The 224,735-nt window shown below is 44.3% G+C and overlaps 9 protein-coding genes and 1 long non-coding RNA gene across 25 annotated transcripts; 5 read left to right on the plus strand and 5 right to left on the minus strand.

The window, feature by feature from the left end:
* The first annotated feature begins 2,775 nt into the window (after positions 1 to 2,775).
* nr2c2ap (nuclear receptor 2C2-associated protein) lies at positions 2,776 to 5,423 on the plus strand. The gene is made up of 5 exons (XM_088622517.1): positions 2,776 to 2,863; positions 3,335 to 3,425; positions 3,934 to 4,039; positions 4,294 to 4,361; positions 5,262 to 5,423. The coding sequence occupies exons 1-5, from the start codon at positions 2,826 to 2,828 to the stop codon at positions 5,379 to 5,381; spliced, it is 423 nt and encodes a 140-aa protein (XP_088478643.1). The 5' UTR covers positions 2,776 to 2,825; the 3' UTR covers positions 5,382 to 5,423.
* A 618-nt stretch (positions 5,424 to 6,041) lies between these two features.
* On the minus strand, positions 6,042 to 13,023 carry rfxank (regulatory factor X-associated ankyrin-containing protein). Of its 4 annotated transcripts, none has more exons than XM_088622510.1 (10): positions 12,879 to 13,023; positions 11,028 to 11,279; positions 10,206 to 10,319; positions 8,886 to 8,951; positions 8,619 to 8,719; positions 8,337 to 8,462; positions 7,869 to 7,935; positions 7,242 to 7,322; positions 6,883 to 6,936; positions 6,042 to 6,837 (listed from the first exon to the last, which is right to left on the minus strand). In XM_088622510.1, the coding sequence occupies exons 2-9, from the start codon at positions 11,248 to 11,250 to the stop codon at positions 6,884 to 6,886; spliced, it is 831 nt and encodes a 276-aa protein (XP_088478636.1). In that variant the 5' UTR covers positions 11,251 to 11,279; positions 12,879 to 13,023; the 3' UTR covers positions 6,042 to 6,837; position 6,883. The 4 variants fall into 4 exon arrangements, with proteins under 4 accessions (XP_088478636.1, XP_088478635.1, XP_088478634.1 ...); XM_088622509.1 differs by having other exon boundaries at positions 11,028 to 11,282; XM_088622508.1 differs by having other exon boundaries at positions 11,028 to 11,294.
* Positions 13,024 to 13,234: 211 nt separating this feature from the next.
* Positions 13,235 to 20,827, plus strand: borcs8 (BLOC-1 related complex subunit 8). 8 transcript variants are annotated; one of them, XR_015930900.1, is made up of 7 exons: positions 13,235 to 13,492; positions 14,214 to 14,326; positions 15,259 to 15,323; positions 15,423 to 15,530; positions 17,280 to 17,355; positions 17,494 to 17,630; positions 20,091 to 20,827. XR_015930900.1 is itself a non-coding variant. In XM_088622528.1 (6 exons), exons 2-5 carry the CDS (start codon positions 14,237 to 14,239, stop codon positions 17,341 to 17,343), a joined length of 327 nt encoding a protein of 108 aa, XP_088478654.1. In that variant the 5' UTR covers positions 13,235 to 13,492; positions 14,101 to 14,236; the 3' UTR covers positions 17,344 to 17,355; positions 20,091 to 20,827. The 8 variants fall into 8 exon arrangements, 6 of the variants coding, with proteins under 6 accessions (XP_088478654.1, XP_088478648.1, XP_088478651.1 ...); XR_015930901.1 differs by having other exon boundaries at positions 17,301 to 17,355; XM_088622528.1 differs by lacking the exon at positions 17,494 to 17,630 and having other exon boundaries at positions 14,101 to 14,326.
* tmem221 (transmembrane protein 221) lies at positions 18,069 to 24,432 on the minus strand. The gene is made up of 3 exons (XM_088622507.1): positions 23,574 to 24,432; positions 20,882 to 20,967; positions 18,069 to 19,765 (listed from the first exon to the last, which is right to left on the minus strand). The coding sequence occupies exons 1-3, from the start codon at positions 23,870 to 23,872 to the stop codon at positions 19,314 to 19,316; spliced, it is 837 nt and encodes a 278-aa protein (XP_088478633.1). The 5' UTR covers positions 23,873 to 24,432; the 3' UTR covers positions 18,069 to 19,313.
* A 9,000-nt stretch (positions 24,433 to 33,432) lies between these two features.
* On the plus strand, positions 33,433 to 60,441 carry mef2b (myocyte enhancer factor 2b). Its single transcript, XM_088622004.1, has 9 exons — positions 33,433 to 33,747; positions 46,175 to 46,307; positions 47,695 to 47,898; positions 48,700 to 48,834; positions 51,083 to 51,278; positions 53,470 to 53,609; positions 55,362 to 55,473; positions 56,525 to 56,624; positions 57,900 to 60,441. The coding sequence occupies exons 2-9, from the start codon at positions 46,254 to 46,256 to the stop codon at positions 58,234 to 58,236; spliced, it is 1,278 nt and encodes a 425-aa protein (XP_088478130.1). The 5' UTR covers positions 33,433 to 33,747; positions 46,175 to 46,253; the 3' UTR covers positions 58,237 to 60,441.
* Positions 60,442 to 65,167: 4,726 nt separating this feature from the next.
* On the minus strand, positions 65,168 to 73,255 carry tmem161a (transmembrane protein 161A). Its single transcript, XM_088622053.1, has 12 exons — positions 73,099 to 73,255; positions 72,332 to 72,435; positions 71,865 to 71,948; positions 71,504 to 71,601; positions 70,761 to 70,917; positions 69,974 to 70,125; positions 69,484 to 69,544; positions 69,251 to 69,394; positions 68,506 to 68,619; positions 67,524 to 67,698; positions 66,882 to 66,978; positions 65,168 to 66,399 (listed from the first exon to the last, which is right to left on the minus strand). The coding sequence occupies exons 1-12, from the start codon at positions 73,099 to 73,101 to the stop codon at positions 66,098 to 66,100; spliced, it is 1,491 nt and encodes a 496-aa protein (XP_088478179.1). The 5' UTR covers positions 73,102 to 73,255; the 3' UTR covers positions 65,168 to 66,097.
* Positions 73,256 to 101,455: 28,200 nt separating this feature from the next.
* On the plus strand, positions 101,456 to 164,106 carry LOC148639201 (uncharacterized). 4 transcript variants are annotated; one of them, XR_015930770.1, is made up of 5 exons: positions 101,456 to 103,113; positions 105,449 to 105,489; positions 129,881 to 130,046; positions 145,927 to 147,607; positions 162,996 to 164,106. It is a non-coding gene; the product is annotated as an uncharacterized LOC148639201 (long non-coding RNA). The 4 variants fall into 4 exon arrangements; XR_015930767.1 differs by lacking the exon at positions 105,449 to 105,489 and having other exon boundaries at positions 101,456 to 102,906; positions 102,993 to 103,113; XR_015930768.1 differs by lacking the exon at positions 105,449 to 105,489 and having other exon boundaries at positions 101,457 to 102,906; positions 103,065 to 103,113.
* Positions 164,107 to 173,910: 9,804 nt separating this feature from the next.
* Positions 173,911 to 191,948, minus strand: slc25a42 (solute carrier family 25 member 42). 2 transcript variants are annotated; one of them, XM_088621870.1, is made up of 8 exons: positions 191,624 to 191,948; positions 187,324 to 187,457; positions 184,990 to 185,101; positions 184,706 to 184,731; positions 183,064 to 183,230; positions 182,119 to 182,235; positions 181,101 to 181,252; positions 173,911 to 179,537 (listed from the first exon to the last, which is right to left on the minus strand). In XM_088621870.1, the coding sequence occupies exons 2-8, from the start codon at positions 187,420 to 187,422 to the stop codon at positions 179,212 to 179,214; spliced, it is 999 nt and encodes a 332-aa protein (XP_088477996.1). In that variant the 5' UTR covers positions 187,423 to 187,457; positions 191,624 to 191,948; the 3' UTR covers positions 173,911 to 179,211. The 2 variants fall into 2 exon arrangements, with proteins under 2 accessions (XP_088477996.1, XP_088477995.1); XM_088621869.1 differs by having other exon boundaries at positions 187,324 to 187,460.
* Positions 191,949 to 194,492: 2,544 nt separating this feature from the next.
* armc6 (armadillo repeat containing 6) lies at positions 194,493 to 202,801 on the minus strand. 2 transcript variants are annotated; one of them, XM_088621737.1, is made up of 8 exons: positions 202,633 to 202,801; positions 201,974 to 202,137; positions 200,495 to 200,580; positions 199,058 to 199,628; positions 196,913 to 197,058; positions 196,608 to 196,739; positions 195,929 to 196,066; positions 194,493 to 195,292 (listed from the first exon to the last, which is right to left on the minus strand). In XM_088621737.1, the coding sequence occupies exons 2-8, from the start codon at positions 202,092 to 202,094 to the stop codon at positions 195,080 to 195,082; spliced, it is 1,407 nt and encodes a 468-aa protein (XP_088477863.1). In that variant the 5' UTR covers positions 202,095 to 202,137; positions 202,633 to 202,801; the 3' UTR covers positions 194,493 to 195,079. The 2 variants fall into 2 exon arrangements, with proteins under 2 accessions (XP_088477863.1, XP_088477864.1); XM_088621738.1 differs by having other exon boundaries at positions 201,974 to 202,164.
* Positions 202,802 to 203,284: 483 nt separating this feature from the next.
* On the plus strand, positions 203,285 to 217,960 carry mau2 (MAU2 sister chromatid cohesion factor). The gene is made up of 19 exons (XM_088621736.1): positions 203,285 to 203,569; positions 204,043 to 204,060; positions 204,742 to 204,807; positions 205,507 to 205,602; positions 205,903 to 205,997; positions 206,344 to 206,371; positions 206,859 to 207,014; positions 207,359 to 207,505; positions 208,038 to 208,128; positions 208,294 to 208,397; positions 208,747 to 208,824; positions 209,856 to 209,921; positions 210,056 to 210,139; positions 210,358 to 210,407; positions 211,083 to 211,160; positions 211,494 to 211,605; positions 212,378 to 212,468; positions 215,019 to 215,146; positions 216,177 to 217,960. The coding sequence occupies exons 1-19, from the start codon at positions 203,336 to 203,338 to the stop codon at positions 216,249 to 216,251; spliced, it is 1,797 nt and encodes a 598-aa protein (XP_088477862.1). The 5' UTR covers positions 203,285 to 203,335; the 3' UTR covers positions 216,252 to 217,960.
* Positions 217,961 to 224,735: the final 6,775 nt, after the last annotated feature.

Consider the following 224,735-nt stretch of genomic DNA (forward strand, 5'->3'; position numbering starts at 1 on the left):
AGGCTGCTGCTGGAAGAGGTGTGAGTGGGGCGAGCAGGGGGCGCTCACCCTGCTGTCTGTGTGGGTCCTAATGCCCCAGGATAGTGACGGGGACACTATACTGTAAAAAAGCGCCTTCCTTTGGATGAGACATAAGGTCCAGACTCTCTGTGGACATGAAAAACCCCAGGGCGTTTCTCGAAAAGAGTAGGGGTGTTACCCCGGCATCCTGGCCAAATTTCCCTTTGGCCCTTACCAGTCATGTCCTCCTAATAATCCCCCTCTCTGTACTGGCTTCATCACTCTGCTCTCCTCCCCACTGAGAGCCGGTGTGTGGGGGAGTGGACTGGTGCACTATGGCTCCTGTCACACCATCCAGGTGGGGCTGCACACTGGTGGGGGTGGAGGGGATCCCCATTACCTGTAAAGTACTGTGAGTGGAGTATCCATAAAAGTGTAAGGAATTATCATCATCATTGAGCACACACACAGACACACCAGCGCCAGTTAACCTACCAGCATGTTTGTCCACTGCAGGAGAAAACCGGAGCACCCGAAGGAAACCCACACAGACACGGGGAAAACATACACATTCCAGACAGAGAGCAGCCTGGGTCCTGGACTGAACCCAGAGCATCAGGGCGGCGAGGTAGCCACGCCTAGCACTGCCCCAACTCTGCACTGCCCTGCCAAATCATACGTCACATCCATCCTCAACACCACCGTAACAACCTTTTCCATCCAGTATTTCATCTGCTGTGCAATCACAGAACCAGCCTGAAAGCCAGACGACGGCTCCTATCAATCCCTCAGTCCCCCTTTGAAGGCACTCAGAGGCTTCAGGTTCAGAGATGCACTTCACAGGCAGGGTTACTGCAGCACAGTACAAGACCAGAGGCGCTCAACATAGCACTCCTGAGCTGCGACCCCACTGACTCTCTCCTCAGGGTAAATTTTCACCTCAACCCCGCTCCACCAGGGCTATTAATTCAGACGTATTGATTACTCCCAGCCCTCCAAGCACCGCCACCAGGAATGCACCAGGGGAGGGGTGTCTGAGCCCACTGGGGGCAGGCCATGGTTTTTAGAAAGACGATGCCCCTTATCAAGGGAAACCAGTGGATGTGAACAGAGCCCTTAATACCAGAGGATACAAAAGTTCAAATCCAGAGCCGGCACAATGCTCATCCCGTTATTTGCTGCGGATATAGAGGATGCAAAAGATGACAGGTTTTGGTGGGGAAGGCACAAGAAAAAAAAGACGTTCTTACTTTGTTCTCTTGCAGCGATGTGTTCGAATCTGCAGAATCAAATGAATTTCTGCTACAGCAAAGCAATAGCAGAGCCAAGAGACGAGGCAGGAAAGGACTATAAAGCGCACAGACTGAGCCTTGTGAAGTGCTGTGCTTTATTTAATAATGAGGATTTCTGACACGTCCAAGGTGCTTTTCACTGCAAAGTACTTCACACTTTTATGCACGTTACACTTCAACCAGCACTGCAGTGCAGCCCCCACCTGGGAGACACACAGCTGACATTCTGCACCAGCAGCCCCACCTGGGAGGCACACAGCTGACATTCTGCACCAGCAGCCCCACCTGGGAGACACATAGCTGACATTCTGCACCAGCAGCCCCACCTGGGAGACACACATCTGACTATCTGCACCAGCAGCCCCACCTGGGAGACACACATCTGACTATCTGCACCAGCAGCCCCACCTGGGAGACACACATCTGACTATCTGCACCAGCAGCCCCACCTGGGAGACACACATCTGACTATCTGCACCAGCAGCCCCACCTGGGAGACACACATCTGACTATCTGCACCAGCAGCCCCACCTGGGAGACACACATCTGACTATCTGCACCAGCAGCCCCACCTGGGAGACACACATCTGACTATCTGCACCAGCAGCCCCACCTGGGAGACACACATCTGACTATCTGCACCAGCAGCCCCACCTGGGAGACACACATCTGACTATCTGCACCAGCAGCCCCACCTGGGAGACACACATCTGACTATCTGGACCAGCAGCCCCACCTGGGAGACACACATCTGACTATCTGCACCAGCAGCCCCACCTGGGAAACACACAGCGGCCACTGTGCACCAGCTGCCCCACTACACATCTTCCAGGGTGATCTTTAAGAGGCTTGGCCTGTGCAAGCCTGGAGAGGAATTATTCCAGGACACAGGAATTTCAAGTTACCTTATCAAACCTGAAACGTTTTTACACGTTACCCAAACAATAAGTACTGTAGCCTGAGCTATGAAAAACAGACCAGTCCCAGCGCCAAGGGACTAAGAAAAACAGGTGAGCTTTTCCTCAAACCTTCTACACTAGCAATAAGAGCAATCACGCCAGCGCCATTCAAATACACGGGAACACTACTGCTTATCTAAGGTCTACAAAACATAAACCCAGATAAACAGAGGAAGATGTCTGCTGAAGGAATTATCTTACGCGAACTTTAATTCATTTGAGCTTTTTTACCTCCTGTAATAAATACCACTGAAGATTAAAGCATCAACCAAAGTACTCCACTGCCATCTAGAGGAATATAGGCGAACAATGTCGATTCGTGTTGAACGTAAAAAAATAAAGTTTTGTTTTTCACATTTCATCTAAAAATAACTCACATTTGCAGCTCGTCTTCATTTTCACGATTCTCCTTTTTTATTGCTGATGCGACACCATTCACGTCAATAATTTTTATTCTTCGTCCTCATTGTCGGACAACAGCCTTCTGCACAGCTTGCCAAAACTGTCGTAAAACCCTCGTGGCTTCGGTCATTCTGAAATACGGCAAGAAGCCCAAAGAGTCGGAAATGAAAACATGGCGGCTTCATTGATCTGCAGCGAGACAGTAAGCAGGTTGGAATAACCAATTAATGTTAAACTGGAGTGTACAAACAATTGTCTGAAAAATAAAGTATTGTTTTTATGATGAACTTTATGTTGAAATTATTAAAAGTGATTTTTCAGGACTTTGTATCATAAACGTGTGTTTCTAACCGGATGAACACGTTCAGAAACAACGATATTAAATCTTTTAAAGTTAATGTACAACGTGAAAACGTATTCTGTTTCGGAATTGTCACTGCTGTGTATGTTATCACCTTTTTTTTTTATTCAAGACATCAGTTAGTTCCTGGATTGGAGCAGTGTGTTGTAACTTAATTGTCAAATGCGTGACACCTGAAAAGCAATCTGACTGTGGCAGTGTGTGCTGTGCTTCTCGCCACTGCGAGTGATAGATGTCCGATTTGCTGGAGAAAGTTTTAAAGCGGTAACATAAGGCGAATTGCACTGTTCATTGCTGCGTGACTGTGTTTTTATATATAGGGTGAGCTCTGTTCTGAACAGAGACGTCAAGCAGTTTGGAAAGAAGTACATGTTCGATTCCGACGAGGAAACGTGCTGGAACTCGGATCAGGTAAAATTAAATGAATATCTCCATCCATTTTCTAACCACTTCAACAGGAGCGCTGGAGCCCATCTAGTCAAGACAGGATATCCCCTGGAGGGGATGCCAGTCCATCGCAGGGCACACACACACACGTTTGCACTGGTGCCAATTTTCCCAGAAGACAGTTTACCTGCTAGTATGCCTTTGGACTATGGGAGAAAACACCCGGAGGAAACAGGGATGTGAACAGGGAGAACATGCAAACTCCACACAGACAGCACCCCGGATCCAGAATTGAACCCCGGGCCCCAGAGCTGTTAGGCAGCAGTGCTCACCACTGCACCACCTTGCTGTCCTTAATGAATATTTATTTTACTTTTCTGTCACCGAATGTCTGCATAAAGATTAGTGCTTGTTTGCCGTTTTCACTTATTACTTTGTCTAATTGTCTAATTACAAGCAGTAAGGAAAATCGAGCAACAATGCGGTTCCGTTCAAGTCTGCCTCCCTCTGTCGCTGTTATGTTTGGCTCTAGGGCTCCCCCCAGTGGGTGTTATTGGACTTCCCGCAGGCCGTGAGGGTCTCGGAGCTGCAGGTGCAGTTTCAAGGCGGATTTGCAGGGAAAACGTGCAGAGTGGAAGGTATCGATCTCGCACGCCTACCGAGACTTCTTTGATGAGCATTTCTCAAGTTTTGTTTTCTGAAATCACTGCAGTAGTTTTTGCAGCGCTTAAAGTGATCTGTAAAAATCGGCAGTTGATCACCCAGTGAAGCAGGCGGGTGTCTACATTCTATCGTTTGAGGCATGAACAGTGTCATAAAAGCCATGCATTCTAACACACTGCATATCATCACCACCCTGTGAGTTTTAATATTGCCATTTTCTTCCTTCCAGGCTGCCTGAAAGATGGAGATTCTGAGAAGCTGACAGATTTTTACCCAGAGGACAACAACTCACTACAGATATCCTTCGTAGCGTTGCTGGGAACAGCTGGCTTGCATTCTCTTCATGACGAGGATGTTTTATCTGGCTGTGCTTTAGTGTGTGGGTAGAAAGAAGGTCTGTGGAACAGGCGTGGGAGAAGGCGCACATTTAGAAGAACAAACTGCATGTCCAGGTGCATCACTGTACAAAGCCTTGCATTTTCTTAGACTCAGTCCAGGGTTACAATATAGAAATGTTATGACCACTAGCGTTTTGCACTAGAATTCTGGCTGTTTTTAATACAGCTTGGTTTGGGTGAAAAGAAACCGAGCTTTCACAAAGTATCTTTAATGTGCAAAGATCAGAATCTTCTCCAGTCCACTATCAGTGCAGAAGTCCAAGGCAGCAATTCTAACGACTGCTCCACTCTGCCTCCCTTAATAAATATTTGGTATTTTATTTTTTGTCACTGAATATATACATAAAGAGTCCTGCTTGTGTGCTGCTTTTGTTAGCTAGTTTGGTTCACCTTCAGTCAAATCACAAGCAGTAAGGAAGAAGAAACCGCTTGTCCAGGTACGCCACTGTACGAAACGATGCATTTTCTTAGACTCAATCCGAGCCAAAACCTCCTCTAGTGTTAGGCACTGCAATTCTGGCTGTTTTTAATACAGCTTAGTTTGGGGAGAGGAAACCGAGCTTTCACACAGTATATTTAATGTGCAAAGATCAGAATCTTCTCTGTCACCACACTGGGACGCTGGCTTGAATATTCTGGTCCTCTAACAGTGCAAACCTCCCATTCCAGGACTGGCCAGGCCTGGACATGTGTCCACCCTTGTGTCCTGTTTATCCCCCCTCCCCTCCAACCCCAAACGGTCCTGGAAAAAACCCTCTCCAGCGTGGCTTTCCTGTCCTTTCCTTGACTCCACACCCACAGTTTTCCCATCCGGGGAGCCCCCCCCACGCACAGGCTAAAAATAGTGTTTGAGAACAGCACGGACTTCTTCGGGAGAGTGGTGGTGTATGCGCTGGACGTCCTGGGAGAGCGAGCCTGATGGGTTTTGTTGCTGTGGGAGAAAGAGGGGCGCGTCTGCAAAGAGGAAGAGGGGGGTGAAACATCGGTCCACAGGGGGGGAAAAAAACACAGGCCGTCTCAGCCACACAGACCTGTTGCAAAGACGTGTTACAAGCTGGAGCCCGAGAGGGCAATCCTGATCTATGCAGAAAAACTTGTGCAACGAAACAGCCTAGCAACAATGGAAGGGGTGCCTAATATATATCTGCATTTAATACCAAAGATAATGTTTCTCTTTCTGGTTAATTTGTGGCACCTATGGATCATTTTTAATGCAGACTACCTGACATATGGCACTGTAGCCTAGGCTCTGCGCCTGTGGCTGTAAGGTTGCCAGTTCAAATCCCACGGCTGTTAGAAGAGTCCCACTCCGTTGGGCCCCTGAGCAAGGCCCTTCACCCCAACAGCTCCAGGGGCGCTGTACAATGGCACTGTCTCCCTGTCTGTGTCTCTCATGGAGAGCAAGCTGGGGTCTGCGAAAAGACAAATTCCTACTGCAAGAAATTGTATAGGGCCAATAAAGTGATCTTATCTTATATGGGTTCTGGACAATGCATAGACCCACATCTGTGGAAATTGTTTGTACCTTTATTTCCTCTCAATCTAAGAATTAAGAAAGCAGGTGACAAAATAAATGTCATTTTTTTTCCTCAATAAACATTCTTTTATTGAGTGATGAAGAGAGTTTTTCAGTATTTTGTGCCAGAATTGTCTAGGTGCATTTAAAGACAATGAGCAGTGTGGAGAATGATGAATGCTATTGCTCGCTTTGAAACGAGGAGAGAAACTGCAGTCTGGTTTGGGGTTATTTTTTTCCCCAAACATTTTAATCTCTTGGTTAATGGAAAGAACTTTAACACCATATTCAGTTCATTTCTGATATAGGGACAGAAATAATTTAGCAACTCCTCATTTTTCCAGACTCCCCATTTTTAAAATCCCATTTGCCAATCCTTAGCCTAAGATACTGTGTATTTGAGCATTGCGCTGTTCCTTGTTTGTTTTTTTCTCTTTTGCCGAGCAAATCTGTGTCTGTAGTCTGGAGCTTTACTTCATGTGTTGCTGATCTCAAAATCCCGGATGTGTGAAACTTCTATGCTTTTTTGTCTGAATGTGTGTGACTCTCCAAAACAACACGGCTCTGGACTTCGATTCACATTGGAAAGGGTGTACCCCAGCCACCCACACGCTGCCGTTTTTCAGAAAACGAAATCAATAAAAAAAATAGTGCAATCTTTGATGTTTTCAGCAAAATGCATCATTCAAGGCCAGGTTTGCTTGCAGCCAGGAAGTGATAAGGTGCTTAAGGAAATGTCTCGGCTCGGGTGCCTTCCCTGGAGTTCTTCGCTAGGCCGGTACCTCCTGGTGCAGTCTGCCAGCAGACAGCAGTGCTTGACTCAGCATCGTCATGGGAGAGCGTCTGACCCGGACTGGCCCTATGCCCAGTGGCTGCGTCCACCCACAGCCAGGCCCGACTTGGCCTCACTCTTTCTTCTTCAGCAGCTGCAGAATGTGGGCCTCGATCACCTGTTGGACTGAAAGGGGAAAACACATCTGATAGAATCTCTCTCTGCCAGGTGCTGCAATGTGTTTTCTCGAAAGGCGTCGGAGCAGGGAGCTGTGTCAGCATGCCTAGGCTGCAAAGGAACAGATAAAAATGTATTCCATGGAAGTAAGACAAGAAAGGAGCCACAACATTTAAGCAGCGGAGCCTTTCCCTTTGCTTTCAGCAAGGAATAAACCTTAATCTGTTCTTCTGCAGTGTATTTTCTTGAGTGCTTTTGTCAGCAGGCAAAAGGGGGGAAATTTGGGGTGTTTTCATGCTGATGGTGGATCTCACCCTTTTTGTGTCCAAGAGCAACAGCCAGATCCATAGGGCTGTACCCCGAATCGGCCTCCACCGTCAGGTCTGCACCCCAACCTGGAGGAGAGAACCAGCCAGAGAGCCTTGTTAATATATACCATACAAGGACTACATACCCCCTTTGGAGCCAGCCCTGGCTAGCTCGTGGTTTGTGTCCGGGCTAGATTAATTTAATGTCCGTCACCCTGTATTGATGGGTGAAGCATGTACATTTCTGGCTTTCAAAATATATGCTCCTCAAAACATAGACTATGTTTCCTGCCAAGTCTTTTAAAAAGAAAAGTAAAATGGTAAGCGATTTCTCCCTGTTCCTGTCTGGGCCATAACATCAGTGTCCTGTATGAACTTTCTCAAAATGTCAAAGCAAGACTAGCTCTGGAATAGACCGGCACAGAAATGTTTGTTTTGTACAACTTATCAAACTTCTAAAACACCGTATGCCTTTGAACAATATTTGCATTGTTCCTGGTTGCATTCCCAAGGATGGTTGTTTTTTGACTACCTATCCAGCACCCTCCCACTGTGGCAGACCGATAAAAGATTGGAGATTTGCAACTGATATTTATTAGCTTTACCTTTAACCCCTCTGGTTGTACTACTCACCCAGGAGAGCTTCGACACACTTTATGTGGTTCCCTCGAACTGCATAGAGCAGAGGAGTTCCTCCGTTCTGAGGAATGAGAGCAGGTGAAAAAACCTGGATTAGGTGCTGTGCTCAAGGAGGTGGTTTAATCTGTGCAAAGCACAAGAGAGCTGTATTGTGGCACTGTCAGACCATGTATATTACAAATCCAGAACGCCGATCTGTTCTCTCTTTAGTAAGTGATCCAGTTTTATCTCATCATACTGTCCTGATCTTTTACGTGCCCCTGTAGTTTGGGGTGCTTGGTCTGCATGGACTTATCACAGCATACAAAGTGAACGGCAGAGCTCTGCTGGTCTTGCATTGTCAGGGGTTTTGAAATTCTTATTTCCGGGAGATGACCCTTCTGCACGGATCACCTGCTACAGTATCATCGTCTGCACCGTCCACCCAGGACAGTGCGGTACTGTCTGGGCCCTCCCCCATACCCAGTCGTAAGTGTTGATGTCCACGCCCCTCTTCAGGAGGATGTTGACGATGTCGGTGTAGCCTCCAGAGCTGGCCAGAGACAGGGCACTCTCCCTCTCCCGGGCTAGCCGGTGGGGATCTGCTCCCTGCAAGCACAGGCACAATCAGGCCTTGGCAACAGGCATTGCCACTAAGGCCTTCGATAATGCAGAGCTCGGAGAGCCAATGTCCAGGTGAGGTCTTCTGGAATGAGGAAACTGGACGGGCCGGCCTGTCCAAGCTGGGCCCCAAGGGAGACTGACCTTTTCCAGGAGGAGGTTCACCACCGCAACCTCGCCGAAGGCTGCCGCCCACATGAGAGGCGTGAAGCCACGCTCGTCCGGCTTGTTGATCAAGAAACTGTCTGCAAAAGACACGAAGGTATTCCGTGTAATTATGAAATGTTGCACCGCTCTGTTCCTTCCAGAAACCCCCCAGAGCAACATTTTTTTTTTGTAAATTTGGCAGCGCGCTCAATGAGCCGTGCTTCACGGAACGAGGCCGTCGGTCCCGGCGGAAGGCGCGCTCACCTTTACTCAGGTGCTCCGTCAGCTGCACGATCTCCCCCTGCGCGGCCAGCTGCTGGACCGACAGCGCTGCAGGAGACAAGGGAGACAACAGGCCTCAGACGTCCGCCCCCCCCCCGCGCTCTGAAACCGCGGTGTCGGGTTCGACTGCTTGGAGGTGGCAAGTTCGCCGTCCTGTACAACTCCGAGCACCGCCCGTGGACGTCGGACAAAAACCTTGCGCAGATTCCGCACGCTGGTCGAGTTAAGAACGGCGACACAGGGAAGGCTTCGACCCATCTAAGCTACGTAGTGAAAAGCTAAATGCTCCAATAATCACATCCAGCTGTTTCTTGAACGCAGCCAGGGAAACGGCTCCAACTACACGCCTGGGTTGCTCTTTCCTTGCTCACATTTTAAAGTAAGGATGCACGGATTAATACCAGGAGCACGATAAATGCTCCGTTAAAGCACGTTAAAATAAAACGTGTATATAAAGCATTTGTAATGATTGCGTAGTGCTTATTTATCTCTCTATAACGTAAGGGTTATAATTGTCATCTTCCAGCAAGACCCGGTTCAATAGTACGAAGCTCTACAGTAATATCAGGCTGTGATGGTGAAAGACTTTCCCCCTTAATGGCACGCCAGGCTGCCCTACAGTAGCAGAAAAAACAGAAGCGGCTCGCAGGCGGCCGTCAAGAGGACATGCGCTCTAACAATAAATGTTAAATAGTTGTCCAAAAGAAGAAAAGCAAAAGTTTTAGTAGCTATTAAGTACTATAGAGATGTATAAGGAGATGTAAAAATATTCGCCACAAGAAAAGTCATTTCAGCCTCTTTTATTAAGGTCGTGTTGTGTCGTAACGCAGGGGGCTGCGTACCGTCAGAAAAAACCTCATATAGATAAAATGCAGAAATGCAGGCATATCGTGTACATTCAGTGTTGTAAAAGCTGTTTTTATGTTGTTTATGAATAAATTAACCAGTAGATAACATAACTGACCTCTTAATTGCCTAGAAACTAAACGGAGAGCTAGCCGACCTTTCAGTAGAACATTGTCACTAATGTCAGCGCTAAAGCCAACCTTCTCACGATAGCGTCCGATGTGCTTTAAAGTCATTTACTCCGCTTTAGTCTGTTTTACTATGGTATTCCATTTTTGAAAGGAGGACCTATTGTGTTGCTCTTTAGGCCTCTATGTGTGTTTATTATCGTTCTCTATAGACATTTTTCTCAAGGGGCAAAGACGTGGTTCTTGGTTTTATTGCATCCTGAATTCACCTTTGCTTACATGGTCAGTGGGATGTGTTATGGCTGCTGTGGTGTCCGGCTGTACTCACTGTCCAGGGTGGCCGGTCGGGCGGTGACCTCGTTTCCACGCTGGCGGTTGGTGAGTGTGGTCGAGTGTCTGAACTGGCCCTCTTCACTTCTGCTCTCTGAGATGCCATCCACACCTGGGGAAACAAAAAAAACAAAAAAAAACCCAGTTGACAGCACAACTTGAACTGGGACCCTCCTGTGATTGTCATTTATTCATGAAGCAGGCAATAAGTGAGCAGGCGCCTTAATCCAAGGCAGCTTCCGTAAGATATCCACACCCTGTGCAACACAGCATCACAATTTCGCAAGTAGCCTCAAATGGGTGTGTGAAACAACAGAGCTTATTCTGCTTCATCAGTTAATAGAAAAAGTAATATAGTGCAATACCAAGGTAGAGGACTAGAAACACTACAAACCGCTGGTTCAAAACCAGAGGTCGGGTGACTCTTGGTGTCCCCCATGAAATAAGGGAAACTTTTCACCCAAAAGAGTGTAACATGAGCACACTCACTCAGAGGAACATCTCTGGCAGCACATCAGAGAGATATATTCTATCTGCTACATTCTGATAGAAGATACCTTCTTCTTCGGGCTCACACCTGAAGAAGGCTTCACAGCCGAAACTTTTCAGCAGGGAATAAACCTCTTACTTATTCCTTTGCAGACTATGCATGCTGACACAGCTCCCCACCTACACTAGATACATGCCCAGCTTTAAAGATGCAGTGATCTTTACTGAGGGGGGGGGGGGGCTCTGTCAAAGGTGTCTGGGAGAGAGACAGGGGTTTGCAGAGAAGGCCTGCAGCGCGTGATTGTAATGTCGATTCTACCAGCACACGCACCATTGCGCAGTTCACTGTTCAAGCTCAAGTCGAGGCCGAGTTCTGATTGGCTGACGGGGAACAGGTGGATGACCACAGTGTCTCCCATGGGGTCGGAGGGGTCCTCCGGGTGGGGCCTTGTCTCCTCCGGAGCGACATCGTGGGCGTCCCGGCTTGCAGACTCTGGAGTGGGGGGATCTCGGGGCTCTCCGCTGCCCCCCTCGCCTCCTCTCCTGGTGTCCATGGGCCCTGCAGGGCGAGGCTGAAGCCCACCTGCTGAGATGTCCTCTGCAGTCAGGCACGTCAGGCAGAACCGAGCTCGCTCACGTCTGGAGCAGGGCTCTCTGACACCTATTCTCAAGAGCCACTAACCTGCAGAAATCCCTGAACACCCAGACATATTTAACTGTGATCACTTCAGTGTTTTATTTTCATAGTATTTATTAGTATTTTAATAGAGATCATCAGAACCCAAACACTGAGAATCCCCTTCAGCCCTGTTGGACCAGAGTTCCATTAAGTGAACAAATTACTGGTTTAATTCACAGTGCTTTACCCACCCCTCCATGTTTCCCTGCACTGGGTAGCTGGAGCCTATCCCAGCAAGCAATGGGGCAAGTACATCCTGGGCAGCACGCCAATGTTTCACAAGCTTGACACACACCCACACCAGGGCCAATTTTCCCAGGAGCCAGTTAAACCACCTTTGGATTGTCTTAAACCACAGTCTTTGGATTGCGATAGGAAAGTGAAGAACATGCAAACTCCACACAGACAGCGCCCCAGGCGTGGGATTGAACCCAGGACCCCAACTGTGCAAGGTAGCACTGCTAAGCACCGCGCCATGCGGCCCCATCAGTAATTTCGAGGGCTTTCTCATCTTTCATATAAACAGGCGATTCAGGGAGACCTGTACGACAAACTGGACCGGGATCTTCCAGAATAACAACTGGAGATCCCTGGCATGGAGAAACATTAAAACCACACAGTATGTATGAAGGGATCTATCCATCTACTTTCTAATCTATTCTTTCCATTCAGGCACCAAGATTATTACAGTACAAGCAATTTGCTCTCATAATGGAAACCCCCACTCTCATATAAAATTGTGATGCTCTCCAACAGACCTATGTGGATCTTAACCTGGGCCTGCAAAGGAGAGACCACAAACTTACTCATGTGTATATTTTGTGTTATGTGGACCAGTGGGGTTTCTACATACCCAGTTGTATAGAATTGATAATTACAGGGTTCTTTAAATAGCAATGAATAGGAAATAATTAATTATAAGAAAATCGCTATGAAATTCTGATAAATGTCTATGGTTATTTGTCTTTGAGGAGCTGCACAGTGAACTTCAGGGACAGTTTGCCTGTAGAAATGTTACAGAATAAAGCCGATAAGTTTCAAGAGGCTGGCAGTGATACTGTTTGTTTAAAGCTGGAAACCTTTTATGTTAAATAAGTGGGGTGGATAAATCACATTTTCCAAATTGTAATTCTAAAGTATACACCGTGTGTATGATTTTTTTAATCTAAAAATCGCGAATTTTAAGTCAATAAAGAAAAAGGAAAATATATTTTATAATATCATCAATAGCCATATCGGTTCCGGACAAGCGGCTGATGTTGCAATAGCGAAAAAAGAAAATGATTAACGGGAGACATTGGTAATTTTTTTTTAACTAAACAAAAAAAGAAACATCGTTCTGCCCAACAAGTAATGCAAAGATTCTAAATATCTGATAATGGTTCTGTAGCAGGCAATAAAATAATTCTGACCCCGGTTTAAATGATCCCACATGTGTACAGACAATATATGTATTGCTCGCAAGGGATGGCGCAAAGCAGGAGAAAGCTTTGAAACTTCTACCTCTTTTTGTGAGATTCTTGAAATCTGAAATGCGTTTCACCGCTGCCACTTCATGTATCGTTTTATTCTCCACATTTATAACTTCCTGATCAAGGCATATCAAAAGCGAAAGTTACCGTTGATTTACGCAGTCCCATGATGCAATTGAGATGCTTTTGTTTATTTGATCGCTTGTATATATATTTTTGTATTCTTTGGAACTGTTTTCTTGTCAATACATTCTAATCGGAGATGGGGCGCGTTAAAAAAAATGTGTGTAAATGCTCTAAGAATACCAGAGCGCACATGACTATATTTGCAGCGGCCAGCTGGATACAGGGAAACCGACGTTACTTCTGTGATCGGCGTGACATTCCCACCAACCACCGGCCTTGGAGTTTACCGACCGCCGTGAAAGCGTCAGTATTTGTAGTGTTCGGGTTTGCTAAAGGTCCGGGATGTAGGAACCTTAAACCTTTGTTTCGTGTTTCCGTTCGGTACTAAAACAGACGGACACTCCAAACACTGAACTGGGAAACACTGCACTGGCTTTGGGTTCGGGAAGCGGGTTGTATTTCTTTTAAGACTGCGATTAATTATGGAAGACCAAGAGATGCAGCTTAAAGTAAAGCGAGGTAAGTGATATTTCTAAACGGCTTTTTCAACAACTGAGAGCATAGCATTTACAAACGGGATTGGGAATTGGGTTACCTTTCTTGATAAATAACAGGCTAATTCAGTTTCCTGTTTGGGGAATATTTTTAAAATCGCTGTCGTCTTTGAATTGATCAAACCGACCTTGCATTTGGTATCGACCCCCTACCAGCTGATATAACTTCAATTTGTTGTACGTAAAGAGAACAACGCTCATCGTGGCTGTATCTGATACAGAGTCATTTTCGCCTGTGTCTGTTCGTCATCATTCAACAGTATAGTCAGAAATTATGGTAAACAGGCTGAGAGGGGCTATATGAAGTTATGTGAAACCGTGAAACTGTACCCTTGAAGTAGTATATTTCTGACACTCCGGACTTACTTGTGAGTTACCTGTAGGGAGCTGGCAGATTATGTGCAATTGTAGTGCAGAGCGAGGTGCGTGTATGTATTGTTCCATGTCTAGGACTATTGTTTGTTTTTAATGTCTATTTATTTTATGCGGAGTGTTATTTTTTGTAGTTTTGTCTAGTGATGCTCGAATGTCCACCCTTTTGGACGGGCAATAAAATGATGTCAGATCTTGTAGAGGTTGCTATAGCATTAGCGAGGGATGGGCTGTACTGTACCTGCACTGCCCAGGCAGAGGTAAGAGCCAAGAGGAAGACGCGTGTTTTGAGCTGTTTGTTTCTGCCGGCCCAGTGACGGACAAGTTCACCGAGAGCATGTACGTGCTGGGCAACGAGCCCTCGGTGGCGCTGTACCGCCTGCAGGAGCACGTGAGGAGGTCCCTGCCGGAGCTCGTGCAGCACAAGGTGAGCCGCCGGGGACGTGTCCGGGCTCGGTTCGCGTGAACGGTTTCAAAACGGTTTTGGGCTCTATTCGACTGGGAAAACGCTGGGACATTGCCTAACCGCACCGATTGGGTGACCCGCCGGGAAAAAAGTTCATCTGCGACCCTGCGATCCATCAGTTTATTCTGCATATCCGTTGTTGTCATTATTGATCAAGAAAAAGTGTCGAGCCGTGGAAAATGCAAAAAAATCGGGGCTAAATAATTTAATTGGCACTCGCATTATTACGTGAGAATCCCTCTTAATGTGCTTGAGGTATCTTGTGTTGGGTTCAGTGGTTTATTCTGTGCCTTTATATGAAGTGCGTTGGGCACCTCAGACGTAATGAAGCTCAATGTAAAGGTTATTCTGTATATGGTTGTCACCACTGCTATTGTTCTATAATCAACACTGTGTGATGGTGGCTATTTCTGTAAATTAAAAAGGCTGAAACTCCTTAAGGCAATGATCCCTACAAACTGTTTCCGGTTTTACAACAGGGGTGTCAAACTCAGTTCTTGGAGAAACCAAGTTCTGACCCTTGTTCCGAAAGCAGTTGTCAATGAATCTCTTTCCGGAGCTAGATATATAGGGTTGTATTTAAGGTCATTCACAGTTGATGACTTGATACAGTATTAGAGGTCTGGTCGCCAGTAAAACACTATGGGGCCCCTGACTAGGAAAGAGGGGAGATCAGGAAGAGAGAGGGATGCGGCACTCGTCAGCGTGACTGTTCAGTAATCGTGCAAAGAATATCCCCTGTCCATCCAGTTCCCATCCGTACTGGGAGAGTGTTGAACCACCATCGCACGAGCCCTCTAGTTAGACTGTGAAGCATTTGCCTGGTGCTTGGCACCCTCCTGCTGCAGACTGCTGTTCACTGGAATGACTTTCTTCCTCTTCTCCAACTGCAGACGGACATGCAGAGCTGGGAGGAGCAGAGCCAGGGGGCGATCTACTCGGTGGAATACGCGTGCAGGTAAGGCGGTCCTCGCCCTGCACGTGGCCAGGAGGCAGGCGAGCCAGAGGGTGGCTCCCCGTGATGTTTGCTCTCTCTCTCTCTGTCTGTGTGTGCCAGCGCAGTGAAGGGCATGACCAACAGCAGCTTCTACTTCAAGAGCATCGACGGGCTCCTCCGGCAGGCCATCGGCCTGAAGGACAGCATTAACTCTTCTCAGGGACGCAGGTAGGGGGCGACGGTGAGGTGCCTCCCAGGGCAGTTAGAACCACCTTCTCTCGCTTTCCAGAGCCAGCTGGAGATGGACTTACTGGCCATTTCTACATGTACAGTGGGATTCTGATTCTCCAGGACATGAACAGTACAACAGGCAACACCACACATTGCAAAACTGTAAATAATAAATATTCTTTGCATAAATATGTACAGAAATAATCAATCAGGACAGTACATTGTAGCCAAGTCAAGAGTCCAGAGCGCAGCAGTGCTTCTGTTCTGAGGCACTGCACAATTAGCTGTTGAGGATGCGCACTGCAGTAGGGTAGAAGCAGTTCTTGAGTCTAGTGCTCAGTGCTCTGACAGTGCGGTACCGCTGGCCAGAGTGCAGGGGGGAGAAGAGTTTGTGGCCGGGATGGTTGGGATCCTGAATGATGGATGGGGCTTTATTGCGACAGCAGGTGGTGTGAAGCTCACTGCTTGGTAAAGATTTGCAATGTTTACCATCATTCAATTCCAAATGGTGAAGAGCTTTGCCTTTTTTTAAAAATTCTACAGATTAGATTTTTGTTGGTCCTGACAACGTTTTTAAGCACTCGTATCTCAACCGAACAATTGCCAAATGAAACTGGATTTTTTTTTTTGAGGAATGAAAGGCGTGTTTTTTAGTGCGATAGGTAATTGCCGTTTACTCAGGAAAGTTGCTGTTGCTCAATCATGTTAAGTTTAACAGCCTCAGCTGAGCCATCCGAGAGCAATGATGTTCTTGAAAGGAATTGTTCATGACTGAGGAACTCTGGTCATTTTGAGGGTCTCCTTTCCTGACTTCTCTGGGGCACAATCCCACTGGTGTGCTTTGCTTTAGCTTATATGACTCCTGAGCACTGTATCAAGAAATTGAAATTAATGCTATGCATTTATTTTCCTTATTGATCTTAATATCCTGTTTCATGCATTTGCTTTATGTTGTTCCAGAGACCAGTTTCTCATGTTGGGTGCATTCAAATTGGTGTAGCACTGGATCCCATCCAAGACAAACATGTTAACACTCCTACTCTTACAAGTTGTGCCACAGAGATCAGTGTCTAATATTCGGTGCTTCAATTTAACATCTCATCTGAAGGACAGTATCTCCTGCAACACAGTGGCACCATCCTGGGGCACTGGCTTGGAAATTCTGGTCTGGAGGAAAGAGTGCCCCCTACTGGTCCAGCAGCACCACTGGTGAAACAGGATATCAGTATTAATAAGGAAAAGCAATTAGCGCTTCTAAGCCCTTGAGGGCCAATGCATAAGAGCTCAATGCTCTCTAATCAGGCCAGCATTGAGGAGTAGGAGCTGTCGTTCTCCACCACACACCCGAGAACAGTGGGGTGGTCAGATTCTGGGTGGGAGGTTGCTGTTGCATCCTTGAGTAAGATGCTCAACATGCGCCGTTCTAAACAGGTACTCTCCTGGTTCTTATTGTAAAGAAGACATGGTTCTCAATTGGAACAGTTAATCCCGGGTTTAAGGTGAAGAACTAAAGAAGTTTTTTTTTCTGTCCCGATTGCTAATGATTTAAAAAAATGAATTTGAAATCCTGCAGGATTCCCGCCCTCAGGGGCTGAGGTTTGTGATTCCCCCCCCCCACACACACACACACACACACACACACACACACACACACACACACACACACACACACACACACACGTGGGATCTCCGTTTTACTTATGATTTCTTTTCTGTTCTCGGGGGGGCTGTTGCATGCTGATTTAGTGACGCGAGCCCCTCTTCCAGCCCCAGCGCCCCACCTCTGCCGACCCCACCCTCGTCTTCCTGATTCCTCCCCCAGGTTAGTAGCCCCTCTGCCGGCAGGATGCGCCGATCTCCTCTTCAGCTCGGACGCCTTTGCTGCCGTCTCTTGTTTGGATTTCTCTGTGGTGCAAAGAAAAAAACAAAACCTTTCCCCTTTCTCATCGCGGTAAATCAGACCTTGGACCCACCGCCACAGGGCACTGACCGATTCCAGACCCATCATCAAAACCAAACCCCTAAATAAGTAGCAGAAGGAATCATCCCTACTCGAGGACTAGCTGCTTTGGTGGTCTTCTAGTTGGGAATCTTTCGGTGGGTTGAAGTTTTGATTTAATCTAGACCTTTGTCCACTAACACCTTTTAACGTGAAATTCGGTCTGGGGTGGTGTTTCTCTTTTGTCTAAAACTCAGCTTACATCAAATTTCCTTTACGTATTTTAGGATGTGTTTCAGAATGATGATTTGAGTTAGCCTGTGATGATATTCTAACGTAAACAGGTGGAGGATTGAAATATATTTTATTTTAAACTTGTTTTAATTCACAGCTTGTTGGCCAAGTGCAATGGTTTGTACTTTTAGGTGCAGCAGTCTTCTGTCATCGAGTAGCATGCTCCTTAAAATAGTAGAATGAAACTATTGTTTCATGAACAATAACACTATGATGTGTTTTTTTTGTCTTTTCCGTTCTCCATGATATTGATCCAGAAGTGCTTGTGTTGTTTAAATTCAAGAATGACAAAAGTCCCACAATTTCCCCTGAGTAGCTGAATGTACTATTTATTTAATCTACACACAGTGTAATACAATAGTTTTGGTTAACCTGTATATAATTGCAATTTCACAACTTGCCTTTGATCTTTTAAGAAAACCAGTACACACACACACGTATCTTCAAACACTTCTTTAAAGCCTTTCTTGAGTATTTTTCTTTCAACTACAGAAAAAATTATTTTTCTCGCAGCTTGTATAGTTTGAATAGACATTGTTTTTCTGGTATGTTCAAGAAGTGTGGGCATTCAATTAAATTTTTCCTGCAGGTGTGGTCTGATTTATGAATATTGAATTTCTGAAGCTTACAGATGCCTCTACCAGCTCTAACACTTAAAAATGTAGTCGTGCGTGATAGACAGACAGTCTGCACTTCTGTGGATAACACAGTAGTGACATTCTCCATATTGTATCTTCTGGAAATATTTTAGCAGGGCAATGTAAAATTCTCTCTCTGAAGTAAAAAGACAATTACCATTTACCTGCAGCCTCGGATTTAGATAAAATCTCCAAATTAGTGTTTGCAGGAACAATTGTCACCACCAAAGTTTCTCCTCCTTAAATAGGTCAGATTTTTCAGTTTTAAAAAAAGCAAGATGGAAGAGAAGCTGTTGGAACAGCAGGAATACATTTTTTTTCAAAACCGCTTTTTTTCTGCAGAACTCTGTCAGTTCTATCACAGTGTGTGATGATTGCAGATGTTTTTAGATCAAGAAATCATTTTTGTTAGGAAAGACTGAGATGATGTATCAGCATTTTGGAGCTGGAGCCTAACCTGTCGGGCACAGTGTGGGAGTACCCTATAAAAAGCTTGCCAGTTCACTGGGGCGGGGAGCACTCTCAGAGATGCCAATTAATCTTTCCAGCGTAGCTTTGCATTGTGGGAGGGAGCCCAGACCGAACCCACACGGACACTGCAACATGCAGACTCCACACAGAGGGCTCTGCGCGATGGAACCAAACTCAGGACCCAAGATCAGCCTACGTTCTACATCTCAAGGCTAAATACGGAACGCGTTTCTTTTTGTTCTGCTGCAGGCACGCGCGTTCAGTGTAGTAATCGCTCTGAGCGTGCCAGAGGGCGTTCTGGGAGACTATAATCTAGCTCTGCTTTTGGAAGCCAACTAGTGGATTTTCTGCTTGGGTCGGGCCGCTGCAGCTACCGAGCCAAGACGCACCCCACCCCCCATCAGTCTCTGTCTGTTTCGGTCATCGGCGCCATGGAGGTCAGACCAGCGTGGAGTCCTTGCCCGAGCCTCCGGACTTGCGGGCCAGCACCGTCCTCATCTCGCTGTTGATGCCGTTCCAGGGCTTGGAGTGGGCCGGCAGCAGGCCCGACTCCGCAGACAGGGTGCGGTGCATCCTGGGCGCGGTGGCGCCCCCGCGGCCACCAGGGGGCGTCGGGGAGCGCCCGGCCTCCGGCGGCTGCGGCTTGGGCTCGGCCCGGGCCGGGTAGGAGAGCTGGCGGTGGATCTCGGGCCGGCCCCGCGGGCCGCCCTCGTGCTCGTTCTGGTACACGGTGTGCGAGAGCTCGGCCCGGCCGCGCGGCGCGGTGCGAGACGCCCGCGCCAGGGAGTGCGCCACCGTGAGGAGCAGGACCAGGACGCCCGCCGCCAGGACACAGGCGCTGGCGATGCCCGTCTCGATCTCGAAGGCCAGCAGCATGTAAATGGACAGAGCTGCACATGGGGAGAGAGAAGGAGGTTTTTCTCTAGGCTAATGGCGTCGGGATAGAGACGTCTGGTTCTGGAGGGTCTGCTGGGTTCCTAGATCTTTTTAATGCCGTGGCATCTGCAGAGTTAGTAGAAATGGGTTAATTGGTCCAATTAAGATAACGCTGATTGATTTTAGGGGAAGCGCTGAGGTGGAATGCAAACAGTGCAGACAGGCGGGCCCCAGGGCCGAACACACCTGTCGTAGAACTTCTCTGTTGTATCAGTTTGACTTTCCCTATCTGTGTGAGAGACCGTGCACTGATCTCGTTCTACACCCCCCCCCCCCCAGGAAAAGAGCTGTGGACCCCGCAGTGCTGAAGGAGGGTGCAGAACGGCAAAGCTCGGGGTTGTGATGGCTGGGGTCTCGCTGCGGAGAAGGTCTTTCCCCGCAGATGAATCGCGGGACCACCGCTGCCTTCCAGCCACAGCAGGGCGGTGTTCCCCCCCCTGCCGCAGAAACACGAGCCACCCCACTCCACAGACCGGTCTGCGCCAACTCCCACAGCAGGACACTTCTCTAGTGTGTGTTCGTGAAAGACCGCATTGTTCCAGGTGTGTGTGTGTGGACAGAGAGAGAAGACTGTCATTTAAAACCCTTGGAAACCAGTTTCCAGACTCCTGCAGTCTGCAGGCTCCTAATCTCTGCAGGCGGAAAGCACAGTGCATTAAGGTGCAGAGGAATAGCACGTTCTCCTTTCGTAACCTGCAGCTGGCTCCTGGGCTTTGCCTGGCTCTCAAAAGACTCGCATTCAAGTTGCATCTAATGTTTAGCAAGTTGATTAACATTAATCTCAAAATGCCCAATGTGAAAGCATACCCACTAAACCATCTAAGGATGTCTACCCCCAGATGGGAACTGTACGCACTCAAGGACATCTGGAGTTCTGTTTGTAACTGTGCACCGCCTTTTTTACCCCCCTTGCAGACTGACCCTTGCACTAGAAGAACGCAGGATCCTTTTACAAGATTCACTTTATGATAAAACTGTTACAGTGTTTTTGAGAAGAATAAAACGAGTAATAAATATCGACTGAGTCAAGGCTGTGTTTTGATTCCACCCCCCCCCCCCCCAGTTCTTACCTGCTAAGTAAACTGAAATTCCCAGGCAGAAAAGGCCAATGGCCACGTGACGGACAGGCCGGCTGTCCAATAGGAACCAGTCTGCCCTGTGGGAGGTGGGACATGAGAGAAGGACCATTATAATGCTGACTGGCTAGCCAAGCACATCCACACTGAATCCCTTTGGGTCATTGTGCTCTCAAACCATGACTTTAGTGATGCAACAACAACAGTACAGTTTAGAAATATGCGCAGTAAACCAAAGAATGAGGGTTCCAACCTGGGGACCCCTATAGCTGTGGATATTTGTCCCAGCCGAACTCTAACCTTAAGCCTTTAACTGAACAAGCAAGCTGCCTGACTAGAACTTTTGCAAGTGTTTCTTACTGTTGAAAAGGTGGGGGTTGTGGATGCAAAGTTACTTAGCAAACACAAAGGTTAAAAGGCTGCTTCCCCAGTGCGGAAGACCTGAAACCCAAGCTGAGTGCTGGTGAGGCTGTAGGGATGTGATAGAACTCAGCGTGGGAAAATGCAGCAGGCGTGTCTGTTGGTGTTGGAGGTGGGTGTCCACAGGTGCAGGACTGCACCCCTGCCTTCACACTGTTACAACCCCCCAGCTGGAGCGGAGACCCCAAGTTATGAGGACACTCACAGGTGTTTTAGGGCCAGGCAGCTACTGAACTAATAACACCTGCAATTCCCAGCTGGCAGCCCCACTGAAGCTCTGCAGTGTGAGCCTGGCCAGTACCTGGATGGGAGACTGCTGGGAAAGCTGGGGCTGCTGTGGGTAGAGGTGTTAGTGGGACCAGTAGGGGGCGCTCACCCTGCAGTCTGTGTGGGTCCTAATGCCCCAGTATAGTGACGAGGACTCTATTCTGTAAAAAAAAAGTGCTGTCCTTCTAATGAGACATAAAACTGAGGTCCTGACTCTTTGTGGTCATTAAAAATTCCAGAGTGTTTCTCGAAAAGTGTAGGGGTGTTACCCCGGTGTCCTGCCAAATTTCCCCCCTGGACTTTACCCATCATGGCCTCCTAATAATCCCCCTCTCTGAACTGGCTTCATCACTCTGCTCTCCTCCCCACTGAGAGCTGGTGTGTGGGGAGTGGACTGGCGCATCATCCAGGTGGGGGTACACACTGGTGCTGGTGGAGGGGATCCCCATGACCTGTAAAGCGCTCTGAGCAGAGGGTCCAGAAAAGCGCTATTAAGTGTGAGGAATTTGTTTATTTCACACACAATAAAGGTGCATTGAAGACAAACTACTGCTATCAGTCTGCTGGGGTTTGTTTCTTGTTACTGATAATCCTCTTTTTATTACCACAAATCCTAACAGGATATCGGCGGACTTCACCGTAAACCGTGTAACGGCAGGGTGTCGATTTCTAAAGCTGAAGGAGAGGGTTGGTTTTGGGTGAAACTGATTCCGGCCTTTTACATATGCAAGACGAATGAAGAATTCGCACGAATGTAGGATTCGTATCCCGGTGAGACTGTTGAAAGAGTAACAGGAAGTCTTGACGATAATCTTTTTCTTTAAAAAAAAAAAGGTTTGTGATTATCAGAGCCAGCAGCATACGGTATAAGCATCCCCATTGCTGTAAATAGCAACTAGAAACAAAGAGTATTTATTGTTCCGTGCAGCGGAGTGTTTGCCGAGGAAGGCAGGCGGGGGTTGTGCATGAATTAAGTGACAAAGCGACGCGGGGGGGGGGGAGGCAACTGGGTTCCTGTGAACGCGCTGCTCGGGAGACGGTTCAGTAATTCCGTGTGACACCAGCGACGTGGGAACGGGGCCAGGCGACGTGAGCGGAGAGCGCAATGAGGGGCGCCATTGTCCCGGCGAGGCGCGGGGTCAGGCGGGCGGCGGCGGCGCGCGGAGACTGGAGGGGCTCGTGGATGCCAGTTCTTGGCCTCCGCTGTCAACAGCGGCGTCCACGGATTCGGCGTCACTAGCGCGATTTTTTTATTTTTATTTTTAAAAGCTGTAAATAAATCCAGACAAAAAGTTCCAAGTCACGGTTTCGCCACACACGTAGTCGGTAAAACAGAAAGCATGCGTCTGGTATGTTACTGCTTATGAAAAGGCGAAATTAGACACCTTTTTTTTTGTAAGAACTGGCCATGGTCTCAAGTCTGGAGAAAGTTAAGTATAAAAGTCAATAAAAGGGCCTACAGATAACGTGTAATAGTAGATCAGTGCTTTCTATATCATCTCCCGATTTGTTTTGAAAGCACTTCTAAAGTTTGAAAGTTTGCTGGGTTTTTTTTCCTCCAAACATTGCCGGATTCTGTCAAAATAAACATTTTGGTTTACTTTTACTGCCGTAACGCGACTACAGTTTTTGTTTCTGTTTTTTTTTTTCCAATGGCTAGGGAAAATAACAGCGCTACACACGGAACTGTGACTGAATGTTCAATTAGTATAGTAGGGGTGTGCGTCGATCACCGGGGACAAGCACGATACAGTACGATGCTCCCACATCGTAGAGAGCAGACAGTGCGTTACAAAACGGCGCATAATTTAAATATCACACAACACTTACCGGCAAAAGCACAGAAGCACAGGCGTTTTGTCGGTATTTTATCACTAGCGGTATTTACCGCTGACCAGATCAGGCTGGGACAAGAGCAATACCTGTGGACTCGGCTCCCTCACGCTGCTCTCGGGTGAACCCGCTGCGCACCGAGCCGAGCGACGCCCGGGTTACCCACCTGTCCGTGTCGTCCTCGCCGCCGCAGATCTCGGCGGTGAAGTAGCTGTGCAAGAGGCAGACCACCACAGAGCTGAGGCTGAGGGTGAGGGCGAGGGCCGTGAGCACCGTGGACACGGGCCGCAGGACGGCGGACACCTCGGCTGGGATGCCGGAGAGGCGCGGGGGGGTGTCCGCGGTCCCGGCTTGGCTGCCCTGGAGCTGGAAAATCAGAATGACGGACAGAACGGACATAATAGCCGACAGGATTCCCAGAAGGGCCAGAACCGTCAAAGAGCGTTGGCTGTACTGAGAGGACATTGTTGAATTTGGTTGCCTGTAAAAAAAAAAGTTTCTGCCAAAGAGACTACGTGCTCAAAATAAGTTCTTTTTCAGCTGCGCCGTTAAACTCCTCTCGCCTGGTGTTTTTTTTCATCCCGCCTCTCCTTCTTATGCTAAACTCCTCTGCGCCTAGTAATCGTGAAAGGTGTAAACGGCTCCCGTTTCCGCTTGATTATTAAGTTTTAAAGTCTCTCCATCAGTCCTGCGGGCGCGCACGCAGACACACACACACACACACGAGGGTGAGGCGGACACCCACCGCGCGCGGCGGCTAATCAGGTCGCCGAGGAAGGAGTCCCGAGCGCGCGGGGGTTGCTCAGTCCGAGCATGTGATGCGGGTTAAATCCCAGATTTAAAAAAAAAACACTTGAGGAATTTTACAATGAGGTTCACCAAAAAAAAAATACCCATAACGTTTACGCTTGCTTGAAAATGTAAAATGCACATTGCACAAATGTAAAAGCGTAAAAGGATCACCTGAAGACGTGAGAGATTTGTTCTGAACTATACTGTGTGTTTGTGAAAAGAAAACACAGAAAAAAAACAAACAAAATCCAATATACGGGCGTTCAACAGAGCTAGTAACACAGGAAACTAAAGCCGTGATGTAAACTTTGTGCTGATGAATTCCATTGGCTTTAAACCAGCGTGGACATTTTTAAATGCAATACCGTTTTCTACACATGCACAGACATTGTTAGGTCTGGTAAAAACACCACAGCTGCCTAAGAATATGGGAGCATTCAGCGCTGGAAATCCGTACAGTATGTAACACACAATAATTACACGCGTTTATTTTAGTTGAACAATTGATGTGGGATTAATATCGGAAGAGCAAATTAACATTTTTTTTAATCATGATAAGTAACTCTTGACTTTTGCCCACGGTTTTGGGTGTCCCGGTTTGTAGAGTCTGTCGGCCTTCTCCAGATTCAACCCTCTCCGTCTATTAAATCTTATTCCGTTTTTTTTTCCTTTTTAATCCCAGCGTTGCCTAGGAAACGCGGCCTATTTCAGACCCGTGTGCTCTGTGGGAAGAGGAGTCGACGGCTGAGCTGAAAGTTTGAAATCAGAGAATAAGAACATAATTCCCTTACCCGTAACTTTCACGCAGATATCGTGGGACAGCCATGTATATGCGTAGACTATATGCGTATTTTCTTACTAAGGAGGTGAAGTGCAGTTCGAGGCTATCGAACAAATCAGATTTTCTTGTTTGAATTGTTTTGGTCATATTTACACAGGCAAGGAGAACTTTTAAAGGGGATTTTTATGAGAACAGTTTTGCTTCCCCGCTGTATTTTGTGCTGTGCGCCCCTTGACAATGGTCCAGACGAATTAACGTCGATTCTGCCTAAAAAAGAGAGATAACAGACCTACGTTGTTGCCCGAGCTGCCCAGATTGCCGAGGGATTAAACAAAATGTCTCTCTAGATTTTACAGTCACCGATAAACGAGAAAATAAAATTGTCACGTGTGCATTACTACCTTTTTATTTTATCGATGAATTGGTTGATTATATATACTATATATGAATTAGGACAGATCAGTCCTCACAGATCTTACGTTCTTAGATCCTGTAAGACATCCTACAAGTAGCGTTTGAAGCTATTTAAAAGTATTAGTAACTGTCATCAAATGCAAGGTTTAATGTGATATCTGTAATTGTATTACCTATATTATAATTTCCTATTACATTAACGCATCAGCCAAATAGATCACTGATCTGAGCTCAAAAGCACCTCTGTCGAGTTTTTATTTCCTCGCATTGACTGGCTTGGATTTCAGAAGAGATTCAGATACCGCTGACGCATCTCAAACCCACCGTCCGCGCGCACCTGCGCGTCATCTTGCGCTTGTGAACTCTGACCTCCTCTCACTTTCCCAAACTAGGTTCAGAACCCCGGGAGTCCCCTGTTTTCTTTTCAGGCGCTCAAAGGCTGTGGAATGATCTCCCAGCCTCTATTACAGCCTCCCGTTTTCCAAACCGGTTTATCCAATCCAGCGTCACGACGGAACCGGAGCCTATCCTAGCCAGAAACGCGGTCGATCCGTGTCGAACCGACCCCAACACGGACACGCACACACCCACAGCAGGGGCAGGTCTCCCAGAGGTCAACTGTGGGATTAGACCGGAGCACCTGGAGGAAACCCACGCGAACACAGGGAGAACATACAAACTCCACACAGACAGCACCCCAGGAATTGAATTGTGTTAGATGTTTGTGTAGTAATGTGTTTGTAATACTTTTATTTAGATTTTTTTGTAAAGCTGATATGCTAATGAAAGGCGCTATTTGAAATGAAGACTGTGTTCCCTATGCCTTACAAAAATTCGCCTCGAACTCGTCACAAATTCCTTTACATTTGGCTAAGTTTACGAAAATAACGTCATAATATTTTTGAAGTGTTTAAGATTTATTATACTGCAGAGCGTGTGCACTGTACGGCGCACGTCACTGAAACCCGGACAGTATTATCGATCCCTTTCCTTGAGTACCGAACAGGAAATAATAAAATGCATTTTTTTCTGTGAACGCAAGGGGGCGAAGAAATCCTAGACATAGCCATAGGTAAAACAAATTATCAGAAGGATACGGTATTTCTGGGGCTCTGAGGTGGGCTTTGACGGATTTGTTCAGATTATCCATGTTTTTGATCTTATGTCTCTCAAAGATTCAGGATCATCAAAGAGCCCTGATTATGACTTGCTAAAATTTCCTGCAGCGAAAGAGAGGGACAGCTGTGGCCTCATGAGTTAGGTAAGTTAGGGGAGAGAAGTGTACAGGCTGTTAACACAGATATGCCTGGATGCCCAGTCCAAACTCGAACCCTAACTAGAAAACCTTTGGAAAGACATACAGCTCCCATCCTCAACAGTGAAACCTGAACAGGCGCACGCAAATAGGTACTAAGGGGAAGTTCTTTCAAAACTGAGAAAATGAGGCATGTCTTTACACAAGGGGTTGTGGGAGCATGGAACAAGCAATGCCTTGTTCAAGTTATGCATTGCACGAGTACGTCAACAGAGTAGCTGTTGGATCCACTCCTCTGGTTTACTTCAGGAAACAGCAGGACGAGATCCTCCGATTAATTCGCTGCTAACCTCTAAACAGACCGGATAGGCCGAGAGGCCTCGTCTTGTCTGCAAATGTCCTTCTGTGCTGAAGACAGGGTGAGCGGTAACAGCTGTGCTGGAGCTCATCACAGAAATAAAAAGCAGCTCTGTGCGGGCAGGAATGGGGTAATTATTCACAGCCCCAAAGGAGACCACCACACTGGTCAGTAGGCCCAGGCAGGTTAGTTCCTGGTGGCCACAGACCACTGCCCTGAGAGCCACAGTCGCACTTCGAAAAGGAGAGGAAGCTGTGACCGCAGCAGTCTTGGGGTCAGAGCATCAGGAAGAAGTGCAGAGGATATACAGAGGGCAGTGTTCCAACACCCTTCTCTCCACCCCAGCTTCACCACGATCTCCGCCCAGCCCTGGCATTTCCTCAGCCAGGCGAGTTTGAGCATTAAGCGCCCAATCGCTTCACATTCTTGGGTTCGTTTCGCCATCATCCGAAGCTGCCCGCGCGAGCGGACTCGATGTTAGAGAACAGGAAGGAAGCAGACCCCAGGCTGCCCACTCGTGGGGGCCAAGTGTGACACGCGGCAGGTAGCTGCAGCACCCCGGCCACAACCCATGTCCAGCTGAAGCGACTCACTGCCCCTGCCTGGTGGCCACAGGGGCAGGAAAGGGCAGAAGGCTGGGCTACCTGCATTCCACCCCACCCCGCTCGCTGGACGCTCACACAGAACACGCAACCCTAACATCTCGTGCTGTAGCTCATTTGCAAGGGCTAGAACAGCGTGTCTCCTGTCCTGTAGGCATGGCAGGGCATGATGATGTCAACTATGATGACGATGATGTCGATTGTGTTGATGGTGTGTATTGTGGTGATGATGATTGTGATGATGATGATGATGATTGTGATGATGGTGTGGATTGTGATGATGATGATGATGATGTGTTGATGACTGTGATGACGGTGTGGATTGTGATGATGATGGTGATCAAGATTAGAAAGACGAAGCACCCCTTACATCCTGAGTTCTGACAGCGTAAATGTGATCTACTGTTGCTGTCATTCTGTGAACCTCCACAGCACAGTGCCTGAGGCTGTATCCACCTGCAAAGCTCTCTCGGGTGATGCTGAATGGGAAAGGGTGCTGTATTAAACCAAAAATGAAAAAATGACTTCTTGAGAGCGTGTTGATTGTCTGCAGCCAAGTCACATGGAAACGTTTGTGTTGCAGAAATGAGCTGATGCATCATAATAAAGTACATGATGCATTCACCCACTGCAGTGACCTAACTAGGCTGGGCTATGCAGTGTTAATGGGCACATACTGTACTGTATATAAGTAATAAAATGCAACATTATGCACACTTTTCTCTTAATTTCTGGCAAATGCTAGCAGTTAGTTTTTTGTGTATCCCATTAATATTCTCAAAAAATAAAGCTGAAAAATAGTGAAATGTGAGCAACCTGGCTTGACTCTAGAGTTGCAGAGCTAGTGTATATTCACCTGGAGAACAAGAGAGCTTTGTCTTCAGGGTTGCAGTCATACTGGTAGTAGTGGTGCCCTGGAGGGAGATGGACCAGTTGAATTGGAGGAGTACATCCCGGGCTCGAACCCGAGCATGCCAGCGAGGAGGACGAGGAAGCCACAGAGGTCCTGGTGACCTGATACAGATGGGGCGGGGTGCTGGGGGAGTTAAGGGTCGGTCTGAGAAACACTGCTACTCTGAAGGAGATAAGGCCGTGGCTAAAAACGAATACACAACGCTGAACCACACTCACACATGTACACTGACCAGGCAGGCTATTTCTGACAGCCGCGGCTTCACCACACACACCGAAATGGTAGCTACCGATACAGCCAAAAGCAGAAGTGAGCAGTTTCAGGAAAACAAAAAAGAAGTCTAAATTTGTGCTGCTTCCAAAAGGTTCCTTCCTCTCACACAACAGGGTACTTGAGAGCTGCAAAAAATACACACCAATATTTACTTTTATTTCGTACATCGCTTTGTGTTCGTGCCCAGTTGTAACCCACTGCCTGTCCACGAGGTGAGAAAAACATGCTTTCTGTTTCTTATCTAGACTGGGGCTGGAGTTATACTGACCTCCCATTCATGTCCTCGCTACTGAATGAATGAATGAGTGAATGAATGCTCATGGTCCCAGCCCGTCTGTCCCTGCACTGTGATTTGGTTATCTATTCCACGCCCTGAGAGTTTGTCTAGGTCAAAAAAAGCATCTTTGGGTATCACAATCTCTTTGCCACAGCTAAGCAATAATAATAAAAAAAGATCTGCTTGCTTTGTTACCACGTTACCCGAGTCCTTCACTTCAGCCTTAAAGCTGAAGCTAACTGCTGTGGAGTTGGTTATATTTAGACCACAGCCTGGTGGCAGCTCAGGAGCTCTGTCTTCTGAACACACACGACTGCTTGACCTGAAGCAGATGAGGCATTGCTCTCTTCTGCTTAATTTGTGCACTTGGACGTTTTGCTCAGGGTTTAAGCTTTTGGCAATTTGAAGCCTCCCTGATTGAGGCCCCTAGGGGCTGGACAAGAGCGAAACCATACTAGATACCAGTGGGTTCAAACTGAAAGTCCCAGATTTCTCTGGCTCCTGTCTCCCCGATGCCTCCTCTGTCAGGGTGGCAGATCTCTAAGGCAGAGGCAGCCTGGTGATGAAATGCACTGCTCAGCTACGCCCTCCAGTCTGCTTGCCTATTCTCTGCAGGATTGGGCGAGAGCAGTTGCGGCGCTACCCTGCTGCTCTACAGAGGAATACAGCAGCGTGATGGAGGAGTTTGCAGCTCTGCGGCCGGGTGTTGCGGACTGTTGCATCAGATGAAACGCTGCTGAAGGAGACCGAGCACAGCTAAGCTGCGTGCACACGGCAAGGTGCGCGTGTCTGTCTGTGCGCGGGCGTGTGTGTGCATGCAGTGAGATTGCACACTTGATTTATCCTTTATTTCCATATGAGTGAACAGCCTCAAGTGGCTCCACTTACTACACCAGGTGTAGAAATAATTGCCGTGCCGGAAACTGCAGGTCTGCACAGCTTCACCTCCAGTCAGCCACTGGTCCCCTACAGATTGGAATCCTTGGCTTGTGCCGCTTCATAAGTGACAAAAGACAACGAAATAAGCATGACGTACTTGGGACAGGGAAAGGGCCATCTTCACCACCGGTTCAATGAGTCTTTATCACTTTCAGTCATCTGCCATCTCTCGTTCTCAGTCTCTTGTTCTCTTCCTATTATTAGATTGTGTTTCAACAGAGAAATCACCCTCCCACAGCTCACTACACCTCCCAGTTTTAGTACTGATGGCTATTTTCAGTCAGTAGCCAACTCAGAGCTTGGTGTGACGCCTTTGGCTGCTGTTTGGCTGCCGCTCGAGCAGTGCCTGATGAGAAGACAGGTAATGTGAGAATGGGAACAGGTGAGCCCGTGCACACTCTCCGCCATCGGCCATCTCCCTTGCAGATGCACCAGGGAGCAAGCAGTAGCCATGGGAGACGTGCTTCCTTGCTCCTCCTCCTTCTACAGCCCCACCGTGTTGCCGATGCAAACTCCCGCCCCTCTCGTCCACCCGCCTGAATTAGACACAACATCACGCAGAAGAATGTCATTCATTCATCTCTCCATCCATCCACTTTCTAACCACGACACCCGATCCAGGGTTGCGGGAGAGCTGTAGCCTGTCCCAGCACGCAATGGGCGCAAGGCAGGGTACACCATGGGCAGGACACAAACACAGACACACTCACACCAGGGCCGGCTTTCCCAAAAGCCATTTAACCTACCAGCATGTCTCTGGACTGTGGAAACCTACGTGAACACAGAGAGAACATACCAACTCCACACAGACAGCAGCCCAGGTCTGGAATTGAACCCAGATGCAGAATGCTAACCGCTGCGCCACTGTGCTGCCCTCACCATCAAATTCAAGTCTGTTATCATTCCGATAACACTACAAATTGAATGAAAATGCTTAAAATCGTGATTGCAGGGCAACAGATCCATAAGCGTTATCAGAGGTTTTCCAAGCAGGTAAAAGAGGCTGAAATGTTTCCTTTCCCACGATCCCCTAGAGGCGCTAAATTTTAAGACCTTTCCAATGCATGCTGGTAAATCCTGGCCTGAAACTTATCCACACCCTCTGCTCAGTCACCAGCAGCTTCTGCAGCAGTATTAGCACAGCTGACTGCTTGCTCATTTCACTGGGCTGTCTTGTAGTGGGTCCAGCTTGGCCATACAGTGAACAGCTGAGCCTTCTTTTTTACAGACAGCTTTGCTCTGTGTAGGGCTGTGCAGAATTAGGATTAATACTGGAGCACCTGCCTTTCTGTGTGGAGTCTGCATGTCCCCCCACTGCGTGCGAAGGGTTTTCTCCAGACTCACGGCTCTCATGCAGAACCATGTGCACACCAGGTTTGAGGGGGATTGAGCTGGAAACTGGCTGGTAGATAAAAACTAAGCAAAAGCTTGTGTCTCCTACTTCGTCACAAATATAAAAAATAGTGCGTTGCCCCTCTCACATAAATTGAATTAAAAAACAACTAGGATTCCCCGATGGGAGCAACAGGCAGTAAAATCCCAGTGAATGCATGAAAGCATATTTCGATAACCCACAGCTGAGCTGATGCACACACTAAACATGGCAATACAATGGGAAAACTTGAAAACTACACTGTAGTTTGACAACGGCAGACCTTCCTAAGTGGCGTTATGGAGGTCAGCCTCATTTCAGCAAACGATGGGCAGGTCAGTAGACAGAATCTCTATATCTGTCAGTGTTGTACTTTCACTGAGCACAGTAACCCACCCATCAGTCCGGCATTAATTAGGCTAAGCCTGTGTTCACGGGCGTGTAAGTGCAGGCCACCAGACCTAAAATCAACCTTTTGCAGGAGGGAGCCATTTGCAAAACCTTTGACATTTCAGTGCCTTGTTTTTTTTTTTGGTCTATAAATAAAACAAGGCTCGAATTTGAAATAAAAGAGCTTCCCCTTTAACAAGAACACAAGATCTGCGCTTTTGACTACTTACGCGAAAAAAGGACAATCTGATTGTTAAATTTAGCTTGCCATTACTTGACTACGCAACGCTACAGGTCTTCCTGGACCTAAAGCTGTGCTCAAAATATCTCGCTGAACTTTCTGTGTGTCGGTCTGAGACGTGACAGTTGTAACTAACCCGTCTTTTTGTTTTATATTATTTGTTTATCACACTGCTCGCTTGCTTGTAAGATGATGGGGGTCTTCTGAATGAACTGTACAAGTGGGCTTTTTCTTAAGAAACATCTGTCTACTCTACCTTGCAAAGATATTTCCTGAGCCCATCCAGTGTCATATATAGATGCTTCTTATCTTCTCCTAGAAAAAAAATGTGTTATAGCAAGTTCCTAAAAATAAGCAAAGGAACACATCTAATTGTTAAGTTGTAGCTGTTACACAGAATAGTTTTGTATTTTCAGAGATCTCTGTTTTAAAGCGTTTGTAAGAATGAAAAAGATTTTTGCTAAAAAAATATTTTGCGTATTATGAACTAACCTTTTGCAGATGTTATATTGAAGTGCACGTGTAGAGTAGGGTGGTGCTTTTTCATTTTTTAGTTTTTTTTGGCTTGAATCAACACTCTGAATTTGAAGAACAGTCTAAGGGCCAAATGGAACAGTCTGTGGACATGGAGTGCTTCACAGAACAAGATACCATCTAGTTTGCATACGTGAAGTCTCGCACTGCACCCTCTTCGGGGAATTGAGGAAGCACCTCTGAAGCCGGTGTGCCCCATCCCCCTGTCCCTTCTGAAAAACATGAGCTCGGCCGTAGCATATGAAAGCTTGCTGTGCTATAAGAAAGCAAAACTTTCATTTTCTGAGGGTAATTTCATTTACATGGATCTGTCTTAAGTGCGATATACTTCATGGCTGACATCCCTGCTGCTCCAAAAATACAGGTCCTCTGGCCTCACGCACACGGATGACACTGTAGATGGTCCCATACTGCTCTCCTTGTTCATATACATTTTTTTAATATACTGTACTGGAATTGTATGTGTATTTTTTACTAATCTTTAGTATGTCTTCTTTTAAGATATAAAACGCCTTTACTATGCCTCAGTAACTGAAAAGAACAGGTGCAATGCAGAAAACAGAAAAGTCATGAACCTACTGTACATGTAACAGTAGATTTAATGTATATGTAGTAGTATGAAAACTCCCGGTCGATGACCTCTATATGATCTTGGTCCTAAGGTATATAATATGAATTCCTTAAAAAACAACACAATCCCGTGAAAACACTGTAATGTTCCGCGTTCCTTGTGGTCAAACCCAAACTTCAACCGGACTTCGACTACTTAACTGCTAAACGCTGGAGTTCACGCACTTCCGCCATCAGTAAGTGGGCGGGGCTTAAGACGCACCGTAAACCAATCGCGTCGGCGAAGGGGCGTCCCTATGCAAATGAGGGAAAATATCTGCCGCTGGCTGCAGCTGGCAGGGCGCGCGCTGGATGTCATCATTACCATCAGCACCGAGTCATTTCAATCGCCTGTTACAGAACGGGGAGAATTATTCGTCGTTTTTTTTAAATTAGCAATGCGTGTACGTGTAGGAAAGTGAGTAAAAGCCCGCTGACTTTTGATAAGGAGTGCCTTTCGTCAAGGGTCCGTTATGTGGCCGAGTCGCCTTTCGTTTTTGGTTTGAATCTGCCGTACCCCGCCTCCGTGAGGACACCAAGAGGGCAGCCGCGTTGCTCGGACCCGAGACCGACAGACACACCGAGGACAGGTGAGCCGGCAGCCTCGACACCTTCGACACCCCAGAGTGGGACTGGATCCAAAAGTTTCAGCATTGTGCGGATGTGCCGAATATAGTACGCACGACAGCAGTGTTGGATTGTAAAACCAGTGACACAGCCGATTTCAAACCACTGGTGTGTTTACAGTTACGTCTTTTTAAAATGTACGTTATTGTCAACCTTTGCCTTCCAAGGTTGAAATAAACTCGACAGCGAAGGAGAGCAAACTGCGTATTTGAAATAATAAGGTTGCCACAAACGCACTTTGAGAAAGCTGTTCTGAGAGAACAGGCTGTCAGATTACTTCCTTCAGAAATGTTTGGGGCATTGAGTCAGCCTTTCATGCCTCAGTCATCCGTGTCTTACAATGTGTGCTGTTGCTTTCCTCGGGCGTGGAAGTGCGAAGGGACTAAACTACTTACTGACTGGGCCAGGGCTGTCCCTGGGGCAGCGGGGCTGAGAGTGTGTAGCTCCGACACGCACGTACTGTACCTGCGTGTAACTGTCCCACAGCTGCGAACAGGGAGGCGGGGGTTCTGAGTCATATGGAAAAAAAAGGGCTCCCCGTTTCTGTGTGAGGAAATTTAAAAATAAAAGAAAAACATAACCGGGCTCCGACGCCTGAGATCACCGCTCTCACAAACTGACATTAATGCCCGTGCAGAATGAACTTTATTTCCATCTCCGCGATGTAAAACGGGCGCTTCGAAGGGCCAGTGACCGTGCTAGTGGACGTTTGCAGGAATGCAAATCAGAGCCATTTCAGGGGGGGAAAAATGAGAAGTGTTTTTTTTTCTCCTCTTTCAGAGATGACAAACTGTTTTTCGATTTAGAGCGCAAGGGTGTAAGCTGCTTTCTGAAGAGCTGGTGGCGGGCGATGTCACAAACTGGCAGTAAAAGCTGGAAATTTGTATTAGTTCTATGTTGTGAATTTCTTCAATATAATTACCAAACGTCCCAATACACAGCTCCTAATCAGCATTTAAAATATGGCATTTTTAATTTTTACTTTTGTTCTTATCAATCAACAGTGTGTTGTAAGGATTAATTCAGGAATAATGTCTTAATTGTAGATATACCAAGAAAAGGGAAATATTGATACATTTACTCCTAATTAATCATTCTTTCTATTCTGAATTATAGAGGATCGTATGACAATGAGCAACATGATAACTGCACTCAGATCAGATTTTAGATCTGTGGGGTAAAACCACATTGTTTTCTATGAATTGAAAAAAGGGACTAAAATCTAAAAGGATTATTTTTTGATGCACCCACATGGAGTGAAGAAAATACAGTTTTATTATTAATAACAGTACAGTGTGCAGAGAGTTCAGAGTCACAGCTGTTGATTTCTAGAGGGGTTTTGAAGCTACTGTACCAACACAAAAGGAAGTTGTAGCTAGATGTCTAAATCTGGCCTTGGATGTGTTTCTAGTTTCAGTGAAGAGAAGGGTTTCTTTTCCTTTATGAAAGGAAGACTTACCAAAAAGTAATAAAGAGACTACCCATTGCTTCTGTTTTTTAATGTTCTTTTTTTTTTACAAATAAAAAATATAGCTGTTGACATTAAACGTCTAGTTGCAGTACATGCGACTGGACTGGATTCAGATAGATAACACAAAACAAAGGGCACTGGATAGCATAAATACAAAAATGTAATCTCCTTCAGAGACAAAGGGGTTTGTACAAGTGAGTTGTGAGAGTTCTTTTTCAACCAAACTCATTTATCCTCTGTAAGTTGAAAAGTAAGAAAGTGAGAAACACAGTGAGAGTCATTAATTATATAAAAGCATCCGCAAGGTTTTGAGACAACTGTCTAGCTTGTTTGGTAGCTAGTAAATAATTGATCCTAGAATCTCATCCAGTCACTTTTTTCACTGAAACCAGGATGGTGGCTTCTGCATCATGACCGAATAGCTTGTTCCAGACTCCCACAACCCTTTGGGTAAAGTAGTGCCCCCCCTCTTCTCAGTTTTAAATGCACTTCCTCACAGTTTCCACCTGTTCCCTCTGATTCATATTTCCCCGCAGATTCTGAAGAAGGCCAGTGGGTTGACTGTGTCAGGGCCTTTGAGGGTTTTAAATACTTGTATCGGGTCCGTTCATAGTCTTCTCTGTTCAGGACTAAAAAAGTCCAGTTCATTCAGCCTGTCAGTGTAGGGCCTTCCCTTAAGAATTAGTCTTGCTGAATTTCCTTTGCACTTTCTTAATCTTCAGAATCTTTTTAGATTTTTTTAATATCCCATTTTGGAAGCATCTGCAAAATTGACCTGTTTTCTAATTATTCCAGTATCCCGCTCATTGATTTCAATTAGGAAGAGCAGAGATCCCAGGACAGATACATGTTGTGCTTCACTGACTACATCACCCCACTCTTAGTGTTTCCCCCTGATCTGCACTTTCTGTTTCTTATCTATGAACCAGTTCTCTATACCAAGATGTGCATTGCTTGGAAAGTCCACCTCAGGCGATCTGAGAATTCATCTTTTTATGAGGAACTGTATCAGCCGCCTTCTGAAAATCGAAATATGCCATCAAAGGCTGTGTTTCTATCCATTTTTTCTGGTTCTTGTTCAGAGAACTCTATCAACTCAGCAAAGCAAGACCTGCCTTTCTTAAATGCATGCGGATTGCCCTTTAGAAACCTATAGCTATTTAGATCATCCTCCATTTTAGTTCTAGGTATCATTTCCATAACCTTACACGTAATAGAAGTAAGACTTGCTGGTCTGCACCTATTTGGTATGGTTTTGTAGCCCTTTTTACTGACAGATGAGGTGTTAGCAGTTTTCTAGTTGGTCAGTAGTACTCCTGTCCTGAGTGACTGCAGGAAGAGTTTTGTTGACTGTTTCCTAAAGTACAAGCACAACCCTGGAGGTTTTTATTTATCTTCAGTTCTTCTGTGACACGTGCGCCTCCTTAGTGATATTACTATCTCACAAGGGCGAACAACACCTACTCGGGACGTGTGTTTAGGAATGCTTACGGGCAGAAGACGTTGTTGGCCGAGCCCACCTGGCTGAGAGCGGACTCCCTGGCTGTAGGACGAGGAAGTCAGGCCCCCCAGCAGGGGGAGGAGGTAACCCAGGGGCGGCTGCGCAGGTGGATGGGGGCTGGAGGAAGGATGGCGAATGTGAGCCAGAGAGGGACTCGCTGTGGTCTTTAGAGTTTTCTGGGAAGTGATGTCATGCCACAAGCTAGAGCAGCAGAGGTAAAAGAGAACCAGACTGCTGTCGTCTCTCCGGATCCCTCTGTTTAAAAACTCCATTCAATGTTGATCTTTGTCTGTGCTCAGCCTGAGGTATGACGGTGTTTTCCTTCTTGGTAAAAGCCAGACTGAAACGGAAATCGAAGTTTGATTTAGTACACTACCCCTTCCTTGTATAACAGTTTGCTTTTCGTTAAGGCTGTGTTCTCTCGATTCTTACGAAGTAGTTCCATAGATGGGGCAGAAGCACAGGGGGGCACAGTGAGGCAGTGGTTAGCATTGCTGCCTCGCAGCGCTGAGGCCCCGGGTTCGATTCCAGACCCGGGGTGTGTTCTCGGTGGAGTCTGCATGTTCTCCTCATGTTCATGTGAGTTTCCTCCAGGAGCTCCTGCTTCCTCCCACGGTCCAAAGGCACACTGGTAGGATAATTGGCTTCTGGGGTGACTGGCCCACAGTGTTTGTGTCTGTGTTTGTTGCCCTGTGATGGACGGGGTCTTGTCCAGCTTGCACCCCGCCTTGTGTCCGTTGCTCTGGGGTCCCCAACATACCCTGCATTGGAAGAAGCAGCTAGAAAATGGGTGGATGGGAAGGAGTCCAGCTCGGTAAACAATTGACTGGCAGAGGAAGGCAGACCGAGAGCTATGGGCCAGTCTTGCTGAGAACAAGAGAACATTGGTACATATTGTGTCCTCCTCAGCACCATCGAGGATCAAGGCGACAAACGCTTATGGAAAAGTACTCTTTCAAACCAGGCAACATTCGCTGTAAAAAAAGGGCCTTCATTAAGCTTTTCAGTAAGGGAACCATTTGAAAACTAACTTTGACCATTTTAAACTCGGCTGCAGGCTGAACTGTCCGAGATTTACAGTAGATGTTGCTGCAATGCTGCATTTAGGAACCACACCTTTCTAATACTGACCAGTGAACGAAATGCCCTGTGATTTCATTACTTCTTAGGTCTGCTTGCCCTGCCTTCTCATTTTCTGTTGGTCAAATTCTATTAATGCAAGATCTGTCAGACTGAGTTGCATAACTGAACTGTACATCTATTTATTTTTACGCAAAAGGAAACATTGAGTTGGTTTAATATAGACCTCTTTATTGTAGTTTCACAGCTTTTGCTAATGCGCTCTTAAAATTAACTCCGGCTCATGCCATAAGCATGACTTTGGTGGTCTTGACGTTTGTCCTATTGAACATGAGGTACAGCTGTACGGCTCTGCACCACTGGGCCTTGCATTCTTTAAGCATGTCATTCGACTCAAATAACTTGTGAGATAATTTAAATACAGTGGTTAAACGAGGGCCATCAAGTGGGGCCAGAACTGGGGAGGGGACATTGGGTGGGGGGGCTTGTCGTTCTTTGTTAGCTTTCTTCTCGATCTATGTCCCAGGCAGGCCACTGGGGAGTATAGATTCTACTTTACAGCTGCAAACGTGACAATACATTTAAAAACGCATGGGAAATTCACCGATATGAAAAATGTTTCCGGATACTGCATGAAAAATTCAACGTACACAAATCCGAGTTTTTTTTTATACTGTAGAGTCTCCTGTCCCGTTCCTGATGCGAGGTGGTATATACACACGACGAATGTACGCGATCATCCCTTTTAACTATTTAAACACGACGGTTTTGGAGATCTGGAGTTAACTGTCGTTAGTCATTGCCTCTCTGTGTTAAAGTACAGTGGTCAGGCTCATCATCGGATGTGAGGGGCTCCTCGTCTGTCTTCCTGGGCTGAACTCGTCTCACTCTCAGCGGCCGAGGATATATGTGTTGTGGCTGTGAGAGCAGGATTCAGCCCTTCTATTTTTAGCGTTCAGTCATTTCAGACCCCATTTCCCATTGCGCAGAACAGATAAGCTAAAAATGACTTCCATCGGTCAGATCAAAAACTAGCCCGTGAAGAAAATCTTATTATGGGCATTTAACGTGCTTTGCAAAAGAGTGCAAAATTCTCTCCTGTTTGCTCCGGTGAAAGAAATCACCAGATCATTGATTTAATTGCTATTAAACTTATAATAATGATGATATTTAAGGGTTTTCTTTTTTATAACCTTGCAAAATGTGCATTACCTCTAAGTAAATGAACAGGAAATAGTGAAGTACTAGCCTTGGAAATTATGTGCTGAAACAAAATGTGAAACGTGAAATAGACCAATGGTTTTAGTTTATGATTGTGTTGGTTTGATATTGTGAGGGGAGTTCCTTAGATGGTTTGGATTGGTGCCCATTTTCAACAGAGCTGAATAAACAAAAAATCAGCCATAAACTCTTTACATTACTCTGCTTTGCACACTATAGACACTTTTGATATCACCCTTTTTTGTAAAAGTGTACGACTTTCAACATTTTACCAAAAAAGAGACAATTTGAGACCATTAATAAGTTTGCAACTTGAATACTTATCATAAAATGTCAGGCAGCTTAACTGACATATTTGTTTTAGATCCATATGATGCATGATAATCATAATAATAATAAAGACAGAGATGCTGGAAACTGCAGTAAGCATGAGAAGGTCTAAGTAGAAAACAAATGTTTCAGGTTTTGTCTTGCATTGTAACCTCAAAGGATGTTTGTTTCCAACTGTGTTCCTTGTGTTTCCCAAGCTGTGAAAGCCGATGCACAAGGTCAGAGAGATTTGGCTCCACAAAAATAAGCACATAAACAAGGAGGTTGAACTTTTATTACATGAACTCCTAGTATGACATTAGTAAAATGAATATTATTAGGCAGAGTTTACTCTAGGGTTTCTTATTAAGATCAGACTGAACATTAGTCCTTGCCTTTTTGTCAGCGAGTTCTTTTTGCAAACACATTGTTTCCTAATAACAGAGCTGTTTGTTGTTGGTGCTGGTGACAGAGGTATCCCCCAGTGCAACTCCGAGTAATTAGGAGCTGGGACTCCCTGGAGGAGAAGGGTCTCTCCAGGTCTCTGGGATAGCAGGGCTGTGCTATAGGCGTCTGCTGTGTTTGTGCTTGGCTTCTTTTCCACTCTCCGGCCTCCGGGAATGCTGTGTGTGTGATCAGAGGAAGCTACCCGTTTTCCCTGGAGCTCAGGGCCCAGCGGGGCCAATGTTGGTGCAATGATTGCATTATTTCGTGATGCATTCTTTTTTTATTGCTCTCCGTACTAACTTGGTTCAGCCTGGGAGGGTTTCTCCGATGCACAGCAATCCTTTAGCACAGAAGCCCACAACGCGCCACGCAGCTGTTTAAAGACCAAGTCTGCACGACTCCGCGGGAGACCGCAGTTCGCAGACAGCGTTAGTGTAACACCTGTGCTTTCAAAGCAGGCCGGGGTAAGATTAGACAGTGAAACGTCCCTCACATCGAACATGTTAGTCTTTCTAGACACAAAGGCTGTGGCAGGGAAAGTGTGGTATCCCAGAAAAAGCTGAGAGACCAATCTGCCGTTTCTCACAATCAGATATGTCTTTTTACTGTAAACTGTGACTAAAAGACTGAATCATGTGCCTTATCAGCACCGGCATGGAGGACATGAATGTAATTCTCAAGGGACTGGTACTAAAGCCTCTATTCACAAGGCCGATGTTGCATGACTGTTTGTTACTGAACGTGGAATTACTGTTTAGATGAGTAATAATAATAATAATAATAATAATAATAATAATAATAATAATAATAATAATAATCCCTTACACTTATATAGCGCTTTTCTTGACACTCCACTTGACGCGCTTTACAGGTAATGGGGATCCCCTCCACCACCACCAGTGTGCAGCCCCACCTGGATGATGCGACGGCAGCCATAGTGCACCAGAACGGAGCGTGGGGAGGAGAGCAGAGTGATGAAGCCAATTCATAGAGTAGTAGTCTGTGGCAGCCTCACACTTTGGATCTTTAATGCGTGAGAGACAACTGACACAGCTCCTAGCATTCATGAGGGTTACGTGTATACAGGTCTGCCACTTAAGCGGTTATTTAAATTCTTTAAAAAAACACAAGAAGGCCTTTGTGTGCGCGTTCCAAGAGATGGCTCATCGTGAACGATTAAATAGAAGCAGGTTATAGAGCATCGTTGGCTATTCTTTTTTTTGCTTTCTGGCCCCTTACGGTGTTTGTGCATTAGAACTCGAGATGAGTTGTGGTTTTTGTTTAGGGCAAAGTTGTCCATAATTAGCAGGGTTCAGCTGCGTGTGAATTGACAAGCTGCAGTTCTGAAAAAACACGAAACCACAAAGCAGAAAACACTTCTTTCTCTCTGTAATGTTTATTTATAGATTTCTTAACATACTAGAGATGTGTGAGATCTTGTCTAGCAAGGGATTATCCAGAAGTGCTTTTCTTGAGTGTGAGCACAAGGTCAGACTTGACCAAACAGCCTACAAACTGTGAAGTCCATCTGTTTCTTACCCCTGAGATCTGGGATTTTTTTTGTTTGATCTCTGATGCCTGGATTAAAGTAGAGATCTGTGCAATCTTAACATTCGTGAGAAGTAGGGTTAACAGGGAGATGTCTCTCTTTACCTGGTCTCGGCCACTGCCGCCCAACTCCAGAGCAGGACAGAGATCTCAGCGATGGTTTAATGAGCAGCATTATGAATTTTAAAAAAGCACAAAGTGCTGCTCCAATAAAACTAAAGGTATTTTTTAATTTTAGCTAAAAGAGCAATACATGAATGGAACTGAGGTTTGTATACACCTGTTTACATTCTGGATATGAAGTAGTAGCTCTGTTATCCAGTTCTGAGTGCAATATCAAATATTTTTTATTTGCCCAGATAAAGGACAGCTGTGCCATTGGTATTCATTGGAGTTTTGTGGAATCAAGGTTATATTAGAGTTGCTGTTGAGGGGCTGGGTGCTTGGAGCTAAGGCTTGCCTTACGATTTTTATCAGTCAAGACAAGCAAGCATTTCAGCACTGGAAGAAAAAATGGTCTCTTCTTTTTGTTAATTAGTTGGTTAGACCACAAATTTCCTGGTTCTAGCAAATAATACAATCCTGAATACAGCGAGGAAGCTTAAAGTACTATTTGTACTATAGTCTCAAACCATCAAGATGTATTCTGATGTATGAAATGTGTTTGTGTTTGTTTGTGGTCATCAGAATCTTCTGTTTCATTCTTAGCCCTATAGGTTTCGTGCCCTAGTGCACTCTCTGCTGGAATATCGTTGTTGGAGGTGTGAAGTAGCCTTAGCCAAACGAAGGACAATATAACTCTTCCAATGTTGGAGCAATCTGAGCAATTTCGGCTGGCATGTTGTTTACTTTTACAAAACTGTAGCTCAATTTCCGCCACCTCTCAAAAGGCACATTCGCCCTGGGGCTTCGAAGGTGTTGTTCACCCAGCTCGTTAAAACACACACCTCACGAAAAACTGGTGAGCTGTGGTTCCCTTTGCCCATCAGCACATGACTACAGTAGGGCTCTTACAATGATACCACAGCTACTGCTGGTTTCAAATTATTCCTGCATTCCTTAGGTCCCCTTCCATTTCAGAATAAAATCTGACGGCGTCGTACGTTGTGCTGCCGCTACTGAGAGAGAGAAGGTGTGAACGCCCAGTCTTCTGAGGTCTGGCCAGGATATGCTTTATAAGGTAGCGGTGGCACCAGAGCCCGATTGTTTAGAGATGCCCTAAATGCCTGCCGGCCTGCCATACGAGGGCAGCCGATCCATGGGATCACTCGGGGTCGTGGGAAAACTGGCACCACATCCGCTCACAGATCGGAATAAACGTTTGCTGGCTAAATATAGGAGAGGCTTAAGCTTGTCAAATCTGAACAAAAAAAAAAAACATTCTGTGAGTCTGGCATGGGCTCTGGTTTTATGCTCCCTTGCTAGAGAGACATCATTGGGTTTGTGTGCAGAGCAGCTCGGGGTGCTGTGGAATGGAAAATACCAGCGAGCTCTGCCGCCCAGCAGACCCTGGTTTCTTCCTGCGGTGTAGGGCGCAGGTGAGCCCCGTGCACTGGAGTGTGTTCCACCTGCACAGGCCCTGTGTCTCGACAGGCCCTTCCACCCGGTGCCTCTTTGTGGCGTTTGCTTTTGTTGCCTTTCGTGCGTTTAAATTCAGGCCGGGGGCACCTGCTACAAGTGAGGGCGGAGCGGCAAATATCTGCAGCGGCTGCTTGCGGGGGCGTGACGTACGAGCAGCGGGGTCAGGCCGAGCTTCGCGGACAGGTACAAGTACGTCAGGTGAAAGTCGCCACCTGCTGGGAAAACACATGTCCTTTCAGCCCTTGTAGTGTCTCATGTGAGTGGGGTTTATCTCCATTCATCTATTTCCTTACCATCCACCTATACGTCCATTTTCTACCTGCTTGTTCCAGTTCAGGGTCCCCAGGAAGCCAGCAGGCACTGGCCACAAGGCAGGGTACGCTCAGGATGGGACGCCAGTCCATTGCAGTGTACACACACTCACACCAGGGGGAGTTTCCCCAGAAGCCAGTTATCCTACCTGTGGATAGGAATCCATGGGATCCAGTGGGAGGAATCCGGAGAACCCAGAGGAAACCCACTCAAACAGGGAGAGAACATACAAACTCCACTCAATTAGCACTCCGGGTCTGGAACTGAACACAGGGCCCCAGCGCTGTGAAGCAGCAATCCTGCCCACTGAGCCACAGGCCCCCTGAGGTTTATCTGAAACATAATCAATCATGTAGATACATGTTCTGAACTCCAAACCCAACACTAGCGAGAGCGATACACAGCGGGCAACACCTGACCCCCCCACAACCTTTGCTTTTATTTGCTTAATTTTACGAAAAGCGACTGATTTTATCCGAAATTCATCCCCCGGGCTTTTAAATGTGAGGGGATGGGAGAGCAGCTTCGCTCGGTCAGAGGTGTGCGTTCAGGCGAGACTGTCGCCACACAGATCCAGTGCGCCACCGGGTCGGCACCCCCGGCGCTCCGGCGAGGCGCTAGCTGGAGGGCGCTCTCTGGCTGTAGTCTCGTTAATATATCCCGTGTCCATTTGAACTTCGTTACGGAGCGCGACGCCGGACAGCAATCCGCTGGGGTCGAAAAATGAAAAGGTGGGAAACTATTTCAATGAATGCCAGCTGGTGGGAGGGGTCGTGACCCGTTCGGAGCCCTGAGAAAGCGCAGTCGATACCCGCGATTCTCGCACCTTCTCCGTTTAAGTTGCCGTGAGATTCATTCATTAAAAAAACAAACAAACTCTTAAGTGTTTATTTGCGAACAGTCAAATTTCGCCTCGGCGTTTACAGTAAGCACCTAAAAAACAACAACAACTACACGATTGTAGAAGCGTTTCCGCTCGGACGGCGGCAGAAGCCGGGCCGGTGGCGGAGCGACCTCCTCACTTTCCCCGCGCACCGCTCCTCTCCTCCCCGGCAGCTAATGGTTAATATTTCTGTTACGGGTTTACATCCGTTTTTTTTTCTTTTTTGCCTTCGCAGCTCGCTTTTTCACTCTGTGCGACCATGAGAGAGCAGGGGGCGGATGGGAAGTTCCTCCACTTTATTTGGGGTTTATTTATTTATTTTGCCTGTCATTATGGCGCAGGGCTCCTTGTTCTACCTTTTAAAGGCAGCCCGAGTATTTTTAATCCCGGCTCTTCGGAAATGAGCCGAGCTCTCGGGGTACCCAGACAGCGGGGCTGACAGCTCCGGCGTGGGCTAACTTTAGGACGTACACACACGCGGGGATATAAATACGAATCAGCCAACATCTGAAAGGACACAGTGGGAGAGGGTGGGGATAACCTACATTACAGAGGCAGGCTGCTGCCTTTTTCCCACAGAAATTGTTAGAATTTAGAGTTTAAAAAAGCTTTTTGTATTACATTGGGCGATGTGTGTGTGTGTGTGGGGGGGGTCTTGTCGGGTTTCATACAGGGGGCTTATCTTGTCCAAGTTTATCCAGTTTTCCTTGGCAGGGAGTGGACTGGGCCTGTTCAGAATCAAACATGAAACACAAACCGGAACGACACAACCAGGAACAACGTGGAAGCGCGCTTAAACCTGAGAACGGGATGACACTGCTGTACACACCGAGTGGTGGGAGCGTGGTACAAGCTGCCGCCCAGCCATGTTGTTCAAGCCGATACCCTGGCTTCTTTCTAAAAGGGGTGTTTTGAGATCCTTGGATCAACATGCTACTTGCCACCAAATGAACGAGCCCAGCTGGACAGCTCCTCTCGATTGTGACCTGTCTTTGGTTCAGGGTTCGTCCCGGCGGTATCCATTTATACAGCTGCGAGGCCTGGAGCAACTTGGGTATGGTGCCTTGCTTGGGGGTACAGCAGCAGTGACAGTGTCGTAGGCTTGATCCCGCAGTGAGGAGCCTGGAGCCCCTTGCCACAACTCTGAGCTGCCCGCCTCCTATTTTAACACAGATGGGTTAAAAGTGTGTCCTTGTTCAGGCCCCTGCTGCAGTGTGAAGGTGCGTGCGTTTGAAGTAAAGATGGATGGCGCAGCGGTGAGCATGGCTGCCTTGCAGGGCTGGGGCCCTGGGTTCAATTCCTGGGGTGCTGTCTGCATGGAGTTTGCATGTTCTCCCTGGGTTCACATAGGTTTCCTCCCACAGTCCAAAGACATGCTGGCAGGGAAAATTGGCCCTGGTGTGTGTGTGTGCCTGTCTGTCTGCTCTGTGATGGACTGGTGTCTGGACCAGGCTGTATTCTGCTGTGCATCCATTGCTTGCTGGGAGAGGCTCTGGCTCCCCCAGGACGCTTAGAAAATGGATGGATGGTTGAAACACAGATATTGCCTTTTGTTCCCTTTACAAGAGAGCAGGTTGGCTTGGATTAGTTGTCCTTGTATAGCTATTTTAGTCCTGTAGTCCTGTTTCCAAAATATTATCAGTCTTCTTAGGTGCTTATTCTCACCTCATCTATCACTCTAGAGATGATCTGCTTTAGAAAGCACCATTGTATAGCTGCTTCTTAATTCAAAACCCAGATTTTCAAAGTCTGTTTCTTGCGTGTAATTCTTAAAAAAGGAGAATTATCGATTTTTTTATGTCAAAACAGTTTTTCACATAATAGAAAACACCTCACTATAGGAAAAAGACTTTACCCTAGTTGTGAGGTTTCTGCTGTAAGCAGAAATGATATTAGATTGGACAAACAGAAGACAAAGAAGCAGCTACATATCATTTCTTAAATGTTGTGAAGAAGCAGAAAAGGCTTAGAAAAGCAGAACTTGAAGAAACGAACAGTGCAGAAGAAGCTTGATGATTGCTTTGACTCTCTTCACAGGGCGTGCCACACCTACTGAGAGCCCGCGAGGCAGTGACACAGACACAGACGTGGGCAAACAGCGAGAGAGACAGACAGGATGGGGAGGAAGAAGATCCAGATCTCTCGAATAGTGGACCAGAGGAACCGACAGGTACCGTACCCAAGCAGAGCCACATCACCCTCGGAACAAACGGGCCGTCAACATTCTGCTGTGTCCAGCCCCTTGCTGTTTCCCACCCTCCCTCGAGATTTGACTGGATGGATGACCGGTCCGTAGACATAAAATCTTCCGGAAGACTGTCCCAGAGATCCTGCTTTTGAGCAAGGTGCCCTATACGCAAGAAGGAAGAGTGAAAGGGAAATGCCATATTAATGTTAATGTGCAAAGATAGAAAACTATATTTGCGTCACATCTCCCGCATGGCCATGAGGACACCTCGGGATGGTATTGCGTACTGCAGCCTGTCCAGGCCTGGAGAACGAATATGAACACCATCGTGGGGGCTAGTGGGATAGCACTCTGGCAGAGTGTCACTGACTTCATTGAATTGTGGCCCAGACTAAGCTGGGGACTCGGCACCCTGTGAACAGTCACATCCCGTGGTCTTTCTTGACAGTCTAAATGGAGCCTGGCTCGGTCACCTGCCCTCCACCTGATCAGCAAATTCACAAATAAAAAAAGACTTTTATAATCCCACTTAAACACTGTTTACAGGTCCAGGTGCTTAATTCAAGGCCTGCAAGGTTCTACAAAGTTTTTGTCTTTTATCTCGGTGCAAAATTAATTTATTGTTCCTTCAGGCAGTATAAATACTTAATAATGTCCACAAAATACACATAGCTTTCATTTAAAATCTCTTTGCACCACCTGTACTTATGCTAATAAAAAATATCCATGGTAAATCTGTGGAATCACTTTTTATTGGGGCCTTTCATAGTTGCCAGTGGTTTTACTGTCATTCCACTGTGCTGTGAGACCAGACTGTGAGGGAAAAGTGGTGCACTGCAGTTCTGTGTCCTGAGAAGGGTTATTACAGGATTGAAGTGATGCTTGGTGGCAGCATTACAGAATCGGAAAAAAAGAAACCATCAAGCAAATGTGAGATAAAACAAGAGAAGTACCATGACAAATTCACCACGGCAATCTCTGATAAGTGCACTTCCTTTCTTTATGCAGACGAGCAGACCCTGATTGCATTGAAAACTTAGTTCTGAGTTTCCTGTGTATCAAACTTTCCCCCTTAAACTGGCAGCTGACCTCAGCTGATCTTCAGTGTGTAACACCGGGGAGAATTCATTTAAGGTATCTATGCAACTCGCTATTCAGAAAGACTGTCTTTCAGTCAGTGCAGTTCTTCCTAGGTCCTGCAACAAAAAGGCTTCAGCAGAGTGGGTGTGCAAGCTGCCCGGTTAATGATGTAACTCAAATCTGAGGTGAGCAGGGTACCAGTGGGGCTCTGACCGCTGACCCTTGACCTGGGGGGCATCTGCCCCCTTTTAACCCCTCCCCCCCTTCCCTTGCTGGTCGTGTCCCGCAGGTGACGTTCACCAAGCGCAAGTTCGGGCTGATGAAGAAGGCCTACGAGCTGAGCGTCCTGTGCGACTGCGAGATCGCGCTCATCATCTTCAACAGCACCAACCGGCTCTTCCAGTACGCCAGCACGGACATGGACAAGGTCCTGCTGAAGTACACGGAGTACAGCGAGCCCCACGAGAGCCGGACCAACGCTGACATCCTGGAGGTACAGTGCAGATCCCAGGGCCCCTCTCCTTTCCCCTAAAAGAGCACCTGCTCACTCCCAGGCTGTGAATTCCGACTTTCAGGAAAGCCCTCGGAGGTTTTCACTGGTAGGTTCAGCTGTGTATAAAGCTGTACAGTTATATACATCACAGAAGGGCTGAACCTCTTTATAGTAAGATAAATGTTGTGTTCAGTTAGCTGTTTTCTTTAATACATTACATGTTGTTCAAATCTATAGCTATACTCTTTGTGGGACAAATGCATGCTGGGTTTGGGCAACACAGTGTTAGGGTGTTTAGCAATGCTTTCTCACAGCAGCTCCTGAATTTGAGTCCAGTCTGGACCACCTTCCATGTGGAGTCTGCACGTTCTCCCTGTGTTTGGAGGGGTATTTAACTGAGTGCTTTGGTCATGCTGGCTGAAGTAATTGGCATTTTCAAACTGTTGTGTGTGTGCGTGCACATTGCAATGGACAAGCATCCCACGTAGGCTGTGGTCCAGCATTGCACCTTGTGCTTCCAGTACCAGCACTGGTGGCAATAACGAGCTTTGTGAGGATGCATGGATCTGCCAAGCGTATTCTCAGAACTTATTTCCACCTCTTGAAGTGGAAGTCCTACCTCTGCCGAATGACTGCCCTTTAGGTTTTCGAATGGTGAAGCCTGCGTTGTATGAGATCTTGTCTTCGTCAATCAGAACAGATCTTTCGAGTGAGGCTTTATCTCCATGAAATATGCATTTTTGGGGGGTTGGGGATGGGTGACGATAGCTTGCTTGAACGTTCCTCCTGATGTACCTGCAGACGCTGAGGAGGAAGGGCTTAGGACTGGACGGCTCCGAGCTGGAGAGTGAAGAGGTGATGAGTGCAGTGGCCACGGAGAAGTACCAGCAGCTGAATGAAGGAATGGATCTCTCCATCACCCGACAGCGCTACTATGTAACTATCAGCCCTTTCACCTTGCTTACCCAGCAGCTTGTGACTAAGTCTTACAGTATAACCTTTAAGCAGCTTTAACTGGTAATATACTGATGGAAAAAAGAAACACAACACCTCGTCCTCCACACACTGGCCCTTCCGTCGCAGCCTCTGTCTGGCCCAAGCCAGTAGGGTGTGAGGTCCAGGAGGTGTGAGCAGAGGGCCTCTGACAGGTCGCTTGCTCTAAGGCCAGCAGCATGGAGCCTCACTGTCCTGTCACTGATGATGTGGGCATCGTGTCTGCCGGCAGTTTCAGCAGCGATACGGGTGGCAGATCTGAAACGATCTCTCAGATGGACCTGATGTGTCTGTCCTGCTCTGGTGTGGTCACCCGAGGGGGACCGGATCTTGGACGGTCATCTGTCCTGCTGGTTTGCTGAAACCTCTGCAGTCGGGACACAGTGGAGCGGCTCACTCCATAGTGTCTGGCAACGCTGGCACATGACAGGCCTGCCTGCAGCATGCCAAGTTTAGGGTGACATTCGAATCACAGAAAACTGACTCAGTGTGGTCTTTTTCTTGCAGTGACCTAAGCCTTGAATTAAGGCCTTTTTAAAGGTGACCTGATCAGGCATTGTTCCACCTGGACCTCGTTGGGTAAAAGAGCACCTATGAGCTTTCCTGTGATTGGCAAGTTGCAATGCCTCACTGCACAAGCTGTATTGCTGGTCAGAGGGCTTAGAACAAATTGACAAATTGTTGTGAAAGTAAATAAGCTATATCTATAGTATTCTCATTCCAGAAAATGTTGTGTTTCTTTTTTCCATGTGTATATATACAGTGTTATTATTGTTACTTTATTTGTTTTTTTTTACTTGTATTTTTTAGGAAAACCTACAAAGATTATCAGAAATAAAGTTGCCAGCCATCACAAAACTTCAAGTATTTTAAATATGAATGAGCCTGCTAATTCACATTCTTTCAAAGTCCAACAGGGAGGGGAGAGATTTAAAGAACATTAACATCAAAAACATAAAATCAGTGTTATAAGGTAGTAAAAATAATCCTCCTATCTCAATATCTCTCAATAAACTCCTGGAGTCTTAGCTGATAGGTTTAATTTTCCATCTCATAAATAATAAAAATCAGAACCATTTCTGTGTCGATAATTACCTGCCAAAAATAATTTAAGCAGGCATTTATCTGCTTTGTTACTTTTTTCGGCTGATGCTTTTCTACAAAACAGCTTCCAGAGATGACAAACGGGTATTTTATTTCTACACAGAGAGATCTGGTGTAGACAGCTGGCTTTGCGGGCTCTGTGCCTCTGCCAGAGGTAGAGCAGCTCTGTCCCTGGCTGGGGTTTTTTAGGCAGTGGGAATGGGCCTCTCCATGCCTGTGTATGCATCACACAGCGGCAGTACCCCACTGCAGCCTGAGTTACACAGATCTGTGCATCTGAGCTTGGCAGGCTGTGGTCAGCACTGGGGTGGGCGATCTCACAGGAAAAACCTAGCTGCTGCTGCAAGTGCCGTTGACGCACCAGTAGGTGGCGCTCTTCCCACCAGACAGGAATTCTCACACTAAACTCCCTAAGACCCCACGCTGTAGGAGGTGCTGTCCTGAAACAGAAACCCGAGGTCTTGACTACCTCTGTCGTTGAAGATCCCACAGCACTGTCCCAGTTTTTACCCAAGCTGGCCCCTTAACTCAATTCAGCTGGAGTTTCTCACCTGCAACGAGTGTGCAGTGGGAATCGCTGTGTGTCTCCCAGGTTGTGGCTGCACTGCAGGGGGGTAATGAAGTGGGACCCGATCCTATAAGTAAAGGTCTTTGAGATCATCTGGGTGGAAAAGCACTATCTATACAAGAATTATTATTATTATTAGGCATCATATGAATCTAAAATTATTATTATCTGACGCAAAAACTTTCCAGCTAGGAATTCTCAGCCCCCTATCCACCTTTCCACACTGCCACCCTTCATGATGTGTACCCAGATGTGGGCATTTGTCTTCCCATCTGTCTGTCTGTGTGCACTATATATCCTTCCACGAATCTACCCATCTGCGATGCACATAATTATATGTGCCATAGTGTTTGCTAATTGAGGTGGCAGACAGGCGATCCTGACTCAAAACAAGCACATAAACGCTATTAAAAAAAGGAAGTGATCTCATCTCGCCACAGTATTTTTTTTTAAACGAAATGCACTGACTGCGAAATGCAACTAAAGGCTGGTTGCATGTTTGTCCTCCTGCTTCTTCAGGCTCCGCCTCTCCTGCCCTCCGAAGCCCAGTACCTGGTGTCAGGCGCCTGCGAGAACGGATTCTCTCCGGGCAATCCCGCCAGCTCCGGCCTCGGCTCCCACAGACCCCCGCCTTCCAAACCCCCCGGGCCGAAACCTGGGATCGCGGGCGGCTGGGGCTCTCATTCCCAGCCTCCTCTCATGCCTCCTCATGCAGGTGAGACCTGGCCTTCCGCAGATCCACCTGGCTTCACTGGGCAGCAGACGTGGACTGCCCCCACCCACCCACTCCCGGCGTAGACTGTGGGATTTCACGGAATAAATGGGTTTTTCTGTTTCATGTGGAGATGCTCCCTGCACATAGATCCAAACTACATCACAGCCTGAGCTGATCCCCGGGCAGCTGGCAGTTGTTTCTGGTGGCTCGGCCTGAGCTCCTTTCAGCTCTGTGCAAGGAGTTTCAGTCTTTGCTGTCTGCTTGAGAGGAGGGGCAGTGGGCTAGATGTGTGTTTCTTTCAGTCTGCGGCTCTCCGTCCTGGTCTTTGGACCCCTGTGTCTTCTGCTTTCTGCTCCAGCTGAGTCCTTAATCACAGTTTGACAATGGTGATGATGATTATCATTATTTAATTGATTTCAATTTTGTATTTGAGGACTATTTTTAGATTTGCTTTCAGCTCTTTAAAAGTTAAAACTGATTTGCAATTGGTCTCAACCCTTTAATTAATTACTAGTTTACCTGTTAATAACCTGCTTAAAAACAGAAGGAAAAGCAGTCACTCATTCCGGGCGTGTTACATACATTGTCTTTCCCCCTCATGTGTTCGTCATAGACTGCACACCTATTAAAACTAGTCGTCTTTTCAGTCAGAAATCATTCTTAATTGCCAATCTGAGGAGAGACTGCATAACGCTGTGTACTGTATAGTAGTGTACAATCATATCTAAACAAGCAATCAGAGCAAAGACAGGGGTACCCCAGGAGCAGTATGGAGAACCAGTGATTTAAATAACAAAGCTCTGGAAGAACTTTAATATATCGCTTCTTTTAACCACATAAATCAAGTGAGAACTGTTTTATACAGTAGGGTGCTTTGTTGGATAGTCTGAATGAGGCACCTACCTTGAGAGAAGAACAGCAATCAATATACTATCTGGAATTTGAACCCACAACCCTCCAGTCAAGAGTCCTGAGCCCCATGCTGTACGGGTTCTGGTATACCACCACAAAGAGACTTCTGAGTGCAGCCTTAGGATATCTGCAACTCAGTGGTAAACCTCTCAGATTGCGAAAAAAAATCAAAGTGACATTTCACCACACTTGTAATGACTTCTGCACGCTGTGCATGAATCGGACCAGCTGAAATGGAGGGCAGGTGGTTCAGTGGATGGCGAAGGGCTTTTTGTTACCGTGAGGTCCCGCAGACACTCACAGTGGCCCCTAACTTGTCTGTGCTTTGTTCTGCAAAGGGGTGCCCTTCCTTTTGTCAGTGGCTCTGCGGCATTGTTGTTGCTGCACAGCATCAGACTGAAGGTGCAGGGTGAAATCACTGATTGTAATTATTAAGTGGCAATGAATTAGATTTAATCGTCCCTTTGTCTGTGAGAGAGAAGTCTGCTCCCTGAGTCTCTATGCAAGCCCTGTCAGCTGTGAGCACAGGAAGTGTGCGCTACAGGGCGGAAAAGCCCCCAGTGTTAGAGAGAGGCTTTGACCTGATTTGTGGGTTTCACACTTCACCACGAGCCCATCTTCACAGCTCCTGCAGCCCCTGTAGGCTCGCTGAGCTGAACTGGCCCCTAGAGCACACTACGCTGGGGCTCTTCGGAGAGACACACAGAGGCCACGGGCATCACTGCGTCTTAATGTCTTTCACAAGAGCACTCAGAGGACGACCAGAGTGTCGAAGCTGGTGGGGTTAAAAAGTTTAAAAAAGCAGAAATGTTTAGACATTAGTAACGCCCAAGAGAGTTCTCAGACAACGCGTGAATATACAGACACAGTGAAAAACAAAAATTGGTCCTCTTCCCAATATTGGTGTTGCATGGGGTACTTGTGCACATGTGGTCGTTTTGGGGTAAAGGTATGGAGTAGACTGTAGACTGCAGTAGACTGCACAGTAAAGGGACGTGGAAACTTTTAACTTCATCTTTCTGTGAGAGCCAGTTCTCGATCATCGCAGGCCTGGTTCTGGCTGTCAGGTCACACACTTTTCGCCGTTGCATCAAATTCACTATGCCTGACAAGAGACTAACTCAAGAAAAATCCCTGCCCAGGCTTTTTCTTTTTTAGAAGCAGATGTCATTACCAACGAGTGGATGCTAAGGTCGCTAAAAAAAGAGCTGTTCCTCAAAAAAAGAAAAAAAATTCCACCCCTGCCCACTTCCTGTTTTTCACTTCCTGTTCTTTTAAGGCATCGGCTATTCGATGTTCAGTCACGGCCACCTGAGCAGGACCCTGGCGAAGACCCCGCCCCCTCTGAACCTGGGTTCCGACGGCAGGAGGATGGAGGGGCACCCGGGTCTGACTGGCACCCGCAGTCTGGGCACTGCGGTGAGGGACTTTTTGCTTGAAGTCACGGGTTTTTAATTAGACCGACATTATTAATATATTTTACTTTGCTCACTTTTGAAGTGTGAAACCACTGCTCCTCGCATATGAGATATTAGTGGCAAAGGTAAGTACATTTTTCAAGTACAGTTTCTACTGATGCATTCAGTGATCGCTAATTTAAAAATTCACGGAAAACATCACAGACACCTACTAGCTGCTAGTATTGCAGTCCTGTCCCTTATTTTCTTGTGCCGCAGAGCTAGAATATCCCTGTCTATGAGGCTGGGGCTTCTGACCTCCCAAAACTCTGCCGCTGAGCGCTGGTGCCCTGCAGTTGCTACCGTACAGCAGAGTCTCGCCATCTGGGAACTTAGCATTCGTGGATTTGGTCTGGCGCTCTGGGTCTTGTGAGGAAGAAGAGCAGGGCGGAACTAAACCAATCTGAAGGTTTTTAAATGCAACGTTTGAAATTAGCAGCGCAACAGGATTCGTGAGACGAATCTAGCTAGTGAGTGAGCATCTCCCTGCCCAATTATCCCTTACCCAGCAGCTGCATCTCGGCGTGCTCTCGTTCTCAAATTGTCACGAACTCTCTCGGTTCTGTGTCAGCATGGGCAATGACAGGCTAGGAGACATCTTTACAGGCTTTAACAGTTTTATTGCCTGTTTCAGTACAGTGCAGTGTGATAATCACAGAGGCAGAGAGAAAAAGAGCAGACAGGAGGCAGAGGAGGGACTCGTGTGGATTTTAACTGATTACTATAAGTTTGTGATGACTTGTTTTTTTTAAGTTGACCAGTGTTATTTAAATTAATTGAAAGCCAATGCATTAGAACTTTAATTATCATATAAAGGAGGGTTGCTTATGTTTTTTAACTACACATTCTACAGTATATGCTGTAATAGATCATGTAATGATATAGGAAAGGATTTGTTTAAATGTTAATTTGGCTGTTCGAGACACCTGCACTAAAATAGACTGATCTGCATAATAATCAGTACACTTCTATAGCGCTTTTCTGGACCCTCCACTCAAAGTGCTTTACAGGTCATGGGGATCCCCTCCAGCACCACCAGTGTGCAGCCCCACCTGGATGATGCGCCAGTCCGCTCCCCACACACCAGCTCTCAGTGGGGGGGAGAACAGTATGATGAAGATGTAGATGGGGATTATTATGAGGCTGTGATTGGTAAAGACCAGGGGGAGATTTGACCAGGACACCAGGATTAACCCCACTAATCTTTTTGAGAAACACCCTGGGATTTTTAACAGGCACAGGTGCTTAAGAGTTAGAGAGTCAGGACCTCAGTTTTATATCTCATTCGAAGGATGGCACCTTTGTTTACAGAATAGTGTCCAACCTTATACCAGGGCATTAGCACCCACACAGACCGCAGAGTGAGCGCCCCCTACTGGCCCCACTATCACCTCTTCCAGCAGCAGCCTTCGTCTTTCCCAGGAGGTCTCCCATCCAGGTACTGGCCAGGCTCCCACTGCAGAGCTCCAGTGCGGACAGTGGAAGCGACAGTGGCGTGCCGCGGAGGAGCGGGAGCAGGCCCTGCTGCCCCACCCAGCTGGTTCGGTTGCGAGTAGCTGGGGGATTCGAGCCGAGCAGCTCCCCCGGCTGTGTCCCGCGAGGAGCCCCAGGTGCCTGTGCACCCTCTCTGTCCCCCCTTCCGCGTGTCTCTGGAGAAGCCGACTCAGGGCGCGCGAAGGGGCTGGAGCTGACTGACCTTCTCTGTCGCCTGCAGAGGGTGCTGTACCCGGGGGTGCCAGCTGGGAACCACGTAGTGACCATGGGGAAGACCGGCTTGCTGGGGCACAGTCTGGGAGGTTACGGCCTGTCCTCGGCGGGGCCGCCCGGTAAGCAGACAGCTGCCGTGTGCCAGCGGACCTTCAGCTCCGCCAGCCGACGATAGCTAGGCAGAAAATAAAGAGGGAAGTGGAGAAGAGCCCTCATGCTTTTTGTTGCAGTATGATCGGATCTGGAGGTGTTCTTTATTTGGGGGGGAAAGCTTTTTTTGGGGGGGTTTTGCATTTATTTTTTTTCTGACACAGAACGCTGGTTAAAACCACACAAAGAACATTAAATCAACAAAATGCAGAAGAAAACATTCTGTACAGGTCACACAGTTACAGCCACATATAAACTAGAATAAAACAAAGTCTACGAAACTCATTTTAAAACATAACAAAGGAAGGAAAATAGAATTCAGAAGAATAGGGGAGACAATCTATTCGGGGTCGAAACAAAAACGGTCAGGCACACATCCCGTCCAAATTTAAATAATTCCAAATATCCTAGAATGTAAATAGACATTAATTTATAGACATCGTAGATTTCTCAAGTTAAAGATTTTCAGGAATTCTTGACATCCATTGTGAAACGAAAATCTTTTCGAAAAGTGTAGGTCCATATTTGAAGATTATGGTTTGCTGAGGTCCCCAGTAAGGCCTAACCTGGGGTTTAAGAGGAATGTCAGCAGTCCAGGGTGCCAGATAGGGTAGATGTCATTTGAGCCCAGAGTCTTTCACTTTGTTATCATTCGTAGTTGCAGCATGAGGAATAGCGGCAGCAGCATTACCAGTGTTAATACACTCACTGGCCAGAATATTAGGTACCCACTCTCTGGGATATGCTGCCCAGCTGGGACGTGCGAGCCTGGCTTGACTGGGGCACCGGGCACGTGTGCCACAAGGCTCTGAAGGCGCCCCCACCCCCTCCCTCCATCCCTCCAGCTCAGTGGCCTTCAGTGGGGGCTGTGATGAGGGGTAGTGGCATGTCGGGTCCCGAACTGAATGTTCTCCAGACTCCCCCGGCTGGCGGCAGGGCTGGAGCTTGCCCTGACCGGGGGCGCAGTGGCCCAGTGAGTGCGGGAGCCAGAGGGCTGACGTGTTTCCGCTGTCTCCCCAGAGTACCCTCACCCGGGCTTCTCCCACTCTGTGACCCTGCAGCGCGGCGCCATCAGCCCCTGGCAGCAGGAGCCACACCACGTGGCACACAGCAGCCTAGGGTAAGACCTCTTCTTTACTGTGAGGCTGACCACACTCAGGATCTATGTTGAAAACTCACTTCAGATGTTATACATGTTATTTATGCTATGTTATTACATATTACTGTTATTGCTATTGTGTAACTGTCTATTGTCTTATCTTCTGTCCTATTTATATACTGCACCTGAGTGACTAATGAGAAACACTTTTCATTATACTATGCACCTGTGTAAGTTTAATGACAATAAAGTTGAATTGAATTTAATTTAATTGAAGATGCATGCATTGCATTTGCATGACCAGTAGCTCTTCACCAGGTTTTTTTTTTTTAAAAGCAAAGCCATCAAAGCCCGTTTGCTTTCACTGAATTGCCTGGGTGATGATGCTTAGGTATGTCATGTGCAGGCATAAAGGTTATAGTGGTGCACACGTGCACACACGTGTTGCACAAAGCATTGCATTAGCAGTCTTGCGTACTGGACCTGGAAAAGTATTTGTAAACTCTCCTGTGTCCACCTGTTTGATGATTTGGCTGTTGGTGACATCTACAGGCTAATGTTTGCACTGCAATGCAGCAAGAAAGAGGTCTAGTTACTATGTTGCTCTTGATATTCCTGATAACTCCATATTCCTGTTGCATGTGTCGTGGATATTATATTCTTAGTGACCATGAGAGCATAAAAAATGCTTACAAGAGAAGAGGACATTAGCTCATCTAGCTTGGTAGACCTCCGGTAGCTCATTGATCTGAGGATTTCATCCAGCCATTGAAAGATGCCTGGGTATCTGCTCCAACAGCATGATTGGGAAGCTTGTTACACGCTCCCACCACCCCTTGTGTACAGAATGCCTCCACTTTTAACTGGGAAACTTCCCTTTACTTTCCACTTCTGTTTAACTCTTCAGGCCTCTCTGTGGTTTTTCATCTATTTTTATATACAGACTTTGCAGATATGGCACATTTGTACAATTCTTAAGCAGCTTCACTTCACAGCCCATGTAAAAATTCCAGCCATAAATGTATCTTTTATTGTCGATGAAACTGTGTTTTCTCTGTTCTCTGCATTGAAACATTATACCTTTTTTGCTAAATTAAAAGAGGACATGTCTTTTCTCAGGCCATAATGTCAGTATTCTTTTTTAGCAGCTCAGAACTAATACTTTGAGCATAGCCAGAGTTCAGGTGAAGAATTTTAGATGACTGAATTTAAGACAATTACCCAATTAAATGCAGTTTAGTTATGAAAGATTCAACACTTTTGTGACCTGTGAAAATGTGGTTCTGTTTTCCACAGCATGTCCAGCAGTGGGTGTTCCTTCTCTGCACACACCTCGGCACCAACACCTCCCCCTCACCCATCCCTCAACCTCAGCATCAAATCGGAGAGAGTCTCCCCCGTTCACACCTGCTCCTCGGCCACGCCTCCACTGCAGCACGTGGCCCAGCACTCACCAATCAGCAACCCCGATTCCACAGGCCATGCCCCCCAGGATCCCTATGCGACCAATGAGAGGGAGGACTACCAAAAAGGAGGTTATATCTCCCCACAGGTGCTCTGCAGGGCCCATCCTGAGGACAAACAGGGGCCACCCAGCAGGCGATCAGAAATAGCTGAGAATTGGCAGAGATAGCTGGCAGGCAGAGCCTGTGTCCCTAGAAAAACAGGTTAATCACAGAGATCCGAACAGTGGTACAGTGGATTAACGCCCATGTGCTATAAGAGTGTGATCCTGTGGTGTTCTGTGACACAGTGTGGAAACCTGTGTTGTGTCTCTTAATACAGCGGCAGTCTGTGTAAACAGGCAAGACCAGAAAGATGTCATAAGGCTGTTTTCCCTTCTGAGCTGCCTTAGAAAGACAGTTGTCACCCAGGTCTGTGCGGAGTGAGCAGAACACCAGCGTCTTAATGACCTTTCCATCCATTCCACAAGCAGTTAGGTGACTGATGACAAAATTAGGTTGTGTATTGAAAGAAAAAAATGCATTTTTTTATTTCTGTCTTTTTTCCATCTTATTACTAGGCTTTTTAGTATGTATTTTATGAAATTGACTACTTTCACTTGTTTCTGTTTTTTCTGTTTGTGACTATCCTGCGCCAGGGGTCTGGAACTTCTTGTTAAAGTTTGACTTTTCTGATTTGCAGAACAGGTGGCCAAATTAGTTAACCAATACAGAGAGTGGTTTCTCTGTCACAGGGCGATCGGGTTCAAGGGCTAACATGTTCAATGTGTGCTATATAAACCCAGACAGAAAAGGGTCTGACATTTCTCATTGCGTGGTACGTCTCTATAAATAGTTTCTCTCCATTACATAGCAACCAAAGACTTGAAAAATTGGATTTCTAATAAAAAACACATGTAGAAGTTAAAAGAAGTAATGTAATATCAACAATCAAATAATTTATATTTTTCTGGAGGGGAAACTCTGCTTTTCACATTTTAAATGAAATTCTTAAATACTTGCTGTCTTAGAAATGGAAAGAAGTTTGTTTATAAAATAAGAAATACTAAACATTATACACAGACTTATGAGAATTAATATTTTAAGGCAATTATATCTATTAATTTTTATATTGTCCAAAAATTGCATGCATGCCCTTACTTTTTTAAAAGCTTTTTTTTATTATTCAGATCTATATCATAATTCTTATTTTTTAAAACTTCCCTGACTCATCTATGCAATGCAACTGGTGAGCTGATTCCGGAAAATAATGCCAAGAAGCGTCCCTTGGTTCATCGCGGCATAGAAATATACTCACCTCCTTAATTCGAGACTTTTTTGTCAGTGTGACGTGACTTCAGCAAAATGTCGCTCCCTCCGCGATGTCTGGGAAGTGTGACTCCGCGGATGACCACAAGGGGGCTTCCTTCTTGCATTCCATAAATACCTCCAGAAAATGAGAGCTCTTCAGTCCTTTTGGGCTTTACAGCATTCCTCGTCCATCTTAAGCTTCAGGTTAACTGTACTAAGCACTTCCTTTGTTATTCCAGTATCACTTTTTATCTGCACCCGGTCTTAGGTTACTGAGCACTAGAAGAGAGACCTGCAATTTAAGACGTCCAGGAGCATTGAATCACACCTTTTTGTAGAAGACAGTGATGAAATAATTTACTGTATTATTCATTGTTGTCATTTATATAGCCCTTTTCCATACCAAAGGATCCCCAAGTGCATCACACATAGGAGTGAGCCCACAGCCTCCACCACTAGTAAAGCTCCTATCCTGCATAAGAAAATCTATGTAGATGTATATAAAAAGTTATTTTCCTGTAATAATTATTTTGCCTTTGTAATTGAAGCTACCTCTTCATTCCTATAGGGGGAGTAATTGCACCTTATCAAAACTATTGCACCACACAGCCTACAAAACAGCATTTGAATATATCCCACAAATAAGACCAGTTTAGTTATTTCTAGGTGTGGCATCTTAGGAAAGAAACATTAAAGTAGGTTACTGATTTATTTTCATAGTATTTCAGGTTTTTCATGCTCACTGAATCTTGAAGCCCTTTGAATCTGTAACACAGAACTAATGTAAACACCTGAACTCAAGCAAATCTTTGCCTTATCTTTGCCTTATATGAACGTTCCTGCTTTTTAAAATCTATCACCCCTGTGTTTATAAAAGAGCAGCATGTGGCATTTCTTTGTGGAAATACAACATTGTTTAAAAGGGAATGTATATAAGTTATTTATATATCAAGCCTTAAATATTCCACTCTGCAGACTGTGCAGAGGATGTGTTTGTAGAACATTTTCTTGAAGAAGTTTTTAAAAAACTGAAATGTTAATGCACTGTTTTACTACCAATAATAACATAGTCTTTATACAAAGCACATTTGCTTGTTGTTGTTTTTTCTTGAAATAATTAACCCTGCTTTTCAAATAATTTTAATACAAATAGTAAGTCTGTGTATTTACAGTATCTGTTATCTATTCACCCATTCATTCAATGATCTTTAAATGCCCTGGGATAAAATAGTAAAAAAAAAATCTTATAAAATGTCTTATATAACTGATTTATTCAAATGCAAGGTGAATTCAAAGTGGAAACGTTCTGCTAAAGTAAACTAGCATCCTAACCAGTTTTATACACAGAAAATGGTAGAAAAAATAGGCCATATAAATTGCCTATGCAGTTACGGACTATGTCCACAAGAGGTCGCGCTGTCCCCCTTAACAATAAAAATAAAACACCCTAATGCAACGTTGGAAATTATACCACCGCAGTGACATGCAAGGTTTTCTGTGCGTTAATGCTGCATTCATCATTTCCTTGACAAAAGAAACAACTACATGGACAGTCTGGGAAGTTCAGAAGTTCACTGCAGCATTGCACTCGTGATACATTCATTTCAATGCATTTCTGGTTTTAATCTTTCCTTGATTTTTTTTTAAAATGGTAAACCTAGAACCTAAATCATGACTCTCTTACAGTCTTGTAAGTACAGTTCACGCACTTCCATGAGATAAAACAAAGCCTAAGAGCCTTTTCCTTTGGATCCCACATCAGCACGAAGTTCTTTGAGTGCCTGGAATGAAATAGTAATCTGTAGAAATGTGATCTATGATTTGTCCATAACAAGTATATATAAACTGTACAAAAAAGTTATAAGTTCTTACTCACATCTGATACATTAACCCAATTATAAGAATGTGTAAATGCATTGTGGTGTTTACAACTTAAGAACACGTGCAATGTCATTCTGTGTATCTTGTAGAAAATGATCAATTTCATTGCACAGAACTTTCGTATAATTCAACAGAGGTTTAGTAGATTCTGATTCAACATTAATAAGGAGATACAAATATGAACAAAATGTTTTTGTTAAACCTACTCGGAAAGTGCGAAGGTATTGAGGTGTCAATGGGATAATACTCCTTGAATTTCTTTTTCTTTTTCGCCAAGCATTTGAAATGGTGGAGTCGCGCGAGGAGACCCATTTAGTCTAGTCAGTGTACGTCTTAATCTGGGAGCTGATACGAACAGAAGAGTTTAGAAAAACGATCGTGGCCAAGATCATCTCAGATCAGTTCTGGAGGCTGGAAGAAGAAGAAAAACATGTAAAGGGAACTAAAATTATCGTGTTTATATATATATATCAAATATATAGCTAAATGTATTTACCTTTTTAAAACTAAATCTTTTTTAGATTGCCCTAAATTATCCATCACTCACACAGACACACGCTTTCTCCCCCCTCCCAAATAAAATGAAACCCCGGGGGGTTATGTCTGGGCACCTCCCCTGAGAGCAGGGGCAGTCTGCAGGGCATGTCTGAATACTCGAGTCCCTGGTCCCTATAGCAACAGCCAGGCTTCTGTAGGCCCGCAACTGGGCCTCCAAACAGATGCACATAATTAATGTAATTATATAGATATGTCAGCCCTGTCACCTTCCAGTTCATTAAGCTAGACACTCTCCCAGACTTGTCAAGAGCCTCTTGATTTTGGGAAAAATCTCAACGTCTGCCCAGGAGTACATTTCAATATCTATGTACGATATTCGGGGGCTGATAGGAGGAGTAGGTGGAAGTGAACAAGGAAAAACAACAAGAACGACTCAGTACTCAGAACAGCTGTTTTGTTTTTTTTTCCCCCCTCCATTGTGAAACATTACAGCTTCTAAATAACCCCTGCGTGGAAATTCCTGGAGCTCTCGCCATACAAAAAAAAACGAGTACGCCTTTTTATTCATTCTGCATAATTGTTCTCACGTCTTGTCAAATAAGGTTGTCAGACATCACTTTTCGCCTCTGTAGTCTGACTAATCCCAGCGCCACAGACAGCATTCTTATTTTTTTTTCATAGAACGTCAGCTCGGGCTGGTCAGGAAACAGCTTCTCTCTCTGTCTCACGTGCTCTAGACCAGCGCCTCACTAACAGGATTCCAGAATTCGAGTTTTCATTGGCAAAGCAAAGATAGCAGGGGGGCCTACAGGCATCGTGGTCCACAAGCAGATGAAATGCATCAGACATTATGGCATCATTTAAGGGGACAAAATGCACAATCTTATTTCATTTTTAAAAAAGCATCAGATCTTAGTTTTTGAATCCAAAATAGACCCACTGTCGGTCTTTATACCTATCGAAATCCATATGTACTGCACATATTTGAAGGCCAAATTCATTTCATCAGCACATTTGATTGGAGGAAAGCCCAATATTAATTCATATTCAATGCCAGCAGAAATAATTTCTGCAGTTTATAGCGCTGGTAGTTGCTAGGTTCTGTAATGTAGAGCATGGGACAGTGATCATGACGTTGGTGATGTAAAGATTTCGCCCTCTGGACTCCACAAGCGGCAGGAGCTGTTTAGCGGGGCACGTTAAACAGTTGTTTTTTTTCGGGAAAAGGTTGTTTGAAGGGGGTGGCTGGTGCCCTATGACCTCTGAGGTCAAAGGCCGAGTGGTCCCGAGTTCATAAGGAAGTTCAGCCCCAGACATGAAGTCGGTCCCTTGGGGGTCGGAAGGTCACGTGTCTTCCATGCGGTTGTAAAAGCTCTGTGTCCTGATAGACGGTGGCTCTGGTTTTGCTGAGACCACATGACGTTTCTTTTCTTGTTTGTTTTTGTTTCGAACTGCTTTGCCATTATAGCCACAAAAACTGCGGACAACTAGCGGGACCCCCCCCGAAAGGTAAACGCCAGAACATGATGTCGCGGCGGTTCACAAAAACGTAAAATCTCTTTTCTGCGAACCTTCCCAGCGCTGAACCCTATTTCAAGTTTTTAATACGTTGTACAAAAGACGAAAGTAAAAACAAAAAAACTATCCGTGTGTTGGTCTACATACAGTATCTAATGTTGGGTATGTATTTCTACAAGTTCGGAAGACAAAAAAGCAAGACCGTTTGCTTCTTAATGACCTTGATTTCAAAACGGAAAACCAAATAAACACCAATTTAAGGGCGAGAGACATTGCCGTGTTCACATTAACCCCTTGCTTCAGAAGTTCCTAGGCATGTATCTGCGAGCTGGTGTTGCTGTTCAAGTCCACAGACTACTCGCCGGTGAGTCACCTGCGCAGATCGGTGTGGCGATGCTGTAACAGTGTTACTGACATCGATGAAGCTCCGACAGCACAGGGGCACGGCCGTTCTTCCTTCAGCTGGGCCGCTTGGTCGATTCTAATTTGGTGGGGAAATCAAATAATATCACTAATAAATCATGTCGGATTTCAGACGGGCGCTCAGTGGACCGTAGGGCAGCCGGCGCACCGATTCAACAGAGACGCTCTTTCCCTGGGCTCAAATCCATTTTATCCATAGCTATATTTCTGAAACTTGTACGAAACAAAAGCTCCAACTGTAAATTGGGGGGGTTTGTTATGGCCAAAACATGTATGTTTTCGCTTACGAAGGGAAATCAGCTCTTCCTATCCGTCCAGAGAACCTCGCCTTGACACATAAACCCGAGCTGTGCGTTACCTGTCCCAAAAGCAGAAAAACGATTTACTTAACAAACGAGTTACGTGGTACCACGAGTCTGAAACGACTAGCATAATTATTAGTAAAGTAACGGTGACAATTGATAACGCATCCCCCAGTCTGTTCCCCGGAAAACAGGCCCGGTTTAGGGGGGAATTAAATCGCAATAAAATCCGGGGTTAAGGTCACAGACTCAGACAGGGCATTATTACGAGTTATTGCTGACGTTCAAACGGCACAAAAAAAAGACGTCTGGAATTGCTAATTTCTGGGTTGGTAGACGAGGCATTGTCATGCGGGATGTCATTTGCTACAGAAGTATTTGATGTTCGGCTTAACTTCCCCCCCATCCTCGATGGGACATAATTAATACACTGGCTCCCGCTCGGCTGCCAGTACCTTTGTCTCAGAGATGGACTGCCGCGAGGAAGAGGCAGGGCTGTCAAAGATGAAGGCTCTGCAGATAGTTTCTGGATTTAGGCCCGGTTACAGCAAAGCACAACAAGTCTTGCAGAAAGACAAAGGGAAAACGCGTTTATGTGTGGAATACAAGTGCTCTCAGTCAAAGACGCCTTTGACTGACAGTCTCGAAGCAGCGCCGAATAGGGAGAAATCTTGACTGTTTTATAGTTCTCATCTGAGATAGTGTAGTTCTGAAATTTTAAATTCTCCCTTTAAACCGGCAATGAATACCTTTGCTTTCGAGGAATTGACAGGGTTATGAGTTGCCAAGCTCTGAAATCTCTCCCATGCTTATTTTAAAAATAATTTTCTGAAGAAACAACGCCCCAAGTAGTCAAATAATACTACATAAATAGAAAAAAATAAAAGAGTTAAAAGCTCTTTGCAGGACGGTTACTTTACTTGTAAATTACACCGTACAAATGATCATATTTAGCCCTTCAGTGGAAATGTTCCCGCTGTCGCACGGAGCAGAACTGCAATGAGCGGACGTAACTGATGACTAATACAAGCCTTTTTATAACTCTCCCTACATCCCTTTCAGAAACCATTTATCGAGAGTACTGCAAAAGAGCACAGTTTATCTTCTTTAAACTCACATGCGCTACAAGGAGGGCATGGATATATAAATAACAATACTAAAAAAAACAAAACACACATGGGTCACTCAATTCATGCATTTTTTTTAATAAATACTTGCTTTTTTATTTCTTAATCACACATAAAAACGTTTGTCTCTCATCTACAGCAAGAAAAACTATCAAAGATCGGATCAGGAGATTGGCCGTTCTTTGGATTGATCATTGTTCAACGTCCTGTATTAGTAAATTACAATTAGGATTTTTTTTTTAAATTAGAATGAATCACATTTCAGATTTTTTTTTCCAGAAAATTAACTCTGAATATGAGTACAGTGAGTAGTAAATCACTCCTGCAGGTACAGACCATTGTAACAGGACTCAGTCCTCAACAGACAAAATGAAATTGGATTCTTCCGTCTTTCTTTTATAGATACTGAATTATAATTAACACACCTGCTAAAAGTTTTTCTTTTTTTTCTCTGGCTGTGGGCTTTCATACATAGTAACAAAAAACAAAAACAACACCCATTTGGTACCCTAACACACCCCAAAGCATTTACAGATCCCTGAGTTTCAGGCACTTCATTAAAGCCTGGAGAGGCGGAGCAGAAACCGGCACGAATAATTGAGGCCAGGTCCTGGTTGGGTCAACACTATACTTCATGCAAGCCTCAGGGGGAAAAAAAACCACACTAAGAAGTCCCAGACATTTCTGTGCCTTCCTCAGCCCGCAGATGAAGAAATGTCCATTTCTGGCTCGTCTCCCTTCTCCAGAACTCTGGAGGTTCGATTGTCGACATGGTGCGAGAGCTGAGCTTCCAGGACAGCAGGAAACAGGAAACGCATCACAGGAAGTGGGAGGGCCGGTGAGTTACAGGCAGCGGGTGGATGTAAATGAAGCCCTTCTGCAGTTCTGAGGGATGCATGAGCCCGACCCCTTCCTGTCCGGGAGAGAATGAAAGCTGCCCGGCTAGCTCCTCTGTCCTGGGAGAGATCTGGGAGGGCCGCAGAGCCGGTCCCCTAGGAGTGCATGAGGTACTGGTGGAAATAAACCCCGAACAGGCTGCTGATCACCTGACAGGCCGCCACCCACCAGGTGAGGAAGGAGAAGAGGCCTCTGTAGAAGCCGGGGGTGAGGGCGGCGCGCAGGGCGCTCAGCGCCGCGGAGAAGCGCGCCACCGTGGCCTGAAGGTCCTCCTCGTACTCCTCCCCCCCGTCCTCGTCTTCAACGCCGGGGGGGGCGGCCGTGGGCAGGGGCGCGGGGGGCAGCACGGCGGGCGGCGGGCCGGGGGAGTCTGGGAACAAACCCCAGGAGTGGCCCCCTGCAAGAGCAGAGAGAGGGCAGAAATGACTGATCCACGAGGCAAAACCGCCCAATATCCCAGCAGCTCTCGGCTCGGGGCAGGACAAGAGCAAAGCCTCTGTGCTCACAGGAGAGAGGGAGACATGGAGGCTCCGACACCTTTGGCTTAGAAAACTCAAAATATTTAAACGAACCCTGCTTAGAAGGCCACACTGGAAGCATTCACGCTACACCACCTAGCGCAGCAAAGTGCTGGATAACAAACCTCTTCTGAATTCAGTGGCACCCTTAAAGCCTGCGCATCTCTGCAGCACGCTGCTTCGCCCTCAAGGTCACTGGATTCCCCCAGGAGGTGAGGACCGAAGGTCTGATGGCAAAGTCTAGCGTGTTCATGATGCAGAGGAACCACACTCATTCACAGAGCTCAGATGGTGCTGATCCGGGACCCTTTCATAAGAGAGTATTTGTCCTGCCCAGTCCGGTGCTGTCAGCAGCTCTTACCCAGCGATTTCAGCAGCAGGGTGGAGAAAGCCATGAGCAGGATGGGGCCCAGGTACTGCAGCGTGACCACAGTCAGGTAACAGAACACACGTGTCACCTGTGGGGCGGGAGGTGGAGACACCAGGTTACAGAGCGAGCAAACACACGCAGAGTGATACAGTTTCACGCAACACCCTTACTTTCAGTATACGAATGCAGAAAGCCCACAAAACAGTCAGAAACTAAGAAGTATGTACTCCGGACCATCTTAATTATTGCATAACCTAAAAATACCCGAGAAGTGATTCTTCTGAAGCAAAGGAGTCCCATTGTATGGCAAGACACAAAATGAACTTGGGCATGATCCATGCTTTTATGGAAAGGATAGAAAATCCTTTCCTAAAAAAACAAATTCCTGCATGTTTCACAGGTATTGTTAAACTGCCAGTGATGAGGTTTTGGTAATACATAATCGCTTAGGCTTTGTAGCTTGAGAGCTCAGATGAGTGAAAGCAGAAAACCCTGATGCTGTCACTAGTGAGCCATGCAGCTCCATTAAAAGGGCTTTCATTTCCGACAGGCAGATCGGTGGTCAGCCTCTCTACAGCACTCTGCACATGGAGGGGCGTGGCCTCGACAGTGGGAAGGACCCCAGCTCCTCACCTTCCTCTGGATGTCAATGGCAGCGATGCGCCCCGCCTCCCTCTTCATCTGCTCCACCCACTTGTGTGCCAGGTTGAGGTAGGCCTGCAGGTGGTGGCGGGCGAGGGCCAAGCGCAGGGCACACAGCGCCAGGACAGTCCACAGGCGCACCGAGTCGAACGTGGAGCTCGACATCCTGACCACAGACACAAGGAGAAACACTCTGCTTGAGCCATCCCTGTGGTGCTGGCGGGATACAGGATTAGTCCGACAGTCCAAATTCAATAATCTGGGCGTTTCTCGAAAAGAGTAGGGGTGTTACCCCGGTGTCCTGGCCAAATTTCCTCCTGGCCTTTACCAAACATGGCCTCCTAATAATCCCCCTCTCTGAATTGGCTATATTACTCTGCTCTCACTGAGAGCTGGTGTGTGGGGAGTGTACTGGTCCATCATCCAGGTGGGGCTGCACATTGGTGATGGAGGGGATCCCCATAACTTGTAAAGCAGTCTATAAGAGTAAGCAACTATTATTATTAATTTCCAGTGCTGCAATTGTAAAAGACGAAGGCACGGCTTCAAAATTTTTATCTCCCTCTGTCTGAGCTCTTTTTTATTTTGACTTTGGGGGGGAAAAAAAATAAAATACTGTAGTCTGAGCTACAGTATATCAACAAATGTGACTGCAAAAAAAAAATCTGTCAACATGACCAACATCATGCAATCCACACACTGGATTTCCAGTTCTTTGAGTATTTGAGGAATCATACTGATGGTTAATGAAGGAATGCGTAGGGCGTGAAAGATGTATTCTGACTCCGTGTGTTTTCTTGTCTGTTGCATTCGGTGCTGAATGTTACACGAGGTGTACAGGTGTTCATCTGTGTGCTAAGCAATGCACCGCGAACATCGCAGACTGAACACAGCACCGCTCTGCAGACTGAATGGCAAGTCATGAGTGCGTGTGGTGGGATCGGGGGAGATGGGGATGAAAGGTCACACTCACAGGGAGACTGTGCTGTTCCCCAGGGGGGCGCTCTCCAGGAAGTCACGGGCAATGGGCTTCACCCACAGCAACACCACCACCATCGGAGAAAGGAAGCTGGCATGGAGGAGAATTCTGGGAAAGGAAAAGATGTCAGATGTTCAGAGCGAAGGGGCTATCTCACAGGAACACTGTCCGCACTGAGTGAAGGCCAGCGGCACAGATAGGACCAATGGATGGCATTCACCAGAGTCTCACTCTGTTCCTTCAAATAAGTCTCCCTGTTCCTGGAGAACCACAGGCCTTCAGCACATGGTGAACTCTGTAGTTCACCGGGACCAGGAAAAACTGCAGCCGCTTTAGAAGTTTCATGGTTTCCTGTTGTTTCGATCGCGGTTACATCGACGACCTGGAGAGTAGCCGTTCGTTTTTTACTGGAGTGATCTTCCCACTGAGGAATTCAACCCACAACCTCCACTCTGGAGTCCAGAAACCAACATGGCTTCCTGCCCATGCAAACTCCCTCAAAATAATCTTTCCGAGATCTGAAAATGGCATTTTCGGATCCATAAGAAATGTTACAAATACAATCCATCAACTTGGATTAGTGGCTGGTAGCTAACTGATCCACCCTGCCCGTGTCTGGAACACCAAGTTATCCGCTTCAACAGCATGGCTGGGTACCTTGTTCCAGGTTTAACAGTTCAACAAGAGAGACATGAGTGATCTGAACAGGCATTCTTCGACAAAGAGGCAGATTTCGTACTGGATCATCGGCCGGTCTGAGTTCATGTCCAGGGCATCCAAATGCGTCTGGGCCAGTCGGAGGCCAGGGAAGGCGAGCAGAGCACCGATGAAGGAGCAGAGAGCTGCCAAGCCCAGCTTCAAGCCCAGCCTGGTCACGGGGATCCTGTCAGGGAAACAGGGAGGTTCAGCCGACAAGAGGCCGGTTAGAACTCAAAATCGTTTTTCTTTAGATTAAGAAACCCCGATACTCACGACCAATACCAGCCTTGCTGTTTCAGAAAAGCCTCCAGGTTATCAAACACAACGGCGAGGCCTGAAAAAATAAAAATAAATAAGCCGCCCCTTGTAAATCTTGGAGCTGAAACAAAGTTTTCACAGACCCCTTTTAAAAAGGAAAAAATTAACCCCGAGAGTACAGCAGACAGAAAGCGCTGAAACTCCTGCCCTGAAGCCCTGCCCTGTCCAGTAGCTGGGGACAAGTGAAAGAGGGGGAGTGTATGAACGACGGACCCCCGATTTGTCAGACAATCTGAAGAAATCCAATTCCAAAATGTCAGGGAAGGGATTGCGGATGGTGGCATAACAGAGGGTGCAACAAATACAGATCTTATTCAGAAAACGGCAGATAAGTGAAACAGTGGGCCGCTAGATGGATTTCAGATCTGCGCTCAGTTCAGAGGGGCCATGTCCTAAGCGCTCCGAGCGCCGGAGGGGACTGTCCCGCACACGGGGGGGCACGTACCGGGCTCCAGACCGAACTCCAGGTAATCGTCCCGCACCACCAGCACCAGCATGGCCACCAGCAGGGAGAGGAAGCCGAACGCCAGGCACACGGAGCGCTCGCCCCCCTCCTCCGAGCGGAAGTAGTGGCTCATCAGAGTGAAGAGAGTCCGCCTGACGAGAGGTCAAGGGTCAACACCGCTGGCTGAGGGGGTGCGTAGGTCACTATGGAGGACGGCGGTGTCCCAGAAACAGCGAGACACACACAGGCACGGGACACAGGGTTACAGATCCATATCACGCCGCATTTTCAGCACTAAATAAAGGCAAAAGGGAGGATCCTGGGAACTGCTTTAAGAGCAAGACAAGTCTATGCAAACCTGCGCACTGCTGGAGGAGGAATCGAAACACCTATCACTCAGGTAAAAACACTCCCTAACAGCTCTATGCTGTAGCTGCTCAGCAGAGTGGTTCGAAAATGAAGCAGGAGCAAATCAAGTTTGCAATGAATCATCTGGAAACACTCCGATCTGGAACAGCCATGTGTGGGTTTTTCACATCTTGGCTCTCGTCTACAAAGCGCACGTGCGCACACGGGGGAGAAAGAGGAAGTGCAGGCCGACGCCCCTGACCCCGCCCACCTTCCCACCATCTTTTAAAACACTGCGGGCAATCCAGCCCTGGTCCCGAGGAGAGGCAGGTCTCTCCCCGACAGCACCACACGCAACAGGCGAGTCCGAGCAGCTCAACCAGCAGTGCCCTCCTGCTTCAGACACCCGGTCCCATTGGGCCCTCGGAGTGAAGGATACACAGTGAAGAGGACAGCCAGGAAGCACCAGATGGCTCCGATATTGACCTCCTTGCTGGCGTCCGCGAGGCAGTAGTAGCCCTCCGTGAACAGGTAGACGCCCAGAGCATAAACGGCAAAGTCAACCAGCCACTGGTACTCCAGGAAAAAACGGAGAACTGGAAAAAAGTACAAGTTACAGAAATGATCCCAACATTATTGGGCCTTCCTGAGCAGTTAGGAAACAGCCTAGGGCCTGCTCCCAGAAGCCAAATAACATACCAACATGTCTTTGGAGGAAACCGGAGCACAGAGGAGAACATACAAACTCCACACACACAGCACCCCAGCTCTACGGCCCCAGTGCTGCAAGGCAGCAATACGTACCCCTACGCCACCGTGCTGCCTTTGTAAAATGTCATTATTACTAAATTCAGAAGACATTATGGACATGTAAGTATCTTCACTTATGTTACAGCTTCGTGGCTTCAAAATTTGTCTCCCTTTTAAGTTCTGAAACCAGCATTTGAATGACTTATTGTGTAAATAAGCACACGTGTCTATTTGAACAGATTCATTTCTGTATTTTAACTCCTATGAGGAGAGAGCAGGTGGGAGTTCAAGCACTAGTGCAGGATAAAAGTGCCCCCTTTGGTGGTGTGTGACTGTGTGAGTGGGCTTGGTCTACAGCTCCACACCAGCCTCTGTCCTCAAGAGTCCAGCGCAGCTGTGGGCCTGACCCCACCAGCACTGTGGACACCTTACCCAGGGCGTCCAGCGCGCCAATAGGAGCAGCTTCCAGGTGGAGGTCGATGTCTTTGGGTACCGTGAGGGGCTTGCTCTCTGCGGCCCCGTTATGTCTCCTGGGAAACACGAAAGTTCAGCTGTCGTGTGTTACAGAGGCAAAACTCCTTCGCAGATTTCACTGGTGCAAGTGAACTTTCAAAAGACGGGATCAAAAAAGAGTGAAGCCTGGTAAGGTTTCATCCTGTCGACTGAACTGAATGACAAAACCCCAGTGCCTAGGAATTAAAGGACTACACCTTCCTTGCAGTGATGAATCTGGAAACACTTGCTCTGGAATTAGCCGTGCATGAACCCTGAACAGAGTCACAGAGAGCCTCACCTGTCTCGCCTGTTGTTCCTTGGCACCTGTTTCCCTGCCAGAGCACACAGCTCCCCCTCCGAGGGGTGTTTGAATCGATAGAGGCTGGACCAGGGGAGAAGAGATGGGCAAGGTTATCACACTGGGACAACGACTTCCAGTCCAGCTCAGAGTGACCACGGCTCATCCACCACCCTGCCGCGCCACGCTTACCTTCAAAGGGAGAAGATCTCGCGAATTAAGGAAGATCGCATAACAGAACCCCTTCACATTAACTTTAACACTCCAAGGTGGGAACTGAATTAAAACTTCCCTTGGCGCAACCTCACCCAAACACCCCAGTCCACTCTGTGCAATGTGTGTGGAATGACACTAAATACAAACTGCAGCAGTGGACACTGATCATGGCAGAGGCTGGCATGCTCTTGGCATTAGGCTGGTGACCTATCACCTGTCATAACTGGGGGGGGCATTTGTTTCTGACCTACCTGCCGTTGCAGAGGAGCCAGCGGGCAAAGGAGTAGTGAGGGGCCATCCTCTGCATGATGCTGCCCACCAGCAGGCTGACCACCAGCTGGATGCCCATCAGCGCCTGTGGGGGAGGACCAGAGACTCTCTCACACCGTGGAGCACAGCCCCACGGACGCCCGGCCATCACGCGCGTTCTTATTTTTGGGGCGGTTTGTCTTTGACACGGGGGGGAATAAATAAAAAGGCGACCAAGCCGGCGGCCGTGTCCATAAGCGCTTGGCCGACCACCGCGCTACACCGCCCCCCCCTCCATCCCACCACCCTGCAGTGCATCCGAGCACAATCGCTGACTCTGAGCCCGCAAGGTCATAAGCCAACAAGATCCTAAGAAAGCGACAGGTGGGGGCAACGTGTTGCAGCTGAGGCGATCCTTCAACTGCTCAGAAATCTGCCCCGTACTCCTTCAGATCTGATCAGAGACGCTTTAAGACCTTAACACCGTACGTGCCAGAGGATAGACCGAACGGGATATTATTATTATTATTATTATTATTATTATTATTATTATTATTATTATTATTATTATTATTCGCACTTATCTCAAAGCTTCTGCGCTCATAGAAACACGTAATTTTGGATCCTGCAACAAATGACCGGAGTTTCTGACAAGTGTTCCGTTATGTTCAGCTGAGAAACATAGGCGAGATCAGGCAAGTCTTCTTTCACTTGCGTAGCTTTATACACAAAGATCGGACAAGTAAAAAAAATAAATTAACGTACTCACCATTTTGTGCGTCTTATTTTTAAAATAAGCAGCGCTGAATAACACGAGCTAAGCTCCCCTCTCTCTGTCAACAGCTGGACTTGTCTGGTAAGAACGTGTTTGAGGCTCAACCTACCCTTTAACCGGATTGGATGATCCCTAACCCGCGGTGCATCTGATTGGATGATCTCGTAAATCTCCAGTAAGGGGAAGAGGGGGTCAAGCTGCGGAGCGCACCAATCAGCGTCCTGGGAAGAGCGTGATTCAACCGTGTGGTTGAGTCGCACTAAAGCCTAAGGTTTCTGGGAATTGGAGTTTTTTTTGTGATCATTTCCAAAGTGTCATATCTGGCTTTTCAAGGACAGCATGCAGATAGCGTTACAGATTATTTTTATATATATATACATGCATGACGTTAATTAAAAAACACAATATTAAATTTGAATGCCAGTTCTCTGTAGGAAGACGAATTCCCTGGCCTGTCAGTGGCGTGTCCTTGTTTAATCTTCTTAATCCCTGGATTTGTTCTAGGTAAATCCTCTGTGCACCCGCCTCTTCATCATAAAGTGGACATTGCCCAGCCTAAAATGCTCGTCATTTTCTGTCAGGCCTCCAAAATGTTTTTGCATTTCTCTCCTAAGACTACAGCCCCCATGATGCCGCGCGTCCCACCTGCCGTGTAATGCCTGGCGCGCAAACTTAAAGGTGACATAGCGCGAGCTATATCGTTGTAATATTTACTTTTTATATTTTAACGTCTTTTTCTCTGGCGGACAAAATTACTGACGTCGAAACCTTTAATTTTACCACGTAACCTGAAAAAAGTTCAGTTAACTTTATTTTTTTAACTACATCAATAAACGAATATGAAATGAGGGGTGTTTAAAACATAAATGCTATTGTGAACATGGTATTTTATTAAAATTTCACTCCCGTGACTCACGGACTCTTCTTGTTTATAAACAATAAATGAATTATATTACATTCACGAATTCTGTCTACAACAAATATTACCAGTGTCCCTTCTGGTTTCTCTTTGGAATTGTGCCGTGAGATGTCAATATTTATTTTTATTCGCGGCCATAGACAACGTAGGTTTCATTTCTGTGGCGTTTTGTACTGTTAAAATGTATCTGGCATATTGAAACAAAGTTATGAAAACCGTAAAAAAAACTACGTGTACAAAGAAAATATAGTAAAAGAAACGTCCCCCGGTTCACCTGCAACTAATAACTTTATATATGCTGTAAAAAGAATAGATTTCCACAATTACAATTTGTAAACACCATCCTAAAAGCTTTTGTTTGTTTGTTTGTTTGTTTGTTTGTTTGTTTTTTCGCAGGATAATAATTTTCAAGCGGTCCGCCCTTGTCTCCCTCGTTCACAGTAGCTCTGCTAGCCGCGTCTTGATCCTTGACGACAGCTTGAAATCGAGGTGAGGTTTTCCCCAGTGTTTCCCAGTATTGTGCAGGACATCTTTTATTGCTTTTCTCTCTGGTTACTCTCTGCTTGGATATTGTTTTTTTCCATTTACCACGCTTAATGCTCCTTATTAACCCTTAATGTGTAGGTACATTAGGTAGGTACTCATTAAGGGTTCATAAAATTTACCTCGCCCAGCTTCCCGACCTGAGCTGCCGGTTGTTTCTTACAGGTTGTGTGAGGTGTTTCGGTCGAGACAAACATCCAAGGTTCAGACCAGGTGTAGTGTTTTGACCACCCTCGTCTAATTCTGTTCCCATATCCTGTTGTTCTCTGGCAAAACTGCCTCCTGTATCAGTAATACCCAAGGTGTCGATTTTTGCACATCAAAACCAGTTACCCTAAAACAAAAGTTTTTTTTTTCAGATGATTGTTTTACTAAGCAGCTGTAAAACTTTGATAACTACATATATATATACACATACACACATTTGATTTCTCCTGTGCTAATCTTGCTGCCACTAATTCCTCGGTTTTTCTCCAGTCTTAGTTCTACAACATACTTTTGGAATACCCTGAGCGCCTAGTTTGAAATCTCTTTAATGATAATCTCTCTTTGGCATGCTTTGAACATGTCTTGGCGTTCACCAGTCTTATGTTAGGCTGCCTGGAGAGAAAATTATGCAAATCATTAAGATTAAGGTACTAAATATGCATGTAGCACACTGAGCTTTTGGCAGGAGTACTAAAGGCAGAGTTAGCTTTATCAGAATTTATTTTTAAAGACAGAGCATTTTTCTGTATATGCATCAGGGCAGTGTTTTTTCTGTCAGCCTGATATTAACACAATGCATCTGGACGATGGCTCTGTGAAAAGCTATCACTGAAGATCTTGTGGAGATCAAAACATTTATCTTAGGTTTAATATGATAAAATAATTGTTGCGTATTTGTATGTCGGACAAGAACTCCAAAATGGGCTGGACAATAGAGGTTTTATAAGAGCTTTATAATTGTGCTCTCTTTTAACATGTTGTGTAGGACTATATGATGTTGTAAGTGATCCTGGGAAATTTAGAAAATGCCATGAATAAGAATTGGTTGGAAATTGTTCAGATGAAACGTTTATGTTTCATTTTCATGGAATTAACTTAAAATTGACTACATATATCTTTTTTTTATTTTACTGTATCACACCTTCAACATTTGTTCCAGTTTAATTGGCTTTAAAACTGCAATTTACCTTGTGTGTTGGATTTTCTTAATGAACTTCTGAATGTGAGAGGTGCAAAACTCACCGCTGATGGAAGAAAAGCAAAAATACTTCCCTTTTGATTTGAATAAATTCAGTTTGCCAAAAAGCACTTCGTGCCCCCTAAAGTTTCTGCCTAGCCCAATAAGATTGTACTATTGCACACCTAATATTTATATTTGGGTAAAATACCAGGAATTTTGTGTTGGATAATTATTTTCCGCTTTCCAATCACAAAACAGCCTGGATTGCTAAATATAAAAACCAAGACAGACAGCGAAGTGGAAATCATTAGCACGTACAAGAAATATTAATTATTAACTCTCCAAATATTGTTATGCAATATTGCCACATCTATTACACCTTTTGTTGCATCTATGACACGGTGCCGTTTGAAAAACGACACACCTTGCATCCAGACTTTAATTTCCCGCTCTCACAGTCGCGGAACGAGAGCCAAGCTAACTGTTAAGTTCCTCAGTTGTGGCCACCCTTCCCCAGTGAAGCAGCCACATGTTAAAAATCGCTTCCATTTAAGAGATTGCTTTTGTTTAACTATTGCCAGGCTTGCCTGCTCCGAAGCCAGTGCTCTGTGCTCTTGCCAAGCTTTCTGCATCAGAAAGGCTGGCTCTAGGGCTCAAGAGCAGCCTGGCAGCTCTTCACTGAGGTGGCATTGGCCATGCATGCAAATGAGGCATCACCTGTGGTCATAAAAAGGCTGGATCTCATGGCATAAAATACCTTAAGTATTATATATGGATAGATTCTCACTTAACTGGGCTATTTGCTTCAATAGGCCATTGTGCATCACTGTTAAATTCCAGAAATCTTTAAGAGGCAATTTAATTTAAGATGTTTATACAGCTGACAACTGATCTTTTTTTTTGGTGCTTTTGTTCATTGCTGCCATTTTAAATTACATGTAGCTGACTGCGACTTCTACATTGTATTGGTATTCACATTGGCTAAGCTGATTGCAAGGTCTGCAGTGTCGACGTGACTGCTCTCCGAGGAAGAGGCCAATGTGATGTTTGAGAAAGCAAAGAGTGGAATCTTTCTTCTTGTTGATATTTCAAATTAACACGGGCACTGCCTGATGCAGGTGATCGCTGTTTATGTAGTCCACATGCAAGCTGCCCAGAGCCTTTCGTGGAACCACATGAGAGATTTTATTCATTTATCGAGATTGTAAGCCTGCACCTTTGACTGTTTTCCGTGTAAACAATGCTAGCCACTCCTCTGTACTCAGTAGGGCTGTGTTTTTTGGAAAGGGAACTGCACGGGAGACTTGTTTTACAAATGAATTGTCTGCCTTGGCAAAAGAAAGCAGGAGTGTCACCATGGTGAGGTTTAATTAGGGATTTCACCACCATTACAAAGAACATAGGGAGCGAACATTACACACAGACTGGATGGAGGATATTATGCAAAAGTTTGCAAAATCAAGTATAAAAAATAAAGACAATCAGTATGAATTTAAATTATGTTCCTGCTCAGAGTCCTACACGTGTTTCTGTTCTGTGCACTGAGAGAAGCGGTGGGAGGGTTTCACACACATGGTGCTAAGTAAAGGAATATGCATTCGTGTTTGTGTGTGCATTGAATGGGATGTTAACAACAAAATAGATCTGGTCAAACAGCATTGACTGCACATTAAACAACATACCTTTCAACAAAAAAAAAAAGGTTGTGCCACCTCAGCTTTGAAGGATTAATTAATTTTTTTTAAAAATGTTTTTTATAATACTAAAAACTGACGTCTTAGGCGGAAGAAAATGTTTTCCTGTTTGTGTTTCCAGCATGCCTATTTGCGTCATTTGCGTTACTTATTTTTCCTGTGTTTTCTGCTGCTGATTCTGCTGCGGTGCCTTTGGACTTTCTGCTATAAAGTGCAACAGAGACACATTCAAGAGCCGTTCAGGGAGGCTGAGGCTCTGCACCTCTTACAGGTAGACTGTGGCCAAGGACCGGAGTTCTGGAAATGCAGTGCTCCTGCAATCTGCTCACAGGCTTGCAGGGAATCGCATTTGAGACAGACTTTGTTTATCGAGATTTGCAAGCCTGCGGTTCTGATAGTTTTCCTTCTTAGCAATGCTAGCTACTGCTCTGTGCTCAGTATGGCTTTGTCTTGAAAGGCGAACAGCAGACGTTACTTACTGCATCCTGATTGAGCAAAAATGTATCCACCCTATTCTTGTCTATATGTACGTGGCTGAAATTTTCCATCATACTGGTATCCTTAAGAAAAATGGAGTGGATGGTTAAGTAGTTTAAAACAAAATTTTATGTTTTGAGGAAAGCAGATTTGGTCCTATCGATACAAAACATTTTAATGTTGCATTTTGGCCTATATAATATTTTTTCACTTGACATGCATCTATTAACTTTAGAATCATGCAGATGCTGATATCATTTTTACAATTAATGTGTTGTTGCTTGATATATGCCCTAAGAAATTAAACTGGAATTAGCCATTACTTTAAAAAAACATATTTCCATTATAATTGGGAAACAAATCAGTTTGTGCACTCCTTTAAGATACGAGATGAGCTGGTTAAAAAAATTAATTGTAAAAGCTGATTTCTTAACATGCTAATGCTTTGTAATCTCCCACCGTAACTGGTATAAAAAAAGAGGATAACCTGGAATGCTTTATGTATTTTCAGTACACGCTGCATAAATAAAATAATTAAAATTAAATATTGCTGGGCCATGATTAACGTTAACTGTGATTTATATCCTACAATAAAAAAGCTGAATGAAATGGAAAGCAAAATAAAGCAACAAATTTTGAAAGCGTGGCAGAACCAAGAGCTGCGATTCCTGCAGCCTTCCCTTCCTGCGGTTGATTTACTGTTCGGGGTCTCGCGGTTCCCACAGTCCTGCTCTTTTCCCCCCTCCCTCTCTTACCCCCTCCACACACACACACACAATGACTGTGCTTGAGAAGCTGTAGGGAGGAGGGAGGGCGTCAGAACAAAGGCCCTGATTGGCCTTCTATTGTTTGCTAAATGTGTGCGACGCGCGATTCATTTGAATACATGCAAATGAGCCTCCCAGCCAGTGCTGTCGAACAGCGAACACCAGCCCCCATGCCCCCCCCCCCCCCTTCCACCTGCTCGGCCCCCCCACCGCCTCCTTGCTCTCATGCTCTGCATGTGCATGGCTCAGAGATAGCTATGGCAACCAGGCAGACTGGCCAGATCTGTCTGCATGATCTAAGCAGGGGGGGGGGTGCTTACATTCATATGTGTGACATTTCAGACAGCGCCATATCTCAAGGGGGTGCTCTGGGAAAGGAGCACCAGAAGGCAAAAAAAAATTGTGAGTACGGCGAGGGGGTGCGTGTGTGTCTGTGTGCGGTGGTGGCTCTTGTCGAGACACAACTCACCCCCACTGTTCAATTGTCCGTACTGTACCGTGCCTTGGACACTGTGTTCGGTCTGTACGGATGAGTCGCTCGCGGTGTCAGATATCATTTGAAAGGAAGACTCACCAGGTCTGCGGCAGGGCTGCACAGCAAATAAAAAAATGGAAGTGGTGCTCGCAGGGAAGAAGAAAAAAAAAGACGAGCGCCTCAAAATCGAGCCTGCCTTGTGTTAAGCCCCGTGTAGCGTGTTAAAATTATTTTTTCCATCAGAAGAAGTCTATAAGCGTTGAATCACCAGCCTTTTTAACCATGTCAATAAATCTGTCAATTCACCTGTGCATATTTATTATCAGATACAAAAACCAGGGCTACTGACAACTGTGATACAGATCTCTAATGAATGCAACACAAGCACATGAATTTACCAGCTATTTCTAGAAGCAGGGGGCTAAAAGGGAACACCTAGCACCATTTATTAATGTTATCTTCCCTGATTTAGGCAGAACATTCCCATCTATCTTAGAAGGGCCGCTATTTTGTATTTGGAGCAAGGCCAGGATATAAAGGTTTCTCCCATATCCTGATCACCTCTTTTGTTTTTTTGTTTTTTCCCCTGCAAAAGCCTTAAAGGTTTAATCTGAAAATTAAACTTCAAAGAGCTTTCAAGTTCTTCAGTCCAGCAGCCCACAGCACTGGCACTCTGCACATGAGAGTCTCCACAAGCTTACATGTTCTTTGGTTAGGCCCCAATCACCTGCAGTCCCCTTTCAGATCTGGCACTGTGTGCATGGAGAGAATTACACAGGGCCCATCCCCACAGTGGGTACACAGCACGTGTTCCAGCAATAGTTTCCAATTGTAATCTCTGTTAATCTCCCATGTTGTGTGAATACACCACCTTCAGTGATCCAAAAGATGGAATGCAAGCTGGGCGTGCCGTTTCCCCCTGTGAGGACTCTCAGTGCAGGTCCCCGATTTGTGCAGGTGTGTGACCGTTCAGTACCACAGACAGAACAGAGATTTAAAGTCATATAAACTTATTTTACAGCTGGGCATGGTCGGCTAGACAGCACAGTGCCCTGCTCCTCAGGTGACATGCATGGCTGAGTGATATTGGGGCAGTTCAGGGTCCCCTGGAATGGGAGACTGAAGGATGGGGCTGTATTCCTGTTCTTTGTCAAAAAGTTTTTGCACCACCTGAACCACCTTCTTTTCCACTCATGTTCAGCGGAAATGTTTGCGAGAGGGAGTGTGGCCAGGGGTCAGGCTGGACTGTATGTTGATTAAATATGATTGTCTTCCTGATCAGCTCTGTAGCCACTGGGCCCCTGTTGCTCAGTATCTCTTTGCTCTGCCTTGGGTTTCACCTCTGTGTTCTGAGCTGCTGTCCAAGATCAATTTCTGAATTTTGGTTTTGTTTCACAATTGGAATATCGTTTTTGTGGGTGGAGTGCAGACCGCCAGTACACCAGTGCGTATGGGTGACACTTCATATCCATTTACATTTCTGCGTTTGATCTTTTTGTGGGTTTTTTTTCTGGTACAGGTCAATATCCATGTTTCAATCATTAAAAAAGCAAGCTGTCTTAAAATTAGGTGCTGTAATTATGGGGGAAAAAAACTAATTTTTTTTAAAGAAAAAAATAGATGTAGAAGGAATGCCCAACAGACAAGCAAGAAAGGGTCAATATCCCAGCATAAACCTTGAAAATCAGAATCCTCCAGAAATGTGAAAATGGAAGATTAAAGGTGTTTCTTTTCATTCATTCCTTTGTGCATGGTGCTTGTTTTGTTTCTATAGGCTTGTTTGGCATTGCTGCAGCAGCTAGACTTTTTTGTGTTTACCAGGGTATCTGATTCTTTATTTGTCTTCCCAGTGCTATTAGCACTCTTGTTCTTTGAAAGACCTCTGGAAGGGAGATGTGGCATCAATTAGCAAAAAGGGCAGCAGCAATTCTGAGCTGAGTAACGCCTGGCACACTAGGCATGTCATTAGTGAATTAGACAGGCCAATTTCCCTGGTAGCACAAAGCACTGGACTAGAAGTGCACCAGCCATTCAGAAATTACATTCATAATATTTCTGTAACATGAGCTGGAAAAAAAAGAGAACTGTAGCACGTAAGAGTTGCCAAAAAAGTTTTGTTTTTAACACCGCACTTATGCTGAATGTCGTGTCTGCAACCTGCAGAGTTGTTGTTCTTTTCTCATTTTTCATGTGACGTTATAGACGTTACAGAAGATGTCTGCCAATGCATACTGTACCGCCGTCCAACGGTACTACATTTGTTGAATGCGAATACAAAATATGCGAAATTTTCTAAAACTCATGAGGGTGTACAAAGGACATGTATATGATTAATAATAATAATAATCAAGTTGATGAGAATATTTGCAATCATAGCGGTAGTAAATACTTTGTATTCGAGATCAGAGTTTTTTAACAATGGGGACAGTCTGGGGTATTTACCTCTGGTTGCGTTTTTGCGCTCAAGACAAGGTGCCTGTTTAATATTCATGCGGTTCCTGACCCGGACAATGACAGTCTCGCGGATTCCGACGTCCGTGGCTTCGCTGTAAAATTCCTACACGTGCCTGAACTTTTTTTTTTATCAAGAACAATTTAGAGTCTGGGACTTTTTTTTAAAAGACAGTATGTCGTCACAGAAGCAGTTAAAATGATTTTCTGTGGCATTTTGTTCTGCACTGAGAACAAAAGAATAAAAATAAATTCAAATTAGACCAAGACCGACCGTCCGTACTGAGAAAAAATATTCACGATAATGTTAACGGTTTATCGTATTTATTTCTTCCCAGGACGTCAAAACAATGACATTTTAAAAAGAACACGAATTCGAACATTACCAAATATTTCTTAATTTGCAGTGTTCGTGTTTAATTTTTATGCTACACGAGGTCCCTCTGCATTCCTTTTTAAACCATAAACTGAAAATGAAGATATTAATTATTACTAACGGGCTAGAAACGGACAAATGTGACCCGATTTCGTCATTTTTTTAAATTGTTTAAGAAAGGTACTCTTACAGTGTGCTAAAATGTATAACTGCACTACAGTACTATAAAACGTTAAACATATTTGTCTTAAATGACGGTAGGTATTCAAAACACTAAATCATTTGAACTACTGAATTACCACTATTCGTGTATGAAAAGAAATTCATATCAATTCCATGGTCATATACAGTAGGTGGTACAGTAGATGTCGGAGATGGATACTACAGGCTGAGTTACTCAATTCTACACTTTAGAAAATACTGCGATACCACTAGAAACCAGAGGGTGATTTCAACGTGAACTTTTTAAATCGTTTTCTTATTTTGGTAAAGTGTTTTGTCCGTTAATTTTAACAGTGATTTATTTTTTTAGATTATTTTTAATTCAAAGTATCACTTTAATCCAGTTCCTTTAGACCACTTGAGGATGACTGATAAACATAGTGGATATGATTTCGAATTTATAATTTCTTACTTTCCCTTTGCATATAAATCATTAATTTGTCTATTTCACATTCCTCAGCTGGTAGCAATAGAAACCCTCTTTTCAGCGAAATGTTTACAATATTTCCAATTCGCGAACAATTGTTTCAAATGCTGTATAATGCTGTCATGTAACAAAATCTCAGATATACAGTTAACACACTGAAGTACTTTCTAGTCTAAAAGGGTTTGGTGTTAATGCGGGCGATATTAAAACGGTTGCTGTATTGTCCAAAGTGACGATATTATTTTAAATACAGTTTTAATACTATTTTATTTTGAGCAAAACGACGATTGAGTGAGATACGCTAAGACTATCACCACAATTTAAAAAGGGGAAGAAGATTAGGATTAACGCCGTTTTATAGACTGTAATGAAAACGTTTAAGTCAGTTGATACAGTAATACTGAAACGCCCTTTAGACTCAATATAAAGGTGTTGCTATTTCTTGGAATACAACAGAACCGCGCATATAAAATATTATTAGCCCGCTGTTCGACATTTGTTTTAAGAGTGCTGGACAATCGATTTCATTGATCAGTTGATTTATTTCTCCATGTAGAAGTTCTGTAAACCTGCTGGGAACAAGACCTCTGCTTGGCCTAGGTTGGCATTTCTGCCTCAAGTGAAAGGCTTTGACTGTCCATATAGAGTTCTTCAGATCTTTGTTTCAGTGGTTTCCTCCCACGTACTAGCCACCCCCAAACCCGAGACATACCCTAAACTTTTAGTTTTAGAAGACGGGATTTTTAGAAGGTTTACAATGATTCGGATTTGAGATTGGTTTCTTTTGGACTATATCAATAATCATCATCTCCAACGCAATAATGAGAACGAGTCGAGATTAATATTACGGAGTTTTAATCCGGGTGGGTATATATTGGTTCGCAGGAGTCTGCTGTTGACGCTGAAAACGGTATTGTTTCTGTCTTCTAGATCAGAAATTCCCAGATGACGTCTGCGCGCTCAGACAGTGTTAATGTACCCTAATGGCTGAGAAAGGCTTCGAGTTCTTTCACAGCGCGGTTTAGACGTGGGATCCTAGACAAACGCGTCTTGCATCGCAATTGGCCGCCGAGTTGCTTTAGAAAGACTTGTGATTTGAGCTTGAACTTGACCGTCGGAAATGCATGAGAAACGCGACGCGAATTTGCCCTCTTGCACCCGTCTTTTATGCCGCACAAGTTGTTACGGCTGATGTCAACCCTTATTATCATAAAGCGCAGCCCGCTTCTAATTAAAGGAAAGCAGCAGTTGGTAGCTGGTCTTTTTTCCGCGAGCCACGAACCCGCGCGGAAGCTCGCTCCGCGCAGCAGCGCGTGAAGTTGCCGTGCAATACGGTAGGTACACTTTTCTCCACGTGAACGGCGGGTCACGACTCCGTTTTCAAACTAATGCGCTCAAAAGCACTTTGCTGTCTTCCTTTAATGCATGGGCTGTGCAGAGCTTTTTTTTTTTAAAAAAAAAAGAAATCAAAGCTGCACCTTTTCAATAACGTGTAAACACGTGTACCGGTTTGCATTCTTTTTTAAATAGTAAAACTGATTCAGGGCGTGAGTTGTTAGAGCAGAGGAGCTGACAGTCCGCGCACTGGACGTGTGAGATTATGAACAGGGACTGCAGGCGATTGCGTGACGTTCCCTGCACTGGGGGCTCGCTCGCTCTGGTTTTCCGGCGCTCCCTGTGTGCGCTTCTCCCGAGTGCATGTGTGTGTTGGTGTGTCCAAACTCAACAGCATGAGGTTCTGCTGGGGCTGAGAGCCTATTCACTCACTTAATCGATATTGTCAAATAGCATCGTTACCGTCTGTAACAGCGTTTTCGGATGGAAAGTTTGAAGTGTTTCGATTTAACAAAGCAGCGACGGAGCTAATAAATCAGAAAATCTAAGCTTATATAGAGTGAATAATGGCATATTACGACTTATCAATAAGACTGGATCTTTATCTTTAGTTCCAATTCATTGCAAGGTTTTACTGTGGTTGCAGACGGTTCTTTTCATGAATTTGTGGTGACAAATAATCCCGAAACGTGTCTCTTATGTATAGTGAACGTTAAATTGCAACTTTATAAATTGCTGTTACACAAGATTGTTCGAAGTTTGTAGTCTTCACTTCATTATTATAAAGGATTGAATGTAATTATTTAATCTGTATGTTTATTCATAATTACAAAGAGAAGTACAAGGGTTAAATCTTCAGCTATGAATGACTGAATCCACGTTAAAGACATTTGGGTTTACAGTGAATGGTGTCCCTATTTGAGTCGTTTAGCTGTACTGCACACTGGTGTATAGGCAAAGTTTATTAGCAAAGTTTTAACAATGTGAGTTCGGTTTAGGCACCCTGTTGTAGGAGATAAATATACAGTATATAAAACAAAGCTGACAATGAGTAGTATTTTTTCCTTCAGGTTGTATAACGTGTTATATTAAATCTGTATTGTACATTTACCAAGAAAACAAGTTTATTACATGCTGAACCCTATTCTAAAACGTCTTTGTCTATTTATCCATTTGAATGTAATAATAATGTCTCCAGTTGATGCTGGATTTAAGTCTGGAATTTATAGATTCATTTAGTGTTGCATTTAGTGTGGGCTTGAGGAATCAATATGGGTCATTTGTTAAAAAACACATTTCAGTCCCTTTTTACAACATAACAGTCTAACAGGGGCATGATTAGATGTTTTATGAATGAAACAATAATTTTCAGAACAAGCCTATTTTTTCCACTCTAATCAGTTCATATTTAAAATATGCTGTTGAATAATTGGAGCTGTAACTGTCTTTTTGAGACTTGTTTTAAACAAATACAAAGTTCTTTGAACTTTTTTTTGGGGGGGAGATACACAAAATACAACAACCAGCACATTTTCTCAAACAGAGTTTCGTGTTCATTGCAATTTTTGTTTTGTTTTTTGTAGGTTAATTATGTGGTTTCTATACACAATGGAACATGGGGTATTTTTAAAATCAAAAATAGGTGGTTACCTATAAGTATTCTCCCAGCTGTGAATTTAAGACAAAAAAACCTAAATATAATACAGTATTAATATAATTGATTTACAATTTATAGCATAATTCTTTGCAATAGTCACGTATAAAAATGTGCTATTCTTTTGTAACCGACAGCCTTAGTTTTCTAGTCTGTAAAAAACTGATGATACAGATCAGTTTGATACAGTCGTCTTATACAGCTTTATGCAAAAACATCACATTAACCTTGTGCAGCAGGCTGCGCTCGATCAGTATTCTCAGATGGAAATAAAGCTCTTTTATTTGTTCCTCAGCCACACGCAGAGATGTTTTGCAGATTTCTGCACTGCTGCTGTTGGGATGCTACAGGTGATGCAGTCTGAGGCAAGGGCTAGAGATTTCCGGTTGAAGTGCATGGTTTCCTTCCAGATTGGTCCATGAAAATAAATAATAATATAATATGGCTTTAAAATGTTTAAAATACATGTTTTAATTAGTAAAGTACACTGCAGTTAGATTACGGACAGTAATCTAGAAGCACTATTTCGGACAACCATACTAAAACAACATTTGTTTTGCTCTGCATAATAAAGGTGGACGTACAATATACCGCCACAACACAATGAAAAAGTCACATTTCGGTTGTTGAAAATGGCAGGCAAAGGATGTCAAGTGCTTTGTAGTGGACAATGGTCCTGGTCCTGGGCACCAATTAAAGATGGTGAGCTCTGCTCCATGAGAAAAAGAAAGGTGAGATGTCACATCTCACAGGAAACCTCAACAGCATTGTTTATCACATGCTGCTAAAAGTCCCGGGGAATCCTTTTCAAAAACATTCAGCATAAAGCATTTGCAAAGCTGTTATGTTTTTGTTGCTGTTGACCTAATAACGGATGCAAAGAGAATATAATGACTGTTATGTCCCCTTTGTCTCGTGGATTCTCTCCTTCTCTTCATAAGAGGTATCATGCAGACTTGGTCCAGATTGTCTTTGGGCTCCACTGCCAATGTGTAAAGGGTGCCAGTGAGGAAGAAAGAGGCAGGCATTTATGTTGAGTTAGTTTCTGGGCATGCCCCATTAGGCTTGTACGAAGGAGTTTTGGACTCCGAAGAATGGCACTAGGGTTTCTTTCTGGAAGCTGCCAGCCATGTGTTAGCCATCACAAAGACAGAGCAAATTCCTGATGGCCTCTGTTGCAGTTTTGCTGTTGCTGTCAGGCGTTAGTCTATTAATAAAACTTTGCTGTCTGTTGTGTCTGAGCTCTGCACAGATCCGAAGGAAGAAGGGCCCCTGTGTTCAGAGCAGAGGGTCTGGAGGAGAGGTGGGGGGGGGGGGGAGTTCAGATGCTCAAATATTTTCTTGCTCTTTGTGACCTGGGGTCCCAATGTCAACCCCTTTTGCAACTGGGCTAAAACAATTTATCAACTCTGAACATTATAAACATTTAGCACAGTGGGGATTTTGGACATAACACTGTCTCATTTTTCCATTTATGTGTGTACTCACAGCTTGGGTGTTTATTAGATAGGAACCACACAAATATGGCCTGGTATATATATTATTTTCATTTTAGTCTTCTGAAAGAGACAAGTCAAAAAGCATGCTTTGTCCAGGATGGCTCTTTTTGCAGCCTGGAAAGAGAATTTGACTGTCTTTATTTTCCTCTGTGTGTCAAGAGGTGTACGTCATCCTCTGCTAAGTTTTCTCCATCATTGCTATGATTGGCAACGTTTTACCAGTCAGTAACTCTATAATTGCTGTAGAGTGAAAAACCTCCATACCTTCAGTGACATAGAACAGCTTAATGAAGCCTGGGAGTGTTTTTGCTCCAGTTCTATGTTCTATTTCAGTGCAAGGAGATGCTGGCTTATTCTGGTGTCTTTTGCAGCTCGTCTACTATATCGCTCAAGCCTGCTTCCGGTGAGGAAGACAGGTGATGACAAAACAACACAGAAAATATCCTTCTGTCAGTGTGTGGTTGTCAGTCCTAACTTCCCAGCGTTTCTGTTGTGGGGAAAAGAGGATAATGAAAAACATAGACCCATGCTTTGCAGGTAACCCTTCATCCTCAATGCACAGAGAAAGGGTGGCCAAAAAGCAATTTAAAATGCAATTAAGAGTTTATAACAATAACATAAATACATAATCCAGCGCTGGGCCAAACCTGTTGAATTAAGTTGGGGTTTCTGAACACAGCCTCAGTACTTAACAAAAAACAAAACCTCTGTTGCCTGTGGTGATGGAGAAAACCTGGGATGTTTTAAATATTTCTGTTAAATCACCAAAGTGCCAACAGTAAATTTAAATAGTTTGTCTTTTAATTCTGAAACGAAGAAATCTGGGATTCATACTGTTCCTATTTAAGTGATACTGATGGTCTTCTCTGGTGGCCAGTATGACAATTTAGAGCAGTGTTCTCTGAAACATGTATTTCATTAAAAAAATCTAATGGTTCCAGTCTTTTTTTTAAACTAAAATATACTGTAATATAATAAGTGCAATTGTTAATGTTCTTTTTCTCCATGGTAGTAGCAGGGCACACTACACAGCCACCATAACCTGATGCTGTATTAAAAATTGTTAAAGTATGTTGTTTTATCATGGATAGATGATCTTTGACTCAGGCAGAAAAGTTACAGGAACAAGAAAATTATAGTGATTTACAGGGGCAAGCACCAGAAGTTGCTTCTAAGTTCAAATTGGAAAGCATCCACAGAAGAGGGTGTGCCTTTTTTTGTAATGTACAGATAGCGTGGTGCTACTAGACACACATACCGACACTGTGATTTTAATGGTGACGCATCCCAATCACAATTAGTTAAATTGAATTGAACTTTTTAGACTTGAACAGAGAAGTTTAAAAGAACAACCTGACCCAAGTACAATCCAAATCAGAATCAACAATGACACATGAACCAGAGGACACAAGTACCCACAAATGCACTTAAACCGTGAATCAGGAGGCTCTTCTTTACACACAGGAGTGTGGAACAGGCTGCCTCAGATCGATCTCAGATCAATTAGTTACCAGCAACCATATGAGCCATATGGACTGAATGATCTCCTCTCTTTTGCAGCCTTTTTTATTTTCTCACAGTGATTAATGTGTTTTTTTATTATATGATTCTGTTTTGATTGCTTGCTTTTGCTTTAAAATGATATTTGTTTAGCCTCCCATACATCTGTGCCATAAAATACATGCTTCTTGTCTATAACTGGTACTGTGTGGCAGAACACAGCCCGGTATAGTACTGTAGATCTATTTTGATTAAGCTGCAGTACATCAGAGAGTGTTCTGGTTCACCTGTTTGTATTTAACGCGGGTTACCGACGCCTGCCCAAACCTGAGAGCGTTCCTCCCCAGGAAGTGAGTTTCTCTCACCCCACCACAAATACTTCATTAATTTTGACTTTACTTTGATCTCCACTTTCTCTAGTTCAGCTTTCTGTAATTGAGAGAAAAGGAATTAAGACTTGGTAGACTGAAGGTGTGGCTGCTACTTCAAAAGCGATTCCACATTCGAATAAAAGGGTTTCCAATTGTTTTTCTTGTGGCCCGTGAGCCTACATACCCTATTTAGAAACGACATACCAATATAATCAATGACAAAGCAATAACTGTTGCAAGGTCCTGTAACATTGCAAGAGCATTTCTGGAATTTGCCTTTTTCCTTTGCATTGCTCTGTGGGTCAGAAAAGGGCAGCTCACAATCTGAAGAACCTGTTTTGCTGCATGTAATGCTAAATGCAGAATTCTTTACATCTATTATAAATCTGTATTATCCCCGGGCCGCTGAGTTCATGTTCTGTTACTTGCGGCTTTTAACGACAAAATGAAAAATGTAAAAGATTCGAGTAAAAAAAATAAAATAAAGAGCGTTCTTCAAAAAAGGTGACCAGCGGATTGTTCGATATCTGATAATTCGAATTCTACATGTTTTAACCACTAAGAATGGCTAAGAAAAATTGGTCAGTGTTGTATTTATTTTTCTTAAGTAATAAGTCATAAATCCGGCGGTTTAAAAAAATGTTTTGCCGAGTAATGAAATGATATTTCTTGTGAACATTAAACTATTTTCTTTTATACCATTTAAGAGAGATTATTGCCAAATATATGGCACACATTTCGCTAATTCTGTTGCTGCTTGGTGTAAACACTCCACGGCACGCTGTCAGAAATACTTGTATCACTGTTTATTTTGAATGTACAGGGCAGTTGGGGAAAATGTATTTTTATGTCTTTCGCTTGATATGACTGTAATTCTAAGCAGCAGCTGAAGTGGTGCAGCCTACTAGAATCCGTTTCATCTGAAAAATTGAATTTATTGCACACGGGCAACCTCATTTTTCAGCAAACACACGGGCAGGAGTGATGACAAAGTTATAAACTTCCACTCCTCCACGTGATGCGTTAGTGGCGCACATTTGCGAAGTTCCGTTTTTCGCGATATGCAACACGTAATAATATTAAGAGGAATTGAAAACGGCATTCTTTCCATTTGGAGATGACGTAACCCCTCGATGTCCTCGGACGCCTGAGCTCCGGCGCTGAATTTCTGCAGGGGGAAGTTTGCACAGTCCAACACAACACAACAGCAAGAACAGACAAACATTACCGACAGAGAAGACGGTACAGTTGTGTTCCTGGAAAAAAGAGCGTTCCTTTGCACTGCTATTTCCTGTGTCTGTTTCTTTTCCACCTGGGGACACAGGGGCGTCTCCCAGGTCGGAGTAGGTGAGAGGGGGTGGGAAACACACTCTGTAGTCCTCAAGCGATGTTCTGTCCCACCTGCGGCTTAACCTGTTTTTATAATAACTGGTCGTAAAAAACATGCTTACCGGAAACCAATACTAGCATAGAATATAACAACCGAATATTTCCCTTTGCGTGTTACAGGAGTCTTGGGGTTGAGATTATTCTCTGGTTCGGAAGCAAAAGTCAAACTTAACCTCGTTATTTCAATTGCTTTTAATAATAAATAACTATGAGTTCGTGCATAAATTAAACGTAGTCTAAAAACACAAGCAAACAATTTCTATGCCACTAAACAAGTTTATTCTTGAAGTAAAATATTCTTAAATATTTCACGTTGCTATTTTCTATTCCTGTTGCTAGTATAATAATACAGTGTGAAGGATAATATTTCAGTGTTCGTTGTTTAAAAACTATATATTTTATTAGAAATATAATATTTATTGTCTGGCAATACTTATTTAGAATGCGTCTTATCTTCAGCTTAAACTAAATCTATCGTAGGCTATATCATGCTTTATCGTGCCAGGTCTTAATGTCAAGTATATAGTATATACTATATATTCATTCGTATCTGCAGTTAAAACAAATGCATTCATTCGTGTACTAAGTCAGTCATTTGTGGATAGCGAAGAAATTAGATGGTTTTGAGAAAAGAGTTTCAAATTTCATTTAAAATTAAACTGTTACACAATTGTTGAAAAAAAAAACATGACCACGGAAATAGGCAACAGTGTAAGGAGCCCTTAAATTCGTTTAAGGATTTAGTTTGTGTCCTGCCTTAATGTAGTGTATTCACAAAACAAATGGAGTTGCTCGAAGCGGTTTGTATCGGTGCAAGTTCTGTTGAGTAAATTGCTTACAAAGGATTTAAACAGGTTAACCGCGGGAAAGCTTCTCTTGTCTCGGTGCTTTTGGTCAGTCCAATCGGTTCCGACTCTACGTTTGCAAGTTCAAAAAAGGCTTTCGAAAGAGGGGCCGCTTTAACTTTTATGGTCTGGGAGCTGCTTCTTTCTGCCTCGGAGTTAAAACAGAACATTATGGTTTGATGAAAACCGTGAGTGGACAAAGGATAAAACGTAGATTATTTCGATTTTTATGTCTTTCAAATGTCGACACTATAAATTTACTTCACTCTCTCCCAAAGCTGTCAAACGCTTAATGAACAAAAGAATTAAAATTCTTAATTGTCGAATTTTCTTTGCCTACCTGTCCGTCTTTCTTCTGGTCTTTGTAGCTGCTTTTCTTGAAGCAAAAGTACAAATAGCAAACATTTTCGGTACTAAAATAATGTTTTTTTATAGAGGCAGCCCTTTAAAGTGGCCAATGTTCCAAATCACGTGCTGAATCCCAGGATTTAGGAAGATTCTGTAATTTTTTTTTTGGCGATCATAACACTTTGATTTAAAAAAAATACGATTAAAAATAGTATTGATTTAACGTACTGTTGCAATGATTGGATACCAATGATATTTCCTCGGGTGACTTTAGTCTAGAGCAAATCCAGTTTCTGGTTCATAAGGCAACGTCGAGTCCGAAAATTGTAGCCACCCGAAGAGCGCTGCAAAGTTTTGCAATGGGTACAGAAGAGACTATATCCTGAAGAGAAATGTGGGTTTGTAGTTAGCTCAAAAAGGGTGAGCGGCCCAAGTTTAGATTCCATTACACAGCTACCTGAGGCATTGGAACGCGATACAGCTTTTGATCATGTATGTAGAGTCTACATATATAGTACCTACACATTCATTTAAACCAAAGAGGTCTAGCTGAGGTCACCTGAAGGTGAACAGACGTATGATAAGGACTTTCAGTGAATATTCGTGTGTGCGCACACAGCTTCTGTTTTTTTTTTTTTTTTTTGGTCGGGGTTATGAACAAGTGTCAGTCTACGCTCTTAGCGCTCAATACACGGTATATTTTACTCTTGAGTGATTAGGTTGTGCTGTGTGTTTGCTGCCGGCCGTTGCCTGGTGTACATTTAGACGAGATGGGAAACAAACTAAAATTCCAAACGTGAATGGCGATGGGTCTGTGAGTTAAAGAACCCGAACTAGTAATCGCCATAAAGTTAAATTAGTATGAAGACCCTAAATGCTTTTCTGCCAGGACATTGCTTGCTTGTCGCAAGTCGCGGAAGAGGTCGCACACCAGCGTCTAATCTGTTGTTACCGGCTGTTTAAAACCAGATGTTCTTCATATAACCTTTTTACCGCGTAAGAGAGCAGAACAGAGGTGTTGCCGCCGGATTTCTCTTTATTATACTAGCGTTTAAATAATATTTGGAATGGTTTAAATCATTCGAAACGTTTTCAAGGTGGTCTCGTTTCAAGAAGCGCATTTATTTATGTGTCGATTTAAGAACGCTGGGGAGACGAGAGTGCTTAATTGCACTGGGCTGAACAATACATTTATCCATGTTTTAGCCTTTAGGCAGAGGAGAGAAGAGAACACGGTCGCGCGTGGATCTGGAAGATACACTGTAAGTCAGCACCTGACTTCTGTTCACAGCGTCCGGGTTATAAGTTTTTTTTTAACCTGCTAGTTTCCAAACCAGGAGGCGGTAAACGTACATTTTCATTTTAAATCCCCGCTTTAAAAAAAAGGTTAGGGTGATACACACACAACAAAACAAAGATTTATTTTTTCTAGGAACACAACACAGACTACAGCCGTAAAAGCAGCTCAGTAATGATGATGGTGTTTACAGTGTGTATTCATTCCTTAAGATATCTGTGCATTAAGAAAGTAAAGCACTTTACACGCAACTAGGACAGTTTACGAGCTCGTGTCGTTTGGGATTATATACTCTAATATTCTTGGATATGACTTAATGACAGTGTTATAGATTTGCGATTATATCGTTGTTTAAATGCACTTGAAACAGAAGGTGGCCTAGTTTCCGTCTTTCAGAAACCGACTACGAAGGGAATGTGGTCACTGTCCGAAGTCAAATTAGAAGTAAACACCAGGTGAGGTATAATATTGGTTGTGAGGAAATCGAGGGCTTTTTAAGAAGAAAAAAATGTGAAGGAGTTTCAACTGTGCGAAATTCGTTACCACTTTAAAAAGCGCTCAACACCACACAGAATGGAAACAGAAAAGACGCATGTTCCTGCAACAGTCTTTCTAAGGTGCCTAAGCGTCCGATATCAGAAAAGTGCATCATGCACTGAGTGAATAGTACATTTAAGAACTATTGAAAGAAAGCAGGACGGGGCTAAGTTGGAGCTTCTTCTATATCCGTAGTTTTAGGGGATTACAATTAAGGAAACTGGGTCACTAAACAAATTGGTTGTAACTCAAAATCATCTTGATTCTAATATTGGAGTAATAAGTAGCTCACTAGGAGACGAATGTGTTTTTTACACCAGATTTAGGTCAGTACATCAGGGTGTGTATTGGAAGGGTCCAAACCCAATTTTGCATGTCCCTTATGAAAATCCAACTATTATGGACATAAATTGGGTTTCATAAAACATTTTTCCATTATAAAAACCAGGCTATGATTGATGTAAGTAGCTCTTTCTAAGAATAGTCAGTCGTTGGCCTGAGAATAGAAAAATACTGTTTGCACCCTTTTGGAAAAAAAAAAAGTCATCCACTTATCTTCTAAAATCACTCTTTCATAATTGCTGAAAGAGCATTTTACACTAAAACAATTAAGATTCATTTGATCACACCTTGATTAAAGTGGGCAGCCAGTCTGACCACTAACTGTGGCTTGCTAGGAAAGTTCACCTCTAAGTTGTGTTATTTGGGGCTGCATTTTTATAAAGCATAAAACTTAAACCAAACAGTTGCTCAATTGGCATTAAAGATGAAAACATTGTATGTTAAAGGGCAAACACCTTTCTTACCCCTGCATCCCTGAATTGCACAAGGACTTGTACTGTATGTCATTTGTTATTTAAAACTATTACATATAACTTTAATATAATATATCACTACAGGGCCAGTATTACAACTGATCCTACGGTACAGTACTTTTTTTGCATTATATGAAACATATGAACAATATACCTAATTAATACACCTAATTATAATAAATTATTTGAAATAAAAGTGTAGGCTAGCAGCTTTGTGATGTTCCCTGATGTATTATAACAAAAGTTATAATACATCAGGGAACTACATATTTATAGATTACTATACTCGATTGATCGGAAAACATATACAAGAAAAACACTTTGCTACCAAATTGTATTACTCTGTTTCATTCTCTATTACATTTTTAAAGAAAAGTATTTAAGATTTATTACAGCATTGTTCGAGTATATAGGTCAGTTGGTTCCGTAGATATATGTGTGTCTAAGAATTATTTAAGGATTCCTATTATTTATCCTAAGGTAGACGCCCTGTAATACTGGCCTTTCATCTGCTCAGGTGCTGTAAACAGCATCTCTCTTGCCTTTGGGAGGCTGTATATAATACGGAGCTTTATAAAACAACTTTGCAATGCAATTATTTTTATTACTGTTTTAGTTTCCTATACTTAATATAGATATATACAGACAATCAAGAATATTGGATTTTAATATCTGTAGGTTGTATATATATCATACTGTAATATATAGGATTTGTACTTAGCACTTGTTATGAGAAAGAACTTAATTTTCTTAGCAGCTTACATAGGGCAATTTTATTATAGAGCTTAATTAGAATAATGTTTCCATGTTAAAAATCCCCTTTAAAATCACCTTTTACATTAACTTCTGCATACGTTTTAAATACTTAGAGGTAATTTATTAGAGGTAATTGTACTTAAGTGAATTAGGCCTGTATAGAAATATTATTTTTAAATTATTTTAAGTCACGTTTAGCGAGTTGTGATGTTTTGTCTTTAAATTCTGTGCAAATATGGCTAATGCTTTAATACTGTTGAATTCCTTGGAAGTGTTAAATCTCTTTGTTATGATTATATACAAGTACATTCAATAAATCAATACAATTTTAGTGAACTACTTTTTTTTGTAGAGACGATGACGTGTTTTAAACGTTTATAGAGGGATATCATTGCTGGATCTGTACAGTATGTCTCGAAAACATTCCTATTTGTAAATAAGCATCTTTCATTAGAAATTGACTGTAAAAGTTTCTCTTGTGCAAGAATTACTAAAGGCATGAATAAAGTGCTTGACTTTCTTAATTATACACATTTAAACTGCCACAGCCAAACGTGGCTACGATATTGGCATATTGCGGTACAGCACACAAGATTGTGTGGACAGCTATAATACCTGCGTTATTCACGCCCTGCGTCACGTGTGTTTACATGTGTGTGCCGGACGTTATCATACATGATAGGTGTCGATTTCACATTAAACTATTTATCCTTCTGACACGTCGTGGCTTACCTGAACTGACTGTCTTGGAAACTTGACGTCACACTACAGCACACAACACTCAGCAGGAAAAAAAACCCAGTTCTTTTAGGCTGTTTTATTTTAGGCAGGGGAAACGATGTACCTAAATAAAAATAAGCAAAAACTAAATAAACAGAATTCCCAACCTCTTGTGATATTTTCTCAAAATAGGAGTTTCTCTCTGCTCATAGACAGTAATAATCATGTTTCGTTGATCACAGTTTAATACGTTTATAATTGCGAGACGATTACAAAATTGTGGATTTTTTCCTGTATCTGATCATTTGTCCTTCTTAATTGGCATAAGAAGATTGTCTAAAATGCGCAGTCCCTTTTCGTCCAATGTAAGCTCGTGAAATTACTAAATGAATATGAAGCAAAACTCAGAACACGGGTTACGGGTTACGAGAAACCTCGCTGTGCCCCATGAATACGGTCGTAATAATTATAACCCGAGTTTTGTGGCGTCTGTTTTACATTATGGGGATTATCGTAGTTCTCTTGAAAACCAAAATCTTGTCACCAGGGAAAACAGTGAACAGATATCCGTGCAAGGTGATTAATATCCCAACTCTCCATTTAGGGTTTCAGATTTGTTCCTCTTCTCCAGAGCCTCCATGCACGAAATATATGCGTCCCGTTTACATGCTGGTAATTTTTCTAATACTGCAAAGGCTGTTGTGTTTGCTTTTTGTGAATCTTTCAATTCTGTTTACGGCTAAAGAAATCAAATATGTTTGTGATTTCTTTAAGACAGTTACAACGTCCATATCCACGGCCTACCAATAAATTATCTTCTAATACTAAAGATGGAGAGTTCAAGTGAATCGTTTTAGAAATATAAAACCAAGATGTTATGTCAAGTGACTTGAGTTACGCATAGGCTAGGCTAAAGGATTTATGTTTCCATTTAAAACTATTTGCACTCCTTATATATAAAAAGCTTTTATTAATATATATTTTACATTTGGAATCCGAGTTAACCAAAACAATAAAGACGCTTAAACCATTAACATTTGTGTTCTACAGCCTTCTATTGAAGCAGCATACATTTCATAAGTACTGAAGAAAATCTCCGCCTTGATTCTAAAACACTATAAGGGTCAACCTATTTACTGTACAACGTTATTATTATTCCTAGTATTTTGCATTCGTAATGTAATTATTAGGTCAGACAACGCTGCTGTCGGAATGCAGTTTGACTTTTTCTGGTTCATTTCCATATGCATGCATATACAGTATCTCAGCCTGTGCAAAACATGACTGTGCACTAAAGTAATTATCATCTTTAATTCTTTATTTCTGATGTTATCATAAGCAAAACTTTTTTTTACAAAAATGACATTGAATAGCTTAATCCTGAAACAATTTCCCCTCGGTGCATATTTAGTTTTTAAGATTAAATGGTATCATAAAAATACTGTATATAGACTCCTCTGAAAGACATTTCAGGGTGTTCGTAAATCGTTTTTGCGTGAAATATGTAACCAAGCAGAATTTAAAGATATATGCAGATAGAAATCAAATACCCAGAGATTCTGTATAGACGCGTTTGTTTTAAACTGGTGGTGTGTTTATTAGTCGCGAATACAGGCAGCAGACAGCTATTTTTAAGGTACTGTGTACCTCACATAAGCTTTTAATATTTTCCTCCAGTAAGTGGCGCTGTTTCTGCCGTTCTGCTGTGAAGGCCGCACCTTACCTGAAGGATCTGTTTCTGAGTGGGTGCGCTTGCAGTTCACACTATCGTAATATCGTCCCTGAAATGAGTTTTTAGATGAGGTTTTACGAGAAGATTGATTGATTTGTCCAAGTCTGGACCCCAAAACAGATTTTGCACCCAAATTTTGCTGAATTCTGACAAAAAATGTTACTCCATCCTTTTCTGTGTCAGCAATTAAAGCTTACTAGTATTAGTGAAATTTACAGAATAAATCATGTTCCAGTAACGTAAATTACTCGTTATCGTCGTTGATTTAATTATGAAGACAGAAAGAGGACGGTAGATTTTTAAAACCTTCCTCACAGTGGTAATACTGTAGTTTTGCTTCCCTGACCGAATATTATCTGATTTCATTAGTAGAGCTTATTTGCATAAAATCACATTTTCTCAATTAGATTCTTGTTTTTTTTAATTCACTCTACCGTATGTTTTACGGTAAACTTATGCTACGATGTTGTAGTATTGTTTATTGTTGCGTCTGTTGTTGTTAATTTTTTAAATGTTAAGCTTACTAACAACGTTAATAATAAGAGATCTCCACTTTTCTCCTCTGCATTTTTTGTATCGTCTCTGCCCACCCAGAATTCAGAAGATTCCTGTTCATTAATATAGTCGATATTAGTTGAATATTTGTTGCATCGACGAAAGGAAATTATGAATTTCTCACGATTCTTAGTCTTCTTTCTATCCTGACATTCAAGAAAATAAAAAGATTACGAATGTGCATCCAGGGTTACAGCTTCGTACTGTCTGAGGGGTCGTCTCTTTTTTTGGTTGTTTCTGTATGTTTACTTCTGCTTCGGTACACCACGTACATGTAATCTATTTGAAACTATGATATACTGTAACAGTAACAATAAACGTTCACACAACCTTAACAAGCACACGTCTCAGCTTTGGGTTAATTGCATTAATAATTTTTATTAGCAATAGCGGGGAAAATTGGCAGTGTCGCTGGCAGAATTATGTATTTTTCATATACATACTAAAATGTACGTTACACGTTTTTCATATTGCATAGTTAATTTTCGATGCATCAAACTCCCTTCAATATTTGTCTTTCGGTTGAAGCGTATTTTCTAGACGTTTTCGAATGTTTTAGTTTGTGATGTAATATGGTTTCGGCGTGTAACCATTTCCCGAGCTCGTATGTACTAAAATAAAAGTTTAAAAATACCTGTGGCATTTCAAGTGACAAAATATTATTTTACATTCTGACGTCAGACGACTACAATTTGGGAATTACGATTTTAATGTTCTGGAAACACAATCTCACAACTGTCTGTTTTTTTTTTTACCAAATGGTGTTGATTTTTCTTCTTTGCCATTCTTATGTATTTTGACAATGTGTCTATTCAAGCTAAAATAAGTGGGCTCAAATGAAATGGTTTGGATTTAAAAAGAGGTGTTTCTCAAAAAACTCGAGTGCTTCTGACGTTTCAAAGTCGGGGGAATCTGTGGGCCAAGGGGTGGGTTACGGCGGGCGGGAGGTAATGTGGACTTTGCTAATACTCCAGACTTTGCCTGAAAAATAAAGTCTTAAACAACAACGTTTTCATACAATTAATACATCAGTCAGCGCTGCGCCTAAAGCTGGTTTATTCCTCTCCTCACATTCCAATATCCCATTAATCCCGCGAAAAATCCCTTTATTCAATATAACCTTCGTTTAAATTGGTTTAGCTGTCTCATTACATCACACCCTCCATGGTGATTATCTGCGAAGCTCGCGCTGAATTCGGGGGAAAGGGCCGCTTGTCGTCGAGTTCGGTGCCGACTGAGGTGAGGCGACTTCCTCGCGCTGGCACGTGCGAGTGGACGTCTCCAGAAGGAGGAAATGTGTTGTTGGTTTTTTTTTTCCAGTTCAGATTCGTGCAAGGGCGTCTATAGGACGTTAGAGTCCCCAATTCTCCCTCAATGTACAATTTCAAAATATTGCACTTGTAGTATTACAAACAGTGCTCAGTAACTCTTTTATTTGATTCATAAGATAAAGCAATACTTGGAAACCGCAGACGGTGATAACGTGAACTGGTATTTTATTGTTATGTATATAAACACACGGAAACACACATGCTGTAATGTGCCCTGTACGTTTTTACCTATGAGAAAATTAAGACTTGTTTTATGTGTGAATGTTCCACGCTTTTAATGTGTATACTGCAACTTTGAGCACGAAGCTCGCCTAGATATTCAAATACACATTATTCTGTATTTTCTCTTGTTTTCAAATTTCATAGAATGACTGTACCTTTTAGAGGGATATGTAGGTGAAACTATTTCAAGTAAGTTTATGTTACTGGGCTGTTTACTCTGCAATACTCGTCGTCAACTAGAAATAATAGTCTGCAGCAACTGTACACTGAATCTGATCATCGGCTTTGCTTAAAAACAGACTGCGTACTCGTGCACGTTTCGAATAAATGTCGTTTTTATTAACACTTGAAAAGACGCTTCTCATTAAAAACGAGCTCAGGCTGCGATGCGCTGTTTTATTACAGCCCACGACGAAAATGCGCAGACGTAACCGACGACACAATTTTACTAATATGTAACACTGTTTAATTTGGAAATGACACTTAATTCATTTTTTAAGTTCGGAAATGTGTAAAAAACACAGAGGATTCTTTTCAACGTCATTTGTGCCATTAAAATATTGCACGATTAAATGTACCATATGACTTCCTGGTATGTGTTAGTAAACTGGGCGTGGCGGTGCTTTGATCAAATGCAGCTTTTTGTGCTCTTAATAATTTTAATAATGCGACTGAAGGGGCAGTTAACCGAAGGGACAGCAAATGATAGTCTTATAACATACACAGGTCGTGCAAATCTTTCTGTAATGTTAGATATTTCGGTTCAGTCCAAAATTGTTTGCTGCATTATCAAAGGTAAAACTTTTTGCATAGACCAGATGCTTCCGCCTTGATTTTAAAGACAGTATTCAATAAAACCAGTAACAGCCTGCAAAGCTGATTGTTAAAAACATGTTTTTAAATGCGTGTTATGTCTCAGTTGAAAAACCTGGTTCACGTGGAGTATGGGTTTTGGGGTTGAGTCCATTAACAAGGTGCAATGTAACTTCGATCAGCATCACAATGATGAGAATTCCATCCCGATCCCACGCAAAAGACACGCATTGCAGAAACCACAAACTGCAAACCGGGAAGAACGTTCTTCTTGTCGGTCAGCCCCGAAACCCTGTATCTTATATGCACAGCAGATACAGAGGATACATGTTGTACACTCCATCTTAGCACTGTCAAAAATGTATCATCCACCAGGAACTCTATCTATAACGCTCTTCCAACTTGAACAACGTTCGATCACAATATGAGCCAATCTATAATTATCATATAATAAAGGTTGGAGACAATAGCTTCTAAACACCAAACAGAAATCACTAACAGGTCACATTACACCCTATAAAGTAGTTGATTAGCATTTCATACGGGCACTGCACTGCAAACAAAATGCATCACTTCACCCATTTGTTTTCGGGGCTTATACACTTACTGGCATTAGGTGTGTGCTTCAAAACACGGTTTACAAATGTAAAACTTCATAAAGCGGCAATCGTCTCTTTACTGAATCGGCAACGCAAATCTGACTACCAAATCTCTCTGGATCGGACCAGATGGGCTAGGCGATATTCCCTTCAGAATCTAGCACATGAAAAATTAGGTACATGCATATGCCTAAATAATTAAAAAACGTAAAACTGGAGCAAACGTTCTAAATCAGTCAGACGTGTGCAGCGACGTGTGTTTTGGCTTTTTCTATATGATTTAAATATAAACCATTTTAATTTTTGGACGCAGTGCAGACCAGTAAAAAAATACGTTTAAAGAATAAAAACAGCACCATCGACATTAGAAAGATTATTCACAAGCATCTTCAGTCATACACACCTTTCAGAACTGTAATAAAATATGGATCTGGATAACCTATCCTGGTCTCTGACGTCAGGACGTAATGGCTCACGTAGTAAAATGTGGAGAGGTCGGTCGGTCTAATACTATTTTAACGTCTCCCGAGTTGATGACGGGATCTGGGAGCCGCGATTCGAGGGTGAGTCGAGATGTGGAACAACCTCACGTTACCAGCGAAGAGGATCCGCGATTTTAATGAGAACAAAAATCCCACTCCGGCACGGTATCGCGTTGGAAATGAGCAGAGACGTATCTGCTTAACCCCACGCAAGACAACGTGACCCAAAACCTAGTTTGCAGTACCCGTCTCGCAGTTGCTCTCTCGACCACAGACGCGTCTGAACTGTGTTCCCGGCACCTTGCTTCGGATTCAGGGGGGGGCAGGAATTCTTCAGTTTTTTACCATGTTTCGCTCTATTCTCTCTCTTTTGATTTCCGTATCCCCCCCCCCCCCACACACACACACCCACCCCACCCCCACTGCGCTTGAGGCTTGAGCCGCATTACTGTAAAGGCAAACCGACAGCTCCGCTCGGTGATCTGCTGGTGCCCCGTGTCTCCATCGCTCCGGAGAGGAGTTCGCGCGAGTGCCACTCGCGTCGGGAGGGATGCAGAGGTTTGGGAAGAGTCTCACCCCTTCTCCGTCCTCGCGACGGCGCTGCACCGGGGCACGGACGGTCCCCAGCGCGAGTCCCCCGGAGCGGGTGCGCCGCGCCTGCAGAAACACCGGCGTTTCGCGCAACGCAGAGCTGTAAAAGTTCAGGCGAGGACCGGAGGAGGAGAGGAGATCCAGCTGCCCATTGACTGTTATTTTGCGAAAATATATTTTTTTTTTTTAAAAAAAAAGCGGCGAGCCGAGCAGGAGGGGGAAGGAAAGTTTGGATGTGTTTTCTGAAATAAAACAAAAAGAAAATCTTTAAAAATCCGGGAGAGGGCTGTTCGGGGGGAAGGGGTTTTTACCGTAACTGGCAATGTGTGTTAAGCAAAGATACAAGACTCTATAGGTGAAAGCGTTCATATTTGCGTGTTGAATGAATTTTTTTTGCAAATGGGGGCTGGTCCCGAATGCGTTTTTTTTTCCCGTCTTGCGAGAAATAATAGGTTTCAACCCCCCCCCGCCTCTCACCCACCCCCTCTTTTTAACCTTGTTTATGCCGTCCAAAACGCCTGGAAAAAAAAGAGATACAAGGCGTAACTAAAAAAAAAAAGATCACGCAGAGTTGGAACAATAGACACCAATTCACAATGGACAATGAATTGGAGAGCCGAAACTGTTTGGGTTTCTGCGCACGTTTGCTACAGCCTGGCCAGCGAGAGGAGTAACAACGGACTTCCATAGACTCCGGTCTCCGGGTCTGTGAGAAAATTCGGGCTGGTGGGGACGCGAACGGCACCGCGGCGAAACGGTCGTGGCTCGTCAACTTTATCTCGACTCAGCTCACGCAGGCTCAAGTGATCGCGGCGTTTGAGTGAAATGCTCTGGGCGGCGTGGAACCGAAGAACTCGGCTTCTTTCAAAGTAGTGCCTCTCCGAAAGAGAAGGTCCGCTTTTTGGTTTTGTTTCCCTCCCCCCTCCCCGCTTTTTACCGGCTTCCTCGTCTCTGATTCACTTTCGGTTTGTTTTACAGGTCTCGGTTCTTTGTCGTATTTTTATAAATCGTTTTCGCTATTTTTTTTTTTAAACCTTGTTGCCGAAGCAGGACTCCGGGTGCCTTACCATTCTGGATTATCTCAAAAAGGCCTCGCCGTGTAAGTACCAAAACTGTTTGAATGATTAATTCTAGAAACATTAGCAACCTGACAGCCTTGTGTAATTTTCGTATTGAAGGGGAGGTGTTTTAAAATCTAAATCAGTTTCAAAAGTGCAAAAAAGTTAGGTGTACTAGCCTTTGTGCATGTGGATACTGAAATATGTTCGTGCAAAAAAAAAAACCTTCCAGCTGCGTTAAAAATTGTTTTAATGCAAACGGCTCAAAACATACATGCAAACAGTCTGTATGTCAGTCTTTTGTCTTTATTACTTATTATTGGTTGCCAAAAGGTCTTTTGTATGAGGGTGCGTTGGTTAACGTACCTTACACTAAGCTTCATTCTGCATTCTGTTAAGTAATTATAAGGCGAACTTAGTGGCCTCTGTGCTGGCGTTTGAGGCAAACAGTTGTCCGATTGTTGTAAGAGCCTGGGAAAATGTTTCAGGGTCTGGGACTCGGAGTGTCTTGACGCCAGACCTTCTTGTTAAGAAGACTTCTGTGCTCCCAGACGTTATTGTCATGTTAATGAGCGCCTGCACGTTGTTGAACTTGATGTTGACTTCTCTCTTTGGGGGCTGCTTTTCTCGGTCACTTGTTTGTGGGAAAATCTTCTCTCGGGCTACAGTGTGAAATTAATTAATCAGGCCCCCTTTTGGAACGGGCAACAAAGGAGTCGAGGGGATCTGGGCAGCGCACAAAAGATTCAGACTTTTTCCCTCTTTAAATAAACTTGATTAGAGCGAGCGAGACAGCGAAGGGAGCAGAAATAAGAGAAAAAATATATTGGCAGGTGCGTAAAATTCATATTCAATTTTCGGGTCCTACTGTGTGATTTATATATATATAAGTAACAGGCACTCTTCTTAATAATTAAAAAAATGTAGCTTTTCAGCTTCCTACATCCACTCAAGTTGTAGTCATCGTTTAGTGTTTTTTTTTTCAGTTAATGACGATTAATTATCGGCCTTGATTAATTATCAAGGCCCTTTTAAGGATTGTAAATTTAGCGAGGGCTGAGGTGCTTCAACCGGGAAATACGTGGTGTGGGAGACTGAAATTAAAAAAGTTGAAGCTGCAAAAATTGAATACGGATCCCCGGGAAAACTGATTTCATTTTGAAAAGCAAAAATGTACTAGGTAGGGTGTTCTGCGTTTTTATAAAACCTCCCGGTTGTTTGTTTGTTGTTATCTCTGCACACGTGTAGCCTTTACACGCACACATTCCGAGAGACTTTACACTAATTGTCAAAGGGGAGGCAGGGGCCTGGCGGGTCTTACTACAGGTTGATGAGGAAGATCCCCGAAAAGACCCGAGGCCCGGCTGGATTCAAGAAATATGAGGGTGTTTAACAAAATCATATTTCTTTCACACGGAAACGCGCTGGGCGTCCGATGTGATTTGGATAAAAGTTTAGAATAACCTTCTAATATGAAATAGTCGTCCAAGAGCACAGAAATATAGATTCGAATATTTCCTGAAACTAGGGCTTCTTAAATTGCTTAACCCTAGGATATTTTTCAGCAGTGTCGGTTTGTATTTTCTCTATATCGAAATGCAGTTGCCGTGTTTTATTCTGGTTTGTTATTTCCAATTATCTTAGCGTTTCTTATTTGCCCTGCTTTGCTCAGTACACACAGGGACATGCTGTATTTTTTTAATATCTCCTCTGGTATTGTGGTAGTTAAAACAGGTTGATAATTTACCATGCGATGGAATTTGGCTTGTGTAGGAGCTGCGTTGTGTAGGAGCACTTTTTTTTTTCGTTGTGTTCCGGAATGCATCATCTGAAGAGAGAAAAGTTCATAAAAAGGTTTTTTTTTTTGCCATCGAATGTGTAGTATGTAAATTGTGCAAGAATTTTCCTCTCTGCTCCCACCCCAATTCAACATACATATATAGTCGTTTAGGAAGCTTTTTTGTAAGCGTGATTTTTAGTGTAACTGTTACCTTGTAAAAAGTGCAGTGTTGAAATATGAAATCTGTAATCCTTATGCTTGATTGATATTTGATTGTGTGATGGAAGCCAAATCACAACACGCCCCATAGAATAAATCACTGGGACGCAAAATGTGCTCATTTTTCGCAGAATTTATTTTCCAGTGCCTTATGATACTTTGCAAAATACAGACGTTGTGAATTTGAAAACGGTATGGTTTTTATAGACAAGACCAACACTATGTTACAGTACGTGCAATCTATGATCCAATTGGAACATTTTATACATTGGGCTGTTGCAAACATTAAACACATTCGCACGCTGGTGAATACTGCCCTGTTGTTATTTATTTGGAGAAAACGTTGATGTATAGTATTTTATGCACATATTTTACAGGCAACAGGTGCTGAGAAAAGCGAAGCTGTTTGTCCGAAGAGGTAAATATCTGATGCATGTCTAGTCCATTAAAAGAGATACCCTGATATTCAGTGTGTACTGTATATCTGACCTGTGTGTATTTATGTGAGAGTGTCCGTATGATGGAGTTGTAAATATGTAATGGCTTGTTCTCAATTTAGAAAAATCGGATGATCAATAAATAATAGTGCAATTAAATTTGGTGCGTATGCGGTTTTGAGCTCGTTGCAAAACATTAACCATATTATTTAGTATTGAGAGTTCTTTTTTACTCGGGAGGTGATGGTAAGACTTTATAAACCTTCAATGACCTGGATTCCAGGTTTTTATCTGGAACCTTTTTAAATGATGTGAGAGAGCTTGCACTTCGTAATTTTATTTCGCTTTTTATCCGTTACGTCCAGTGATTTCCCTGTAATTGTAATTTTCTTAACAGGCTTCATGCATTAAAGGGGGCCCAGAAATTGAGTGAGTTGTTTTCTTGTGGTCGTATGACGACCGCAAATACCAAAAAGGCAGGATAATGAATTTTATGGTCGGAATCCGGATTCGCAGTGCTGGAGGGTTGAAATAATCCCAGCAGCTGTTTCACTTGGGGGTAAAAAAAGAGAAAGATTGGGAGGCTTTCGGTTTCCGAAGCTTAAGGTTCTTTCACAGTTCAGCACAGGGCGATATTGTGCAGCGCGCAGTTTGTTTAAAATATTACAGCGGTTTAATTTCCGCTTATCACGTGCTGTGACATCACGAATTCCAGGTCTTATCCCACTGGGGTGCGGCTTCGTACCAACGTGTTTGGAGCACAACATCTGATTTAGGGCTCTAAAAACCTGTCTGTCAGGCCGCCGGTGTAGTCGATTCCACCTAACTCTCAATACCTCCTCACTCGGCCCAATTCTGGGATATAAAAAAATTCGCGTTGCACCAGGAGTTGTATTGCAGAACAACGGCTACATAAGCACGTGTCCCAGGCATGCCTCGTGTTCCTCTATATCTTGGGGTCCCTGCGTGTATCCAGCGTAGACTGACTTCAGTTTCATCTTTTCTCGACTGCTTTAGAATAACGTTAAAAAAATCCAGATTTACAATACAGTCACGCAGCCGACGAAGCCGGGTTTTTAGTGCCTGTTTCCGTTTTTCTCGTTCGCTTTATTTGAGGTCCTTTTGCGGGGATCTTAAACTAACACGAACTCTCCGAGGCCACTGAAAGGGATGCAGGCCTTGTGAGGACCGCGCGCGTTCTGTTCACTGGTTTACGTGGAATGTCAAAAAATCACATTGTGGTTTCCTTGAAAAAGAGTAAAATCGGTAATAATAACCGATCTATGACAGACACACACATGCTGTTTTTCAAACGTCTTATATTTGCACGAGTCTTTTTTTTATTTCTACCTCTTTGAAATGAAAAGGTTGTCTGTCTTCACATCCTGAAATAAACAGGAATTCTGTGGAGTTTGTCCTCCCTTTGTTTCACACCAGTGTGTCCGCATTTGCCGCACGGTACGTCTTTAAAGGTGTGCTTGCATGATAAAAGGCTCGCTTCGGATATACAGATCAGATCCTGGACATTGCGTTCAACTTTCCTCTCCTCCTGCCTTTTGCTCTTTTCTGCTTCAGCGAAGCGCTTTAACAAATCATTGTAAGAGTTAAAGAAAATAAATCACTCTGCGCCTTATCGGGGGTCCTCCCTTTAAAATAAGCCTTGAGACGATCTGCTTTATTGGTTTAAACTAACCATGATGCTGCATTAACCCTCGTTAGCAATACATTTCCGGGACGACCCCTGAGAGAGAAAAAAAAAACTTTTTTGTGTTGCATTTATAAATGAAACGGAGTGGAACAAAATGGAAAAAAATGAGGAAGGATTAAAAGAGTTATTGTCATTATTAAATTAGAGATGGAATACCAAATTGCTTAAGTTGTAATTGTGTGCGCATGGACGTCATGTTTCTCTTGGTCCTATCTAGTCAACAGCATACACTAACGGTGGATTTTTTTTAAACTGGAAACCGACACTTGCATGCGATTCGGGTGACAAAGAATAAAGTCGAATCCCAAACTGTATGAGAGACTGACCTACTTGTGGGACCAGGGCGCGTCTTCTTCAGAATATTGCTCTTCAAAGTTAGTTTGAAAGAATGCAATTGATTAATCACGAGTCAGGTGATGTGTGTATGACCCAATCGGGCAAGAGAGTGTGTATCCTTTTAGAAAGTGTGCGCGCTTTTTTTCCCTCCTCCCTTTTTGATGTGGATGTGTATTTATCTGTTTACCGACAACTGCATTTTGCTGTGATTTTCAGAATCCAGAAGCACTGCACTTGATTATCATGAATCGAATGTCCTCATCTCCGCTTGCGTATTATCGCTGACTAAGATAAATGGGAGAGACGGCGATAATGTACTACACCTATAGACTCAGTGTAACTGGATTTGGTATCAGCAGCAGTATCATCAGCATGAAAAGACGTCTTGTAATTGTATCAAAAAGATGTTTGTTCAAACGCGCCTGGGCGTATTTCAGTACCGTGGACAGAGACCCACACCTTCATTTTTGCGCGACTCCTGTAAGCTAGTGCTTAAAGAGTTTTCACAATGTGAAAACATGCTGTGTTATTGTACAGTCGTGTGTGTAATAAAAACACGAAGATGCATTTGATAGCTGTAGGTAAAGTAATGCTGAAAATAAATGTTGGATACGAATTACTGTAACTGACGTCATTGTACCTATATTAATTCAATGATTTTAGTGGTCGACACCTTTTTTGTTAATTGACAAAAGTTACCTTTCGAACAGACATGCAGTGGTCGCATTACAATGGTCAATTTTTTCAGTTGTGGGTGTGATTAATATACGTTATATGGAGATTTATTGACACCAATGCATTTGAAAATGTAGTCTTATGTTTATAATAGCAACTTTGAAAAAAAAATAGTTTTGCTTGGATAGGCCGAAATGAGTATTATTTACTGCAGCTATTGTCTACTTCCTAACACGTTGAATGCGAGTTCTGCAGGAATGAACGTTTGAAAAACTTGAGAAATAAGCAACATTCACATTATTCTCTAATTATGGTTAAAGATCAGTTTGCGTTTCTAACCAAATCCCGGAAGAAAAAAATATTCTTGTTCAAAAATGGAACGCACAGTCCTGTTTATTAAGAATTAAGCCATTTACTTTTTTTGTCCGTTTCTCATTTGGCAACACTAACGTTTTTCATACTAGTAGTGCTCTTTGCGAGTTTAGGATATCACAGGGAAAGGGATTTATGGATGCAAGGTTTCGCTGCGATTTCGGCTTTATGACAGTTTATACCAAGATGTATAATATACCATCTTGGGCATAAAAACAAGTTCTAAAATCGGTGGACGTCACGAGTGTAGAACGGAAAGAATTGTATTCTTGGTGGCAGAATTTGTTTTGTATTTTATGCAATTGTATTCCCTACGGGCATCCGATTTCGCCAACAACACGTTGCAACGTTTCCGTACCTTTTCTGACTTGTACCAAAATACAACGGGATCCGTATCTTATTTTTAATGTAAATCCCAACGATGGTATTTATGAATTTCCCCAGCATCGTCTTCCTCTCTTTTATTTCTTGTAGCTTATTGGAGGAAATTCAGTATTTATCCTTAAAGAAGCCTCAGCACTTCTTTCTCCTAGAGTCCCGCAGATGTTATGATTGAGTGCTTAAAGTTATGGATGAACCCTGTTTTGCGGGAGTGTAGGCTTCTCATTATCGGCACCACTGATGTGCAATGCAAGGTGTATGTTCACTACAAGAACCAGAACATCCGTCCCACTAGAACGCGTTGAAAGACCTATAGAGCTGGGAAAGAAGATAGATGAGGCATGACAGAACCGAGCTTAGAAGGATCTCCTGTTAGGAGGAGAGTGATAGATGCTTGGAGTAGCCCATCCGCACCGCATTACATTGTCGGCGTGGCTGACATCTCGATGTCCTTTAAGAGCAAGCAGGATATGACGCAGGCGACGGGGGCTAGGGCAGATATGGGAGGGGTGGGGGGCTGAAGGAAAGGTACAGGGTCGTTTTAAATCTCTGAAAACCGACTGGCGACCAAGTGCCAGAGATGAAGTTCTGACTCTTCCCGAATCCGATTCATTTTGCCGAGTGTTGTTAAGAGCAGGGGAATTCGAAATACAAGGGGAAAATACAAGCACAAGAGGATATTTCTTATTGTAGAATAAGTGAAATGGGAAAAAGCACGAACCGTTTTTGTTACTTTTGAAAGGGATAATGAAAAATACTGTTGGAATAATAGTTCTTGTATGTTAACATGAAACAGGTCTTTAATATTGAGAAACATAAATTCAAAATAAAAAAAATAAAAGCTCAACTTACAGATTTAAAATGACATCAAAATAGTATTTAGTTTAACGTGACTGATATTTCTTTCTTAATTGTGTTTTATTTTGATATTCGTCAAATACATGACTATTTACCTTCTATACTGTATTTCTTATTTAAATTCATGATGGAACTGTTTTTGGACAGTATATCACTCTGCTTGTTATTTTAGACAGCATAGTTAGAGTTGGCAATTAAGTTGTTTGTACCTTTGACTTTACAAAATGAATATTTTATGTAAGTTGCCTTCGACAAATGACTTATTTCGGTAAGTTAATTTCTAAACATTTTTTTTTCCAGAACTATTCAACATATTTAATATGTTAACTAAAGCTCTTCTGGGGCAGTTGTGTAACTCTTAGTATAGTTTACCTTTGTGCACCTTTCAGAATATTTAATATATACTAATTAGGGTCTTTCGGAAAAACAGTCATCTTTTTTTCCTGGAAAATATAAAGTCTAAAATATACAGAAAACACCGTGCGTATTCCATAAGAGAATACCATTAATAATATCCATCGATTGATTGCTTGCAAAATGCCTATTTTTTGTCTCAATTTTGTTTATGAAATGCTTGCTTTTTGTTTGTTGTTGTTTTTTTCGTAACAACTTGAATGAACACACAAGGGTTCTAAACGAAACACGTGTCTTGAAGTAGTTCAGGGGGGCGTAGGCTGCAAAGGAACAGGTTCGGGTTTATTCCTGCTGAGAAGAGAAAAGGGAAACATAACGTTTCGGCTGTGGAGCCCCCTTCAGGTGTCAAATTTCTTGAAAGACGACAAACTTGCAACTTCGTACAATGTTTATGGTTCAGCACCATGGACAGGGCTGTAGGGACTACAGTGCCTGTGGAATGTTTCGGAGCAGAGGGATTCCTTAAAAGAGAATATACCTGTTTATACCTGCTCTTAAAGTTACTGTAAAGATAGGAATACCAACTGGCTCTCGCTTTGATTATCGATCAGTCTTCTGTGCCACGTCTGTTTACCCCGGTTGAAATTTAATTTTTAGTATATATATATTGATCTAAATGCAATTCCAAATGGCATCTAAAACTTAATTTTAAACCATTTGTTTTTGTGAAGGATTTCTTGGTAATGGACTAAGTTGAGAAAGCATTATACCCTCCACCAGTACTACCACCAGTACCAACAACAACAAATAGACAATTTTAGGAGCACTGATCTCCATTCACTGCGCTGTAACCTACAGTCCACTTTACAAATAACTTCCATCTTATTCTGTATTTTCTTTGGTTTAAACGGGTGACATTATTCCTTGCAATGCCTAAAAACTGGACCTTTAGAGTTAGCTAGCTGTGTGTACTCGGTCCTAATCGTGTTTCACAGAAAGAGAGATTGAACCGGGGGTATAATCTCAGGCACCCCGTTAACAAACCGGAGGGCAGTGTCATGCAAATCACTTATCAAACAGCCTTTGGCACGTGACCTGCTATGTATCACAAACGCAGTAGCACGAGGCAACTTGGAGTCCAGGGCAGTTGTCCTAAAAAATAAAATGGAAAAAAAAAACGCACTTTTCTGTGTAATTTCAATGCATCACAGTCTAGGTATTTATAGTACTGTATAACTAATCATGCTGCTGCGAAATGTACATCTTATTTCGGGAACTAACTAGATTCCCATATTTTCAACGCGTTATCTGCGCTTTGCAGTTTATTTTGTTGAGGTGGTCGTTTCTGCCTTTTAGACTGTTACGGTTAAATAAAACTGACCCGAACGCTTTGAATTTAAGATTACAAAAGGTTTTTTTTTGCTTTTCAATACAAAGCAGGGGGTTTAATTTAATTGGGTAAGTCGGTGCGCGATTCAGATCTCTCCAGATTCAGAACCCGCAGGTAAACAGGTAAGTGCAAACTGGAGTCCGATGCAGCAAAACCGACTTGTACTATTAGCTTATTACTTGTGTTTCCTAACCACTAGAACCACTGGAGGAAAAGAGAAAGGTTGTTGAAGTGCGAGCATTTCCGTAGCCGGTGTTCTTTACAATATAACCAGAAAAATCGGTATTTTTACGATATCTGTCATCCTGTATATGAAAACCATAAAATACTGAAAAATAATGTGTGTTTTTTTTCCCATAGGCTCCCCTTAATTGTTGTTCTTTCATTTTATGGTAACATGGGCATCGTAAGACTGGAAGCCCGAGAATTACACATTCGAAACCAAATAAATGGTAAAAAAAAAAGAAAAATATCGTCTTCCTCTGGAGTGTGTGGTGATTTAATTATCCCTTCTCTGTCAAAGAATTAACAAAAAAATTCCTCTTACTTATCCCTATGAATGCCGCAAAAACAGCCCTCCAAGATCCTTCATAGGCAGTTACTGTACTTTTCGCAGGGCTCCGACGCGTTTTAAATATACATAATGCTACATATTAAAGCCTGCCCGCTTTGTATCTACAGTCCTCTGCGCATAAAATATTAATTGAAAATAATTTGCATAACCTAGTGAATGGTACAAACTCTGCAGTCTGCAACCCCCCACGTCCTGGAGAGCTCCCCGGTTCAAACCTCTATGCTAATTATAGACCGGCCGGCGGATCCCTCATTGGCTGACTGGACGCTTGCCAGTCACTATTAATCTGCGTCTTGAGTGTGAGAGGAGGTTCTAATTGATGGAGTGAATGTTAGGCTTTTAACAGAGTGAAAGTCAGACAGAAACTGTCTGGGCAGGGCACGCGGGTGATGGGCATTTGTACCGCAGTTGATCAGAGATCAGAGACTGGTGGGGGGGGGTTTGGTAATTCAAGGTAAAATATGTAACACTGCGAGTTTACAAATGAAATCATTTTGCACTAAAAGGAAGAGCTACGGAGGGGTAGAGGAGAGTTTTTCCAGTCATATAGTTCGACGACAAGGGAGTTGGGGCACGTTCGGTCTTTCTCGAGCGATTCCGCCCCGTTTTCATCTTGCGAAAGCGCGATCTAACGATTTCATAACGATGATGAAGAAAAACGCCGCAAGCGCTGGGGTGTACGACTGAAGTAAAGTGAAAGCATCTTTTAGTTTTTTTTTTTGTCACATTACCTTTTCCGGAAATCATAATCGCCTCTTATGGAAAGAAAATACTCGAAACCCATTTCAAAAGGCTTAAATCCCCTCATGCCCGCGTCCCCTCTCCATTTATCGTCGAAAAACATGATTGTGATATGAAAATCTGAATTGAGTGAATGTACAGTACATGAGTATATAGGTATGTAGGCGCTTCGGTTAATGCAAACTTCTGAAGTCTATAACGTGATCAAGAAAACTTTGTTTGCCTGTTGATGGTGTTTTTAGTGATTGTTGGACCGTTTATGAGGTGTTATTATTATGAACTAATTAGTAGATGTATTTGGCAGACACTGTTATCCAAAGTGACCTATATTTGCGCCCATTTATACGGCTGTTGTATTCGAGGTATTTTACTGGAGTAAATCCAGTGAAACAACAGCAGTGTTTTTCTGGGATGTGAACCTGCGACCTTCCAGTTACACGTTGCAATAAATGCAAAAACACGCTTCATAATTTACCGACTCAATGGCGAAAAACGTTCGTATAGATTACGCAAAGGGAAGTACGATTTTAGGACTTAACACCGTGATAACATATTGATCTTATTTTCGACAGAAGCAAAACCAAGCTGAAAGGGTAAAGGCGGGGGGAAATTCAGACAGCATTTCCAAGTGTCGAGAAACGTGCAGGTTTCCCGAGGCGCTGAGAAACGCACAGCCCGGATCCGTGAAGAGGGAGTGTTTCAGTGCCGACTTCTCCGCTTGTTCTCCACCAGGTGTTAATTACCGCAGACAAAGTTAATTAGAGGTGGGCTGTCCGAGACTGGGAAAGGAGCGACGGAGACCCCGTTTCCGTTTCGTATCACCCCGTATTCTAAGCGGCATGATCCAGAGGCCCAGAAGGCGGACAGCAACTTATTTTGATTATAATTGAGTTAAGTCATTGAGCGACTGGCTGACTTCTGACAGTGGGGAGATACATTAATAAGTAATTTTCGAATAGGTGCGAGCTGCAATCAGTAAAATTATTCATGTGCCCATGTGCTCTCTGTATAGACGCATTTCAGATTCCTCATCTCCACGTTTTCTGCTTCCATTTTGACTTTTGCATACGAAGTGCGCAGATGCAGATCCAGACGGTGTCCTGCTGGAGACTCACACCCTCCGCCAGCCACTGTTCTCCTGCTGTTCCTACTCCAGCGTCTCCTTTGCGTTTCTTTTCCTAAGCTCCAGCGTCCTGCCCGGCTCCCAGAGCTGGAAGTCTGAACCCCGTGGGCAGAACTGATATCGGATCCGATTCAGTTATTTCCTCTCGTTTCCGATGCCTAAACAGAAGCGTTTCCTGAAACAATCAGTCAGATCAACGCAAAAGTTTTTAATGTTTGTGTAATTGAAGTCAGCAGGAACAGATTCAAGGGGCAAGAAAGCAATTTAAGAAGAAATAACTTTAGATAATGATACGAGTGCCAATATTAACACGAACTCTAAAATTAATAATATTCTTAAAATATTTATGTTAAAGGATATGTGAACAAAGCGAAAATGATTGAGTCTCATATAGTATCCCTCACCGGTATAAACACGCGTAAAAAGATCGACACCTCTAAGGCTGACAAGAAAATTGCAGGGCATAACAGTGTGTACTTGAGGCACCGATTTAACAATGCGTACTATCAGAAGGCATTGTAGAGCAATGCCACATTCTGCAATTAGCACCCGACAAACATATGTAATGTAACTAACGTTTCTGAAACATTCCAGGATTTAATCAACAACTTTTTCATTTTGCAGTTCTCTTTTGTTTGTTATTTAAAAAAAAGTAACAGCGGATTTCATTGGTCTGTAAGATGATTGTAATCAGTGCTTTGTAATTATATTACCAAATGCCTGTTCATTCTCATAGAATTAATATTACATAGAGGTTGCTATCTACTGTCGGGAAACCCCCGTGAACTACAGACACGTCCGTGGTGCATCACTGTAGGATTTCTGTTGGTCTTTTTGATCTCCTCTTCCTCCTAATCGTCATCTTCTCTTTTGCATTGATGTGTATTTCTTTCCTCTCTTTCCCCGGAAAAGCGACTGGGCCCCTGGGCAGCTCTGCTACTGCGTGCCGGTGTGCGGATGTGTGAATTCATCTACTTTGTATATAAAACCAGATATGAAAAATAGGGAGTTCATTTCATATAATACTTGGTTAATTTCTTTGTGCTTAAATCACATGTTTCGGTCATTGCGTTACAAAACAGTTTTATAATATGTGTGAAGTGCACTAGCAAACGAAAAACACAAAATGTTATTTCGTCGTTATGCAATTGATGTCCAGCTATCCAAATCGTATTATGCTGGAAAAAGAAACCATCGATTATTTAACTGTATAATCAATTGTGTCACAATTATGTTTCTATTCTAACGGATAAACCTGGAGATTTGAAGGTGGTCGTTTGACGGCCTCCATTGGACAGAAGAATTAAAAATGACTTAATGTGGTTATTCTGCAGCACACAAAATAGGGCTCCTATTCAAATCAGTGAGATCATTTATAAATAGACTTACTAATTAAAAAGCGATCAGAATGAAAACACCCTTCTTGTTACATTTGAGGAAAATATCTTTCCGTGCTTATGTAAAAATCCTGTATAAAGATGTAGGTAAAAATTCATAAACACGGGGAGCGCTACTTTTGTTTAGAATAAAGCCAAGGCGCGATCCAGCCTTTAAGCGCGTGTTACCGACAGAAAGACGCCGACAAAAACCCCATTATGGTTGCGCGCGGCCTGTCCCCGCCTCCTGAAGTTTCTCACACTGTAAAACCTCTTTACATCTTCCAGGCGGGCTGTTCCATTCCGGCATCCCAATGGGGAGGATGAGAGTATAATGAGAACACACACACAAAAAATTATACTCCGGCCTTGTCGCAGTTGTGCATCTAAGCTCTGTGCTTTTTTCACTCACACACACACACACACAAATTATTTGGCGGCATTAGCAAAAAAAGATTTATTTGCATTATGGGCACACTTGTACGTGTGTGTCTGTGACAATATGTGCATTGTCTGGAGAGCAAATCATTTTTCAGCCTTGCTGGCAGTTTGCAAAGCATTATACAAAACAAGATTTAAAATCATCGACTATGTATGTGTATACGTAATATACTGTATTCCCGGAAAAGATCCAAACAAACGGATTCCTTAATTATTTTATATTATATTATGCTTTTGTAACTTTTCAGTAAATGGTAAATGATTTTTTCTGTCTTCTGCATTGCTTTGCAATGGTCTGTCTCTGCCTGTCAGGATTTATAACCTACGTATTTGCGTGCATGCAAAGCCTTTTAAGTGTATATCAAATAATACATGAGCGTATGTGTGTGTATACATATGTGCAATGTTGATTTTTCTTAGGCATGCCTCCAGCTAGCTGTAGCAATTATTGCTGGTGTGGGGTCTTTGCTAATTTAAGAGAAAATTTACATTTTGGTCCAGTGCCTTTACAGTATATACGCATTCATACAGTAGGCAGTTTCTATTTCAAAACTGCAGAGCAGGTCGCGCGAGTTCAACTCGGCAGAGTCATGATCTGTCAGGTATTCATGCGCGTGCAAATGAACGTTGTGCATCATGTTCATAGACCGGCATCCGTCCATAAGCTGGGAGGGTCTATTTTAAACCTAAAGGCCTCACAAATATAGTATAGCAGAGGTTTGGCTGACTGAATCTAGGAGAAAGATGACATGTATTTTTGCTTCAGGTTTATACTTAACTGTACATTTCCCTTGCGAGGTAAATGCGTAACGAAAATTATTTATAGTTCGTGGAAGAGAAAAAAAAATCGGTCTGACTCCAACGGTCACCGCGGGGACCTCGCCTAACTCTGCACCTGTTAATCTTATAAGACACGTGTATGCGCCAACGAAAATGAACAAGTCCAGCATTAGAAATCTGAACAGAAATGAAAGAGTGCAGGGGCGCACGGGCGGGTATTTCTTTTTCCTTTCTCTGGCAAATCGAAACACTTTTGTTAGCTATAAAAACGCCATATTTGGAGGTTCTTTTCCCTCCGTTCGATTCCATGGCAATTTTAATCTTGATGATGACGGGTGATAGTGTATTATCAAACTGTGCTCGGATGTAGTTGCAAATTACAGCTAGCTCAAGTTCGGTGGGCGTCAACACTGACCCCGCACCCACAGTCGTAAAGGTCGTGCCCTCTCATAACAGCTGCACGAGAAGTGAGTTCTGGAGGTTTGGGTATAATATAGAATTGGAATCTGGGGTGCGATCCTGCCCAGATTTGAACTTCAGTCTACTGTGGTTAAGGGGGCATTTGAAAGATACTTTACCGTGGCACGCTGTGCAGCTTCTTTCGCAAGCAAGTCGAGGTTTCGTGTGTCGTGCACTGCGGCGCGCTGTGCGTGTCGTGACACGGTCCTACTTCTTACAGTTATTAGCGCAACGGTCTTCCAACACGTTTTGCGATAGAATCCTCGATGAGTCGAGGAGGCTCGGCGCAGCGTTGGGATTCGAAGCGCCAATTCCTTCTCCTCCGGTGTGCGCAAATTGTGGCGCCACGCGTGGGTTCGGGGCTCCCGACCCCACGTCGCTCTGCTGAGGTTTTAGCGTTCTCGGGCGACGAAAAGACGGCGCGGGGCGGGTAGGAGCCCCCGCGCGTGCTCCGTGCCACCCGTGAGCGTTACGGAACTGGCCGCCACCGCCTGCGCTCGGAGATTTGTGTCGATTGCTAAAGACGCTTTGTTCTCCGTCTGTAATTCTAGTGTGTGGTTTTGGAAAACTCCATTTAAGGTGCTTTATTAAGTCCGCTTTTCTCCGAGTCGTATCATTACAACGGGTTATAGTTTTGCACGGCCTTGCAGTGTTCATGTATCTGTGTGATGCATATTAATCATGATAACATTCATATTGTTGATGAGTCAGGAGAGGTTCTGTATTCCGCCGGCTTCGATTTCCAGCGGGAAGTGAATAAGGAAGCGCGAATCGTTCCAGATCTTTCCTGTTTTTTTTTCAGCTTTCGCTTTTCCTGCGAATCATCTTTACGATTGAAACAGTAGAAGATTCTTCACGCAGAAATCGATCTTTGCCATTCTAGGAATTTATCTAAATTAGTGTTTATCGGCTCCTTTGATCCCCAGACTAATGTCTGTGGACGAGATGGCGTTGCAAACGCTTGGGTCCAGTTCACCTTAGGCCTCCGTTTGTTGCTTTATTCCAATTGAATTAGTATATTATAGACATAGAATAATACAAAATATGGAAGAATAAACAAGCCATTTGCCCAGATAAGTCGATATCCGAATGATCCCAATAGTTTCCTTTGACGTTTGACCTGGGGTTTATGAGACACCGTGAGGACTTCAGGGTTGGGGGGACTAGATTGGGGGGACACCCTAAAGGACAGGCTCAAAACGTGGTAGCATTGCAGGGACACACCGCGTTTCCTGGTCCCCTTTAACCACTCGTGGTGCAATCAAATGACATCTCGTGTGATTGAAAACATTTTAACCGGGTTCCTCTCTTGTTTTTGTTGGGGGTATTTTGTCTCCCTTTTCGTCATTTGACGGCTGGCGTGGGCGGAGGGGCGTGTTCGTCCTGGGGAGACCTGAGGAGACTTGGGGGAGCCGGTGAATTCGCGGAGCCGGGTGGTCGCAGCTGCTGTGGCATCTCGGGCTAGGCAGGGCGCGCGGTGAAAGCCACGCGGCTGCGTGCTCGGGACGCTCAGCCGTGTGTGTGGCAGTAAGCCTGCCTCATGGCGGTGACGTCACGGGCCCATTGGCGGCGTGACCTCGGTGGCCCGGCGAGCTGGTCCCGGCCCCGCGAGGCTCCCGTGGCCCCCCGCCTTTCTCTTTTCTTTTCTTGAACTCCCGGAGCCTGACCCGATTCATGGGTGTCGGAGCAGCATTCTCCTTCGGGTGTCCCTATTATCTCCAGGAGACGTTCCCAGAACCAAGTCCGACTCAGTGCCCTGAAAGGACCTGTGTGTGTGTGTGTGTGTGTGTGTGTGTGTGTGTGTGTGTGTGCGCGCTACAGAGAGAGAGACCGGCCAGCTGTGCTTATGTAGATTCATGGCTTCTCCACTCAGTGAGGCGAGCCTGCGAGGACTCGCACTGACCACTAACTGGGGACCGAAGATGATGTGGCTTTTTCCCCTAGTTTCCCTCAACTCTCGGGCTGTTGTATTAGTCTCATTTTCTTTATGTTCGCGTGCACCGCTTTGCTTTTTTTTTAAAAAAAAGAATTGATCTCACTAATATAGGACCGATCGCTGGACAAAACTAAACCTACAGCAACTTCTAGTGCCGGACAGCCGAAGGAGCCTTTATAAGCAGCAAAACCGAAATACCTCAGTAAGTGAAACATTTTTTCTCATTTCACTCCGTTCCTCTGTTTGTGTGCCTAAGCGTTTGGTAGATGAATTAAAGATCAGTTTGACAAAGTTGCTCTACGTAGAATGCAGATATTGGATAGGTCCGCTTTAGGTGAGAGTATTTGGTATAAGGCAACTGCTCGCGCGTCTTTAGTGAAAAGTTCATTATTTGCTGTTGGCTGGGTTTGACTTAATTTAAGGAGATTGCAAACGTGTGTTTTTAGGAACGCTTTTCTTGACAACGCTGGTGAGTTGGCTGATCAGTTTTAACACTGCTCTTCAGCGAAGTTATTTTGGACAAACTTTAAGAACGTACGAGGCCCGTTTTATTTAAAACAATGTTGTGAGAGCAGGGCTGCACCCCACATGATAATGATTTGTGTACTGTATCGCACCGAAGGCTGGATGCATTTTCTGTAATCAGCTGAGGCTGAGGTGTACACCGTGCATATCATGAGCTGGCTTTCGTAAGCGCATTTTTTGTGGAATTTTGTATGTTATCGTCAATTTTCAAGTAAAGCCCCTGGTTCTCATTTTATACGTACAGGCCTTAGAAATACCTCTCTCATTTCTGCATACTGGGTAGATGCTCTTTATGAGTATGACCACAATGTTTTCGACAGACGTGAAGCTCGAAATCGCTCACAGCCCTGACATTGCAGCCTTACAGAACAGTTCAGCTGTTAGCTTGTGGACCCTGCGCGTCACGGACCGAGGACATGCTCGCGTGTCTTACCAGAGATAAACCTTTCAAGCGCAGAGCAGTTTCTTTACAAAACTTAGTATATTAGTGCTCGGCTGTCTTTCCTCTCCATTCTTCATGCACGAGTCCGCATTTAAACGGGTGATCGTATGAACCGGGGTGCTTTTTTAAGGTCCTGTAGACTCGCTTCCATTTGGAGCTGGTGACAAAGGGTGGGGTGGTGGGGGGTGTCAGATTTTTTAAATTAATTATCCCTAGCCGTGCATTGTTTTGGAGGAATTAGAGGCATTCAACCTGCACTCACATACCTCTCCAAGCCTCTCAGGTTTTTTTTTCTGCATGTCAGTGTTTAACAAGCAGAGTGCAGTAGATTGCACACTCCTAAGCAGGAGCAGGTCGCTGGCATGTGGTCCGATTCCGGGAGGCTACAGGCCCGAATCTTCCCTCCCCTCCGACCTTCTGTCGATCCGTATCCTCTGACTGCCTGTGACACTCAGCACAGTAGGGGGGGGGGAGCATCTTCCACAACTCGAGTGACGGCGGGGGGAAGCGAGCATCATTCCCACGGAGGATTTTGTTATTAACTTTCCACCCATTCAGCGACACGCGGAGGTACACTGAGAAAAAGAGCCCATGCGATTGGCGTTGGAGAGATCAGCGCTGAAGTTCAGAGCACTGCAGGCTAGTAGCTCTACAACTGGCGAGTGTCTTAACTCCTTGCGTAGACGAGCGACGGAGCTACATCTCCGCCGTTGACAGAAAGGGAGAAGGACCTGGGCTGTTCGGATCCCAGCGTGCTGGGTGCGTAACGACGAAGGAGCCGGGATGCATCGGTGACTAATGATGCCAACACGCTCCCGCAATCGACACCGCCGGTGTTACGGTACGTGTGGATCTGAGCCGAAGACGTACGCCAACGAGTGCAATGCCTCCATGTGACCACAACAGAAGCGGCAGCCAGCGCGCCGCGGCCCCTTTAAGAGAGGAGGGTTAGTTTTTGTCTTTGGTTATCTAGCTGTATGAGTTTATGTGATATCATAAAGCTAGAGAACCGAATGTACAAACTAATCCCGGAGACTTCGGGCACCGCGGCTGGAGACCGGACAAACGGAGCAGGGGCTTGAGGAGAGAAGGGGGGGGCGGGAGTCGGGGGTAGGTGTGTGTTCAGGGGGGAGGGAAGGATGGAGGAGAGGGGGCAGGTTTTAAGTGCGGTGAAAGCCCAGGTGCTAAGTGTCCATTTTAAACCCCGTAAAATACGGGCGTGGGGATTTCCAGTGGACGAACAATATTGGAGGGAGTTAAGTGGCGCTGGAACGCCGCGCACACGTCTTGGAAATGCCTCTTCTGCAGCGAGCTGTGGAAAACGGGTCACAAACTGCACAGTTTCGACCGGAGGCAGTCTCCATTCAAGCCGAGATGCGGGTGCGCGGCTGTGTTGGTGGGAGTCTCTGCACAAACCCGAGACTGCGGCCTAGCGGAAAGAATATTAGAGCGATCTTTGTTTTTTTTTATAAGGACGCAGTTGGAAACCGCCACATGAAAGGATTATTTTGAAAGAGCGGCGTGTTATATAATCAGTGTCATTTAAACGTGGGTGCAGGTCAGGTGCGCGGAAATGGTTAAAACAAGCATGTGGGATGATTGGCCCGTTCCGGGGAGTCACGTGTTTGACACGCTGCAGAATTAGTTCTTACGCATGCTGTATCATGCAATATGGAAAATGAGAACGACCTTACAATTACCATATGCATTTCTTTAAAATCATTCCTCTTTACCTCGACTGAGTAGTCCTGCAATGTGGAAGTGATCATTTGTATGACCATTTTCGTCCCCTTTCTTTTGCTGTTTGATCAGAAAGTTATCTATCACAGCCACACTGACATTACGTTACGAAATTATTTTCTGTTATTGTCATTATAGCTTTGGGCTGATATTTGGAACAGTAAATGTGCCGCTTTTCCTACACTGTAGTATAAATTGGGGTGGGAAATACTGCTAGTTTCGGATTATTTTGACTAAATCTCTTATCGTTTTAGCATTTACATTGTTTTACTCTGACAAGCATGTCAGTGCCCAATTATGTCATAAAACAAGATTAAATTAACTACAACCAGTAAAAGATGACATTGTATTAGGAGAGTGATACAGATGTAATCTGTTTGGCCTATTCTGAGAAAAAAATAGAATAAATGCAGAAAAAAATCACATCCTGAGTTTTGGATGCAGACAATGTTTCTTCATTACATTTATAGCATGTGATATTTCAATTTTTACATAGGCCTGTGTTTCAGCCTATATTACAAATGACCTTGTTTCTGGACAGGAACAGTATGTGCAGGAACAGTGTTGCCCATGGGGCTTCCAACTTTGTACTGGTAGTGGGTAGATATGGACAAATATAGGTATAAGAACATAAAGATGTGTTTTCTGGTTTTGCACACTGATGCTCTCACGTGTGTGAACCATGGCTAACATCTGGGGCTATTGCCAGTGACTGCTGTTGGGTCTGATTGGAGCTTCCAGTAACACAGAGCACATGGCCACAGAAATACTCAGGAATTCATTAGTAACAACCCTTAACTGCTTTAACCTGGGGGCCTTCCTTGCTTTATGGTGGGCATGCTAAGTTGATTAACAGTACAGATAAAATCATGATGTACAGGTAGCAAAAGGTAAGAGAGGATGGACAGTAATCCAGATAACCTGATAAAGACTTGCTTCTTTCTGACCCATCCCCTGTAAATTACCACAGTGGCAAGATTTCTGTAGGAAAGGCTAAGACCTGGATAATATGTGTTTTAGGTCACCTGGACTGAGAAGGATGAAGCCTGTTTTATGACTTGTGTACTGATGTTCTATATAAATATATACTATATATACTGACGTCTTGGTCAGATTTCAATGCATTGAATATAACTGGCTGGTTTTGAACTCTCCTAAGAATAATCAACCAGCCTCTGCCCTCACGTCACTGAAAGATTAAAAATGGGGGGTTGGCTTTATTGTCTCTTTACTCTTTCCACTTTTGTGCAAATATTAACAGAGATTTATTTATTTTTTACTCAATACAAATACCACATTTTAATGATACATTGCCAAGTTTAATTAGTTCAATAATCCTAAAGTATGATTCAATAATCATTAAGTATGAGCAATTCTTTTTTATCGGACTTGTGAAAAAAATGTGCATCTTGTCAGTACAGTGGGCTTTAAGCTTTAAGGCAAAGATCAATGTGCATTGGTTCCTACCTGATTGCTCTGGGTGGCCATTAATGACAATGCTCTTAAAAAGCGTACTCAATTATTAAACATTTGGTATCCAGTGCATTCATCACAATACACATAACTGCTCTTTCTGCTTGTCAAACAGTTTCTTTCTTAAATATTAATATCTGTGGTATTTTAATTTAACGTGTGTAAATAAGGAACGCTGTGTTCAAACTTATTTGGACAAGGTCACAGTGTAGACAATCTGTGGTTCTGTGGAACAACACCAAGGTATCAATTACTATTGCTTAAGCATTTGAGAGACAATGCAACATACTGTATGTATCTCAGGAGTGCACATACTATGGAATCCATAGTATCTGTTAAGTATCAGTATATGTAATATGTACTGCATTAAACGTATAATTATTTCTTGCTTTTTATTTTGCAAGTAAAGTTAAAAACTACACACATTCATTTTAAAGACAATAATAGTTAATTATTGCATATCAGTATCTGTCAGTGCCTGTAATGATTGTTCTGGTGGAATGGCAAATGTTATTGTGATTCATTTGCTGTTCTGTTTCTTTTGTGTTGTATTAAAAGGCCAAGAATTATGACAAACATTGATAAGACAAATTCCTTCTTATCACCTGCTGTACGTTAGTTCACAAATGTGTTTTTCTTTTCTGTATATTATTACTTTCAAGTGTCGTGTTGTAGTTAATGTCTTCATCTGTATAAAAGACCATTTAAACTAATATAGAGTTATAGATAGAGAACATGTTAAAAATACAGGAGGGTGACTGTTAGTGCATAATAAACATGAATATAACCCGTTAAAATGTATGAAACAAAGAGCAGGAGAGAGAGAGTGCATATTTAGCTCTTGGGTTTTAAGAGCTTGTACCAGCAGAGCTCACATAATGAGAAAGCAGAACAGAATCTACCTCTGTATTCCACTTCCTCCCTTTCCACATCTCTGACATGAGGCAGCATCTCCTGCTGTTCTGTTTCTGTAATATCCTGCGCGGCGCAGGGCTGAGATATTGGAATGTGATCAGAATTCCGTCGCTGTGCTGATTGACAGGTGCAAACTGTACAGCTGCTGCTGGCATCGTTTAGACTGGTCAGCACTGGGTGAGGGCTGGCCTGGGTTTGCGTCACTGAAGCTACGGTTAATGCCATCGGGTATGTTAAAACCCTGAGAAGCGTGAGTGTCTGAAAGGATGTTTTAACACCTTTCCCAAGGTGAAGCAAAGCTAAATCCAAGGTGTTTGCAGGAGGAAACGTTATGCATGCCATACTTTATGTGGTGAAAAATGTGCTGTGATTGTTTGGAATGATTGTGTTTCAGTACTGTCAAAAATACTGTTTGCAGTACTTTACAGAGTCAAATTATACCAAAATAATTTTATAGCCATTAAGTACACAAAGTATATGTACTAGTGTGTTGGAGCCATTTCTAAATATTGGTAGTCATTAAGTAATATATATATTTATTTATTTTCGTTGCTAGGATTTAATTTAAGGAAATATGAGGTTTAATGCAAAAAGTATGTTCCAACAGCGGCCACTACGATTTTATGGCACAAGTAACACACTAGAGCTACAATGTGTTAGACACAATCCCACAACCTTTGGGTTGTTTATTGTAAATGTAAAATAAGTAGTGGAAAACGATCTTTTGTGAATCTCACTGCTGTAGGTTTTGTGTTCGCGGGGGTCACGATAGCTGGACCCGTAGTGGGCAGTGACAAACGTGTCTGTGCTGCACTGGAAGGAACAGGCCTAAACGGATCCTGTGAATTCCAGGGACAAGACGTCCCGGTGTGGTGTGGAAAGACCCACTGTATGACAGTTTGATCTGCACCCACGGTCTGAAAAAAGCCGCCCCTTCTCGTACACGCGTGGAATGACACGCCGGGCGCCTCGGGCCCGCCGGACACGACCGAAGGCGCTCCAGCACTACAGATGTGAACAGCGCCCGCCAGAGCAGAATGAGCTTTTTTTAAACCGGAGCACGAAGGGATTATTCTCCATCTGAATCACGTGGATATTTGTTAGGCATAAGCAGATGTCGTATCCCTGAGAGCGCATACCTATAGACGACAATAATAATAATAACAATAATAATAATAATAGCAAACAAACTTAAATATGTCGCCTCACTAAAATGAGACTTTGTTATATTAGGCATTAGGGTGAATTTTTTTTTAACGTGCTTGCACGTGCATTGATATACATATTGACTTGAAAAAACATACTAATAACAGCTCGTGCTGTGTGTTTTTGACTCTGCATGTGGAAAAAGCAAGATGTCTTTTTAATTTTCTACCACGGTTTGTGTAGTCTTAAATTCGGTAGCTTAGCAACTGTCTCCGACTTCCTTCAGTGAGAAAGGAGTCAGGCTGAGCCGGGAGTGGTTTCAAATCCACGCGCTGCCTGCCTTTAATACAGCCGCCCCTGCAAAATTAGGGTTTAACTTGTTATGCGCTGTAGCTGAAAGCAAGTTAGGAGAAGGTCTTTCATCACTGACGGAAGAACTATCAGAACGCAGAATACTGTGCTCAAACATGTCGAATAATGTCTTGTGGAATTTGGAGGCAGTTGTTATCAGCATTTAGTGATACTTCTGATTTTTTTAAAATAGGCATATTCTACAACACACTTTCAAAAACTGCTATTTGTAACTACTGGTTACTGGACATCAGACTGCATATACTTTACATAGCAACGGCAATATTCCGTGCATTCTATTAAACACAGCGAGTTTTCTGTTCGCAGGCCGTGCTTTGTGTGTACAGACGTGCAGGAAACGCTTGTATCACTCACTCGAATATATGGTGTTTATTCCACTCTCCGTGGATAGGTTTGTGAAGCTCTACCCCGTTATTGCAAGAGTTGATTTGTAATAGTAAAATGCAGCAAAATAGAAAACATGCCATAAAAAAGTTTACTAGTCACGCTCCTGGACATATCTATACCATAGGTGTGCTGAAGCAGGCGTAGACTGCTAGCGAGCCATGACATTAGCTAATGCAGTTACCGGTGACAAGCATTCTCCTCTTACTCGCCTTTAAAATATTTTATAGTTTATTAAAATGAAGGCTATAAACAATTATTTGTATTTTGCAACGATTAAAAACAACGACAGCAAAATACAGCAGATAAATCGCAGTTTCTTCCGTGCCGTGTCGACAGAGGCCTGGTTTCAGAGCAGGTGTGTGCGGTGTGATTTAAATAACATGAGGAGCGCAGACGTGCCAAAGCTTTTGTCCTCAAGAACCCTCCCCAGAAAATGAAAAAAAAAAATAGAATCCTTGAGAATGATCTTAAACATCGTCAGAGTCTTTCTCGTGGCTGCTAATTGCTTCGAGAGCATCTGAAAAAGCTGTAGCCAAACCGGCTCTGCTTTCTTCATCAACCGCACCATGCAGATACAATATTTTTAATATCTGACACCATTTCCCAGCTGCCCGACTAAGGGCGGCTGTTTAGTTGTTATGTGCCAGAATACTGGTATTCACGGTGGACACAGCACCGATTTTGATGTTTTGGCTAGGCAGCACAAATTGTTGGGCTTGAAAAAGCAGGAATAAAGCCCCAAACACAATAACAATAAGTCAAAACATTAATAGTCGCACAAAATACTAAGACGAACAATGTTTCTTATTACATCGCTACTGTTAAGAGGATTAACAGTTGTGCTAAGCAGCTTAAGTATGTTCAGAATTTATTTTCATGAAAACGAATAGAGCAAACTAATGTTCAGTAGTTTTCCATGGTTATATCCTAGTTACCTTGTTTGTTGGCGGATTCATTCTTTTTAATATATAACCTTGTCTTTTGTGCGTGAGTTTGGATTACAAATACAGTGTGTGTACAGAGTGTGTATTTTCTCTAATGAAAAAGCGCGTTATCCATAATACCAGCGAACGGGGCAATTTTATGTGGGCCATAGCGCATATATCCATTATATATCAGAAAGAGTCGATTTTTAATATTTGGGTCGCCTTCTTATAATAAACAGCTAAACTCCAGGTCCAGACGACAACTTGACCCTTCTGGGCAAAATAAAAACACGTGGCCTAAATAACTCACGGTATTTATTAGATTAATTCCATTACCATAGTAATTTTAGCGCACGCTGTTTGAAATGATTTCATTAAGCATTTCATGTACAAACCGCAGAAACACACGGCAGTTACTCTAAGTATTGTAAAAGAAAACCTTTCTTCGAAAACAATAAATACAGTATATAACTGAACCAGCAGCAGAATTAATTTCTGCAAATTGACATTTACTCGACAAATGAAACATCTCATTACGTAGATACTGTCAGAGTCACGTGTTATAACCTCCACACTCACCTGGGTCTTCGTCTGTAGTGTGTTCGTTTTTTAAAAACGAGTCAAAGGTTTGGAAATGGGAATCGCAAAACGTCTTTATCTGTGACAATAAAACGGCATTTACAAGAAAGCCCTAGTTTGAAATTTAATTAAGGTGCACTAACACAGCGTTTACATAATAATCTCTTAATTATTATCTCACTTTATAACACATTAGAGAACTTATTACTTTACATATTAATACATATATAATTTAATGTTTCAGTTCAATCAAAATGTAAACGTCGTATTTTTAAGATAGAAAAGTTATAGTAAAAGCTAATCGTCCTTTATCGTTTGTTTACGTGAACTATGTTAAGTGCAAACAATATCTACAAAAAGAATTTGAATACTGCTACGAAATCCAAGATATACTCCTAGATACTTAAAAATATATACTAAAATCCACAGAATGTTAAAATTCACGTTACTGCTATTACTACTAGAGCAACAACAATATAATGTCCTGTTAAGGACAACCTGTCTTCGTTACATTTTATACTAGATTTGAACATACCGGTCAATATATATCAGAAACGCGCATGAAAGTGGTTCACCGGGGTTGTTGTCGATTTAAACCCTCGACGCTGCATCTAATTGTCGGTATCGTTACCGTTTAAGTACAGAAAGATTCAATTCTTGGTTTTCATGCCTGAACTGATGAATTTCATGTGTGCCTGCCGGTGAAAGAAGTAGGGTACTGCTGTTGTTTTTTGCAGGAGTAAAAAAAATATTTCAAAATGTAATAGAGGCAAAAGCAACATTTTATGGTGAAAAGTCCGAACTACTTCAAGCATAAATAAGCATTCCACCTCCTTAAATTAATAATTGCTAGTATGTGAAGAATGCTTAAAATATTTTTTGTTGCGCAGCATTTTAATATGTTCAGTAAATCTCTGTAGAAACCGTGGGTAAATAGTCTGTTCGAGGTGCGAGTCTTCATAAAATAAAACGTTGTTATCTCCCGGTAAACCGTAAACCTGGGCCTACAGTTCTCCAGGTGAGCACTGATGTCAGATCGGTGTCTCTGTCCTCCTCTTACAAACAAATCCACAGTCCGAGATCTCGCCGCATCTCCCCTCTCTGTGTCAGGGTCAGAGATGCACGATGGTGCTGTGAGTCTCCCTATTAGTAGAATTATTCGTGGACTATTATTATCAGTGATTGCATGGATGCAAAGTTAGAGTGGCCGGGGGGCGTGATTAGAACAAGCAGCCTGTTCGTGATCCTTCGCAGCTCCGTTAGTTAATTGAAACAGGAACCCTAAGCGGTAACTCGTGCTGAAAAAGAAACAGGAGGTCTTAATTTGAAGCAAAAATAGTTATCTAAAAACAATGCCTGTATTGGGAACAGACTGGACAGATCTCTGTCTCCAGACAGTATAAAGCTGTTTATTTCCACGCATTCCAGTTGGGTACAGCCTGGGAAAACAGAACTAGGTCTTTCCACCAGGTGATGGAAATAACCATCAGGAATATTTTTGGGAATATTCAGATGATTGTTTTCAGGGTCTGACAGAAAGAGAATGAAAATACAGTTTTCTCAATTAAATATAAATTTAGTTGATGTACATGTAATGGCAGGAGAAGCTCTATGTAATTTCATCTTGCTTTGTCCCCCTCATTCTTCACTAACATACAAATAAGTGGCCTTGCTTTTGTATTCTTTTTTTACATCTTTTTGCAGGGTTGGGGAAGAGTAAAGGCGATGGCCTGTAATTGTTTTTTCCAATGTTTTTCCTGAATTAAAAATAGAATATCAATGTTCTGATGCACGCTGAGCTACTGAGTCAATGCAAATGGTGAAATTAGAGGAAACCACCACTGAGAGCTTCCTTTAATAGTTGCTCATGTGTAAAGGTTAGGGTTGGTTGGCACTTGAAGGATAAAGTAATCTATTTTTTTTAATGACAACGCTAACATATCCTTGTGAACCTCCCCTTCTTTTAACAAATAGTTGTTCTTACCAACTTTTTCTTCTTTAATTCCAAAATTACCATTGAGTTATGTCACCTTGCTCCTATACTAGGCAAGGTCAGCCCCAGTCAATAATATTTAAAGCCTCAGTTGTCATCCCAGTATAGCTTCTCGGTGTAGGTCTTTAGTTTGTTGGTAGCACCATGCTGGGGTAAATCTACAAAGAACACAAATTCTTAGAGTTTGAGGGGCTGTTAAACCACGGAAACATGCTTTTCCTTGTATCACAGGTAATATATGTATTTTTGTTAGTCTTTTACACTTGTTTACACTGTTGTTATCCTCGTTTGTAAGTGATCACCGAACCTATCAATTAAGGGTGAGTTGCATCCTAGACCAACGCTCTCTTCTCTGTCTCCCATGTTGCAGGGGGCGCGTGTGAGCAGGCTGGACCTTCCTGCGGGCGTCACGGCGGCGGGCGCAGGGCAGAGTGCCGAACCAGCGGTCACCCAGCCAAGCACTGTGCTGCCTCAGCCAGGCTATAGAGCACCCGCTGGGGTCCCTGTACCCTGGACACTTCTCTGCCACGGCGCAGGTGAGGCAACGATCGGGAAAAAAAGGCCACCTTCGGAACATCACCCCAGGCCGCTCCACAGGGCTTGTGTGCTTCCCAGTACAGTCCAATCTTGCAGGCCAAATGTCAGTTCATAATGTGCTGTTTAGTCAGGAGGCATGAAAATATTAAGGATGGTTGCATAACAACCGTTACTCGTTATTCGTATCCTCTAGCACACAAGAGGCTGGCTAAAGGTCAGAATCAGGCTTAGAGGCTTGGTGGTGGATCTGAAAGCTACGATGCAAAAGAAAGAACTTTTGTCTTTACTCCACTTGTAGCGGTGAGCATGACACACACTCCTGTTACATAACCAGCCCACCTACGGTGCTCATCACTGCAAATGTCATCACCATTTAGCACCGGAGACCAGCTGAGCTCACGATGAAGCACGAGCCTCTCACGCTGCTTTTTAAAATTGTTTTTTTTTTGTTTTCATATGCACATGTTTAAAAAGTCTCGCCTCTGAAGAGAAGCGTGCCATCATCGCCAGAGTCTGCCTCCACCACATGGGCTTCGACATTCCTTCTCCTGTGCCTTAAGTTTGGCATCAGGAGAGGGACGTTCTTTTCAAACCATGCTTTTAAAATAAGTATTTTTTATTGTTTTTTCAACCAAAAAACAATGAATAAAAAAACATGCTGCATGAGTTACGTGTTAAAGTGACATTACAGAACATTGTAAGTTGTTGGTACAACTGGTGTTGCCTTAAGAATAATTAATGAAATAGACAAAATGCAGAATTTCCAATCCCATTCCCACGCCCCTCCCAAACCTTCCCTCACAAAAAGGAGTAAAACTAAAAGAGAAAGAGACGGAAGACATAAAAATGACCATAACAAAATACTCATTACGCTAAGTCTCTAGATGAAAAAGTGGAAGACCAGTCCTATCGGGTATCATCTGAGGAGCCAATAAGACACAGGTCAAGGTCTAGGCATTGAAGGGAGGCTCAAATTTCAAAACAGTTTAAAAATGTTTGCCACGCTTAAAAAAACCTAATGGTGGACCCGCAAATTAGTGTGTATCTACTTTTTTCCAACATAAGAAACTGCGTTCTTATCTCTGACCCAAATGAAACAGATGTGGGTGGGGCACCTTGCTTCCAATTAGAGGATAATGCACTTTGCAAGGAGAGATGCAAACGCAGGGCCAAACTGTTTTCGCAAAAGATGCGATACTCCTCATCACCGACAGGCGAAATGATCGACGCGGGCTCTTCTTTCTGTCTTTTCAACCAGGCTGCCAGTGCACCTGACATTTCACTCGCAGATCGGATCCCTTGACTCACTACAGTATCTGCAGAGCAAGAAAGTTTTATTTTGTTTCCCAAGAAAAGCTCTTGCTTCTGTATGGCTGGACTCTACATTCAGGTGGGGCTGCACATTGGTGGGGGTGGAGGGGATCCCCATTACCCGGAAAGCGCTTTGAGTGGAGTGTCCAGAAAAGCGCTATATAAGTGTAAGCAATTATTATTATTATACGCAGGAAACTTTCGCCCATTTATCCAGTATACCAACAACCGATGTATTCTAAAGAGAAAGTATGTGGAGGTTGTAATTTGCAGCACAAATACCGGAGACCCTGCAGGCACTTTCAAGGGGAGCTTCCGTTTACTATTGGAGAAGGAAATTCGGTATGTACAAGTGGACGCTTTAGTCCCCAAATCCTGGCAGTCTTTCACAGCCATCCACCATGTGATTTGGCCTGAATCCCTGAGTTTTGGGAACACGGATTTGTGGACCTGATTAATGTTGGTGTCCCCCCCCTGCAGCGGCTTCAATTTCAAACACAGTTTCCTGGCCGTGGCTGATGATGTGATCAGCTTTGCCTGTAATGCGTTAAAATGACACGTAAAATGTAGTTTTTTTTTTCTAAATTTGTTTTAAAAAAAAACGGGACTTCCTTCAATTCATTCCTTAAGAAAAGTTCAATAATAGAAGATAAGTCGTCTCGGATGTGTTAAATTCCATCCTTTCCGTCTCAGAGGCTAGCTCTTTCCCCTCTTGATCCATCCTTAGGCAAATTCCACACTCTCTTAAAAAAAAAAAAAAGAAACCCTCACCCTCTCTCTCTACCTTCTTTACCCCCTTACTCCTATAAGTCTGATCCAATTTGTTAGGATCCTTGGTTTGGAAAGATAAGGCGAAGGGTAGCCGTTTGTGTAATCTATATTTTAATTCCTTTGTCTGGGGCCTCTTATCCCTTTAGGATACTTGGAGACTTTGGCAGGGTCTCCGTGTAAGGTGTGCTCATGTGGAAAGAGTGTGAGGGTGGCTCAGTCCTTCACCCCTCTAATTCCTCCTCGCCCCCTGTCCCCCTCTTCCCCCTGCATCTGCACGCGGGCCTCCCTGCACCAGCCTCTCAGAGTCCTCGAAGAGACCTCAAGTCAAAGTTCAAAGCCGTTTTCATTGCGCCCTGTTCTCCTGTCTTTCCTTCTGGGGGGATGTGGGGGGTGGGGGTGGGGGATCTGGGTTGCTTTGGTTGAATTTATTTCTAATTTACCACTTTATCCAGCCATAAACCTGTGAAACATTAAATAAAAAAAACATGGCCCAGAGACTTTCCTAGTTACTTGGCGAATGTCAATCTAAGAAATGTGACCTTTGAGGTCAGAGTGTGTTTAACACGAATAGGAACATTTCACAAACTTTTTTTAAACTGTTAACACGGTAGATCTCCAGGGGGACATGTCTTCGGTGTAAAGGCACTTGGTAATTAGGAGAAAAAAAAAGGAAATTATCACAAATTCATTTTTAGCTTTTTTAAAATTAGGTATCTTCTACAGGCACAAGAAATACAAAGCCTAAGAACTGAGGAACAGCCCAACAAGAGGTTTGAAGCCTCGTATTAAAAAAAAAAATCAGTAACGTTTAAAGCTTTAAACTTCTGACAGGAGTGAGGAATTGGACACTTTGTGGAAAGCACAGTTCAGACACATCAGGCATGCAGATATGTGTAAGGTATGCTGAGGTTATGTACTAAACTCACAGATTTCAGCCAGTAGAACCTATTCAGAGACTATATTAGCCTCTCCGTCCTGTAGGATGAATATACCTTCACAGTACAGAGGAAAGGGTGGCGCAGGGAATGACCCACCAGCTGGTACTTCATGTAAGAGGTTCAGTGCTTCTCCCTTCCAACAACTACTGGGGCTTTTAGGCTATCAGCTCAGGACCCAGTCTGTTGGCCCGTTGGGGCACAGCAATGAAACGGACAGCCAGGACCCGACTGAGAGAACAAACCATCCAGAGCAGGAAGAGGAGGAAGAAGAGGAGCTGTCGAGCCGCAGAAGAAGGAAGTATTGTACGACAAAAGAAAAGGCTTTGTCTTTAAAGCCCGAAAAATAAAAAAAACTTTCCTGTGACACCGGCCTAGTTCTGTATCGGTGTACCCCCAAGGAGAAACTGCAGTTAAAAATCAAAAAGAGAAGATCAGAGGGAATTTAAACCCCGTGGCTAAAATCTACACTACAGGCACCTTTCACCCACTCTCTGGTTCGTCCGCATTTCAACTCAACAGCAGCCGCTGGTTTCAAACAGGCAGTCGATACTAGATTCTCAAGCAGATGGATCGATATGGACATGTTTGGGGATAGATGAATGGGGTGCAAAGACGGATTTTGGTAGTCAAAGAGAGATAAATACAACACATCCACAGAACCGTGTTGCATTCTTTTAAAAATTGCTAAAAAAAAAAAGACTTTCATCGCTGTCAGGCACGACTCTTATTATTCGTAATTCATGTTTGCAACTATAATTGAAGAAGCAAAATTTGCTGTATTTTACAATATAAAGGCCTGGTATTCATGATGTTCAAGATTATTTTATCTTTTTAACACCAAGAAGTGCACGTTTTGTAAGTATAACCTAGCGTTAATTAAAAGAATACAGTGTGCATTCAGTTAGAAATGGATTAAAACAGATGGCCTTCACCATGAAATCTTCCTCGTCAAGTAATGTCTAAATATTACCGATAAAAACATAAAGCAAAATACTGATTGATGTATCAGTTTCAGTCACTGTTTTCTTGGGGGGGGGGCAGGTTAAGAAGATAATAGCAGTGATGGTAATCACTCTTTTTGAGAAACGGCTTCACTTTTACTGTTTGCTGCCCTGTTGCAGACAATCCCTTTCATAGAAAGGAAACTTGGTGCAGACTAAGTTTGATTCAACACATTGGGCTGGTAGCATACCCACAATCCTCTGATTTAAGAGAAAAGTCCCTTTGAAAAAAGGAAATTTAGTTAGGAGCCCTGTGCTTGGCCTTAATCAGCTTGACTGAAGGCCTGGTGTCTGGCTGATGCCTAGGGGATGTCTGGCCTATTTGTATGCGGGGTGAGGGGGTGGCTGGATTGGTGTGTTAGAGGACCCATCCTGGAGGAGGAAAGTCTGAGTCTTATTTATAGGGTGCATAAGTGGTACAGGTGACAGGTAAAGGGGTGGAACAATGAAAAGGGGTCATTGTTGGGTTTTTAACTCAAATCTTAAGGACCTGATGTTCATAAAGTGTGACTAGGTGGGTGCAGAGTCAGTGGTCAGAAACCACTGGAAGCAAAGCAAGCTTTTATAATCTGGGGCCAAACAAGTGATCTGTCGTGTAGAGTGGTTGTTATAGCTCTGAGCTCATATTTGGAAGGCTGTGGCTTCGAATCCTGGCTGGGACCTTGCCATTATACTCTTAGTGCAGAGTATCTGACTGCATGAATGTCGCTAATGATTAATATTAATTATTAATAGTTTAATGGCTGCGTATTGGCTTCTTGAGGTGCAATCAATATGGCTGCATGTAATGTACCTGCAGCAGGAACAGGTTCTACTCTTCTGCGCCACGCCTAGAACATGTGTGACATTGATCCTTGCGGTGAGTGCTCTTTGCATGTGTGCAGTGCTGTTCTGCAGCGTTTCCTGTGCTTATGGATAAGCTCCCAGCTGGATCTGTAATCCCCTCATTTGTAGTACAGACTCCTGGATCTAGGGTCTGTCTCTCTGGGTTCACTGTTCCCAGTTTAAATTTCGGCAGTGACGGACTGGCAGGCTCCAGAGGGCCCACTGGCCGGCTGTTTGACCGGACCAGGGGATATCTGCATCCCCCCTCCCTCCCCCAAACAGCACCTCCATTTTTGCCATTTTTTTAAATTCTGAATTTCATTGTGGAGAGACCACTTCCTCTTCCCTATTTTTAGGACTTCTCCTTTAATAGTGTTGCACCACTAAGACTCTGTGCTGTGCAGTCTAGGCTGTTAGTCAGAGGGCATCAGCTTTGGGATGTACATTTAATAATGCACAATTGTGATGCTTCACAAGTATGTGTCACTTACTCGGCTTCTGGATTCTGCCAAATTTTCCCACTGACATGCACAGCAGTATGGGTAGCACATTACTGGGACTGTAGCTGTCAAACAGGGACTCTGGTGCTCATAATAATGCTCTTCTGCACCACTGTTAAACCAGCTAATACACTCTCCATCACATTTTTCCTCACTGCTGTTCTAGGGGATTCTGGGAAATAGTCGAAGAGTCTAAAAGACTCTAAAAGGCTGCCACTGCCTCATTTCATAAAGATCCACATTTTTTTCTCCTTAAGTGTGAAGTATCCTTCTTTAACATACAAAGAAACTGTAAAAGGGATAGTGTTTGTAGTTTTTATCATCTTGGCCGAACCTGTTAGAGTGTATTGCTGAAGCAGGTTATTCTTGATACATACACTGGTTGTTAAGGTTAAAATCTACCCTTGCAGTTGCTATGATACATTCTTCAGTTGATGGTCCCGGATTCATCACTAGATTCATTTGTCATTGTCTCTGCCTTCAAAATGCCAATTATCCTACTGGTATATCTTTGGACTGTGGGAGGAAACAGGAGCACCCAGAGAAACACCCACACAAACATGCAAACTCCATGCAGAATAGCACCCCAGGAATTGAACCCAGGGCCCCAGAGCTACAAGGCAGCAATGCTCACCACTGCGCCACTGTGCTGCCCCCTGTTAAGAACTAGCCATGTGCAAATATTCACGGTTGCCAAACTTTGCATTGGAGTTCAATAGCTATTTAAATTTGTGAGAAAGCCTTTGACTTGCTAGGATTTTCCCAAGCTTTGCAGATTTTAAATGCGAAAACTGTTCTGCACGGCTGTTCTTAAAAGTTGCTTTAAATTATGCCCTCTGCATTATACAGCTTGATAGGAAATAAATCTCTTTAAATGAATTCAGTGAATGGGGGGAGGGGTAAGGAGGGAATGCCAGCGTATGTTAACATAAATTAAAGCCCATCTGCAACGGGTTGTGTTTTGATTTTTTTTGCCTCTTTGTGCTGAAGGCGAGCAACAAGAAGGGGAAAAAAATAAAGAGGGACTTCCTAAAATTGGGCTGAAAGCAGCCTGAGTCCGAAGGTTAGCTGGCAGGGAGAGGGAAGTGTGTCAGAGTGCCTGCAAGCCGACAGTCTGAGACTGATGGGATTCCTTTTGCAGGAAAACGGCAGGCTTTACCAGCAGGGCCAGGCCTCTGGCATTTCTATGCAAACCAGGCTTTGAATAATGAGGTGTATTTATTAAGAGAGGGAAGCAGGGGAGGGGGAGTCATGCAGGCGCTCTGAAAGGCAAGGCAGGCTGCTGACTGAATGTGAAAGACGGAGGGAGGAAGGGGGGCATCTGGGCAGCAGTGGCTGTGTGTATGTGAAGGCAGAGTAGAAAAAAAATGTCCAGGCCTCCATTGGTTCAATGCAACGGCCGGAGCAGCTGTGAAAAGAGGTCTTCTCTTTTTCCCACGCCCAGTGCGACGCGAAACAGTAGTTTAGCCTGCGAGGGTCAAGTCACATTGCTAATATATACACAGCGCCTGTGTACTTATTCAATACGTACACACAGCTCATTTATTTCATGCGTGCACACACAGACAGACACACAAATGCACGCACGCACACACACGGAAAGCACCCTGACACTCATTTGTATCACACTGGAGCCTTTGTCTGATTTTAGGCCAACGGTCTTGGGATCTGCAAATTAACTCGCTGTCTGTAAGCAGCAAGCAAGGGCCCCACTCCAGCACCGAGACACCTGCCACTCCTGAGCTCCTGAGGTGGCTCTTTCTTTTCTTGTAAATGGCAAATTCGGGAAAAAAAGGCAACATATGTATTCCTATCATGTGCATTTCCAAGCAACTGAAAGTTTTTGCTTCTGTGGGCAACCTAGCCTGTTTTGTTAAATGCAATATATATCTAGTGGCATTCATTGCTTTGCTGCACCCAGTATATTGCTGCACTCAGTTGTCTAATGAGTATCTGGCACATTTTTGGAAAAAGGTACAAGTGTTTGAGAGGAACAGTGAGGGCTGGTACATCTTCGTAATGTTTGTAGATTATTTTGGCCTTAGATTTAAAGGAAATATTCTCACCAGCCTGTGTCCTGCTCTGCCTCCCAGTGTCTGATTAGAACTGAAAGACAACAGAGAACTGACAGAGGATACAACCTTCTCTTCTTAATCCATCCTTCCAGTTAGCTGCTTCTCTGCCCCATCCTCAATTACTTTTAGCACTACTGAGAAACTATGCTGCATTGTTGCCATCCAAAGTTGCTCAAGTTACAAAGTTAAATTGCTTCATGCACATCAACCCCCCCTCCAAAAACAAAACCTGTCAGGTCTCCTTGATTTCTAGTTGTAAGTTAATGGTCTCTTGCAAGGCTCCCTGGAGCAGTGTTCGTCTGTGTCTGTGATGTCACCGCGCATTTGTTAGAGACTTTGAAAGAAGCTCTGTGACAAGTGTGAGCACTGGGGTACAGCACCAGTGCACTGCAAGTAATAAGATTGAGCCCTCTTTTCATGGAAATGGAGCCTGTAGCTTATTTAAACAGAGGGGGAGTTGTTTGTGAAGGCATAGCAACTTTCCAGGAATGTCTCAAAAGCTGGATTCCCAATAAGACACGCAATCTATTTCCACTGAAGGCAAAATAATAAGAGGAAAGTCGTATTTCAGCCGTATGCCAGCCCTGCTTTAAACGAGAAGGTATTCTCCTGCTTGCAGAGGCAATGCACTTTGAATAAAGCCAATGTTTACTGCCAGTGCCCTGTACACACACACAAACCAGACAAATCTATCAATTGTAGTGTGAGCGTGCCAACATTACAGTCCAACAAATCAGATGGGGATATGTTTAATTGACAGAATACTATATACGAGGTGACTGTGTCCTGTTCTTTTCTTGGCAGGGCTGGTAGCAGTGACTGACAAAAGCAGCAGTAAATTACTGAGGTGGTGGAAGGGATAAAGGAGTGAGGTCAGAGGAAGGTCAGCAAGGGTTCATGTCCCAGTCCAACCTGTCCTCTCCACTCCTCACAGTCACTCCAAGAGAAGCAGATGAGTCCTGTGGGTCTCAGCCCTTAGCAAAGTTCAGTGTTTTGTTTTTTAGGGTTGCCTTTGTTATACAGTAACTGGGGTCTGTGCAGAGACTTGTCGTCCCCAAGAACTGTGTTTAAACACCAAACATGAAACCTAGAAGGGATTCACCCCTTGGTCTTCTGAATCTCTCAGGACCTGATGCACAAGATTGATATTAACACCACAGGTATAAAAGTATAAGCCAAAACGTGACAGAGTTCACTGATTCGAGAATGCAAGCTGGTAAGAAATCTTGTCGAACAGGACCTGTGACGCGAGCATGCAGTGAGTGTTTTCCCCAAAAACGTGCACCACCAGGGCACATGGCACATCCAGTTGCTTCCCATGTCGCAATGCTCATCGCGTTCCCAACGGAGATAACGTCCTCTGGACGAGCAGTGTGGCTTCTCACTGTGCCTATAGGCAAGCCTCACCAGTACCTTGCAAACTCGGGATTTTACTGCCAGTTTCTGACAGCTTGACCCAGGACGCGGGCACTTTTGTGCAACTATTAGGGGTATCCCAATTCTTCTGGGCGAACTGCAAGAATCTAGGTGCAGATGACCACTGCTCTGGACTGTAGAGCTCAACTTGTGCACCATGTAAGGACCCCACTGCCAACCAGCAAGCACTTTCTAAGTTGTGCATGACACATACTAAGGCCTTGATCAGCTGGGATCGAGTCATTAGGAAGGTCAGTTGTGTTTTTTGTGTTTACTGTAAATGTGGAAAAAAACAGGAAATTAAAGTTCAATTGTTTTTGATTTCCAGCTATTGTTATTTTCCCACTTTCCATAATGATCCTGCAGTATTCGTGCTCTCCTGGGGAGGTACTGCTAGCCTGCATCCGTCTCTCCTTGTAGTGTCATGCAATATAGGCTATCTACAGTACCCACAGTGAAGCTGAAGAGAGGCACATTGCAAATACTGCGAATTGATGTCAGAGCAGGAGGCCACTGAAGCTCACAGCACTGTGCACAACGTCAATAAAAACCATTGGAACTGTGCTTGTATCCACAGGTATTTAGATTTAGATTTGCCGTGCAGAATAGCAAGTATGGAAGACTCTGACAGCAGCCTGTCTCTGATTCCAGACCTTTGTGGTCATCTCTACTGCTAAGTGGTATTTCATAGTTTAGAAGGGGGGGCAACACAGCAGTTAGCTCATAACTCTTTGTTGCTAGGTTAGAGTCTATCTTTCGGCCCATTCTTGGCAGGTTTATATGTTCTCGGTGTGCTCCAGTTTTCTCCCACAGTACAAAGGCATGCTGGCTAGGTGGGTTGGCATCTCTAAATTGCCGCCATGTGTTCAAGTGTGTGCCCTGTGACGGACTAGACAGTGTGCGTTTTGCCTTCTGCCCATTGTCTTCCACGTTTCAATCCAAAAAGTGATTAAGAGGTTATCGAAAACAGAGGGCAGTAATCCAGCCAGATGCCCTGTTATATATACCATGGACATGTTTCTTCTTAAAGAAAAACATCCAACTTAGGCCTGCAGCAAACATGACAGCATCTGCCTTTCAGGAATTTAATTAGCTGTATTTAAATAGCATAAAAAGTCATTTACTCTGTGATAATGGGACCTTATTTACACAGGGTAAATGATGTCTATTTTAAACAAATCGGCAATTTCTTTTACATTTTAAAGTACCAAAACTATATTTGTTTTGGGTTGTATTTTCATCCTGTGTGTAGTAACATTGGTGTGGAGTTTTGAATGATAAGGAACAATCGCATGCGAGTCGAGGGGAAACCCTTTCAAATATGTGTGAGAGCTTCCTGTTATGGGAACATGATTAAGAAGCAATGTGTATGTGTGGGGGCCACAGCTTGTGGGGGGGGAGGTACAGGAAACCCCTTTCATATGTGCAGATTTCTTCTTGAATGAGTTTTATTCAAGCTGGATACATTTCACACACAAACAAATGAAGATGCTCTGCGCGCGGTCCAACACGGCAGAAGGTAGCTCTTCTGTTTTGCTCTCAGGATCGATAATTGTTGGCGGGTCGTTCACAGCTTTTGTCTCCCAACCTGCGCTCAGAGCTGGGATCCGCAGACGGTTCATAACAGCCTTGTGAAGGGGGAGAAGCTCCGTGCCTCTAAGCAGTGCAGATCTGAAGGCTTCTTCAAGGCATGTGCAAGGTTACACCATGTCAATCCACACTGCTTGAACGGAGACACTTCTCTGCCAGATCGTATATGGTGTGTTCGTTGAAGAGGCCGGCCATATCTCATCTGCAACATGGTGCTCAGCCAAAAATCAATCTTATGTGAAGTTTCAGTGTTGATTTAGTTTGATGTAAAGGTACTAGATCTAAAACTCTGAATTAAAAGCAGCACTTTGGTCAGAAATCAGAGTCCTGTAGTGAACATATTCCTTGAATGGGAACAAGTAAAGTTTCGTTCCATGCTGAAAGGTAAGGAAAAGTTGAGGATCCTTACCTTTCAGCATGGAATGAACCTTGACCTGTTCCCTTGCAGCCTACACATGCTGATGCAGCTCCCTGCTCGAATGTGGTCCTTGTATGCTGTACTTTATACTATATACAAATGAATACTAAGGTTAAGGAAGCTTGTTTTCCCCTCACCTCTTTTCTGTGTTTTGCTCTTACACACACTCCATGGCTCCTAAAATCCCCTGTGCTTAGCCTTTCTCCTTGCTGTTCTTTCTCTTCTTCACCCTTCTAACCTCTCATCCTCTTCCTCTCTTTCCATACTCAGATATCCCGTCTTATCGCTGAGCCTTCAGGCCCGGCTTGTATTTCTTCTCACCTCTGTCCCAGCCTCTCTTCTTCCTCACATAATCTTCCCCCTTCCTCTCTCGCCATGGGGCCTCCATGTGCCCTCTTATTCCGTCTGCCTCTTAAGGCTCTCGTCCTTCCTCTCCTTCCGAACCATTTGCCTCCTCATCCTCTTCCTCGTTCCCACAATCCCCAACCTCCTTGTTTCTCGCTCTTCCCCCCTTGTCCCCCCCCCTTCTCTCTTTCTCTCTCAAGTTTAATTGAGTCAGTGAGCAGTTCACCGCCCTCCTCATTCCCCAGGATCTCTGAGCCCCTCCCTCACAGGAGGGGTACATTGTTTGCCCCGTCCCACTGATGTAATCCCCTTGGCTGGAACAATAAGTCGCCCCCTGGCCACTGAGAGGCATTAGCCCCCCAACGAGAGATGGGCTTTCAGCAGACCCCCAAACCCCTCTGCTTCTCCCCCTTGCCGACACCGCCCCCAGCATCTTCTCTGTATGGGGGTGGACTTTGCGTGATCAAAGCCCGGGCACATTTGCTTGTTTATAAGTCTGTTTATTTATTAAAATGCTTTCCCAGGAAGGAGCCTGCTGAGATGAAAGGCTGCGACTTCGAAGGGTGTTACGGGATACAGTCGGGCAGGACTTACCACCCCCTTTCAGTGCCGGACCTGTCTTGAAAATAAAAAAAAAACTCGGCTGGGTTTGAACAAGTGTCCTGATGCAGGATAAAAGCACAATACAGTGCCGGGTCAGCCATAGTCTGAATAAGATCTGTTTTTATCCCAGTTTGGATGAGCATCTGGTTGGGTCGGATTTACATGGGTAAGAATAAATCATTTAAAAAGCGAACTAACTGTTTGGCCCAAAGTAACTAAAACTAGCATCTTTATCAGCATAAAGAGCATCACTCTTCACGGTGCAAGGAAATGTTTGTTCTTGCCAGCTAGCATTTGTGAAAGGATGACCAATTGTCCTAATTAGCCTCCCCCGACATAGAAGTAAACTCAGCTGAAAGCACATGCAGCAGTGGAATAAAATGGTAAAGTTCTGAGGAGGGAGACTGTGTGAGAGAAGGTAGAACGAGGGCGTAGCATCTCTCCATCAGGGGTGGTTTGGTAGGATAGACGCCCTCTAAACTGGGGCAAGGGCCCGGGTCAGCTGGTTTAGATACTGGCTGTGGTGTAGGAGGGGTAAAGTCGACATAGGAACACATTGTGGAGTTAACCAGTGATACGGTGATATGGGTCAAACAAAGCAGATGTGTACAGTGAGGGCAAATAGGGTCGATGGAGTACTGACTGTGAGCTGGGGGGGGGGATTGAGGAAAAAAAGGGCTGAGAAATGAGAAAAGACTCCTAGAAAAGAGCATGTTAAACCCAAGTGAATAGTCCAAGATCTTACAAATAAAAACGTCCCACTAAAGGATTGCAGGAGTCCTGGAGAACCATCAAGGGAAGCAGTGTGTTGTTTTAAGCTTCGCTGATCTTTCGTAGAGGACTGGGCGTGTGCTTTTTCAGACAAGGCAAAGAGCGTTTGGGATGAGATAGAAAATAATATTTTTTCTCCGTTTTGTGTCACTGATGGCATGGCACATTTCCAGCACTTCTTTTTTGTTTTGGCTCCACCTTTACAAATATCTAAGAGGAGCCCCAAGAAGAAGAGTATTTTTGTGTTGGCCCTTTCCGATGGGGAGAACTAAAGACAGTTTCCTTTGCTGCCAGCAGCTCTTTTAATTGAGATGAATGAGCGCACATCTTGTCCTTTTATTGCAGTAGCTGTACTGTACTTGCGTAAAGGCAGGTCCTGCTATTCTCCAACCACCTTGGAACAGAACAGATCATGCAATCACATATATATATATATAAAATGCCTTCTCTGGCCATGCTGCCTTTGTTAGCCATGTTTTAATGAAAGACAATATAGTGCCTAACATTTGTCCAGCTGTTGTTGTGTTTCATTTGTCTTAGATTTGTTCTGATCTTTATATCTATACTTGTCACAGTGCTGGCCTGAGGTGTGCTCAGTAGTTTAGGATTACAGTGGTGGCGTGCAGTGCGTTTAGTAGTTCAGTGGATAGAGTGTGGGGTTGCAGTGTGCTTGGTAGTTCAGTTTTTAGGGCTCTGGGCCGCAGTGTGTTCAGTAACTCAGCGTTAGAGAACAGAGCTGCTGTGTGATCAGTAGCTCAGTGTTAAAGTGCAGGGCTGCAGTTTTCAGTAGCTCAGTGGTTAGGCTGCTGGCCTACAGTGTGCTCAGTAGCTGGACTGGGGAGTGGAAGCAGGCTTAATGAAATACTATGGCTGTGTCCTTAGTATCGAAAGGTGTGACATTGTTGCTGTTATGAGTCATATGGGTAACAGGATTTACAAAAATGTAGGCAACTAATTCCTTATAACCTGCCAGTTATTACATATCAGTGGGATCATTAAAATTTTTTTTAAACTGACCATTCACCCCCAGATGTTTCCTGACCTGTTTTATTTTTCTATCCTGCCTGTTACCACACGAGCGCCTGTGGTGAGCTCTGCAATGCTGCGAATTAATTTTCGTGTGTAAGCCTGGTGCGTAAAGATCTCTGAATGGTATATCTGTTCCCCCTTTCCCTGAAAGCGGAACTCCAATCCTTAGCCCTTCCTCATGATGCGATGCCCGGAGAGATGGTATCTATCTCCCCCCGTTCTGCTCCTCCTCTCCTCTGGGCACATCCCCAACCCCCCCCCCTGCACCTCCTTCTCCTCTCCTCGCCCTTGGTCCCAGCATCTTCGCTGTGCTCAGTGTGATGTTCTTGTTGGGGGTGGGGGGGGTTTGAGGAGGAGAGGAATCTGTCTCGCGGTAGTTTAGCGTGAGCGCTGCCAGATCTCATACCCAGCCACTGCAGCAGGCAGGCAGGCAGGCAGGCAGCGAGCGGGGGGCTGTACACACCAGCGCCTGCACACTGCGAAGGAAAACGAAAATGGGCGAAACTGAGGACCACCTCATCCACCCCACAAAAACGCCGTAGCCCCCCAGCATCCCACCCCCAACAAACCCCCTTCCTCCCCACTTCTCCGCTCCATGCATGGCCACCTCAATAATATTTATAGTGCGATCTGTTTCTCTCGCTCTCTTTCTCTCTCTCCCTTTTTTTGTGTGTGTGCGTGTCTATTTCTCCTTTCGAGAGCGCACAAGTCCAATGCCATGGGGCTGTCCCCCCGCCCTCCCGTCAGGAGCTGACAGATCGACAGCCACACTGTTCTCTCCGTCTCTGCCCTGCGCCTCCCCAGCCCCTGCTCACCCAGGCTTCCAAGCCAAACACAATGCAGCCCCTTTCTCCCGAGGTGGGGGAGAATACGGCCCTGAGCTAACAATATCACCAAGGCTGTCTGAATGACAGGGAGTCCCATTGTGTCGTGCTGGGGGGGTTAACACCCATGTCTGGGCCCAGTGAATGGTATTATTGTGTCTGAGACACCCTCCTCTCCCCTCAGGCCCCACGGTCCCTCTCAGCCCCAGCGTAGTCCCCTTCCTCTGCTATCTTTACACAAATCAACAGTGGCTTTTCACAGACTCCCACTTCTCAAAACTTTATTTCTTTATTTCCCCTGACTCGGGGGGCTCCTGCGCATTTGTTCTCCTTTTCATTTTTTTTTGTGGAAGGGTTGGGTGGGATATTTGGGGTTGTGGGATGAGTGCATGTGTGTGAATTGGGGGGAGGGGGGTTGTATTTTCATAGAGCAAAGGCACAATAAGCTTGTGAGTGCGTAAAGGAATGTACCCCGGGGCCATTAACATAATAACAGGGTGCTGAAAGTGTTTGAATAATTTTAGATAATTCAAGAATATAAAAGAAAGGGTATTTGAGGTTTCCTTGTGGAATTTTTGCACCCATCATTTTTTGAACTGAAGTTTTTTTTTTTTACTGTAGGCCAGCGCCAAAGGTCTTTGCATTGTCCGTTAAATGCGGATAACTGGAGCAAATCTCAAAGCCTGCTGAAGAAGGGCTGTAAACGCAAAAACAAACTGGGCAGCATAGCTCATTCTGGCAAAGTGGGTCCCTGTCACAGCCGTGGTCACGACATTCAGGCCTGCGGTACCTTAGTCCGCATCGTTTCTGCAGGAAGCCATGCCTCTGCCTTAAGACTGAAGGCAAAAATGTCACAGTGTCATGAAGAAGCTGCGTGGAAGTGCATTAAAAACCGGGAACATGAGGCACGTCTTTGACCAAGGGGTTGTGGCAGCATGCCTAGCCATGTTGTCGACCTGCATACCCCTGACTATGTTCGAGAAATGGCTTGGTGAGATCCCCGAAGGGGTTAGATGTTTCAAAGGTCACCTCCAGTTTGTAACTGTTCGGAAAATGCAAAAAATAAATGCTAAACGCTCATCAGTCTGAAGATTGTATTTCGTTCTTCCCTTTAGCTTTATTTTTAACGCACTTGTTATTGTTCATTATACTTTTCAAATCTGTGGCTTTTCTGTAAAAACATACCACAGGCAAAAAGAACACGGCATATTTGGCAGGCAAAGTCTGAGGCTTTGTGCATTAATTGAAAATTTATAGTGGCTGATACTGGGAAAAAAAACAACTCTGAAGCCCTATTAGACATTACAGAGTCTATCATCATTTTCAAGGTTAGACCATGCTCTCCTTTCTCTTATACATTGAATCTTTAGACATTCGGGCAGCGCCTGCGATGAGCAACCAGCAAAAGTTATGCTGAACTTCTTTTCTGATTTTTTTTTCCCCCCTCCTTGTTTGCATGCAGTGAGGAGGAGGAGGACGAAGCCAAGCTTCAGAGCTTCAGATGAACTCGGGAGCAGCGCACAGCTGTTTGTTGCCACAGGCGCCCTCTCCATCTCCCCGTCTCTGTGAGGATCCGGGGCCAGCCAGGAAGCGGCGGAGTGGGCAGCCGAGGCAGGCTACCGTACCCAGTGGCGTCCCGCCTCTACAAGCAGGCAGCAACCGCGGGAGAAATCAATACGGAGGAGGGCGGCTGGGGGTCGCTCCACACAGCCCCTGGGCAGAGAGCCCAGGGAGTCCTCCGCACATCTCCCTGGCTCTCTCCGGCTCTCGGAGTGCTTGGGCTGGAGCCGTGGCAGCTGCATCAGGCGGGGGCTCAACCCTGAACCGCTGTGCGCGTGTGTCTGCGTTGATATATGTGTGTGTGTGTGGTTTTGCCGAAGGGCCTTTACTCTCCAAGACCACTTGCTAAAAGTTTGCCAGAAACAAAGAAGAAAACCAAAGGTCTTTTTTTTTTTTTCCTTATCACATCTTCCGAGCTCTCCTTGGACTGAATCATCCAGAATTCATTGGAGAGGCTTCTGTAATGCAGCACTGAAGTAACAGTGTTTTTAGCTTCAGTGATACGCTGAGCCTGACCTGTAACTGAAGAACGTGCCTGAAGACTCTCTGGAACGTTGTCTTCCACTGTTTTTCACCCCCCAGACTTTCACCTAATTCTCCCTAAAAGGCTTCTGTGTACCTCGGAGGCCTAAAAGCCATGTGCCTGAAAAGAAACAGGGATTTTCCAAATGGAAATGCAGGCATTAACAAGTTTCTGAATAAGGCAGGGAAACATCCATATGCAGTAAGTGTGATGGGGGTTTTATTCCCCCCTTTTTTCAAGAGCAATATGTGTAAAATTCACAGGATGTGGCATTTCCAGAGCAGTGAGGCGCAAAGCAGAGAATGTTGGTCTCTAGGCCCTGATGTACTCCTGTGCTCCACCCTTCCAGCTCTGAGACATGGCATCTCCCGAAAATCGCATGGATCCTGCAGAGTTTAACAGTAAGCATTGATGATCACACTTCCTGGCTTCTGTAAAAGTACACAGAGACTCATTGCACTTTGGAATCTGATCTGGCCCTGTCACTTGAGACTACTCAGAATAAACGAGGTGCCAATGCACATCACTTCCAGCTTTCCTAAACTTCCCAGGTCTCTGTTAACTCCAGGATATCACAGGCTGAAGTCTGGGGGAAGTCAGTTTGCTGCTGTGTAGTCAGTCTCAGCAGGAGCAAGTGCAGTCAGTGCCAAAAAGCTCAGGGGAAGTAAAAACTGTGCTTGAACTGTGCATCTTGCTCCAAAAAGACTAAAAAAAAACTCATCTGACTGGTGCAGGCACAGCGTGGACCTTTCCTTTCTTTTCCTTATGAGATCTGTGGTCCCTTGAGCCACCTTCATCTCAAGACTTTACAGACAGTGCAGGAAAAAAATCCAAGTGTGGAAGGAAATTCACGGTCCATCAAAACTTAATCTAAACCAATCAAACTTCAGGACGGGTGGAGTGCAGGTCTGGGCTCCATGATCCAGTATTGGTCTCTGTAGGCCACCTGGGAAAAGCATCTTGGCCAGTGTGTCCCAAGAGCGCCTGCCCCGTGACAGCAGCAGACTTCTTCCTGGAAGGGGTGGATAGAACCCTAATTTCAAGGCGCAGCTCACGACCGGTAAGTTGTGATTTTGCTCCTTCACTGATACTCATCTCAGCTGTATCTAGTCCTGGACCACAGCACTCCAGCTTCTTCAGGTTATCATTATATCTGAGCTCTTCCTTGCTTTCATGATCCCTATCCTGAGTTAGGAAATTGACTATGTAAAATCCCTTACCTTAAAAGGTGATCACTGGAAATGTTCAAGACATCAATAATAATTGATAAGCAACTGTCAGAGCCACTAGATCACTTTGAGGGCTAAAAGAAAAGGTCAAATAGGACCATTGGATCAATGAGCTATCTTTTTCTAAGTCAGAAGTTCTGAATAGCCTCATTTTATTTGCAGCTTTTCTTATTTTCTTTTGATTTCGTTTGAAATTTTAAGATATGTAGGATGCCTTTAAAATCACAAGTGTAATTAACAGGTGTAATCCACGTTATGAGGGATTTCATTAAATACTTTCATTCATTTAAATGAGACAATGCTTTCATGAAGGAGAGGTAGACAGTCCTGTTGTGTAGCAGCCTCTGGGCAGCTGTAGTTGAGTTAGGTTTGTACTTGTATTTTAATTAGTGTCTGATTAACACCTGTCAAGTGGTTATTTTTAAAAAGCAATATACACATTCACTTAACAGTTTTCAAGGGGGGTTTGAATTAAATTTAAAAAAATCAATTTGGCCTCGTTGGATCACCAATGATCACTGAGCGCCCCTGGAGTAAGTGGCTCGGTCTTCCCCAGTCATCCCAAATCCGTTACTGCCATCTCGCCATGAGAGGGATTCACTAAGTTCCTAAAAGAATCGCAGTGTTCTGGAAGCAAAAAGAGAAGATGTGTAAGGTTAGATGTAACACAAAAAAAAGACATTCCCTTTGCTCTCCAAAGAGAAAACTCCTGCCACTGTGTTTTACTTTCGCTTGCAAAGTGTTGAAGCAGGTGTCCCCCTCCGGGCTGGAATATGACGGCAGGGTGGACCATGGGGGATGGAAAGCTGGCATCGCAGAGAGTGGCGCTTCACAAAATGGCCGCCCCTTGCAGCCGGCTCTCTGGGAGCCCAAGATGGCGTCTGCTCTGCATTCGCCAGCTGCGGAACTGTGAACGATATGCAAATCGCGGTTAATTACATTTGCATGCACTTGATTTAATTAACTCTCATGGCTCCGTCTGTGGCGCTAATAGCCTTGGCCACTCAACAGACACATATAGAATGGCGTCTATATATATGGCTCATTTTTGAGGTTCAAATCTGGGGGCGTTGCAGTAGTAGTCAAGAAATCTCCTTTCTCTCTCTATCCTTGAGATTTTTTAAAAAAATGAATAATACACAAAATTGCAGGGTTGCATGGGTGTTCAGTGGTAGAGTCCCACATGCTCTGCGCCATACAGGCGGTGTAATTATTTCTCAGTTCCTTTCTTGCTTTTGGGGACAGAAGAGAGTAATGTTACCCACTACTCTGCCTACGTCCCTACTAAGCCTCTGGACTCCTGGCTGACAGGTTGTGGGTTCAAGTCCCTGCTGCAAAGGCTGCTCTTATGCTTAGAGGGAGGTAATTTACACCAGTTGCTCCAGTCCACCCAGCAATAAAGGGGGACCAGGATTGCTGAGGGGTCATCACTGCAATGGACTGGTGTCCCATCCAGGGAGGAATCATACGGTCATTGATCAGCTTAGCACTGCAGAAGCCATGAGCTGCACCCCGATGAGCCTCCGTGCTCCGTTATGGACTTCACTTTTGCTACCTTTCTGTTTTCGTCTTTTCATTATTCTGCTCCTTTCTGCATTTGTTCTGAGTAAATCGGTATAGATTCTGTGCACAAAGCAGGAGACCACAGTGTGGACATAAGGGATCGTATCACTTTGAAGATCATCAAGACAATCATGGAGAAGTTTAGCAGTTACCATGCTAACCCATGGGATGTACAGTCTTCAGTGCTCACTGTCCTTCTTGTCCACTCTGTTTCAGTTTTATTTTCATGTTATTTTCGGATTTACTTTAGTATCAGCTGTCTGTTTAACCCAGAATAATGACGTCCCTGCTACAGTGTTTCTTGGCACCCCTGAGCTGATTGTCAGTGACACGACACAAGTTTAGCTGATAAACAGTTTAACTGGCCAGACCACGTAGCAAACCACCCTGTTAATGGTTTGTCTCCTTGTGTGTTTTTAAGAAAACTCTAGGGATGTCAGATAAATCTTTCATTTATTTCAGCATGAGCTTTCTTCGGAATTTGTCAGCTCTTATAAAAGTAAGGATTGTGTCGTGAAACTTAAAGCACCTTCATGTCAAGAGTACTCTGTCCATGGTTTGACTGCCCCACTTCATCTTTTGCTGTTGTGATAGTTAAACACACTCTCTTCATTTATTTTCTACTTTGGGTTAGGTTCAGCTGTATAATACACATATTTTTATACATCTGTTTGAAATGACACCCTCTAACATAAACAGTGGCTGAGCTGATGTATTAAATCATTAATATAGCCTGAAATGGACTATGGGGCTGTTTCAGTATCCCAAAGATCAGTAGAGTTGCCTGTGGACACTAAAGTAGTGTTTTAAGGTGAAACATGGCTGCCATTTCTTATCAGCTATCACATCCCAAAACAGCCAGGAAGGGGTCTCCTTCACTAGGAAACAGGACAAATTTGGGTCTAATAAATTACAGATTCTCAGACTGTTGTGTAGTGTTCTTTGCTCTTTCTTAAACAAATTATTTTGATTGATTTCATACATATAAGCAACAGTGTTGTTTTTGAAACTGTTGCTGAGAATCTGTGCATCTGTTGAGTGTATATTACAGAAATTTGCTGTACTATGACACCATCTAAAAGGTTCATATTTTGTATGTATAAGACATTGGCCATACATTTGGAAATCAGTAGTAAGAGACAATAGATCCATTTGGGGATATCTAGCCAGACAGTAAACGGTAAAACAATGTAATCTCTTTTTAGCTAACCCTATGATTGTCACAAAAATCTCTGCATGTTGTTAATTGCTTGCTCAGACAGAGGACCTTACAGTAAACATGGGGCTGTTGAGTTTACCTTCGCCAAGTCATTCCCAATGTTGTGCTGTAAAGCTACTTTTCTTATTTTGCTCAGGTGGTGATACAAAAGAACATAAATTTAAAGTCGCTTTATAAAAATCTTTGAATGCAAGTGGTGCAGGTCTGAGTCAAGGAGAAAGTGTGGCGTGTATTTTGCTCATGACAGTTGCAAAAAAACGAAAAGCAAACACACTTTGAGTTGCGCCGCTTCCTCCTTCGTCATATTTGCACGCAGCTCGTTATGCATGCTGCTCCCTTAATTGGCATGAAGCTAAACCCAGAAGAGCGGCTGGCAATGAAAGAGGCCATTTGTTTTCCAACCTAACGACCGGATTCGGCCACGCTCGCCAGTGAACTAGACGGCATCCAGTGCGTTCAAAATGGCGGCCACGTTTTTCGAGTAAGGGGGGTCTCGGCGAGGAGGGGGTTCGGGGAGAGACTGTCTGGGATGGCGTGCAGATAGAAGCGAAAATGGCAAGAAGAATGGGAACACACCGCGCGTGTGCGTGTGTGAGCCAGCGTCTGTGTGTGTGTCTGCTTGCATTTTCAATTTGCATATTCAGAACAGCTGGGGAGCCCATATGTTTTAAGATGCGCCAGACTAAATTGAGCCCAGCCACCACGACTCCCCCCCTCTTTTCTCCTCCGTTTGCTGCCCCACATTTAACGCTTTAGGTTTGGCATGAACCCACGTAGATGCATCTTCACACACACTGGGAGATACAAAAAGAAAGAGGGGGGGAAAAAAAGCTTTTATGGTAATCATTACTGGAGCCATGTGTGTAAGTATACCACAGCAATTATGCAAAATTCTGAGCAAAGAGAAGAAGGAGGTATGGTACTGTAAATCCTGTTAAAGGTGGAGCAAGCTGGCGCATGAGGAAGAGAGAGAAAAGTGGAGATTGTGGTTTACCCCTTAGGTGCCAGAGATAAGGAGCCCCTCCATCAGTACTGGAAGAGGAAGCTTTATTGTACCTTTAGAGACACCTTAAAGGCCTCCGACAGAAAAGCCACTCTGCATTAATTGCATCTTTGTGAAAGTCTGTGTCTACATCAGTTATTCTGAATGATTTTGAAACAACAACAACAAAAAAAAAACACTGGGAAGAAGTAAGCTATCAATTTTCCAGTAGCACCTAAGCATGTATTGATATTTAGGACAGTTTGAAGGCAGGTATGATTCAGCAAAATAAACTGAAAATAAAATGTTCAGGTCCCAAACTTCCTAAAAAATATAGATTCATATTAGAAGTCACAGATCATTAAAAGCCATAAAAATAGGAAAAGAAACTGATATCTGAATCTTGTAATAGATTAATATTTTTCTAGGAAGAAAAATGTTTTCCTGGCCTTGCACTCGTAAACATGAGAATAGATTTTAGATTGAAATGGGACCCTTTAAAGCAGATTAATGGACACATGGCAGGGTATTATTTTAAGTGTTCTTTGTGCATTTACATTTTTACCGTTGCTTTGTTACCGAATGAGGAGGGCGATGTGCTTCCATGTCAAATCGGGTATTTTAAAAATCATAGGCAGTGGTGTCATTGATGAGTGCACACGTACAGAAAACAGTCTGCGGCAATTTCCAAAGCATCAGAGTAAAAGCCAGCTTCGATTCCAAGAATAATACGACAAAGTTCTTTCACTTCTCTCAGATTCAGACTTCGTACAGCATCTTCCAGAAGGCTGGCAGATTGTGCTGTGTAATGGAAAGTACTGGCGGTTATTCATTTAGTCCCTAAACACTCAATTTTAGCGTTTCTCTTTGGTGTTTCATTGCCTGGAACCTCCTTGAGGTGTATGTATGGACCAGAATGCAATGCATCCTTTTTTTGTGTTCCCCTTAAATGAAAATGCAGCCCATGGATGAGCACCAAAATAACTAATGGTTTGCATTAGGGCCTGTTGTGAGACAGACATGTAGAACATTTTTCTTTTTTCTGCTGGGGAGGAAAAACCAAAACTAGCTGCTCTTATCTGCATCTGTGGTTAAAACGGAACAACAGTTTACTCACTGAGAACCAGTTTGTAATCGGCAGTCCTTAGTTTCGATGTTGACGTTTTTGATGTCGAGCTTTTTGATGTAAGGCAAACTATAGCTGAAACGTTCATGTTTAGCAAACACTGTGTGGGTTTCACATTTTTAAATACCAGTTCCGAAAAGGTAACAGAAAAGACTTCTATCCCAAGTTAACCAGTGGATTTCTATGTCTTCAGAAGAGATTTTTTTGTTGTTGTTGTTTATGGGTTACAGTATTTCATATTTCATCCTTCCAGTAACGGGAACATTACCAAAAATAAGAAGTGCTTAACTTATTAATACAGCTTCACTGGGACTGGAATTCATTCATGGGAGAGTGGACTTGAATCACAGACTCCTGCTGTGTCTTGCTCCAATATTAAAGAATGAAGTGAAAGGAAACATATTAATACACAACATACATGATCAGAAGAGAACCGTCTAGATCTTCAGCTCTTGCTAAATATACTCCAAAAGGCCTGACTCCTGAAACAGATACGTTAGACCGTAACACTGGAGAGGGGGTGACAGGCTTTTAATTTCTTCCTTAATGTTACAGCAGGTGTTTTTTTAGAATTTCTGCTGAAATCTTTCAACCTCCACAAAAAGTAATATAGTGCAGAGAAATGTCATCACTTTTTGGCAAAGAGAACAATTGCAAATTGAATATTTGACATGGAGCCAGAAAGTAAAGGCCCTGAGAAGATCATATGCTAAACAGAAACATTCAGGCATTTTATAGTGGTTTGGAAATTTTAAAGAATCAAAATTTAGGAGTCTGCAATACCAGAAAAAGAGTATAGAAAGAGTAAACAGAGTATTTTAGCAGTGCACCTAAAAAATGCACATTATAAATTAGTGTACAATATGAAAATTATTTATCCACCCATTCACTTGCATAATATACTCTCATAATATACAGCTTTATTTTTAACATTATAAAGTCACAGGTGACTGTAAAAATAAATTACATCTGAATAAATTGTGTTTGTCTGGTGGAGAACATGGAGCAGAGAGCTCTGGGCAGAAGTCTGCAGTCAGCGAACTGGGGTTTTTAATGAAGAGGTGAGCAGGATGGCAGGAGCCCAGCAACCCCAGGACAGTGCCTCATCGCACGCGGGCCCCCTGTCCCTTTCATCGTGAGGCGCAGAGAGAAAGACAGACAGAACGAGGGACAGGGGGACAAAGCAGAGCTGTGCACAGCGCACAGTGCAACCCACCAGCCGGCCACTCGCGTGATGGCGCTGCTAAACTCCGAGGGAGGGAGAAACCCACATTTCAAAGAATAAAAAGAGGAGAACATGCAAAATAAAAGCAAAAAAAAAACAAACAGATGGGAGTACAAGGCATGGCCAAGGCAGAAAAGGGCAGTGGAGGGTCCTTTCAGTTCAACACCCTCAAATCTCAAAGGGAAGGGGCAGGTTTGGCAGCACGGGCAGAGTCCAGTAAATGGAGTGCCAGCAGCAGTACACAACGCGCTACATAAATATTATATTCTGCCGGAGAGACGCGCTGGAATTCAGGGAGGTGGCAGCCAAGCGTGGGAACAAGCGCAAAGTGTGTACAATCCCGTCAGGCGCTGGCTAGACAGCCCAGCTGCGCTGAATGCCTCCGCAGCAGGTGAAGAAGGACCCCGGAGGTCAAGGTCAAAGAGGGGCCTCATCTGTTATGCGGCTCTGGCTGTCTGGGCCCAGACAGCAATGTGTTTGGTTATTTAATAAGGCAGCCCGGCCTTCGTTTGCATACATGACAACCTCAGGCCATTCTGGGAAAACGCCAGACAGGCTTGAGGATAAGGGGATATTGCCATCATCATTCACCACTCCCTAGCCAAGCCACCGCCACCCCCCCCACACACACTACAAATTTGCTGTCTGTGTCTTCCCCTCTCCGCTTTCTGGATTATGACATCGCTGCCTGGTCACAGCACCCCCACCTCCCACTGTCTCTCCAAGGTGCAAATCCGTTACACTCTTCCATGCGTTTGTGCATACTTTTATAACCTCCCTCCCTCGGGACCACCCGTTTACTCCCTAAGCTTCTCATTTGGCCTTTTTTTTTCCTAAGCTGCCTAGGTGGGACCTCTTTTAAAAAGCTCATTCGCCACTATTAAAAGCAAACAAGGGTATGCAGTTGGCTCTGCTTACCCTTCACGGGCCCATTTTCATTTTAGACAATGTCAAAACCTCCACAGAGACAAAAAAGTCCTGTGTTACAAATCTCCTGGTGCAGATCATAAGGTCACAGGGGGTGTGTGAGCTGGTCTGTAGGCTGGCTTAATATGCAATATGATAGAAACAAAAGTTTGAGAAATCAGCTTGTGCTGTGTGAGAATAGGGCATTTAGAGATGATTGTCCATAAACCAGCCATGTTTTGTTACTGGTGCAGCGGGTTATTGGGAGCCTCGCTGTGGCTCAGCACTGCGACTGCAGGTGACAAGAAACCCTAGATTGTGCCTTGTGTGCGGAGGAGCAGTTTGTGAAATGGCAGGTGTGGATGGTGTCGCTGGCTGTCACAGGAGGACCGTCTGATCTCCCAGTGACAAAGAGGCAAATCTTGCAACAAGTAAAGAGACGCGGTCCAAGGTTGCAGGCAGGCAGAGCTGCCTAACTGGGTAGGAAAATTCCCCTCCAGGGCTAGGATTTCTGAAGGAGCCACACGCTGATGAACAGCACAACACAAACCAGCACGACCCAAAGTCGAGCAGTGCTTTGGTGCAACTCTGAGCCACAGTTCCTTTTCCCAGCGTTCGCGGTGTGAAGCCCAGCAGATCCAAAAGCCAGAAGAGAGATCGTTGGAAACTTTGGACGGCATCTAGAAGCGCATTCACCGTTGACCTGGAGCAACACGGATTGTACTGTAGGATGGGGTCAGTGACTGTCGCTGAAGTTCAGCAGAGGCTGGCCGGGTCTGACCCCTTGATCCGCTTTGTAAAACAAATAGGTTGCATTCACTGGCCCTAGATCATATAGGTCCAGGCTGCACTTAGGAAGCAAGGTACCTCCTCGACCCTCTGCCTCAGCAGCAGGTTAGGAAGACAGCGGGAATGTTTTTGAATATGCTTTATTACAAAAGCTAAATGCAGCACAAGGTCATGAATTAGCAGCTCAAACTCTGCGTAGGGATAGAAAACAACATTATGGGAATGAACTATTACAATACTATGTGTACCTGCATGCACGAAGGAAGAATACTTCGGAGTCTTCTAATGATATTGGTATCCCTTTAAGAGGCGGGCCTTCAATGCTTGCGAGAGGGTTTTCGAAGAAAGGAAGAGAGTGAATGGATGCCGCGCACACCCTCCCACCCTCTGGTAGATTCCATTATTCACCCGTGTTTAAGCTTCATTAGTTCAGCTGAAAGAGACACCCTCCCCTTCTACCACCACCGCCTCAATAGACCTGTCTGACCCAGCGCTGTGCTGACTGAAGGAGCCCCTCTGGGCCCCGGGCCCTGGTGTCGCTCTTCAATCGGCTCAACTTGCACTGAAATACAGCTCAGTAACGGCACTCTCCTGCCCCCCCTCCCCATTCTCTCACCTACCTCTGCCACCCACCCACTGCTTAAATCCCTATCGCCGTGTCCACAAAGTGTCTGCTCAGCTGGGGTCAGTGCTCAATACCTTCTGGGGTTTAACCCCCTCTGTCCCGGTGCCACCGGCCGACACAGGCGCCCTGCTCTTTTCTTCCTTTGCTTCGCTGCTCCGAGTTGAGAATATCAGACTCGAAGGATCCGTCTTGATTTTCTCTTCATACACAGTCTGCATCAGCCCTCCCGTAATTGGTCTTATGTCACATTCTTTCCCCATTAAATATTTCAGTCTGCACTTTGTCCTGCAGACCTCCATTCTCCGCCTTCCTCTTTCACTGGGAATTATAGTCCGAGACGTTTGTACACCTGAACAGATGATTTCCTTTCCTTTCTGTTGTGAAACGGGATGGGATAAATCTGAGAGAGGCGCTTTTTGTTGTTTTTTGATGTATTTGACCCAATTGCGTGGTGACTAGGGACCTGACACTGTTACAAAATATGAAAATCGAGTCATTAGTCTGGAGCATGACTAAATAAGATCAAGGTCATTTTAGTGACTTAATTAGAGCTTGTTTGTAAGGACGAGGAATCTTGCATGTCATTCAGCAGCAATAAAAACTTCATGCACTCCAGTGAGGTTCCTCAAAAACCAGCAAGAGGAAAAGATAGCCCAGTTTAAGGACCAGGTAGCATTAAGGGCTTATTTGCCCTCTTGCTGGATGTCTGATACTTCTAGAAACACTGTGCCTGTGTTTAAAATGTGTAGTGTAAGCAGATTTCTTCTGATGTGTAAATTAATGTTCTAACCTCACATGCACAAACAGTACATGCAAAATAAAGGTTGCATACACTCTAATTTATACTTGTCATTTTAGTCTCACTTTAGAACAGCTAATCATCTGCTCTCATTTTGTTCTGTCCACAACGCACTTGGCTCTCAGCTCTTGTCTGTAACACATTGTCAAGCCAGGCACTTCATCAGAAAACTGATATATCTTTTTGTTTTGTCATTTTAGGCAAAGGAGGAAAACAAAATGCAACATAGACATAGGATCTAAATGTGTAATTCTGGTTTCTTATATGTAAGTGTAAACAAATTCATTCAGATGTTCTGACATTTTACTGTTCTGTCCATTTAGTGAGGTCCGGTTTCCCACTAGTTCTTACCAGTGTGGAACTTATATACAGAAAGTGATGCAGTTGGAGGATGTCTGTGGAAAGATCGTAACGAACTTCTGCGGTTCTGAGATTATCCCAAGAGTCTTCGCCTACGGTTCTCAGTGCAAAGGTTTTGTCTTTGTGTTAGGCTTGGCACATGGCTCTGCAATACACATTAGCTCTCCCACCCTCTTTTCCTGCTGGCCCACTGTCTCCACGGACCTCTACTGCTGGAGCTGCAGGATCTCTTCACCTTAATCCTCAGGCTCTTGCCCAGTTGGAAACACACATTACTGCATAAATCTGACAAGTTCCCTCACTATAGGAACTCCTGGAAGCCTAGAAGGAGAAAGGATTAAGATTTTAATTTTTATTTCATTTCCCGGTGGCGAAATGAATTACGTTTAGTGCAAATTAAACATCTGAATGAAGAAGGGGGTCCTTTTCAACAACCCCTGGCTGTACAGTACCTCTGGGAAGGATGGACGGCCCAGTCAGCACAGCTCACCCGTGTTCTGTGCTTGGCCCGGGCACACCCACTCTCCAGATCTCCGTCTCCTCTGCAAAATCTGCTTCGCACAAGGGTTTCGGAATATCTGCCCGTATGCTTTGAAAGATAGAGGGGAAGAAAGAGGCGGCTGGGTTTGGGAACAGCGCTGTGCAAGGACGCACGAGTGTGATTGTGTGCACGTGTGAATGCGTGCACTGGTTGCTAGAGAGCAGGAATTGCAATATCGCAGCAGTGACTGCCGGAGACAAGGGTACAGGGGTGCCCACAGACTGACGCATGCTCCGGTGCAGTAACACGGCTCTGCACAGAACGAGCCCCGTTCCCGTGGACAAATGCTCTCCTGCTTGTGCCTGTTGGGTGGCACCGTAATAAGAAGGCTCCAGATATGACAAATATGCCCAAAGCTGGACCATCAGCTTGTTCTGTCCCTCCTACCCAGCATGTCTCTTAAAATAAAGCACATCCTGTGGGTTTTGTATCACTAATCCTCATCGTCATTTTAATTATTGTTATTATTTATGATGATCGTTTGCATTGCGAATTCTCTTTTCAGATGATTCCTAGCCAGACAGCATAATCCATATGTAAATTTATTCAAACGAATTCCTGGCCACTGCTCTGCAGGACTTTTTCTGTTAATTCTAAAGGAGGGGAGTGTTTTTGCCTCTTTTTTTTTTGTTCTGAAAAAGGGTTGGACTGGCAAGAAGGGGGGGGTGTGTGCTATTCTGACCGACAGTGTCTGTGAGCTGGAGCTCTCTCAGCCCTTCTGAAAATCTCTGAGAAATGAATTTTAATGATTTTAAAATGGCTTCATCCCCTGTAATCACTAACACTGTGCCATATGCCACCTTGCCTTCTGTCAGGCACTCACACTAGACAGCTATAGCAACGATTCCAGGGGTCCTCGCTCTGAGTCTGTAGGGGTGAGATGGGAAGGTTTGCGCTCGGAGGATGGGGGGGGCAGCATTAAGCCCTCACTAAGGCCATCTTTGCTATTTCTCTAAAGCAGTGCTGAGCATGCATACATGCATTCAGAAGAATATTAATAACCTCCGCTCGACAGTCTCTCTCTGTGCCTGTGCAAGACTGGTGACACTTCAGGTGTGATTTCTAGATCTGCTTTACCACCAGCTCCTCGCAGCCCCGAGTTTGGTTAAGTCAGCTGTCTTTCCCGATCTGCACGTCTGTTCCCGATTTCACGCCACAAAGTGGGGTGAAGCCACCGGCCCTCCAAGAACCGCCAAAGCACAAAGCTCTGTGCACAATCCCACAAGCCCCGTGCAAAGCAAACTTGTCTTAAAACAAATCTAGACGCAGTGATCTGTGTTCAAATCCAGTTAATCCCCAACAACAAAGGCGTTGGAAGCCCCGAGTCTAGACTGTGCAGTACTTGGTGTGACTTCAAATCACAAAAGAGCATCTCATTCCATAGGGTCCCAACTGCATAGCAACCTTCTACTTCTCAATCATGCAAGGTGGATGACTTGAATGGCATCCCTCTTATTTTCAACCTTTCTTATTTTCTTGTGTCTGCAGCCCTTCGGTCAGCTGCTCTCTGGCGTGAGTTTCAGTGGTGTCCTGGGAAATGAGCGTTCCTGCCAGTAGTGCAGTGTCCTTCTTAATCTGGGGGCTTTCCAATCTCAGTGCCTCACCACCTCTTTTGGATTTGCGGTGTCATGAGAAGACCGCATGCACAGTGCAAACTCGCAAAGCACAGAGGGTCTGGGGGAAAGACCGCCGGGGAACAGAACTACCCCCTTTGATTCACATCTTTTCAAGAGCTGAGAGTGGACAGTTAACGGGAAGAAGCTAACGGCTTGTTGTGTTGTGTTGTGTTGTTGTTGCTTGTTAAATTCCGTTCCGCTCAATTGAGTTTTTCCTGCGGTCGTTTTTTTTTTGTCATCTCTGGCTTGTTTGTTTGTTTTCCTTTCTTCCCGGGCAACAAAGTACAAACTCCAGGAGCTGCAGGATGCGGTTTGCTTAACAGAGTCTATAAAAGGGCCTTTTTTTTCTTTACGACGGCATCAGCTAACAGCTGAACAATGGCTAAGTAGCCCACCCACTGTGAGGAGGTGGTGCCCATGGACTGGAGGGGGGCCCGTATTGCGCTGTATTGGCAAACCCAGCCCCAGTGCCTCATTCAGGGCTTGGTCATGGTCACTTACAGCGGAGAAGATTCACTTGGCTCACACGAGGGCTGATCCAATGACATGGATTTTTAATGAGGGGCTACGTCTTTGTTGGGCAGACACAATATAGAGAGGGGGGCTCCAGACCCCGTGGTCCTGGCAGCTCCCACTCACTCTCACACTCAGCTCCTCCGTGGGACAAAGCAGATCGGAACCCGGGCAGAGCCGCAGTCAGGAGAGGAGGTGGGCTTTCCTCCTGCTCCAGTGTCAGGGCTCTTCGTTACCCTCATGATCGTGTCAGCAAGGATGACCATGACCCTTTCCACTGACTCAAAGGCCTGTCTTTGCATTCAATTTTCAACCCATAGTTCTCTCACGTAACTATTTAGCTCACTCTAGACTGAAAAATGATTTATTCACTGTTGTGCCTTTAATTTTCTCTCTTTCTTAATTGTGCAGCTATATTTTGGGGCCACGCTTTCTAAACACATCGTTCACCTGCTAGCAAAATAAAGCTTGTTCCTTCAGTTCCTGAATGTTTCACTCTGGGCAGTTTATAAATCTCATTGGTCTGACTAGAAAAAGTAACATGTTACAAATGTAATATATCGCATAGAATGTAAAATCAAATGTCATTGTGCTGCTTTTTAAAATTTAGATCAATGCATTTTGCCTTTTAATATATAAAGTAATAAAAGTACAAAAAGCAAAGTTTAACCAAAAAAAGGTTTAAGAAAAACAAACATAAACAAAATTAAGAAAATAATAAACAGCAGTCTTCGAACATGTAATTTATGTAGTTTGTTTTATTAAAAATGACAAAAGTCCAGTGACTAGTATTTTTGTTTTAAAAATAAATATATTTTAAAAACACCACTTTTACTAGCAAAGATGCAGTTATTAAAAATCCAAACGGAGCTATTTTGTCCTTCCATTATAATTTTAATCCCTAAATATCTAGGAATAAAGAGTGTGATTTTTATATGTAATTAAATGACCTGGACTGTGTAAACCCACTCACTTCAAAAGAAAAATATAGTTATAAGAACGCTGTATAACTGCTCTACTCCAGCTGTGGTACTACTCAGTAATTCCTGGGCCACATTGTCTGCAAAGAAAAAAAATGTACAATATTTGATAGGTCTCTAAAGTTTTCCATGACTCCTACCATTTTCATCCACGACAAATTTAGAAGATGTAACCATAATTTACTCTCTCCGGAAAGGAAAAAAAGAAAGCAGTTCAAATGTCTTAAATGTATAAATTGTACAGTGATCCTTGTACAATAACTGGGTTATCCCAATCTACATGATTGCACACTTTTTCCTTTAGGCACAGCTAGGTGCCACCCCTTTCAGCACATGTTTATAAGTTATGTCTGGACAGCACATCATTAGTATTCATCAGACAACTCCTCTTAAATAAACGGGGCCCCGGAGCATCAGAATACAAAGGGTTAAACACTGACGCCCCCATCTCTTTCCCATCTCTGTCCCAAACCTTAATGGGACAACAGACAACAGCTGTCTGAAAATGAACATTCAGACATTTAGAAATCCCCCTTCAAACCCCCCCCCCACCAGAAACACACATACACCAAACCTCCCCTTTTGGCTTTTTCAGTGTCCCAGACTCCCCCCCCCCCCCCCAACACCCCAACACACAGCCAAGCCCTGAATTTATTAGGCATCACCAGGGCTTCCAGTCAGCAGACTGTGGCGTACCATCTCCCAAGCTGTCCTGTCCTGAATGGGGCACTGTCTACCTCCTCCCCCTCTCCCTCCAATCTAAAATGCTAATAAATCATGTTGCATGACATTTGCGACAATTCGCCAGCCTGTCTGCTGGCGTTGCACAGATCTGCGTGGCTGTCACTCCTGGTGTTCAGCTGCAGCGGAACAGGACTCAACCCAGCCAGGCAAAGAGAAAAGAGTAGAAGTCCAAGGGTCAGATATTAAGATTTTTTTAACTAATCTTCACCTCTATTTTAGACTCTGAACAAGTCTCGGTTGGCCCATTCCGCAGGAAATGGCCTTGCAAAAAAACAATTTAAGTGCCGCTGTCTTGAGGTGCGCACGGTCGGAAATATGTTGCAAACTGTGTTTGAAATAGCTCACTTCAGGTACCCAGTGGAGGTGCAGGCAACATAACGAATTAAATCATAGTCTGTTTATTATCTAATGCACAGCTCTCCGGATTTTCCTTTTTTAATTTGAGAAACCACAATTTCTTTTTGCAGCAATATCATTGCAACGTAGAACATTTCCATGACCGTCTGATTAAAGATCAAATTGAAAATTTTTACAAAAGCAATGTTGTTCTGACCTGATCGAGCAATTTTAATGGCTAGGCAGGATTATTGCAAATCTCTTGCTACATCTGACTTTACTCATTCTGACGCAGAGGTGTGGCAGTGAAAACAGCACTGTCTTATCAACTGTATCACCCTGGTGTGGGTGGAAAATATGACCGAGAGCCTCCATGTTTCCCAATGAGAGGTGACGTCCGTGGGACACAGAGCGCATCCAGATATGAATCCCAGAGGCGAGATCTGTCTGATCACCACAGCCCCAACCCCCAGCCCCACCCACCTCCGTCCTCACAGCCCAGGGGTCAGTGAGAGTGCCCAGACAGCCCTGCTCATGACCGGTGTCTGGCTGCAGTCTCGGGGTCATCGCTGCCTGACCTCCCCAGCTGATAAGGGCTGCCTGCTGCCTGTTCCCCGGCCCAGACGTAAACAACAGAGCAGCATGGACACACGCCGCACACATGCTCACCTGACAGCGATGCTGCTTCTCTTTGCGTTCATGAATATTGTGGCAGTATAAGTGCGTCAGGCCTGTATTTTCAATTTATATGTAGAGGAATAAACTTTGCATATATATTTACAGTCAATGCATTTTTACTCTGCACAAAGACATGTCCTTTCCCTGTGTCTACAGGCTAACCAAGACAGAGGGCAGTGCCCTGTTAATGCACCGTTTTCTGTTGTTTTTGTTGTAGAAACACAGCGTCAATGGTTGGTAGTTGGGTGATGGCTCGTCCCAGCGCAGAAGTTGTCTCCGACAGCCTGAGAGAGCTCCGACTCTGTCTCACCCCTGCTTTGGGCTGAGCCACTGCTGGCCAGTGACCCCAGGCTGGCCTTTCTCTCCTGACCGTTTGCAAGGTGTGGATCAGACATCCTTGTCACGCCAAGGTCAAGAAGGTCCTGAAAACTGCAGGTTAGCGCACAGCTCTGGCCCTCGCAATGCATGTGTACAATTAGGAGGGCCTGTCTAACGGCGGCTGAGTGTTAAAGGAGTGGACTTACACACCAATACAGGTAAGACAGGAAACTGGATTATCTGCAAGCTGTCTTCCTGACGTGTCTGTACAATTATACTTCTTTGGCCAGAGAGATTAGATTTTTCTTTTTTACTTGAAAAAAGTAAATAATAATTATTTCGATCATGATTGATCAATCACTTATGAGTCTTGGAACTGTGCCATTGGGGGACTAGCAGAGTTTTACCTTAATGGGCAAGTGACCAAACTCTGTTACTAGTACATGGATACTGGGAAAAAACAGTGTAACAGCAAAGTAAACCAGTCTCTCACTTGGATATAGTGACCTCTGACACTTTAAGGGAATCTCCACCCAGCATTAAGGGGCTTAGTAATTTCAGTGCAGGAAAAGACATAGTCTTCCCTTGTCTGTTTCTGAGGAGTCTTTTAAATCTGGTCTCCAAGATGCGATAATTGTGGGTAGTTGGGGTAGCCACATTGCTGCTGTACTGTAATGCTTGTCAGGACACACTCTGCTACTGGCTTCAGAAATTAAAGGTAAGTAATTGTTTATTGTTATTATTGCCAAGTCATACTTCAGGCCATTGATAGAGCTACATCTAAGAAGATCCATCAATAAATAAAAGGGTGTTTATTGAATGCACCCTATTATAAATGTGTCTGTAGAGGTGGGTGCCTGACTGCCTGCATTAGCATTTGTGTGACGTGTGCTGTCATCTGACTCAAAATTAATGTAATGCTGCATGACCTGCATTTTTTCCTAAATATTATTTTTGCACATTTAAATATGCTTGTATTTTATCAATAAAAATAAAAAATTAAATACAAAGATCGCGTGTCTGAATCTTTTCTCTCCAGTTTCTGTAAACGTCTCATTGGTTGGTCATATTAATCTGTTGTACCCCTGGGGTACCACTTTATAAAGAGCTGGCATTGCTTCCTTCCTGTGCCAAAAACACTCAACTTGCAAAGTCAGCAATACTGCGTTTTATTTTTGGTATGGAAATAAGTCCCCACCCTCTATTATCTTCCTTTTCATTCAGTGGAAATTCCTTCAAAGTAAATGAAATGATCAAGTTTCTAGTTTGTCACTGTATGGACATTTTATTGTGAAAACCCCAATCACATTGTAAATACCAATAACTAAAAGCCAAAATAAATATTGTAGGGGTTTGGAGTTTGGTAGAAAGATGGAAAACTAGAATCGGACTGAATTTGTTTGCTAAAAGGAGCCTCTTTCCAGTTCTAGAAATACGGCTTATTACTGCTCAGTCCTGTTTTTTAAATGATGCTGCTGAGTCATGGTAAAATTGTAATTGAATGTACTTCTTTCAGTTCATAAGGGTGTCTGACCTACTTGTATTACTGCATTTCCTGTCGTAATCTCTTTTTATGGTAGATCTGGGCTTGGTTTATAGACAACTGGCCTATCACAGAGGTAAAGGCACTGTGCTTTGGGGTTTCTCTGCTGCTCAAACAAAGGTGTGCTGCTCACACAGTTTTCTGCAAGTGTCCCACTCAAAAGTGTGGGGGTGTGTACACTCCATATACAGAGGACACACTAAAGCAGCTGGTTGTGAGAGTGTACAGTATATGGGCTGAGTAAACCACGACACAGAGGGAGATGCTCTTGGTGGTGGTGGAGAGCCTGTTTGCTATTGTTCAGTAAGGAAGCCAGTAGCTGCAACGCTCCAATGCGCTCCAGCGCTCGGGGTGAAGCTGGCGCACACACACACACAGGCACACATGCACGCACACACGCACACACGCACACACACACACACACACACACACACACACACACACACACACACACACACACACACACACACGCAGTAGACTATGGGGAGACACACAGCCCCAGCCCCAGAAAGGCACTTTGATTGTGATGGGGGAGTTCGACCCCAGAAACTAGGGCCAAGCCACCTTGGCCATGACTGAGCCGCTAGGAGGGGAAGCGATCTGGGGGAAAGAAAGAGGGAGATTATCCCTTTTTGCCCAGCCAGTGAACAGCGAGCCCTGGCCAAGGCCCACCCACGGAGCCTCCACTGAGCCGTGAGATGGCCTCGTATACATGCTTACAAACCCTGGCAGATTCCCCTACTCCCGCCAGGGATAAACTTCAGGGGCACAGGCCTCCTTTTAAACACCACTCAGGAGATTACAACACCCCCCCCATCCTCCCCCCACAACACACACGTACCTCCACCTCCCCTTTCACACACACCCCCTCTCTTCGGCTCATTCTTACATTTTCGCTCATCTCCATTAGGAGTTGGGCTGTTGGAGAGATGCAGTTTCCGACAGGCATTAAAAGAGCAGGGGTTCGGCTTTTATCCTTTTAGACTGAAAACAGCTTTTTATTCCCAACAATGAAATGATTGTCATATGGTAATATTGTAAAGGCGGCTCCCCGAGATACAGGTAAAGCATGAAGCAGTTCAGTGTGTTAAATAGGAATTACTGGCTTGGAAAAAAAAAGCATAATGTCCTAGAACATCCCCTAAAGTCCTCAGGTGAAATCTAAGTGCATTTTAAAACCAAGAGCAGGAAACACTTTCTTACACCAGGGGAATCATGGAACAGACTAACAAGCCATATACTGTACGTATTTGAGGCCGATACACCAGAATGACATCACAGGATCGTGCAACTAAACAAGACAGATGATCTGAATTAACTCCTCTCAGTTGTAACTACTCTTAGGTTCATTTTTCAGCTACTCCTCTGTAAATGTTCAGCTATGGGTACGTCTGCAGTTTCGTAGAAAGTATCAGTGTGAGGTCATTTCCATGCCCAAAGCACAGCATCTCATTTCGGCCAGAGCTTATCCTGGTTTCCATGGCGTTAAGTGGACGAGAGAGCACGTCTCCCAATGCCCTGGATGGGACACCAGCACATCACAGGGATCCCCCCACAGTACCGATCCCCAGTTACACAGCTGGGTGGGCTGGAGCACCTCCCTCTGGGTACAACAGCAGTGTCTGCTGCAGAGGTCCAGACCCACGACCTGAGACCAGAGACCTGCCCACCACACCGCACTGTCCCCCGTACCTGTGTAAAATACAACAGGAAAATCTGAAAGCTTTCTTGAAAAGCTGTACACAAAAAACCTCAACACATGTAGTTACAGTACATGTAGTCTGCATTACTTGTGCCATTACAAATAATCCTGAACCATTTTTTGAAGACCACAAGACTAGAAAAATAGTAAGAGAAAGGCTGCAGTATCCTGGGCCTGAGTTAAGATTTTCTTTTTAAGATGTGGATTTAAAAAAGGCAAGAACATCATGATAGTATAATGGATATCAAAACTATACTGACTGCTAAAATATTTTTCAGCTGAGACATGATGAAATGACATATTTTCTCCTAAAAGGCTTTATGTTAAGAATTAAAAGGTCAGTAGGTTTAATTTTTCTCCTACCAACATTCTTTATGTTTCTAATAATCAATCCAATAAATATAAGAGCAATATTAATCTTGGGCATTGATTTGTGTTAATGTAACCCAGATATTAAACAATTCCGTTCCACACACTGTGCTACGTGTGACATATGAACTCAAATGCAACACAGGGACAATTCAGGAACTGGAGCTTATGTGAAGTATATATTATCCATCCATTTTGTAAGCACTCTATCCAACTCGGGGTCAAGGGGGAGCAAGAGTCTATCCTGCAAGCAACTGGCACAAGGCAGGGTACGCCCTGGACAGGACGCCAGTCCATCACAGGGAAGACAGACACCAACACACACACTCAGTTTTCCTACCAGTATGTCTTTGGACTGTGGGTGGACATGAACATGGAGAGAACAAACCAACTCCACATAGACAGCACCCCAGCTTTGGAATTGAACCCAGGGCCCCAGCACTGTGTCACAACAATATTAACCACTTCACCACTGTGCTGCCCCACACGTATATTATATGGGATGATATGTTTTAAGCTTGAAATGCACAGGAGTGGTTCCAAGGAATTTTTGAATAATGGGTCTAAAACTAAAATAAGCAGTTTGGAGCAGTGGATAAGGCTGAAGACCTCCTGAGTAGGAGGTTGTAGGTTCAAATCCAAGATGGGGACACAGCTGCTGTTTCCCTGTGAAAGACACTTGCCCCAGAGTGCACCACCAAATCGGGCTGGGTAAGAGGGCACCAAACATCTTTGTGGCATGAGCCAAATGAATACTAAATTGATCCTCCACTGACATGGGTAGAATATTACACTCTCTTTATCTCCAACCTGCTGTTTCTGCTCAGAAAGATGGTGAGAAGGTCCACTGACTCCCTAGCCACAATAAACAAACTACCTCTGATGTCAAAACCTGGAGAGGGCAGGGCAGCAGAGGGTCAAAGGTCGTGGATGTTAAGGCATTGTGCCATGTGTGGCATCACCACAGTGTCTGTGGTCATCCAGAGGTTAATTACTCAATGGAAGTGTGCCTGACATGAAGGCAATTGTAAACATTTAAAAGCCTCACACAGATGGTCATTTAAATGGTACTTGAGGGAACAGAAACTCCAGTGAGCATGTTCAGGAACTCCAGTTTCCTCCAGGAGTGAAAAAATCCTGACAAAGAGTATCATTGAAGAGAGGACGCAAAACATCTTTGATTTTTTGACGTCCTTGACGTTTTTGAAAGCTTGAACTATTTATTTTCAAATAATGTATGTTTTCCAATAAAAAAATAGAGCTGAAATTGTGATGCATCACTGAAGAGACGATATAGAAAAATAACATTTTTAATTTTTACAACCAGCTCATTCTTTTATACTGGGCAAACATGATTAACAAAATAACACACCTCTGTGCTGCACAGCAACAAGAGTGGGATATACTGTACATTTCTCCAGTATGCAGAGATTCTTCACGGTACTTTCTTACAGTAAGACATTTTTCTTCCTTACAGGTAAATACATTTTTCAGTAGGATTTTTTGAAGAGCCCAAATAATGTCCATCAATAAAAGAGAGAGACATATCTGTTTTTTTTTATGACCAAAAAATCGTAAATCCCCTGTCGATTAAGATAAATCGCAAGTCTTTTTATCACCAAATAAAAACTAACATAAGGCAGACAAAAACATATCGTTCATAACAAATACTTGTTAATCGGTCTGTACAAGTTAAGATTAGAATGAAAAGTATTTTTGATTCCTTTACGTTGTTATTATTAATAAATACGTAATTAAAATCAGGCTTAAATATAGACAGCCTTCATGCACCTGTGGGGTCCTAAGAGGTGCGCAAATCTTGAAATTAGTTTTACCTGAGGGTTAGTTTGCAGGCCAATCACAGAACTGTCTTTTTATCTTGAGTCCATTTTCTTTATGCGAACAAATCGGCATTTATTCATTTAGGCTTCAATATTGTTACACAGAATTGTTTTGTGATTTTTTTCTGATAAAAAGAAATCGTAGGTCCACGTGTTATTCCTTCGTAAACTGACCCCGTGCGCCTTAAGATGACAACTTAAAGGTAAGAACTCTTTTCGGAGCTGTCTAGTTCTTTCTTCGGTTTTCATATAATAAAAAGAGATTAGTAATGACAAACACGTGTATTTGGAGAATTAACACAGCTCGTGAGAAGCTAAACCAAGAAGGCTGTATAAACTGCGTGCTGTGTTTCTTAACATAAATATCACTGGTAAGACAGTCTCATGAAACCTTGAAACTGAAATAATTACAGCTTTTCTCCCCCTTTTATTTTCTGCTGTTGTAATCGGTCTGCATTGCATTAGTTCAGGTGGGGAGCTGCGTCAGCATGCCTAGGCTGATAAGGAGCAAGTAATAGGTTTATTCCAGGGTGAAAAGAGAAGAAAGAAACAACGTTTCGGCCGTGGAGCCTTCTTCTCACACCTGAAGAAGGCTCCACGGCCGAAATGTTGTGTTTTCTTTCTTCTCTCTTTTCAGCCTGGAATAAACCTATTACTTGTTCCTTTGCATTGTATTAGTATTGTCATATTCGTTTAAAACGGTGTGAAAAGGGGCGTTTATTCCTTAAATGTGCATATATATATAGATGTCTTTAAAAAGTAGCAGCTTGGGCCCGCGGTAACAGTTTTTAAGTGTTGACATATAATTTTGAATGTCTTCAAAGCAAGCAAAAAAAAAAACGTCTGCACGCAGACCGAGATGCTCAGTGCGCTGCCAGCAGAGTGGTCTGAGCCCGTCTGGGGCAGGTCTTCGGAATGGCGCCGAGCTCAGGTGGGCTCGGGCGCTGGGGTCCGATTTTGTGTGGGTTTGTTTTTCCCGCAGACAGCACTGCCCTCTAGTCCTGCACTAGACTAGACCAGGCCCGGTTGAAAACGGTTTTAAATGAGGCCGAATGAGAGAGGCGGCTGGAGAGCTCTGGCAGGAGGGGGCGGCTGTGGGATCGCACTCTGTTATGCTAACTACCGCGCCTCTATTGAGCGCCTTGTGGAGGTAAACGCGAGGAACAGAAGGTTCACAGGCTCTGGGCTTTTGTCATGCTAATTCCGTCGGCCACCCCTCCCCACGACAGAAAAAAAACCCCATATAATTATATATATATATGGGCCCGCTCCCAGCGCAGCGAGGCGTGACACCCGCCGCCCAGGAGCGCCGGCCTCCGGCCCCGGGCCACCGCCACAACAATGCCGGCACATCGCCGAGCCGGGGCGGCGGAGGCTGCAGCCAAGAGCGGGATAAAACCAGGGATGAATGAGGGAGTCTGAAAGGGGGGGCCGGGGGGGTTGGTGTAACTTAGGGGGCGCGGATGACTCCCATCAACTCCGAAAATGTATTCGCCCCGGCCAAGGTTTTCCAAACTGAAAGTTTTCTGTCTCCTGACACCTCTCTTTATAATCACACACCTTTCCCTTTATAATAATAATAAAGGGAAATCCTTTATATTATTATTATTATTATTATTATTATTAATAATAATAATAATATTTAGGAGGGCCTGAGGGCAACAGAAATGTATCTGCTCCCAGCTGGAGTGAATGAGATGACGCGCTGCTCTCGGCCCTGACTGGAGCACAGGAGATGAAAACACACTGTTGAGGCGCCTGCTTGTTCTACACTTTGTCTTCTTGTGGGCTCAGTACCCTCTTTTAACCCTCCCAGCCGAACCTCTCCTGTATACAAGCAGTTTCCGATTACTGGATGCTGGTGCATGAAGGTTTGTGTAACATAACCAAAGTTACAAAAACCCCAAAACCATTGTCCAGTCTTATCGAGACTGAAGTGGCTGGTGGGTGTTTAACATTGCAATGGAGGATGACAGGCAAACGTGCTGGTGTAGTGACTCAGGAGGGGAAGCCAGAATCTGGGCTGGTTTCCCCCAGTGCTGTGGGACACGGAGGTACAGCTCGTGAATAAAAACCGACCCTTGTAATGACTGCACCCTGTAATAGAGGGTTCTGAATTCATGTTTGCAGTCTTTGTTTTATTTCTTTAAAAAATGCAAGGGAATTCTTGCAAAAAAACATCCAGTCAGGATTGAACCAATAATAATAATAATAATAATAATTGCTTATACTTATATAGTGCTTTTCTGGACACTCCACTCAAAGCGCTTTACAGGTAATGGGGATCCCCTCCACCACCACCAGTAGCTCCCGATAGATAGGGATTCCTGTGTTGCTGATCCGTGTGGCTCCTGCATGGAGTTCTGGAGCAGTGTTGGGCACCCTTCGCACCCCTGCTCCCGGCCAGTGAGAGTCTGTTGTAGCTTTTCCTTAATTTAGCCGATCTTCAGCAGCAGCGGCAGTCAATACAGTGATTAAAGTAATGGATTGAAGGCCGAAAGAGACGCAGCCAGTAGAAAACGCACACGACCAGGCGGCCTGAATCGGCACCCTTCTGATTCGGATCCAGAAGTCGGTCGGTCAGTTCTACAGAAACGGGGACTCGGACAGGTCCTAAGAACCAGCACCGGACAGGCCTGAGGCGGTTAAGGTGTTGCGTTTCCCTGCCGCTGCAGGACTCTTTGTGTTGTTGTGAGGCCGACAACGGCCGCCAGCCGAGCGGAGCCCCCTGTTTCCCGTGTGAGACGGCGGAGAGGGCGGGCGCCACCCCTGTCCGGGGCGCGCACCCCCAACGAGACCCGCCGGCCAGGCCGCGCAGCCCGAGCCTCTCGTCCGGGCGGGAGCTGCCCTCGGATCCGCAGGCGGGAGGGTGGATCTCCTCGGATGAACGAGGGCCGGGTGGGATTGGCAGAGTGGGGAGAGAGGTGGGGGGCATTGTAAAATGTAAATACCCCGAGTGTGAATAAAGCGTTAGCGGGGAGATTTTCTCTCCATGTGAGAGCAGGGTGCCTTGTACCACACAGAGCTGCTTTTATTTTCCCCTTTTCTCTTTTTTTTTTTTACAAGCCAGCTTTACAGGTCCAATTATGTTGCCAATGATGTCTTTCTCGGAGTTTAAAGCTGGAGAATTTATGAAAGCAGGCCGTGGAGGAGCCCACTGAGTGCAGTGACTGCAGGGGGGGGGACTCCGCTGCAGCACTGTTTTACCCAGAGTGCCCTAGCGGTGCCAGAGCGGCCATTTTCCTCAGCCGCTCGCCTGTGGGCGCGGGCGGGGGGCCGGGGAGGGAGGTGGGTCTGGCGTTCGTGCTTTGTGCCGTTTTCCACGACGTGGGAAACCGGGGCTGCGCCCGTGCGCGCCCGCCCTGCAGAGCACCCTGCGGAGAATCTGGGATCGGGGGCACCGCCTGCTCCACACTTCGGCGCGTCCTGAGGTCCCAGCCTCTTCCAGTGGCTACGCCGGCAGAGACGGGGGAGAGGGAGGGGGGTTCTGGCTGATCAGACCCAAATAAGGAGCCTGATTTTCTGTGGCTTTCATACCCTCGCTGACGGCCTCCCGTTTCCCACGCCAGCAGTGGGGCTCAGGCCCGAGGAAGGACGGGGTGTGTGAAAATGAAGCCCCTTTGTTTGCGAGCAGGACTCTCCTGGGCTGCCAGGCTGTAAATTATTCATGCATCATTTGAATACATGCAAATGAGCTCGCACTCCGCTGGCACGGTCCCAGGTACCTATGGTAACCGAGCTTCCCAGGAGCCCCTCATTGTCCGTCCTCCCCCCCCCCCCCCCGCCAAACCCCACCCCCACCGCCGTATCCCTCTTCGTGATGCTTTCCTCTTCCCCGCTCCCCTCGTGTCTCTTGAGATCCCTGGGATATTGGGGTGTCTCTTGGTGCTGGTGGGCTGGGGGAGGGCACGGTCTGTGCCGGCTGGCCCAGACTTCACGGTCAAGGTCAAGTGCAGACACAGCCGCCACCCACCCACTCACCCACCCACCCAGCCGACAGGACGAGCAGCACAGCCCGGCTCCACACTGCCCCCTGTAGATCTCGCTGCCACACCTGCCTCCACTCCCCTCCCTCTGAGCCCTGGGACAGCAGCTTTCTGCTGTTTATAAAACCACAATGCGGAAGCCTCTTCCGAATTTCTTTAACCACGCCAGCGACAAACCCTCTGACGCAACACCCTTTGGTGTCATGTTGGGAATCTTAACCAAACCGTTCGGTTTCAGAAATAGGCAAACAGCACCTTGATACTTTGGCTTTTTAGGGCTGGTATTTTTACTAATACTGAAGCCCGTGGTCAGATGTGTGAAGCAGAAGTAGGGTTTGCTCATGCAGCTGGTGTTTCTGGAAATGGTGGTGAGGTCTGACAATTATTCGCATTTAATTGTATAAAACGCTTTTCAAAACCCTTTATCCCCCCCCGAGGTGCAGTCCCCACCTGGGAAACACCCAGTAGCTATTTTGCACCCACAGCCTCACTGCACAGCACAGCAGGGGGGGGGAGTGAGAGATTGGTTTACCAATTAAATAAAGGAAACTTTTGGGGGAGGCTAGATTCTGCATGCAGAGTGTATGCTGTGTTTTTGCAGCATGTTAATGGAGGGGATTTGTGTAAGTTTGTAGGTCCAGGGAGGGCGATGTGTGTCTATTAAAAGGAACCACTGTCAAGGTCAGCTTCAAAGCAGTTCACAGTGAAATCCACGTTCCCAACACCGTCCACTATGTACCACTGCCATCTAGCGCCCAGGGGTGCACACTGCACGCCCTGCCCCGTTTGTACGTATTTTTACTCCTCCGGAGTCGGTGAGCAATCCAGATAAAAGGAGAAGCTGATACCCGTGTTTAAGTGAAATGCTTAATCCGGTGTTCCCACTTAAGCTAGATTTCACCCTGTGGGCTGGACTCCTGCTGTTTTTCCTGGGCTTCACATAAAATTGTTAAATCTTCAGAATCGGCTTGAATGTAAAGAATAATAAGAATGTAAGAATCGGCTTTCAGTGGCTGGAATAGTAAATTATTATAACATAAAACAGGTAAAGACGGTACAATTCGTTATTGATGTAGGCACACCAGTTGGGAAATGCGGTATTTATGAGGGGAAAAAATGGGAGACATTTTGTCCGAGGTTATGGATGTTTGTTTAAAGGCTAAAACATGGAAGACGTGAGAGTGGCAAAGCCCTTCACGTCCGATAGCGTCAGTGTCGGCAGGAAACGTGACCGGGATTTTTCGGGAAGGTGGATCTGCTCACGCTGTGCGCCCCCTTGCGGTCAAGGATGCACACGACGTGGGCCGTCCAGCTCAGTCCTGCTTGCGTGAGTGGAAGGGGGGGTTGTTAAAAACCCACTGCAGAGACCCGTATTTACACATCGTTGCTTTTATTATTAAATATACAATCTCTTGGCACAAATAATTAAAACATGAACATTTGGGTGTCTTAACAGTTTGATCTTGCACCATGAAAACGAGAAATAAACAAACGAAACGGCTAAGATACTGTATGAATACACCATTTCACTCACCGCGGGTTAATACACCAAGCTATTCGGTTATTGCACACCTGGATCAGCTATCACCAGAATAAACACATGTAGTACTTTTACTGCCATGGCCTCGTGTAAACAGGAGAAATACGTCTTTTTATTCCAAAGTTTGTTTCTGATAAAGTAAGAAAATAGAAAGCTTTTCTCATAGCCAAGGAGACACCCTAAAGCTCATGGTTTTTGTTCTGCGTCTCGACCACCTGCTTTTCTGCATAAGAAGATCACGCTTCTAATGAAGGTTTTTATTAAAAATGACCCTTAGTCTACCGCTCCTAATTTCTGCGTCAATACTGCCACCTGCTGGACCACTTTAATACTGCAGTACTATTTCATTAAAGCTCTTGAAAAGGACTATTCATTAACCTGACCCTAGAAACGTGTAAAACGCCTCCCTTTCCCGCGTGGTGTTCGTGAACTTGCGTGGGGGAACTGAGCCAGTGCTCAAAATTACAGTCTGTGCTTACAAAATGTCAAAGACCGACTCCGTTGTTGCATTTTTCGGTGAAATACAGTTTACTGCATTAATATTCACTGTATAGGTTATTTTGTCATGCTACTATTAAACAGTGTTCTATGTCATTGCATATTTTTATAAGCTTTTTTTAAACAGTAGAAAATAGATCAAAATCTTTCTAAGGAATGATGCTTTGGGGTTTCTAGATTGTCTTTGTGCTTTTAAAACAACTTCATGTCACGACATGCAAGACCGCTTTTTCTTCTCGTGAACACTGAGATGGCGATTACAGTAGTTCTTGTTCTTGTGTCGTGGGAAAGTAAGGTGGCAGGGCAAAACCCAGGAACGGCTTCTAAAACAGTGCCCACAGAGACGGCACTTGGTTCGGATCTGGTTCCGATGTGCCCTTTGGGTTGGGGAGTTAACGGGCCCCTACAAGCCAGCGTCTCCCTCCCAGAGCCTTGTGTTTCCTGTTCCTGCGCGGCAAAAAACGCCAACTGCTACAGAAGGGCAGTAAAACTGCAGCTGTTAGACTTGGGGAAACCTGGCAGATTCCTCCTCTGCAGTATTGTAATGCACTCTTTCTCCACCCGTTTCCTTACTGCTTCATCCAAATCAGGGTCGCGGGGGAGCCAGACCCTATTCCGACAAGTAAGGGGTGCAAGATGGGGTACATCCCTGGACGGGGTGACAGTCAGTCACAGGACACACACACACACACACTCCAGGGCCCGTTCTCCTGCAAGCCAGTTAACCTATGGTTAACTTAGGTTAGGCTTTGGACTGTGGGAGGAAACCCATGTGAACACGGGAAGACCATGCAAACTCCACCCAGATACTCCCAGGTCTGGAATTGAACCCAGGACCCCAGCACTGCAAGGCAGCAATGCAAACCCCTGCACCACTCTTTAGAAGCCTCACAAGTCTCGTTTTCCCACTCGTTATGTCCAGTTATGCCATTTCTTATGTACGAGTCCGTACGACTCGATTTATGAAAAATGCGGCAAAATCCACAAGAAAAGTGGCGCTATAGATGTCGGCTATCAAGTATTCCAGTTAGATGAAATCTTGTACGTTTTTTGTTCTCCGAAGAAAGGAGGTTGGAATTATAGTTATGAGGAATTTAGGCACTTTCCAAAGTCCCGGTCTCTAAGGCATGGACTCTTTTTCAATCGTCTCCATTTGAAAACGATTTGCTGTAGCGAAATACGACTTGCAATAATCTCAGTCATGCACAGCAGCCAGGTCCCCGAGGTTAAAGGTTAAAGCATCCCTTTATCCCAACAAGAGAAGCCTCGTTATTCTAGAATGTCTGAGGGCAATAATGACATCATTTTGTGTAACTTCCACTGCTGTAGAATGCAAACTATTAGGACGCACAGAAATCTCCTGCTGTACGCCATTAACACACTCTTTTCTCCCAGTATTGTTCTGTGCACTTTTACTCACCTTATACACACAAACTGATTCTTTTCATGCTGAGAACTCTTTAAGATAAAGTGACATTTATGTGCAGTTCCCGTATGAGTACATTTAAAACATTTGTAGATAAAACCGCACAAAGGTATAGAATCTCTGTGGAGCCAAGAGTTCAAATTCCAGCTCTTGCTGAAACTTTAAAAAGATTACGCTGATTGGGTGAAATAGTCAACAATTAAAACAACTCGTCAAATACAATGAACAGCAAACACATTGCTTCCATTATCTCGAGTTTCTGAACAATCAAAAAGTAAAGCAAATCTCCGCTATTTTCTAAACTCAAAATCTGCATTGTAAATTTTCACCTGAAGGGCTTTTAGTCAAAAACATTCCATAACAAATAATTTAGTAACCACTAAAAACGTCTACAACACAAAAACCTTTTGTTTTATAGGCCTCACTATTGTGTATTGTTCCTACCGTCTTATTGCTGATAATTGTCCATGCTTTACAAACAGGGATGGGCATTCTGGGTCCTGGATGGGCACTGTCTCTCTTCCACTTTCCTAGTCTCTTTCAAGAGCTGACAGAAACTCATCCAGTTAAGATGAAAAGGAGCTGATTTGAGGTTGTTAATGGCCAAGTTAGAATAATAATCTGCAGAAATACACCGGCTCTCCAGGACCAGGACTGGACACACTGACCCCTCCAGGACCGGGACTGGACACCCTGTAGACACACTGACCCCTCCAGGACCAGGACTGAACGGACGGACATGTGCTCCGTTAGTCCTAATTTCGCATGCTCTTAATTGGTCTAATTACTCAATTAACTGTGCAGGTTCTGCATGTCTCCATGTGCCTCTGAGCATTTAAACACCTATCCAGGTCTTTGAAATTAAAGCAAATCTTAGGCACTCAAATATAAAATATCTAAAAGAAGGGAGGGGAGGTCAGTTTACAGCTACACAATATTTGGACTACTTCAAATGAACTCTGAAGCTGACTGCCAATTGAGAAAATCGGAGAACACCACTGGCCTGGGTTGGAGTCTCCTACAGAAGTGTTCTGAGACAGCACAAGCTACAGGCAAGGGGGGGTCACGAGTGCCAGAAAGCAGTCTGTCATACACTCAGCTGCTGTGAGCACTCAACCTCAGGCATGTGTAGTGCAAGCAAAGAGGTCAAACTGATGTCTGAACAACTGCAGCTAAATCCAGACCTTGGGTGCACTAAAGATAGGCTCCAAAACACTGGGCTCTGACAGCCCCAAACAGCTGTGCGGAAGCATGCAGTCATTGCTGTATGAAGTGCAAGCACACAAGTACACACACACACGCACACAAGTACACACACAGCTAAAACAGTAAGGCTTAGCAAAATTGCACTGTTCTTACAAGCTCACAGTAACAAAATCTTACATTCAATCTGGACAGTTGTGAAGCACTCATTTGTACCAGTAAAGCAAAGTAGTTGTAATTGCCTTTTACAAAAGTCTGCAAACTGTTCAGTTTACTATTGTAAGGAAATGGCATGTTAGCAAAGCTCTAAGTATGTCTACTTGCTTCATTTTATAGATTATGCAGCATTATTTCTGTTGTCATCCTGTCATCCAGCACTGTAAATTATTTTTGTTCTGATCTTCTAAATTAAACGAAAAAGAATGCCTGACCCGGGCTTTGTTTAGATTACTTTAAAAAAGAGCTACGGAGAGGAAAAGAATGTTTTAAAAAACTACTCCAAACAACATCAGCAGCCATGAAATCGGGAATCTCATATTCGGTTCCTAATGTGTCTACTGCAGGAGTCCTGGTCCTGGAGAACCTGTGTCTCTGCAGATTTTCCATCCAGCTGGGCATTTAAAGACCTCAATGAGCTGGTTACCAGTTCAACTAGACCACTTCACCAACTTCTCCTGGCTCTTCAGCTGCAGAGGCTTTAAATAGAGCTGGAAAATCTGAAGACTGGAGACTCCCAGTATAGTGTCTTCTGCTTCTTGCTCTGACCTGAGTGGTCAATTAAACAATTAACCTATTTTCTTACATGTATACGGGATTTTACAGTGGACTTTAAATGTACTGATGGTGCATGCAACAGTACTTCAGCTCACTCGTGAATTGCAAACCCTGCATGTTATCCCACTGTTCCCATGAATTAGATATTGCCTCCCTCACAGCTCTGCATAGTGCCCTAAAAGCAAGCAGCTCCTGCTGAACCCTGCTTAGCTGATATCGAACCAGGAACACAGACACTGTCATTAAGGTTGAAACATTCTGATGCTGCTGCTGACAACTGGTCACTTCAGGTGCAGAACTAGCCGAACCCTCCATGTGAGCACTTCAGCGCTTCAGCGCCCTCCTGTGGTGACAGTTCAGAGAGAGAAAACAAACGGGGGCACGGGGCCATTGCTGTTTGCATGCTCTCGAGAACGAGGCACATGACTTGGAAAGGTCAGCATAGTTCAGTATGCATTTAGGGGACAAATAGTTTAAAAGCCATCCTATTCATTGGCAACCTGCTGGGCTGCTTGATTTAGAGAAGAATAGTCTTTAAAGCAACACTGCTACATTAGCCAAGCTGTTGAAACTCAGTCAGTGAAGTTACAAATACAGACATTCCTTCTGTTTTACCAGTCCCTTGAAATTACTTGTATAAACGCACCTGCTTTGTCTGCCCACGCTGCTTGTTAAGGCTTAAAGTCAGTGTGGATCCAGATTTCCTCCGTAGTAAATCCCATTTCACAAGTCTGATTTTATTGTACTGGATGATCAGCACGTGAGATAAACCCAGCTCTGCGCCGCCAGATCAGATCGAAGAGTGAACCGGGAGCACCGTTTCGCCGCAGCTCAAAGGTTTTGCACGAAGGCTCACGACTGACCGCCTCGGTTCCCGAATTGACCAAAAGGAGAAACGGAAAAAAAATCTTCACAACCTTCCTGCCGGAAGTGCGAGTTGGCGATGTCCAGACGCCAGTAGCTGCAGCCCGATTGCTCCCGCCCTGGAGCGGAAGCCGGGCTGTGGCGTGCGCGGTGTTGGGAGAAGAGCGTCTTGAGATGCGAGGCCCGGCTGCCCCCGCCTGCACACCGACCCCCGAAGTCCACAGGCCTGTCCAGATTCGCCTCTCTCCTGCTCGTCGCCGAAACGGGAAGGTGGGGCCGTGTCCCGCGCGTCGCCATGCCACTGGTGCCAACCTCTTCCGCTGCCCTTCGCCCTCACAAACCAACCCCCCCCCCCCGCCCCCACCGTCCTTACCGCTGGACATAGCCGCGCTGCCGCAGCTTGCGCTGGAGGATCTGCAGGAGGTCGAAGGTCGTGAAGCTGATCCCCACCGCGATGGGGCCCTTCACCCAGTTCATGCTCAGCCCCTTGTAGAGCCCGCGCACCAGCCCCTCCTCCGCCACGATCTCCCGCATGGTGCCCGCGATGGTGCCGTACGTGTGCCCCGTCACGCCCGCCGTCTGCATGCGCCGCCGCACCACGTCCAGCGGGTAGGAGGCGGACTGGCCGATGAGCCCGGCGCAGGCCCCGAACGCCAGCCGCTCGTACGAGTAGGGGTGCGCGCGCCCGCTGTTCTCTGCAGGGAGGAGGGGAGAGGGTTGTGTAAGGGCAGCGCTCTGGCCCTGATGTTATTTGCCAGCAGCCATATCACCCTGCAACTCACACCTGGCAGCCCACTGAAGCCCAGCAGGTGTGAGCCTGGTCAGTACCCGGATGGGAGACCTCCTGGGAAAAAATTAAGGTTGCTGCTGGAAGAGGTGTTAGTGGGGCCAGCAGGGGGCGCTCACCCTGCGGCTCATGTGGGTCCTAATGCCCCAGTGTAGTGACGGGGACACTATACTGTAAACAGGCGCCGTCCTTCGGATGAGACGTAAAACCGAGGTCCTGACTCTCTGTGGTCATTAAAAATCCCAGGGCGTTTCTCGAAAAGTGTAGGGGTGTAACCCCGGCGTCCTGGCCAAATTTCCCATTGGCCCTTACCAATCATGGCCTCCTAATAACCCCCTTCTATGAACTGGCTTTATTACTCTGCTCTCCTCCCCACTGAGAGCTGGTGTGTGGGGAGTGTTCTGGCGCACTATGGCTGCCGTCGCATCATCCAGGTGGGGCTGCACACTGGTGGTGGTGGAGGGGATCCCCATTACCTGTAAAGCGCTTTGAGTGGAGTGTCCAGAAAAAGCGCTATATAAGTGTAAGCAATTATTATTATTATTATTATTATTATTATTATTATTATTATTTCTCATCCCTATGACTGTTAAAACTGTCGATCTAGAGTACCATAACCACTTTCTTTTAAAAAATAAAAGCGATGGATATGAAGAAATCATTTAAAGGGGAACTGCAGTCCCAATTTCTCAATTTCACATTTTAAGTCTCGGTTACAAAATAAATTCATTGACGGTATCGCAAACTTTTACACATTCTGACTTCACACAAAATCGTGAACTTTGCGAAAGTTCTGGATAGTCGCCATGCTGTCGCAAACCCCTGGTCTCACCACAGGCGAGAGCGAGAGTTCCCATGACTTGTGACGTGAAGCGGCCCTTCCTGCTCACTAGTCCCCGTGATGACTAATGTACTGCGATGTACCAGTGAATAAGTACAGGTTGTGCAGCAGATATTTCACTGCAGAAATGTTCCAACGTGATCTGCGTGCAGAGTTAACAAATAGTGTTTGTCAGCAAAACCATCTGGAAGTCGAGAGCAATATCTCTATTGAACAAAAACAGAGGTTTTCACAAGCCTGCTTGTTCACAATATTATAGTGCCAGCGTTTTCACAAGCCTGCTTGCTCACAATGTCATAGTGCCAGCTCACCTCATTGGAAGTTTTGTTGCCTCGACTGAATCATAGAACACGGCGCTGTGCATACCTGCAAATTTAATCTATTTTGTGATGTTAATTAGGGGTTTTATATGTAACTGTGTACATTTTACTTTCTTTGTGGTTTGAAATGCGCCCATCAATGCCCATTCTTGCTAACCCAGAAATATAAAAATAGTGTTGCAGTTCCCCCTAGAACTCCTCCTATTCCACTTTATTTCCAGACCAGGCTCATAAATCCTAAAATAAAGTACGCGAGCTGGAAAATAAGGACACTGCAGACACGTCTGGGCCTTCCCCCCGGCTCCTGTACCTGTGTGGAGCTTCTTCAGTGTCTCGTAGGTGAAGAAGCTGAGCCCCGCGTAGGGGATGACCCCCAGGATGGTGGGGGCGAACCCGCGGTACAGCGTTTTCAGGCCCTCCTCGCGGGAGATCCGCACAAAGACGTGAAGGATGTTGCTGTACCTGCAGCGGGGGAAGGGACAGAAGATCGTCAGGCAGGTCGGGAAACAAGGAGGCCATCCAGACTAATTAGACAGAATTAGTGGGAACTACAGAACCCCCACCCCACCCAGGACTTCATCCAGCAGTTTCTTGAGTGAGACCAGGGTAGCAGCTTCAGCAACGTGGCTGGGCTGCTTGTTCCACACTCCCGCCACCCTGTGTGTAAAGAAGCACCTCTTGTTCCCGGTTTTGACCTGAGTTTCATGGTGAGAGGAGAGCAAGGAGGCAGCGCTGTTGGGAATTCTGCTGCGAACCTCCCAACCGAGTTCCAGGGGTGTTGCACTGAACTGGCCGTTTGCTCATCTGAACAAAACAGTCGCGCTTTTTTAAAACCGAAATCTCCCTCTTTTGTACTACACCCGCCAGAACCAAGACGTCAGACCCCAGCTGTCCCTCACTCTGCCCAAGATAACCCTCATCGGCCCCTGTTCCCAATCCTGACTGGAACGACTGAGAGGGTTTAGGAATATTAAGAATAATCTTTCTGTTTTCCACTCCCCTCCCCCCCAATCAATCCCATGGGAAACAGCCAATTAACCCACTGCAACCTGGCCCCACTGGCGGTGCACCCCTTAACCCTTTCAGTTGCAAGGCGTTATTATTTAACAAGGGTGGGGTAAAAGGGTGACGTCTTTCATCGTTGGCATCAGCAAAGGTACTGCCTCTCTCTGCTGGACTTCTCCTCATATACCCCCGTCTGAGCAGGGGGCAGCTCAAACAGCAGGTGTCATAATACCAGTTCTCACAGATTCCGACTGTCCAGCAGCTTACTGCTCTGAGAACCATATCCATAACACGGCACAGAGAAAAGCTGGGGTTCCTCTTACATCTCTTTGGGGGTGACGGCCATCCTCGCGCGGACCATGTCCAGTGGGTAGGTCATCATGGTGGCCGTGGTTCCGGCCAGCGATCCCGCCAGAAACCGGGGGAACGGGGGCAGGGCTCTGGGAAAAAAAAAATATAGGTTTCTCATACTTCACCTGGGCAAAAGCCTGTCTTTTTTTTTCTCCCCCTTTCCTGATGCAAGAAATACAGAGGAAACATCTGGGACAAAAAGGATTTTGCAGGCCTGCTAAGATTTTATCATCTAATTTAAGATGAGATCACTTTATTGGCCATATACAATTTCTTGCATTAGGAATTTGTCTTTTCGCATACCCCAGCTTGCTCTCCATGAGACACACGGACAGGGAGAGAAGCTAGGGGTCAGAGTGCGAGATCTGCAGCCCCTTTATGCAAAGCAAACAAGCGTGCATGACTTGTTTTAACTTTGCCCACCCAGATGTGCCCCAAATAAGGAAACCCCTTTTGTGTTGACCTGTGCTCTGTAGCAGAGCTGGCCACTTGCGCCACGTCCACTGGCAGACATTATGAGTGGGCGTCTCGTTTCCATTCCTCGTTTTGTTCACGTATCGCATTTCTCCACAACGAGGGCCAGCGGCTGCGCTGAGCTTCTGGAGGACAGGAGTCTGAAAAGTGGCTGTTTATACCCTACGGATGTTTACACTGCCCACCTCCGAGACTCACTTCAGTGTCTGTGAAACGTGTGACCACCAGCGGATGGTCTCCATCGCCACGCTGCGCTGATATTGTCTGATTTAGATACAGCAGCTGCGTTCCAAGTTCTGGGTCAAAGCGTGCGGTCGGTGAACAAAACCAAGCAGGCCAACCACTCTGCAGCCTCAGGACGGGAAACGAGAGATTTGCCGGCTGCAGGTCAGTCTGATTTTTTGGGGACAGGTGTCCATGCTGCCCCGCGGGGAGGTCCTTACTTTCCCTGGAAGCCGTAGTAGCCTCCCAGAAGCCTCTTGTACTGCTCGTGGGCGCAGAACTGAATGGCGGCGTAGGGGATGACCCGCACCATGGTGGCGGAGTTCCCCCGCCAGAGGCTGAAGAAGCCATCTTTCCGGTAGGTGTGGTAGATGAGCCTGTAGGCCTCCTGTAAGGAACAGCAGAGAACTCCATCACTGGGGGCTCACCGTCGCCCCCCTTCACCGCTGCGGGCACCCCCGCTGTTCTTCCTCCTTCTAAATCTTGAGTCGCCCATCGTGCTTTGACACACCCACCTGATCGACCTCTCCGATGGCACCCCGGACCGACTAGTCCCACCTTATTCCCCTGTCCCCTGACCCGAGGCTCGAACCCGCCCGGATCACGGGGCTGAGCCTGCACTCGGATGTGCTTCACGGAAGGACCCCTGCCCCCGCTTTCTTACTGGGATTCGGCTTTACAGCCTTACTGGGACTCGGCGTTACAGCGGCGACTCCAGTACCGGCCTGGGAGAGAACGAGACGGGACATTCGCTCTCTGACACGCCCACCCCCGGAGCTGTTCACTCTCCAGCTCTGCAGAGTCTCACGGGAGAGGTCGCGCTGACCGGCCGCCGTTGGCAGGAAGGCTGAGAGAGCCGCCCTGACTAACTCGCCCCAACCGTCCGCCACAGCAGCGCTCCGACAGCTCGTCTGGGTCGGAGGCTCGGTCCCGTGGCACCAGAACCCAGAAACACAAAAGCAGGAGCGAGCCCTGCTGCTTGTGTCTCCATGCCACTCACTGCTCCTCCCTAACAGAAGCAGCCTGCAGCAGGTTCATGCTCAATTGTTCTGGGCGACCTACTCATCAGCAGTGAGCGGCCTACAGCCTTCAGAGACGCACCATTCTCACATCTGCTGATTAATACCAAATTTGCTACCAACGATTTTTGGATCCTCTCCCATCCAGAAATGTCAATAAGTGATGCTTGAAATTGCTTTGTTGGTTTGCTTAGGGTGTTGCATTCATATTCAATTAAAAACACCTTAGTTAGAATATCGTGTATCATTCTGGCCACCTCAATTTAAAATGGACTTGGTCTCACGGGAGTCATATCGGATAACTTCATCACTCTGCTTATGCATCATATATATATCTAACTTAAGGCACCAAAGCTTTCAAGACATGAAAATGTCTCAAAAGATAAGACGCTGTGAATCTCTGAATAACTCTGAATCTGTAACAGCTGGGCTTCCCCATGGCCATGAACGGGAGTGTAGGGGAGTTTTTAAGACCTTTGCTTTAATCTCATCCAGCTGCGCTGAGATGGTGGATGAAACTTTCCATCCCGTTCCAGCAAAGATACATGTCTGCCTTTAACCTGCAGCCATTTCCCTTAAACCTCATGTATATTTAATTTCCATTAACTCAATGGTCGAACAGAATGACAGCATCCAGAATGCATTACCCCCTAAACCCCAGTAACAATCACCCCAACATTTGACCAGTTTACAGGCATCCTTTTAAACTGTAATGTACTTGAAGTGTTTTTTAACATTAAATTCATAATGTACCTCATTACAGAAAAAGCAAAGCAACCCGAACTGTGCAAGACTGTCAATTTAAATTAAAAATACTGAGAAGGGTTATTATTTCAATGCTCACCTTGGCAGAGAATCTGTTTGAAGACACTGTAAATGTGATAAAAGACATTTGTTAAGCATTACCTCATACTGTCAATTCCTGGCCCATCTCTAACTTTCAGAATCAGATCTATAGATCCTTTAATCAAGATAAGATCAGTAACATTCCTTTAATCAATTAAAAACACAAAGGTCACAGGTAAATCCACTGAGGAAAAGAGTACATGCTTTCAAATACTTTAAATAACCATACAATTATATACATATAATACTTAACTAAGGATGAAAAGAGATCGGTATCCTTACCTTGGAAAATGATCTTAGTTCTGTCCAGTGGGGCCACAGAGGTCTTGGCGACAGCGCCGGCGAGTGCCCCCGAGAACAGAGAGCTGATGACCGAGTGGCTCTGCTTGATCCCCTGCGGACAGACAGACAGACAAGCCCTCAGCGAGAGCCCACAGACCACTCTCGAACACTCATCCAGCTGTCCGTTTTCTAAACGCTGCGTTCAGTTCAGGGTCGCAGGGGAGCCAGTGCCTATTCCAGCAGGCTACAGGCGCAAGGCAGGGTGTCACAGGGCAGGCGGACACGGACGGGGCACGCACTCACACCAGGGCCAATTTTACGTAACTCGTTTAGCCCGCCAGCATGTCTTTGGACCGTGGGAGGAAACCGGAGCACCTGGAGGAAACCTGTGCAAACTGAGGGAGAACATGCAAACTCCACACAGACAGCACCCTGGGAACTGTACCCAGGGCCCCAGCGCTGCGGAGCAACGATGCTCACCACTGTACCACTGTCCTGCCCCCATCCATTCAATCAACTTATTTTATTTTCTTATATATCGCCTTTCAATAGAGAGCATTCACAAGGCACTTTATATGTTTGTTTTTATTGTGTATTTTATATAAAGTATACAGAGTACACAGTAAAACCAGATAATGTCTGAAAAATGAAAAGAAATAGATTAAGAATTAAAGGCATTTGTTTTAAACCCAGAAAAGCACCCCAGGGCAAGCCAGCCCAGTTCCTTCCGGCAAAAAGTATCTAAAATGATTTTTTTTCAGCATCGTCCAGGATTTACAGACAGCTCCAACGCGCTGTTCTATTGTGCATTTAAATGTATTTTTTTTGGCTAAGAGGTCCTTCTTGAATTCTGTAAAATGTTTTAGAACATCTGCTTTGATCGAAGAGTAGCAAAGGGAAAGAAAATTCAATCCTATGCCCAAATCTTCCTTCCAGCTGCCTGTGGCAGTTCTACTGCGATGCACATCAGCAGAATTCCGATCCCGCGAGGGAAAGAAAAGAGCTTTGAATAGTAACCAAATCCGGTCTCCTGGGACACGGTAAATTCATGTTGCTACATGTTAACATCGGGTTTTCAGTTCAGTTTGCACCTATCTCTCATGCTGTCCTTATTTGGGCTGCAGTAGAGCAGTAGATCATTAAGCCAGCATTGCAAAACCCGGGGCTGGTTCAGGCAAGGGGGAATGGCCTATCTCCTGGACAAGGGGTGTGAGGCACCAGTCTGGGTTGCCATTGGTCCCAGCCCTGAGTAACAGGCTGCCTGCTCCCCCTGTCTGAGAGGTAGGGTAATGACTGAGCAGGCTGTGAGACAAACAAGCTTGTTAACAGAGACCTAGTAAAACCAGCTGGTGGAGATGTGAGGGTTAGATTAAAGGCTTTTCTCTTGGCTGATAACTGGGCTTTATGTCCTCAAGTCACTGAAAGGTTTTGGAAAAGGGTGGGCAGGATCTCTGCAATTCTGGTGTGGCCCGAGCCTCTCCTCTTCTTTCACCTCCAACTGTCTGGACTGTTCAGATGCAAACTGCGCCTCCGAACTGCTGCCAGAGATAAACTGGTTCCCCCACTAGTTCTGATAAAGACTTGCGGAATCCTGGATGTGCAAGACAAGGAGGTCTCCCCCTGCTAACAAAGTTAATGGTGCAATGCATCAGGACACTAGCTATGCGCTGATAAGAGTTTTACGAGTTCCCCCACTGAGATAATGGGATAGCCTGGGTAGTCCAGAGTTTGAATGTCAATGTCGGCTCCAGGACTCTGTGATGCAAATTGGACAATGTGGATTTTTTTTAAACAGCTGCAGTGTGCAGGACGTTTCAGGGCGTGGACTGCATTCGAGTTTAGACTCTTGAGTTTGGGCTCCGGGTGTGGACTCTGCTTGACCTACTCGGACAGCAGAGGGATGGGTTATGAGCCCTGAAACTTGTCGCCTACAAAAGAGCAAATCCTGTCCTACAGGACGCAGTCCCACTGATCACCTTCTGAAATGCCCCTCCCTTTGCTTTTTCCACGAGCCCTAAAACAGCGTGAAAGAATCCTGTGCCCATTACTGGAGCCTGTAACACAAATGGAGGGATCTCCAAAAACATTTCTCGCATTCTGCCTGTTTTTCAGGATGAAGCTCTGCCAAGTACACGTAGAACTGAGCACAAGCAGCTGGGAGAAGCACTGTAAAATGTTAACATTTGAAAGCCAGATGGCCGGGGATGGTGCTGTAAATGTCTAGTTAGCAGATGTTCTGCATGCCTGGTGATCGGAATAATGGCACAGCAGAGAAGCTGGAGTAGGATTATGAAATCGGGAAAATTTGTGCAGTCGGGGTCGCAGGGTTCTCACCTCGGCTTGGCTGGGGGCGTGGCGGGGCAGCACCTCGCCCTGTGTCAGTCCCCCTCGACCTTCCTGAACCCCATTCCCCATCCCAGCCCCCACAATCATACAGGCCAGGAATCCGGGTGCACTCCAGGAGCTTCCTGCTGCAGAACAGACAGAAGAATACATGCAGTTAAAAGAAGATCGGTTTGAGCAGTGTTTATACCTGCTGATCTTTCTTGTTTTCTCTTCCAGCAATATACAGGTCTATAGAAAAAATGTCTATCCTTTAGCTTCTAGAAATTGCAAGGACACTGCATTGTAAACCCATTATAAATAAAACATTCAAGCATACAGGTACTTACACAAAGTATATAAAAAGACATGATAAAAAAAACAGATCCCAAAGTCAGTCGAGTCCACTATCTGTTATATAATATTAACATACATTAAATCCAAATATGTATCATGTCACAGTTTAACTGGCTCATCAAAGCCCTGTTCAGTTGCACCATGTACCATGGTCTCAAAATCGCAGGCTAGCCCTGACCTCACTTCGCCCCTCAGAGCAGTAATAAGTCACTGACTCAGACTGCAGAACAGAAAACACTGTGTGCTAAATAAGACACTGAGTCAGACCCGCACAACAGCATAACAGAAAACACTGCGTGCTATCATGAGCAAATACTTCGAGAAGACCGCAGGACTCTGGGTGAAAGGTGCAGGCCCATTTAAGAATGAGGTGAAAGGCATGGACCCAGGAATGCCCTGAGGACACCGATGCCAATGGGCTGGGCAGATGTAAAGCTTGACAATGCACACCTGTATCTGTGTCTTGTACTGCTGATTGTGCAGGTAGCACAAGGTGAGGGAACCAGTCTCATGTAAAACCTAATACCACCCCATCTGAACACTCAGCCACTTCGTCCTCAGGCGATATGCAGATTGAGGTTTACAAGAAGAACATTAAGGGAAGTCTTGGGGGAGAGGAGGTCGACCAGCTGATCTTGGCCTGCTGGTTGTTGAGGCGGAGTTTCTCGGAGGATCTCAGATCACCGACATTTGCATCGCGTCCCTTTGTAGTCTCCTCTCTTCCAAGATAAGGAGTTAAGCCAGGTATTAGCCTTGTCAGGCAAGTTCACAGTGATCTAAATCAGGGGTATCCCGTCCTGGTACTTGGAGGGGCCAGACCTGCAGGTTTAACAAGCCTCTTTACAGACGCAGCACCTGTAGAGCCGGGAGGAGCTGTTAAACTGGCCCACTTCAGCCAGTAACCTGCTGGTTCAGCTCATTACGTTGATATTAAAAACCCAGACTCGCTGCCCCTCCAAGAACTAGGAAAGCAGACTTTTGATCCAAATGAATCATCAGTACTGCGTTAAAATTACTCAGTTCCTATCAGCCCTTAAGGTCCTGTTAACATCCTCATGGAACCCAGCCAGGAGCCCCTGAACTGATGCCCTGACTAGCCAGAGGATAGGGAAGAGGGTATTAATACAGAGCTCCTGAAAGTCTGTGGCATTGGTCTCACTTGGTCTGGCAGCTCTGCCTGCTGAGACACGCGTCCAAACGTTTGATTATCTCATTCTCATTTACAGCGTGACATTAAGGGGGCAGCAGGCTCAGGCATTTGCCTTTTTAACTCCTCCTCACCCCCCACTGAACAAGTTCAAATTGTCCTGTGACACGAGATTCGCATTTTCAGTGGAATAAACGCTCAGTGCATATGAATATGGAAATGCAGCGCTTAAGGGAATCTCCTGCGCTGGCAAATGGAAGGAACTGAACCCTTTTAGTCTTATACAGAGGAATGTGTGGGGAACGTGACGCAGGTGTACAAAATCCTCAAAGGGCTCGACGAAGTCGACCCAGCCGACACCTTCAGACTCCACCGTGGCCCACGAACCAGGGGACACAAGTGGAGAGCATGTAGAAGTGAAATCAAAGCTGAGAGTTCAACAGCCATGCTGTTGAAGCTGTGACCTTTGGCTCCTTCAGTAAACAGCTGGATAAGATGCTCGGCTCGATTACAAAAGAGAAGGACTATAAAAGGGATATTCAGCAATAAGGATGGACATGTCAACCATGAACCGAAGGCCCTACTGTCTCCTTCAGTAGGAAATACAAAAAGCAACTGCACTAGCAGCAGGTCATGCTGCTTATAAAATGAGCACATATGGCACTATAGTAACTAATCCATGCAACACAAGCAAAGTAACATCTATAACTGATGACAATTTGTTAAAGATGCTAAAACACACCGCCAGTCCACCAGCTGACAGGCCTTGAAAACCACAGGCAGGACAGGACTTATTTTTGGAATCTGGTTGTTTTCCATGCAGCGTCCTCCAGACTATTATCCACTAATGGTCTTCGTACGTGGATGCAAATGTAGGGGCATCAGAAGACCCAGCCCTTGGCTCACTGTCAGCAATTGTAATTATAAAGAGTAATATAATTTAGTTTCCTGAATAATCCGGTGACTGTAGGCGATAATAACACTGAGCTAAAAAAAACTGTGTTTTGTTATGCAAGAAAAAAATCTAGGTTAAAACACACATTTTCTAAACTCCTTTAGGCTGCTTTGGAACCTATCCTGGCAAGCAACGTGCACTGGGCACATGTTTACATCGACACCAGGGCATATTTTTCAAAAAAAAGTTAGTTAACCTACTAGCGTGTCTTAGACTGTGTGAGGAAACCAAATCGGAGTGAACAAGGGGAGAACATGCACACTCCACACAGACAGCATCCCAGGAACTGAACCCAAGGTCCCAGTGTTGTGAGGCAGAAATACTAGCCACTGCGCAACCATAACTAAAGACTTAACTTAAGTTCTGATAACTTAATGATAACTTAAGTTTCATCATTAACTTTCCCAATGCATCTCTTACATTACACTTCCAGCCTGTGGGAGCCTTATCAGTCATCTAATTAATTTATCTTGTGATAAAGCATTGGCTTTAAAACTGCATCATCACCACCTTGTAGCCTGATCTTTTCAGATTTTAGAAGCTCAGCGACGCTGGTCAATACTGGGATAAGGGAAGGCAAAGGAAAACTAGGTTGCTGCTGTAAGAGATGTAGACCAGTAGGTTGGGCTCATCCCTCAGAATTTGAATTGCAGTGTGGGCTGTATAAGGTGCCATACTTCAGATGAGACCTTAAAGCAAGGTCCTGACTGCTTGGCCATGAAATATCCCAACGGTGCACCTCAAAAGAGGAAGGTGTTCTGTCCTGGCTCAGTTTCACAATATTACAATAGCCTAGTGAACTTTAACTGAACAGGGGACGTTTAATTACCAGGGAGACACAACTCAGAGGACATAAAGTCCGAGAACAGGGGGGTATTCTTTACCCAGGGATTTATGGGAGTGTGGAGTCTTGCAAGATGCACAATGTACTACGTCTCACTTCCGTGAGAAATAAAAAAGTGATGTTTGGGTGCCCGTCTGGGGAGAGTCGTGATGTTCCGAGCTGGCGAGCTGCACGAGGAGCGCGCTCCGTGCTCCAAAATCCAGTTGTGGGGGTGCCGGAGCGTGCCACCCCCCCGCGTGCTCGCCCAGTGCGCGAGACGCGAGCTGCCGTCAAGCCGTCTATCGGAAATATCCAGCCGTAGAAAATATCGTTTCTTTACGGGCGTCCAATAAAAAAACTCTGCCGTGAGGTAATTCCATCTCAAACCGTCTGCTTCACACTACACCACTTCCACATCTCATATTCATATGAAGAGAAGACGATAGGCTATATGCCCACATGTTCAGCAGATACAGCACATACCCGAATGATGAATAACTACATTATTTTAAAAAAAACTGTCTTCACCATATCGCCCGTTTTCTAAACGAGTTGGTCAGCAATATAACACACAGTGCCGTCAGCAGGGAACCTAAAATATGTTAGTGATAGAACATATCCTGCTTTCTTTAACAGCTGCGATCCGTATGAAACCATACAGCCGTCAACAGACCTTATTCTGATCAGTGGAAACTGGAAACTTCTGTACGATCACCGCGAATAAAGCACGCAGGACTTCTTCCTCGACTCGAGATCGCCCTTTAAAAGCCTCAAAACAAATTTGGTAATCGCGCATTCGCAGGAGCAAAAGGATTAATCTGGGACCCTAACAACCATACACGCCAAAATTAAAGCAATTCTATTCGCTGCTGTACAAGTTGACCCCCTGACGTACTGATGAATGCAATGTTAAAAGTGCTGGAATAAAGGCGTTAAGCAGATAGTGAGAGCTGTTCAGCACAGATCTCAGCGCTGCTGATTAATAACAAACACATTATTGAACCAGCTTCCAAACTTTACCGTGCCTTACCGTGGGATCACGTTCGCGCTGTTGCACTTTGCGTCTTTACGAAGTAAACTTGTCCAGTATTTCTGATGACAGCCAGACCTAATCAGTCATGACCCCTCCTCCTTGAGTTTCTAAACAGTTTTCGGTACTGTGTACTTTTCTGGTGCCTTTTCTGGTTCTTTTCAGAACTCAGCAACGCGTACCACAGCTCTGGTTTGTGTTTGGTCCACTGCCTTCGACCACAGCTCTTAACCGTTATTGCCCAAATACCCACATCGTCACTGCCGTGACTTTGACACTATCGTCCATGCGACACACACCCCCGCCCAGAGTTCGTGAGGAACAGCATTGTGGGAAATGTAGTACTCGCTGGCGCGGAGAAGCGATGGCTTTTGGGAATTGAAGTTTTGTAATACCGACGTGAACTTTTCCTAAATGAACAGGGTTAAGAAGTTGTTTTTTTCCTTTGTTTCTTATATTTTATACTATATATTAGTACTATATAATATTTCTGTTTCGTAATTATTCACCAATACAGTAGTGTTACTGTTGATGCGTTGGCACACCATTGAAAAGTTGAAGACCGAGAACATAAATGACTATTTGCATTTTTTGCTATGAATTTCAAATGAATAAACTGGAGTTTCTGCAAATTATTTTAGAACCTACCGTTTTATAGAAATAATACCACAGTTTTAGCTGAGCGATTTCGATAGAATCAAAGGTACTGCACGTTTGTAATACGAAGACGAAGCAAAACAATCATGAACAAATTGTGAAACAAACAAACAATATCCTACTTTTAAAAACAATCTTTTCAATAAAGTTTGAATCCTTATGGATCTGTAAGTGAGTTTTGAAAATGTCAGCAGTCACAGCCTCTAATAAATTTAGGGTGGCGAGTTCCACAGACATGGCTCTGCGCACAAGAAGTATTTTGCCCGTTAGGGTAAAGAACCTGGTCTTTAACAGAGTAAGAAAGCTTCAATCACAAAATCTCAGATTAGGAGGGGTACTATACTCAAGATAGAAATCCTACAAATAACCAGAAGCCAGGCTGTTCTGTGTTTTATGTGTTAGCAGCAGAAACCTGAAGTCTACTCTGAATTCTGTGGGCAGCCCGTGTAGTTCATAGAGAACAGGAGTTGCAGGATTAGCTGGATGCAGAAGGTCGGGCACCTTGGCAGATAGCCTAATACGTCAGGCGTTACAGTCGTGTAATCTCGTTGGAACTGGTTGTTCACTGGTCAACACAGCAGGAAAACAACACATACCCTTGTGACTTTTCTCAATCTCACTGGGCAAACAATCAAATTGTCAACACGCTGCATTTGTGGCTCAAGATAGGTCTGGGGATTATTTACCGACATTGATCTTTTGTGAAAACGTAATAGTGGTACTTTGTTTTCCAAGGTTTACCTTACTTACGTCTTGCATTAACTTTACTTTGCTGAAACATGGTTTCGGTCTTCTTTATTACACCACTCTTCTTCCAGGGTATAACACACTTGTAAAGTAGAGATCAAGGAGCTTGAGAGCACACCTTCATTCAGCACTGACTATACAAGACGAGCACAGTTGACACACGGAGCTATGGGTTTCGAAAACCACAGATGGGAGTTATCCCATAGGTAAAAGATTCATTGGAAATTACTGAACACCTTCAAATTGTGTAGTTTGCTTGCCCAGACACCATGTTAGCCAGGTCTGATGGCCTTATCTCTCTCTTCAGGATGTCAGCAGGAAACCTTGGAACCCAGCTGTGATATTTTAACAGCCAAGGACCCCTTGGGACAGGAGAGGGAACCGCAGTGTTGGGCTCATGCAGACTTAACTTGCCCATAAGGGAATGATGGGAATCTAACCTGTGAATCAGCTGTTCTGTGCTTTAACTGTTCTCATCCATTTCTGGTCCTGGTTCAAAAGTGAAGGTGGGGGAGGGGTTACGAGGAGTGTGTAGGGGCCCGAAGCAAACTGTCCAGCACTCAGCGTTTGTCGCTTTCTGTGTCTGCAGTCCCCTTTAATTTCTCAGACCGGTAAATCTCAGTAACAAAATGAATTCCTAGATGGCATAGAAAAAATTTGAATTAAGCACAAATTTGTGAATTTTCTGAAAGTACTGTAAGTCGTCATGTTGTTGTAATGCCATGGTCTCACTACGGGCAAGAGCTCCGATGATTTGTGACGAGAAGCAGCCCTTCCTGCTCACTAGTCCCTGTGATGACTAATGTACTGTGATGTACGAGCGAATAACTACAGGTTGTGCAGCAGATATTTCACCACAGAAAGTTTCCAATGTGATCTGCATGGTTACAGTTAACAAGTTAGTTCTTCTAAAACCTTCTTAAAGTCGAGAGCAATATTTCTATTGGACTAAGAGATGTTTTCATAAGTCTGCTTGTTTACAATGTAATAGGGCCACTTCACCTCATTGGATGTTTTTTTGCCTTGTTCTAAATTGCAGAATATAACACTGCACATTCTTGTAAATATCAACTATTTTGTGATGTAAATTGGAGGTTTTACAAGTTACTGAGTATATTTTACTTTTCCAGTGGTTTGAAATGCACTTATCAACGCTGATTCTTTCTAACCCCAAAATATAAAAATAGTGTTGCAGTTCCCCTTTAAGATGTGAGATTACACTGGTCATCCTAATTCCATGCTTAATTTCTGCCATAACATTACACATGTAAAATAAAATAATACTGGTACAGAACTTTTCCTAAATAGCTTGTGGCTCTGAAAAACGTGTGAAGGTGAAGGTTAAAAATGCATCTTCATTCCTACTTGCTAATTACAGATTTAATCCTTCAAATGTGGTCTTGGTGACAAATGTCTTATAGTGTGTTATGAAATTCCTATACCTTGAAAGTACACATTGCTAAAGTCTTGTTACTGTTTTTTATTTTTCCATATAAAACTCCAAAGGAATTCAACTTATCAGTACGTATAAGTACAGAGTCCATCTTTTCATAACAGGTGAAATAAAAAGAAATATGTTAATACTAAGGGATACAAATGTACAAATTAGAGGACACGGCGTCTTCAAAAGGGCATTTGGGGAACCGAATGGATACATGTGATAAGCACTCCTTGCACTCCGGTGATCAAGCCACAGCTTCTGCTGCTCGTGGCCAACAGGCTGGACAGCGATTTCAGGACAGAGGTACAGCGGACAGGACTGAGCAGAGGTTTGGGAGAGCATAATGCACATTCACAGAATTCACACAGACAGACAGGCGGGCTTTCTTTGACGTGTCACTGACATGCATGGTGACGAGCACCGACGAAGTATTTAGGATTCTTCACTGGCTATCAAAAGGACTGAACACAGTAAGGGCTGTCACAAGCAGACAACAGGGTGCCCTGTGCGTGACCAGACTGGGGACCCTCACTCTGATGTGGCACCCTGCTGCCCTGGACATCGTCTTGCCCAGACAGCGGCAGACCCCGGCTCGGCCCCTGCCTGCCTGCTCAGTGGGACAGGCTGCCCTTCTGGCCCGTCCACAGCTCTCGCAGCTCCACATGGCAGCCCAGGTCGCGGAGGGCGGCCCTGGCCACGTCGCCGCAGTCCCGGTGGGAAGCGAGCGCCTGGCCGATCAGGGCCTCCGCGCCCAGCTCCAGGATCACCTGGCTGAAGTCCTGGGTCCGAGCCACCAGGTTCCGCAGCAGCATGCACGCTTGCTTCTGTGGGGGGAGGGTCACAGGACAGAGGCCTTCAGCACAGACAACTAGCAACCAGGTGGCATTGCTTTCATTGTCAAGATATTTACCAGTACTGGCTGCAGACCGTTAACGCTTAAGACCAGATAAATTCATAATGAAAACAGTGTTTGTGTAGTAGTTTGGTATACATCAGAGAATAATACTGACCATATATTTTTCATGCTGAATACACAATTATAATAGTAATTCCTTGCACTTGTATAGTGCTTTTCTGCACACTCTACTCAGTGCTTTACAGGTAATGGCACTTTGTCAATGGGGATTCTCCACCACCAGCAGTGTGCAGCCCCACCTGGAGCAGCCAGAGTGCCCCATTACTCTCCCCGCTAACAGTGGGGAGGAGAACAGACTGATGAAGCTAATTTATAGATGAGGATTATTAGGACACCATGATTGGTAAGGGCCAACGGGAAATTTGGCCAGGATGCCGGGGTTACACCCCTACTCTTTTCGAGAAACGCCCTGGGATTTTTAATGGCCACAGAGAGTCAGGACCTAGGTTTTACGTCTCATCCGAAGGACGACGCCTTTAGTATACTGGGTTAACGAGTTCTGCCGGTTTAATCAAAGAAGAGTTCCCTCCCCCAGACAGTTCACCTGCACATGGACGTCCCCCGGGTGGGCCTTCATGGCCTGCAGGGCAGCCAGAGCCCCCCCACTTTCCATGATCGCCTTGCAGTTGTGGGGTTTGCGCAGAGCCAGGACACAGAGAGCTGCGCAGCCCTGCTCACAGACCTGCGAGGAGAAGCCAGTCAGTGAGAAACACGACCTGAATCCAGTGGACTGGAGTCCTGGAATCATTCAGGTTTGAGCTGACTATAAACGACCCCCCGAAGAGCTGACAGCCGTGTTCTCCCTCATTTTTTTTGAAAAAGAATTTGGAATCTGACATTAGTTTTCATTATATACTGTATATGCCCAAGTTGGAATCGCCAAATTGTTTTGAGATTTGTTCACATAGCAGTGACTCCCACAGTGCATGGGCCAGAATGAAGACTAGCAAGCACGTTTCATGTTATTCCAACACATCCACCTATAAGAGCCCTTCTTCGTTTGGAGTAAGGCACCTGAAAGGTGGCTACTGGTCAGAGAAGCGATGGGTATCTCATAGATGTCACTGTGAGTCTTCAGACTCAGCTTAGCTGACCTTGCAGTGACTCTCTGCTGCCCAGGAATCCTGGTCATAGTCAGCTACTGATAAAACCCGTGTTCAAACGGGAAGTATCTCCGTGGTCTTGGGGCTCCAGCTGTAGTGCGTTTCTCCTGGGATACGCACCTGTGCATTGCTCATGTGTCTGTTCATTGCCATCACAATCAGCTCTGTCCCTCCTGCGTTCACCACAGAGTCCTTGACATCGTCATTCCCAGCAACGGCTCTCAGTGCGCTAAGCACCTGCTTCACGAGTTCCTGCAGGGAACATCGGGGAGTTTAAACTGTACCGCAAGAGCTCGGTTAATCTCGCAATGCAAATCTCCAAACAGGATATGAAGAGTCCTCTATCTTTTTTTCTTCTTTTCCCAAGCAGCTAGACTGTCTCATATGTATTGCCTCAGCTACCGTGCAGAGACAGGGTCTCATACCTGGTGATCCAGGCTGTCTGCCAGCAGGGTGATAATGAACTTTAAACCCCCCATGTCGGCAATGTCCTGACAGAACTCGTTCCGTACGGCCAGACGGGACAGCGTGCTGCAGAGCTCGCTCAGGACGCTGGGGTTGTCTGAGTGAGCTGGGAGGAGAGAAAAACCGATTGAATAAAATACAGACTTGTTTGTATTTTAATCAAGAACAGACAGTCACAAAGCCATTGCTGAAAAGCAAGCTCGGACTGTCTTCTATTCACTTTGTGAAATGGCTGAATGAAGCATCTACAGTGCCTTGCGAAAGTATTCGGCCCCCTTGAACTTTTCAACCTTTTGCCACATTTCAGGCTTCAAACATAAAGATATAAATTTTTTATTTTATGTGAAGAATCACCAACAAGTGGGACACAATTGTGAAGTGGAACGAAATCTATTGGATTTTTGAAACTTTTTTAACTAATAAAAAAATGAAAAGTGGGGCGTGCAAAATTATTCGGCCCCTTTACTTTCAGTGCAGCAAACTCACTCCAGAAGTTCAGCGAGGATCTCTGAATGATCCAATGTTGTCCTAAATGACTGATGGTGATAAATAGAATCCACCTGTGTGTAATCAAGTCTCTGTATAAATGCACCTGCTCTGTGATAGTCTCAAGGTTCTGTTGAAAGCGCAGAGAGCATCATGAAGACCAAGGAACACACCAGGCAGGTCCGTAATACTGTTGTGGAGAAGTTTAAAGCCGGATTTGGATACAAAAAGATTTCCCAAGCTTCAAACATCCCAAGGAGCACTGTGCAAGCGATCATCTTGAAATGGAAGGAGTATCAGACCACTGCAAATCTACCAAGACCTGGCCGTCCCTCTAAACTTTCAGCTCAGACAAGGAGAAGACTGATCAGAGATGCAGCCAAGAGGCCCATGATCACTCTGGATGAACTGCAGAGAACTACAGCTGAGGTGGGAGAGTCTGTCCATAGGACAACAATCAGTCTTACACTGCACAAATCTGGCCTTTATGGAAGAGTGGCAAGAAGAAAGCCATTTCTCAAAGATATCCATAAAAAGTCTCGTCTAAAGTTTGCCACAAGCCACCTGGGAGACACCCCAAACATGTGGAAGAAGGTGCTCTGGTCAGATGAAACCAAAATCGAACTTTTTGCCCACAATGCAAAACGATATGTTTGGCGTAAAAGCAACACAGCTCATCACCCTCAACACACCATCCCCACTGTCAAACATGGTGGTGGCAGCATCATGGTTTGGGCCTGCTTTTCTTCAGCAGGGACAGGGAAGATGGTTAAAATTGAGGGGAAGATGGATGCAGCCAAATACAGGACCATTCTGGATGAAAACCTGTTGGAGTCTGCAAAAGACCTGAAACTGGGACGGAGATTTATCTTCCAACAAGACAATGATCCCAAACATACAGCAAAATCTACAAAGGAATGGTTCACAAATAAACGTATCCAGGTGTTTGAATGGCCAAGTCAAAGTCCAGACCTGAATCCAATCGAGAATCTGTGGAAAGAGCTGAAAACTGCTGTTCACAAACGCTCTCCATCCAACCTCACTGAGCTCGAGCTGTTTTGCAAGGAAGAATGGGCAAGAATTTCAGTCTCTCGATGTGCAAAACTGATAGAGACATACCCCAAGCGACTTGCAGCTGTAATTGCAGCAAAAGGTGGCTCTACAAAGTATTAACGCAAGGGGGCCGAATAATTTTGCACGCCCCACTTTTAATTTTTTTATTAGTTAAAAAAGTTTCAAAAATCCAATAGATTTCGTTCCACTTCACAATTGTGTCCCACTTGTTGGTGATTCTTCACATAAAATAAAAAATTTATATCTTCATGTTTGAAGCCTGAAATGTGGCAAAAGGTTGAAAAGTTCAAGGGGGCCGAATACTTTCGCAAGGCACTGTATAGGCAGAAATTCATATAACCTGGGGAAACATGGAAGAAACTGCAGCACTGTTTCTATGGCTGACTGGGTATGACCTTTAACCCCAACTATACTTGGTCTTACACGTAGTAACCGCCGGGTTTCACAACAAAGAGGGAAAATGCTTGATGTCAGATTCCCACAGACTTAATTATATTTTAATTAAATGTAGTTGAATTGATAACTTCAGCTCTGCGTCATCTTACCTTCTGCTGCCTTGATGATGACCTTTAACCCACTATGCTCCAGCACAATCATCTTGGCATGGTCATGGGCGTGGCCAAAAGGGACTCTTACATCATCATCGAAGGTCATGACCCTAAGCGTGGCACAGGCCTCCCTGACTAACTCTGGCTGGGAGTTGTACCGTGTGATGGTGCCCGTCAGCAGCGCCAGCACGCCGGCCTTCACCAGGTCCTGTCGGTTCTGCTCGTGCTTCAAGCAGCAGTGGCGCACGACTCGGACGGCCAGGCAGGTCACGCCAGGGTCGTCCTGGTGCTCGTTATAGACGCCCATCAGAAAGTCTCGCCCATCTGTGTCCAGCAGGTCTGGCTGTCCATCTGTCAGGGCTGCCAGGGCCCCTAGGGCTGCCAGCAGAGGTCTCCTCTCTCCGCCTGCCTTCTTGCAGTAGGAGAGGATTATGGGATAGGCATCCTTCTGGGCAGCCAAGTAGCGGTGAGAAAAGTCCATCTTGCACTGCTCTGTAAAGCGCTGCAGACCCTCACACAAGCTGTCTGTAGAGGAGGACTTCAAGGAGGTCTGCAGAGACTCTAAAGCCTAGGAACACAGAGGTGTGGAAAACAATTTTACATTGTCTCTTTATATTGACATGTTATTCCTTTTAAACACATCTTACCTTTTTTATTTTGCATCATTACCATTTTTACTTTAATTCCTTGTTATTACCCTTTATTTGTGCATTTCCTGTTATCATTGTCATTATCTTTTATGTGACCTCTCATAATTTGTATTAGGTTATTTTATGCTCCCTCTGCAAAGCACTTTGAGGAATGAAAGGAGCTATATTATTTTTATTATCTTATTATTATTGCACCTCTAAGCCAATAACCTTGACCTCATCTGTATCCCAAAACACATGACAAAAAAGGAAACCGGATCAGCTAGAAAGAAATCGCTCAGCGGCACAAGGCAGACTGCACCGGAAACCCCTGGGTCACTGCCTCCATCCCAAGGGCTGCCGAGCGCTTCTGTGAAATGTTGCTTAAACATTTACTTAGAAATTCAGATATACTTGTGCCTGATTTATTTATGAAAGTCTGCATTTTCAAAGGGTGTTTTATTTGCTGTGGGTTCGGAAGTCAACGTAACATTTTTGGATATGAGTATATATTACAAAACACGACTATCTTGCTGGACATTATGGATAAGATCAGGGCGCTGGCTCTGCACCACAATTTTACAGTTGTACCATGCTTTCAGCACTTTTTTGTTTCTACTTTCACATGCCATCTTACAGCTTGTACTGTGCATTGCTAGACCCAGTAATGCTGTAACACAGTTTTGGACACAATTTCACCACGTTACATCACACTTCACTCTGCTTTTACCATAGTACACTGTGGCCACCCCTTGTAAAGAGACTTACACAGCCTCACTCAATGGTCTGGCTTTATTGTCATCACCTGCAGAACACTGTGTGTCTGCTCCTCTTCGGTGTCCTCTGAAGCAGTCGTCCGGACAGCCTTCACGATATTACTGAGGTCCACACCTGGAAATGAACACATGCAAGAGCCTCATTTCCTATCAGCTCTTCCCTTTCACTCTTGCATAGTGTCAACAGCCAAAATATTGTTTTTTTTTCTTTCTCAGTGTTAAAATAACCTTTACTTGTCCCTTCATAGATTACCCTTAAATCGCCAGTTTCTACACGCGAGCTCCTGACAGAATTGCACGTGATTTTGTCAGCCCAGCCCCAGACAGTGACACACCTCATGTCTGATGTTGTGGTTGAATCAGTCAGAAACAAGAAGTCATTTAAGGAGAGTGAGACCATTTTTTTTTTTTTGCTTTAACTGCTGCATCTTGGAGAGCATGTGCTAACTGTTCCAAAATGTTCATACTTAATGAACAGCAGTGACTTGTTAATTTTTCTAACAGGCTCATTTTCTCTGTGCCTTTCCATTTACACAGTGCCTTTGTTAATGCAAACCCGTAAAAGCAAAGTCTGCTGGTGCTTGCATTGCTCATTCTGTGCACATTAATCAATAACAAGAGTAATGAAAATGCATGTTTTCAACAAAAGGATGTTTTGTGATGTTTTTGGTACTGTTTAAAGACAGTTGTAAACTGTCAGACAGGGAATTCAATTATAATTTGTCATCTATTATCAGTTTTAGTCCTGACTGAGACAATTCGGAACCAGATTTAAAACAGTCCACAGAATTCCAGCAGGAGTGAATTACATTTTCACCATTTTAATAAGTTGACTTGCTAAAATGGAGTAACTTAGAAACAATCCAAAATGAAAACGTACATAAAGACACTGCGGCTCTCAAGGACAACAGCCGGCCATTTCCCCAACATAATTATACCAATCAATTTACTCATTTGTACAAAAGGCATGTTTTTCTGAATCTTTGTAAACTGGCCATTTAAGGGTGACCAATCAGACTGACTGGATGGTTTGGTGGGTCTTCAGAACCAGAGTTGGGCTCCCCTGATACAACAGTTCCTGGGGTTCAGCCATGGGATCCCCACACCTGCTAGCTTTTGTCCCAGCTAAACTGTTTGCTTCAGTGTATCCTTTATCGAACCCAGATTTTTCCCCAACTCAAAGTTTGGAGATGTGAAGTTAGCTTAGGAAGTCATGTAAATGAAAGGGCTGAAATTGTTCAAGTAGGGGAGCTGCGTCATCATGCGTAGGTTGCAAGGAACAAGTAAAGGTTTATTCCATGCAGAAAAGAAAGGAAACACAACGTTTTAGTTAAAGGGCAAGGTCCTACAAGCTTAGGAGGACTCTGGAAACAGTCAGACTTCAAATTTAATTGATTATCAGGTGTCAGTTAAGGGGTCCGATTATTTCACGGAGAGCTCAAAACCCGGCAGGATGGGGAGCCATTGCGTTAAAGGGCCATCAGCGGGGGTAACTTATCTCCTCGTACCCTGAGACTCGAACTGTTGCACCGCCTCGATCAGCGCCTCGGCGGCGTCCATCTCGAACTCCTCCATGTTCTCCTTCACCACCGCGTCGAAAGTCTCCTGCGCGATCCGACGACTCGCCATCTTCGCTCCCGACAAAACCGGCCGGTTCCCGGAAACCTGAGAGCTGAACACAACACGCAGAGACAGCCAGCTGGGGAGATGCAGCAAGATTACGGTGCCGTGTTGTTTTACGAGGCCGTTCACAAAGCCCTGGTATTGCTGTGAATGCCTAAGACCTCGTACTGTGCTGTACTGGCAAGAAGCATTAAATGTATATGTTATATAAATATTTTTATGTGGCGTGCCCCTATAAACAAGACGAGTGCATTTCGGGTTTTTTTTCCTTTACAGCGCATCCTTTTCCATTATGCTGTTGCGGCTGCATTGTTACACAGTGCACAGTTAAGGCTAACGCAAAAGCTGTCGTCCTTTTACAAACGCCTCGATTCTTTCTTCGAGCCTTAAGGCAACACCGTGCAAATCACTACGACTTAAATGCCGTAAAGATTAGAGGGATTACTAATGCACTCTTATTCTATTTTTAACACCAAAAAAAACCCAAAGCGCAATTAAATAAATACCTGCAGTTCAAATCACTATGAAATATATATAAACATACCTCTATGTAGGGCCAGATATTTCGCTTTTTAAAGCAATCGCTTTGCATTTAAACACAGTACCCAGACACCATTTACTGCCACCTAGATCAACTACAACTGTCACTGGGATTAATAAACCTAGAAACCGCTAACGCTACGGAAGTATCGTAGGCAGGAATCACGATAAAGGACCTACGTTCAAATGTGGGGCTACGTATTTTAAGAATAGGTCGATGAACAGGACGCTGTGTTGTCGTTCCGTGTTGTGCTTGTGTCGGAATTATTGAGTTCCGCAGCACTTTAGTTCCTAGTCCACCCTTTTCCTATCAACAAAACAACTTTCTCAGTGGCAATCGTAAAATAATATATAAATATAGATAATGAATACATTCATCACAGTAAGGCAGGTTGATTTTGCTTCGTACGTTTTTCAACTTAAAAAGCTATATAATGTTGAAATCTGTTTTGCTAAATTGATCATTTATCAGAAATTTTATTATAGGTTTTTATAAACTTGATATTTTCTTAAATTATCCATCTGTTAAAATAATACAAAAAATTGCAAATCGGGATTGGAAAACAGAAATAAAAGGTGACGGTAGTGTTAAACTACATATCCCGGGGGACCATTCGGTCCAAGTCCCGTTGTATTCTCGTTCTGATCTCAAATCCCGCGGTGTTGGAACAGCGGTAGCTGTGGTGGTTGTTGTTGTTGTCGGTAAAATGGCGTCTGGCGGTGAGGCCCCGGAGTCATGGTACCTCGCCCTGCTCGGCTTTGCGGAGCACTTCCGTACCTCAAGTCCTCCTAAGATACGCCTCTGTGTCCACTGTCTTCAGGCTGTCTTTCAGTTCAAGCCGCCACAAAGGGTCGAAGCCCGCACTCACCTTCAGCTAGGCTCGGTGCTGTATCATCACACCAAGAACAGCGATCTCGCCAGAAACCACCTGGAGCAAGCGGTGAGGGGTAGCGCAGGAAAGACCGGGGATTCGTGAGGGAGGCGGGGAAATGAAGGCCACGTCTGTAAAGTGTACTATGAGAGAGGAAGAGTTCTGTAACAAGACCCCTAAATCAAATAAAATCTTCAGTGTAGTTCTTGAATTAGAATGCGACACATTTGCGTCTATTAAAAAATGAGCGACTTTTCTTTACAACGAAAGTGTTGCCATATTATTTCAGCTGAATGTTACTCGATTATTAAGTTGAGCATTTCAAAATTAGTTACCCAATAAGGCGTCTTTCACCGCCACAAATAAGTAGTGGCGGTGCTTGTTGCAGGGGTCTTTTTCGGATGGAAATGTTTAAGATCCACTAGAGCTGCATTTTGATGGATGATTTAAACTTTTTTTTAATTCATTTTCAAAATAAACCTGTGACTATGGTTCACGATCTAACAGTTATTATGTTACTAATATTTTTTTTTTCTCTGCAGTGGATGGTGTCTCAACAAGTATCCTTTTTCACATGGGCACTGCTCAGGAATAAGTTACGTTGGTTGCTTGTTACTGTCATACCGGTTCAGGGGGTCAAGGTACCATATTGTTACTTTTCTTTACTACGCTATGTTATGTGAACTTCGGCAAAAAATGAAACTGAAGTCTACACTTTGCTTATTCACCCTAAATATGTAATATCACATTTACCTGTTTCTGGTCGAGTATTGCACAGTATTTGCTGATAGCTGTCAGATCGCTGCAAGGCAGACCTGATGCAAGTTTTCAAAATCCCCAAAGTCAGTGACTGAGTCAACCCAGCAGGTTACTTCACAGCGAGCACTGAATTGGGAGCCAGGGATCACAAGTGGGAAAGCATGTGGAAGTTCTTGTAATACCAAGAACAGCAGGTGCTTCTTTACGCAGAGGGTTGTAGGAGTCTGGAACAAGGTTACCCAGTCATGTCGTTGGAAGTCAATACCCTGGCTTCTCTCATTAAACGTTTGGTTGGGATCGAAGGATCAGTGAGCAGCTCATGACCCAACTCGCTGGATGGGTCGAATGGCCTCCTCTCTTTTGTAACCGGGCTTATGCTGGAAAACGTTTGACTTTGATTTGGCCGAAAGACAACTTGCTTTCGCTTCAGTATTGTCAGGACAGTAATGGAAGAGTAATTTCCTTCACCAAGCAACCCCTAGGTCCCTCAGTTTGAAGATGTCAAGTTTGAAGCTGCAAGTCTGCTGTCTGAACTTTATTGCCAGCAGGTAAGCCTCTTAAATTCTTGCTTTGTGTTTTGTTGTGAGAGAACCTTGGGGATTGTCTTGGCTCCCGGTTGTCTCTATAAACATCCCGTCAAGTAAAAATGATGCATCTGTTTATAAGTTTGATCAAACTGACTGGATCGCCCCATCTTATTTGGTCATCCGTTTTTCCTGTTCTGTGCCTGTCCCATCCTTAAGAGATGGGTGTTTTGCTGCTCTCTGTCATAATCCATCCATTTTCTAACTGCTTCATCCGATTCTCGCTGGGGAGTCGAAGCCCTTCCTTGCAAGCAACTGGTGCAAGGCAGGGTACACCCTGGACAGGACGCCGGTCCACTGCAGGGCACACACAGACACGAACACTCCCTCCGGGGCCAGTTTTCCCAGAAACCAAATAACCTACCAGCACGTCTTTGGACTGTGGGAGGAGGCCCGCACAGACACGGGGAGGGCATACCCTCTTCATGCACATAGCACCCCAGGTCTCGAATTGAAACCTGGGGCATCAGCGCTGCCTCAGTGAGGCACCTGCCGCCTCAGTCATCTTAAAATCAACATCTTATCCAGACTGGTACCTTTTGTGACATAGGCAACCCTTTCAAAGTGCATCTGCACTTTCTTCAAAGCCTTTTATCTCCTCGGTGAAATGTGCGAGCAACGTGTTTGTCTTTCTTCCCTGTCCTGCCCTCTCTCCACGTGTAGAACTCGGTCGACTCGGCGAAGCCCCTGCTCCGCAAGGCCATTCAGATCTCTCAGCAGACGCCGTACTGGCACTGCCGACTGCTGTTCCAGCTGGCGGTAAGAGCACAGATTTGAAGCCTTTTTTCTGTCCTTCCATATTACTTTTACTGTCGAACTTGTGATGGTCCGAACTTTATTTTTAAAGGGCACACATTATTGTCGTCATCTTAAAGCCTTTCAGTTCTGTTGAGCGTATTTCTTCTAGCCTATGTGTCAAAATACAGCCTTTCCCTTATACATAGATGCTTGTTGTTAATTTGAGAATGCCAAATTGACTAAGCTTTTGACATTGTGGGAATGTTGTGTGAAATAAGCGAGTGCTTATTGCTGAAGCAGAGGTTGGTTTCTTTTGTACAGCAATTGCACACCTTGGAGAAGGACCTGGTGTCGGCCTGTGATCTCCTGGGGGTGGGAGCTGAATATGCCAGGGTTGTAGGCTCAGAATACACCAGGTACTGGAAATTCTCCTATATGGACAGCTGAGTGTGCTTAAGAATGCTGCGTGACGTTAGCAGGTTAACTATTTTAAGTGTAGTACTTTTATTTGTAGCAGTGGGTTTTTTTAAGTCAGCACGTGTTGTGGTGACATTTCATAAATACTTATGAGGAGGTTGCAATTTAGAAGTGTTAAAATTAATTTAATGTGATAGGGGATCGCCTTAAAGATGCATGACATAGTGTCTTTTTGATGACTGCTTATCTCCCCGTCCTTCTACTCAGAATACAATTCAGAATAAAGATTCAGAGTTTAACTTGCGACCTTTTGTGCTGAATTTGCTGTTCTGTTTTTCTTTACAGGGCACTGTTTCTTCTGAGTAAAGGAATGGTAAGTTTTTTTTCTCTCCTTCTGAAAAATTAATTACTGTTGATTGTGTTCCTGTATAAGAAAAATAATGTAGAAACTTTGATTTATGTTTCGTTTCAAACACCATGGGTCCTTACCACTTTATGCAGTTTAGGGTCACAAGGGAGCAGACACATCTAGGGGCAATTTTTCTAGAAACCAGTTAACCTACTGGTATGTCTTTGGACTGTGAGTGGTAACCGAAGCACCTGAAGGGATCCACACAAACCAGTAAGAACATGCAAACTCCTTTCAGACAGCAGCCCAGGTCTGGAATTGAACCCAGGGCCCCAACAGTGAGAGGCAGCAATGCTGACTACTGCAACACAGCGCCGCCACCCAGAGGCTTTTCTTTATGCCTGTTGTAACAATAATATGCTGGAGTGAGTGGCCACTGAACGTGGGGTGCGTCTTGCAGAACGGGGTTTGGATAAAAGTCTGGGTGTGCCGTCTTGTCTTTCCGGCTCAGCTGCTGCTGATGGAACGAAAGCTCCAGGAGGTGCATCCCTTGCTCACCCTGTGTGGCCAGATAGTGGAGAACTGGCAAGGCAATCCCATTCAGAAGGAGTCTCTAAGGGTCTTTTTCCTGGTACTACAGGTCACGCACTACCTGGACGCAGGGCAGGTGAGCCCAGCTTTTTTCATATTCTGACGAACATTACGAACTTGCTGACGGTGCATATTGATGTCCTGTTGGGAGTTGAAGAAACGGAGGAATTTTGCTTTTCAGTTTCCATAATACAAAAGGGTCCGAGTTATACTGTCTTTTGTGGAAAGATCTAAAGCTGAACATGTTGTGGGTGGGGGGGGAGGGGGGGGTACACATTCTCAAATGCCCCTGTCTCCTTTGTGTTGCTGTTGGCAAGGTTGGAGTCGTGTTCTTAAGGATGGCTCTCTTTATGTTGTCTTTGGGCATGGTGGTCGAGTGTCTTGTTTCTAACCATCCACTTGGGGGTGCTCTGGGCGCAGGTGAAAAGCGTGAAGCCGTGTCTGAAGCAGCTGCAGCAGTGCATCCAGACCATCTCCACGCTGCACGATGACGAGATCCTTCCCAGCAACCCTGCCGACCTGTTCCACTGGTTACCCAAGGAGCACATGTGTGTGCTGGTGTACCTGGTGAGTCACCTGTCTTGAGACCAGTCTTCAGCCCAGGTGACCCACACACCTGTTCGTTTTTTGTTTCAGTAGAGCCCTCAGTTACACAATCAAACCCTTCATTGACTTAACAAGAATAAAATTAATTTGACCTATTTGTTCCGAGCTCTTCAACATGCTGGAGTTATAACTGTTGTATTTTGTAAGTGAAATTAAATCCCGAACTTGTGACTAGAAACGAAACGCAAAAGTTCAATTGAAGCAACAGCATAGATCAAGTAAGGCTTCAGTTATCTGATGAAGGTGGTCTGGAATAAAAGCCTGCAGGTGTGTTGGTCACCAGGACCAGAATTGGGAACCACTACTTTAGACACTGCAGTACGGTTCTTAGAAATCTGGATGCATCTGAGGGATTTTTTGACATTGTAGGCACAGATGCCGTTTCTCTTTAATAGATAAAGATGGTTCACACGTTCCTAATGTTGTAATAACTGCTGACATTTGATTTTTCTGCAGACGATTTATAATTCTTGCACATGTCCCTCTTCTGCAGGTAACCGTAATGCACTCCATGCAAGCAGGCTACCTTGAGAAGGCACAGAAATATACCGACAAAGCACTCATGCAGTTAGAAAAACTAAAGAGTGAGTGAACAGACATGCTTTTCAACGTTAATTCAGAGTCTATGCACAGTGCTGCAAAAAAAGATCTCTAAAGACATTCACATCATTAATTACAAAAGCAAAAATATTTTTTTCTTTATTTCTGCAAGCTAATGTATTTATAACCTGGTCTTGTTTGTCTTATAGTGCTGGACTGCAGTCCCATCCTCTCGTCGTTCCAGGTTATATTGCTGGAGCACATTATCATGTGTCGGTTAGTCACTGGTCACAAGGCTACAGCATTACAGGAGGTGTGTGACTCTTCTGGCGTTTTCATTCCTATTCTGCATTAGTGTGTGATAATGGGTGTATCGGGACCTAGTTTTTATTTTTTGCAAGCTTTTCGTTTTTTACTTATTGTATTAACGTTGAAGACATTTGCAATGAGACAATAAGACTCAAATAAAGCAATGGTTACTACATTATGCTGTTAAGTGATTGTAGTTATTGAGTTTTAAAGTTTTCATGGATTGTAACATGAAGATTGACTTATCATAATTTCATTTATCATTAATGATGATAATGAGTGAAATCTAGCAATGGTCAAAAGTGCATTGTATTAAATGGTGCTCTGTGTTCTCTTTAAACGTATTTTTTCAGATCTCCCAAGTTTGCCAGCTTTGTCAGCAGTCCCCCAGGTTATTCTCAAACCACGCTGCTCAGCTTCATACTTTGCTAGTGAGTACCTTCAGTTGTATATCTGGGTGAGATTTCCTCCAAAAGTCTTTTTGTGACTTTTTCCTCCAAAAGTCACTACACACTGAAAAGCTAGATTCTTGTTTGATTTGTCTGTCATTCTGAATTTGTATGCTAATGATAAGTAATGGTAGCTGCCAGAAGATGGTACTGTTGCTCAGTTCTTTTGCTATAGTTTGTAATTCTAATGCTAGGTAATGCTTTTAGAAATTCAGTCCAAAACACAACTGTGACAGGAATGGTAGCTGCAAAAAGTTGATGAAGTAAGTTTTTAAAATTGTGAATCCAGTTGCTTTTCCTCCCTTTGACCTAAACCCAGGCCTGGAGTAAAATTTTATCTCCATTAAGATTTAATTTGCAAATGTTAACTCATGAAAGAATACGTGGAAGAAGTCCATGGTAAACGAAGCTTGATGAAGTAGTGCTTTTCTAGTTTGTCTCTGGAGGGTGACTTTATAAGATCACTTTATTGGCCCTATACAATTTCTTGCATTAGGAATTTGTCTTTTCGCATACCCCAGCTTGCTCTCCATGAGAAACACAGACAGGGAGAGAAGCTTGGGGTCAGAGCGCAGGGTCAGCCATTTATACGGTGCCCCTGGAGCAGTTGGGGTGAAGGGCCTTGCTCAGGGGCCCAACGGAGGAGGATTCCTCTGCCGGCCGCGGGATACGAACCGGCAACCTTCCAGCCACAGGCGCAGATCCTTAGATCCGCTCCGCCCTGGATGCGGGGTCTTAATTAATGTGGGTTTTCACAGCTTTCAAGATGTTAGTGTTTTTTTAACTCTTTATTTAATGATAAAAGGATTTTCAGGTAGAACACATACAAAATAACAGCTTGTTTTATTTAATCTTTTAGCGAACAATTGTTTTCTTTATAATTAACTTTTTACATAATACCAGCATAGTGGGGAGGCTATATATGGAAATACAATCAGCAAAACTACAATAAACAATGAACAATCCACATGTTATTGCTTTGTTTTTTTCAAACTTGTCTTTTTATACCATAGGGTCTTTATTGTATTTCTGTGAACTGCATGGACAACGCAGAAGCACAGTTCACGACAGCACTGCGAGTAAGTCAGATTTCTGCTCTGGCTGGTGTACATTTTACATGTGCCAGTTGGAGTTACTGACTGTGAAACATGTTATGCAGAAAGTGGTCTTCACTGTTAATACTGTGTTTGACACTTGCACCCCTTTCCCTCAGCTGACAACACACCAGGAGCTGTGGACGTTCATCGTGACAAACCTGGCGAGTGTCTACATCAGAGAAGGAAACCGGCACCAGGAGGTTGGGACATGTTACATTTTCCAGGAAAAGACAATAATTTTGAAAGCATTGTTAGAAACCCCTAAGCATTGCTGTCATTGTTTTATTCTAAGCATGCAGTTTAGGCAGGTGCATTTTCCAGCCCTCTCATGTGAATTGAAATGATTGATGAATTGATATGGCTGCTGTTCAAAAACAGAGCTGTTTGGACCTAATGTGTTCTTATTCACTATCTGCAGCTTTATAGTCTTTTGGAGAGGATAAACCCAGATCACAATTTTCCTGTAAGGTAAGTATCTATAAGCTGTCTATGGGGTTTGCATATGTTTTTGATACACTGCCTGTTTTCACTTGACTGTCATGGAAGAAATTGCTATGAGTGTTTATCCTTAGATAATCTATTTCTTTGTTACTCAAGTGAAACCTTTTAGCGATCGGAAGTAGTGAATTAAGGTTGGCTTGTCCTCTTTTAGACTGCTTTTTTGTAGTTGTTTACCAGAGTGCACATAAGATAATCGAGCAATACCACATTGTCTCCATGGATGATCATTTTTTGTAATGCGTTTTAAATACTTAATGTTGAAGCATTAACAGGCTGCTTTCCTAAATGAGTGCATAAATTTGCCTTTTAAATCCCACTTGCCCATTACTTCATTATGGAGCTGTTAATATTGCATTATCCTTTTTCTAAATAGAAATACCGGTTTGCTCGTACTGCTTTGGATTAATGTTTGAATGAAGAATACTTAATATAGGGGGGGAACATTTTCCAAATCCATTGAATTCAATGACATGATTGTAGCAGGCATTTGACATCGTAAAAGTTCAGAGTCTAAGCCTTTATTCTTTTAAATGGTATGTTTTCTTCTCAAAGAATAAAAACGGTTCCAAGTACAAAAAAGCGAACGGTGGGCATGTTGGTGTTAATCTTGACCTTACAAGATTCTCCTCTCCTCCTCTACAGCTCCCACTGCTTGCGGGCAGCAGCCTTCTACATCCGTGGGCTGCTCTCCTTCTTCCAGGGACGCTACAACGAGGCCAAGTGAGTAACGACGAGGATCTACACTTGCGCCAGTCTCACTCACTCACTCTCACACACACACACTCTCACACACACACACACTCTCACACACACACACACACACTCTCACACACACACACACACACTCTCACACACACACACACACACACTCTCACACACACACACACTCTCACACACACACACAAAATGGCAGCCAGACCTTAGTATGACGTGTCTGAAGTTCGCCTGGATCCGTACTCGTTGTTTCTGCTGCAGTCTGTGTCCCTCCTGTGTTCTACTACGGTGAAGACGAAGTTCAGTAGCTTGTTTCCATCGCTGTGTTTCTTTGTTCAGGCGATTCTTGCGCGAGACTCTGAAGATGTCCAATGCGGAAGACCTAAACAGATTGACGGCTTGCTCCCTCGTCTTGTTAGGCCACATATTCTACGTGCTTGGAAATCACAGGGTAAGTAGCCCTGGAAATGTTAGGAGCTGCACTGTCTTTGTTAAACCTGCGCAGCTTCGGTTCTTACTTTGATTTTTATTCTAACTGTAGCTCGGTAATTGTCGTCTTTGATCTTTGTAGGCAATTGTGGTTCTGAAATTGTGGAATTTCGCAGTTTAAGATTTATTTTTTTATTAGACGTGTCTAGGAATGTTTCACCAGTCGGTAGTTTTCAGAGGCGATTTATTTAGTTTTTGTTCTTCCCCATACACTGTCATCAAACAGCGACAGTGTGTTCTGAGTTCATGATGAGAATCTGAAGGGTTGTAAATTTAGAGACGTGCTGGGAGGTTTTACCACTAGAAGAGGCCTGTCCAAGAGGATATGAACACAACTGATAGCAGGCCGTACTGAAATATGTTTGCAGCTTTTTAATTTGCATCTCCCTGACCTTTCCAGCTTGTCTTTTGAAAAGGATTAACACAGACCTGGCAGGCATACTGCACTTGTGTAAATACTGCAAAATCAGAATGAAGTTTGTGATGGTCTGAGACGGTCTGAGACTCCCTTAAACTCTGATTAACGGACTATAGTGAGGGGGTGACTTTAACAGATAAGACTGCATCTCCTTTAGCTAGTTGTTTCGAAAGCAAAATGCTTACTCACCTGCTTCATTGTTGGCAATTGTGTTGGCATTGTGGTGTGTGAGTGTTTAGATGAAGATGTTCTTCAGTTGTGTGTTTTGTCAGTGCTTCCATTAAAGATAGTAAGTATGTACATTTTCTAAATTCAGGAGAGCAACAACATGGTTGTTCCAGCCATGCAGCTTGCCAGCAAGATCCCTGACATGTCAGTGCAGCTGTGGTCCTCAGCCCTGTTGAAAGGTAAAATGCTACAGTTCCTATATCCCTTTTGTGTGAATGAACAAGTAGCCTGTTACATTTACGATCTCCGGTTACACCAGCCCAGTGTGTGTCCTCCAGTTGCATATTTTTCACGTCTTTGTTGTTGGCAACTGCACACACAACAGAGAATGAGGAAGTGTTGGCAGATGCCCTCTGAGCCAGTCCGGTTTTAATGTGACACAAAGATTCAGCACATCGTGAAGGAGATTGTGCGCCGCTGCCTTTCGAGTGACAGCATTCCATATTATATATGCATGAACAGGTGTTTAATATTGCAAAAATGAATGCTAAATGTTATATTTGTACATGGAGCCAGTACCTTTTAATTAGTCTTTTCAGACTGGTCATTGCATCCTTGACTGCTTACTGCTTGTGCAGTAATGTGGATTTTACAATGATTTTCGTAAGATGACAGCAGATAAATGTGGATGTAAGGGTACAAAACTCCACACCAGAGTTGCCAGATTGATTTATTTTGCCTTTAGGGTTTTTATTTTAGCTCGGCATTCCTGGTTTACAAGAGGTTTGTAAATTCAGGGATGTAGGTATGAGGGAGTTTTAGAGCTCGGTTGTCGAAAGTATGTGTAGTTGATTTCCCCCTTCCGGATTTGCAGTAATCAAGTCAAGGACAAAAGGCAATCTTTTGCATGAATTCAGGTCCCCTTGAGCCGCAGATATTGCCCCTCAAGACATGCCTGGCACTAAGCTCCCTGGGCCAAGACCCAGCCAGCAAGGACTATAAATAACTTCAATAGCGCGTCACTCTAATCTCAGGCACTAACCTCCTTTGTTGTGGCAGTAATGCACTGCATGAGGAGCCTTGATCTTTGATTAGTCCCTTTATTGCCAAGACATGGCTTAAAAGGGCTCCACTTTTTTCACATTTTTGTTTTTTACTGGTGGCTTTGCGGTTCCGTGGTGTTGAAACAGCACTCCCATTTCAGTTTTCTGTTGCTTAATTACCTGCAGATCCGCTGTTAGGTGTAGTAACTCGATTCTGAAAGCAGATACGTGGCAGGATATTTTTAGATTTAAAGGAATCGCTCTCCATTGCCAACCAGAAGCCGTTCCTGTGATGAAATTTGCTTGCAGTTTTGTTCTTTTTATAATTTACACATGGGGCAGCACAGTGTTGCTCCCTCGTAGGTCTGGGGCCCTGGGTTCAATTCTGGACCTGAGGTGCTGTCTGTGTGGAGGTTGTATGTTCTCTCCTGGTTTGCATGGACTTCCTCCAGGTGCTCCATACTAATAGATTAATTAGCTCCTGAGAAAATTCTCAGGATAAATCAAAGTCCTGGCGTAGTGTGTGTGTGTGCGTCCCATCCCATCCAGGGTGTATCCCATCTCGTGCCATTTGCTTGCTGGGATAGGCTCTGGCTCCCCCATGGCCCTGAACTGGATGAAGCTGTTAGAAAACGGACGGATAATTTCATATTTCACGATTTGGACAATTACAATTGTAATTGTCCAAGAAATGGCAAATATTCAGAAACGTTTTTTTTAACATCACTTTATTAACCCTTTACAATTTCTTGCATTAGGAATTATCTTTTCGCATACCCCAGCTTGCTCTCCATGAGACACAGGCAGGCAGAGAGCCTGGGGTCAGAGCGCAGGGTCTGCTATTGTACGGCACCCCTGGAGCAGCTGGGGTTAAGGGCCTTGCTCAGGAGCCCAATGGAGTAGGATTCCTCTGCCGGCTGCGGGATTTGAACCGGCAACCTTCCAGCCACAGGCGCAGATCCTGAGCCACAGAGCCACCACTCCGCCCCTTTCATACCACTTGTGTGTTCAGATAAAATGTGTGTTTACTCTGGCACACACCTGGTATTAGTTGTCACCTTGGATGTGCAGGGGTTTGTTTCTCAAAGTTTGAACTTTGTGTGTTTTAGGCAGTTAGGAGTCCAGTGTGCAGGACAATTGTTTGTATTACTTTGGCCTTCCAGAAGCTTTGCAGTTGCCTGTACGAAGGGTTTCCAGTTCTGGGCTTTGGGATCTGGAATCTAATATGCTTTCTATGTGGACTAGGTGTCTTAAAACTGGTCTGCATGTCACCCAGGTGGGTGCTACACTTTCAGTGGGAGGTACTTTATAAATCTAATATTTGAATTTATCTAATTACAGCTTTACCAGACCACTTTATTCCTTGGTTACTACTTTGCACTGTTAATTTAAAGAGCTATAGGGTTCTGGACCCTGATGAGGAGTTGGAAGTGCCACCTCTATACCAACAGCAGCTGGTATTTGAATTGAAACTTGTCTTTTAAAAAAATTTTTTAACGAAGCTGGAGCTATCCTCACATTCTGAAGTTATTTTCAGAGCTATTTTTATTGACCCTCTCTGTGAATACAAGTCCTTAAAAGTGACAGTGGCAGGCCACAACACTTCATTGTTTTGGTGCAGATGAGGGATGATGAGAACCACCCGTTGTGCTGTTTGCCTTTGCTTTTGTTAAAACATATACTTTGTCATTATGTTCCGACTGTGTGCTGATCGCTCCGGTGTTTTTTCTGTGCTCACTGTTGCAGATCTGAACAAGGCGTGTGGGAATACGATAGATGCTCACGAGGCAGCTCAGATGCATCAGAATTTCTCCCAGCAGCTTTTACAGGACCACATCGCAGCCTGCAGCCTTCCTGAGCACAACCTGATCAGTGTAAGAATGCAAGACCCTCAGTATACAGCCCCAGTTAGAGCTCACTTTAAGAGGAATGAAAAAGTAAATGAATTTGCCTCATTCTGCCCCCTCTCAGTTTTTTCATTTTGGCAAATGTTTCATATCTGCTTTTTTATACCAGTAGTGCCAGTAGTGAGAGCCCCTCCTGCAGTCTGTGTGGGTCCTAATGCCCCAGTATAGTGACAGGGACACTATATTATAACAAAGATGCCTTCCTTCGGGTGAGACCTATAACTGAGGTTCTGACTCACCGTGGTCATTAAAAATCCCAGGTTGTTTCTCATAAAGAGTAGAGGAGTTACCCCAGTGTCCTGGCCAAATTTCCCCCTGGCCTTTACCCATCATGGCTTCCTATTAATCCCCATCTCTGAACTGGCTTCATCGCTCTGCTCTCCTCCCCACTGAGAGCTGGGGAGCATCATCAAGTGGGGGTACAGGCTGGTGGTCGTGGAGGGGATCCCCATTACCTGTAAATGAGTACAAAGTACCTCTTTGAGTGAAGTGTCCAGCAAAGCCCTATTTAAGTATAAGGATTATTATTAGCTATAATAATAATCCTTACACTCATGTAGCATCTCCCTGTAAAGTCTCCCTGGGAACTCCCCTCCACCACTGTGTGAGTATAAGGATTATCAGCTATTATTGATAAATTAAGATGTTTCATTAAGATTATTGATGTGGTCTCCCACTCTTCAGTTTGAATTCCCCCATGTGTTATGTGGATTTTTATATACTTCTGTACCGCTAAGATGCAGTTTGCATAATGGGCTGTTTTTCCATAGTTGCAAGCTTAGCTTTTCATAAGCTGGTCACAAACCACCTGCCCAGCTTAACCAAAGCTGAAGGGCAGATTGCAGAGTCGTCAAATAACTGAGACAAGCTGTCCTGTAATGCTACTCTGTTTATTAGCTTGCTTATAATAGCAGTGTTAGTTATTGCGGCGCAATCAAGCCACATTATTCGGCACCGAAAGCCTAAGTGGAAGGAATTTCTTGTTCCTGTGTTGCAGTGGACGGACGGGGCCCCGCCAGTGCAGTTTCAAGCTCAGAACGGTCCCACCACCAGCCTGGCCAGCCTTCTATGAGACCAGCGGCGGCGTGCTTCAGGAAGAGAGCTCAGATCCCGGGTCCCGAGAAGGAAACGCAAAGGACTTTTACTGCTGTTGGCCTGAATGTTTTATCTAGAATTCTTTAGATATTATTAACTCATGGTCCTTTCCACGGTAGCGGAAGAGGGAGGGGGGGGTGGCGAAGGGGGCACCCCGACTGCCGGAGGTTTTTGGGGGCACGCCTGGTCCGAACAGGGGTGTGGAAGGGGAGGGCGAGCGAGAAGGGGGGCCCTCCCGGCACTCCACCTCAGGGCGTCCACAGGCGCTGCGTTGGGCCACAGCCCCCTCCCCCGCCCCCCGTCCCCCCAGATGCATGGGAGAAGAAAAGAGAAAGCTGGCACCATCGGGGGGCGTCTGGAGGAAGAGGTGGACGTTGCCCGCTGGGCTCTTGCGTTGAGCTTCGTTTCCTTGCGAAGAGCGTAGTATGACATCATCAGCAGTCGGCGCTGGAGGTGTCGGAGGGGACGTCTCGTACAGGAAGACGTGAGAGGGGCCCACCTGCCTGTCGTTTGTCCATCAGCGGCTTGACCCCCTGACGTGGATTTCGGGCTTCCTGTCGGGAAGCTTGTTGGAATTTAGTTTTTGACTTTTTTATTTTCCTTAAATTTTAGTACCACTGAGGAGGAAAAAAATATCATTTTTTTCACACGGTTTGAAACTGCAGGGTTTTTGGTCGAACGTACTACAGTTTTGCTTCATTTCTCAACCTGGCCTTATTTTAGATGGAACTGAAAAGCCGGATAGTTTTAAAAATTAATTTTAAAAAAAGCACCCTCCACTTAATTTATTTCAGGTTTCTGACGTAGTTCTTGTATCATTATGAAGACGGAGAGGTTAAGAGATTTTGTATACCTTGTGTAACTGCAAACGCCAGCTTTGGAGATGCATGGTAAAAATGACATTCTCGCTCCCCGTACAAATTAGCTAATTTTTCTTGCTCCCTTTTGGTTATTAACGTCTTTGACTGTTTATGTACCTCATCTGATAGATTGTCACCAGACGGCTGGGAAAAGTTGCTTATTCCTATTAATATAGATAATATATAAAATAAGAAAAGAAAAATATGGAATCAATAACGGACATTTTTGCATAAAAGGGGGAAAAGAAGACAAAATATCCATCAGTCTCATGGGCCATTGCAGTACGGAAAAATGCCAGCAGCGGTCACTGTTGAGCAATTCTGAAAGAATCCCAGTTACTAGGCAAATAGTTCATAGGTTTTTCTTTTTTTAATATTAAAAACTTTTTGGAAATAAATTTATGGGGTAGGCTTTATTACTCCTTTCAGGCCTGTAATTACGTTTTCAAGAATATCATTGAAATTCCCTTACTCATTATGCTTCCTTCTCTCTGAACACATTTGTTTTCTATCATGCGTGTTGAAATTCATTTTTCTATTTTACTAGCTAAACAGATCATGGAGTTTGAATAATATTTTTGTTTCTATTGATATACAATTTTTGCTTAACTGCAGTTTAAACTAAAAATGTATTAATTTTGTAAAATTTGAATATTTGTATACCACAGTTAACAATATAGTCAACCCTTTTTTTGTTTTCCAAATACTCAGTTTGTATAAATATTTCAAAAAAAAGTTTGAAAACATTGTGTACCATCTTAGTTTTTTTCCTAGTCAAATATTCGTTGTATAGTAACATTTGCTTTGATAAAAACAATTAAACCCATTCAATGTTGTCCACTGTCTAATGTTTACTTTAGACACAACTATAATATAGACTAGGACTTTCCCACCCTGGTCCTGGAGAGCTTCAGAACATAAGGTTTAATAAGTGGCCTTTAAATGAATTTCAAAACCCCTGACAAATTTGCCCATGTTCAATTAAACTGATGTGTTCAATTAAGTAATTTAGAAATCGTTCTTTTTTAAACCTTAAGCTTGACTCCCCCTGGGTGGGACATGACACCTGTGCTGTTTGCAGTTGGTGCAGTAAAATGCCAATCAAGACAATTTCGGTCTTTGATTGGCTGTTAAGTCTTCCGCTTAGTCATGAGCTAAATGTTCCTGTTGACTCCGGGAGATGCGGAATGGTTTGAATCTGCCTAGCAACCAGGAAGCCACATTTAAAGCGGTACTTTTAATTTCGTGAATTGAAAATATTTTTATCATTTATTACCCTGATGTATTGTGGTGAAATTTAGAACAGTCATTCTTTCTTTTTTCTCGGGCCGGTGCAGGCCTGTTCAATTCACCGGATCCCCGGTACTCAAGTGAAACTGACTCCGTGGTCTGAGCTCCTGACCCCCGCGTCCCTTCCCCGTGGTTCCGCGTACGCCTTGGAGAAAAGCCTCCCCAATTACACAGATCAAACCCCCCAAATGTCAATTTTCTGTAAATAAAACAAGATGTGTGTAGGTCCTCTTTCGTCTTTTAATGGCATCCGTAAGAAGTGCAAATAACTGGTTTTTGGAAGTTGATTAAGTTTTTCGGGTAGATTTATTTTGCTGTGGAATGTCACAGATCACGTGTGCAGTAAATCTCAATAGTAAATACGAGCTTTAAGCCTATTTTACCTAGCAATAAAGTTACTTATATAGGAGTAGATTGAGGGGTTTTGTAGTTCTGGCTCTTGGTGTTTGATACTGCAAGCATATTTTAAGTAAGAGATGCCCAACTACTCTGCTTTTATACTTCAGCTCTCTTTAAGTATCTAAGTTATTACAAGTAAAGTTTTTCCAATAAAGTGAATAAAAACTGGAATTCAGTCATTAAGGCTCAATGTATCAGATAATCAGGAGCTTTCTGGTCCCCCAGGACTGGGGTTCTACTCCTGTTTTAGGGGCTCTGGGGAGTCTCTTGACCGGATGGGTTTTGCTAATTTTTAATAAGGTACTGGGCAGTACGATGGAGCAGGGGTCAGTATTGTTCTCTTGGAGCACTGCGGGCCTGGGTTCAATTCCAGGCCTGGGGGTGCTGTCTGCATGGAGCTTGCATGTTCTCATGTTTAAGTGGGGTTTCCTCTGGGTGCAACGGTTTACTCGTACATTCTAAAGACACTCTGGTAGTTTAACTGGCTACTGGGAAGACTGGCCCTGGTGTGAGTGTGTGTGACCCAGGTGTCCTGTTCAGGGTGTATCCTGCATTGCCATCCTGTAAAGCGCTTTGAGAAGCCACCTTTAAAGGCACTATATAAAATATAGTTTATTATTATTATTATTATTATTATTATTATTATTATTATTATTATTATTATTGTGCCTGTTGTCTATTGTGCAATGGGCTCTTTCAATACAACAACACTGATGATGAAATGGGAGGATGGTTATACATTTTATAATCCTAATCCTATAATATAATAATGTTTTCGTACTGCTGAACGTCACAAAGATCCAACTTCAGCACCTTTTTCATTCTTAACTGTGCCTCAGGGTCAAGGGGAGGGGTAACAATTTGGCTGTATTGAGCACATTCAGTAATCCAGGTCAGGGGATTAATTTACCACCAAGGAACTTAAGAAAAAAACATGTCCAGTCAGATCCTGGTTCCGATTTTTGTATGTGTTCACATGGTATGGGCTGGCCAAGGCCTTGCACTGGAAATCGTGTTCGGGAAGTAATGACCAGCCATTATTGAGGTAGGGATAGTGAGATGTCTGTTGTTAACAATGTAGCCCTGGTTCCAGGATTCTCTTTCTGCAGTTTTGATAAGGAGGTGTCTGCACAGCAATGAAAGCAATGAAAAATAAGTGCTTCCTCTCTTGAAGACTAACCTAGGGATACTGCCTCATCACTTCAGGTAATTAATAACTGCTTGTTTCTAACAGCTAACTGCTGTTGCCTGTTAACCCATCTCTCATCTCTTTTCAGTGTATTCCACATTTTATAAGACTGGTTGTCTAGGCCTGTACCCCAGTAAATCAAGGGTTAACCATCCATTCGAGGTTGTTAGTACATCCCCCTCTGGAAGGCCAGGGCAGGCAGTGAAGTTCAGAGGCACGTCAGTCCATGCTGTAAAAGTGTCATTATTTATACAATTAGTGTAATCTCTACAAAAAGATTGCACTGTAACGAAATTGCTTTGAGGCAATTATGCGAAATAACTTGTTTTTATTCTTCATGCATAACTGTGCTGATAATGGACAGATAATTAAAGGTCTTCCATCACCATCACTCTCATCTCTTTTAAAAAGATTTAGCCAGAGGGATGGTTATTAAGACTACCCTCCTTCCTCAGTGGCTGACCGTTATACTGTAGATCCCCACATTGCCTTCAACAGGTGCACAGAATTACAATTAGGTCTGCATGCTGTGGGCTAGAACTGTGCTTTGCGCCTCCTTTTAGAAACTGATCTCTAATGTGCGATGTCCGAGCATCAGAAGAGAGAAGCAGTGGATCATTCATTTACAGTACTCGAAAAGTATTTAGGTGTTTTCTTGTTACATTCCTGTCTGAAGAGTTCTTGTGTCCTGTCTCAGCATCACGGGACGTGTATATTTGTAAACACATGAAGGAGGGAAAAAAAAATGTTACTGATGTGGAAGGCACTGAAATCTTAAAAAATATTTCTTAAAACGGAAAATCCTGGTAGATTCAGCATTTCCAGTTCTAGCCTAATATCGAAATTCTCCAGTCCGTGAATGTACGGTGAGAGGGTTCAACATTCTTGTTGTGCATGAACGCAAACTTGAAGGATTAAACAGCCAACATATATTTTTCTTTATATTCTTCCACATAACCTCTGCTTGCTCCAGAAGTGCTGTAAATGTTGCCATTAAAAAACATCTTTACTGTCAGTAGGGAAGTTGCACAGATATATTTCTCCTTTTCAAAGATGACAAATATTTAAGGCAATTTAATAAGAAGCTTAACACCTTATTCTAATTTAGTTTTTTTTTCTTGATTTCATCATTTAAAGCTCTAACTTTTATGTCTGGATTTGTTACGTCAGAGCACAGAAGTCCCTAAAAAAAAATAGAAGCCCTTTTTCTGTGTGCGTGCTTCAGTGAGGAGAGAGAGAGAGAGAGTGTTGCACTGTGTCTCTGTCCCTGATAACTGTATAAAAGTCCTGATCTGGGGTTATGATGAAGCTGCACTTGATGGCGAATTACAGCAGGGATGATTGCCAAGGCTGAGGTCAGTCTTGCAGGCCTGGTCACATGACTGCCTTTATTTCCAGCCTGCTGTGCAGTAGCTGTGACATTCCTCTGATAAGACTGCGCTCCACGAGTTCTGATGCATTGCCTTAAGGGTTAAAAAAATACACCTCATCCTGATGGATGAGGCCGTTCAGTGCCTGCATTAATCGGTCTGTGACTTGGAGGTGGGGGGGGTGGGACATTTTCAGAAACGGCCCAGAAGACAAACTAGAAATTGTGGTGCTAGATAGTGATGCTTATTAGGTAATAGGTGTCGGCACTGAAACAGTGCAGAAAGGAGACACTTCCTGCCAAATAGTGAGTCCAGCTGATCATGACAGGGAGGGGTACTTCCTGCATTGTTACTGTACTTTAATGGGGATTAAGTTGAAGCAGTCATGTTGCTAATGTCGGCCATTGCCACACGTAGGAGCCAAAAGGCTTTTAGCCCTTTTCTTACTCCTGGGGAAAGAGGGGTTAAAACCTGCTTGTTTTTCAACTTATCCAGCAGTTACATTGACCTGCTTGTTGCTTTTTCATTTTTTTAATAACTTTAAAAAAGTTTGCATGGTTAGTTAGATGATAACAGGGTTTATTTGTATTATATTTGACTAACTCCTCAGAATCGTACCAGTGATGCTGATATCCCGATATCCTGACTAAAGCTGTGTTTTTTCCTAATTACATAGAATGTAAAGGAACCCTACTCACCAGGTGAGTCACTGCTCCTGACAACTTTATCAGAGTTTTGGAAACTGCCTGCGCTGTATACTTTTCATAAACATCAAACATCAGCCCTTTTTGAAAAGTAAATTAGTAATTGACACTTTGTTGCAGAACCATTTCTAAGACAAGTTACAGTAATTCAATATAGAACCTGGGTGTTCAGTAAACTTGAAAATAGATATAAGTTGCAAGAACAGTTTCACTCACAATGTCTTTCACACTTAGTCACTTTATAAGTAACCATGTTTAAGATGTTTAGTGCAAATGCTTACTATGATCTTTAATCCTTACATGCTTTAATCCTTATATGCATCTCTGTATGTATCATACGTTTGCGTGATTTCATATGTAATTGTGTAGGATCATATTAATATATCAAGTGGGCTGCCACCTAATTTTCTTTGTGGATTGACTGTTGTTTGCTCGAAATCCTGTCCAAGTGACTGCTGGGCAGGTCTGTAGTGAAGAAAAGGGTTAAAAACACACAGGCAAACCCAATCCCCATCAGCTCCTTGGGGATGTGTGGAGTGTCTGCAGTGGTTAATGTTGTTGTGCTGTAGGGAGGCCTTTGTCTTTGAGGTGCCAGAGAGGTGGAAACTGCTGGGGCAGAAAGCCGGAATGGGAAAAGAGGCGAAAAGCACAGTGATTTTGTTTTGAGTTCATGCTGGAAATGTGAGCACGCAAGCCACTGGCAAAAACCCTTGCCCACCCTTTTTTTGCAAATATAGCCACCCTTTCGAAAAGGCTGCAGAGAATTCCGGTTCAAGCCAAATATCACTGAAGATACGTCTAAAATGCAAAAGTTTATGCAGATATTAAGCACACGGAGTGCACAATTCTCTGGTGGCGAAAAGGGACAAAAGTATGCAAATGCCTTGATCTGCCTGAGTGTGAGCAACTTTTTATGTGACTGCGTTCGCTTGGTGCCTTAATTTTGTTTTTTTAAATAAAGCCCCGCAGACAAGGCTTTGCCCCTTCTTGACAAGTGTTGTGATGGTCACCTGTTTTTCAGGATTGTTTCTGTTTCTTAAGGCAAGCTCGGATCAATATATCATTATTGGCGTTATCCCATGATTGTTTTGGAGCAAATCGGATAAATAAAAAGAGTTGCGTGACCTCTGTTGTTCCCCCTTCACCCCCACCCCCTTTCCTGAGTGCTGCGTTAATTGGAACACAAAGGATGCTGGAGCCCCTCTCTGCTCAGACGAAGCTCCTTCATGACATGTGCTGCCGCTTTCAAGAACGAGAGTGGTCCTGCTATCCGCTGTGGTCTAACGGCTTTCTCCTCTGTTTCTCCGCGGAGCCGATCGAGCGTAGTGGGCAAAAGAGAGAGATGATGTGCCTCCTTGGGGTTATTGCTTAACTTGAATCCCCGGAGGCATCAAATAATGCCCTAATTTGAAAGAATAAAGTGATGTAATCCTTACTTGGGGCATGTTATGCTTTTCATTCAATGCATTGAATCATTTTTCCAGGAGCAAACACTTAAATCCAGGTGTAGACGGGAATTACTGATGGTATGTAATATCATTGCTAAACAGCACATGAGATCCAAGTCAGATTCGTTTTGTTCCTGAAACCTGCAGGCTTGCGAATGGAAGTCACACTTTGGTTTTTCATTCTGAATTCGCAATGAGCTTTTTCCCTCCAGGGCCAGAGACTCTGGCTGAAAGACAACGTGTCCATCAGACCCCCCATTTCAGTGTTTTTTCTTGTGGATCAAGACTTCTGGTTCAGTTTGGTTGCTGATGTTTGCTTGTGAAACGAACTTTATTGAGTGTGTGCCTGTGCAAACATTTTGATCACGATCATGAAATGTTATGTTTGATCACATGTGATGAAATGTACTTTACCTGTCCTGCTTGGTGTTTTCATGATTTTTGCCCTATTTTTACCATTTTAAATAAAAAAAATACAATTGTAAATACAGTTGATAGCTACTGTACATCCAGACACGTGAAAAAACGAGCTTGTTCCTCATCCTCGAACTCCCTTTTCTCCTAGCAGATCTAAATAATATTCACAATTCTTTTTAGTTCTATCATCTCCATTTAACTTTGCGTCTTATTATTTGCACTTATTTAAAACAAACTATATAATGTCTTTCCTGATACTGCAATTATATTACTCAATTATTTTTTTAATTTAATTTTCTTTCTTTTTTCATTTTTACAATTTAAAATGTATGTCTTAATAGCTACTGGTCATCCAGGGTATGGGGAAAAATAATTGATAATTCATATAATTCATTTTAAATGTGTGGTATTAGTGGCAATGTTACATTTATTGGTCTTGAGTGGGCATGAAATGTATTGAGATATTCCCTAAAAGGTTCCCTAACCTAAATGTAGATCTTCTTGGGCTCCTGATTTGCATTTCTCCTGCTTCTCTGTGTTTGGCCTCTAATTTCAGATAGTATTCACAAAGGAAAACTGTTTAAGGAAGTCTTACGGCAATATACTGCTGGTTATTTTCTTCGTTTATGTTGATAAACCACCAGCTGCTTCAGGTCAGTGAATTTGGTGGCAGATAGTTTAGTGGCTTTATTGCGAGTGAGTTTTACTAACATTTAAACCCAATCGTGAAATGGCACTGTAGTCTCGACGTCTCCCTTGATCTCGGTCAGGTGGGCAGGGGGTA

This window comes from Lepisosteus platostomus, chromosome 27, assembly GCF_059453375.1.
Source record: "Lepisosteus platostomus isolate fLepPlt1 chromosome 27, fLepPlt1.hap1, whole genome shotgun sequence".
In the NCBI taxonomy this organism is placed as follows: domain Eukaryota; kingdom Metazoa; phylum Chordata; class Actinopteri; order Semionotiformes; family Lepisosteidae; genus Lepisosteus; species Lepisosteus platostomus.

Excerpts from the sequence above, each read along its gene's own strand:
- borcs8 (XM_088622522.1), top strand. The coding sequence starts at position 13,456 with ATGGAAGACCAAGAGATGCAGCTTAAAGTAAAGCGAG. Across the intron at positions 13,493-14,213 it reads GCAGCTTAAAGTAAAGCGAG|TGACGGACAAGTTCACCGAG; the intron begins GTAAGTGATATT and ends CTGCCGGCCCAG. Across the intron at positions 15,324-15,422 it reads TCGGTGGAATACGCGTGCAG|CGCAGTGAAGGGCATGACCA; the intron begins GTAAGGCGGTCC and ends TGTGTGTGCCAG.
- slc25a42 (XM_088621870.1), bottom strand. The coding sequence starts at position 187,422 with ATGATTGTGGGGGCTGGGATGGGGAATGGGGTTCAGGAAGGTCGAGGG. Across the intron at positions 185,102-187,323 it reads ACGCCCCCAGCCAAGCCGAG|GGGATCAAGCAGAGCCACTC; the intron begins GTGAGAACCCTG and ends GTCTGTCCGCAG. Across the intron at positions 179,538-181,100 it reads ACTGAAGAAGCTCCACACAG|AGAACAGCGGGCGCGCGCAC; the intron begins GTACAGGAGCCG and ends TCCTCCCTGCAG.
- rfxank (XM_088622510.1), bottom strand. The coding sequence starts at position 11,250 with ATGGACACCAGGAGAGGAGGCGAGGGGGGCAGCGGAGAGCCCCGAGAT. Across the intron at positions 8,952-10,205 it reads CCGACCGGCCACCCTGGACA|CGCTGTCGGTCCAGCAGCTG; the intron begins GTGAGTACAGCC and ends TGTCTCCTGCAG. Across the intron at positions 8,463-8,618 it reads TGAACCTCCTCCTGGAAAAG|GGAGCAGATCCCCACCGGCT; the intron begins GTCAGTCTCCCT and ends CTGTGCTTGCAG.
- tmem221 (XM_088622507.1), bottom strand. The coding sequence starts at position 23,872 with ATGTCCTCTCAGTACAGCCAACGCTCTTTGACGGTTCTGGCCCTTCTG. Across the intron at positions 20,968-23,573 it reads GGCGAGGACGACACGGACAG|GGCAGACTGGTTCCTATTGG; the intron begins GTGGGTAACCCG and ends CACCTCCCACAG. Across the intron at positions 19,766-20,881 it reads AATTTCAGTTTACTTAGCAG|CTCTGTCCATTTACATGCTG; the intron begins GTAAGAACTGGG and ends CCCCATGTGCAG.
- armc6 (XM_088621737.1), bottom strand. The coding sequence starts at position 202,094 with ATGGCGAGTCGTCGGATCGCGCAGGAGACTTTCGACGCGGTGGTGAAG. Across the intron at positions 196,067-196,607 it reads GACACATGAGCAATGCACAG|GTCTGTGAGCAGGGCTGCGC; the intron begins GTGCGTATCCCA and ends TTCTCCTCGCAG. Across the intron at positions 195,293-195,928 it reads CGGGGGACGTCCATGTGCAG|AAGCAAGCGTGCATGCTGCT; the intron begins GTGAACTGTCTG and ends CTCCCCCCACAG.
- mau2 (XM_088621736.1), top strand. The coding sequence starts at position 203,336 with ATGGCGTCTGGCGGTGAGGCCCCGGAGTCATGGTACCTCGCCCTGCTC. Across the intron at positions 208,825-209,855 it reads CTCAGCTTCATACTTTGCTA|GGTCTTTATTGTATTTCTGT; the intron begins GTGAGTACCTTC and ends TTTATACCATAG. Across the intron at positions 210,140-210,357 it reads AAGGAAACCGGCACCAGGAG|CTTTATAGTCTTTTGGAGAG; the intron begins GTTGGGACATGT and ends CACTATCTGCAG.
- mef2b (XM_088622004.1), top strand. The coding sequence starts at position 46,254 with ATGGGGAGGAAGAAGATCCAGATCTCTCGAATAGTGGACCAGAGGAAC. Across the intron at positions 51,279-53,469 it reads TCTCATGCCTCCTCATGCAG|GCATCGGCTATTCGATGTTC; the intron begins GTGAGACCTGGC and ends TGTTCTTTTAAG. Across the intron at positions 55,474-56,524 it reads GTCCTCGGCGGGGCCGCCCG|AGTACCCTCACCCGGGCTTC; the intron begins GTAAGCAGACAG and ends CTGTCTCCCCAG.
- tmem161a (XM_088622053.1), bottom strand. Across the intron at positions 71,602-71,864 it reads AGGAACAACAGGCGAGACAG|GAGACATAACGGGGCCGCAG; the intron begins GTGAGGCTCTCT and ends CGTGTTTCCCAG. Across the intron at positions 70,918-71,503 it reads TGGCGCGCTGGACGCCCTGG|TTCTCCGTTTTTTCCTGGAG; the intron begins GTAAGGTGTCCA and ends ACTTTTTTCCAG.
- nr2c2ap (XM_088622517.1), top strand. The coding sequence starts at position 2,826 with ATGGCGGCTTCATTGATCTGCAGCGAGACAGTAAGCAG. Across the intron at positions 2,864-3,334 it reads TGCAGCGAGACAGTAAGCAG|GGTGAGCTCTGTTCTGAACA; the intron begins GTTGGAATAACC and ends TTTTATATATAG. Across the intron at positions 3,426-3,933 it reads CGTGCTGGAACTCGGATCAG|GGCTCCCCCCAGTGGGTGTT; the intron begins GTAAAATTAAAT and ends GTTTGGCTCTAG.